Source organism: Cupressus sempervirens, chromosome 6 (genome assembly GCF_028749045.1).
Source record: "Cupressus sempervirens isolate cs-2001-9-10 chromosome 6, ASM2874904v1, whole genome shotgun sequence".
Taxonomy (NCBI): domain Eukaryota; kingdom Viridiplantae; phylum Streptophyta; class Pinopsida; order Cupressales; family Cupressaceae; genus Cupressus; species Cupressus sempervirens.
The window spans coordinates 494885787-495174144 of NC_143123.1; the positions used below are offsets into that span (position 1 = coordinate 494885787).

General features: G+C 35.5%; 1 protein-coding gene and 1 pseudogene across 2 annotated transcripts; both read left to right on the top strand.

Annotated features, from left to right (window-relative positions):
• Positions 1–22581: 22581 nt before the first annotated feature.
• LOC149553194 (ATP phosphoribosyltransferase 2, chloroplastic-like) lies at positions 22582–174039 on the top strand. Of its 2 annotated transcripts, XM_089788683.1 has the most exons (11): positions 22582–22928; positions 46063–46122; positions 108978–109091; positions 168362–168427; positions 168538–168645; positions 168825–168908; positions 172101–172202; positions 172439–172552; positions 172836–172916; positions 173024–173143; positions 173301–174039. In XM_089788683.1, exons 1-11 carry the CDS (start codon positions 22641–22643, stop codon positions 173394–173396), a joined length of 1233 nt encoding a protein of 410 aa, XP_089644809.1. In that variant the 5' UTR covers positions 22582–22640; the 3' UTR covers positions 173397–174039. The 2 variants fall into 2 exon arrangements, with proteins under 2 accessions (XP_089644809.1, XP_089644810.1); XM_089788684.1 differs by lacking the exon at positions 108978–109091.
• Positions 122844–124668, top strand: LOC149553195 (arginine-specific demethylase JMJ20 pseudogene; annotated as a pseudogene).
• Positions 174040–288358: the final 114319 nt, after the last annotated feature.

Genomic DNA, 288358 nt, shown 5'->3' on the forward strand with positions numbered 1-288358 from the left:
ATATTTCTCCAAGAAAAAATTGACTCCTTTGTTCTTAAATTGAGTTCTATTAAAAAAAATGATTTCCATGGGCATTCCAAATTGAGTAATGATGTTTTGAAGAATGAATTCACAAATAACTTATACAGTAGTTGAATTGAGATGAACAATTTCAACCCACTTAGTAAAGTCGTCAGCAGTTGTAAGGATATATGTGTGTTCTTGAGAAGAAGGGGGATCAATCTTACCAATGATATCTAGAACCCAAACACTAAAGGGTTAGGGAGGAACTTGTGAATGCAATGTATAAGTGGGAGCATAAATCAAGTTCTTATGATGTTGACACTATTAACACTTTTTGACAAGTCAAATGAATCTTGTTCCATAGTTTTCCAATAGTATCCCATGCAAAGGAGTTTGTTAACTAAAGAATTTCCAATAAAATTTCCTCCAGAGGATATAGCATGAAATTCTTGTAAAGTAATGGGGATTTCATTTTTACCAAGGCACATAAGAAAAACGACATCATAGGAATGTTGATAAATAACATCCACAAGAATGATGTGACATGTTGTAAGATTTCAAATTATGTTTCTATAATTCCTAGTTTTTGACTTGTGAATTGAACCATCCTTTAAATAATGATAGAGATTTGAATATAATTTGTCAAGATGCATGGTGAGGTAAATAGAATCTACTGAGGTATCCTCAAAGACAGTGAGACTAGACAAGGTTTGAATAGTAAATTTAAAATTCACCACACTATCATATAAGGAAAAAAGAGATTCCACATTAGACATAGCATCTATGTGCCTATTATTGTCTCGAGGTAATGTCTAAATGAAGGAAGAATAAAAATTTATGAGAAAACTCATACAAAGGTTGTGATACTTGTACAATTTATCATTATTCACTTGGTATGTACCATTGATTTCTTACATAATCTATTGAGAATCACCAAAGATTTTAATATACTTAATTGTGTAGAGATAAAGCTATCTTCAATCCTGCAATTAGGGATTCATACTCAGTTGTGTTATTAATGCAAGAAAAAATGAGTTTATAGGATAGAGGAATATGTTTCTTAGATGGGAGTATTAATACAATACTCATGCTAGACCTAGTCTAACATCTAGGTCCATCAAAATATAATTCCCAAGTATCATCTATCTTGATGGGTAAGACAAACTCATTAGGGAATTCAATCGGTTCTGAAATAGAAAGGGTTGAAGGAGCCTCAACTAGATGATCGGTTTAGGCTTTCACTTTAATAGATTTTTGAGAAATAATCTTCAAATTGAATCTTTTTTGGAGCATGGCCCATTTAGAAAGATTTCTTGATAAATCAATTTTTGAAAAGATATGTTTCAAAGGATCAAATTTCACATAAATGTTAACTTTTGCACTAAGGACAAAATGTTTGAGTTTTTGATAGGTAAAAACTAAATCAAGATATTATTTCTCAATCATGGTGTAACATGTCTAATAATCAATAAATGTGTGACCTATGTAATCATATGACATTCCTTACCATTTTTATCATGTTGAACCAAGATGACACTTAACACTTTTGAAGAAGCAGAGGTGTAAAGGAAGAATGACTTATTTGGTTGAGTCAATTTCAAAATAAGAGGATTACCAAGATAATCCTTGAATTATTCAAATGAAAGATTACAATATTCATTTGAAGAGGTGATATTATTCTTAAGTAAGGAATTGAAGGATAATACAATCCACTAGATGAGAGAAAAATCTACAAATAACTTGTATCTTCCTTTGTAAGCTACGAGGTTGCAAAAAGTTTTGAGGAGATATATTAATGATAGCATCAATCTTTTGAGTATCAACCTCAATGCCTCTGCTAGAGACAATGAATCAAAAGATATTTCCACTATCAACCCAAAGGCATACTTTATTGGGTTCAAATTCATCTTATATTTTGTATTATTTTAAAAAATTATCTTAGCATAGGAATATGTTCTTTTTGTTGTATAGATTTAGCTAGAATGTCATCCACATAATCTTTAAGAACCTTATGAATGAAATCATGAAAGATCAATTTCATAGCCTATTGATAAATAGATCCTACATTTCTTAACCCACAAGGCATAAAAACCCAACAAAAGGTTCCCTAGGGGGTAGTAAATGTGGTCTTGTGTTGATCATAAGGAGGAATAAAAATCTGATTATATCTTGAAAAATTTGTGAATGAAAGATAATAATACATGACCCTCTATACAATCCATGATCATATCAATATTAGGGAAAGGGAAATCATCCTTTAAGTAAGCCTTATTAAAACCATTAAAGATTGTACACACCCTTATCATATTTTCATCCTTTGAAACAACCACAATAGTAGAAATCCAAGGGGAATAATCTACGAGACATATAAAATTGACATCCAAGAGTTTCTCTATGTCAACCTTAACAAGAAGAGCAATGTTAGAATTCATTTTATGAATCTTTTTCTTAATAGGTTTAAAATTAGGTCCAAGTATTATGTTATGAGTGATGATCTCAAGATCAATGCTAGACATGTTTAAATATACCCAAGCAAAAAATGCAAGAATTTGAGAAGAAGATCAATGATTTTCTTGCATTCATATTCATCTAGACATTTTCCAATGTTGATAACCTTTTTGGGGTTATTAGAATCAACCTGCATATCCATTTTATCTGTGATTAAGATATTTCTTTTCTTACTATCTTCTATAGGTGGGAGAGGATCAAGATATTTTTTAGATTCACTCTCTTCCCCAAAATATCCATTGTTTAAGTAGTGTGGTTTTCTATTATAGCATCATCAAAGGACCACTACAAATGTGGTTAACATTTGGAAATAAGAAAGGTTGTTTAGAAGTATTAAATCAAACCACAATTATGTTCACTACCATCATTTGTTTGGGGAACATGTATTCCTTGTTCAAATTTTTGAAAATCTCGACCATTAGAATCATTGATAAGTAGGATATAATTTCCACAGCAAGTCAAATTGTGATATTGCTATCACTAAATCATGTTTAGTGACAAGATGATAACCATGACCATATTGAGCAACCAAATCAAAAAGAGTTAAAGGATATCCCTAGGTCACTATGTCACAACAATCATGATTAATAGTTTCAATAGTTTCATTAGTTGAAGCAACATTAAAGTTATTACTCAACCATCCCAAAAGAGGAGTGGAAATAATATTTTCAATTTTAGGTTCTTCTCGTGGTTTCATGAAAGACATATTAGAAACATGTTATTCTCCAATAAAGGTAGGAGTAAAATCTAAGGTACCCCAATCATCCTTAGATAGAGTGGAATGAGAAGGTTCTTCACTTTATTGAGTTCCAGTTTCAATTTTAGTCTTTTGCTTCTCCTCACTAAGTTTTGAGGCCTTAGCAAATTCGGTGTTTAAAAAATTGTTAAGCTTATCATTCGCATGGAGAGCCCATACATCACATTATTGAAAATAAAATTTAACTTTACAATGAAGCGTGGAGGGAATAACATGCATCTTATGTAACCAAAATCTTCCCAAAAGGAGTTTGTAATTGAGAGTTCTAGACATCAGATGAATCTATAATAATTGAACCTAGTTTTATAGGTAGAGTTATGATTCCCAAAATCTTCTTAGTAATGTTATCAAGTTTAATAATGGACATGTGAACCTTAATAGCTTTCAATATGTCTAAACTATAAAAATTAACTTGATTAATTATCAATAAAAGTCTTATTAATGAGATTTCCATTAATGAGAACAACAACCATAAGAGCATCATATTGGTTTTGCGCTTCCTTAGAAGACAAATATTCTTGAGCAAAAACAATTTGAGGAGTGAATACGAGATGCATACACTCCAAAAAGGAAATGATGTTTTCTTGATTAGGTGGTGGGATAAGAATAGTAGGCAAAGCCTTTTGGAAAGCTTCGTGATAAGTGGAAGAAGTTTGGATAAGTCCCAACAAGGAGATCTTAGCGGGAGTAGCATGTAACTGCTCAACAAGAACAGACTGCTTTCCTAAGGAGCTAGCCTAACAAGGTGCTTAGGGAAGCACTTGTTGAGAAGGGAGTAAAGAAGTAGAAAAAATCAAAATAATAAGTTGGGGATTATTGTGTGGTCTATAGGTATGTGCAACCAAAGTCTAATCAATATTCCCTTTAAGAACTCTAAGAGACTCATTGTTTTAAGGACAACCCTTAAGAGTAATGAGAGGTTGTTGAGGAGGACATCCTTTGAGAGTTATAAGAGTCTTAGCAAATAGAAATTTTTTAATGAGTTCAATATTACAAATAATCTCTAGCAAAGTTATTTAATGATAAGAACCTACCATAAAGGTTGGATGGAGAGTTGTAGAGGAAGATGATGGAGGAATGGATTTAGTTAAGATCTCATTCATTACATCTAGCACTCCACTACTAAACATATCATAAGGTTTACTAACAAATGAATCATCAAAGTACTCATAAAAGAAGTCATCCATCTTGAAAGTAAAGCAAACTACTCACACTGAAATAAAATGCATTTACTGTGTGTTTTCTTTTTAAGAAAAAATAAAATGCAAACCTAACAAAAAAAATATTTTTATGTTTATGAAATCGTACGACACAAACATAAATGTAATGTGTCTAAAATAAAGATCTAACTACAGCAAGGAGGGTTCATGTCAGGTTCATCGAAATGTTTAGGGGAGAAATGACATCAATAAGTCTAACAATGCAAACTGGATATGATAAGTTTAACACTTTCTCCCTAAGTCATTCAATATAAGAGAAAGAGGGGCTTCCAAGCATAACTCTCAATATGGCTTCAGTCATATTAGAAAAACCCCAATATGATAAAGGGATGCCAATACCAAACCCAAGTTGTATCAAGGAAGTACACTACACAACCTCTTTCATGCAATGCAATTTGATTAAAGATATCCAATGTAAAAGGAAAAATTGAAATAAGCGAAGAGTGTAAGATAGGTCTAGGCACTATATGTATGCAATTAACCAAATTAAGATATGAAAGAAGTCTACTCTAAAAGGTGAAACAAATGATAAAGTACTTACCTCAAAATGTGTCATGGAATATGTCTTTTTGCTCCAACAATTGTGGCTATGAGACTATGAATGAACTTCCAGTTACAAATCTGTGATCATAACATAAAACCTATAAAATGATGTTTTTCGTAGGCCTTTCAGAAGATGTTGATTTGTGGTAATGTGTCTGGATGCTTTATGACATATTCATTGTGGTCTCGAAATAAAATAGAAAAGTCAACCTAACTTTTTCAAAGAGGTTTTGGGGAGTAATTTCTAGATATGTGGTCACCAAATCAATAATTTGCAAGTTTGTTACAAAATTTGTGTGTTTGGGTGGCTATAGAGGGGTTTTCTTTAGTCAACCCCCTATTTTTTGTGATTTTCACCTCCGTGAATATTCATTAGAAGAAATGTTGATGAATCCTATATTATAGATCTAGAATCTAAAAAATATAGTAAATAATAAGAATCTGCTATGAGTGAAACCATAACATGTAAATATGCTTGTAAATATAAATATGTGCAAAATATGAAGAAACAAATATTAGATCTGAACATAGCATAGAAAGCATACCAAACCCTCAAGGATAAAGTATCGTACCCATCTTCATGGTCCCTTTACATCTCCATGAAGGGGTGAACCCACAATAATGGGTTCCACTTTTGTGACACGAAGAAAATCCAAAAAAATTGCAAAATGCGCTAATCACATTTATCAATTGTTCGCCCGAATATGTTAAACATGTTTGCAGTGAACATACATTACAATAATATTCGCAACGAACATATTTTACATATATTAGGCATGTTTGCTATGAACATACCTCATTAATATGTTCATTGGGAATGTATTTTATGGTGACTTCGCTTTCATTTAAACACCATTTTGTCTATTTTACTATTCTTTTTTACTACGTTGATTTTGACTTAAATGTTGGAGCGAACGTGCTTGATTGGTTAGCGTGCGCCATCATTCTCCTCCAAATTCTCATCGTTGCACTATTTCAAGTATGTCTATATGTTATTATTTGAATTTTTTTATGTTTTCAAAGCATATTTTAATGTTAATTTAATTTTTTTTGTTTATTTATGTTACTTAATTCTATTAATTTAACATTTATTATTATTTTTAATATGTTTTTGATAAGATAAATAAGTTTTACAAGGACCCTGAAACCCAAAAGTAGCTCCAGTAACATGGCTGAAAATAAGCAATAGAAGCCCAACCAGATAAAAACAAGTCTAACGACTAATAAAAAGCACAAGGCCTAGCCAAAAATAGAGGCCAACAGAAAGGCCAGAAAAACAAACTGTCTTTTAACAAAACTTAGCAAAAGCCAGAACCAAAAGCCAAAAAAGATACAGCAAAAAACAAAAAGATAGAACAAGAGGACTACTCTTCATTTTTCCTCTCGAGCTCCTCCATGGCTTAGGCTACCTCATAAATCTTCTGGTTCTCCTCGACCATCTACCCTTGGGTGTTCTATGTTTCCTGGTCCAAACTGGTGTAGGTGGTTTCAGTGGCCATATCTTCATCAAACCTGGCTCTATCTCTATCCTTACCATCCTCACCAACTAGCAGGCCTCTATCTTTAAGCACACCAATTAAGGAGAGAATGTTGGCATTGACTGAATTGAGGAGAGATATCATCTGATTAGCCAAGTTATGATTGTAGTTTTCCAAATACTTTATTCTCCTCTCAGCCAAACTGACTCTTTCCTCCTATTCCTCCAAGTTCTCATTATTTATATTCTTCTTGTTGCCCTCCAGCTGACCAACCTTCTCTCCAACCTCTTCCAGCTCATGGTATAGCCACTTGATTGATATGAAATTATCAATCATGTTGTTATGAGTGTTGTTCAAAAGATTCATTCTCGTCTTCCTAGCATTATCAGTGATAGCAGAAATAGCTGGGTCAATGAGCTCTTCAAGCCAGGGCTGTTCTTGGTTAGCTACTAGAATCTGAAGATTCATAGCTTCTCTAAAAATTCCCATCTTCATAGTCCTAACATTGAAATTCCTCCAAGCTTTTCTCCTATCTTTGACAAGCACTTCCCCCTCTTTACCACCGATATCAGCCTTTTCCTTCTCCTCAAGATGGGATTAGGGATGGATAGGGGAGAGAGGGAGAATCATAACATTCGACCCCTGATTTGAAACCCTCTCATCATCTGTACCATGCCTCTTTTGTTTCTTCCCTACATGTTCTTCCATATTCTCCTCTTCCTTCTCCTTACCCTCATCATCTGAAGCCATGTCCTCCTCATCTCATTATAGTCCATCTCATCTTTACTAGAGATTTTTTGGCCATGCTCCCTTGGACTCTTTCTTCTTGGGGTTATTGAAGAGGGCAACTTCTTATCTTGAACCTTAATTTTCTTTCCAGATGAATTGTTCCCCTCCCCCTCTGAGCTTATGCTCTAAATGTCATCAGAATTAGAAGAGTAGTTGGAGCTACCCTTGTCAGCTTCCACTTTTAGCGAGGGATTGTTGCTAATCGTCTAAGCTTTGAAGTGCTCATGGATTAACAATAACAATCCCTCATGCAGAGTAGGGTTGACAGTAGGTTTCTTCTTAAAAATAGACATTTCCTTACTCATGGAGGTAAATAAATAGTAAGGGAAAGAGATTTTGCTATCATGATGAAAATGATTTAGAAGAATGAAATGATGGGTTCTTACTCGATCAAACCTAGGATCCAGAGTAATATATTCAATGACAGCATGCAAAACATACCTCCAGAGCTTCTTGATGGATTCCATGATATAAAATGCCTCACTTTTAACTAGTTCATTCATTTCTTCAATGCTCTTCACAAAATCCTTCACTGCATTGGTTGAGAGTTTTTTATCCCTGAAAAACTTGAAACCCTCCATCGGAATCTCAGTAGTTGTAGCGACAACCTCCTCTGTGATCATAAATGAAACACCATTCACCTTAACCTTGTCATCCTTCCATGAATTCACCATGTTGTTGGTGACCTCAGGATCAAACCCATGAAGTTTTGTAATGTAATTTGCAACTCCACCCTTTTCCAAAATTTTCCAAACTTTTCCCCTGTTTCTCCATTTCTCTGCTTCCCCCACCAGCTCCTTTCTGTAGCATTCTCCCACCATCTCTTCACTTTTAGCTCCTTCAATTCTCATATACTTTAAGCTCTACAACTCCTTCACAGATGAAATTTTGGCTTTGTTCCTTTGAAGAGTGCCAAAATATTTTACCTAATAGAAACACAAGTAGTAAATGAAAATTTTGACCCCACAAAACGTGTCGAAAAGACAATGATAACCTCAGCTTCTTGCAATTTCCAAAAAACCCTTTATGACTCATACTCATTCCCCAAATTTCATTAATAGTCATAATTGCAATTAGATCTCCACCATACACCCCTAGATTTTTTTCGGGTCAATAAGGGTCTTGGCTTCTAACAAAATATTCTTTCCCGATTGCCATGTAATGAACTTGTTAGATCTCACACCTTTGTTGGCAAACCAATCCGCAATAGGATTGCTTCCCTAAACATGTGTGACGTGGACACTATCGAATTTAGCAAGTGTGTCACGTGTCTCTTCAATTAAATTGGCAATCAACCAAGATGAAAGAGTTTTGCCATTTAGATAATTAATGATATTATTAGAGTCCCCTTCTAACCAAAGTTTAGTTATTCCTACTTCAAAAGCCAGTTTCACCAGTTGGCATGTTGCTCTGGCTTCAGCAAAATGATTGTCGGGCATACACCAGCTAATCTCTAAATCCTGGGTAAGGAACTCCCAAACCTCCCTAGAGTAAACACAATGAATGAACACATGGTTTCCCAACTCCAGCTAGTTTTTACATAAAATACATCTATTTGGCATAACATGTCCTCTTTTTATCAGATTATCTTGAGTGAGAATTTTATTTTGAAGGGCCAACCAATAAAAGATATTGATCTTAGGAATAAGACCAGGGAGCCAAGCATTCGCCCAAGAGGGTTTCTCCCTTAAACACTAAAGAGAGTTATAGCTTGAAGCAACAGAATAACTACCATTGGGATTATCCCCCCAAATCACTTCATCTCTCTTGTTACTTAGAACCATAGAGTTTAACAATATCATAATCAATTTTAGATCCTCGGATATGAGGGAAAGATCTCTCCATCCCTTGCCAATCCTATAATTGCTAACTTTCAAACCAAATTATTGAGTACATTCATTCACCCAAACTTCATAAACAAGATTGTTAATAAGGGGACCTTAAAATAACCAACTATCAGACCAAAAGTGGATATCCTGTCCATTGCCCAGCTTCCATGAAACTTTGGCCCTTGCCAGATCCCTGGCCTTCAAAATATCATTCCAAATGATCGACCCTTTAGGGATGTCCTCATTATTAAGAATAAAATGAAGAGAAGGCCTTCTGATGTATTTATTAACCAAGATGTCTCTCCATTCTCCAGTGCTGTTAAAAATATGCCATAATTTCTTAGCCAGAAGAGCCTTATTGAGATGGGTTAACTTCCTAATGCCAAGACCTCCATACCTCTTTGGGAGACAAACATTCTCCCAAGCAACAAGAGGATACCTTTTTCTCCCTTCAAGACTAGTCCATAAAAAGTCTCCCTGAATTTTTTCCATTTTCTCAGCAAATCTCACTGGAATCCCAAAAAGGCTCAAAGCATACATAGGCAGGTTCTGTAGAGTAGATTTGACCAGTTGACATTTACCTGTCTGGCTAAGCGAAGTACCTTTCCAACCAACTGGCTTTTTACTAAATCTATCCAATATCCCATTCCAAAAGGAATCAGGGGGAGAAGAGCACAAAGGGAGCCCAAGGTAAGTAGAGGGAAGCTTTCCCACTCCATAGCCAAGGATCCTAGCAATTTTTATCTGTCTGACTTCTGGGGTATTAACAAAGAATATCAAGCTCTTATCCCAATTAATCAGTTTCCCTGACCCTCTAGTGTAAATATTAAGGATCTCCTTCATAGCCTTAGCCTCCTTAATAGAAGCCTCCCCCCCCCATTATTGTATCATCCACAAATTGCTTGTGGGAGAAAGGATCACACTTAGAGGAAGGCTTGATCCCCTTGAGTCTTCTTTCTTTTTACGCTCAATAAGCCTACCAATACATTCAGCCAAGATGATGAAAAGAATAGGTGAGAGGGGATCTCCCTGTCTAAGACCTCTAGAAGGTTCAATAAAGTCTGAAGGAGCTCCATTAACCAAAACAACAAGAAAAAGAGGTTAAAACAAGCTAAGAGATAATCTTACAAACTTTTTGATCAAATCCAAAGGCCTGAAGGGCCAAACCAAGAAAAGACTAGTCAACCTGATCATAGGCTTTAGAGAGATCCAGTTTTAGCAGCATACCTTCACGTTTACCAGCTTCCATAGAATGAATAACTTCATGTACCATAGTTATCAAATCTAATATCTGTCTTCTAGGGACAAAGCCAGTTTGTTGTTGAGAAATAATTAGAGGAAGAATTTTTAACATCCTAGAAGTTAGCACCTTCAAGATAATCTTATAAAAAGAGTTGCATAAACTGATAGATTTGAACTTATCCAAAGAATTAGCCCCAAGAGATTGAGGAATGAGGACCAAGAAAGTGGAATTTATCTCCTTTAGAATACTTCTTGCTCCAAAGAACTCCTGAACAACCTTCACCACATCTTCCATAACCACCTGCCAGTACATTTGAAAAAAGAAGGTAGGAAACCCATTCGAGCCTGGAGATTTATCAGTAGACAAAGAAAAAAGAGCTTCTCTAACTTCTAGAGCATTAGGTGTAGCTCGAAGCATTTTATTGTGGTGGGGTTGGATAATCTGAGGAATGTACAAAACAATATCATCCTGGTCCACCCTTGATAACAAGGGGTCTCAAGACAGAAGAGAAGAGAAGAAAGACACTGCCTCAGTAGAGATATCATTTTCTTTTGACAAAAAAACCTACCCCTTCTTGATTCCAAAAATTCTATTAGTAGCTCTATGCTTAAGAGTGGTAAGGTGAAAAAACTTCATATTTTGATCTCCATCCTTGAGCCAATTTATTCTTGATCTTTGTCTCCAAAACTTTTCCTCCTTACTAATGATATTATGCAAGTATGAGAGAATAGTCTACTCAACCTCCCAATTTAACTCATTCTAGCCCTCCTACTAAATATTATCTTGAATTGAAGTTAATTTTACAGACAGATCCTCCTTATCATGAAAGATATGACCAAAATCCATTTTTTTCCATACTTTAATCATCCTCTTCACATTACTTAGCTTTCTGGTAACTCTGAACATAGCAGTACCTTCGACGTCAATCCCCCACCAGGATTTCACTTTCTCTAATAGATCTAGGTGAGAAATCCACATTTTTCAAACCTAAAAGGAAAATTCCTTATTGGTTCAATAAGAACAAGAGTGATCAGAGCCAACTCTAGGAAGCAGAGATAACTTACAAGAGAAAGTCTGCAACCAATTAGGAGAAATTAGTGCTCTATCCAATCTGACTTGAATACACTCTTGTCCAATTCTTTTGTTGGACCAAGTAAAGACACCTCCCATAAGATCTAAATCTAAAAAAGCCAAGCCATTTATAAAAGTGGAGACATCCTATTTACTATCCCAATCCGGCGCCAGACCAACCATCATCTCCTCATCCACTAGCGGAGTATTGAAATCTCCCATTATAATACCTTTCCTTAAGTTTCTAGTCTGCACTAGCTCTCCTACTTTAGACCAATAATTCTTTCTTTCTCTTTTGTTGTTAGAAGCATATAAATTCAACAAAAACTAGCTTTCATTAGAATGCATATGATAGACTCTACAGAAGAGAATGTTACCATCATTATATTCTGGTTCAAATAAAAAATGCTTATTATTATACAAAGTCAGCAGCCCTCTAGATGCACCCTCTGAGTCCGAAGCTACAACACTCATGATGTTACTAAATTTACTATTCCCCAAACTCTCCTTCTTCATCTTTATTTCTTGGATCAATAATAAATCTGGTCTCTAATCTTTGATCATGTTCCTTATAATTTCCTATTTGTGGTCACCATTTTGTCCCCTTATATTCCATGAAATAATCTTCATTTAAAAATAGTAGAACACTCCAAAAGAGTTCTTTGACGCCCATCTGCCTAACATCTTCTGGTCTCCTCCTCTTTGGCTTGCTTTTCAGACCTTCTACCTCTTCTTGATGTTGTTCCCATATCTAGTTTGTTACTGCTTCTACTCTCAACCGGTGAAGCTAAATAAGGCTCGCTAATGTTTCTCTTCTTAGGCTTTGGAGATGAAGAGGCTTCTTTCTCCAATTCAAAATCTAGTGACCTAGAAATAGTTAGAACTTTCCTTGGGGTACTAGGAATAACCTCCCACTCAACATGATTACCCTTCTCTATCTAAAGAGCTGTTGAGTCAAGAGCTACCCCAGCCTTTGAAGAAATTCTTGACCCTAAATACTGCAGGCTCCCTCTCTCAGGTGCCTCCAAAACCCTTTCGTTTCCTGCTAGTGAGGAAACAAGATTGTCCTCTGGGCCTTGAAAAATAATAAGATCTTTCTCTCCTCTAACCAACACTTCTTCATTGGATACAAAGGATACCTCCCTCCCAAAATCTACAGGGATTACCTCTATTTCTTCCATCTGCTTAGTCGCCCGAATGGCATCAATCCCTACTGCTTCCACTAGCTTACTCTGTTGTAAGACATCAATCCCTACAAAAACACGAGAATCCACATTCTCTTGACTATCAATGGGCTTAACAGGATCTATTAAGCCCACTCTTTCTAGAATATCCTTAATCTTTGTAGGATTTTCCTCAACTATAGATTTAGGATCTTAATCCAAGACCTTAGGTCCAGGCAAAACAACATTATCTTTATGAGAAATTGTGAAATTTTTTTGCTTAGGATCTCCTTTCTTCTCATCAATCTTTAGAGCAACAACCATCTAACTATTCTTTTGAGACCCCTCCTTCTAACCTACAAGGGTGATCTTCTTTTTCTATATCTTTTTGTCCCTTTGACAAGAAGAAGGAAACTTCTTCTTTTTCATTTTAACTTTCATACATTGAAAAGCTTTGTGCCCAGTCTTCAAACAATGACAACATGCAAAAGGGACACTTTTGTAATCTAGCTTTTGAGTATGAGTTCCCAGTTTAGAGTGGAAACACACCACTTCTGGCATGTCATCCCCCTCCCTTACTCCTATACAAATTCTCACATAGGTTAGTCTACTCTTAGAAGTAGTAATCAAATCTATGGATAAAAGTTCCCCAAAAGATTTAGCCACTCCCATAAAAACATCCTCATTCCAAAATTCCAGCGGTAGTTTCAGGAGTCTAACCCAAACCGACGCTTGCTGAAAGAAGGATTCATTTAGATCCAGTTTAGAAGACCATTTTTGAAGCACCAGAGTAGCTTGGCCTATGCTCCAGGGTCCTTCACACAGAATATTAGGCAAATCCTCATTGCAAGTGAAATCAAAAGAAAGAAATCCTTTTGCCATTGCTGTAACATTAACCTAGCCTTTAAGCTGCCATTTCTTCATAGTGAAGGATCTCATGACATCAATATTAGGTCTTTGGCCAATAAACTTCCCAACTAGTGTTGAAGCCATCAAAGCAATATTGTGATCAACTAATTGGTCTGGGATTGCAATCACACACGACCCCTTTTCCAAACCAGATAAAATCTTGATCGAAGGGAAAAATTACTCACCAAAGGGTTTGACACCAAAAAGCAAAGACCATTGCACCAGAAGATTCCCTGGCCTGTCCACCTTGGGATGCAACGCTGGCTTGTCCTAGACTCTGCCAACATCACGTGGGTCCCCATCCCCATTCTCCATCTCTCCACCCTCTACTTGACTCTCCTCCTTCGAACATGGTTTTCGATTACCTCCTCCCTGAAGATTCTCGCCCAACCCTGGTTTCAAATTTTGAAAGGGCTCCCCCCGTCCTCTCCCCTGATCGCTCCCACTCTTGCTCACCATTTTGCCAGATTACAGAATGTGGATTACAATGTTAGCTGGATTTTTTTATTTTTTTTAATTAATTAATTTATTTACAGAATGTGGATTACAATGTTAGCTGGATTATTGTGGATTACAATGTTAGCTAGATTATTATTTTTAATATGTTAGTTATATATTAGGAAAATATTAATATAGCATTAGAAAACAAATTTAGAAAAAAATTAGTGTTAAATTAGATAAATATTAGAAAAATAATAGTTTAGAATATTAGAAAAACATTAGAAAATATTTTAAAAAACATTAATCTAGAATATCAAAACATTAGAAAAAACATTACATAAAAAATATTAGAAAAAACATTACATTCAAATATTAGTTTTTATTAGAAAAACATTACATTTAAATATTAGAAAAACATGTTAGAAAATATATTTAAAAAAATATTAGTTTGGAAAATATTAGAAAACTATGAGAAAATATTAGGAAAAAAAATTAGAAAAAATTAGAAAAATATTAGGAAAAACATTAGAAAATATTTTTAAAAATGTTAGTCTTGAAAATTAGAAAAAATTAGAAAAACATTATAAAATATTAAAAAATAATAGTGTAGAAAGTTATTAATTCCTGGTTATTAATTCTTGTGTCAAGAAAAATTCTTAGAATTGGAAATTTGGCTATATTTTGGAAAAAGTTTGGGAAATGATTGATATATTTGAAACAGTGTCCTCTCGTACCCTTAGGGAGAGAAACTGAGTTGCAGATAAGTTATCTAACATTGGCTGCGAATTGAAGGACACCGAGGTAATTTTAGATTTTATTCTTCCTAATTTTCCTTATTCCAGAAAGAGCAAATTTTTTAAGTGCTAGATTACTCCATCTATCACTTTTGTTGAGTTAGAAGTCCAGGAGATCCTTGGGCTTATCATTCGTCGAGTGTGCTAGCTGAATTACCTATTGCAGAGTCTATTGATTTTGGTTGGGCTTAGTCGGGTGGATTGGATATGACCTCATGCAGTGTTGACCGAACATGGTCAAGTTTATTTATTTCCATGGTTCTCAGTCCAAAAGTGGATTGAACATCTATCGAGTTACTTGGCTCACACAGATTTGATCGAGTGTGCTTGGGTACATTGCTGACAGAGTGTGGTTGGGTTCATCTATCGGGTTATGACTCATATAGACTTGGCCGAGTGTGGTCGGCTTCTTCATCTACTGAGTTACTTAACTCATGCAGACTTGATCGAGTGTGGTTGGGTACATTGCTGACCGAGTGTGGTTGGGTCTAATGCTTATCGAGTTACTCAGTTTATAGTTCAACATAGATCTTTCTGCACTGGTGATCGAGTTCACTCGAGTTTCACTGACCACCATGAATTATGCGGTGTTGCCCGAGTGTGAAGGGGGACAGTGCTTGCCAAGTTAGTCGGTCAATGAAGGATGTATTGCTCGGGTTTTCGTATTTCACAGGTATGAAATATTAATTGGAAGTTCGTGTCAATGTTTAAGAAGGGTGGTACATATCTATCGTATTTAATTTGGCACAAGTTAATTCAATATTTAATAGTAGATTTTGAGTATTTCGAGTTGCAAGTTGAGAGCTTAGGTACATTAACTATATTTTTGGAGAGCATCGTACTGGATTTATCATGATGTTGGTATTGTTGTGTTGGTTCTGTAACCTTTTTTATGCCATTTTGAGGCTATGGCTGTTGGACTTAAATTTTTTCTTCTTCATAACTTGGTTCTTCGTGTCAATCTGCATTAGCCACAAATGTATTTTTTAGCGAAGGATATTAGATTTGTGGTAATGTTCAACGATGTATCAGTTTACTTCTGTAATTTGGGTAAAGACTGAAGGGTTTCTTGCTGTGTTCTTCCCTTTAGGAGCCCTTGAACTAGCTTTATATATATATATATATATATATATATATATATATATATATATATATATATATATATATATATATATATATATATATATATATATATATATATATATATATATATATATATATAGGTGGTTTGCCACCTTTCGCCAAAAAAAAAAAAACAATAGTATAGAATATTAGAAAATAAAATTTAGAAAAATATTAGTTTTATTAGAAAAACATTAGTTTAATTAGAAACATTTTTTATAGAAAAATATTAGTTTTATTATAAAAACATTAGAAAAAAACAAATTTGGCAAAATATTAATTTTGTTAGAAAAACATTAGAAAATATATTTAAAAATATTAGTTTGAAAAATATTAGAAAATATTAGAAAAACATAATAAAAATATTTAAAAATAACAATGTAGAATTATTAGGAAAACATTACTAAGTGAAATATTAAAAAAACATTATTTTCTTGTACAATATTAGAAAAATAAATTAGGACTATAACATTAGGAAATATTAGTATTTAACATTAAAGAAAATAAATTAGTATATATAACATTAGAAAATATTAGAAAAAAAAACATTTTATATTAGAAAAACATTATAAAATATTTGAAAAAAATTTACAAAATATTATAAAAAACATTAAACTTGAATTATTAGAAAAATATTAGAAAAAACAAAAAAATAAAATAAATTAGTGTAGAAAATTAAAAAATATTAGAATGAGCTAGATCTCCATAACCTTAAAACTAACTATAACCCTAAAAAATAACACTGACCATAACCCTAACCCTAACTCAAACTCTAACCCTGAATTGAAAACTCTTTAACCCTAATCTTTAACCCTAGAGTTTCGTAACTTAAATGAGCTAATGTAACCCTAGGTTGAACGTAACCCTAATCTAATCTGAACCAAATTTAACCGAAACCCTTAGATCTCTAACTTAAACCCTAATCTAAATCAAATCCTTAGATCTAATTTCTTAACTGAAAAGTCAAACCCTAATATTTACTCAAACCTTAATTTCTTTTTAAATCAAATGCTAACCAAACCCTAATCTTTAACTCAAACCCTAAATTAACAATCTAAATTGAAAGTTCCCTTTTAATCAAACCCTAACTCAAACCAAGTTTAAGTTTAATGTACAAATATAACCCCAACCAAACCCTAATCTAGAAATCATTTGAACCCTTTAGATCAAACCCTAATCTTAATCTAACTAGATAACCCTATAACCTAACCCTAACCATAACTGAAATCCTAATCTTTAAACCCTAACTCAAATTGAAACCCTGATCTAACTCAAGTTACCCTAACTCAAACCCTAGAATGAAATCCTAATAAAATTCAAATCTAACACAAACCCTATTAATCTAACCACACAAGTTCCTTGTAAATCAAACCCTTAGATACATCTCTATTTATCAAACCCTACAATCCCATGAGGTAATCTTTAACTTTAAGAAAACCCTTTAATCTAAACCATTTGAATAGTAATCAAACCCTTTATCTAAGTAATTACCATTGAGTATACTTGCTAAATCCTTTATAATGTTAACAAGTGAAGATTAGACCTCTACTAGATAGGTTGGAGCCAATGAAATTTCATAGTGTACAGTAGCACGCGAGGTACCAACATATAAATCCAACAACCATTGGAGGTGAACAACTTCTTTCAAGTTAACTTTATATTCAATAATTTTTGAATTTTATGATAATTATTTATATTTTAGTATGATTTGTGTCTAGTATGCATCAACTATATTTTTTTATAGACCCTCCAAGTGGGCTATATTAAAGGAAAATGCCACTAAATTCTTCCTATTGTGAAAGTGGCCTTTCCAATTGTTGTAGAACTCAAATAAGTATAATTGAAAACCATCAATGAACTAGAAAATAATGGGGTGAATGTTAGTTTAATTTAAATGTTAATCAATCAAATATATTAATTATTGATAAATTTTAAATCTCGCTAAATTATATATTTTATGATCATTTTGAAGGGATGATTTCCATTAGATGCAAGGAGAGAACTTTCGTAAATATTTTATAGATGTGGTTGCACAAGCTGATGGGCTTGAAAGAATCAACCAACTCAGCCCTAAACGTATTGGGTACATGTGATAAAAATGAAATTTGCATTAAAATATTTCAATAAGTTTATTAATGAAAAAGTTCCTTAGTAACATCAAATTAAAATTTGGATATTTTTAACGAATATAACAAGCATACTTTGCAAAAGGTCTTGGATAGTTGATAAATTATATGCCATGAATTAAATGGATAATGTCTAACTTTTCAACTTTGATATATATATATATATATATATATATATATATATATATATATATATATATATAGCTCCTCTTAATGATTTTCCATTTGATTTTTTCTTTTCATACAATGGTTGTAAGAGAAGGTGACAAGCTATCTCTTTTACAACCCTAAGATTAACTAAAATTTCACGTTCAAGTGTACAAAAAAAATTAATTTAAAAAGTAAGATATAAATGAACAAAAAAATCTTCAAATAGATTCATGTTTCATGACATTCCAAAAATATATTTGTCATTAACCATGGTAATCTAATGGATTCCAAAATATTTTTCCTACTCCCTCCAAACAATAGAATAGCTTTAGAAGACAAATAATGTAAGAAGGAAGAAGGACAATATCTATCCTTAACACCTTTCAAGTCACTGTGAGATCTTTCATAATATTGACTCCCCTAAATTTTTTCTCTATCAAGACAAATGTAGAAGTAGATAATGCTCAAAACTATTCACACTCGAAGGTCTTTGCAAGGATTTTGATGTCTCAGAGAAGTTTATTATTTATATGAAAGCTATTATTTCTCATCATTTCACTTGGAGATATGAAAGAGAGCTCAAGGAGTAATATATATGTTTCCAAGTGATCACTCTTTTTATACCAATAAATTATCATCACTTGTATAATCTTAAATATTGATGTGAAACTCTTACACATACACCTTGCAATTCTTTCAATACTCTTGATGTGTTGTACAACTTTGATATCCTTTGATATCAAGTATTTTTGATCTTCAAGGACTTTCATTTTCCGTAGACTCTATAATTGTTTTGGTTAGAAGTAGCTAATAAGATCCTATTTTCTATGTTTTTATATAGAACAAGTTTCACAATAGTATTTCTTTGTTTTGTTCTTAGCCTGGGATTCTTCAAAAGACATTGACCATCCTTCCTTAAATTTCACTTTCATTCCCCCTATATGTTGATGATGGTTGTAAGGAAAATTAGGATCTTACCTAGGCTAAGGCCTATAATTCTTCTAGCATTTTTCCAATATTGACCCACTCTTCCTACAAATTTAATCTTTGGCTATTATTTGTACTTTTAACATAATCTAACTTATTTTTAAAATGACACAATATTTATTGCAATGTGATTTCAATTTCTTTAAATTTTATTTAAAAATTACATAAGATACATCTAAAATTGTAACAATACTTCCCTATCTAAATGTGTTCCTTAGTGAAAATTATTGTTGTCTTCCAGGGATTAACACATTTTAGGTGCAATGACAACATATTTTAGCTAATCTTTAAATATTAAATTTAACTAGAAATGAAATAAAAGAGAATTTTTTTTAAAAATTCAATAAGAATGATAAAAACTCTCTTATTAATTTAAATATTAATAGGATTACAATAGATTTAAAAAAAAAAAAAAACTTATCTATATATACATATATTTAAATTATGTTGGGAGCTATAATGAGAGAAATAATTTGTTTGAGATTTTCATGAGCAATGTTTCCCTCAAAAAATCCTAGTTCATAATTCGTTCCCTGGCTTCCACTAGAAACTCGAGTGGTTGGTATGTTTGTAAGACATGTATATGTGATGCAAGTGTCAACTTATTCAAATAACTTATATTCAAGGAGGTATTATAGACAACAACAAACTATAATTGTATATATTTTTGATAACTTTACTTTATGTCAGTTCTACACTTTTTTAGTTGTGAGCCTTAAATTACATTTCTAAATCATTTTCAAACCCTAATTTATTATATCCTAACTTCAAACTCAAACTGTAATCTAAGTTCTCAAACTAGATCTAATGTTACAATCCTAATTGAAAACTCAAACAATCCTAACTAAAAACTCAAACCCTTATCTATCTAGAAATACCACCCTTTAATCTAACTCTAACTCTAACATGTAAGATTTTAGCTAATTGAAAACTCAAACCCTAATTTCTTTAACTCAAACTCTAATGTAATCCATAACTGAAAAATGAAATCCTAATCAAGACATGGCAAATGCAATTGAGTACCTTAAAATATAAATAAATAGCATTAAAATATGCAAAATATATGTTTGGTCAATTCATAATGGACAATGAAGTAGGCAGTCAATCAAAACTGAACATATGTATTGAAAATTCACGGAATAGATTTGTGATTGTAGGATTTATCACACATTTGTAGGAATGATAAAAAGTAATAAAATGATATAATCTATACACAATAGTTTAAAAAAAATCATAGATGGTGTGATAAGCATAAAGTTTGTAAGAAATTGTTAAAAAATAGATAAGACACAAACACATGTATAAATAGAACAAACTAAATCTTATTTTTTAATTTACACGCAATTACACTATGTACTAATATATAATCACATTTATACAATTTATAGTGATAAGTGGATAATTAAATAACAATTTAATTAAACACATACACAAATTATACTTCCGCAAATTTTCCCACCATTAAATTAATACTCAAGATCTTCCCACATTCATACAAAAGTTACACAATTTAGTCGAATTGAGTGCTAGGAAAGAAAAGATTAGGTCCTTTTATACTCTATTATACCAAACCAAATGTATTTATATGGGACTATCTCAACTTCTCTTATGAAAGACACATAACTCTACTATAAATGAGGCATACATACCCAAAATTTATACTTTACCCTAGTAAGATTTGAACTTGAATGAACGAATGAAGGATTTTAATGTCATCCATGATATCAAACAATCTAAGGGACCATGAGATCACAACCTTAATCTAACTCCAAATTATTTTCCAATTTTGACCTCATGTCGTGAATCCTAACAATCAAGCTATTAGTTTGGTTGATCTTATCCTCCTCGAATAAGTTTTGCATGTTGCTCAACCTCAAACTAATTTTATGATAGAGCTCAAATGTCATCATATACTATGTACTTTATGAAAAGTGCCATTTAGTCTTAATTGTACATGTCTCATAGAATTTGCAAATCCCAATTCCTCATTGGGCCTTTTTCGTCTACCTATCTTGCATATAAGGTGATGAGAACACATCCTAGTTTGAGCCACTAACACTCTATCTTTCCCTTTAATGGTTACCCCTAAGTAAGCCTTATCACCATGTTCCCAGGTTGGGTTGAACACTTTGATGCAATGAGCCATATTCTGACCCATGTCATTAGTCCACATGGTAGTGCAAAACTTTCTATGATGAACATTTTTATTTCTATGTTGGTATTAAAGCACTCTTGTAACTTGATGTTTTACTTTCTCAACCACTTTATGCTTTGTTTCATCAATGCTTTCTTTTAGCGAACCAAGTCCTCTTTCATCATAGTTTTGGGACATCGTTGGTTAGCCATGTTTCCAAGTTTCTTTAAACAAATTATTGGCCAAGTTATTGCTATTGCCTCCAACAAGAAACTTCCCGCTTCATCTAAGAGAATTTCATAAGGCAATGATGTCTTGACTTTAAAACTCCTTGTGATTAGGTGTTTATGAATCCTCTCTTCCTGTCTCCAACCATATTTTGTCACGTTGCCTCCCCAAACTTCATAACCATAAATGACAACTTGTGCGACCAATAAATGAAATGAAGTTTTTTTGGTTTTTCATTCCCAAAGCTTAATGTTCTTGCATCAATTCTAAAGTAGGTATGACATTTTCCACCCTCTTTGAATCCCTATCACTCTACAAGTCTCCCAACCGAGTCCATAATGAAAGTCAATCCCCAAGTATTAATATTCTATTACAATTTCTAATGGGCTGCTTTCAAAAAGGAAGGAAATATGCTTTTCCTTCCTCATCGAAGAAAAAATCATAACTTTTGTTTTGGTGATGTTCGCTTGCATCTTCACTTCATAAAAAAAGTGCTCTGGTCCTTAAATGACATCTTAACCCTTAAGCAATTTTTGAAATCATAATAAGATCACCCACTTATAGAAGAAGCTTCACCATGTGTTGTGCCAAATGAACCCCTTCACCATCTATCTTGTCTAACCAAAATTCTAATTTATCAATGTATAAGCCAAACAAAATAGGAAATAGAGATAATGCACATCCTTGTTTAACACCAATGTAACTACCAAAGCATTTATACATTCCCTCTTTAATTTTGATTTCTCATTCAACCTGTGTAGTGTCTCTCTTACACAAACAAACAAATTGTCTCTAAGAACCATATGAAATGTTCTAAATAAGTTTTTTTCCTTGATTTTCTCATATTTTCTCTATAAAATAGAGAAAAGCGATGCACTATAGAATGTATGAACCTAAAACCCCTTGACCTCTTATGACATCTCTTAAAAAAAATACTGAAATCGAAAAATAACACCCCATTTTGTTTCCCATAATTATCTATCCACTACGCGTTCACATGGTGGCAGCCAGTATGTTAAACAAGTTCAGTCAAACTATCCCACTTCCGAAAAGTGCATATAACGGGTGAAGCGGAAAACCAGAGAGCATTTGCCTTATAAGGCTCCGTTAAAATCTGGAGAATCCCCCAACATTTTGTAATAACAATGTCTCTCCACCACTCTTCTCTGCAATCTCGAGTAGTCTCGTCTACCTGCGTTATTTCGAATATACCGTCCCTAAGCTCAAGCAATAAATCCTACTCAACATCTTATAGGATGTTGAGAGGTCTAAGATTCGAGTCACTGAGATGTCAATCTACAGCTGTTTCAGGGGACGTTTCGATTCAGCCAGAGAATGGATTCGTGGACCGAAACGTGGTGCAACGCAGTGTGGTTCGCCTCGGCTTGCCAAGCAAGGGTCGCATGGCCACCGATACACTCGATTTGCTCAAGGTACTTATTCATTTGAGATGTTTTTTTAATATTACCTGTTTTTCACTACGCTGTGGATTTCAATGCGTAATTTATCCTCGGAGCGTCTTGTGTCTTCTTTACCAACTTTGCTTCTCTCTTCCGAACTTTTGTATCCACAGAGCCTGCATTTGCCACTGCCTTTGCCTCCTAAGATTTAGTCTTGAGCATTTCGTATCATCTCTTTGCTTCTCCTCCATTCAGAATACTGCCTTGGCTTTAGTGCGCTTTCCGTGGTATCTCTTGTCATGGAAGGGAAGCTGGACAGGTACAGTGCCTAATTCTAAGGGTTTTTGGCTTCAACTGTGGCATAGGGGCAGATAAACCTTGGGAGCATTTCTCACAATTTAGTAAACAAATACATCCTACTCTGGTATACGCTTGTTGATATGTTCATTCATTGCTGCCAGTCTTTGGCCAATCCATTTCATACTGTTCAATCTTTGACACCCTTCCTTCCACCATATCTTAATTGAAGATCGGGCACCTGTGCTGACTTGTGACGTTCTTTCTCGATAAGGAGACACGCAACCGGAGGCTGCAGCTGTTTGCATTTGGTTTACTTTTGTGGGCCTGCTTTGAGTGCCGCGTGGAGGGAGGGAAGGTCAGTTGGGCTGTGCATTCCCCTGTCCCCTAGTTGAAATATTTCTATCTTATGCTTTTAAAGCCTGTTTGAGGGCTGAGTTAGAAAAATCTACCGATGGTATCGAAGGACCTAGACAGCATTTCAGTGCAATTGCACGAAACTCACCTGGAGATGATGAGAACGGAAATCAAACTAGAAGTAATACAGAGAAGAATAGTTATGGGAATAATAAAATGTAATCGGCCCATAGCTTAACTAATCAGGGATGTTAAATTAGGGTATTTTTAACCGACATATTTTATGGTGGGAGCTTTCTCCCCAAAGATTCATCAGCTCTGGAATTGTCTGTAGCCGATGGGAATATTCTTATAGAATGATTTCATGCATGGATGGTGCAATTGTAACAATGGAGAACCAAATGGTGCAAGTGTGTAAATGATTGGAAAGAAATTATATGTGCCCATGTGTAGCCGTAATATTTTGTATTAATGATGTTGCTAGCAATATGCAAGTGTCGAAAATTAATGCTGTGAAAACGATTTATGATTCATGAAATAACTCAAAAACCATTCCAAACAAGCCTGATACAACCTGTTTGACAAAATACTTAATGCATTAAACATTGAGAAAATTGCCAAGTTTTGGCATAGAGAATTGGCTTGTCATCACATAACTATGAACAACATGTAGAATGCAAAACAAGGATTCAGACAATGAAATCTAATCCGATTCTACTTCTAACTGCACTCTAATTAACAAATTGAACTGAACAAAAGATGAAAGAAAACAATTATTCTGTCACCCGCAATGGATTTGTGCATGAGAGATGAGCCTATATGGTTGTAGTTCAGTGGATTTGTGCTTGAGAGATAATGCTATGTAGTTGCTGAAATTGATAGCACGACTTTGCATGAATGAATGAATGATTTTAATAATGTCCGTGAGGCTGAAGCAGCCTATGGAACCCACTAAAATATCATGCACCTCATAATAGGGTGCCAGAATGTTAAACAATTTGAAACTTCTTTAAATATGCTCTTTGACAGTGAATGTTGATGTTTATAGAAATGGCTTCCAAGAGTGTCTATTTTTTAGATTGGATAGATGATTGATGAATTGCTGAGATTGATCCAAGAGATTAATGTTTCAGGACGATTGATAGAATTGGAGGGAGGATGAGCCTTCAAGTGGCACCCAAGGATTGTTGTCCTTGAAGAGGGCAAGGATTAAAGTGATTTGGATGTACAAGACTGTCTTGAAAAGAGCTAAAGATGAGTATAAATAAAAGGTCCTCTTTTTAGAAGTCCATAAACTCATTTTTTGAGATATGAAGGGTGAGGATTTTCTTGGAGAATTAAATGGATAGGATTTGAGTATAAGATTTTTTGGGGAAATGGATAATTTTACCATGGCTTAAGTATGCTTAGGAATTGCAAGAGGGTTGGTTTTAGTCAACTATTGGCTTAAGAGGGAATTTGGAAGAACTAAATAAGTAGTATTTATTTAATATTGGAGGGTAGGGATATAAAAGGTGAATTTAAATTAAAAAAATGCTGAATTTATTCAATCAAGGTTGGTATACAGAGGAAAGGGTGATAAATGATCAATTAATTAAATAAATTAGAATTTATTTAGGTAATGATTGGACAAATATTGAGAAGATAAATTAAATGAATTGGCTTTATTTAAATAAGATTGAAAGGGGATAAAATTGATTGTGGTTAGTATGTGGACAATTTTATCTGTCTACAATAACGATTGGGGAACTAATTGTTTTCCTGGAGTCCAGCCTGCAGTTCTGTTATATCTAGCTATAACTGAACTATTTTAATAGTAGCTTCTGGTGCTGGTTGACCACAATGCTTGCCTAGCTGATAGAGAGGGCGAATCCAAAATTGCTACTATTTATACTGATTTGGTTCCCTATCAATCTCTAGATGCGAACACAACAAACTTAGCTAATTTAGCTCTTCCAATAAAATTTACAACTTCTGTTGTTCATTTTAGAGTTTATAAAGAGAGGCCACCTTTCAGCAACACACCCTTATGGTTGCACAATAGAAACCCTTCACCTCCCATACCCAGCTTGCCTTTGGAAGCACCATTGAAGTCAAACTTTGGGTCACCTTGCTTGGGAGGAAGCCATTCAATCAAATTTCTATATCTGCTTACTTGTGAGTATCCTTTAATGGGGGAGGTTAATATTATTATATTACTTTAATTGTCATGTTTTGTATATTATGTAAATTAGGTAGATGAGATCATTCCTATGATGTTCATCTGTTTCTTATTAGAAACTTTCTATTTTGTACCTGTTGTAAATTCTTTATAATGATCTCTTCGATCATTTGTTAATACATCAAATAATGTACTAATTACTTCTTAGTAATATGGTATCAAAGCTATAGGTAAAAAAAATAAAATTATTTTTAATCCTTTGTGAATGAAAATTTTCAAAACTTTTTTAGGTTTGTGTTTTGAAAAAAATACTTAGTTCCTTTGCAACTTGTAGGGCTCATTCTTTGTGTGGGATTTCCCTCAGCTACTTTTGCATAGATTTTTTTGCGTTTTTCGAGTAGTGATGAGATTTCTTCAAAGTTTTTAGTCTATTTTTTTGCTCCCAATGCCAATTTTTGTGATAGAGGGCCACACCACTCTAACAACTCACAACCAAGAATGCAACAATATAGAGACCAAAAAAAATGCTTCACAAATAATTTTATTATACTTGAAAAATCCTTACAACACCCACAAGATGATATGACTTCTTCAACATAAGAGAAATCCTAAATAAGAGTCTTCACACCAAGAGCTTCACCAATAACTTCTACTTGAAGAGCTACAACTTTAGAGTTTTCACACCTTGAAGTCTTCACGCCTTCTAGCTTCTACTTCTCAAACTTGATTAGAAATGCTCATATGCCTTGCTTAAATAGGCACTTACCACCCCATGCATGGCTTATCCACAACCTTCTAGAATTCCTCCTACACAATATCCACAACCTTCTAAAACTTCCATAACCTTCTAGAATTACAACTAAGCACCACCATGTGGCCCAATTAGAAAATTACATTTCCTTTATGGATCACAACAAATATTAAATGCAAGATTTAAGAAACTTTCCACAAGCTTCTAAGATGCCACCTACACACCTCGATTAATGTAATGACAACTTTTTTTTAAATTTTTCTATTTATGCCACCTATGCACCTCGAAAATAAAAATGCTCTTTTCCTTTCTTTTCTCCTTTTTATTTTTTTATTTATTTATTATTTCTCCTCTAATTTTCGTCACTTTCTCTCTCTTCCAGATTTTTTTTTTTTTAAATTTTTTTTTTTTTCCAATAATTTTCCCATGCAAGATGCTCCTGCATTAGACTCCCTCGGTAGATAGAAAAGTGTGTCCCACACTTTGACTCCACAAAAGAAAGATCTACCACCATCTTCATCTTCACCAAAGGTTTCCACCTCAACAGGGACAACAAAACCACCATGCAAATCTTCCACACCAACTTCTCAACCATCCAATCAACAAGCTCATGCACAAGAACAAACTGAACATAATGCTTCATTAACAAACTCCCATTCACATCAACAACTAGTGAATCCACACCAGCAGCAACAAACCCCGCATCAGCAACAACAAACTTCATATCAGCACCAACATGTAGATCTCCATCAATACATGCCAAACTCTCAAAACCAACAACCTCATTGCTCACAACAAGATGCCCTGCAATACATAACTCACCTCCAACAACCGGATCATCCACCTCCAAGTGCTCCATAATCTCCATGTCAGATTCAACCAATTGATCATGAAAACCAACCTCCATCCTAACATTAGCAAGGTTAGGAATATCCTCAGCAACAACCTCTATTTGCTCTACAGGTTCTGCATCAGACTCCATAGACTGATCAGCAAAACCAACCTCTTCCACCTCAACCTTGTGATGCCATCTTCTCTCACGAACCTCCTTAACTTGATTAGCCAATCTATCATCCAACCGAGAAATCATCTTAGAAAAATTCCTCTCCACTATATCATGGATTTTCGCAATCATCATAGGGTCCAATCCTCTTGGAGCCATCTCCCAAGATCTTCGTAAACTCTTTGCAACAAATCCTTCCCACGCTCCTTGTGACAACCAAATTGTTTGCAAGTCAGATCGCAACCTGCCACCTCGCACGAACAATCAGGAACCACATCACAAGTCTAGGACAACGGATTTGCAGTCCACCAGCTCTGATAAACTTTGCCCAACCAAGGTCCTGGTACAAACTGCCTCACACTTCGGCGATCTACTTGTACACTCAGGATCTCCCGCTCTGATACCACTGATAAAAGGCAACACCACCCTTACTCACTCACAATCAAGAAAGCAACAATATGGAGACCAAAAAAAATGCTTCACAAATAATTTTATTATATTTGAAAAATCCTTACAACACCCACAAGATGATATGACTTCTTCAACATAAGAGAAATCCTAAATAAGAGTCTTCACACCAAGAGCTTCACCAATAACTTCTACTTGAAGAGCTACACCTTTAGAGTTTTCACACCTTGAAGTCTTCACGCCTTCTAGCTTCTACTTCTCAAACTTGATTAGAAATGCTCATATGCCTTGCTTAAATAGGCACTTACCACCCCATGCATGGCTTATCCACAACCTTCTAGAATTCCTCCTACACAATATCCACAACTTTCTAAAACTTCCATAACCTTCTAGAATTACAACTAAGCACCACCATGTGGCCCAATTAGAAAATTACATTTCCTTTATGGATCACAACAAATATTAAATGCAAGATTTAAGAAACTTTCCACAAGCTTCTAAGATGCCACCTACACACCTCGATTAATGTAATGACAACTATTTTTTTTTATTTTTCTATTTATGCCACCTATGCACCTCGAAAATAAAAATCCTCTTTTCCTTTCTTTTCTCCTTTTTATTTATTTATTTATTTATTATTTCTCCTCTAATTTTCGTCACTTTCTCTCTCTTCTAGATTTTTTTAAAAAAAAAATTTTTTTTTTTAAATTTTTTTTTTTTTCCAATAATTTTCCCATGCAAGATGCTCCTGCATCATTTTGCCTAGTTTTTTTTTGCTCGACTGTCGACCTCTACTCACGGGCATCTATTTCCAGCATTTTTCTTCCTGTTCTTGTTAGTAGACGACATTTTTGGGTTGTTTTATAGGAGTTGCGTGGTCATTTTTTATTATAAATGACTTGTTCTTGATAATTTTTAATGTAGATGACCCTTTCTACAAGATTTTGGGCTTGTTTTTTCCCTAAAAACGATGGCCTAATTTTCAAATCCGATGTTCGTTTAGTCTTTTCATTTGTAGTCAAATCCATCTTGCCTCTTCTACTTGGGTTATGATCATTTTTCCCTCAAGCATTCTGGTTTATTCATGGCCACCCAGGGTTTTCTACATTTTCAACTAGGGTTTGACCCTCCATTTTAAGTCAAAAAATTATGCTGATTGCAAATGCCTTTTGGGTTTATAGAAAGCTTAGCAGGGTTGTCATTTGAATTTTGTGGGTGCCTTAGTTTTTGTGCTTTGCATTCGTTTCCAGCCAAAACTTTATTGTGATTTCAAATTCCTTCTGGGCCTTTTGAGATCTCTTCTAGGTCTTTGTCAGAATTTTTTGGGTCGGTGGGAATCATTTCTTGAAATCAATGCCACTTTATTATTTTTTGAAGTTTGTACATTTATATGCCTATGTTTTCTGCATTGGGATTCTTGTATCAGATTTTGTGCTATTGCCTCTTCTTTGTTTTTCATTTTTTCGTGCATCAGGAAATGTTCAAGATGGCATCATTGACCAACTTAATGTTGGAAGGAAATTAGAGATTCAACAACAAAATTATAACACTTGGAAGCAGGGCATGCTAAAGATCTTTGTTTTGGGCACAAAGACTCGTCCTACCATAGTCCAAGCAAACCAGGACAAGTTTGATGATCGAAATCAAGAAGTTGTTATGCTTCTCAAGCTCTCTGTCATAGGCGATTAGTTGCCTCAGGTTCCTTTTAGAAAGTCAACAAAAGACATGTGGTAGCATCTGAAGGAGTTGCATGAGACATCTAACAAGAGCCGAGTGTTCTTTTTGAAGAACGAGTTGTTCTCCATCATGATGGATGAATCCATGTCCTTATAGGGCGTCTCACGAAAATTAAGGACATCTGAGATCCGTTCAAAGCTATTGGTTGAAAAATGGAGGAAGAAGATATGGTAGTCATCACCTTGAAGAGTCTACCTAAATCTTATAACCACTTTATAGAGATTCTCAACATGACTTCCACTAATATTGATATGAAATTCCAGAGTTGTGCACCAAACGTTTGCAGCAGGAGCATTGGAAACAACAGTTTGATAGTAGTGCCACCTCATCCTCCTCAGAAAATTCCTTTGCAACTGAATCCTTTCACAAGGATAAAGGTAAACCTTAGAAATCTTAGTCATCTCAACAAGAGGGCCCCATTCAGTGTTAGGATGGTTCAAAGAAGAAGGTTTAGTGTAACTACTGTCACAAATATGGCCATTTTCATAGGGATTGTCGCAATTAATTGGCTTTTGAATAGTAGAATCAGGCAGGGTCTTAGCCTAAAGCCAATGTTATTGTACCACATTAAGCACAAATGTTTGCCTTTTATGCTGTCATGGCTAAAAGACTTGCTGACCATGTAAAATCTTTTGCTTGATATATAGATTTTGGCGCTTCTTTGCATTTCACTTACCGACGTGTTTGGTTTACATAATTTTCTCCCTTTTCCTAGATTCAGTTATATTTGAAGGAGGTGAAGAGTATACTATTGTCGATAAGGGTAACATTCAAATAGAATCTGGTGGGAGGAATCCCATTTTCCTCAAAGGATACTACATTCTTGGCATGGAACTAAACTTACTTTTAGTGAGTTAAATCGCGTCGCTACTCAACTTGATGTGGTATTCAATGCACCTAATGTTCAATTGTTGATCATGCAACACACACTATAGTAGTTGTTGGACTTGGCTTTGAGGATCATGGTCTATATTGACTTGTGGATACAGGCGATTCTCTTCAGCATGCCTTCATAGCAAAATCATCTATTATCAACGGTCTCTAGCACCAACGATATGGTCACCTGATCATTCACTATCTTGCTCAACTTGCTCTAGATGATTTAGTACATGGTTCAAACTCAAAATCAGCAAGTTTGTGAAGCTTGTCAGGCTAGAAAACAACATTGGATGTTGTTCAAGGATGTTGACTCATGACAAGTCTCTGATGTACTATAGTTGGCCCACAATGATGTATATGGTCCAATAAATACTCCTTCTGTTACTTGTAGTTTTGTAACTTCTTAATCATGCTGGTCTGACAGTACAAATCGTACGGATTAGAGTAATAATTCTATGCCTTTCTTTTGATAGGCTATATATATGATTGCCTTGTCTTAGTAAGGTATCGGTGTCTTCCTTGGGTTAATTAGATAAGTCTAAACTTATCTTTAATTAGTTAGGATAAACACTAACTAATGATATTTTTCCTTGAGTGCCGGTTATGGGAAAACTAATTAGGGCCAACCTAGATAGGGACATGTCTCTTAGAGAGACATGCCCTTTGGTTGCATATTTATATAGGGTAGGAATGTAGTTAAAGGACACACAATAGATCAAGTGTGCTCCTTTGAGCAATTTTTCCTAAACTCGAATACTTGCTGAGACAAAACATTTCAGAATAGCAATTGATATTGACATCTCTTCTCCAAGTTCAGATTTAAGGAAGATCATCTGCAACAAACAATATAGAAGTTATTATCAAAGTCTGATCACATAAAATTTGTAGAAACTTTACATGTTATCAGGGCTCTGGTAGTCAAACCTAGGCTCTGCAAATTAAACAATCAGACTTGATATATATCTAGCATCATTCTTCTATCTTCAATGGCATACACAATCAGACCCGAGGACAGGTTTGATGGGAAAGAACACTTTGATGCTTGGAAATTCAGAATCATGATGATTCTTGAAGAAAATGATGTGAAACAGTTTGTTGATTCAACATCCAAACAACCTACTATTGAAACTAATAAAACTATCTGGAGTAAAGGAAATAGGAAAGCCATGCAGATCATATTAGATGGAGTGAAAAATGAAATAGTACCTATGCTAACGAAACATCAAACAACATTTCATATGATGAATGCATTATTAAATGCATATGAGGTCAACAATGCAACTAGAGTCCTCGCACTAAAAAGGCAACTAAATCATATGCAGATAAAGAAGGGAGAATCGATGAATTCTTACTTCCTAAGGGTTGCCAGTTTAAGAGATGAACTTGCAAGTATAGGAACCATAATTAATGACAAGGAACTAACACTAATGGCTATAGATGGGTTACCAGATTCATGGGAAACATTCGCTCAAGGAGTAAGTGCTAGAGACAATCTTCTTGACTTCAATAGTCTTAAGGGAGATTGTCTTCAGGAAGAATCTAGAAAACTAAAGAAAGGGGGAAAAGTTGAAAACTGAAAAATGAAGAACTTCATGTTCTCAACACAAATTTCTATAAAGGTAAGAAGAAGTACTTCAAGAAGAAAAAAGGGTAATCAAAAGAATGACAAACCTAAGAAAGATCTATCCAAAATAAAATGCTTCAAATGCGAAAAATTTGGACACTATAGATCTAATTGCCCTAATAATTCTAAGCAGCAAGTAAACTGTACAAACATTACTAGGAAAGAAGATAACTATGATCCTGAGAATCGTGTATTGTATTCGACTCTATCAAATGAAGCCTCAAGGCATGGGTGATTGATAGTGGATCATCGACATATTATAGGATACAAAGAAGCACTAGACTCTATATCATAAAAAGTTAATGGTGAAGTCACCATAGGTGATAATTCAACACATTTCGTCAAAGGAATTGGAAATTGCACCTTGAAACTAAAGTCGGGTAGTTCTCTACATCTCAAAGGAGTACTCGATGTAGCAGGAATAAAAAAGAATCTAATCTCGATTACAACACTTGAAGATGATGAACATAATGTTGCATTCATGGACGGTAAAGTAATGACCTAGGCTAAGAACTCATTTAAGAAAGCAAAATTGATTGGTTAAAGAAAGGGGTACTTGTATGAATTAAATTCAGAACCTAGTTGACCCATTCGAGCCTTAATTCATGAAGTTGCTGATATAAACGAAATATGGCACAAAAGGTTAGGACATCTAAATTCAAAACCTTATCGACTATGGAGAAGATGGTTACTGGTTTACCTAAGTTAAATAAAGATCATTCAAGCATATGCAAAGGATGTGCTCTAGGTAAGAACACCAAAAGTCCATTTCATGATAGCACTAGAAAAATTAACAATGTTTTGGAATTAATCCACTCAGATTTATGTGGACCTATGTATGTTCCTTGTCTTGGAGGATTCTGGTACTATATACTTTTTATAGATGACTTCTCTTGGAAATTTTGGATTTACTTCTTAAAATGTAAATAATCAAAAGAAATTCTTAAGAGATTTAAAGAATTTAAAACCTTAACTGAAAACTTATCGGGACATAAAATTAAAACTCTTAGGACTGATAATGGAGGGGAATATACCTCAGATTTGTTTAAAGAGTTCTATAAAGAAACATGAATTAAGAGGGAGTATACAGTTCCTTATAACCCACAACAAAACGAGGTAGCAGAAAGGAAGAATAGGACAATTATAGAAGCTGCAAGAGCTATGATATTTAATCAAAATCTAGAATATTCTTTTTGGGCAGAATCCTCTTGTACTGTTGTCTATATTCAAAACAAAAGTCCTCATTCCTACCTTAGAGATAAAACTCCTGAAGAAGTCTTTACTAAGTTTAAACCTAGTATAAGTCATCTTAGGATTTTTGGGTGCCCAATATATATACATGTTCCAAAACAAAAGAGAACTCAGTTAGAACCCTCTGGGAGGAAACGTATTTTTGTAGGGTATAGTGAAACATCTAAAGCATATAGGATTTTCATACCTGGTCAAAAAAATATTGAACTTAGTAGGGATATAATTTTTAAAGAAGATTTAGCATTCAAAAGAGTCGTAAGTTCTGGAGATCCCTCTCCCTTACCTAGTTCTGAAGAAAATATTTAGTCTGAGTCTTAGAGGGAGAACATTGAAGAAATTGAAGATGAAATTCAAAATCTCAATCTTGAAGAAACTTTAAAATCTAGGAAAAGACCACTTTGGGCCACTAAGACAGTAGAGGAAGCACAAGACTTTGCTGCACCATCTGGAACCTTCAGAGAAAGTGAAAGACCCAAATTTTTTTCTAGTTATGCAACAAACAATTGTGATTTGTCTAAATCAGAACCAACCAATGTTTTAGATGCTGTTAAACATACGGCTTGGAAGGATGCCATGACAGAAGAATACCAATCCATTATGAAGAATGATGTTTGGGAAATTATTCCAAGGCTTAAAGGAAAATCTGTTGTTTCTTCCAAGTGGATATTTAAAATCAAGCATGCTGCTGATGGTAGCATTGAAAAATATAAAGCCAGATTCGTAGCCAGGGGATTCTCTCAAAAAGAGGGGATTGATTATGAAGAAACCTTTGGTCTTGTTGCTAGATACACCTTCGTAAGAGCAGTCCTAGCTATTGCAACATCGAAGGGATGGAAAGTACATTAGATGGATGTAAAAACAACATTTTTGAATGGAAAGATTACAGAAGAGATATATTTGGAGCAACCTGAAGGATTTGAAACTCATAACCCTAAAATTTTTGTTTGCAAGCTCAAGAAAGCTCTCTATGGGCTTAAACAGGCTCCAAGGGCATGGCATGAAAGAATTGATAAGTATCTTACTGACTTAGGATTTTCCAAGAATGAAGCTGATCCAAATCTATATTATAAAAGGGATAAAGATGATATGGTAATTTTGATACTGTATGTTGAACAGGTGATGATCATCTCATAGATCAATGCAAGAAAGATCTAGTTAGAGAATTTGAGATGAAAGATTTAGGACTCTTTTATTACTTCCTAGGACTGGAAGTATGGTAGAATTCTGATAGCATCATACTTAATCAAGGGAAGTATACATTAGACATCTTGAAGAGATTTGGAATGTGGAATTGCAGGCCTATGTCTTCTCCCAGGGAGACTAATTTACATAAACTTAAGGAAGTAGCAGCAGAATCACCTTCCATAGATTCTACTCTTTACAGACAGATGATTGGGTCCCTTATGTACTTGGTAAATACAAGATCTGATATTTGCTATGCTGTTAATGCATTAAGTCAGTTTATGTGTGAGCCAAAGGAGATTCACCTAGTTGCAGTCAAACACATCATGAGATACTTATAAGGCACTCTTAACCTTGGGCTCAAGTATGAGAAAGTTGAATTGGACCTACATGGATACACATACTCAGATTGGGTTGGAAGTGTTACTGACAGGAAAAGCATTGCAGGATGCTGTTTCAGTTTAGGCTCAGCAATGATATCATGGATATGCAGAAAGTAGTCTTCAGTAGCACAAAGTTCCATAGAAATTGATTACATTGCAGCAACAATGGCCTCTCGGGAAGCAATTTGGCTTAGAAAGTTACTTGTGGGATTATTGGGTCAAGCCATAAATCCTACGATTATTCATTGTGATAGTCAGAGTTCAATCAAGCTTTTTATGAATCCAGTTTTTCATGATAGGTCCAAGCATATCGAAATTCCTTACCATTATGTAAGAGATATGGTAGACAAGAATACTGTAAAATTAGAATGCATTTGCACTGTAGATCAGACAGTAGATATTCTAACCAAGTCTCTATCTCGAGTGAAGATAGATCAGTTCAGGAAAAGACGGTATGGTTAAATTGTAATACATTTGTATTCTTTAAATTATTATTAAAATAAATTTTATTGTCAGGCTATTGACTGTTATGGGCTCCACCATTTGTATTCATTATCTAAGAGGTGATGATCTTTGAGATAATGAACACTTGTATAAAAGACATTATGAGAGATGACGATCTCTTGGATAATGTGCTAAACAATAGAGATCTACTTTCAGATCTAGATGAGTTCAAGATCACATTGTGATGTAGACATTGTTATGTCTATGAGTCACAATTTGGATACAGGAAGAATTTTATTATTCTCCAGAGTTTATCCTGTGTTCTGGTAGATCTTAACTCAGGATCATGTTGCGATATAGGAATGCCAGTTCCAATGAGCCACAACTTGGATAAATGAAGAATTTAATTATTCTTCGGATTTGTCCTGTATATTGTATTCTTTGCAATACTGTTATCACTAGTATTAGTGATATGTCATATCATAGGTATACTAATATGACATAGTATCATGTGTTCATGACACCACATACTTTGAAAAATCCAAATAGATTTAGAGTATCAATCTATGCTTATTCATCTTAATTGATGATGCCAGATATGTTATCTCTTAGTATGATTATTAAGTTAAGAGGGAGTATTAATTCTGTAACTTCTCAATTGTGTTGGTCTAATAGTACAGATCGTACGGATTAGAGTAATAATTCTATGCCTTTCTTGTGATAGGCTATATATATGATTGCCTTGTCTTAGTAAGGTATCGATGTCTCCCTTGGGTTAATTAGATAAGTCTAAACTTGTCTTTAACTAGTTAGGATATACACTAACTAATGATGTTGTTCCTTGAGCGCTGATTCTGGGAAAACTAATTAGGGGACCTAGATAGGGACATGTCTCTTAGAGAGACATGCCCTTTGGTTGCATATTTATATAGGATAGGAATATAGTTAAAGGACACACAAATAGATCAAGTCTGCTCTTTTAAGCAATTCTGCCTAAACTCGAATACTTGCTGAGACAAAAACATTTCAAAATAGTGATTGATATTGACATCTCTTCTCCAAGTTCAGATTTAAGGAAGATCATCTCCAAGAAACAATATAGAAGTTATTATCAAAGTATGATCACATAAAATTTGTAGAAACTTTACATTACTAGGTGTAGGTATTTCTTGCTTTTTGTTGATGATTTTAGACGTAAAATGTAGGTGTACTTAGACAAAAATTAGATATGTTTATTGTAATTTAGAAATTTAAAGGCCTTAGTAGAAAGAGTCTTGGTTGGTCTATTATATCTCTTAGGTTTGATAATTGGAGGGGTTTTGTTCTACTTCTTTCTCCACTTTCTGTGATACATATGGCATAAAATGTTAGTTAACTACACCATCCATCCCTCAACAAAACAATGTTGTAGAACATTGCAACCGCACCATTACAAAATGGCTAGGTCTATGTTGGAACACTTAAATGTTCCTAAGAAATATTTTTAAAAAGAAGTGTTTATTGCAATCTATCTCCTTAATTGGTCTCTCAAACATTTTGTTAAGGGGAAGACTCTTGAGGAATCTTGGATTGGTCGCAAACCTAGGATCAACCACTTGAAGGTTTTTGGCTCTTTAACATATGTATGGATTCCATATGCCCAACACTCCAAGTTGGATTCTAAGGGTATGAAGCTTATATTTATAGGATACAATGACAGCCATATGGCTTATCAGCTGATTGATATCGACATTGATTGTCTTATCTTCAGTTGCGATGCTATCTTTGATGAAGAATGACAACCATTTCATCTTTACTTGTCTGAGCATAATTCTGAGGATCAACCTTTGAAGGCTTCTTATTTGGGTGTCTGTCTTCAATCCGGTTCATTTGATGGGAGGGATGATGTAGATTCTATATTTGATGATGCACTACTTGAGTTTCCTTTGGATGATGCTAATCTTCCACTTGTTCTTGATCCTCTTCCTCCAACTCCAGTGGTTACTACTACATTTGATGTTGGCACATCTATTCGCTACCCTAAATGGTGGGCTAAGACCATCAATGGTCTTTGTCTTGATGAGCTCATTGATGATAGATCTCCTAGAAATAAGGGCAAGCAACAAGATACATTTAACTTTGCTTCTATGACTAGCCTTATAGTATTTATGAGCCGTAGACATTTAAAGAGGCAAAAAGGATTCCAAAGTGGGAACAAGCTATGGATGTGGAATACCAGAGTTTTATGAAGAACTACACTTGGGTTCTCTTTGATTTCCCTCTAGGGAAGAAGCTCATTAGCTGTAAATGGGTGTATAAGGTCAAGTATCATGCAAATGGTACCTTAGATAAATGCAAGGCCAAATTAGTTGCTCGAGGGTTCACATAGCGGGAGGGCTTGATTATGAGGAGACTTTAACTCCTACAGCCAAGATGAGTACAATTTGTCTTCTTCTCACCATTGTAGCTCAGAGCAATCGACTCTTTTTGTTGATTCTCAACTGTTTCATGAATAATATATGTTCCAGCTTATCATAGTCTGTGATTTGAAGAATGTGTTCTTAAAGACTTCAGAAAATATCATTTGAATTCTAATCACCAATGCCATAATAAATAATGATTTCATAACATGGTTACTTGGCTTTTAATTGCCATGAACAAATCTAATTTAGAGAAGGTCTAACCTATGATATCAAGCAAGATATTTTGCATCAAGATATTAGCTGTAGCTTACTGCTATGTAATTCGGATTTGCTGTAACAAATGAATAAGAATATCATATTGTATTGTTTGGATTTTGGACCTCCACATAACTTGGAATAATCTGAAAAAAGGGGTCTTACTGGATGCTCAACAACCTGCCTCACTTTCAATTGTGAAGATCTTGAGCGCTAATCCCAGTATGAAAATAGCGCACGATTTCAGCAGAATAACAGTATAAAGAAATCAATGAAAGGAACAATGCAATGATTACTATTGATAACAACAAAGTTATTGGTGTGATGAAATATGTGGTCCATAATATGGATGAAGACGGATGATGAATACAGAAGTCGGATGTTATATCAAGGAAGTTGGGTGCTTGGAAAATACTAATAATGTCTCCCCACCTCTCTCTCGACTTCTTAAAAACAAAAGGTAATGTGTCTCCTTGGCTTCCAAGAAGCCGTAACATAAAAGGAATATATTGGCTCTTGGACGCCAAATAAATGTGCCAAGTGTTCAATTGGTTATAAGCAAGAAAAGAATAAAAGGATGGAAGAAGATTTGAAGGTTATAATTTGAAAAATATTATGGTTTGTATCTATCTACGTACACGTAGCTATTTGGTGAACTGGCATCATTTTATTATAAAGAAAATAATATTATGGTCACTTTAATTTATATCTATGTGTATGTACATAGGTATATATTGTTGTCGGTGAATGTATATTAAAATAATATGGTGAAAGATCATTCAAAATCCTTTGAGGTACGTATTATATTTTAATTAAATTATTTTATGTTTTAAATTGTTTATTTAATAGCTCATGCAACTCCATGGATTGTATCCTAATGTTTATGTCGCTAGGTCCTCAACCATGGTTATTCACGATTCATACCCATTTGCCCAATGATGGTGATGCTCTTGTGCCCAATTCTTTTTTGAAAATGCTTCCACCCCTTTGATGTGCTTCCTACAAGAAAATTCTCCATAGTTAAATCATATATCCATAACAAGTTATTTAATCATAAATAATCATAACGGCTAACCACCTTTTTAATTCCATGAATTCGTGATAAACAATCAACTAGCATGTTATCTTTGCATGATATTATAACGACTAACTATCTTACCATTTCGCAGGATTATAACAAATTTAACTGTCAACTGACTTCATGTGAACCTCAATGACTATATTTTAAATTAGGTCAAAAATTGGGATGTAACATACCATTCCCCTTGTGTTTCATCTTCCTTGATGAACTTGAAATTGTGACAACCATTATAAAGGAGCATTTAAAATTGGAATATATCGTACCATTCCCCTTTGTGTTTCATTGTCCTCAATGAACTCTACAATTTTAGACACTAAAAGAATATTCCAAATACAAGATGTATATATAGTATCATGATATTATTTCTTTTCAAAATTGGATCAAAATCTAAATCATGATTCAAACTCAAGGTCTATTTTTACTTCAATGTTTCCAAAAAGATATTTGCATGATATCATAAAATTAAACACATACTCACCTAAGTTCACTTTACCGTACTTGTGGTCAACTCAGCATCACTTGAGTTGATTATGTTGTAGGATATTCTATTTCATATTCTTGTCATACTCATGTAGACACTCAGAATATCTTTAGTTCAATCCTCATATTAATATCTCACAAGAGAATTTTTCAATGTTCAATAATGGAGAGTAAGATAAGTATTCAAAATTTGCAATTCCTCAACTAACATGTTCTAGATCATAACTTGATCACATAATTTTAATCACTCACACATATCGTCTGGCATATGGTACTTGTTTAATGAATAAATCATCTTTCATAGATCACCTGAAAAAGGTTAGTGGATCCATGTTTTCCCATTTATGTAACTTCGGTCTTCATGCTCATCTTATCACAATAACATTTCATCAGAATAATCATCCCATGATAGAAATATACTTCATCTCTAAACAATATAAACAACTCAGTATGTCTTGGTATTTCCATAAGCATCAGGAACAAATTTACATAGGGTTCTTATCGAGTAACTCATCATTCACCTGTAAATATTTGGAAGTTTATCTTTTCCATTTGTGTGACCTAGGCTTTCATGCCCATCTTGTTTGTGTAATTATTTCAAGGAAAAACTCAAGTCAAACAAAAGTTTACATCTATAGATAAGCATTGATAGTTTCAATTCTGCAAGTGTGTTTACTCCATACTGGAGCACAAAATGACCTTGTCATTTAATCAACATCAGAAAGGATTGTTATTCAAAATCATGGTTCACAATTTTGTTTTTCCTTTAGTTCAAGTTCAAAATAGATAACAAAATATTACTACCATTTCATATGAACAGGAATATAATTGCATAAAGTAAATGCTGGGAACGTTCAACTGAAAAGAAATATCCAGCCATCATTAAGGTTTTGATAACATCTCATCAAGGTTATAGCAGCTGGTTTGTATTGTGCAAGCCTCAGCATTTGGACCCAATTTAATCTTCTCATTCTCTACTAAGAATGGGCCTCCCTCCTGGGATAAGGCACATGTACCATTTTGGACCTGCCATCCGACATCCTGGTGTTAGAGTGTCCACTCAGTAATAGTGAAAGTTGAGGATACACTTCCACCAACTCATCATTCTGTTAGTTGGCACCATCGACCTCTTAGTGATCCATTTTAGGCAAGCATGCCTTTAATCTACCTTGGCCAAGGATTTAAATGGGCAAATGAACAACCTGATCACCATTGCTCGACTTGCCAATCATGTCATGTTCTTAGTTCTGTTTCATCTTTATGATATTGCAGTTTATCCATCTGTCCATTTCATATGCACCACACCATCATCTCAGCCCTTTCCGGCTTTTCTGGATGATTTTCCGGTGTGTTTTTCAAGTTTGATTGTAATATCCAATTATGTAAAATAAATCTTCTTCAACATCACATTCTCAGTTTCTCAAAAACAGTGTTGGGCCCAAGGTTTTAGCGTTGAACCCAACGCTCTGATACCATATGTAATAACCACTTTTCCCGAGTCTTAATTAAAAATTAACATATCAAAGAAATACAATTATTACTTCATTTTCATAGGAAGACAGTTATATCAGTTATGTTCATGTGAATGAGATTAACAGTTACAAATACTTAAACGGAAAACTCATAACTAACATTTGAAAACACTATCAATGAATTTACTATGGAAATTAAAATCTACATACCATGGAATTCAAACCGAAAATCAATGTAGGGATGCTTCTGCAATCACCCAGATTAGTCCACAAATATCACTTAGGATCAATATCAAATGACGATTACCATCAAATACCACTATATCATTTAGGGCATCACATACTACTATATCAAGTAGGGCATCAATTACCATTGGATCATTTAGGGCTTTAGGTACCACTGTATCATTTAGGGCATCAATTACCATTGGATCATTTAGGGCATCGGATACCATTGTATCATTTAGGCTTCAAATACCACTGTATCATTTAGGGCATCAGATATTGTTGTATCATTTGGGGCGTCAATACCACAGTATCATTCCTTTCCTTCCAATTGTTTAACTATGGCAATAACATAAGTTCAGAAGATATGCTCATAATCATTATTCTTATAAATGAAAGACAAATAACAATCCATCAAATAAATCTATCTCTCGCAAATAAATATATTTCACGTTCAGTTAGAAGATCAACCAATCTAACTGGTTGTCAATTATATTGACGATAAGAGTTGCTTTCATTTAAAGAAATAACTATAACAATAATACAACTCAATTAATCTTTCTTTCTACTTGAATATACATCATAAAAGTAAAAATACCTGTTTTTTGACAAACGTTTGAATGCATAGCTTATCTTTATCTGATGCACGTCCGACATCTTGTGGAGAGGGGAAACATTGTTAGGGGCTTAACCACCCAACCTTAGACCATAACTTATCCCCACACAATCTTTAACGAGAAAGGCCCTCCCTACTTGGAATAAAAATGGAACACCTTGTCAGTCATTGAGCATCCTGGTATCTAATCACACCACTTGACTTGACAGCAGGAGAATACAATAAATATGATCATGCTTGAGCTATTAAATGTTTCATTTAAAAAAAAAAATGATAAACATTGTTATGTCACATTTGATTCTGTTTTATGTTATTGCAGATTCCTTTCTCTCACCTCTTCACCCTTTTCCTTGGCTATAAAGCTGGGTGAGTCCTAGGTGTTTGAATCTCAGAGCAACTAGCTCTTTTTGTTGATTCTCAACTGTTTCATGAATAATATATGTTCCAGCTTATCACAATCTGTGATTTGAAGAATGTGTTTTTAAAGACTTGCAGAAAATATCATTTGAATTCTAATCACCAATGTCATAATAAATCATGATTTCATAACGTGGTTACTCAACTTTTAATTGCCATAAACAAATCTGATTTAGAGAAGGTCTAACCTATGATATCAAGCAAGATATTTTGCATCAAGATATAAGTTGTAGCTTACTGCTATGTAATTCGGATTTGCTGTAACAAATGAATAAGAATATCATATTGTATTGTTTGGATTTTGGACCTCCACATAACCTGGAATAATCTGAAAAGAAAAGGGGTCTTGCTGGACGCTCAACAACCTGCCTCACTTTGGATTGTGAAGATCTTGAACGCTAATCCTAGTATGAAAATAGCTCACGATTTTGGTAGAATAAAAGTATAAAGAAATTATGGAAAGGAACAATGCAATGATTACAATTGATAACATGAGAGTTATCAGTGCTATGAAATATGTGGTTTGTAATATGGAAGAAGATGGGTGATGAATACAAAAGTCGAATATTATATCAAGGAAGTCGGGTGCTTGGAAAATAATAATAATGTCTCCTCACCTCTCTCTCGACTTCTTAAAAACAAAAGGTAACGTGTCTCCTTGGCTTCTAAGAAGCTGTAACATAGAAGGAATATCTTGGCTCTTGGACGCCAAATAAATGTGCCAAGTGTTCAATCGGTTATAAGCAAGAAAAGAATAAAAGGATGAAAGAAGATTTGGAGGATAATTTGAAAAATAATATGGTTTGTGTCTATCTACATACACGTAGATATATTGGTGAGGTGGCATCATTTTATTATAACGAAAATAATATTATGGTGTCACTTTAATTTATATCTATGTGTATGTACAGAGGTATATATTGTTGTCGGTGAACATATATCAAAATAATATGGTGAAAGATCATTCAAAATTCTTTGAGGTACATATTATATTTTAATTAAATTATTTTATATTTTAAATTGTTTATTTAATAGCTCATGCGGTTCCATCGATTGTATTTTGATGTTCAGGTTGTTAGGTCCTCAACCATGGTGATTTATGATTCATACCCATTTGCCCAGTGATGGTGATGCTCCTATGCCCAATTCTTTTCTGACAATGCTTCCATCCCTTCAACATGCTTCCTACAAGGAAATTTTTCGCAGTTAAATCATATTATTATAACAAGTTATTTAATCATAAATAATCATAATGGCTAACCACCTTTTCAATTCCATGAATTCGTGATAAACAATTAACTAACATGTTATCTTCGCATGAAATTATAATTACTAACCATTTTACCATTTCGTAGGATTATAACAAATTTAACTGTCAATTGACTCCATGTGAACCTCAACGGCTATATTTTAAATTAGGTCAAAAATTGGGATGTAACAGTACCTTAGATAAATGAAAGGCCAAATTAGTTGCTCAAGGGTTCACATAGTGGGAGGGCTTGACTATGTGGAGACTTTAACTCCTACAGCCAAGATGAGTACAATTTGTTTTCTTCTCACCATTGTAGCTTAGTTTGGACGGGAAGTCCATCAGATGGATATTAAGAGTGCCTTCCTCAACGGTGAGTTGCATGCAGAAGTCTACATGACACAACCATCTGGTTTCAAGGTTGTTGGCAAAGACAACCAACTATGTCATCTCCACAAAGCACTCTATGGACTCAAACAAACCCCTCAAGGTAGTACATCAAGATTGATTAGTACATGGTTGCTCATGGTTTTTAGTGTGGTCCTTCTGACAATAATTTGTATATCAAATACTCTGGTGTTCTCTTTCTTGTTGTCTATGTGAATGAGTTGATTATTATTGGCAGTTCAACACATTTGACTGCAAAAATCAAACAAGACCCTTGCAAGGATTTTGGTATGACAGATCTTAGGCTTCTTCATTATTGTTTAGGTGTTGAGGTTTGGTACAGTGGTGGTAGTATTTTTATTTCTCAGTCTAAGTATGCCAGCAACTTTCTTGAAAGGTTTCAAATGCAGAATTGTAAACCTGCTTCCACGCCTATGGAGAAAGGACTGAAGTGGTCAACCAAGTCTGATTCTCCTGCTGTTGATGAAACCACTTACAGACAACTAGTGGGTTGGCTCATCTCTCTCATTTCCACTAGACCTGATCTCAGTTTTGCGGTGAGCTACATTTTACGGTTCATGACATTCAGCCCATAAGGCTGATCATTGGGTAGCAGTGAAGCGTGTGCTACGTTATGTAAAGGGAACCTTTGATTATGGATTTCGTCACACCAGGAGTCATGATTCCAAACTCAGTGGGCTCACAAATTCAGATTGGATAGGTTCTGTTGATGACAAGACGTCAACCTCTGGATATGTCTTCAGTTTCGGATCTGGTGCAGTCACTTGGACTAGTAAAAAGTAGCATGGAATCTCACCCTCCTTCGTAGAAGCAGATTATCAAGGAGCTGTTAAGGCAGCTTGTGACATACTTTGACTTTATTGGATGCTTGCAGATACACATTTATCTCAAGTAGGTCTGACTCCCTTGCTCTCTAATAATGAGGGAGTTCTCAAACTTCCAAGAATCCAGGCTTCTATGAAAGACCCAAACATGTGGATGTTCATTGTCATTACATTTGACTGTTGGGTGAAAACGAGGTAGTTCAGTTGCAGTATGTTTCACCAATGGATCGGATTGCAAACATTCTCACCAAGCCTCTTGGTCAAAATAAGTTTGCTAAATTCAGGCGGGGCTTCGTATTGTTGACAAATCAACCATTAGGTGAGTGTATTAGAATATTATTATATTACTTTAATGGTCATCTTTTGTATATTATGTAATTTAGGTAGATTAGATCATTTCTACAATCTTCTTCAGTTTCTTGTTAGAAACTTTCTATTTTGTACATATTATAAATTCTTTATGGTGATCTTTTTGATCATCTGTTAATACATCAAATAATTTACCTATTAGCTTCTCAGTAAATAGTTAATGTGGTTCATTAATATGATTGGTCGATTGCATTGTCGATAAAAATGTGTGACACAACTCCCTTGAAATGTTGAACAAAAAATTCCAAGATAATTTATTATGAAGGTAAGGTTGATGTTTGTTTATGTAATTTATTAGTATAATCAATTGTCTGCAATTGATATAGAGATTAAAATGTGAGAGGTAGCATACTGGAAATTCTATGTAGGCTATATATAAGAATTTTGACGAGCTTTTTTCTTTCCAACAAAAATCTTCATTCAATTCATTGACCGGCCATACAAAACATAGCCTTCTATATCTGCTAAAGACAAATCCGCCAGGCATAAAATATCAGATCTTATATACAACCAAAGAATGGAACAGTATTGCTGAAATAAACAAATGCTAATTCCTATGTTGTCCATAGTTTTAAATTTTAATAACACATCTTATCTGAATGTAAAAATTTGATTACTTCCTAGCTGGGGCAGATTACTGTTCAATTTTTCGGGAGAAGGGACAGTACTAAACATACGTGTGAGGAATCTTTGCAAGTCTTTCCAAAAGACTTGTAATCCAATTGATTGCTTTAGAGATATAGGGGTTTTTAGACTTTAGAAACACATCAGATGTGATTTGATGTTGTTATGTAATGGACATTTACTTTGCTAATATTATTTGTGTAAGGTACATAAATCTTTTATGTAAAATGTTTGAAGATTGACATGAGAAGTTGGTTTATCTTGGCAGGATTGTCAATTGGCTGTGCGGCAGGTTAATCCTCGACAGTATGTAGCAGATATTCCTGGAGTGAGTATTTGGCTTTAAGTTGAGTATCTCTCTAGGATGTTTTTGACAAATGTTTTATGAATTTTTTTTAGAAAATCTTATTTTTGGAAATACTCATGGGGTAGTTACCAATGTACTTGCAAATTTCTTAGGAAGAACTTGGGTAAAGCTCCCTGGTCTTAGCTGAATTACATTGCTTGAAGCTTTGAACATTTGAACCTTATCTGAATTAAGTGTGGCGAGAGCAATTTGTTGAACTTCATCCATATTGTTACTTAGGGATTTTATTGCTTTATACGAGTCAGTGGCAACTAGGAGTTATCTGTCATGCTTACAAAAATCCTCAAAATTTGGATACAATAATAGGAGGCACAAATGCCTTTTGCACTAATATTGATTTTTTCAGAGTCATGTCTTAAATGTGTTTCACTTACATAAAATGCTTCAATTTGTGGATATTGCTCTATCTGGCTTTGCTTATATGAGTAGAGTGCAATGGATACCAAAATGTGGTTGTTCTGTTTGTTTCAATTTTATATTTCCAATTTTAAGCCCACTTTGTAACTATTCTCCCAAGCCTAGACGATGGTCATTTCATACTTCTACAATTTGATCCATGCTTCTGCAATTTGACTCTTTCATATGTATGAATTCATACTTTATAATTTGATTCTTATATAGTTATATGGTTTGACTTAACCCTATACTGAGATGCAAGCATTTAATCTCCAACTGCTTCCACTTGACTCAATGATTTCTCTAAAATATCTTAGTTATTTGTGCAATGAACTTTAGTAGTTAGTTCATTTGCCTCGGTGATGTGTATATTCAATGGTTTTTTGAAATTTCTGTAGTCATTTGTGAGTGCTAAGAACAATGTAAGCAATGCATTTCCATGAAAAGGGAATAGTGAATATAAAATGATGGCATTTGATTCATCTGATTTATCATGGTTCTTTTTCACGTTTCTTAGGATAAACACACAATCATTTTTGCTTTCTCAAAAGCTGCAGCACAAGGTTTGAGTTTGTGTTTGTGATCCAATGATAAAATTCAAAGAAATTTACCAATTGATAAAAGATGGAAAAATATAATAATTACAAATGGCAGAAATTCACATTTTAACTGTTTTTTTTAACAATACAATACAAAATATTACAAAAAGATCTAATGCTTTTTAAACAGATTCCTATCTTGGATTTTTTTTTTTTGCTCGGTAACATGCAGCAGTATTGTGAATAAGTATCTATTAATATCAAAGCTCAAAAGTACTACATAGATCCTGCTAAGGATCTGAGCAGAGATCAAGGATCCTAGCCCTGTACTCCAAAAAACCAACATCCCTGATTATCTAGCTAATCCTTTTCCCTATTACAAATAAGAGATAAAATGCCCCAGTATCTGTAGAAATTCAGGTGAAATTCCCAAAGGACAAAATTCTTAACAAAAAACCCAAATACAGGCACTGCAATGGCATTCTTGACATTTATGCCCCAGCCTGTCAATATTATATAACGAGTGACTATTGATGGACATTATAGACACTGAAATTTCACAATTTGGAGTTTAAACTTGAAATCAGCAACAAAGGAGAGTTCAAGGGGTGGTAGGGGCCTTCCCTTTCTCCTTGGAGAGTGACATGTCCCACTAACTAGCACCTTCGTGACTCGGGCTAGGTTGATCTTCTGCTCCTGCATCTGGCATCCCAGATCTTTCTTGATTTCTATGCTGAACCTGCTCTCCTTTTCATCCTGGAGTCCCTCCACCCTTGAGTACTCCTTAATCCAGTCCTTGCCTTCATTTAAGCTTCAAAGCTAGTAGTTTTTGCAGGAAGATCACATTCTTACAACTCCATGGTTTCTTGAGTTCAAAGGCATCATCATTCCACACTGAGAGAATCAGCAATTTGGGAACTTCATGATCCCCATGTCGAACCACAAAATAATCTCTTGGAAAAGGAATTTTGAGATTTTCATCAGTGCTGGCCACTACCAAATCAAACTCTCCTGGGAAGAAATCTTTGAAATTTTTTCTGCACAGTTGCTTAGCACTCACCTTTGATTCCCAGCCACGAGGACAATTTCCAGGAAAGCAGCAGTAATGTTCATATTCACATGGTGTTTGTGGTCGGCACAAGTGAATTCCCTACCCAAAATTCTTTTGACTGTGTGAGCAATCAAGAGTGAGAATAATTCATCATTGCTTTCAGACATTTCTCCTTTATCTCTCCTAAGAAAGACGTGTGTCTTGTCTAAGATCAATCAGATGGGAGAATCCATTAATGCAGTGCTGGTATACTCTCATTTGCACCAAAAGGAGGTGCAATGGTTATGCCGATAGAGAGATATAAGAGAAGAGATCCAGTAGCTGCCAGGGTCCAATGACCGCTACATCTACTGTTATAAATCCCCCCCAATTACCGCTCATAAAAAGCCCCAAAAAATGATAGCACATGTACCAATAGTCGATCAAATATATACTAACAGTTGATCAGTTTTTAGCTAAGTTGCTGGTTCGGATTTTGGTATGGATTCGTGTTCAAGATTCATGTTCAAAATTCGTCCTAATTTCTTTGAGGTTGAGTTCGGATTCGTTTTGGGTTCATCCGTACAAAAAAAAAAGTTTTTAAAAAATATGTGTGTGTGTGTGTATATATATGCAACAACAAATAAGTCCATACATCACTATGCTAATAGTAAAGCAACATAGCAAAATACACCACCATATCTATGGTTCAATTCAACAGGATATTTATTGCAGCATTTAGCCATACATACAACATGATACACTTGCTTGGTCACGTGCATGGAACATATTTCCATATCAAGGGGACAGGTGAGAGTAAAAAGAATTGTCAAAAGATAAGTGCAGTTATCTGAATTTTAATTTTATATTGGTTAGAGGATTTCTAAGCAGGCTAGATTAAAAGTTGACATTCAAATTTTAAACACTGGATTCAAAGATATCATATCTTTTTTAAGGACATTCCTCTATAATCGTCAATTTGGATGTCACCTATTATCAATTTGGATTTCCTCTATAAGCAAGTTTTCATTTTCATTCACAGATGCATAAATACCATAAAACCATTTTTTTGGTTTTTTCAGTGGTCACTTTAGGGTTGGGAAGAACAAATAAACCAAGTTAGGCAAAAAAAAAACACTAAAAAATAGTCCAAAAAAATGTTTTGAGATCAAATTCAGCCCAGGTTTGGCCACTGGGCAGCAACTTCTTCAAAATTTGCTGTAAATTCTGCCCGGGTTCTTCTCACAGAGTTTGCAGCAAATTTGTAGCACTGCAAAAGAATTTGGACAGAATTTGATGAGGACCAGACTTTGTACAGAATCGAACCAGACTCTGAGGGTTGTTGGAGAAAATCTGGGAACTTAGGTTTTTAGCTTTCTTGGTTGCTGATTGGTCCATTTGTGCAAAAAGTACTATTTTTTTAGTGAGTGGCTATTGGGGGGTGAACATAATGGGTTCCGGGTGAACGTTTTGAAATGACACTTTAGACCACCTCTCACTCTATATGAGTTTTACAGAGAGCTTTGTAAATGCGGAAAAGTCTAAAGGTTAGCTTTAAGTTAGCCTAGGCGGCTAGTGGCTCTCTTTCCCTAATTGGCATTCTATCAAACCATAGAAAAATAATAAAACAAGTAGAATGAAAGTTTTCATTTTTTATTTTCATAATGTAAAATGATGCATGAATTGTGCTCTTATATTTTCACCTTTTGGTCTCACTATTACCATCTACATTAATGTAACACTACTCAATTTTAATTTTTGATTAGTTTAAGAATAAGATAATCTATTAAACCTTATGCGTAATATTGATGATTCTTTCTATAATAGTAAATCATTTATGTGTTATTTTCTTAATGATAAATTTGAATTTTATAAATATTGAACTACACACAATAGTAATCGTGGCATGATTTTTTTCTTTCTAAAATTATAATTTATATATTTTATATTCAAAGTTTAAAAATATTAATTTTCCCTTTGTTATAATTACAAGAAAATAATGATTTCTTAAATCTATATGCATCTTATAAATAAATAAACATAATTACTGTGGTAAATCTATTTTACTATTTTCTAACACAATTTTCTCAAACTTTTAAAAATTTTGAGACTAAAGTCAACAAGTTGTAGGCAACTTGTGGTATGTTTTATGAATTTAATTCTGTTAAATCATTGAATATAATTTTCTTATACAAACATCTATAATTTTCAACTATTATTAGCAATATTTCATTTTGTCTGAATTTAATATTATATGATATTTTAACATTCTTTTTCTATTTGAATAGAGTTTTTTTTTTAAAGAATTATTAAAAACCTCGTGAAAGTTCTGTAATTACCAACGATGGGAGTGTTGCATGATATATTGTGACAATCTATTTCTTTTTCCTCATTAAAAAAATATAATGAACTTCGTCTCCTCCAAATAGACTTCTTGGTCATGGGCATCTCCATCTGGCTCAACACCTCCCAGGGGTCATAATTTAACATCTCAATCCCTTCGGGACACCATTACTGTTTATGCTTGTGATCAACAACGAAAACATTCATTGGTACACCTGCAGTAAGCCCAAATGTTTGTTTTTTCAATGTTACTTTGCAGTTGTCAACAACAATGGAATGGACCAGGCCAGGAAGTTAGTGATAAAGCATTTCTTACATTTCTCTCAACTGTCTTGTGCTGGATGTCCAAACCCCATTCTATTTTGGCACAGACAGGAAGGACACTTGCAAAGAGTGAGGAGTTTGGCTGCGCGCATTCTGTCAAATACTCTTCTCCTTAATGATAATGCCACCCTACAAATAAGAATGAGAATGCTGCGATTTTCTTTGACTACCCGTGACTCGTATAAGAGTTTCCATCTGTGTTTATATTCAAGCAAATGTGGTTGGAAGGTGTAAAGCTAATTTCCACAATCATTTAGCTTGCAAAACGTTGTTTTGGATTATCTGAGCATTTCTTTCAGAATCAAATCCAATGTTGAAATGGTGATGAATTGCATGGCATTTGGGATTGCTTTGAATTTTAGTTATTTTAAGACGAAATGCATTTGTTTGGTCAAGTTTTCTTGCTTGAATTTTCTTTCCACGTAGGATTCAAACACCCTCAAAGAGATTTAACACGTGAACGTGTATGAATTTTATTTACAGAAATTACTATTATATGCATAAATAGTCTACGGAAACATTTGCCCTAATTGTTCACTATCCGAGAAATACGGGCAAAAAAGTTAAAATATGCGCTTCCCAAAGTGCCTGGCAGCACCAGCTAGACTCTTCGATAACGTCTGGTAAAATGCCAGCTGGGGTCAGTGGCGAAAATAAAGCCGCTAGTTTCATGTATTACTACCCACATCACCACCGTTGAACATTTTGTCTGTTGTGTTATTTTATTTTAATCATTGTTAATGTGAGGAATGACAAAATCTTTAAATGACACCGAATGTGATTGGCCATGGGCAGCCAATTTTTTGGTGTCGAAAACTAAAAGATCAATACGAGACATTTCCATCTACCGGCCAACGCCTGATATTTTCCGACAAATAAGTAGTCAGCCGTATTCCTTTTTCAGGTAAGACATCTTAGAAACAGATCAAACTTTTCTACATACTAGCCTATCAGCTAACAAACACAAAGCTTGAGCAAAAGTAGACTCTAGGGCTAAGGCGACGCTTATGCAATCTTTATTAGTCTATTTATAGAAATAAATCTTAGTTTTCTTACTTTTTTGAGGGTGGAGTTCATAAATGCCACATAATTGTGGCGCATGTTGGAGTACTTGTCCAATCTCGAATAATATTTGAATACTAAATAAGTAATCCTTTTATTGCGTTCTCCATCTGTCCTTTAGGCACATGTGAGACCCAATTGGTATTCTAAGAGGTCACTGACAACAATAATGAAAAGGATGTCTTAAGTTGTGCCGAAGATGAGGAAAAAATGATTACCGAGTGATGTCTTAAATGCTTTGTATGTTGCCAAATACTTAATGAGAGCTTGTCATCATTACGTCAAACATCAAATTGTTCCTTTTAACTAAAAAGATAGGTCCATGTAGAAGTGGCACCTATCAGTATGGTCTACCAATTGAGACAGTTCTAATCCATGTCAAACTTCATTGGATTGCTAACTTGATTCCAATATTGTTTTTTTTTCTTTTGTTGATGTATCACCAAATTCATTTTTGAAATTAACCTGAGCCAACTAACCCAAATTCAATCCCATCCATGACCCAATTCGTCCATTCATCCTCATCTTTATTGTTTTCTATGAAAATATGACATATCCTGTAAACCTCAAAGCATTTTAGCAATTCCAATACTCTATCGAGCCTTGTCTTCAATTTCCAATTTGTCATAGAGCCTGATCTTATTGCATTGATTACTAGTGCTGAATTGCCTTCTATCTTCACATTATCGATCTCAAAATCTCTGCACAAGAGGAGTCCTTGAGTTATGGCATTAAATTTCACAATATTATTAGTGTCTTCACCCAAAGGAACAATAGGTCTTCTCACTATTTCCCTATGCCACATTCTAATAATGCAGCTAGCTCCTAATGGGCTAGAGTTACCCTAGGCATGCCATCAGAATTTAATTTGAGCCAGCCCATGTTAGGTAGATGCAAATTTGCCAATCTACACTCAGAGGACAGATCTTTGTAAATATGAGGAGGGATTCAGATCCTATGCCATCTGAATCTCATTTGTCCATCCCAATCTATAAACTTGCCTGCCTGACTTGTGAGTGTGCTCACTTTGTTATTCATCACCTCCACAATAGCAGCCTCCACCTTATTCTTAAAGACATCAATTGATTGTAATATCCCTTGTTTGGGTTTATGCTTTAATCGTTTCAAATTCTCAATTTGGGGTTTAGAGTAGATTATACTACAATTGATTTGGAATGTTTTACACTTAAAATTTATATTCACTTCACAAGTATACGAACTCTTGAATAATATGATAAGTAATTATTTCATATTCAAAATGGAGTACTTTTAGTATTATGAGTTTCTCATAATAATCTGTCAACTTAATTGTAAAATACCTGTATTTCCCCCTGTTACTTTATTCTCACTTAATATTCCTTAGGTATTCCCATTATTAAGGGAACATGTTCGTTATTTTTAATACTAAATCGACCCCCCTGTACTTTTCTTATCCTTTGGGTTTCTTTTATGTATTAAACACTCCCGATTCTTTTACTAGTAATTTACCCACCTTCCTTTGTTCTTATTCCCTTTTTGATACTTTAATGGTGACTTTATCATTCTTTATTCGAGGCTTCTTTAGCTTTATGTCTCTAATGCGTTTGTTGCCCGTTTTCTGATCCTTTTTATTGTGATCCCCCTTCTTACCTTCTTGTCCCATCAGAGACTTGTTTAAATACATCGCCAAAGGTCGCTTTCCTAAGGTGGTCATAATACATGGATTTAGAGCACTGAAACCCTTTAATAGGTGGGCCCCCAATTCAAGGGTGGCATTTATTAAATATCATAATATGAGTTTAAGAAGGTTATCAGTAAGGATTATTATTAACGTATATACATAGAATAGTGATAGAGTATTATTAATATTTAAATAGATAGTGATCTTTATTAATCATTGAATATTATTATTATCTTATTTTTTTTGACAATATTTATTGTGATTGCTTAATATCTAATTTTCAAGATTACAATAATTATTCGTCTATGATCATTGTTACTCTAATTTCAATGAGGTACATGTATTTACTTTGAATGGGTATTTAACATTACATCGGTCTGGGGGACAAGTTTCTAGAATGAGGGGACAGAGGGGCCTCAATTTGGGGACGGTAGGGGGACGATGGGTGGGTTGGGGGGGGGGGGGGTGTACGGTAGGTTACTGTACATATGATACTTAAAATGCTAATCATGAAAAGATGTATAACAATATAAGACATAAATATGAAGTATAAGTTCATTAAGACCACTATTGCTAGTTTAGTATTACATTACATTGAACTTTGAACAATGAACAATAATAGAGATCTAACTTCTATCAAATAAATTAAATAATCAAAGATTGAAGATTCAAATTCAAAAGTCATAGATATCTATCATCAATTGAGCAGAAGTATGAGTATCACTATCTCATCAATCATTCAATGTCATCATAAACTTAATTACATCAAGTAGCATCAAGCATGATATGATCACAATGTTCAATGTTCAATGGTTCAAACTTCACATATCCAAGTCTCAATATAAAAATCAAGTACAAACTACAAAATCAAAAGACAAAATGTCAAGTACTCAAGGCCTAAGGGCTGCCAAAATGCAGTAGAGGCTGCCTAGAGGCCTCTAGTCATCCATGTCAAGCTGAGGCTCAGGCTTAGTAAACTCATCATCCAAACTCTCAACCTCTTCAAGGGTAAGAGCCGTAAGAGGAACACCAACCACCCTTGGATTAGAAGTATCCGCATCCTTATCCATTTGTGGTGGCTCCTTTGGCTCTACATCCCATCGCGTTGCAGGGCTTTCCTTGTACACACATGTCTTGCGATCTTTGATATGCAAGGCACAATGTACAACCACCAGCTTCTCTGCTTTCTTAGAGGTAAGTCTGTTCCTCTTAAGAGAGTGGATGAAGCTATAAGTAGATCATTTCCTCTCAGAAGTTGAAGAACTAGATACCTAAGATAGCAATCAAATGACTAGTATGAGAATAGGGCCCTCTTGTGCCATTGTTTTTATGTTGGCCTTTGGTCTAGCTGGATAGCCCCTAAGAGTAGTAAAGTTGGTCTACTCAGTGCAAATCTTCCCTATTGTCTCAATACCATACATCTTATCAATGCACTCAAAGAATCCTTCCTTCACCTGAAATTCAAATTGTAAAATCAGTAAATTTAAAAATTAAATATTAACAAGTTTAAGTGTACTAACTTGTAACTTTTAAGTTCTAAACTTATAAGACATAAAGATAATTGCATTGATTGGGATTACAATTACATGATAATTGATAATAGACTACCTTATCATCATTCAGTGGTGTAACTCTCCTAGGCCTAGAAATGTACAATTTCAGATTCAATGCATAAGCTACCTTGTCTAAGGGAGTGTTGAGGCTGTCCCGTCTAGACTAAATAATGGGCCAAATGTGCTTAGTGTAAAATGCTAAATTGGGGTCCCTTTCTCGCGCAACTGCCCTCATTTGGCCAATCATAGTATCAATACACTCGTACACCTCTCCAAGAGTAGCTGCATCCCCATCCCCATATGTAATGACCTGGAAAACATGGGTGATGATAAAGACAATGTATTTTGCATCACTCCAAAATACATTGCTTTTCACTATCTCCTTCACCCTCATCCCCTGCTCTATCCTAGACCTATCCCACCTATTCCACTCATTAGTCATAACCATGAGTTGCAATGGCTCCTACCACTCAATCATTCTCTCCAAAAGAATGAAGTAGGATGCGTATTAGGTCTCAACTGGTTTTAGGAACTCCTCAGTGAAGCTCCTGAAAATGGCATGTGATGTGTGGAGATTGCAGATAAACATCTGCACATCTCTAGCACCCTTCACCATTCCCTTAATCTAGACAATCTTCCCTATGTCCTTTAGTGCATTGTTCATGGAATGCGCACAACATGGAGTCCACCAAATATGTCTGTAAGCTGTCTCAACAAGTCTCCTTGCAGCTTTACACACATGTGCTGCATTTTTCACTACTTGGACCACATTTTGTGACTTAACCTCCTCAATAGCATCTCGAAGGATCTTAAATTGAAAATCAACATCATTTTGATGCCCTGAATAGTCAATAGCCTTGAGAAAAAATGGCCCCTCTATGAAAGTAATGATGGAATTGAGGAGTGGACGGTTCCTAATGTTTGTCCACCCATCCATGATGATGCTGCAAACATACTCCTCCCAAAGTGGCCTCAAGTTCTCCTTCTCGATACCAATCTTAGCATACTCTTTATCCAAGACTACATTCTGCAATTTGTGCTCACCTGGTGGCATAAATGACTGTCCTCCTCCTCCTACCACCCGCTACATCATCTCCTTATAATAAGGAGACAACGTCACATGAAGAGGAATGCCAACCGGAAAAAAGAAATCTACCAATGGCGTCCTCTATTTCCTCTCTCATGCGGGCATTAAATAAATCAGCTATGGGGTTACTTTCAAATGACACCTTTCTTTTCCCCTTGCTGGATTGTGCTTCAGGCATAGCACTAGATGTAGAAGGACCCGAGGCTGCCCCTTCAAATGATGTAGCTCTCTGTTGTGGTCTAGGAGTAGAAAAACATGGCTGCCCCTGCTCATAAGCTTGTTGAAGACTTTGAACCTGTTGCCTACTAGTCAAGGTGGTAGGTCCCTCAACTCCCAAGTTATCTGGAACACCACAAAGCTTGGTGAACTCAGTTTTGTAATGCAAATTTTTGCTTACATCAAGAACTTGCATGCACCCACACCTTTTCCTGTCTAAAAGAGGAAGTTTCCATTCACTCTAGTGATGCTTCCAAACCATTCTATCCCACAAACGTTGCATTTCCACTTCCTTGTACCACCACCTGAAGCTGTTCGTACAATTATCCTTGTTGCAAACTATGAGAGAGGAGATTTAGGGTCATAACTACCCCTAGCCCACTTTGCCAAAAGAGTGGAGGGGCAATCTGTAGCTGGTGGACCGTGTTATCGGTAAAACTATACTATAGCCGACAGGATTAGTTAGTGTTCGAAAGGTTGCGTGATGATGGTTGAGTCACCCCTTTGGGAGATATATGTACATTGTCCGAATTGAACTAGGAAGCATCATTGTACTTGTGATTATATACTTAGCTTATGTGAATAAAGTGCTATCTCATTCTGTGTTATATCTTAGTCTTTGAAAGCAATAACTATCCATTTACCTTATACAGTAAATAGACCAGGTGTCCAATTATTTGCTGATTGTGAATCGATTTCCTCATTCTCTTCATAATGCTCAACCTCATGGTTATAATCTTCTTGGCTGCTATGAGAATGATCCTCTAAATCCATCTCACCATCACTCTGATTTGACCCACTTGAGTCATGACCTTAGGAGTTCATTTTCACCCTATATTTCACAAAATGAAAAAAATATAAAATAAATACACGCTTTCAGCCTATGCCCTTCTTCAAAATCACAAATTTTAAATAAAAATTAAAGCAACAAAAATTTGGAAATGAAACAAGAAACATCTACTAAATCTAGAAATGAAATTCAACCAAGAACTAAAAGCTGCAAACTAGAAATAAAAACAATGATCTTGATTTAAAAATTCAGAAAATAAGATTAAAAAACCATAAAAAATCCTACCTTTTGCTTAAAAAATCTCTTGAATAAGCTGAAAAATCTTTCTTCTCCTCCTCTTCTTCTTGCTCCTTGTTACTCTTCTTTGCTTTCCACACACTCTATTCACTCAAATAATCACCCTTTTATGAGCTCTTCACTCTTCTTCTTGTTGCTGTTGGAAAAAATGAAAAACCATGAAATTAATAGAAATGAGAAAACATAGAGATTTAATGAGATTTCAACCACTAAATGGGCCCCACATGCCTTAGGGTTAGCGAACAATAAAAAACAATATATTAAAACCTTTTAATTGATTTTTTTTGGCACTTTTTTGGGGTCCCAAAATGGGGGATGATTGAACGTCCCGAGCTAGGTTGAGGGACGTGTTCCCATCCACCTGTCCCCAGTGGGGATGCAGGGACGTCCCCCTGCTAGCGACACAATGGTGGCGCCGCTGGGGATGTGGGAATGCTGTCCCCCGGTCTCGGGTGCAGCAGGCAAAAATGTTAGGGATGCGTTCCCATGTTACTATGGTATTTAATAATTATCTCATATATCTATATGAGATAATATATTATTTAATAATATTATAATCATATTTATCATATTGTATTATTATATGAATATTTAGTATTTTTGATCATGTATAATCGTTGGGTATCATTTAGGGGGGGTCATGATAGTCTGACCTTCTTGAGATTGCTTGTCCTCAAGCAATGATAGTTTATAAATCAATGCATGAAGAATCAATATATAATGGAAATACAATGTGAGAAAATTTAAGGCATTTCTAAGGTATACATATTGATGCATGAAAACTAAGAGAAGACACAAAGTAGACACATGAATGCATGAAGACACAAAACAAATACAAAGCAAACACATTGATGCATGAAGACACAAAGAAGACACAAAGAGAACACAACATATGTTCATGCCATTTGTAGAATTATCCTTTTGATCATGAATTTTGCAACCAGAAAGTGAACATACATACATACATACATACATAAGCTTTCAAAGAAAAATTGAGGTTAGTCCAAGCCAATCCCATACTAAGGCCAAGAGTGGAACTTCAGCCGCCTTGGCCCCGATGGCAGGTGTTAGGCATCTACACGATGTGGTCTACTTAGTGGGTTGCTTGTTTCTCTTTATGTCTCATATCCTCTGTTATAGTTGTTCTTACAAAAAGGTTCCCTTAGTGTCTTTCCCTTAGCTATTACTACAAGAGAGTATCCTAACAATTCTCCCTTTTGTTGAGTCTGTAGGAAAGCTTCTTGCATTATGGTATGCTTAAGTTGTCTTTTTCTTAACTAGTACTACAATAGGGTGCCCCAGTGGTTGTCTCTTTATCACAAAGTAGTAGGGTGCTTTCTTAGCAGTTCTCCCCTAAGTATTTTTTGTCATAGGGTGCCCTCACAATTTTCCCATAATTTTAGACTCCATAAGAAAGGTACTTGCAATAGGATTCCCTAGCAGTTCTCCCTTGATTGCATAGTAGTAGGGTGCCTTCACAATATTTCTCCCTTAACTACCTCTACAATAGGGTAACCTAGTGATTCTCCCTTAATTGGATCTCTTTTAATTCAATTTATTTATTTCTTAAATACAATATGATCAAATTTAGGTTCCATAAATAAGTTACTAGTACATTACCAATGGTTTTGATTTACTATTGCAAATCAGGACGAACTTCCTCGATAATCCATTAGCTGCTTTCTTTGTTTGTTGATTCGATGTTGTTGAGATTCCCTTGATCTGACCTCTTTTTCTTCGATGATGTTCCTTTTGTTTCTGTATTGATTATTTCTTCTATTGTATGAACTTGACTTCTTTTTATGCACTTATGTCCTACTTCCCATGGTTCTTTATATCCAAAATGTAACTTCCTCTTTCTCAACTTTTCTTGTTGTTTTTGGGCTTTCTCATCCTGACACATGTGTCCACTTTCAAAGTTCTCATTACAATGAAAACATTTTCTTTTTGGAAATTCCTTTGTATGTCGCATCTCTACCATGAAATTGTTTTGTGTGGCTGCTTAAGGGTTTGTTGTTTGCTGATAAGGTTTCTAAATTTAGAGTTGTTTCATAATCATTTTCAAGAGATTTTGGTTTTAAAGCATTTACCAACCCTCATAGTGGTTCCTTCAACCCGCTCATTCGTGAATAGAGAAGTAAGTCGATCTTCATCTATTCTTGTTACTAGCATTGAAATTCTTTGGAATTCATTAATATAACTTTCGACTATTCCTTGTTGCCTAATATGTGCTAGTCCTTTAAAGTCTTCTTGCAGATTCTTCCTATCAAATCTTTTGACAAGTCTTTGTGTAAATTCCTTATAGGTGGTAACATTTTGGCGGCCTCGGGTGCGAGTTTCATCGTACCACCATTCATGCACTATGTCCTTTTGCCGTAAGATAGCAAATTGGAATGCATCTTCCTCCGTCATGGGGCTAAAGATGACGTAAGTGTTTAGAGTTTGCAACCAATCATAAGCTGTGATTTCCCCTGATCCATCAAAGTTCAGGATGTCAACTTTGCTTACTTTGTGCTTAAGGTCCTTATTTGAATGCATTATCGCTCCAATTTTGTGCTCCGTGTTTTAGCCTTTACAAAATTCGCTAAGTGTTACAAGTTCTATGATTTCAAGTTTTAGGCTAGCATATGGTCTAGCATTCTCTACTGCACTATTTGTAGGTTGTTCAATTTCATCTTCTTCTCTTAATGCCTCTTTCCTGGATAAAAAGGTAGGGTCGGGTATCCCACATGATGGATCGCCATTATAATTATATAAGGCTTTCGATTGAATTTCCCATGTTTTCTAATGTTTTGAGTAGTAATTGGTTTGTCTGATTTGCTTGTTCCATAAATGATCTCAATTTGTTTGCTAATTGAGCATTCATTTTGCCTTCTTTCCCTTTCTTTTGATTTGACATTCATGTCCCTCGCAGGATGACAAGATTATGTTTTAATACCACTTGTAATACCCCTTGTTTGGGTTTATTCATTAATCATTTCAAATTCTCAGTTTGGGGTTTGGAGTAGATTATACTACAAGCGATTTGGAATATGTTTCACTTGAAATTTATATTACTTTTGATGCAAGAGCATCCTAGGGTAGTTGGCAATCCTGTATGTCGGAGTGGTTTTGACTTTGGAGTTGGAGAACTTGGTGATGCTTGGGGTTCTCGGCTGATATGTTGCTTGGTGATGCTTGTGGGAGCTCGGAGGACGTGCTTGCTTTGTATGCTTGGTGTATACTTGGCGTGCTCGGTGGTTGCTGTTGACACTCTGTGGTTTAGTTCACCTACTGGGTGTCTTGGGTGATTTGATCGGCCGACCTATGCATTTAATTCATGTTGCACGTGATTCTGACATGGATCGATCGTGGGATGTGTGAGGACCTATTTGGGGTCTTGGTTATTTATCCTATGTACATTTAATGATTGTTGTAAGCCGACTAAGGCATATTATGTTTCTTTGGGGTCTTGAAGATTCTAAATTGCAACAGGTTGACTTGTTGCCGTGCAAGTATAAAAGAGGGCTTTGGGTAGTGTTTTAGGGGAGTCCAGAGTGGATTCAGTGAGAGAGTGGTGCTGTCAGGAAAATGGGTAGTTAGACAGTTGGTCTACCCAAGGGAGTTACACAGGTGCAATGGTTTGTCCTGCACCCCCTCGAACATTATATTTATGCATTATTCCTTTTGATTGGGACATGGTTGTATGGAAGATACTTGTGTATGGTAATCAAGCAATGAATATAATACTATTATGTTCTCTTTACATTTTGTGTTAATTACTTCCTGTATGCAACTAATCTTTGTTACCCCACAAGGGTGAAAATTTGGTGCTGTTGCCTACTCTGAATTTGGGAAGAGGGATGCAAACAATGACATACAAAGAATAGAATAAATGGGAATACCTATTCTGGAGATTGTGAGGACTAACAACGGAGTGACCAAGTTGTATGAAAGGGAGCATGAACTGACGACAAATTTCCACATTTTGTTCCGAGCAAGTATCAAAACTTTCGTACGGAGAGAAGTCGTACGTGAACAGGTTCTGGAGGACATTGTTTGGGATGTGCTGAACGCAAGTCCCGCCGCAAACTAATTGTTGCATCAATTCCCTCGACTATTTGCACAAATGTTCCTATCGTAGGTGAGGCAAAGGTAGGAAGCAGTGAGAGAACAAAGCAGGCAACAATCTCTCAGGAACTTTCTAGAATGTAACTGTTGTGAATTAGAGATCGCGATGAAACCTGACGGAGGTCTAACACACGTGCCCTCGGCCATGGGAATCTAATTGTAGTGTAAGTGAAAAGAGCATTGAAACTCTGTAATGGTCGCATAGGCGATCCATGATGATGTACAAAGACTATATATATATAAAAGTGATGTTATTTATGATGTGTTTTTAAGAATTGATGCCAAATCAATTGAACAAGAATAGACATAGAAGTGAACAAAATAATGATGATGTACACACTACTCATCAAGCTTTGATCCTTGAAGAACAAGTCGAGTGAAGGCAAAGGCTTAGGCAGCTCGTTGACGGGTACCACAATGGGGTCACAGAGGGCGATCACAGTGCCACAAGAGGTGCACTGAATGGAGAGCACGGTTCGCCTAACCTTCCGTAACCGAGAAGTACGAAGGATTTACTAAAAGAGACACAACAAAGATTGAATTTGATTGAGGAAACGAGAGAAGAATTTATAAATTTGTGTGCACCACGGGTAGAGAATCCAGACAGAAGGGAAGAAGAAACCAACGCAACTCAAGGTGCCGAAAGAGCACGAGCACGGGGTGACCTCTTTGTCCCTGACACATCGTATGAACGAGTACAATTTAATAATTGAACAAACCTCTTTTTCGAACCTATCACACTGCAGTGTAACGTGGGTGCATAGTGTAATGCATCGACGCATTCAACAACACCATCGGTAGTACAACGGGTGGCATAACTAGCAGTCATGGTTGGGAACAAACAAAAATTGCCCAAACTTACGAGCCAAACAAAAGATTTGGTATGACACTGCCGTACATGTAAAACAATTTGGACCGCTAATGACATCATTGATTTGGGCGAGTGGATCAACAGTTTTATGCCACATTAAGGGAAGGAGCTGTTGACTGGTATTCTGATGTGGATAAAATGGGTTTGTTAATATGGGTGGCAGTGAAGAAAGAGTTCCAAACAGAATTCAAACTACTAAGAGATGACAACAAGATCCTTGACGAGATATACAATACAAAACAGGGGAAGAATGAGTCTGTCAGAGCCTACAAGCGGCAACTAAAGGAATTAATCGGGAAAATGGAATCTGGCCCAACCAAGGAACTCAAGAAGCGGTGGTTTGTTGAAGGACTAAAAGCTTCCCTCCGAAAGAAGATGAGGATCGTACCACCGACATTGTACGATAATGCATATAACCATGCAATGGACTTGGATAGTGAATGTAAGACTTCCAAGAAAATTAAGTCCTCGGAGGAGGAATCAAGTAAGAAAGTACATGCCTTACAAAAAGACCTCCAGAGGATGATGAAGGAACTTAAGGCAACAAAAGGAGGACCAAGCAAGACCGAGGAGGATGAGGTGTGTTGTACAACCTGTAAGGAAGTCAGACACATGAAAGGGTCCTGTCTAAAGAAATCCTTTTGCGACATTTGCCAGATTGCAAGACATTCCACCAAAGAATGCCCCTATAATCTGAGGGTCAGAAACCAACAAGTGTTGTTCTCATAGGAGCAACCTTCCACATCTGGAACTAGCGGTCAACAAAATACTAATAATACTGCATCATCCAGCAGCTAGAGAAACAACTGACAGGGAGGTAGAGGATATAACAATAACAACAACAATCGCCCTCAGATCTAGTATGATGCAAAGGGAAGGCCAATGATACAATGCAGAAATTGCAATCGGTCGGAACACTTTGCTCGAGATTGCCAGGAGGAGAAAAATCCACAGAAACTATGTAAGTGGTGTGGACCAGGGGACTACGGGGAGGCCAACTGCCCAAAGCTTGGTTGCAACCTTATTGATGTGGAAACAAGAGATATAGAGGAAGACATTCTAGCAATTACACTAGCCCAAGCAAAGAAGGTTGTGTATTCTGACCTTGTACGGAGAAACAAAGGGTGCTCGAGGCAAAGACTGAGATTGAAAAAGAAGTACAAGCCCGGAAGGACCTAAAGGATCCCTCTGGTTCCTCTACTCGAGCCACAACAAAACAAAATATCCTAAGGCAAAGGATGCAATTGGAGATACCGGTGAAAGTCTAGTACTTATTGGAAACGATGCCACATTTAAAGGCAACCTTGTTCAACAACCTAACCATCCCGACAAGTACATTGGGATAGACGTAGGTTCTTAGTGGTTCTAAAACAGACCCAATGATACTTACTGTCAACAACGGAAGGAACCCGATAGTAGTGGAGATGGGCATCTTGGGCACTGTACTGATGAACACAGTTGTTGATGATGGGTCAGGGGTAAATGTCCTACCTGAAGAGACTTGGAAGAGTCTGGGAAAGCCGATGCTCTGGCTGCCAACCTTCAATTTATTGGGGGCTGATCAACATGGCATCAAACCCTGCAGAATGTTAATTGGTAGCAAGTAACAATCGGGACACAACCTTTCACATTGGACTTCGTTGTAATCCTTCTCAAGCGAAAGGGATATCACACCATCCTCAGGAGAGGGTGGTTGGTGATGACCAAGGCAAATCATAACTGGAAGAAAAATATCTTGTCATTTGAGAGTGGGGGAAGAAAGTTTGTGATGGATCTCAATACGCAATTGTTTGGAGAGGAAATGACATCTTCCTCAAATTTAGAATTTGATGGAGCAGATGAAGGGAAAAAGAGTGTGGAGCCCAATAACGAAGAGGTATTAGAGTTGGAGGATGATGCAGATTCTATGGATGGCCTATTCCATTGGCAAATGAATGATTACGAACTATTCCCTCCGTCGTGTAATGTGCTTGAGATTGAGGAAGACCGGAACGAGTTCCCTCCAGAATTTAAAGAATACAAGGAAGGCGAGGGACGAGTTGGGGAGAGTCTTGCCCATCAGTTTTACAAAGATGAACCGATACGATATAAAGAGGCGAAGTTGAAGGAGATAAATCTCGGAGAGAAGGAGAACCCGAAAATCATCCTAATGGGGGATGACTGGGATTTGGTATTAAAGATGGTGGTGGTCAAAATTTTTATAGAGTACAATAATGTCTTTGCTTGGACTTTTAAGGATTTGAAGGGTGTACCTCTGGACTTATGTGTACATCGAATTCCTTTGGTTCCCGGTGCCCAACCTGTGCCAAAAAAGCCGTACAAGATGAACATTGCAAGGGTAGAAGCTGAAATTAAACGGATGTTGGAGTCGGGTACTAATTTTCGGGTAGAGACGAGTGAGTGGGTTTCACCCATTGTGATATCCTTAAAGAAGGAAGCACACTAGATCTGCATTTGTGTGGATTTTTGATGTCTTAATGTAGTAACTACTAAGGACCCGTTCCCCATTCCATTTACGGACAACATCTTGGAGGAAGTTGTTGGCCATGAGATTTATTTGTTTATGATTGGTTTTTAATACTAGATATCCATTGCGAAGGAAGACAAATTGAAAACGACCTTTGTAGTGGAGGATGGTGTATATGCATACAATAGGATGCCCTTTGGCCTTTGTAATTTGCTAGTGACCTTTCAACGCATCATTCTACACATCTTTGACAAGATGTCCACAGGAAAATTTAGAGCGTTCTTGAGCGACTAGTTCGTATTTAGTGTGGAGGACAAGCATATTGCCGCCTTAGGAGAGTGCATGGAATGATGCCGCCAAGCTGGTTTGGCACTTAACCCAAAGAAGTGTCGGTTTATGGTGCCACAAGGGAAGTCCAGGTACATAGTATGTAAGTTAGGACTAAAAACAAATCCCAAAAAAGTGCGGGTGATAGTAGAGATGGAGGCTCCTACGGATGTAACTGGCATGAAATCTTTCCTTGACCACATTGGATACTATTGCTAGTTCATCAAGAACTTTGCGCAAATTTTATTTCCGTTGGACAGGCTCACGAGAAAGGGGAACCATACATTTGGGGAAAGGACCAAGGGGAGGCCTTCAAGGAACTAAAATTAGGATTGCTAAGAATTCCATGTGGACGAGTCAAATTACGATCAAGGCTACCTTGGCCCAGGAAGGAGTACATGGACTGAATCACCCAATATATTTCACAAGTAGGTTGCTGATGAATGCTGAGAAGAATTACAACACCATAGAAAGGGAGGACCTTGGAATGGTTTATTTTGTCCAAAAATTCAGGCACTACTTATTGGTGACACCATTCAGTTTTTATGTGGATCACTAGGCCCTCATGTACCTGGTCAATAAACCTATTATTCAGGGAAGGGTGAGCCGATGGCTTCTCTTACTTCAAGAGTTCACATTCAAGATCATCATACGACTAGGATGTAGTCATGTGATCATCGACCAACTATCTCGTATTAAGTTTGGCGAACCACCTGTTGGAGTAAATGACGAATTCCTAGACGCTTATCTATTTCATATTGCCATTCTCCCTAAGTGGTATATCAGTATAGAAGAGTGTCTATCTATAGCTCAGTTTCCCCGAGAGATGCCTCTAGGGGAATGAAGGAAGTTGGTTCTTAGGAGCAGGACTTTCTAATTGATAAACAAACTATTATATAAAATGGGTCCAGACCAAGTGCTGGGGTGATGCGTGATGGAGGAAGAAGTACCAAAAGTGCTTTGAGAAGCCCATGGAGGACTAATAGGGGGACATATGGGTCCTAATACGACAACGAGGAAGGTACTACTAGCAGTCTTATGGTGGCCAACTTTGTGCAATGATGTGAGAGAATGGTCGTCAGATGTGATACTTGCCTACGAGCAGGAAAACCCCTCAAGCGGGACTTTATGCCACTCAACTCTTCCCATGCCTAGGAGCTATTTGAAAGATGGGGGCTGGATTTTGTCAAACCCTTGAAGGTTAGTCATGCCCGACGATGTAGGTATACCATAGTGGCCACTAAGTACTTGACAAAATGGGTTGAAGCACACACACTACTAGATAGCTAAGCACTAAGCACCGCAAAATCCATTTATGAACAAATAATACCAAGTTATAGCATCCTCATTCAGTTGACGAGTGACAGAGGTGTTCATTTTGTTAATCATGTCATTGAACTCCTATTCATAGAATTCAAAATCTTCCATACGCTATTGAGTCCATTTTATCCTTGGGCTTACCTCGACTTACCCCTACAAAAGTTGGACCCAACATTCAGTCCTCGAGAAGGGAAGATGTCTTAGCTAAGACACCGACAATTGCAACACCACAACATGTGGGGATTCCACAGTCTGAGGATGCGCTAGGTGATGAGGTGGATCGGATTTGGAAATAGCGGTGACAGGAGGAATGGAGGTAGATGTTGAGTAGGCAGAAGAGGATAAAATAGAATACAGTTTAGATATTGAGAGAATGATGGCATACATTAATGCCATTGAGGTTGCATTGGAGAAGGGTCGGGTAATTGGTCAGAATACACTCACAAGAACAAGGGAATTATAGATTGTCGTAGCCTACATCCAGAGGAGAAGCTCATAACGCTTCCAATCTTGTTTTGAGGCACGAGGGTGGCCGATATTGAGATGTCGCAAATACTAATGGATTGGGCCATAGAACCAGAGTTGGGACCAGGCAGCAGTAGGATGGAGAGGCTTCCCTGCGAGATAGTAGAGGCGTATAAAGGCGCCTACTATGCTCAGTGACGTGTGGAAGCCAATAGAACGACAACTGAGAGGTCCAGAGAGGTAGAGGCAACGTCTTGAGAGCAGTTAGCCACTCAATTGCCTAAACAGTAGGTGGATTGGGTAGCAGAGTGAGCAACGCTCTTACAAGATAAGGAAAGGGCCCAAAAAGAGTTAGAGGAGGCCAGAACCAAAGTGACGGTGAGTAAGGCGACCTATGCACAAAAGGAATCATAGGCTATGGAGGCAACACTTTTGCTGAAGGAAGCTGTGGAGATTAATTCAAGGACACAAAAGGAATTTCTCATTCACATCGACCAAGTCTATGAGCTGCGAAGGATACTGGACACTTCAGGGATGCATCCTCCTCCCTCTTAGTGTATGTTTTTTTGGCGTACTTAGTAGTTGTCTCCAATTTTGTTAGTTGTCAAGAGACGACCTTTTCTTTTGAGGGGGATGATGTTGTTAGGAAAATGGGTAGTTAGATGGTTTACCCGAGAGAGGTACTTGGGTGCAATGGTATGCCTCGGACCCCCTCAGACACTATGTATGCATTATTCCTTTTGATTGGGACATGGTCATATGAAATACATTTGTATATGGTAACCAAGCAATGAATATAATATTATTGTGTTCTCTTTACATTCTGTGTTAATTATTTTACTTCCTGTATGCAACTAATCTCTGTTAGCCCATGAGGGTAAACAAGTGGTAGAGATTCAGGAAGGAATCTGGAGTTAAGAATTTTTGAGCAGAGCTAGTAGCTGAGTGTGGGCTTAGGAAACAAGAAGATTGCTTGGTGGTTTGCAAGCACAAGTTTAGGTCTTGCTTGGAGTTTCTACCAAATTGATGTGCTGACACATATCTGGTCTAGCTAGGGTTGGGAGTATTTGGATTTTGCGAGACCTTACATAACTGTTACTGTAATTGCTTTGTATTTGGCTGTACTTGGGAAGGCCTTGTAGTCTGACACATTGCATGTAATTAGTTGATTTATGAAAAAAGAGTTGAGTTTGGTATCAAATCTTGTGTTTTTATTGTGTTTCTGCTCTGTGGTTGTTAGTTGGGGGCTTGGACATCCCCCTTGGTGATTCTCTGGGCCTTGCACTATCAACTTCACAATTATACAAGCTCTTGAATAATATGAGAAATAATTATTTCATATTCAAAATGGAGTATATTTAGTATAATGAGTTTCACCCTAAGTTGCCGGTTTGAATTCTGTTACAGATGCGGGTTCGAGATGTTGGAATACTTTATAATAACTAAGAGGAGGGGGTGGGTGAATCAGTTATCCAAGGTCTAGATGTATAAATAAAACTTTCACAGCTTAGTGAACCCATAAATATTTATCATCATGCATGTATCCATTAGATTATGCAATCACTTAAAACTTGTAGGTTACTACCAAATCAACTTGCATAAATGTAAACATGAAACATAACAGATTCATCAATACACTTGACACAATGATTTACGTGGAAACCCAATTTGAGAAAAACCACCAGTAATATGCTACTCTTTCACTCTTCTGAAGTGATGCCCTGTGAAAGGCCAACCCTGTTAAAGGTTACAATACACACTGTTAAATGTGACCTTGTTAAAGGATTTCAATCACCCTATTAGAAGTGAGCCTTGTTAGAGGACTTTAGACCATTCACTTGGAATGTCACCCAGTTAAATGATTTACAAATGACTGTTAGGTCAACCTTAATCCAAAGGATTTACCTTAGACTGATACAATTATTAGAGAGTAACAGTAAGGCTTGATCTGATAACAACTTACAACTCCATTTGCAGATTACAGATCACTGTTCTAGTTCTTCATTCTGCTTGGCCTTCACACATTTCAGCTTTGATAGCTTGTTCACCCTTCAAGCATTCATACGTAGCCTTCTAGCTTAACATGCCATTGCAGCCTCTTATCTTGGGTCACTTGATGAAGCAAAACCCTTGACTCCCCGTCTTCCTTAGATTCTCACATATGATAGCCCTTGCTTCTGATCAACCATTCTTATAAATAGGAAATTAAGATCTTTTGCCGCTCATTCTCCATCGTCCAATTTAGGGTTAGGACGGATTAGGTAGGATACAATGAATCTACCCCATATTTCATATCTCTACTAGAGACTTCTCCTTCAGTCCTCTTTGAATTCGCTTAAAAATGGTTTACCTTTAATTTTGTGCCACTAGCTCATCAGTCTTATCTTCCACTTGATTCACACAATCCAAGAAAACAAACTTGTTGGCTCAGATCCATCGAATTCACGATCTTTCAAATAATGCAGTCACTCGGCATTAACTTGCTTCTGATGCTCGACACATACTGCGTTGCTCGGCATCCTCTGTAAAATTACTCGGCACGAAGTAAAGTTTACTGGTGCTCGACATCAACTAAACTTCATTCGGCATCCATTGTTTTGCTCGATATACACTAGAATAGACTTTTTCTCAGCTCAAATTGATTTTCTACTCGGCTTGCACTGACTTTACTCGACACCTACTATCCACTTGGTCAAGCTTGGCAGACAAACTTTGTTTAACTTGTTCTTTTAAACTTTCTTAGTCTGACCAGCCTTTGTAACCTTAAGTAGATTATCAATACGTCATGTTATCACTGTCTTAACTGATTCTTGTACTCCTTTACATAATCATATCTAAACCTTTTCTCTCAGTGCTATTGTTACATCTTTTGATCAAATCCTCTTCATCAATCAAATAAGTGATAATACTTAAATCATATGAGCAATTGTCTTACCAGCAAATATCAAGTTTGACATTAGTGACAAAACAATAATTGAACCATATTGATCATACTTGTATCAATTTGTTCTCAACAATCTCCCTCTTTAACAATCTTCTTCAATCTGTTCTCAACAATCTCCCTCTTTGGCATTGATGGCAAACCAAACTGACTAGTTTAAAACAATAAGAAAATACCAAATAGAAAATAAGTCTTTGTATTGAAATCTCTCTCTCTATCAGCAACTTCCATCTTCTGAATAGGTTACAAAACTGTCCCTTATAACTCCCTCTGAATTTCTTTTTGTATCTCCCTCTTAGTAGGTAGATGTTAGGATTTCTCTTTCTTTGTTCTCTTGATCAGTAACTATCTTCGTCTTTCGTGTATACTACTTGATCAACAACTATCTCCCTCTTTGACGACAATGCCAAAGACTTGTCATCTTAATCATGCAGATATGAACTTCTTCAGTTTCTCCCTCTGTCACCTTGTGACTGATTTGTAGTTCCAGCTTTTTGATTACTTTAGGCAGCTCCTAAAGTAAGATCCTCTGCATCAATGTGTAACATATGAAATCAACTTATTTGATGCAGGGAACTCCTTTTGTTACTTAGATAGCCTTTGATAGGGGTATCACCCCTAGTTTACCCCTTAGATACTCATGAGCATCCTTAGGTAATGCTTTTGTGAAGATATCAACAATTTGCTCTTTTGAGTTAACATATTCAATCTTCACCTCTTTAGCTTGAATTAATTCTCTCAAATAATGATACTTGATTGCAATGTGCTTAGTCTTTGTGTGCGTCACAGGATTCTTTGATATATTGATAGCACTTGTATTAATACAATAAAGTGTTATTGGTTCTGTGATCTCTTCCTTCATACCTTTGAGTAACTATTTGGTCCATATAATGTTTGTACAATTTACAACAACAACAACATATTCAGCTTCAGCAGGAGATTGTGAGGTGCAGTTTTGTTTCTTGCTAGTCCATGTAACCAGCCTCTTGCCTAAGAAAAATGCTCCTCCACTGGTGCTTTTTCTGTCATCAATGTTTTCAGCTCAATCATCATCAGTATAGACTCTTAATTCAAATTTCTCATTTTTCTTATAGTATATACCAAACTCCTCTATTCCTTTCAGATATCTCATTATTCTCTTTACAACCATCAAATGATTCGCTCTGGGATTAGCAGAGAATCTTGCAACTATCCCTACATTTATGCAATGTCAGGTCTACTATGCACTACATATTGTGATTTGCCAATCATAGACCTGTATAATGTTGGATTCACCTCAACTAAATCATCATTCTTTAACAGCTTATGTCCTATCACCATAGTTGTACTTATTGGTTTGGAATCCTTTAATCCAAAAGCTTTCAGTATTTCCTTGACATATTTTCACTGAGTGATGTATATACCATATTTCATCTGATATACTTGCAAACTTACAAAGAACTTGATCTCTCCAACCATAGACATCTCAAATTCTTGTCTCATTTCAATTGTAAAAGCCTTACATAAAGCATCTTGACCTCCATATATGATTTCAGATAACAAAATACCTTTGCCTTTTTTTGTCTTTGTGTATAGATTGCTGTTATCATCAGTTCTTTCAAATCCAATCTTCACAAGGTAGTTATGAAGTCTCTTATACCATGCTCTTGGTGCTTGTTTCAAACCATATAGAGCTCTGTATAGTTTATATGCCATGTTCTTATTGTTAACATCAACAAAACCTTTTGGCTATTCTAATAAACTTCTTCTTCTAATATGCCATTCAGAATTGCAGATTTAACATCCATTTGATAAACTTTGAAACCTTTGTATACAGAATAAACAAGTAAAGTTCTTACTCCTTCCAATCTTGCAACAGGAACAAATGTCTCTCCATAGTCAATTCCTTCTTCTTATGCATATTCTTTGGAAACTAATCTTGCCTTGTTCCTTGTGACTTCACCATTTTCATCTAGCTTGTTTTTGAATACCTATTTGGTGCCAATCACATTTTTGTCTTTTGGTCTAGGAACTAGAGTCCATGTTTTGTTTTTCGTAATTTGTTCAATCTCTTCTTCCATGGCTTTACTCTAGTCCACATCTTTAAGGCATCTCTCACTGATTTAGGTTCTTTCATAATCAACAAACATGTATCATTTCTCAATCTGCTTCTTGTCATTGGTCTAACATCTTTATCTCCAATAATCTGTGTAGCAAAATGATGTATCTTGACATATTTGGACAATCTAGGTTCAGCTCTAGTTTCTTCATTTTGTCTTTCAGCTTCAGAGTCACTATGTACATCTTTGTCAGGTAGCTCAGCATCTCTTTCATGTACATTATTCTTAGAATCAGAATGTGCTTCCATTTCATTTTGTAACTCAGCATCTAAATGGAGCTCGGTTCCTAAATACAACTCGAAATTCATAGTATGTGACTCGACGATCATTGAAACTTGCTGTTGGTTTGTAGCTTGATTTGCAACATCTTCTTCAACAGACATTTTTTCATAAGAGTATACAAATGATTTGTATTCTTCTAGTTCTTTCATAGGTTCAACCTCATATACTTCTGTATATTCATCAAAATTCACATTTGCACTTTTCACAACTTTGTTAGTGTTAGTATTTAAACACTTATAATCGTGACTTCTTGTGGAATATCTTAGGAATATACCTTTTTCACTTTTTGCAACTAGTTTACCATTCCTGAAGTCTTTAAGAATGTAACATTTGCTTCCAAATACCTTAAAGTATTTTACATTGGGTGTGTATCCATACCATAGTTCAAGAGGTGTTGAATGAGTACCTTTCTTGACTTGTACACTGTTTAAGGTATAGACAACTGTACTTACAACTTCTCTCCAGTATTTCAAAGCAACATTTTTCTCCATCATGAGTGTTCTAGAACAGTCCATTTTAGATCTGTTCCTCCTTTGAACTGTTCCATTTTGTGGAGGGGTTCTAGGGGTAGATGTTTGTCTTTTGATTCGTCTGTCATTACAGAACATCTCAAACTCATTTGATGTAAATTCTCCTCCTCTATCAGATCTCACTTTAGACTTCCACCTGTTTCCTTCTCAACTCTTGCTAAGTACCACTTAAACATTTGGAAAGCATCAAATTTCTGTTTCAGAAACATAACTGTCATCATTCTACAATAGTCATCAATAAACAACATAATGTACTTATCTCCTTTGTAGCTTTGCACTTCAATTGGTCCACGCAAGTCACTATGAACAATCTCTAGTATACCTTTAGAGGTATAAGTTTTAGTTTTAAAACTTCACTTTGTCATTTTGCCTAATTGACATTGTTTGCACATTATATTATCAGGTTTCTTCAACTTAGGCAAACCTCTAACTTTTTTCATGTTACTGATACTGACCAGGTTATCAAAATTGACATGACATAACCTTTTGTGCCACAACCACACATCATCAGATTTTACAATTAGACAAGTAGCATCCTCTATATCAAGACAAAATAGATTACTCTTTGTTTAATCACCCTTTCTAATCAGTTTTCCATTTGTGTCATATATCTTAGCGACCTTGTTTTCAAACTCAACCTTGCATCCTAAATTATTCAGTTGTGACACACTCAAGAGATTATAGTTAAGTCCTTCAAGATAGTAAGCATTGTCACATAAAATCTTATCTATGAGTTTGATAGAGCCTTTTCCTTTTATCAAACATGGTGCATCATTACCAAATCTTACACTGTTTCCATCATAACAATTCAGGATAATTAATTTACTTTTGTCTCCAGTCATGTGATGTGAACACCCAGTGTCAATGATCCATCTGTCATTCTTATTCACACAAGTCACAAGTGCAGTTGCTTCATCTTCATCAGATTCGTCCTTCATTGCAACATACTCCACTTCATCATCATGTTCATCAGATTCATCTTTTGTTTTCTCTTCAGTAATGTAGCATGATTTTTTGCCTTTGTCTTTCTAGTCCTTGCTGTCATCATCTCTTTTACTTTTGTATTTGTCACCACCTTTTTAGTTCTTCTTTTTTGGAGGTCTAGCAGCAATATGACCAACCTCATTGCAATTGAAACAAATGATAGGTAATTTACCTTTGAACTTGCCTTTACCTTTGTGGAATCTTCTTGCCAGTAGTGCTTCAAGTTGTTCTATATCCTCCTCATCTTTATCATTGTCACTGTACACATACTTTAGCTTTTTCTTCTTTTTCTTCTCATCAGGTTCCTTCAATAACACGTTAGCTTTGAAACTAGATTCAACATTCTCAGGTTTGTAATTTTCAAAGTTAGATAGCTCAAAAGCAGTGAGTCTACCTACCAAACCTTCAAATGATAGATTATTCCTTGGTATACATCTTAGTTCTTGAATTGCTGAAACTCTAATAGCATATATAGGCAACAGTGTCCTTAAAACTTTACTTAGTACAATATTATCATTTATTTTACTAGCAACTCCTCTTATTGCATTGACAACTTCCTTTATCCTTGCGACATATTGAGCAATATTTTCACCTTTTTCCATTCTCATATCATCAAACTTACTTCTGAGACTTTCAGCGTTGACTCTCAGAACATTTGTGTCTACTCCATAGATGGTGGTTAAGGCATCCCACATTTTCTTTGCACTATCAAGACCTTTCATATCATCAAATTCAGCATAGCTTAGGGCAAAGACAATCTTCAACATTGCCTAGTTGTGTTCTTTCTTCTTTTTCATAGCCTTAGTAGTTGGGGCTCTAGCAAGATCAACATGCTCAATAGTAATGGTGGATTGTGAATAATCTCCAAGTTCTCCGAGGTGTAGCTTCATCAAACTTTGCCATGCAGGAAAGTTATCTCTATTAAGTTTGGGTACTTTTTTTGACATCTTGATCTTTATGCTTCTAGTACCTTCAAACTAGTCCTCTTGAGTAGATGGCTCTGATACCAATTGTTGAAATACTTTACAATTATTTGGGGGGGGGGGTGTGAATTAGTTAACCAAGGTCTAGATGTATAAATAAAACTTTTTTACAGCTTAGTGAATCCATAAACATTTATCATCATGTATGCATCCATTAGATTATGCAATCACTTAAAACTTGTAGGTTACTGTCCAATCAACTTACAAAAATGTAAAATGAGACATAACAGATTCATCAACACACTTGACACAATGATTTACATGGAAACCCAATTTGGGAAAAACCACTAGTAACGTGTTACTCTTTTTCACTCTTCTGAAGTGATGCCTTGTGAAAGGCCAATCCTGTTAAAGGTTACAATACACACTGTTAAATGTGACCCTGTTAAAAGATTTCAATCACCTTGTTAGAGGTGAGCCTTGTTAGAGGACTTTAGACTATTCATTTGGAATGTCACCCGGTTAAAGGATTTACAAATGACTGTTAGGTCAACCTTAATCCAAAAGATTTACCCTAGATTGATACAATTATTAAAGAGTAACATTAAGGCTTGATCTGATAACAACTTACAACTCCATTTGTAGATTACAAATCATTATTGTAGTTCTCCATTCTGCTTGGCCTTCACACATTTTAGCTCTAATAGCTTGTTCACCCTTCAAGTATTCATACTCTTAAGCCTTCTAGCTTAACATGCTATTGCAGACTCTTCTCTTAGGTCACTTGATGAAGCAAAACCCTTGACTCTATGTCTTCCTTAGATTCTCACACATGATAACCCTTGCTTCTGACCAACCATTTCTATAAATAGGAAATTAAGATATTTTGCCGCTCATTCTCCATTGTCCAATTCAGGGTTAGGATGGATTAGGTAGGGTACAACGAATTTACCCCATAGTTCATATATCTTCTAGAGATTTCTCTTTCAATCCTCTTTGAATTCGCCTAAAAATAGTTTACCTTGAATTTGTGCCACCAGCTCATCAGTTTTATCTTCCACCTGATTCACACAATCCAAGAAAACAAACTTGTCAGCTCAGATCCATTGAATTCACGATCTTTCAAATAATGCAACCACTCGACATTAACTGGCTTTTGGTGCTCGACACATACTGCGTTGCTCGATATCCTCTGTAAAATCACTCGGCACGAACTAAAGTTTACTGGTGCTCGACATCAACTAAACTTCACTTGGCATCCATTGTTTTGCTCGGCATACACTAGAATAGACTTTTACTTGGCTCAAACTGATTTTCTACTTGGCTTCCAGTGACTTTACTTGGCACCTACTATCCACTCGGTTAAGCTTGACAAACAAACTTTGTTTAACTTGTTCTTCTAAACTTTATTAGTGTAACCAACCTTTGTAACTTAAGTAGATTATCAATACATCATGTTATCACTGTCTTAACTGATTCTTGTACTCCTTTACATAATCATAAGTCAACTTTTCCTCTAGGTGCTATTGTTACATTTTTTGATCAAATCCTCATCATCAATCAAATAAATAATAGAACTTAAATCATATAAGCAGTTCTCTTACCAACAAATATCAAATTTGACATCAGTGACAAAACAATGATTGAAACATATTGATCATACTTGTATCAATCTGTTCTCAACAATCTCCCTCTTTAACAATCTTCTTCAATCTGTTCTCAACACGAGATTCGGATTTGAAATTCGTCTAAATTTTTTTGTGCTTGGGTTCGGATTTGTTTTGAGTTCATCTGTACACAAACATATGATTTTCTTAAATATGTATATGTGTGTATATATATGCAACAAAAAAAAAATCCATACTCGAAGAACATAGCAAAATACACCACCAAATCTATGTTTTAGTTCAGTAGGACATTAATTGCATCATTTAGCACTACATACAACTTGATACACTTGCTTGGTCACATGCATGGAACATATTTCCATATCATGGGGACAGTTTGAGAATGAAAGGAATTGTTAAAAGATAAGTGCAGTTATCTGAATTTTTATTTTGTATTGGTTAGAGCATTTCCAAGTAGGCTATATCAAAAGGTGATACAAATTGGAAGTCCCGGATTCAAACATATCACATCTTTTTAAAGACATTCCTCTACAATCATCGATTTAGATGTCACCTGTTGTCAATTTGGATTTCCTTTATAAGCAAGTTTTCATTTTCAAACACAAATGCATAAATGACATATAAACATCTTTTTTGGTCTTTTTAGTGTTCACAATATGGTTGAGAGGTCAAAAAAACACTTCAAAAAGTCTGAAAAATGTACCGAGACCAAATTCAGCCCAGGTCTAGACAATAAATTCTTCAAAATTTGCTGCAAATTCTGCCTGGGTTCCTCTGACAGAATTTGCAGCAAATTTGCAGCTCTGCAAGAGAATTTGGAGAGAATTTGACAAGGACCAGACTTTGTACAGAATTGAACCAGACTTTGAGGGTTGCTGGAGAGAATTTGGTAACTTAGGTTTCCCCTAATAATGTGACAACTTAATTTTAAAATACTTGTGTTGCCCCCACTTACTTTATTCTCACTAAATACTCCTTAGATATTCGCCGTATTAAGGTATTGGGTTCCTCATTTTTAATACTAAATTGACCCTCTTGTACTTTTCTTATCATTTTGGTTGCTTTTTTGTATTAAACCAACCTCAATTCTTTAACTTCTAATTTACACCGCTTTCCTTCATTCTTATTCCCTTTTTGATACTTTACTGGTGACTTATATCATTCTTTATTCGAGGCTTCTTCATCTTTGTCTCCAGTGGGTTTGCCACCTGTTTTTTGATCCTTTTTATTGTGATCCCCCTTCTTTCCTTCTTGTCCCATTTGGGACTTGTTTAAATACATCCCCAAAGGTCACTTTCCTAAGTTGATTAGAATGCATGGATTTAGAATGCTGATACCCTTTAATAGATGGGCCCTCGATTCAAGGGCAGCATTAAATAAATATTATAATATGAGTATAGGAAGGTTATTAGTAAGTATTATTATTAAGATATATACATAGAATAGTGATAGAGTATTATTATCATTTTAATAGATAATGATATTTATTAATTATTAAATATTATTAGTATCTTATATTTTTTTTGACAATATTTATTGTGATTGCTAAATGTCTAATTGTCAAGATTACAATAATTATTTGTCTATTATCATTTTTACTCACTTTTATATCAATTAGGTATATGTATTTACTCTTAAGGGGTATTTAATAATTATCTCATATATTTATATGAGATGATATATTATTTAATTATATTAATTAGACTGCCTATATTAGAAGGAGGGGTAGATAGTCCACATGGTACTTTGGAGACTAACCACATGTCTGATTGGCCAATTCTTTAACAAACTCATAACATCATTTGGAAGAGCTATTATCCATCCCAATTTCACACAAAACCATCTCCAACACCATTGACAGAAGGAGCATCCAAGCGGGTGATCTATGGTCTCATCATCCTTTTTACATAGCTCACACCGTGATGTGCCTTCAAACCTCATTTTCTAAACCTTTTTTGTTATTAGTATTTTCCTTGAATATCAGCCCAAGCAAAGACCTCTGCTTTGGGCAGACATTGTTTACCCCAGCACAATGGTGTGGGGATATCTGTTTCGCCATGTCATCTTATCTTGCAGCAATTCTATACCCATCCAGTTATAAAGGCCATTCTCGGAGCTTGGCCATATCAGTTTGTCCTCTCCTCTTTTGAAAACAATCTTCGTTTGCTTGATCACCTCTGTCAATAAGGCCCGTTCATCCCATGGAAATGGGAGGGCGGACATGTCTTTGCATTTCCACCCCAATGATGGATTACCTTGATAGAAGACAACATAATCCTCAACTTTACCCTTGGTGTTGTTTGAGGAAAACTTTGGTTTACTCTATTGTTATTGTCATGTCCCCTATTTTCGCCACTTAGAATTTAAAAATAATAATAAAGAAAAACATAAGGAGTCTAATAATAAATTATATTATAATTTATTAAATTTAGTGTTAATAAGAGAACATGATAGGAATAAATGATATAATAATATAATATATAATAATATGATATATTATAATATTATAATATTATATTATTAATAAAAGATATAAATAAATAAAACATTATAATAATAATAATAATAATTATAATAGAATCCTAATTGATATTATAATAAAATATAGATAATTACAATTTTATTAATAATAATAATTTTTCATGATAGATTTCAAATATTTGTATGAAATATATATCTGAAATGTATAACAATAATATAATTAAATTGTTTTAATGAACTAATAAAAATAATATAATAATATATTTTTACCAATTATACGTCACTCATACAATATATTATTATAATGTGTAAATAATAAATATCAAATTAATGAGAAGTTACTAATGATATAAAATAGATATTAGCAAATATCAGACAACGCCCTACGATGTGGAAGGCTCAAACACAGGAAACAAAACCATCGATAAGCTAAATTATTCATAATTACATAAGCTGGGCAAAGGCATATCTTCCCGAATTGATAATTGACAGAGGTTTGATCACTCCTATACATGATAAGCACACCAATATCTTCCATACCTATATGTTTTTCTGTACCGATATGTTGTTCTGTAGGAAGAGACGATGATAATCTCTCATTCCTTACCGTTAGCATTGATAAAGACAAAATAACGTCAAGATGGAAAACTGAAGAAGTTGAAGTGAGCATTGACGGTGAAGTCATTGTTGGGAGATGAATGACTCATATTAGAAACCATACCTGGTAATATTGTAAGATAATAATGTTCTTCCACGATGAAAGTTCGGTAGATATATTCATAAACCTGTGATCTGTTTAGTCATAAGGACTTATGATAATTTGATACTATATAAAGCATCATTGTTATTTCTGCCACCGTTAAAGAATGCTCTAACAAATTAATGATATAGTTATAAAAACTAATGAAAAGTCACAGACACATAAAAGACACAACGTTATTAAGATATTAATAGATGGTTCTTCGAACGAAGAGAAGGGGGGAGATTAAGGAAGGAGATCACCATCCAGGAATCTTTGATCAGAAACCCTGAGATTAATACTAGACGTGCTAAGGAACTTCATAAGATACGATAGAAGATTGGAATCTCTGTGCAGTAATATTGAAGGTTTATCATTGGAGTTGGTCCTACTAGACATTCCCTTACTAAACATATATATCAACCAACACTCTTGCTACGAGGGAATACTACAAATTATAAGGAACAATTAGATTATGATCTAATAGGGCATAGTTGATTGTTTAAGTATATAAGACAGGGGAGACAACACTGCTGATTACCATTTAATTTAAGTCTAGTTCTGGAAACAACACCAAACCATCCTTTACAATTTTCTATATTAAGTCATACATAGGAATTCCATTAGGAATCATATTGGAGGTAGCATCATTTATTATTCCAAATAACATCAGAAGGTGATATCACCTATATTCTCCATTACATAGAAGAATTGGTATAATGAACTAAAGCGATTTTCCCAATATTTCAAAGAAGTCCTATTGGGGACATTACAGTTATCTTCTTGTTAAGGCTCACATAACCTCCTAGGAGTATAGAGCTGATTCTCCATCATGCTCATCCCAAGATACATGGTCAACAATGAACGATATGCAATTTATAATAAAATTGCAAACCCTAGAACATGTAAAAATCTTGCAGAATTATAGACTAGCTTGCTTGAAAAACCTAAACCTTGATTTCATGTTAAGAAATATTCTATAATTCGTAGTCATGATCAATAGCCAGAGTCTCTGTGTTTGTAATATTATTGGGTCAAAATTTCTTTCCATTTCGAGTCTTTCATTTGTTATATAGTTTGTGTTTTAGTTTACAATTTCATAGCCTCAATCACAATCTGTCCCAAAAATGTCATATCCCAAGTATTTATCTTCATATATTGAATTTCTTTGTGCAACTTATCAAGAAGACTTAATCCTTTCAGAAAGAAAATTCTCATGTCTCTTCAAACTTGAAGAAGCATGTCCTTAAGTGTCTAAAAGTAGCTTATCGATGTAAGAATTATATATTGAAGAGAGCTCTGCAAAGTCTCTCCAATGAACCAATAATCAGTAGAATGTTAGAAGCCCTAATTGGCGGGACATACACGTGTCAGGAAGAGATTTTGAAGTCTCTTTGATGCAGCTGCAATAAGTAAAAGATTGTCCATTGAGGAGATCATGGGTATTGGGGAGAGATTTTGAGGGCCTCTTTAATGCATGAGCAATATTGATATGTATTTTAGAGACCACATAGGAGGAAATGAGGCATTGGGGCAACTGATTTTGTATCTCTCCGATCAAATGGTGGTTAATAGTGAATTGGAATATGGATTTAAAAGGTATTGATGTGACTTGGTTGCATTAGGGAGAGTTTCTCAAAGTGTCTCCAACCAAGGTTAAGTGATGGCAGGTTGAGCATCTAAGGGAAGTCTTGTAGTCATTAGAAAGAGTGTCGGTGATGAATACTATGGTAATAGGGAGAGGTTATATTGGGGTGATATGTACATATCGGAGAAAGTCCTACAAAGTCTCTTTGATAAGATGGTGAACGACAGTAAAGAAAAAATGTATTCTCATTGAAGAGACTTAAGCATATAGGGGAGAATCTTTGGAGGTTTCTTTGATCTGATAGCACGAGTGAGAAATTGTTCATTGGGTTGACAATAAAGTATTAGAGAGGTCCTCTTTGTCTCTTTGATAAAAATTTGGGGACAAGTAAAACTGAAATGTGAGTGCAAAAAAATTACCAGAGTGACCAGATTATATTAGGAGGACTATCTTTATGTCTCTTCGATCAATCATAGGCGAATTTGGAAAAAGAGGTCAATCCCCTTGGGTCCGACTTAGGTGTAATTGGGGAAAATTTTTGTAAGTCATGCTGATGATGTGCAATAAAGGGACATGTTGGTGAATATAGTTCAGCGATGAGAATATGCTTAATTAGAGGGATTTTTCCTAGGTTTGTTTGATGCATTGAAAGTCGTTGATAATGAAATGGGGCAAGTTTACAAGTCAGACATTGATGCATTATGGAGAATTTTGGGAAGTCTCTACAAGTTTTTTATAAATGTGGTAGTTTGTGATGAAATATATATTGGTGAGAAGTTGCAATTAGACAGAGTTTCTTGGTCTCCTTGATCCATCCATGTTGAATATAGTTGGAGGGACTTCCAACCTTCAAAATAAGAATTTTTTAGTCTCTTCAATACATTGAAATGCGAAGGAATAAGAAAAGTAGTGACTAATGTGTTAATTGGAGGGACAAAATGATTTTAAATAGACAATTTCCAACTCTCATCAATGTGCTGATGAAAGATAATACAATGTAAAGCCAAATTGATAGCTCATTGACATGATAATGCTACATTAGGAAGACTGTTTTTTATGTAAACATATTTTTAGTTGTGGACAAGGAAAAATTTAGTAACCTCAAGACCGGTTAAAGTCTCGAGGGACAAACTACCCCTTGTGCCACCTCACTTTATGAACACTCTGGTGAGCTAGGGGACTGAGATGACTAATTCGAAAAGAGATTCAAAACAAACTAGAGGAGAGAGCACACAAAATCCAAAATAACTACTAATTTCTAACATTGAATGATACTTGAACTGAATAAACAAAAATAGCACACTATAGAGATAAAATGCTTAACTCTGCAAGCTCACAGCCTGAGACACATGCAGGTCAAGGATGACAATGCAGGCATGAGACATCCTATGGATAGAATACAAAGAATGACAAAAAAATATGGAAACCTAACTAAAATAATAGAAAGTAAATGAATGCGAAAAACAAGAAATAACATATGATTAAACTATAAAACTAATGAGAAAATGAACAGGAGGAAGGAATGGTATTGTGATGAGTGCAAGTTGATGAAACCAATAACCACTTTGTTTTCCCCTATGAACCCACAGCCTAAAAAATGAAGAAAAATGTTGTGTGGTTGTTTGGAGACCTGCCTTAGTCAAATCCCTAATTTGATGTTTCCACCTCCTCAACAACCTAGTAGACAAGATAAATGGTGATAGATAACTGTAAATACAAAATAGATTAGAATAATATTGCAAGAAATAGATAAGGATATGTGATATGGTGAACACAATATGAAAAGAGATTGTGTAGATGATTGTCCTTCACCACTACATTTTGCAAATATAGATAGAGTGAAGGCAAAGATGGTCGAGAGATTGTGAACAAGTTGTACCAATACAATGAAGAACTCAAGAACTTAATGAGAAAGTTGTAAAGATGAAGTGTGAAGTGAGTGAAGTGGTCATTAAGTGTGTAGAATTGTGAAGAAGGCCAACTGAAGCTTGAAAATGGCAAAGGTTGAATTTGTGCATTGGTGGGCAGTGAAATGAGGTGTTATAGTGCTAAGGCATCAGCTGTAGCACTTCAACAACTCAATGCATGTCTGCAGATTTGCGAGACAAGTGTTCTTTTTGTGCGCACATGAGTCCTGGGTCGTTTAGGTCGTGCGACCAAGATTCTTGGTGGGTGTTGTGAAGGCTAATCAAAGGGTGATGTAGGGGTTGACATGGAATTTCATATTTTGAGCTAAGGTATGGATATGGCATAATGGAAAATTACTTTAGGGTGCAAATTTATGACATTGTATTTTTCCCCTACTAGTGAGCATATCATGATAGAGAATGCAAGCTAATGTAGAGAAAACTTGCCGGACTTACCTGTGGGGTTCTTGTCCACATAGGGTTGCCCCAAATTAGAAAACTCTATATTTGTTGTTGAGCTGCACCCAACATCTAAGCTATTGATGAGCATGGTAGATGATGATGACAACCTATATATAGAGATCATTAATGGTACACCGATATTGATAGCAAGTCATGTTATGCTAGATAGCCACATGATAGGGCAATTTTGATAGTGCATTGATGCAAGTGGCAAAAGCTAGATAGTTGCATGATAGGGCGAATTTAAACATGCATTGACATGAGTAGCAAAATCTAGATAGTCGTGTGATAGGGTGACCTAGATCACATTGTTATGCATAACAAAAGCTAGACAGGGCGAGATTTAATAAGATCGTTGATTGGACCCACAAAGGCAGATACAAAGATCAAAAATTTAAAAATTTCTCGAGAAAAACCTGTAATGTAGAGACAACATGATAACAAGTAATCAAACAATTAAAAATAACAAATATAACCCCCCCTAGGATTGACTATGTTGCTCAAAGGGGAGGATGAAACATTCTAAGGGGAGAAGGAGACATTGTGGCATGTCAATGTACAAGATGTTTACATGGAATGTCATTGGGTGACATATGATTTCCACAACATCTACAGAAAGATAGAGGGATCCAATGAATTAGTGTTGAAACCTAGAAGAGGGATATCAATATGTGATATAAATTCTCTCAGGAGTATTTCATCACGACCAACATAACTTGGATTTGAATACAAAAAAAAATAAAAGTTTAGGTCAACATGGAAGGGAAGCTTGAATGCCCCCAACACTTTGCATCGTCCCAAATAATAAAAAATCAAGTACAACAGATAGAGGAAAAAGACAACAAATAGAAGGAGGTGTATGACATATAACCCTTCCTTTCAAGTACCGATGGTGTACAAGGGTTTTCTAGAGGAGAGTAACATGAAAATACAAGCACTAGGGAACACGTGCAAACATGTTATAATCTAAAGATGTAAAAGCGGGTGCTGCCTTCAAGTCGTCCACCAACAAGTCATTGTCCTTTGAATCTTGATCATATAGGGAAGGAGGTTGAAATTGCAGTGGTACGGCTACTATGGAAGCTCTTGGTGCCTCAACAACAATTAAAGCCAAGGATGAGGTTGCTTCAAGGTCATCATTTAGGAGTTCAATTGAGGCGAGTGAGAGGAAAGATTGCTATCAATGCTAATTTTTTTAAAAAGAGTCAAACATGCAAGCCTTGTAGCTTGCAGGCGACCCATGCTACGATGCACATGAAGAAGGCACTTTGCTAACCTTTGCGAAAGGGTTGGAGACAAACTCAAGATAAGCTGAAACTTGCTCCACTGCGATAACTGAAACGGAAAGAGAATCTGATGGATTGGACTTGCGATGACAAAACTTGGGCACAGGGGCCTACTCAAATTTCCTCTTAAAGGATAGAGGTGAAACCGTTTGATCTATTGTAGTAGTCTTGAGCTCCCTAAGAAAGCTAGGATGACTTTTGGGAGATGGAGTTGGCACAGGTATGGCAAACATAATTGCATTGGACACCACTTGTGTGCGTGACATGTTTATAGGCACGAAAAGGGGCGAGATATCCAAAATGGAAGTGATAAGATGCGACTTCTATGACCGAGACAGGAAGATTTTGAGCCGCTTGGCATCAGGCCCAATGGTGACTCCTAGAGCAAGGGGAAGCAAGACATAAGAGGTAGTTGACCAAAAAGCTAGAGTAGCCTAGATTGGAGCAGAGGCAAGTCTAGGAGCAGAAGTAGAAGTAGCATACATAGGTTTCAAAGATGCACTATCTGCCCTTGTTGTGACCTCATGTGCCAAAGACCTTTCCTACCGTCAATGCTTACCCTCATGCTATAATTTCCTCATTTTTTAAGTGACAATTAATTAAATTAATTTTTATTAAGTTGACGGGAATAAATTAAATATGCAAATGATAACTTAATATAAATTAATTTAATTAAAGGCAAATAAAATGATATTATCAAAAGTTTGTTTATTTTCAGATCGAAAGACAAAGAAACGAAATGTCAAGAGATAGGCAGTTGGAAGGTCAAGAGTTTTCTTGGAGAAGGCTATTAAAGATCAAAGGGAGAATTCTTAGAGCATGTTTGTAGGTCAGTAATAAGACATTAGTAGGTCGGTAATAAATTATTAGTATATCTATTGTTAAAAGTTGTTAGGGAGTTGGGTAGCTAGTTGTAGCAAAGGGATATGTTTGTTGGTTTGCTTAACCAACAAGAATAGTATACAGGGACTGATGGTAGTAATGTGAAGGCAGATTTTGTATGGACTGTTTTGGAATCAATAAAAGAAATCATTTCCTTCGCATTACATGGTATTGTGGTAATATCTTTGTATATTATAGTTGGTTTATATTGTTGGTATAGTAGCTAGATGTACTAGTTAGAACGTTAGCCTAATACTAATCTACAATTCTGTTGTTGTTGCCTTTTTTTGAACCTCGAGGTCTTGTGATCATAATTCCATGGCAATGAAGGCAATGGAGTGATGGGTTGCCCATTCCTACAAGAAGTACTTGCCATAGATAGTGACGTGGAGGAGAAGTAACAAGGGAGAATCAAGTAACTCAAGTTTTGGTGTAGGCATGAGAAGTTTCAGTGGATCAATATGTGCAAAAGGAAGGCCAAGAGAGAATAGTTCCTAATAACATGGTATACGACAAACTTTCAGTCCTATCAGCAGTGTATGATCTCCTTGGATGGATACCTTGATTATTGGGAAGGAACAAAGTACAATTAGAGGAACAATGAGTCGATGTACAACATGGACAACAAAGGCAACAATTGTTGCAACAACTTGTCTAAAGGAACAAACGAGAAACACAGGAGAGAGACACTTCATGACGTAGAACACCCAACCAACGAAACAATTAATGCCCTTAATCCCAAATAAAGAGCCGAGGCGATTAGTAGAAGAGGAAACTGAGGGAGAAGTTGCATTATGGTGGGCCTTACGTATAAGAGAGCAATGGGAAAGGCGTCACTGTCTAAAATGACTTGCTAGTCAACCAAAGGAAGTAACCCACCTTGAATCAGAGGTATAGAACTTGATTAAAACTACCACAAGGAGAAGAGAAAACTTGGCAATCTTTGAAGAACTAGAAACGAGGGTTGAGTGGATAGACCCCAAAACACTAGCACAAAGAAAGTACCATTCAAGCCACAAAGGAAGCTCCAATTGGACAAAAGAAGAGGCACAAGGGAAAGGAGGAGAAATACCCTTGCCTGTGGTAAACACACAAGGAAGTAGTCGACAGGCTAGAATGGCTAGAATAACAGAGAAACAAAAACTTCCTAGATTCACAGGCGATGGGTTAGATGACCTAGCACGTCATTGTAAGACATGTATAACTAAATGGCAAGCAAATGGAGAGAATGACCAAGATGACTGGTTGAAAGCATTTTTAGCCTCTCTAAGGGGGATTGCTATTGATTAGTATACATAGAGGCTAGCAAAAAAGCATCATGGAAGGATCCCATAATGCCCTTTGAAGAAGAATTTAGACTATTGCGTGATGACGATGAAATAGTCACACAAATGTATAATACCAAACAAGGAAAGAATGAATTAGTATGAGCCTACAATCAAAGAATAAATGAACTAATAGGAAAATTGGAGAATAAACGAGCTGATGGATTGAAAAACAATGGTTTGTTGAAGGGCTAACTCCATCCCTATGACGAAAGATGAAGGTGGTACCACCATCCTCCTACATAGATGCCTGCACACGTGCCATGGACATTGAAAGCGAAAATAAGACTTCAAAGGGAAGAAAGCATGGGAACAACAATAATAGTTCAGAAGGAGAGAGTGGAGAAGAATCCAAGACAATACAAGTGTTAAGATGGGATATGATGCAAATGATGAAGGAGATGGTCACTAGGAAAGAAGGCACAAAAGAAGGAAACAAATTGTGGTGTACTGGCTACTAGATGGAGGGCCACACAGAACCTAATTGTCCAAAGAATGCATTCCGTCATATATGCCAAGTACTAGGACATCCCATTAAGTAACGTCCCTATACTTGAAGGCAAGAAGCACCTTGGTATTCTTCACCCAAAGTGAACAAGCCACAACCCTGTCCACACCACCAAGAAATACAAACATGGAGGCATTGCTAGGAGCGTATTGCAACAATCGATAGGGGAGTAATAATAACAACTATACCAATACACCTAGGAGCCACATCCAATATGATGCCCAAGGATGCCCCATGATTCAATGCTAAAGATGTAACAAATGGGGCATTTTGCATGCGACTGCTAAAGGATACACCTAAGAGAGGAGAAAAGGAGGAAACAAGGGGAGAAAAAGACATGAATACTCTATTCAAAGTAGGAGTGGGGAAGAAACGTATCGTTGTAGAAATGGAAATTATGAGCTTCAAATTAACAAATACTTTTGTGGATGGAGGGTATGGTGTGAACATCGTTGCTGAAGAGACTTGGAAAGCCTTGGCAAAGCGACCCTTTGGCTACATACATTTAAGCTAGTGGGAGTAAATCAACATGGAATCAAGCCCATTGGAATGTTGATGGGATAGAAAGTGGTGATTGGTATGCAACAATTCTTCTTGGATTTTGTAGTCATTGCTTTAGAAAAGAAAGCGTACAGTGCACTTATAGGGAGAGGTTAGCTTATGAGGGCCAAAGCTAATCATAATTGGAAAAGGAATACTGTCTCTTTTGAAGAAGGACGAAAGTATGTAATTGATCTTTGAAGCGAGACTGTGAGTCAGGAGTTAGCCTCGGATTCAAAAGGTAAAGAATGAAACAAAAGTGAAGGAGTAGATTGGTATGTTGATGGGATAGAAAGTGGTGATTGGTATGCAACAATTCTTCTTGGATTTTGTAGTCATTGCTTTAGAAAAGAAAGTGTACAATGCACTTTTAGGGAGAGGTTAGCTTATGAGGGCCAAAGCTAATCATAATTGGAAAAAGAATACTGTCTCTTTTGAAGAATGACGAAAGTATTTAATTGATCTCCAAAGCCAGACTGTGAGCCAGGAGTTAGCCTCAAATTCAAAAGCTGAAGAATGAAACAAAAGTGAAGGAGTATAATTGATGAGGAAGGCATATTAATTTTGGGGAATTGCTCAAAAGACAAAACTAGCCCACTCAACGGGCTATTCCACTGGCAAATGGAAGATAATGAGGTCTTCCAACCATAGTGCAATATCCATGAAACAAGAATTGAAGAAGCTTAGCCTGGACATTATGAGGAGTACAAAGAAGGTACATTGAAAATAGATGATAATCTAGCCCACCAGTTTGAGAGGGACAAAGCAAAGGAATATAAAGATAATAAGATAAGATAATGATATTAATGTCCAACAAAAGACCACCAAAAGGTCTATGGGACTGGAGGATTACAAAAAGAAAGGTGACAATAGTAGGAGCACCAAAAGGTGTCCAAGAAAAGTGTACAATAAAACAAAGAAGAAGAGAAAAACAAGGAGAGGCCAAGAAAAGGACCAGGAGTCCTTTCTTGGCAAAAAGAAATCAGTCACAGAAGGATACGACTGCGGATGGATAGAAGTTCTGATCTGTCTCTATGAGCTCGTAGAGGAGTGCTGCTAGTGCAAGAAGCTAGTACGGGTTCTAACAGACCTAGAATGACCCGAAGAAGTGGTAGAGCTAGACGACCTTTTCACACCACGTAAAGGAGATAAGGGTGAAAAAGGCAGTAATGAGCTGAGTAGATGTATGACGGTGAGGAAGTAGTGACTGTAAAGTACTATCATGGAGCAGGGTGGCCTCCTGAAGATAGAGTGCAAGATATCGCTAATTACAATAATTGAAGAAATCTGAAAGAGAAAAACAATCCCGGAACAGGCAGAAGAATCTCCCTCTGATCTCATAATAGATAGGGCAATGGAAAATAAAGTGAGTCTATGTCTCTACCTCAGCTAAAGTACATGACTTACAGATCCACTCTTCACTATCAATATGATGGTTGGTCTGAGCCTGAAGACGATGAGAACCAACTCTGAAAGATCCCAGGGAGATATGCAGGTCGTGAGACTACCGTCGAGATAAATAACTAGGACGAACAATAATCCCATCACAGATCTCCAAAAAGTGCTCTGCATAGAAGGTCATAGAACGTTATCTAAAAGGAATGAACCTAGGAGAAGATGACTCCAAAGTAATCCTGGTAGGAGATGATTGGGACCTACTGTTAAAATTAACAACCTATAATTTTGATTTTGGAATACAAGGATCTATGTTCTTGGACTCGTTAAGACTTGAAAGGAGTACAACTAGAGTTATGTGTTCACTGACTTCTCTTTATACTAGGAGCAAAGCTAGGAAGAAAAATACCATATTGGATGAATAGAAACTACACAACAAAGGTGTAGGAGGAGATTGCCAAAATGCTTGATGCCAAAATAATCATTAAGGTACAAACTAGTGAATGGGTCTCACCTATTGTGATATTGTTGAAGAAAGAAGGTAACCAGATCCAGATTTGCATAAATTTTAGATGCTTGAATGCTTGTAACTGTAAAAGAGCCATTTTCAATTCCGTTTACAGATAACATCCTGGAAGAAGTTGTGGGCCATGAAATGTACTCTTTTATGGACGGATTCTCAGGATATAATTAGATCAACATCGCAAAAGAAGACAAGTTAAAACCAATATTTGTGGTGGAAGATGGAGTGTACGTGTACAATCCGATGCTATTTGGTCTTTGTAACGCCCACCCACCTTCCAAAGGATTATACTTCACATCTTCAATTAGATGTCAATGGGGAACTTTAAAGCTTTTTTGGATGGTTGGTCAATCTATAGTGAGAAAGAGCATCACCTCAAGGCCCTTGGAGAGCGTATGGAGCAATGTTAGCGAGCCAGGCTAGCACTAAAGCCAAAAAAATGTCGCTTCATGGTACCACAAGGCAGACTGCTGGGACATATAGTGTACAAGGAAGGATTAAAAATGGATCTAGATAAAATCAACATAATCATCCATATGGAGAGGCCTAAAAATGTAACAGGTATCAAATCATTTTGGGGGCATGTGGGATACTAGAGAAGATTCATAAAAGGATTTGTGGAGGCATTTTTACCGTTGGAAAGGCTATCCAGGGAAGGAGAACCATTCACTTGGCAGAAGGAGCAAGAAGAGGCATTCTAGAAACTGAAGTCAAGATTGGTAGGAGAGCCTATCTTGGTATATCCGGACTAGAACAAAGAATTCCATGTCCACGTAGATGCCTCCAACTATGCGATAGGGGCCACGTCAGCACAAGTTGAGATGGAAGATTTGGATCATCCGATGTACTTCGCAAGCCGACTATTATCAAAAGCAGAGCATGACTACAATACTATAGAAAGGGAGGCACTAGGTATCTATATTGTAATATAAGTTGTAAACATGTTAGATGTTCTAATAGGCTTCAATTGTATCATTTCAGCCATAGATGGAAAACTCTCACTTGGCAAAACTTGCCAAGGCCAAAAAAATTCGGTAAAAATTTGGCTAGTTTTAAAAATAACATAGGGAAAAACTTGGGAATAAAAAAAACAACTTAAATTTAATTAAAAAATACATTTTCTTGCAAAATTCAATGAGAAGATGCATCTAATGAGTTAATTAATGAGAACACAAAAAAAAGAAGCAAAGTTTAGATATATAAAAATGCAAAGTGGGTACAAAATCGCATTGTCATGTGGATTGTTGATGGTGAGAAGCAAAATAGTAAATAGTTTCTATAAGAGTAGATGTAAATACATCATTAAAGTTAGTTTCTATAAAACTAGAAGTAAAAACATCATAGTAGATAGTTTCTATAAAACTAGAAGTAAATACATTATAGCAAAATAGTCCGAGAGTGAGTTTGAACAATTTTGACCTGCTAGAAAGTAATGCTTGTCTTGGGTGTGAGCAAGTGGTTGAGCTAAGTCTTTCAGTACTCAGGAATATAAAATTGAAATCAAGTGATTTTAGAGAAAATGAGCCAGAATTAGTAGAAAATACTTGTTCCTGCTTCAATTTGACCTCAAATAGCCAGGATAAATTGTGGGAAATAACTCTGCTGAAGGCATTCTGAATCTTGAATTTTTTTGAAAATCCCCAAAATCTAGAATCTGCATTTAACTTTATGAAGCTGAAGCCTATCTCAAATATCTTGATAGTATTTATATAAAAATGACTTAAAGTATATATATTTGTATAAATCCTCCTGCCTCTGAGCTGAAAAACTGATTAAATCCTCCTGCAAATAAGAAATGAGCTTCGAAAATGACATTTTTTGGGCTTTGGACCCTGAGACCATGCTCCACAATGCTGCAAAATTGGCAGGGCCTCTGAACCTGCAAGTTTTTCTCTGAAAACTCGGTGATTAAACTGCGAGTTTTCCATCTATGATTTCAGCCACAATGATGTCCCTAACCATCAAAGGGATGGCCAGCAGTTCCCACCAATGCATAGGAAAATTAGAAAATAATGCACAGGTTTGATCAAAATATTAAATGCGTCTATTTTTGGTGGGCCCTCATATTCTAGTATCAGCTTTAAATGCCCCAAAGATTGTAAATAGCCTTCATATCGTTTTGACCATTTTATCATTGCTCTCGTAACAAGAAGTTGTGAAAAGTATATGGTGAACCAAAATGTGCCTTTCCTATCTTACCAAGAATGAAATAAGATATATATCTGTCGCAAGATTGTGTGCAATAGCTGAAACTTGAAAAATAATGGACATTAAACCTCATTCATGAAGGGATCAGCAATAACTTTTCTTATTTCGGATCTCCTCTTATTTAGCAATTGCCTCAAGGCTCATTGGCATAAATTAGTTGCAAAAGTCTAAATGCATATTCGATACGACAATATTGTTATTGTTGCAAGCGTACAAGTGTACAAGTCCATTTTGAAGATAAAAACTATATCACTGAAGAACAATACTGCAGATTGCTAATTGCACGAGTTGGAAGATCATGCTTGAGATAGCAATTTGGTTGTGCTACTAGTGGTCTTGCTAGCCATTCACTGAATACATTTAATGACTAATTTAGAAACAGCAATCTAATAACTAAAAGCAGTTATAGTTATAGCTCATTTGCCATCATCAAGAGAAGGCTGATATCCTTTAAAATACAGATCAACTTGTATAAGCATTATAATTCATATCAGATATAGTAGTGATGCATATCTTACCTACAATTGTTCTTTGAAGAATATTATTTTCATATATCTTATAATTGCATCATTTTAACAATTCATAAGTCATTGTTCATATCAATATTTGAGGACTTAGAGAAGAAATAAGTCTCTGGTTAATTTTACATAGTAATTGTCTGTATTTCCTGACTTAGCCAATTGGGGAACATTACAGAAGGGAAAAAAACTTATTTATTTGTATCATATAAGGATTGCTCTGTAATAGAGCATACTGCCTTTGGCATCCATTTTGTGTGAGCATATACAGTTAGAGTCGCAAACAGCATAATCAGATCATATTGTCATTGTCATATTAGACACATCTTGTAAGCATTATTCAAAGCATACATCAAATGATATGTCAGAGACAGCCTGTACAATTTGCATATTAAATACCGCAAGCAATACAAGGTACTGAGATTTCCCCCTAGTCATTGCTTAAATTCTTGTATATCAGAAACAATAAATATATCATTGTAGTCTTGATTGTTATGCAATCAATATTTAATTGTATATAAACTGAACTATATTGCGTATGCATTTGGAATTAGGAATCAAATTGCAGAATCATTACGAAATTGTCTTTTATACATAAGAATTATGTAGTGTCTCATATTATAGAAAAAGGGGACATTACATAAACACTTGTGGTTATGGGAAATGGGGAGCAAGAGAGGCAGGTTGGCAGTTACATTTTGGTTCTTGTGCTTTTACAACATTGTCGCATTTTGGAAGTATGTTGGCTACCAAAGATTTTTCTTCCTGTTGTCTAAGCGCTATACATGGATCTTTTTGTTGTTTGCAAATAATTATGTTCAATGGACAAGCATTAACAGGAAGGTCATGGTAGTCTTCCTAGTGAATATTTGTCAATGGTATAGAAGGAAGATGAGTAGGCAGTCTAGCAGCCACATATGGTTTGTTGCTGAAATTTTGCACACTCTAGTGGTTGATTTCTTAATGCAGGTGATCATTGTTTACCGTACAGGGTAAAAGGATACTTATCGCATGTAGTATAGTAAGATATAACACAAAACAGATACTTTATTCATATACGCAATATGCACTCCAATGCTAACAATATGATTATGCTCATTACAATGATGTTCCAAAGTCTCTTCTGGATGGTTTACATATACTTTCCCAAAGGGGTGACTCAACTATCAAGCGCCCTTTCAGATACAATTCTACTCGTTGGCTACAATATAGAATTTATCGACAACATCATCCCCGCAAAAAAGGAAAGTCGTCTCCGGAGGACAAAATAAAGACAACAGAACTCAAATTACATTAATACAATTAATTACATCCATGTATAGATACTAAGCAGAGGGATGCGTCCTTGGTGTAGTGGTCGTCCGTGCCCTCAGTTCATTCAACTTTGCCTGTAACTTGTACACTTGCTCCTTCTGAACTTTCAATTCCGCCTCAACCTCCATTTGGAGCTCCAAAGCTGACTTTATCATCCCAACAATCTCTCCCAGTTCTCTCTCTTTCTCATCTGCCACTCGCTCCTTTTTCGCTGCTAATTGTTCATTTTCTGTTGCCACCTTCTGGCTGACTTTGTCTATCAAACAAAGTTGCCCTCTTGGATCCCCAGGCTGCCCTCTTTGCGGCTAGCCTGGTAGCGGACTCCTCCCGAGCCCTCTCAGCTGCTACTTGATCTGCCTGGCTCCTCTGAAGGGTGTATTATGCTTCCCTGTGTATCTCGACTATCTCCTAAGTCAAAACCTCGACTCAGATCTCCATACTTGGATCTCTGGTGGTGGCCCAATCCTAGCTCATCTTTGCAATCTTGTTGATGTCAGTTTTGTACCACTACATAACATATAGCAATTGAACACTTGATATGGGATATCAAACACTCAATTCCTCTCTTGAAAAGTTAATACTCATGAAGACATGAGAAAGACTCCAATGTTCCTTACATCTGTGGATACTAACTCAATTATCGATGTGATTTGCTGGTAATCACGTAGGTGGCCTTACATTGTTCATTCAAGGATAATTTGGGTTTTGGAATGATGGTGATGATAATGGGTTTGTAGAATATACGAATGCCAGATAATGTAGATGGTGGTGATGATAGGGGTGTGTTTACCAATGATGCTTCTAACTTCTTTCCTCAAAACTCCAAATACTAGGCTTCTCACTGCTCTACTCCTACTCCTATGAATGGAAAGATTAGCAAATGGACAGGGATCGAATTTAATGAAAGTTTACTAGCAGCTCTACCTCCATAGATGCAATGATTCAAGGGAAAGTGACTAGATTACCACACAAGGCTTCTTAGCCAGCCACTAGGATGCTAGTGGCCTAGTTTATAGATCCCTATCAAACATCCACTAATATCACCGTGCAATTATCCATCTACTTTCTTACTCACTTAGCAACTTTCTCAAAATAAAATCTACTTTAACAACTTAAAAAGAAATCTAACTTTAACTGTTGGAAGTAGAAACCATGCAATAACACCAAATGTTCTTAATCACCATGCAAGTCACAACAATGATAAAGAGAAGCGATTTTGGTATTATCTTAGCAACAATTTCCTCCGACCCTTCACAAATGAGAGCAAATGGCCTTATATAGAGACCTAGAATTACAACCAACGGTAGAGATAAAGAGGCAAAACCAACAATCCAGATTGGATCCTAGAAACCCTAATTAGGGTTGCCACCCCATCGGCCAATGAGAAGACACCACCTCATCAATGGACCAATGAAAAAAAGAAAAAGTGACAACCAATGAGAAGGCACCAAAATGGTAGCCAATCAAAATTAGACACCTATCCTACCCAAGGAGAATTTGCCACTTGGGCTTACATCAAATGATCTTCTAATATAGTTCTACCCCTTTCTTTCATCTTTTTAGCCAAAGCGATGAACTTGGCTAGCTTGTCGTTGACTTCCTTCATGGGAGGGCAAGGTGCATGTTTCATCTTGAGCTCAGCTGAATTCATCATGTTGCTTGCTACTTGCAGTATTTTCTCATGATCCTTCTCATATTCTTTCGCGTATCCGATAAAGGCATTGAGAGAGGCAAGGGTGCCCAAATGTTTCTTCTTGATGGCAATCTTCCCCAACTCATTGAATCTTGATCCAAATTCTGTCTCACTGACGTTCTCCTTTTGTCCACTTGAATTATCCCTTTGGTCTCTAGCCTCAAATATTTTCAAATCACTTCCTCCAAATTTGCTCTTCCTTGAAATTCACTCTTCCTTGAGATTCGCTTTTCAATTTTCACCGCCTCTAAATCAAATAAAAGAGGTAGGACCCCATATAGAATTGCTTTTAATTTTGCACTGCCCTAAGTTGCAACTCTAAATTCTCGCTAATAATTCTAGCCCAATCAAATCTTCTTTTTCCATTTTCAATTTCATCAATAAAGAAGTACATCCAATTTTCAAATTGCATACCTTAAGCTAGGCCCATGATTTCACTGAGAAGCATGATGAGATCACCGTACTCTGATTTGAAATCTAACACGGTGAGCCTTGATGATCTGGTAACTCCCTTCTTGCCTTCGTGTAACCAATTTTGCTTTAGGTGAATGAAGAAAGCCTCCTAATTATCCTGAAATGACTTGGCCGCTTGATCCATCATTACCACTGTCATGCCTTTGTACTGGGGAATATTAAATTCTTCTTCAATTGTCGGCCAAAACTCTCTTCCCTTCATCAAAAATGATGAATTTGCTAACCAAATCAAACCGGGATGCACACTCCATGACCAATTCTGGACAAGGCAAGGTAGGAGGGAAGGCTGCCGCGTGTACAATTCTGCTTTTCTAGACTTTCTTTGCCATGGGGGATTGCCCTTCCTTCAATCTGTCCTTCAACTGTATCATGTTTACTGTGCCGATATTGGTATCACTTATTCGCCTCACTTTCAACAAGAAGGTGGTTTTAGGCATCATGTCTTCCTTGTCTTTTTTGGTGTTCGTTTCCTTTGGGTTCTTGCTTGCACTAACATCTACCATCCTAAACACTTATTTCTACCCCTTCATTCTAAGTGATAGGGACTACCCTTATTGATCTCCAACCTTCTTTCTATCGATGGAATCTAGCTTATTCTGCCTTACCATGTCCTATCTCTACACTTGTCAATCTCCAACCTTTAACCTAGGGATGGGACTACCACTTATTTTTGCCTTTTCATTACCTTAGGATGGACTACACTTATATTTCCCAACTTTAACCTAGGGTGGTCTAGTTTATTTTTGCCTCGCCAAGTGTCCTATCATGAAATCTACACTTATCTCTCCAAACTTCAACCTATTAATGGGAGGAAGTGGTGGATGATGAATGCAAGAAGAATATAAGGGAAACGAGCCAAGCAAGGACAAGAAATGGAATCCGCTTTTAAACCAATCTTCACCTCTAAAATGAATAGAATTTTACCTTAAATTTGCCTTTACCAATAACCAAGCGCTCTTCAAGTTCGAATAAGATTTCAAAATTTCAACCTTCCTTGCAAATAATGATGGTCTAGCAAAAATCAGAATTTTGTCTCCTTGAAATTGCCAACATATTTGCCAAAAATCAAACCTTGGATCACATAGCCTCTTCACCAACAAAATTGCTCAAATCTGGAAATTGAAATCGTAGTCTTTGGAAAGAAAATCAAACCTCAACAAAAATCGCCTAAGCAAGAAAATTTCATATCTGCCCCAAAAAATCGCCTAAGGGCAAAAATTTGCCCAAGATGGAAGAAGAAAATGCCGCCAAGCAAGGAAAAATCTGTCTAAGAAAATCACCCAAATTTGCAAATTGCTTCTCCAAGAAAAATCACTCAACACGAGGAGGAGAAAGATGGAATGAGGAAATGAGAGAGGGGGGAGCCCCTCATATACCAAAATTTCCTTGTCCCTTCAAGCTGGTTGACTTGCCTTGGAGGATAGCAAAATTAAATTAGTTCCTTTATTAGTGGCTCGAATTTAAATGCAACATTAAAATTACTTAGCCCATAGTGAAATTAGCCATTTAATTGCCGGTTGTGGTAAAAAATTGCAAAATAAAACAAGGAAAGCCTAGGACATGCCAAAATTTTCATTTAACAATGTTTTGGCAATTAAAATATCATTAAAATCAAATTTAATAAGCTAAAATCAATTTTTCAATTTTAATTTACCAATTTCTTCTAACATTTAAAAAAATCTTCTAGGCAATATTTCAACCAATTTAATGAGAATTTGCAATTTAATCCACTTTCAATTTTGCAATGCAATATTAATTTTTTAACCAAAATAAATTAGTTTTCTAGCATTCAAAATTGATTTTCCAATTTTAATTTCGTTGTCAAAAAATTTCGCTTTTCACCAAAAAATTCAAGATTTTTTGAAATGACAAAATCTAACAAATTCATTTTGAAAATGTTCAAGTTTATATAATTATTTTAAATTTTCAGAATCCGTCTAAGTCGAAAAATTTGCAATTTTATCTTGCCAAGTATTCTTTTTAGCCATTGAAAAAAATGTTGTTTTTGAAATTTGTTTGGCCTAAGGATAAAATTACATGCTTCGAAAAATCAAGTTAACACCGGGTGAAAAAAAGAAATCACATCAAATCCCTCTTGGCCTGAAGGCACCCAAAGTGTAAAATTTTCAAATCGAAAACTTTTGGACAACTTTGAAAAACTTGCTAAGGCAATCGAGAGAAAAGGGCGATGGTGTGGAAAACTCACAACAAGTCTCCACACTCGGCCATCGTCGTTCCTTAAAACAAATTGTAAAGGCAGCCAAACATCCTAATATCATGAAGGATACCACTCTCTCAAACTCCTTTAGTACTGAGTCCAAAGCCTGTATCTCTGCAGAGGCCACTACCTGGCGAGCCTGAGTCGCTAGAGCTGCTATATCAGTGAAGAATGCCTCTTTCATCACTGTTTTTGGCGCTACTGGATACTGCTGCTGCACACCCATAGCCCTCTCTACTGCTTTCACCATCCACTCAACAACGCTGTGCGGTAGTCCATCATTTTGTGTCGGTTGATGCTCCTCCACCTGTTCTTGTAAAGGGTCTTCCTCCGGAACTACTCGCGTAGGTGTATGCAAGTATGTCACTTGAGGCACTGGGGTACAGTGGAATTGCGTACTCAGATATGTGCTTAACTTCTGGTTTCTGCTCTCTCTGTCTGGCTCAAGTGATGCTAATAATGTTGTATCCACTGTAATCACTGCATCTAAAGCTACTACATCCAATTGCACACCAGACACCCTCAAACTCTTGCCTGTCAATATTTCCATTACTCCTACCCCAGTATCCATCTTTGCATCAGGTACAAGTACCTCAGCCCCAGCCTTTGGTAAAACCTCATGAGAAGGCTCCATCGTTACCTCCGGAACGACTATCTCCGTTGGTGGCAGATGTGCCTCTGCTAATGCCTCGGGAATAACTCGTATCTCTGTGGCGGGTTGAATCGCAATTGAAGTTGACGTCATCACTATTGGCTGCCTGAACTGACCAAACTGTAGAATGCCATGTATACCAACAGGAGCCAAGTGTGTCATCGCTGAAAGTGTAGGCCGTGGGAATCTCAACGGTGTAGCTGTAATTACTTTTACTTCCTTGTATTCTTCCTCCTCCCCGTCAGTCCCACTTTCCTTAGAAGAAGTCTCCTCCTGACCACTGTTCGTATTTCCACCATCTTGTCTTGGTCGTTTCTATTCGACCGTGGTCTTGGTGCCAAGTGTATCAAGATGTCTCCATTGGATGATTAGGGGTTCGCTTGGCGCAAGTGGTCCCGATTTGGCCTCCAGTGCATCGTTGGGGATCATTCGCGTTGTTGCCTCCAAGAATAGGCCGATTGCATAATGCGGCATGTAGAATGTCTTGTGCTGTAATGTCATAAATTCATACATCTGTTCTGCCAACAATGCAGCCCAGTCGTACATTCTACCATGCAGAATCCCATTCATCATCGCCACTTGTGGAAATGAAATGTCTGAGGCGTGGCTAGAGCCTGTGAGACGACTCTTCACAACGTCCATTAGACGACGCCAGTGACATTCTTGCATGTTGGATTTCTTGAATCCTCTGCCCCTTGATGTGTCCATGAGAGCTTCTTGCTCCATTTGCGTCAGGTCCCCACGTACGAGCTATGTCAATTGCGTCTTTACCTCCCAACTCAACTTTTTTGGTTTGCTATCTATTTTCCTTCCTCCTTGTGCATGGCCAGGTATCCCGAATACTTGGGTGAAGTCCACGGTCTGGATGATATTACCAAATTACAACCAAAGTAGGCAAACATACTGGTTCGAGAGAACCTATCGTACGTTTCCATCATGAGGCGTAAAAACATTTCATAATCTCTGATACAAAACATAGGCATTTGTATCACCCACTCAACTTGTGCCTTCTGAATGCTGGCCTTTATTGGATGGTTATCAGGTGTCCCCTGCCACCACTTTCGACATTCTGCTCCATTCTATCCTTCAAATGCAACATTCTGCGTTGTGGGAATATCTGTTGCAGCCGCCTATGTTGGTTGCTTCACTTTCTTTTGCTTGGTCCTATACTTGTTCCTATACTTGTTCCTCTTGCTACACAGACTCTGGATGGCAAAGTTTTTACATTCCTGTTCATGGCTACAGTTGTCACTAAATCCTCTTCCAATTTCTTTTTCCAGGCTCTCTTGCCGGTTGAATGCATAACTATCATCTTTTTGTCATTTTGCTCGAAGAAAAAAAAATCCGTTAGGTCAGTTACCTCTCTTTGTACTATTTTATTTCGAAGTTCCTTCTCCTGCCTTTGGCATCTGTACGGATTCGTACACTTCTTTTATTCCAAATTTGTCTTTACTGCTGTACACTGCATTCTTCTGTCTACTATTGCCGTAGGGATCAAATATTGTTCTCCAAGGTTTGTTATGACTGCTCCTCAATTTGCTTCCACTGGAGTCTGTAACCCTTTATTGCAAGCTGTACGACTTTATTGCTCCCTCCTACAATCCCCTCAGATGCTGTCCGTATGGTCTATATGCTCATGATGTGCCATCCTGTATACTATTTTCCTTTTGCCTTAGTTGTATGGTTTTTTCTTATCTCTTATAACCCTTTGATTGGTCGTACGGTGTTATAGGTGAGGGCCATAAGGTGTTCTAGCAGGGGGTCGTACGATGTTCCTTCTCAGCCGTACGATGTTCTGTTCCTTTCTTCAGTTTGTCGTACGGTCTTCCTTCTTGCTTGAATTTTATTCCTCCTTGATCCGTACAACCAAGTTCTCTCCTTCCCACATGTTCGTACGATCAAAGTTCTTTAGGGTGTGTCCGTACGGTCTCCTTTGACATGTGTCATACAAATGCCATACGGTGTTCCTTGATTGCCCCTGTGACCGTCTCCTTTGCCGTATGACCTCTGCTAATAACTGGCTGTTTTCTTTTTATGATTTTCGTACAGTGTGTTTGTTTTACCCTTCACTATGGTGTGCTTCTTCTATTTGTACGACCGTACGGTGACTACTTATATGCAGAGCTCCTTTTGATCTTTACGGGCCGTACAATGGTTTTGTCCTTCGTACTGTTCTAGTCTGAATCTCTCCTCTTTGGTGCGTTAATACAAGGCTCATCTTTGTTACATGCTAATATAAGACTAATAGCTGTATGGTACTCATATTGTTTTGTTCTTTATATATTTATTATTTTTATTACATTCGGGCCGTATTAAGGAAATGTGCTTAACTGTATATATTACATTTACCTATCTTATAGATTTACATTCTTTATCTACTATTTTTACATTTTTTCCAATTTGTTCAAATGCGGAGGTGTGTTATTTCTTTCGTGGTAGATTTTCAACTTCGACTTGTTTACTGCATCAGGCACCTCCTTCCCGTCCAACATCCATAATTTTGCTCCATTATTGCCAACTTCGCGTATCTTGTATGGTTCCACCCACTTTACTTTGAACTTTCCTGGTTGGATCTCGTTCTGCCCAATATACTTTAAAACTAGCTGTCGTGGTTGAAATTTATTCAATTTTAAATGCTTGTCATGCCATACCTTACACCTGTTTTGTGTAACTTCTGTGGCCTACTGTGCCTGCAATCATCGCTCATCCAATGTATTTAGATTATACAACCCCTCTCTCAGACTTGTTCTTGATGGCAATCCTTAAACTTGGTACCATGAATTCCGTTGATACCACGACCTCCTGCCCATATATCAACTGAAATGGAGTGTGTCCCGTAGTTACTTTATATCAAGTGCGGTACATCGATAATGCAGATGGTAGCTTTTCTTCCCAATCTTCTTCCTCAACTGCACAAGATTTATAAATCACCCCGACCAAGATCTTATTCGTGGCTTCTGCTAAAAATTATCTTCATTGTGCACGGTTGGCGACCATAACCCTTCTAGAAGAATCTTCTGTGTAGTTGTGTCTGGCCCCATGTCTCCTCCTGCCGGTCCCTCATGCGCTTCCTTCAACACCTTTGGAATTTCCTCCTCCAGAACGCATCACCTTAGAATCTAATCGGGTCCCATGCTGTATAGTAACCCCTTGATCAACTGAAACGTTCGGCTCCTTAGCACCAGTTTCCTTCTCTCGTTCGGCGACATCTCGCTTGGAAACTATCTTGTCGATAGATACTCTCTGATATGTGCGTACCAAGATGAAAGTACTGCAACGTGAAATAGCTGTGCATTAGGAAAATCACCATTGATTCCCCCTGATGGCTCTCCTGATTTTATCCTCGACAAGTGATCCACACTTACATGACTTTCTTGACCGCACCATAATCTTGAATGTGAACTCCTGAAATAATAATAACCATCGACTTATCCTTGAATGATTGGCTTTTTTACAAGATATAGCAGTGCCTGATGATCTACATAGAATACAAATGGCGTCACCAACAAATAATGTTTGAATTTTTGTATTGTGTACACCATCCCTAGTGCCTCTCGATCCGTCATCTTGTAATTTTTCTTCGGCTTAGATAATAGTCTACTTGCAAAATATACTGGATGGTCCAATCCGTGATCACCTATTTGTGCCAATGTTGCTCCAATCGCATAGTTTGATGCATCAACATGAACATGAAATTCCTTATCCCAGTTTGGATAGGCTAGAATCGGTGCTATGGCCAATCTTGTTTTCAATCCATTGAAAGCTTCATTCTTCTCCGCTTCCCATTTATAAGGTTTGCCTTTGTAGGTTAGCTTGTCCAATGGGTAGGATATCTTTGCAAAGCTTTTGATAAACCTTTGGTAGTATCCAATGTGTTTGAGGAATGATTTTACTTTTGAGACATTTGTCGATGGTGGCATATCCAAAATTATGCGAAGTTTGTTAGGATCCGTTTTCAGCCCTGCTTGGCAGACGATGTGTCCTAATAGCTTTCCGTGTGGTACCATGAACCTGCACTTCTTTGGACTCACTGCCAGTCTTGCCTGTCTGCATCTCTCCATGCATTCTCTGAGTGCTGTTATATGTTTATCTTTTGCACTAAAGATTGACCAATCATCCAGAAATGGTTTAAAATTTCCAACAGACATTTTATCAAATATGTAAAGGATAATTCTCTGGAATGTTGCCAGAGCATTACACAGTCTGAACGGCATCCTGTTGTGCGCGTATACTCCATCTTCCACGATGAATGTTGTTTTCAATTTGTCTTCTTCGGTGATGGATATCTAATTGTATCTAGAGAACTCATCCATGAACAAGTAAATCGCATGCCCCACAACTTCTTCCAGAATGCTATCGGTGAATGTTATCGGAAATGGATCTCTGATTGTCACTACATTTAGGCATCGAAAGTCTGTGTGGTGTCTTTTTTCAGAGATATCACAATCGGTGATACCCACTCACTCGTTTGGACTCTGAAAAAAATCCTTAGTTCCAGCATCTGATCAATCTCATCAGTGACCCATATGGCATAATTTTTGTTCATCCGGTATGGTCACTTCTGTACGGGTACTGCACCTTCTATCAACAGTATCCGGTGAACAAATAACTCTGGTGGTACTCCTTTCAAATCTTTATATGTCCATGCAAAGATGTCCTTGTACTCTATGAATATTTTGAACGTTGCTAACTTCAAGATTGGATTCCAATCATTTCCGAGAAGAATATTTTTCGGATTGGTTTCATCTCCTAAGTGCATTGTTTTGATAGTATGCTCTTCATACTTTATAGGTTTGTCATCACTAAACGTATGTGCTGACGTTTCATCTACATGTGCTTCTCCCTCCTTTCCTTCGCTATACTCCTTCGGAAACTTGTTCCCTTCTTTTCCCTTTTCAACTCCCAACATGTTACAGCTCGGAAAGAGCTCGTAATCCTCCATCTGCCAATGGAGTAAGCCATTCATTGAGTCTAGGTCGTCATCATTCGACCCTCCTAATTGCAATACTCTTCTTCCCCTCATCGTCACCTTCGCCTTCACCTTTGGAATTTGACAATGCTGCCTCCTCACCTACTATCTGTGTATGCAAGTCAATTACAAATCTTCGGCCTCCATGTTCCAAGGATAGGGTATTTCGTTTCCAATCATGTTTCACTTTTGTTTGTACCAACCAACCCCGTCAATTATAGCATCGTACCTTTTTTTTTTTTAGCGAAATCACCATGAAATCTAACAGAAATGGTTGCGTTCCGATGGTTACCGACTGTGCCATCAGAGTTCCCAACGACTTGATTCTGTGCTGATCTGCAGTGAGTAATTGAAATGTAGGTAGCCACAACATAGGTTGTCCCAACTTTTTCCATATATCCTCCGGTAACACATTTACGCTTGATTCTTCGTCCACAATTGTGTCCATAAGTATGGTTCCTAGGATACCTATCTCTACCACTGTCAGATGTCTTCCTGTCGTGAGTGCCCGTAGCATTAGGTCTGCTGCAGTCGTTTCACTACCATCCTTTCTTGCTTCCTCCATTGCTTTCAGGAATGGTGTCATGTTCAGTATTGCTGTCCGCAACTGAGGCATTGTAAGGTCATTTAATTTTATTATAGGAACTTCTATTTGCATTACATGCCTTATCACGTTTTGTTCACCCAGGTTCCTTTTCGAGGTATCGACAATGTCTTTTGCTTGCAACTTTCTTGTTTCCATCTATTTTTCCAACTCCATTCATGCTTGTTGTAACCTCTTCTTTTCTTCCTCTGCTTTAGGGTACTTTGCTTTCTTTGCTTGCTCACCATCACATGTTTCTATGCTTAACAAATTCACCCCTTGCTTCGGGCATTTCGAATCTTTGTGGTCTCCCGGACCACACCATTTGCATAACAGCTACGACGTCTCCTTCGTGGTACAATCTCTAGCGAAGTGCCCCAGGTTGCACGTATGACATTGTATCATCGGTCGTCCACTCGAGTCGTACTGTATCCGACTCCGGCCTCCATTGTTATTATTGTTATTAATACCACCCTTTTCGTGCTGGTTATTGTTGCGATATCCTCTTGAGGTTGCATTGTTATTGTTTGTGCTCGTTCCTACTCTAGCAGATACTTCCTACGTCAGTAGCACCTGTTGATGTCCCTTTGTCATCATATTGAATGAGCATTCCTTTGTGGAATGTCCCGCAATCTGGCAGATATTGCAAAATTGTTTTTTCGGGCAAGAGCCCTTTGTGTGGCCCTCCTCACAATCCGTACACCACAATTCCCCCTTCAACGAGTCAACATTCTTTTTCAGATTTTCAAATTCCTTCATCATCCATAGCATATCCTTTTGCAATGCTTGAACTTTCTTACTTGATTCTTTGTCATTGCTACTACTTTCAGACGATGAATTGTCTGTGTCCGACGATTTGTGCTTGTTTTTTGGTCACTCTTCAGATCCATCGCCCGATTATACGCATCTACGTACGATGTTGGAGGTACAATCTTCATTTTCTTCTTTAGAGCCTGCTGTAACCCTTCAACAAACCATCGTTTCTTTAATCTGTCTGCCAGTGGGGTCTTCATCTTCCCCACCAACTCTTTCACTCTTCTTGCATATACACGGATTGTTTCATTCTTTCCTTGCTTTGTACTGTATATTTCTGCTACAATTTCGTTATCGTCCCTTAAGCAGTCGGAACTCTGCTATGAACTCCTTTCTAACATTTGTCCATGTAGTTAATTTCTGAGGATTGGCATCAACAAACCAATCAATTGCTACACTCTGTAAAGTCGTTGGAAATTGTTGGACCCAATCATGCTCATGCGTTACACTATTTTCCGTACATATTGTTTCACATGTCTTGCAGTGTTTGATCGGATCTGCCATCCTATCACCACTAAACTTCGGCAATTTCTCCTTTGGTCCTGCCATTGCTACTTTCTTCTGATTCTGTGGTACCTACTGTGTACTTGTGCTGTTCTGAGCACACGTATTGTTCTAAGCACCCGCGCTGTTTTAAGCACCCGCATTGTTCTAAGCACCTGCATTGTTTTGCATAACCGCGCTGCTTCGGACAAATGCCCTACTTCCAACACCTGCGTTACCTAGTGAGAAAATATCTTCCTCAAGCGAAGTTGTTCGGTTCTATGCTTGTATGTGTTCATCAGGTGTATCGGGAACGAAGAGTTCACTCCATGCTCGTGCTCCTTCGACACTTCGAGCCGTGCGAGTTACTTCCTTTCCATTCAGATTTTCTACCCTCGGCGTATACAAGTTAAGGAACTCCTCCCTTGTCTCTTCCACCAAATTCAATCGCTATCGAGTCTCTTCTAGCAATTCCTCGACACTCGTCAGTCTGCTAGGTGAATGCACTCCCTCCGTCTGTGCTCCTTCACCTCCTCGATGTCCATCGGTAATCTATTGAAGCTTCTGTCTGTACTCCGCCTGTTGTGCTAAAATTAAAACTTCCTATGTTGTGCGTATTTCATCCTTGTCTTTTATCTTATTCCTATCCTTGTTAAGTAGATTCAGCATTATCTTCATAACACTTTCTTCGTTCTAGGTTCGAATGGCAGCGACACCAAATGTTTACCATATAGGGTGAAAGGATACTTATCGCATGTAGTATAGTAAGACATAACACAAAACAGATACTTCATTCATATATGCAATATGCACTCCAATGCTTACAATATGATTATGCTCATTACAATGATGTTCCAAAGTCCCTTCTAGATGGTGTACATATACTTTTCCGAAGAGGTGACTCAACCGTCACGTGCCCTTTCAGATACAATTCTACACGTCGGTTACAATATAGAATTTACCGACAACAATCATAGTGCTATGTATGGATTTGTGTTACAGGGATCACCTTATTGAGTCTGAGCACATTGCTCTATTTTGGCACTGATTATGATGCACGAGTATTTAGTGGTGCAAGGGCAATCTTGCATCAACCAAGAAATATTTTATTTAATATTTATGCCATATTCAGAATAATGTTTTGAGAAATACATTTTATGCTTTTGGGGCCTAAATATTTAATTATTTGGCCAAGTCCTTGAGGTAGCATCTTACAAGGGAGTTGGACACAAGTTGATGCAGATTTCAAGGTATAGTAAGGAATCTTTGACCAATGCACCCACTTTGGAAGTTGGAAACAAATTGTGGACATTGTTAGTGGTGGTTGAAAGAGAAAATCTTGAAAGAATTCCAAACTTAGGTGCGTATTTTGTACGTTGTGATTTTTGCCTTGCATGCTTATGCATGTTGCCACATGTCACTTTTCACACTTTTTAAATCAGGGTACCTGAGCTTGCATGTCATTGCATCTGCTACTTTTGGGTCTTGGAGGACTTATAAAGCATAAGCAGTTGATTGGATAAGAAAGTGGTGGCCATGTAAAGCGATTTACTATGTTTAGGATTGTCCATGAAGTTGGGGTCTTAGAATGGTTTTCCGGAACCTTGTTTTTATCCATGATAATTTTTATCGTTGTTTTTTGAGCCTGTACATGTCTATATAATTGAGGGGTCGAGTTGGAGAGTTTAGTTTTTCAGTTTGCAGATTGAAGATTGGAGTAAGAGGAGCAGACCGAGGCTCAAGAGTTGAAGAATTATTCTCAGATTTCAAGGTTGAGAATTTCCTTGTAGTCTTCTCTTGCATGTGTTTCTGATTTTGAAATCAGATTTCAGATTGGTGTATGTGCCTACAATGTTGGAAGCATTGTAAAATTAGAGCAACTTGGCCGTAATTCATTTTCATGATTATCAATAGAACATCAAAGTTTTTTCTTGTGTTATTTCAGATTTAAATCATTTGAGTGGCTTGCAATGTGTCTGGTTTGAGAGGGAGAGTCTCTCATCATCAAATCAAGCGTTCTTCAAGGCTGTTTTTTAAGTATTTACTTTAAATACATACAGTTCCCTTCTAAGATAGGCAGGATGTGACTTGTATAAGTGGGTTTGTAGACATGCTGGCTGCCATTTCAGATATTGCCTATTTTTTCTTTGAGAGAGGTGAATAATTAGACATTTGAAAGTGAATGAACTGAAAAGATTATCATTAGCAGCTCTACATTCAGCAAATTTTCCTTGATTAACTCAATCCTAGGGGGTTAGGTTGTTCATGCATTTTATCCTAGGCAGGAGTTATATTATATTTGTTTGTTTTCCATAAGAAACTGAGTTTGATGAATTTGTTCCCTCCACGCCTCATTAATTTCTCCAATAACAATTTTGATAACGCTGATCCATGTCTACCAAAGTAAACTTTGGTTTTATTTTTCCCTGACATGTTTATGTATTATTTGATTATTATGCATGTGATTACCAATATGTAGAAGTGTTGTTGGAAGTTGGAACAATGCTCATCAATGCTTAGTCTAAGAAAGTTTGTAGAGCCTTGTTCTTGGACAATGTTATTTAAGCCACTGTTGTTCTTGATTTTAAAAAAAAATTGATTGAGTTGGTTACACTCGGTGGTTAAGCATAGTATTTTGAATGTTAGGAACATATATTTTGTTACTTTTGCACTTACCATTGTAATTCGTATTTTTAATTCAGAATTGGTTGCTGCATTGGAGCAACTGAAGACAAGAAAGTGTCTTGATTATTGAACCCAATGTAGTGGTTTCATACTATTTCTGTACTCTAGATTTATATATATTCTTCTTGGTATAATCATATTGTGCAGGAGGTTTCCAAGATCCTCATTATAGTTGACTGTTGATTTAATTTTTGAAATTCAATTTATCTAAATTGTGTTTCTTCTAGGGCTTCAGCATTATTTTTTGGTTTTCTAAATTTGACTTTTTCAAGTGTTTATAGGAACAAATATCAGTTATCTGATTCCCTCCAAAATGGTTTTTGCAGCTTCCAAACTTAGAAGTGTGGTTTCAACGACCTAAAGACATTGTTCGAAAGCTCCTCTCAGGGGATCTAGACCTTGGTATTGTTGGTTATGATACTGTCTGTGAATTTGGACAGGTATTTAAACCTCTAAAATAAAGTCTTTAACATTTCATTAACTACATAAAACAAAGTCTTTTAACATTTTCATTACATCTCTAAATAAAGTCTTAACATTTTCATAAACTCCAAACTGACGTCATTTAATTCTAATACACAGTGCTTTTCTTTAGGGAGATAGCTCAAATTTCTTTCTCTAATTCATTAGTTGATAAAAACCTTGTTGTGCTTGAGCAGATAAATAAAATTGGTGCTTTTAGTTCATCTACCTTATTATCATGGGTCTAGGATTCATGTGATTTTTGGCTAAAAAAGTGGTCAATTTAAACACTAATGATTACTCATCTATATCATTTTATGATTCATATCATCTCAAGAGTTCAAACCTTTTGTCAAACCCAACATACTTTATATGTTATACCTAAATTCAATTCTAATTCCCAAGAGGCATCTGAGCACATTGTGCATCTTTGTTCCTCGAATTGAATACAAGATAACCCTTGCCACACTGTCAATCAACTGTTTACTTATATATTCTTTTTTTGAGTGTTGTCCTGCATTTTGTCACCACAAAATTTAGTTAACAGTACAAAACTTTTTCATGCTAGTTTCGCGTATCTCTAAGCTTGAATTTGATATTCAATTGTTAATATTGATCAATCGATCCATTCAATTCGTATATCAAATCATTTTACTAAAGACTTTTGTCAAGTCTTTTTCGTTTTGCTTTCTGTCGAGCCTTTGCTTGATTTTTGAAGCCTTTATCGTCCTTTCTTTGCGTTTGAATTTGTGTTTGCTGGTTTTTAGTCCTTCGGTTTTGCTCATGTCATGCCTTTCGTTTTTCCCTTTGATTCGGTCTAACCTAGAGCTCAACTGGAGTTGTCGGTCAAGAGATATGCTCGTTTTAGTGCCTCAAAAGTGGACCTTTTTGGTGCAACAACTCGAATTAAAAATATGATGTTATATTTTTCATTTGACTTTCACTTTTTGATAAATATAACTTAAATTCACTTTTTCTTATGTTTGTAAGTTACTTTGACTTTAATTTTTCAACTTAAAATGACTATAGTGCACTTTATGTTATAATTTTAAGTTGAGTTACTTTTTAATTTTTCACTTAAAGTGACTATATAACTATATAGTCCCAGTTTTTTTTTCGTTAAACGGCTGAAGCCTAGATTAATTATTATTATTTGTTAAGCGAAGGTAGATTTGAATCCAAGACCTCTCACATGAGAGGCTCGCAAGTTACCGTTGCGTTGTAGGCTTTTGCCTCCTAGTTTAATTTTTGACTTTTAAATCAAATGCTTATTTAAATGGTACTTTTTAAATGATGTTTATATGTTATATTTTTTAATATGATAGAGAAATATTGTTTATGACTCATTTAGTAACATTTTTATAAATTTAAGTGGATTAAATGACTTTAAGTTATCAAAAGTGAACATTTTATATGCAATTACATGTAAAATCCATCAAAAGTGGACATTTTACATGTCACTGCATATAAAGGTCAACTTAGTGGACATTTGTGATGTCAGAACATCAGAAGGTTATCAAAAGTGGACCTTTTTGATGTTATTGCATCAAAAGTTAAGTTTTTATGTTTTTGCATCCAAAATGTGAGATGAAACTTAAAACGTGCATTCCCCTCTAAAAGGTCCAATTTTGATTGCTTGCACATTTTAAAATATGCTATTGACCCAAAAAGGTCCGATTTGCCTTGTTTGCACATTTTAAAATATGCTATTGACTCTAAAAGGTTTGATTTTAAACTAAGCATGTTTTCATATACGTGTATTGCCCTCCAAAAAGGCCAATTTTGGAAAAACACATGCATTTGCCCTCCAAGAACTCGATTTTGCATATTGTGAGAGATTTACTTGATGGTTTTGCATGAGATCTTCTCCAAAAGGGTCGTTTTTGTTTGGCAATGGATTTATCTTGGTAAAAGAACATTTTTTCAAACTCCTTCCAAGGGTACGTTTTTGGAAAAATCTTCAAATTAATCCATTTAGAGTGATTTAAAGCATGTTTTTGCAAGGAAAAGAGGCGTTTTGGCATCTTCAATCATTTGCAATACATCTTGGCTCACATTTTTGCACTTGGAAGCCAAAAACGCCCAGAAACTTGGGTTATTTATCCACTTTTTTGCATTTTGGAGTTGAGGTTTTGCATTTTGATCCATGTATGTGCATTTGGGGAAGTTGTTTTTGCATTCACAAGTCAAAAATGACTCAAAAAACATGCATTTTTTGGCCACGTTGTTGCAAAAACAGCCTAGATTTTTGCATAAAAAAGTCACGTCTTTGTTCAAAAAACTTAAAAAATGACTTTTCAGTCCATACATTTGGATCAAGAAAGGTCATTTTTGAGTTTTAATGCGTGCTATTGTCTTTGGAGACCATGTATTTGACATTTTCATGTCAAATTCGATGTTTCATTGCTCATTAATTTTGTTTAATGCAAGTACGAAAAAATTCAAAAAGTTGTTTGAAAATCCGGATTTGACAAAGAATTGGTCAAATATTTATAATTTGCTAGTTCGGCTCTTTAACATCCAAGTAAGTGGACATTTTCAAACTTGCTCATCAATTCATGCTTATCTTGCTATTTTCATGCATATTATGGCTTGTTATTGTACACTTGTCCATATATATGCCATGAAAAGTGCATTTTGTCTTTAAAAATGATGAAAACTCTTATTTTCACACTTCTACAATTTCCCCAGATTCCAAATTCGAATTTGCACTTGAAAACAATTTGCATATTGACATATTTAAGACCAAAGACATGTTTGTTTTGTGCTTGTTTTTGTGTTTTGCTTGTTTGCATTTCGGTTTTTTCTCTATTTTGGTAGAAATTGCAAGTTCTTTCCCAAAAACATGAGCACGTTTCATTTCCATCTTTCCATGTCGCAACACATTGCATTTCATCTGACAAATGTGATTACATGTTTTCCATCTCATTCACCATTCGTACATTCATGTAATCTTGTTTTCCACTTTCATTTTCACTCATCTCACTTTCCACATCCATTCGCACGACATAATTACACAAAAAGCCTTAAATGTAATTGCATCTCAAAGGTCTGATTTTTGACTAAAAGTCACTTTTTGAAAAGTAAAAAAGATGTCATTTTCATTTTCCATGTACTTTGACCTTTTCACCTAAGACGACTATAAAGTTCATTTTCCCTCAAACTTCATTCCATTTTCGCCTCTCCGTATGCATTCGTGCCTCCATGAGCAAATACACGTTTTTGCATCTTTCCATGCTTTTTATCTCCCGTTGCATGTTGCACTTACATGTAATCCATTTTTCGTGCAATGACATCTTGAAAACACTAAGTCACATTTTGGAAATCAGCAATTTCCATTTGCATGCATTCCCATGTGCCAAGCACTTTGACTGTAAAAAAAAGAAAGTTAAAGGGCATTGATGGAAAGTTGTTCCGAGTGTACATCCAAACACCATTGAGAAGGTTTTCAAAGTGTTAGAGATTCCAGAATTTGCTGATCTACAAAAGGAGAATTCATGACAACTTGAACGAGAAAAATCTTGATCACATCAAGTTTAGAATGTGCTGATCTACAAAGGAGAATTCACGACAACTTGAATGAGAAAAAGCTTGATCACATCAAGTTTTCAAATGACAACAAACAATTTAGCAAAGAGAGTCAAGTTATCAAAAGATGCAACACCGTGATTATAAAGGTGAATGCAGTGGCACAAAATACAGGAACTTCCAATCCTGTTATCATCCGGGATAGCATCGCCAAGTACAAGGCCTTTTAGAACAATCCCTAGGATTGTTTCCTTCTCTTCCGTCTTCTTTCATGTTTGTAATTGAAGAGAACGTATTACATGAAGATGTGTAATTACATGTAATGCGAGTTACATGTGTATGTAAAAGATGTAATGCGAGTTGCATGTGCAGTTGCATGTAACCCTATAATTTCTCTTTTAGTTAGACTAGGTCAAAGTTGGTTTAGCTGCTCCCACTTTTTCTTCCACCTTTTTCTCAACTCCTATGCCTATATAAAGGAGTGCCCCCTCATTGTAAAAATCATCTTTTGTTGTATGCAAGAAAGCTTTACCACATTTGTGCAACCATAACTTTGATTGTGCAGTACAAATTTGGGAGAAAAGTGAATAAAAGAAACAATTGGATTCAAAGCTTTGATTGAAAGCAATTGTGATAGAGCAAATTAGAAGCTTTGATTGTAATTTGTGCCTATTTTCTTGATTCATGTTAATTATTGTGTATTCAATAAAAGAGCATTGTGATTTAAGAAGCAATTGGAGCCGAAGCTTTGACTGGGAACTATTGTGGAAATATATAGCTAGAAGCATTGTTTGTAGCTTATACTTCTTTCTTAATTCACAAAATAGTTAAGTTATTTTTACTTTTAGGAGTCTTTGTGCGCTAATTGTGAAGCTTTTCTATATAGAAGTACGACCGGACTTAGAGCCAAACCGGTATATTTTCAGCTAGCATTTGAGTTAGTGAAGGTTTATCGGTATCATTGTTTCCAGCTCTCGATAGAAGTGTAGTGAGAGATTCACCTTGCCCATTACTTGCTCCACGCGAAAGTGGATTCTTTCTTGAAAGATGAGAAGAAAGGATATTGGTAACACCCATTTTATAAAATCTCTCAACTTCTTGCTTACCTTGAGTTGATCCAAGGAACGGTGAGAAGGGGGAGCCTTCTCTTTAAGGTAGGAGAGACTTTTTCTCACATGCTGTGGCTGGTCATCCTATTTTGTGATTGGATTTTTACCCAAAACTGTTGGTTGCAAAATATCCACCCAACATCGAGAAGACATTAAATAAAACCTATCATATTGCTGATGGAATACCTATTTTTTTATTCTTGTCGATTATCAAATCTAATGGATTTGTGTACTTCGGATAATCCTGTAGTTACTTCAAATGCCTTGAAGCAGGATATCTGGTTGCATGTTTTTGGTATTTTGCAAGATGCAATTGATGACTTTGTTGGCATATTTGTCCATTTTTGGTGTTAGATTCGTCAATTTTATATGTTTTAGTATGTAATTTGAGTTGCATAATCTATTTTGCTGGTAAACCATCTTTGCTTATGTACTATTAGTGTTGTCTAAATGTGATTATGGTAAGAGATCTAGCTTCATGAGGTTTCTGAAGGAAGAAATTTTTCTGAGGGACTCTGTTGCAATGTATGCATCACTTTCAAAAGTTACTATGTATTTCTTTATTTTGTCATTGCCTTTTATTTGACATGTCATGTATCAATAGTAGTACAAAAAGTGTGTGAAATCTAGTCTTATATCTATAGAAGGAATGTGTATGTGTATGCATGCGCAATTATATATTGTATGCAAGATACAGATGGTAGTCATAGTTGTCACAAAAAAATATTTCCAGCACACACACACATAAGAATAATATATATGTAACCATGGGAATTTTTTTGAAGAAAATGAGGCTTTAGGAGATTGAAGAAATAAATCAAAAAATTTAACTAGGAAACAAAAACTTGAGAAAGACGCTGAAACACTTGGAGATGAGATAAGATAGATTAATGTCCAACAAGAGGCCATGAGGGTCTAAGGGACTGGAATTGTACAGCAAGGCAACAATCAACAACGAGAACACTAAACGGTGTCCATGGAAAGAACAAGAGAGAAGCAAAAGAAGCAAAAACAAAGAAGGAAAGACTAAATACTTCTTAGAGACGAGAAGTATTTCAAAACCGAAGGATAAGGCCTAGGATGAGGCTGAGCCCCAAAACATCTGAGGGAGCTGCCGGAGGAAGGGTGATGCTGCCGAGAGGGTCCCTTATGAGGCCTCTGTGTCCAAAGGAAGGGCCAAGTGACCACTTTGTCCCCAGGCGAGGGACACAGATGTGAAGAAATGTTAGGATTAGAGAGACGAAAATAACAATTACATGCAAATATAACCAATATCGGAAAGGAATAAAGCACAAAAGAGAACACAAGACACAAAGATTTAACATGGTTCACCCAATCTCAAGGCTATGTCCACTAAACAATGAGTCCAATATTCTTATTATCCAGTGATTTCAACTTGATTACAATTTGCAATCCCTTGCAAGTTGCCAGAAGCTACTAAATTATTATGCATCATAAAATCCCTAACCCTAAGCCATTTTATACAAGACTTATGTTGCTTACAAAATTAGGGCTAGAATAAGTCGTTCAATAGGGAAAAATTAACTTCCGATGCCTTTTACAATAGTAAATTCATTTTTTGCTTTGGGGGTGTTGCCCCTCGATCCTGCCCTGTATTGCGATAGAGAGTGTGCCTGGGGCGCAGCCCTAGGACTCCACCTCGGGCGCTACCCCTAGACTTTGCAAGGGGTGTTGCCCCTTGACCCTTAGAATCGAGGTGCTTCCCCCAAACCCTTGTAGGGAAAAGTGGGAGGAAATTGCATCAAATGAAGTGGGGAAAAATTTACCTCTAAGTGATAAGCTGGTTAGAGGTTTGTCTTGTTGGAAATTGGAGCTGCAAGGTGTAATCACGAAGTTGCATGGCCTCCTAGAGGTAAAGTGCAAGGTACCATTGATCAATGTAACTGAAGAAAGAAGAAATGAACGTGCACTCTCTGAACAAGCAGTAGAACCTCCGCTTAATCGCATCGTATATGGAGCAATGGAAAACAAAATGACTCCAATTCTGCCTCCCCAAGGGGCCAAAGGCGGAAAATCTTGTCCTCTCTATCAACTTGGTGATCTGTCTATATATGTATCTGGTGGGAGCCCACTCTAAAAGATCCCAAAGAGATGCGGAGTGCATGAGTCCAGCAGCGAGTGAGGTACCAAAGGTGCACAATGATCCTGTCCTGTAAATCCATGTAGTGTTTGACATAAAAAGGCCATCTTTGGGTAGAGTCCCTTAGAGGCTATGCCATGTCATGACAATATATTGCCTATAGATGTTGAGCAAAATCAGAATTTTGCAAGACATAAAGTTCTTCGTAAAAGTGGACATGTTAGCAAAAATACAAGCACATGGTGTAAGCTAGAGTAGAGAGGAGTCTGCAAATCAAAGAGATTCTTCAACCAAGGATGCACAAACCATAGTTACAATACTCAGCCTGGCCTTGGACTTGACAAGCTAATTTTTGACCCGGACTTGGATTTGATGCCCAAATTTATCAAAGAATCGAGTAATTAGGAAATGAAATATAAAGATGTTTAAGGAAATAAAACTTGTTTCATACATTTTTAGTAGTAAATTTTTAAAAATGCAACAAGCTAATCAAATAGAAGCTGCTTGGATCACACACACGAGTATTAAAGTGAATATTAATTTTTAGTGGAAGGAAATAACATTTTTAGACATAGATAACATAAATAAGAAAAGATAAAATTATTATGTCCAACAAATGACCACAAAATGGATCAAAGGGATTGCCAAGATTACAACAAGGGATCAACCTACGAGAAGGACACCAAATGGTGCCCGAGGAAAATAAAGCAGAAGAAATAAGAAAGAATTACAGACTTTGACAAACAAGCAAGAAGAACGAGAACAACATGAGCGGGGTGGATCACAATGGGGCAACCACGCCACCCCTAGGAGCTCAAAGTCCCAGCAAAGAAACTGAGCACTGAGGGGTAAGACATGAAAGGAAGCCAAAGTGTAGAATAACACTTCCAAATCTCTCAAGAGAGATGATGCTGAAATTTCTCACAAATACTTTAGCTATTACAAACTAGATAAACACATATAGAAAATAGATTTAAATAGATAAACATAACACCAGATATATGTGGGAAAACCCTTTTGGAAAAAAAGCCACCACTCCAAACAAAGACAGACCCAATTGTATTATCAGCAACATAATAGTTACAATATAATGCTCTCCAAGAGTAATCAGCCGTGGTATCTAGAAGAATTCCAACAGCATAACAACCCTCTTCAGAATACTTCTCTTTGTCATAATTTATAAAGTTTTTGTGCAAAACGAAACAATTTATCAAGTGCTTACATACAATTCTTTTACAACTTATTTTAGAAACTTCCTTTGTGCACAACTCTTGCATAAAAAACAAATCCAAGAGAAAATGCAAAAAGGATAAACTTTATATTTTTTTTGCCCCAAGTCTATCCCATGGAAGGTTTGGTTACGTTTAACATTTTTCCAAAAATGCATAAATAAAAAAGCAATAAAACATGATAAGGTTGAGTCACGTTATCCCAACAATCTCCCACTTGACGAACACCTTATAAGAGTCATTGTATCACAGCATAGGCCCCAAGGCCCATAGAACCAACACACCATCTGAACTTCTCAGTGCCCACTAACTTTGTCAATGCATCTACAACATTCTCCAAAGTAGCAACCTTTTCCAATTTCACCTTTCCATATTCCACCATATCGCAAGCAAAATGATACCATACATCAATATGCTTTGGGAAGAGCACACAATTATATTGAAAGGGGGGGGGGGGGGTGAATCAGTATAATAATAACTTTTAAAACTTTTATCCACACAAGTACCTTCAAATACTGAAATAAACAAGTATGCATATGAACACAATAATACACTATTGACGTGGAAACCCAATGCGGGAGAAAACCACAGGAAATAAATGTTTTTTATATAAACTTGTTCTTTTACAATGTTTTGTAAGCTCCAACCCCTATATTTATGAGCATCAACTCACTGGAAACTCCGACTCCCACACTTCATAGGCACTGACCTATTGGAAGCACCAACCCCTGCTACAACCTTTGTGAGCACTAACCCACTGCACACAAACTGTTCTTTCCACCTTTTCAACGCTCCTTGCTAAATTGATGATGGACAATTAAATCACTTCTTTTTATACTTCTCTTTATGCCTTTGCTTCATTCTGCAAATATGTTCTTCTATGTCTACATATACATTTCATAAATATCTCTCTCATATCTGCCCCAATCTGCATAGTATTACTTACTACACGCAACAACTTATCTTATCTTATATATATATTTATATCAGATGAAAAAATCTGTTCACACACACACACACACACACACACACACACACACACACAGCTTTTTCTTCAATCATATGTCCTCTATTTATTTTAATTCACACAATGCTCTTCGTTCCAACTCACTCTTTCTTCGAACCTATCAACCTGTATATATATTTTTCTTTTAATACATTGTGCACCTTTCACACATAAAAATTCTGTTACAATTATTTCAGATTGAAATATCTGATATGTTTTTTTCTTTTTAAGCACTTCACTCTTAGTCTTCTTATATTGTTTTTCTTCCACTCTCACATGCTTTCTTTTCTTTCATTTCATTATCTGTTCATTTCCACCTCTCCCTTCACTTCGATATGTTTTTAAAAATGACACTTATTCTATTTATATCTTAAAACTAAGGACATGTGGCTTTTCAAATTCAAAATTCATTTCTCTTCAAAATAAATCTCACCTCCTTTGATTTTAACAAATCACAGTTTAGATGCAACTTACTTAATAGTTAATTGCACATCCCCTTTTTTAATGTTCTCTCAAATTGGCGCACTTCATAAATAAAATATTGTAATTATTAATCTTAGTTTGTGTTCTTAATATTATCGTTTCTTGTAATATTTCTGACTTTTCAAACATATCACTGCTTAATATCTTGACATTGTCAATGGGTTCGTTCATTTCGTATACACTCTGACAGTCTTCTTCCATAGTGGTTGATGTGGCAAGTGAGATCCGCTCTACTGTGCCACATATTATCTATAGCCTGTCAACATGAGACTCTAACTTGCTCATTGGGATAGTCAATTGATTAATGTTTATAATGAATTTTAAATTTTATATACTTTGACAATCTGCTTGCCATGTCCCCTCTTTGGTCTGACTAGCAGAGTTATGTGAGTTATCCTATCATGGGGGTCTCGTAGGCCAACAGTTGTGGATAGAGACTCATATAGGATATTCAGTGACCGGGCTTGACTTTATAGGCAGTTGGGAGCCAATTGGGTGCAGTTCCTTGATTTTAGGGGGTATCCCTACATTTTAGGAGGATGTGGCAGTTTCTAGATGTGAGGTTCCATGGGACCATTCCACGGTTTTGGTTTCAGTATGATAGGGTGTGTTCCCTTGTTTCTAGGAGCATCCCTAGATTATAGGGAAGGGACTGCCACTTGACCCATCTCGTCCAGTATCGGTCACAGACATGTGACAGGGTCAGTTTCACGTTTATTTGGTTGGTTTGGGCTTTCAGAGGCAAAATGGATAATATTTTAATATATTTAAATATTTCCTAGGTTAGCATTTAAATAATTTATAACAAGACTATTTATATAGCCATTTCAAAGTAATAAGGGGAATATGGCTTTGTTTGATCATATGTGCCCTTGTGTTATAGTTTGTTTGAAAGGTCTTGAATTATTATAAACTATTTTCACTATCTGGAGACTTTTTGGTGCTTTGAGTTATGATATTTTAATAAAGTAATGTTTTTGCTATAGCCTAGACGCTTTTATTTGGGAAAATGTTATTTTATTATAAAGTGCAAAGTGTAATCCTCATTTGTTGATTTTTTGGGATCGCTGCAAATTTACTAAGCACTGCCATGATCTTTGGTATGTGTTTTCCAAATGGCAGCGACCTTTTATTTATAATAAGCAAGGGCTAAGAAGAGACATGTCCCATGATGGGACATGTCTATTGGTTAATTTGACAATTAATATAATAATAAATATAATCACACACACACACATATCACTTATTACATTAATTTTTCTCATTTGATAAACTTATATTTAATTACATCTCATATATAATTATATATAGTCATAGGTTTATCCAACAGAAGCTACCAAACATCAACACTCCCTCTTAGCTAGGGAGGATAAATACATGACCATATATTACCTCAATGTAATATAAATATATTGGCAGTAATGGCCTCCAGAATGTCAACTCATTTGACAATCACCACGTACTCTTTGAGCAATAGCCTCCTGAATGTTGAGTTGCACGATATTACATTTGCACTTGGGAGGAGTTATAAGGAGATGAAGACTAATTGTGGAGTATCTTTTGACATTTGAAACTTGTTAGATTGGAAATTGCTCTAGTGGAGTGATTCAGAGGCTCGGGATGAAAACCCTAAGTTTGGAGTGTTGGGATGCAAACCTCATCAAGGATTTGGTGATTCAGTATTGGAGTTGGAAGGTACTATTCTCTGTGGTAAGGATCGACATTCCTCATAGCACCATTTATCAAAAGGAAATATCACATTCAGCTAGGTGGCCAGCCTATTCCAGCGTGGGTGTTTCTTCCAGAGGCAGCTCAGATTTGTATTGTGGGCGCCATTCTTTATTAGCAGCCACGTTTTGCAGTTTGGAGATCATATAGGGGTTTGTGACAACAAGCTCTTCATCTTTTGTGTTTGTAAAACCTTTCTACAGCTGGCGTCAGGTTCATTGTAGACAACATCAAATCATTTGATATATTTATTTCTTTGACTGTAAAGATCTGAATATTATGCCTGGTACGATTTGAATCATTTCCAGATTTTTAAGTGTTTTCAATATTTGAATGCTGCTCATCATTCTTAGTTCGAAGTTATTTGTTATTTGTCATTTAGTTGCATATATCTTCAAAAACAACTAAAAACTTGAAAACAAGAAAAAACCAAAAAGAAATCAGAAATTCTATAAAGTCTATTAAGAGGTACAAAATTGTGGTCAAAGTCTTGAATTTTGAAACAAGGATCAATTTCCAAGGACACCAAGATTGGGGATCTTTCACCGCCCAAGTGAAATTAAGTGTCATTTTCTCTTTTGAGTGTTTTTTGTATAGGTATTCACATACTCCAACTTGGCAGCGATGTTGGTGTTGATCCATATATGCCAAAGATTCTCATCTTTTATCAGTATTCAGATAGAGAGGCGACTTCCTTTATTATTTTATCTTCCTTCTGCCTATTGATGATCATTGTTTTTGAATCTAGTCATTCTTTTTTAATTGACAATGACTGAGTATTGTCGCTGCTTTATTTTATATGTGTTCGCATGATACAATTGCATGTCTGTAATGTTCCTTTTTTTGGAACGTTAGAAATAACGAAGTCTTATTTTACGCAACATTAAATTGACTATGAGACAGGCTCAAAATATTTAAGAGGTTGACTTAATGTTATAGAAGGGACAAAGGGGCAAGGAGGATCAACACGAAATGCCTAAGGGAAGTTGGAGAGCCACAAGGGAGTAAGATGAAAAACCAGAGAGGAGCCGAAGAGTCTTGGGTTGTGTATTAAAAGGGGGAACAGGTTCATTGTTGGATATGCTTGATTTATTATTCAGTTTAGTTTCCCCTCTTGCGAGAGTCTTAGAAAGCTTTAGCTTTCAGCTAGTTGGAGGACGTAGCCCCTCGTGCTAGCAGGTAGTGGACGCAAACCCATTGTCTCGGGAAACATCACTTCAGGTGTTTCATTCGTGCTTACAGGTTCTTATCCTATCATTCCAATCCGACTGTTAAATCTGTATTTAGTATTGTTTTCTGTGTACTGGTTATTGTATTGCTGTTGTATAATACAATAACGTTTTAGTTGCTGGTTGTTATATTGCTGTTGTATAAGGCAATAACGTTGTTTAAGGAATTAAGAGTTTGCTGGTTCATCTAATCAGTTTGTAAGTCATGGTTATATGTTTGACATCTTGAATGTTATTTTGGAAATAACGAATTGTTATCTTGTGGAGGAGTCTTTGGTTTTATTGTCGTCTCGTATTGCATGTTCTTATAATTACATTTGAATATTAAATTCATAAAGAGATTGGATATATGCTGGTTGGTCCTCCACTATTTTCGATTGTATTCGTAATACATCTGCAATATTCAGTTTTAAATATACTAAAAAAGGGAAAACAAGATAATATCCGGAAAGGGATATTATAGTGGTATCAGAGCTACATGTCCTGCCAGTCTGTGAGGTTTAATAACAGTGGTATTTATAACAGCCTGGTTAGATTTCTAGAAAAAGGGGTCACATTAAATTTCTTTTCAGAAGAGATAAAGCTTTATCTTTTGAATATATTATTAGAGGATAGTAGATGTTTTGAATGTTTTATCGCCAAGTATTCGAGTGTCCCTGGTGAACATACGTGGAAAAGGAAATCAATCATAGATAATATCCCACCTTGTCCTCGATGTTGTGCATGTATAACTCTTGAAGAGGTTTTGGAAGAAAATGGAGAACAATTGTACTTTAGGGGGGACAAGAAATGCAAAAAGTTCAGATGTGCATCTTGGGCAAATAAAAAACAATTGTTCAGAAACCAGTTTCAGAATTCCTTGACACGGGTTGCAAAACAGGAAAGTTAATATCACCTGCTTTGGCCGAAAATAAGCCACTTCAATTACCAGAAAATCACCTAAATAATGATGTCAATTTTTTTTTGAAACGACTGAACAACTCCAGCACAAAGACGAGGGGAAGTTCTAAGACCAGAACAAGGCTCACAAATCAACCTCCAAGCCTTTATGATACATTTATGTGCTATGAGAACACTATAAATGATGATGTGATACTGAAATACAATTCTATGCCAAGGCACGAAGGATGGGAGTGATTGTGGGGGACTTCCAGGTGGACTAACAATGTCTTTGCACAGCAGTAGCATAAGTATTATCATTTCGCTACACGGGTATTCCCTCTCCAAGCAGATGACAGTATCTATTGAGATCAGACTCTATTATTGATAGTGGGCTTCAAGCACTTGGGATAGGTCTAACTAAGTTGAATTCATTGGATGCTTCACAATATATCTGATAAGGGAATAGAGGCGATTGCTGAAGGGTGGCCACATTTGGTAACCTTACGTTTTAATGGTTGCAAGCTTATAACAGATTTTGTCGGGCAGGGATCATTTGCAGAGGGTATAGTAATCGAGTGGGGTATAATCGACAAAAAAGATTCTCCTTACCATTGACGGGTGAATAGAATTACACACGAAATATCGACAGGAGTAATGGTAACACCAATGTATAAATGAGGCGCCAATGAACAATTGCTTGAAGATTCATTTTTCTATATGGAGCAATTTCTTTAAGGTACATAGCTAGTTGTCATGGGTGTTACTAAAGTGGCACTTAATGGACTCTCCCTAAAAAAAGGTAACTTAGTAAAAAGTGCAAAGAGGAATCCTCAGAAACTGCAAAAATCATCATAGACATCACAAGGGCTAAATTGGGCCCAGAAACATCGTTCAACTCCCGAGAAAGGAATACGAATTTGTTGATCATTAGTGCCAGATCACCGCGGAAACGAGTTTTGTATCTTCTTAACGCCATCCGTGGGAAGGGTCATACGTTTCAGTATTCGTTAGAGGATTGGTAAATGGTATCGTGTATTTTAACATGTGTCAGCTAGGTTGCCTATAAATCGTGAGTTATAGTAATCACAGTTTTTACGTCAAGAAATAAGGAGAGAGATGTGGCATGAAACAACTTGTGTAATTTATTTGCGCTTATAGGAGCATCCATTGGGAATCCGCCACCGTTATAGAGAAATTATTGAGAAAGCAGAGGTCGATTTCTTGAGAGTTGCTAAGGGAGTCCCACCAAATCACAGTAGGGGTCATGGAGCATTGGTAACATACGGAAGCAACACCTTATGTCCCATGGCATGAAGAGAGGGTCTCGAGTGGCCAATTCTTAAAAATGTTATTTTGACGTGTTCTTCCTAGTTTGGGATTTCAACCATGAGGGACCACATCTTCAGTAGATACCCGTTTGGAGGAATAGTACAAATTGTTTGGTTGGTGATCGCGTGATTTGTTGCATCTCATTCATCCTGACATTTCCATCTTTACAGTTGCTTTGGACGTTGAATCTTCAAACATATTTTATTGAAACTAAGATCTTTAGGAAGTTGGAGTCTTTCCCGACTTTGTAAGGAACTCTCGAGCAAGGAGGTGGACGAGCCACATGACCTTGGTGTGGAAATCAAGTAGTAGTTTCAGGCCAAGTGCAAATTTCTTATAGGAACATGGACTCCATTACACGGAGATGTATTTAGGTCATATAGCTGGTTAGCAAATATTTGTGGAAAGAAAGTTTGGCATTTTCTCTCACCCTCTCAGTCTCATCTTTTATATGTTAGGTACATGAAGCACACTGTTTATAATATTTACGGGGATGTTTGTGCAAAAGCAGTTTCCTGGATTTTTGAGACATCTTGGCTAGAGTGTTTCCAAGAAAGAGATGAAATCATCTTTGTCCCAAGAGGTTGGTATCACCAAGTAGAGAATGTGCAGGATACCATCTCGATCAACCACAACTGGTTTAATGCTTGCAATATTTCATGGGTGTGGAACCTACTGGTAAACAACTATAATGAAACAAAAGAGTATATTGAAGACATAAGGAACATAGCTGATGACTTTGAAAGCCTCTGTCAGCGCAATTTGGCAGCAAATACAAGGATGAACTTTAATGACTACTTTGTGTTCATAACCCGATTTGCTCTTGCAAATGTAACCCAGCTCATTGATATCCTGGATTTCACAAGAAATGGCGTGGAACCTTTCGAAATGGAAAAGTGTAGCAAAGGACTTATGTCTATCTGAAAATGGATGGTGGTGTTGCTAAAGCAATCTAGTGACATGCGTCCACCAAATGTTGATAGCATTATTTGAACTAATCGAGAGTTTTGGGTTGGAATTGAATTTGGAATAAAATAAATAAATAAAGAATTTGGATAAAATCAGGAAAGGTACGATGAAGCCACATGAACAGATAGTGCAGATTTCCGAATCAGATATAAGAACTGAAATACTCAGCATTTATAAACATTATCAAAGACTCCCTAATCGAATTCAAAATGATCTATCATTCAATGATTATATGGATTTTTATCTCGAGCAGCAAAATATGGCTGATATGGCAAAAAGAAAGTATTTGGAGTTGGCCTAGGATCTCTTTGCAAACGAACAACACACAGGGGTGTATGAAGAAATTCCGATAGGCTAGAATTATCATTTGGATGATCTTGAAATAGAAGAGCAGACGACTACCAGTAATGAGCAGCCTTCTCGCGATCACATAGAAGATGTTGTACGAGGTACAGGTTTCTTCGTTGGTGACTTGGAGGTGAGCTTTGTCAAGCAGAATAGTGAAGTGAGTTGCACTCAAGGTAATAACAGTTTGGGACCTTGGCATCATGAACCATATACTCATAATACTCAGAACGTGAATTTTAAGGAACAACCTAGGATGACACTATAGGACAATGAACAATTTCAGCAAGGAGATAATGAAATTCATGCCTTACAGAATCAGTTGAAGGTTAGTAAAGACATGGTCGTGGCATCCTTGATGCAGTTTGATAGTACCCATGAGTTCGTTAAGGAGCTCTATGGGGAGGTCGCAAGGGAAGGGGAAGGTGACTAGCATGTGGCCGATTTATTGAAGGTCAAAACAACCCTCAAGACCATGAAATTAGATTACTTAGATCTGTTGTCTGACAGGGATTATATTGATAAGTAGGAGATGATTTCCACAGCTAGTCAAATTGTGATGTGAATATCAGGATTTAACTGTGTGATTTTGAGTCAAACTCGATGACCCATGTTTCATGAGTAGTGATTCAACATGAATCCATCTCTCATGAGAATAAATGGAACACTTAGCACTCATTGGATCTAGGTGATGCTCACAGGGGTGAAGCACCGGGACTTCCCGGGAGGTCACCCATCCCAGTACTACTCCAGCCTGAGTGTGCTTAACTAGGGAGTTTCCTCCACAGTTAAACCCAAAGCTTGCAACCCCATTTGCAAAACCTTCACCAAGTGTTGTGCCTTATGAACCATTCATTAGAAAGCCCCTTAAGCTCATCAATTGATAAGTAGGAGATGATTTCCACAGCTAGTCAAATTGTGATGTGAATATCAGGATTTAACTGTGTGATTTTGAGTCAAACTCGATGGGATTATATTCTTAAGGTTGCTGAGATTTATACAACACAGTCAAATAGGGAAAAGGATGAGATTGAGGATCTCAACAGGATGCTTAAGTATGTTAGGGAGGCACTGAGTGAAACTCAATTATCTCTATAGGGAGCAGAAAATCAAATGAAGCTCATGGAGCACTCTCGAGAACTTGAGAATAGAATGAGGTAGGAATTCTTTTAGGAAGTCATTAACGAACTTGAGAGCATTCAACAGGTGTATGACTTGGATAGCTTCCCCAAACGATTAAGTAGCAAAACTTCAGAACACTTTCAGTTTGTTGACAACCCTTTGTTTGATGTTGTTGCTGATTAGACGTCTGATAGTCCTCTGCTTGTGTTAAATGAGGGATTATCCCTTGTTTTCCATGAAGAGGAAGAGTTTGATTTCAAACTTTGGGATCTTGGCTCAGATTCTATTAGTGAATCCGGTTCTCAGCATGGGAATGATGAACCAACTTCTGTTGCTTATTATTGGATCAGCCCCAACGTATTTTCCGATTTCATCCTATTCAGGAGTTGGGTGAATTTTCTTCATTAGCCTCAGAACAGTTTTCAATGGAGTATTTATGTGAGTTTTGTGGGTAGATTCTCAACATTTTTCATATTCATAGCTCCTAGGCGCTGGGGAATTCTCCAAATTTATGCCGACAGTATGAATTTTGATGTCCATGGGATGGTGGTTTCAGCTTTTGAGCAGCTCATTTTTTACATCATTCAAGTTAGGTCTTCAAATTCTATTGGATTATACATGGACCCTAGATATATTTCTATATCATCATAACAACGAGGCAGCCTAACAGAGTTTGGGATCTAGGTGTTGGTAGGATATATCTATGGTTAGACGAGGATTTTATTGTGGTCCTATTCAGTTTGAGGTTGATTATGGTGATGACTAGTGTTGATCAGTTTACAGGCTCAACGTTTCTTCAAAGAGTAATATGGGACCCAGGAATTCGGTTGATAGGTGTTTTGCAAAGTGGTACTGTGCCTCACAGTTTGGTCAGTTTTTTTTCAGTTTGGATTACAAGGCTGCCTGCAGACTCGTATCGGATCCTGGTACTAATTGCTTGAGGACAAGCAATTTTAAGGAAGGGAGATTTGTAATGTTCCTTTTTTTGGAACATTAGAAATAACGAAGTCTTATTTTACGTAACATTAAATTGACTATGAGACACTCAAAATATTAAAAAGGTTGACTTAATGTTATATAAGGGACAAAGGGGCAAGGAGGAACAAGACGAAATGTCTTAGGGAAGTTGGAGAGCAAGAAGGGAGTAAGACGAAAAACCAGAGAGGAGCCGAAGAGTCTTGGTTTGTGTATTAAAAGGGGAAAGAGGTTCATTGTTGGATATGCTTGATTTATTATTCAGTTCAGTTTCCTCTCTTGCGAGAGTCTCAAAAAGCTTAAACTTTCAGCTAGTTGGAGGACGTAGTCTCTCTTGCTAGAAGGCAGTCATTGTCTCGGGAAACATCGTTTTAGGTGTTTTAGTTGCGCTTACAGGTTCTTATCCTATCATTCCAATCCGACTGTTAAATCTGTATTTAGGATTGGTTTTTGTGTATTGGTTATTGTATTGCTGTTGTAAAATACAATAATGTTTTAGTTGCCGGTTGTTATATTGCTGCTGTATAAGGCAATAACGTTGTTTAAGGAATTAAGAGTTTGCTGGTTCATCTCATTAGTTTGATATTTATGGTTATATGTTCGACATCTTGAATGTTATTTTGGAAATAACAAATTGTTATCTTGTGGAGGAGTCTTTAGTTTTATTGTTATCTTGTATTGCATGTTCTTATAATTACATTTGAATATTAAATTCATAAAGAGGCTAGATATATGCTGGTGGTCCTCATCTGTTTTCGATTGTATTCGTAATACATCTGCAATATTCAGTTTTAAATATACTAAAAAAGGGAAAACAAAATAATATCCAGAAAGGGATATTACAATGTCTCTGCCTTGACATAGTTACTAATATCATCGTGACTAGAGATCCCTGTTTATATTTTCTTTGAAGTCGCTGTGAATTGGAGACTTACTCTGACTGCTACCATCGCTGACTTGAACTTGCTTCTAGATTGATTTCCTTCTTATGTATTCAAACCAGTGTGCAATTTGCTTATCTTAGTTATCTTTGCTATTGATGTTTGTTTAGCTATGAGATATTGACATGCGTATCTTTCTCCATTCGAATTATTGCATATGATTATCTTGGAAACTCATGAACCAGGCTTAGATAATAATGTCCATGAGCCACTCTATATTTATGAGATGAGTTATTTTGCACATTCATTTTAGAGTCAATTGATAGGATTTGTCCTCAGCATGATGCATTACTGGTGTAGTTGATGATTGTCCACCTTAGCAAAAGGATCATCTGGTTATGTTAATACTTAATTGATCGTTGTATTTACATGGTCTTAATAAAGAAAGTTCTTCCATTTCTATTACTAAACTTATTCACAACATATACAAATTTGTGACTCTATTCTTGTCTTTTCCTCCAAGGTTCTTCCTTTCATAGGCATAGTATGCAATCTTCATGCATTCATTTGATGTACACTAGTAGCATCAGCTGTTTCAGAAACCAAACTAATCAGTATGATGATCCAAGGCCCAAACTTTTCTTATGTTGTTAAGTCCCTTCCTTATAGATTGATGTTGTTTATACTTGAATACTATCTATATCATGGTCACAACAATTCTCTCCAAGTCTTGACATCACGAATTGTCATTAGACGGTGACAATATGTCAACACACAACAACGATGAAGAATCTAGTAAGAAGGTACAAGGCCTTTAAAAAGACATACTGGGTATGATGTGGGAGTTCAAATCGATGAAGGCTAACACAAGCACAAGCGAGGATGGAGATCTCTGATGTATGGAGTGCAAGGAGGGCTACGCCAAGGGGGCATGCCCCGAAAAAAGAACTTCTGTGACATTTGCTAGATTATGGGTTATTCCACTAAGGAATGCCTATATAATATGAAGACATGGGGTCAACAAGTGTTGTTTACCCCGACAACCTCCACAACCACTGCAACAACAGACCCTTAAGAAAAGAACACCACAACATTGTTTGGTGGCTATCGAAATAACATATGTAGAGGATGAAACAACAACAATAATAACAACAATTACAATATGATGCCAAAGGGAGGCCAATGATCTAATGTTGGGCGTGTAGCAAGTGGAGGCATTTCACTTGCAATTGACAAAGGGAAGAAATAGCCCCAGTTCTTGTGTAGATGGTGTGGACTAGGAAACTATGAGGACGTAAGTTGTTTGAAGTTAGGCATCAACTTGTTGAATATTTAAAAGGTGGGTATAGAGGAGATGACACTGGCAGCCATTAGGTCTTAGGCAAAGAAAGCCACTTACCTCAATCGCCGCACAAAGAAGCAAAGAATTCAGGACGCGAAGGCCAACATAGAAAGAGTGATTGTAACATCCACTATTTACCAGGTGTTAACTAACAACTAACATATCAAAGAAATACAGTTATTACTTCATTTTCATAGGAAGACAGTTATGTCATTTATGTTCATGTGAATGAGATTAATGGTTAAAATCAGTTAAACAAACTGTCATAACTAAGAATTGAAAACACCATCAATGAATTTACTATGGAAATTCAATTCTATATACCATGGAATTCGAGACCAAAATTAATTTAGGAATGCTTTTGCAAACACCCAGGTTAGTCCACAAATACCACTATAACCATATCAAATGACAACTACCAATAATTACCACTATATCAATTAGGGCATTACTTACCTTCGTTTTAATTAAGGCATCAATTACCATCAGATCGTTTAAGGCATCAGATACCATTATATCATTTGGGGCATCAATATCACTGTATCATTTAGGGCTTTAGATACCATTGTATCATTTAGGGCTTCAGATACCACTATATTATTCCTTTCCTTCTGATTTTCTTAACTGTGACAATAACAAAAGATTAGAAAATTTGCTCATAATCATTATTCTTATAAATGAAAGACTAAAATAACAATCCATCAAATAAATCTATTTCTCGCAAATAAATATATTCCACAGTCAGTTAGAAGATCAATCGATCTAACCGGTTGCCAATTATATTGACGATAAGTGCTACTTTCATTTAAAGAAATAATGGTAATGATGATACAACTCAATTAATCTAACCTTCTACTTGAACATACATCTTAAAAGTAAAAATACTTATGTCCAACAAACGTTTGATTGCATAACTTATCTTTATCTAATAACTTGAACATCAGGATACAATCGATGGAACCGCATGAGCTATTAAATAAACAATTTAAAACATAAAATAGTTTAATATAATATGTACCTCCAAGGATTTTAAATGATCTCACCATATTATTCTAATATAAATCTATGTACGTACACAGATATAAAAATGAAGTGACACCATCGTATTATTTTCTTATAATAAAATGATGCCACCTCAACCATTTGCCCAGTGATGGTGATGCTCTTGTGCCTAATTCTTTTCTAACAATGCTTCCACCCCTTCGATGTGCTTCCTACAAGGAATTTCTCCACAGTTAAATCATATTACCAATCAAGTTATTTAATCATAAAAAATCATAATGGCTAATTGCCTTTTTCAATTCCATGAATTCGTGATAAATAATCAACTAGCATGTTATCTTCACATGAAATTATAACAAATAACGATCTTACCATTTTGTAGGATTATAACAATTTTAACTGTCAATTGACTTCATGTGAACCTCAATGGCTATATAAACATTTTAAATTGGGTGAAAAGTTGGGATGTAACAGAGATGCTGGCAAAGAGGAGGGAGACACATGAAATGACAAGCACCTCACTAAGGATAGAGGCCAAACAAAACAATTTACAATAGATGATGCAGATTGAGGTATCAATCAAACTAAAGGACTTGGAGACAATGCCTCAGCTATGCACAACCCTCCTAAACACTGTACTAGCTTTAAACTGTAAGACACAACATGTAGACAACAAAGAAGAGCCCATCGACCCTTACATAGAGCCAATGTTGCTATTTGTGAATAGTGGGAGACACCTGACTGTAGTATAAATGGTTATTCTTGGCACCATTCTAACGGACACCATCGTGGATGGAGGGTATGATGTTAATGTGCTTCTAGAGGAGAGATGGAAGAAGTTGGGGAAATACACACTATGGCCACCAACCCTCTAGCTTGTGGGTGCAAACCAACACAACATCAAGTTGATTGGGACGCTAATGGCACAAAGGTACTGATCGACACTCAATCATTTGTACTTGACTTTGTAGTAATTCCATTGAAGAGAAAGGGGTATGACACTATCCTCGGGGGAGGGTGGTTGGTGGCGGCCAAGGTAAACCATAATTGGAAACAAAATACTTTATCCATGGAGAAGGGCAGAAGAAAATGTACCATCGACCTGAAGGCACAAATGGTAAGCAAGAACTTAACATCCTCGTTGGAATTGGAAGCCAAAGGAGGAAGCATGAAAGGTAGAGATCAAGGGAAGTGAAAGATGGAACTCAATGAGGAAGGTATGTTCGAGTTGGAGGATTTCTCGAAGGATGAACTCGACTTAATGAATTGCCTTTGACATTGGCAAATGGAAGATTATGAACTGCAACATGCTTTAGGTGGATGAAGGGGCAGAGAAATACATATGCCCCTTAAAATTTGAAGAACACACTGAAGAGGAGGCTGCACATCTGTTTGACATGGCAAGATCAATTCGGTACGAGGAACCTTCACTGAAGGTCACCGACCTCGATGATGAAGCTAATTGGAAGAACATCCTCATGGGTGATGACTCGGAGCTGTTCTAAAAGTGTCTGTATTCAAATGACACTAGTCCGAATAACATCCTCGTGGGTGATGATTGGAACCAGTTGTGAAAGCGACAGTGTTTAAAATCTTCACTTAGTAAAAAGACGTTTTTTCTTGGACGTCCAAGGATTTAAAAGGAGTACCTTTGAAACTGTGTCTGCACCGATTCCATTAGTACCTGATGTTAAACTGGTACGAAAGAGACTGTACAACATGAATAAGAATTATGTCACATGGGTGAACGATGAGATCAAACGAATGTTGGAGGTTGGCATTATTTTTAAAATGCGGACAAGTGAGTGGGTCTCTACCATTTTCATATCATTCAAGGTGGCGAACCAAATTTGCATCTATGTAGACTCCTGATGCCTCAATGTAGTCATGGTAGAAGAGCCCTTCCCCATCCCCTTTATTGATAGCATCCTCGAAGAAGTGGTGGGGCATGGGATGGATTCTCAAGCTACAATCAAATATCTATAGTGGAAGATGGGGATTATGCTTATAATCGGATGCCTTTTGGTCTTTGTAATGCACCAACGTTCTAGAGAATCGTATTGGACATTTGTGATAAAATGTTTGTTGGGAATTTCAAATACTTTTTGTATGATTGATCCATCTTTTGTATATAAGACAAACATTTGGTGGCGCTCAGGGAATGCATCGAAAGGTGTAGGAGAGCGCCATTGACATTGAACCCGAAGAAATGTAGGTTCATGGCACCACAAGGGAAGCTACTGGGACATATCACATGCAAAGCGAGATTAAGAATAGACCTCGACAAGGTTACGGTGATTGTGGAGATGGAGCCTTGATATGTACTATGGAAAGGTCACAACTAATGATGGTAAGCTCCAAATGCAAAGAAGTAGTTTTAAGTCCTTTCTAATGGTTGAGACAATTAGGTAGTTCAAACATAGGTTCCACTAGATGACCTATCTCAAATAACTTACCTATTTCTCCAACCACACTCAAGCTTCACCAATCTCTCTATTGACCCTTCAGCTTCCTAAGGCAACCTCACAAGCATTTCTTAGGATCTTTCAACACGAACTTCCCAAGGGCATTGCATAGGGTTCAAACATCCCATTCCACTTTGTTCAACCAATTATTGGGTTACAAGCAACAAGGCAAAGACCAAAAAAGAGAAAATGCAAACAGGCCTAAAAGAGACCTAAAACAATTAGGCCTCCAAATTGATTATTGGGCCACAATTCAAAATTCTTCCAAAACACCTACAGTGTAATAAGCCCCAACCAGCTCTAACTTTGAAAACACTAATTGTCTTTTAGTCTTATGTAGCTAAACATTCCGTTAATCATTTTACTAGCAATCTTTAATAATACTGAAAATGAAACAGAACAACTCTACTGTGGATTGCAAAAGAAAATGTTTGTGTTTAATACCTTTGAATTTTTGGATACTAATGACAATTGCAAAATTGAGGCAAAGATTTGCAAGGAACAACAAGTATTTTATTTATTCACTTATACTTTGCACATTCAACATTATTGGAAATTGTAATTACAAATTAACAAGATTGACCCAAAAACCTGGTGGAAGTGCCTTAGTATATTCTCCAAATTGCACAGGCAATGTCTGGGCACAATGCTTATCTTTCTGAAGTCAATTGCAGCCTCTCAAATCCCAGTCACAGGTCTTCACATTAAATTGTAGGTCAAATCTGTAGATCACAGGCTTGCTAGCAATATATGCAGGACCAAAATATTAATCACAGGTCTGATAAATGAATTGCAGGGCCAATATCTGAAACGCTGGGCCTAATAGGATTGACGCAGGTTTCCGATAAACACAATGACTGCCACAGAATGGACGACAGCCACCTTGTTTATGCACAGGCGTTCTGCACGGTTCCAGAATTAAAAAGCAGCAGTTATAATATTAAATCCTTGGCAAATTCTTCAGTGATATTTGCTTCCCAGGATAAATCGCAGGAGTTCGAGTAGCAGACAATTCCCTTCAAATCAGGCAATAACTTCAGCATTAAAACTTCCCACTCAAAACACCTGTACATCAAATGCAAGCACTTAGAATTTTGCCCTTACATATGCAGAATGATTCCTTTCAGCTTGCAAGTGGCAATGCAAGTAAGTCTACAAAATAATATCTCCCAGCAACAGTAGATACAGTAGGAGACTCCAGAATCATAGAGTTGATAATTCTCAGAGTAATGAAGACCCAATTTGCACCAGCACCAAATTGATTCTTCAACAGAAACCAAAGTCTTCCTAGCCATAGTGTGAACAGTAAGGAATATATCTAGCAAATATCAAGTCCACTATACTTAAATAGTGGAATGAATAACACTTCTTACCTTTGCAACCCTTATACTTCAGCAAGGGCACAAAAATCTAGAAATTTAGGAATGTCACTAAGACAATAAAAGCAAATAATATTCAATCGGATGCCTTTTTCCATCAAATGGGCTCATATTTATAATCTTGAAATGGCACAAAGTTTTCCAAATGCAACTTCACTTAGAAAGCTTCCTCAACACAACATTAAAATATAATAAAGTGCCATATAATATAATTATTAATTACTTTTGGCTCCCAAAAATGACCTTTTCCACCATAACTTAATATTTTGACACACAAGGCCACTGTTTCTTGTGCCCATGATATAAACTTTTCAGCTCGGTTCCAACGACCCATGATGCTGAGGTGACCAACATACAACACCAACAAAAATAACAACCTCAACATATTTAGATGAGTAATAATAATAATAATTCACCTGTCTTGCAGAAACAACATACTTAGATGATTGAATCTGATAGGGTGACTTACTATAAATAGATGCTTCCTCTAAGATTCTTGGAGCCCAAACCAGAAGACCGAAATAAAAACCAAGAGCATCACTCAACTCTTTTAACTCAACTAAGCTTATCATAACTAAGAGTTTCACTTACTATAAATAGTAAGTCCCTCAAACGGAGCAAAAACACACCATAGGCTGTTGGAAAGCCAATAACCCCACAATTAAGACCCTCAAATCCCATTGTCAACTCACGAGGGTCCCGATGGTGAACTGACTAAGCCAACCGTAGGAGCCTGCTAAAAATGGGGACTTTACATCCAAAAAAAAAATGAATGTTCAAACACCCATTTCAGAGTACTATATGATTCCAAAGTTTCAGATCTACAACCTACTTCTAGGTCGCTAACCCACAAAACCTAAGGCTTAAGGGTTTTAGGTGTAAAAATTAGGGTGAATGTTGTTCTAGGGAACTTTGAGCAATACTCAATAAATCACAAAGTATTTGATATGGACACTTAAACTCTTCTTCCATGAAGCTACTATAGTGAGCCTATACCACCTTTATTCTTCTACAACATTTTAAGTATCAAACACTAGGTAGTCACATATACAAATACCTAGCCAAACCAATCAGCACCTGGTATGAACTTGGAGGAAAAGAAGTGTTTGAAAGCAGAAATGTAATAATACAGAGGACTACCTCTCTGTTCCCCATGAGATTCCATAGGTACAATGGGTTCAAGGAGAGAGATAGCCCATTGGGATCAAACCCTATTTAATAGTCGTATGATCACTGTGATAACTAAGTCTAAACAGGGGAAAAATAACTCACCAAACTACAAAAATAGTTGTCAAACTATATTAAAATGCAATGCAAAACATTCACAATCACATCTCAACAATGACAATCAAGAAAATAGGTAGTTGTGCAACGAATTCCCTCCAAAGTCTTATTCCAAGTCCTCATTAACCAATTCAAATACGCTACATCCCTTATAAATATGCTTGTGGAGTGTCCTTTCACCTTCCATGGAGGCTTCTGTATGAGGAACAAGAGGTGATTGTTTACCTTTACCAGTTTGCAAAAAATTGCAAAAGTTGCATTTTTGCAAGTTTTGCAATTTTGCAACATTTTATGCAATTTCTAACCTAACAAAGATTAGAACCTTCAATCATGATGCAATGTCACAATGACCTACATCCACCATCAATTACATTACATGCCCAAATTTTATGAAAAATTGACCTTTGAGTGGTGTCGACCTAGTTTGACCAAGTGGCTAAGATAGCCTTATTGTGACAAAAACATACCGTAAAGACTTCAAACCATCATGACTTGACTTCATTACATTTGTAAGATGTTATAACATCCTAAGATCAACTACCATACCAAAATTTGAAGGATATGATGAGGAACAACAATGGTGTTTCTATAGCAAGCCTCCCATGGATGTCTCAGGGGTGCAATCATTTCTTTGCCACATTGGCTATTATCGACGGCTTAAATTTTTTTCACTCAAGTCTTCTACCCCTTAGACAAATTTGCAATGAAGTGAGAACCCTACACTTGGGGGACCAAACAAGGCACATCTTTTTAAGAGTTGAAAACAAGACTTGTAGGAGCACCAATTCTACCATATCCGAATTGGGACAAGGAGTTCCATGTGCATGTGGATGCTTTTGATTTTTCTATTGGTGCAACTTCGGCTCAAGTGGGCGACCATGGCTTAGACAATCCTAGCTATTTCACTAGTAGATTGTTGTCAAGGGTGGAGAAGAACTATAGCATGATGGAGCAGGAGGCTCTCGAAATGGTCTATGCAGGTCAAAAGTTCAAGCACTACCTATTGGCAATCCCATTCATGTTCTACGTGGACCGCCAGACATTGATATATTTGATCAAAAATACTATAATGCAAGATAGAGTAAGTAGATGGTTTTTATTGTTGTAGGAGTTCACATTCACCATCATAGTGCGGTTAGGGAAGAGCCATGTAATTGTTAACCAACTTTCTAACATCAAGTTTGGTGAACCACCAGAGGGGGTGAACAATGATTTCCCCTGTGCGTGTTTGCTTCACATTGCCATATTGTCGATGTGTTACACAAGCATCAACAAGTACTTATCCACATCTGAGTTCTTGAGGGACATGTCATCCAATGAAAGAAGGAAGTTGGTCTTGAGGATCAAGACATTCATCTAATCAATGCATTGTTGTATAAGAAGGGACTGAATGAGGTGCTCTAGAGATTCGTCACAGAGGAAGAAATCTCAAGTGTCCTTTAGCAGGTGCATGAAGGTCCGACTTGCAAATACACGGGGCTTGACATTGCGACGAGGAAAGTGCTGCTTGCATTCTAGGGTGGCCCTCGATATACTACGATGCTAGGGAGTGGGTTGTAGGGTGTGACATATGTCAACGAGTCGAATAACCATTGAAGTGGGACGTCATGCCTTTGAACCCCTCACAGGCGCAGGAGTTATTTGGCAGGTAGGGACTTGACTTCATCGGGCCATTGAAGGCCAACAGAGAAAGAGGTGCAGATACATCGTGGTGGTAATGGAGTACTTGATGAAGTGGGTAGAGGCGCGGGTGTTGCTGGATAACTCGACATTCACCACAACCAGGCTTATTTATAAATAGATTATCATAAGGTACAACATCTCGATGGAACTAACAAGTCACCACGAGGGTCACTTTGTGAACCATGCCATTTCATTGCTCACTATAGAGTTCAAGATTTTCCATTCCCAGTAAAGTCCTTATTAGGCCTGAACAAATGGCCATGTTGAAGCCACAAATAAAATATTGGTACTAGTGATATACAAGTCGTGCAAGGTAGAGCAAGAAGATTAGGAGAAGCTGTCGTTAGCACTTTGGGCCTACTGCACAACGTACAAGGTGACTACTAGACAAACCATTCTAGTAAATGTACATAATTCATTTTCCATGTTAAATTCATGGTCCCGAGCTGTAGGATTGCTAATGAGAGAAAACTAGGAGATATGGAAAGATTTCAGGAGAGGTTGTATACCTTAAACAAACTAGATGGGCGTCGAATGATGGCACATTGGGCTACTAAGGCAGCGCAACAGAAGAATAATGCATGGCATGACAAACACTTGAGTCGGATTTTGTTTAGTCTTGGACAACTCGTGCTGAAGTACAATGGGATAAATGAAATCAAACCGAGGAAGTTTAAAGTCAGGTAGCTTGGGCTATACAAGGTTCGAGAAGTTGGCAAAAATGTTAATATTGTTGTGGACACTTGATGGATGGGAGATCCCAGATGTGGTTAATGGGTCTAAGTTGAAGCCCTACCATGAAAGATAACACCGAAAGGGCGGTTCGAGACAAGGGAAGGTGCTGCAAGGTAAAATAGATTAGGAAAAATTGAGAACTCTGGTCACCATATGGGTTGCCAAGTCATAGCACAGATGACCCACAAAGTAGCGACAAAAAAGCCATCATTGCATGGTGGGTCACATGGCATAGTAGCCCACCTCAACAAAAGAAAAGAACACTACCATCATGCAGTATACATTTGCACTGTACAACGCTTTCCATTAGAAGGACGTCGAGAGAGAGCAACACTTGACAAACAATAGGCTAGCAACAAACAAAATTAGATTGTATAGTGTATGACAAATTCAGGTTGTTCGAAACTCCACACGCAAGCTCCATACAGTATGACAGTAAGTTAGGGAGAGAAAATAATAAGACTGTACGGTTGAGCACACCATGCAACAATGTGATCGCGGAGGATTGCAGAGAAGGACAAGTGCCTGAAGTATTCTGTTCAAAGCTACAACAAAAAGAGCACGAGATTGTGGTTGGGTCATACGACAACTCAAATAAAGGCTAGTGGAGTAACAAATTAGTCACACCGCATGACATGAGAACGGAAGATGAAAAAAGAGCCTACAACATTTAGCGCTATAGATATAGAAGACAACCACATAAGGAGATCCATTGGCAGTATTCGCATGCACAAAGGATATGTTGCCGAAGTGAATGCACAAAAGCATTATACAAGAGGCTATATGTTGTGGAGGATTGTTTTGAAGATGAGACACGTTCTCGTAATGCACTATTCCAATGATAAACGAAGGACTATAAGGTATTTTCACCAACATGTAATTTTCTTGAAGCTACAACTCTAGGCGAGGAGAAATCAATGAAAGCATTGTTATGGACAATGCATCAGACAATATAGAGATAGAAATGGAAGGAAAGGGGATAAAGTAGTGAAGGTGGAAAGATGAGCTAACAAGTTGCATTTGGATGCTACAAAGATTTTGTTTTGTATGGTTAGGGGAAATCAGAGAGTCTATACACACCAAAGAAGAACCATAGGCAACTGAAGGAAACATATGGGATCAAGCTAATAGTCATCTTACCACACAAATGAAAAAATGTACAGTTGAGCCATACAAGGGAGTAGTTAGTTGTGATGGAGCCTCAAGTTTTTGCAAATTATAGCCTTCACTCAAGTATTTTTATCTGATCCTTCATCATATGACTATATTTGCATTATAACAAGAGTTTAATAATCTTTGCCATGAATTAATCTAGATATATATACTCTTATGCATCCTACTCATTTTCTTACAGAATAATATTTTTTAAAGTTTCATATGAATCATTGTTAGTATGAAAGAGTCATCATTATTAATCTTAACATTTTTAGGGGATCATCCTAGTTTTTTCATGTCTTGATTTCAAATTAATTGCATGGAATCTAGTAGATAATTGGAGAAGCCGTACGATATTTAACTGCATGAAGAGGATTCTAGATTGAATCGGAACAGATGACATTGATTATTTTCCCATCCAAAACAACTGCTCCATCCCAGTAGTCTTTGGTATTAGCGAAACAGGAGTTATCCAATCTAGAGTTTCCTTTGAGGCATACCGTCTTTGAAGAATACGTCCGTGGAACATAACTATTTCTGTTGATTGATGCCATAGGAACACAGAAGGGAAACTATGCAGTTGACAATGTTAGTCAGAGAATTTCAAGAAAAGGTTGGCTCGTATGATGAACGGTGTGAAAAGCCCGAACACATAGGATGTTGTATGGATTGCAAGAACTCCTGCTGTGGATGAATCACGCAAGCTAAACCTTCCTAAAAAACTTAAATACGCAGGAAAATGTCTCCACTATGGCTGGCCTGATCATTGAAACTCCTGTCTGCAATTATTCACTAATAAGACTCGGATCTTAAGTTTGTGATATTCAATTCAGAGCAATGAATTATTGCGGGGAAATACCAAAGCAACAGTGTATCCACAGAAAATAAAGGAATTGTTTTGAAATTCATTGTCAAGCCCGATATTACAAGGAAACGATGCTTTACTGTTTCATAACTCTTTTCGCGTATGGATGCTGGGCGTGTTCGATCTAGATATATGGAGGAAGTACCCTGTGTATTAGCAAGTGGTTCACCACGTACACCTTATGGTTCAGTTCAGGAATATTGAAGCATGTACCATCGTTCCCATTCGCAAGCAGTTTTCTAATCACAGTAGGGTCCAGGATTATGATGCACACCTATCTTTAATATCCTATGCATGTATAGTTATTTGGTTAGTTTTCTATTTTGCATAATTAATTACCTTCTCAAAATGGGGAAACCGCCATCCTCAGATAATTGTGTGTTAAGCAATCAGAGTTGTAATTAGTGGATTGGCGGTTGTAATCTGAAAAGGTGTGTTGTTTCAGATTCAATGTTGAGCACCTTTTGAAAATATATAAATATGAGACGTAAAAAGCAAGACAGATACCATTATCCTGATAAGAAAAAACATTTTTCACAAATTAAGAAAGCAATTTGCCTACAGTATCATTTATGAAAGGGATTTTTCCTCTATACAATAAAAAATCTGGATCGAATGAACAGGGATTGATTTGCATTGACAACTCTTCCTGGATTGTGATAATGTCTGGTATGACAAAATCTTAACGTTCTGTCTTATTTAAGTGGAGATTCAATTCGAAAGGCAGCTTAGTCTTCTACAGTTACTAGAGAAAAAGGTAGATTGTTCTTAAGAATATTTGATTTGAGAAATCATTTATTGTATTCAAAATCTGATCATCAGATATAAAGTAAACAATTGTGTGTTTTCATATATTTGTCTAGTTGATCTTCGTTCAAGGGAAGTTAAAATTCATCTAGTCTGACTTTGGATTACATTCATAGGTAATTTCTCAATCTGATATCTCTGAGCAATTGATGATATTGTGTTAAATGTGTAGAATTGTACTTAAATACCTGCTTATCAATTGTTTCTATTGCCCAAAATAGATAAGACACTGGTCTTGGAAAATATTTAGATGCAATCGTATTATCTGAATTCCTTAAGTTGATTGAGCTTTTGTCTTTTTTTTCCCTTTATAAAAATCTTTTCGTTTATCATTGCAGTTCAAAAACATTCTTATTTCAAATATCTTTACTCTTAAATAAATACATTCATAATTGTTACTGTTCTAGAATATCGAAGTGTTAACGAATTCGCAATTGAAGTTATTGGGTAAGTTTTTTGAAGTTAATATAATTTCAGCATATCTCACAAATTTACCCAAATGGTGCAAGTTAAAAGTTTTCCAGATCTCTTGCCATTCGAAGGACTTTTCTTGCATTTACAATCAGATTGTCTGCTATAAGAACTCTTGGACTTTAGTGATTGGTTCAGGATTAGTTGCACCCGCCTTGGCCTTGCAAAGCCAGAAGTGCAGAGGACTCGGATCAAATCAATTAGTCTTGTCAAAGTTGGCCTCCAACCCGTTGGAATCCCAGTATTAATTGACAAGGCTCATAGGATTCCAATCTGTGGTTTTGGGAACCAACAAGTTGTACGAGGGTGATAGCAAGTCATATAGTAGGATTCAAATTATTTTGTACTAGCATAGTAAGGAGACACTGTACACAACAGGGAAAAATAGTTTGTACATCTTTAAGAAAAGGAATGGAAGAAAACCATACGCAAGGGAGGATATTGGTACTGTATGCCGCACGAGAAACCCCATTATGCAATTGAGGAGGCCATACGAGAAAATTGAAACTATATGAATTTTATAATGTTCTAGATGACCTCTACAAGCTCCATAGAATGTACAGTTCCGCTATTTTGTGCACAGTATGACACTATCCATACAACATTCTAGTGCTTCTTTTTTTGGTGCAACATTTAGAGTCCTCCATAAGACACTTGCATTTTGTTGTACAATGAGCCCACACTCTACCATACAAAACCTGCATACGAGACATTGATTGGATATTTTATACAATACAGGACCTCAAGCAACTTTGTTTTTTGTATGACCCCTGCACATAGTCTTGTATGGCACTCTAGCTCTTCGTCATGGCAATATATTCTAGATTTTGTACATCTCCAAGCAATTGTTTGACCACTCTAGTTACTCTCTTCGTATGCAGTTATTTAGTGGTGAGAATTGCATCAATGAATTTAACTAGATGAGATAAATTCATAAATAGCACACTTTCACACTAAGCCATTCAATACAAGAGAAAGAGGGGCTTCGAAACATAACTCCCAATATAACTCAAGTTAGATTAGCAAAACCCAAATAGGATGAAGGGAAGCCAATACTAAATCCAAATTATACTAAGGTAGTATGCAAGCAAGTCCTCTTTCATGCAATGTTAATTAAATGTGCAACGTGAATATAAAATGAACAAATTGATTAAATGAGAAAGGTAAAGTAGATATAGAAGCAATATGTATGCAATCAACCCAATTATAATATGAAAATAGGTCTATGATAAGAGATGAAAAGAAGGGTAGAAATCTGACCTTAAAAATATGCAAGGGAAAGTGCTTTTTTGCTCTGAAAATCGTGGATCTGAAATTGTGATTGGGAATTTGTCCAGGATCTGCAATTAGGATAGAAAACCCCCAAAACCCCAAATTTTCAGGTACAAGTCAATTTGGGTGATGTCTATCGGCAAGTTTATGGGATGGCAGATATGTTCCTGGAGTACAGAAATCAGGTCAAACTAGATTTTTCCGAAAGCTTGCAACTGATACTTTTCGGATCCAAATTCATAATCCCGAAACCTTGATCCTACACACAAGAAAAATTGTTGGGGTGTGGGGCATGCCTTGGTCAAGGCCCTGTTTGGAAATTAACCTTGAAAGAGACAAGTATTTAAAAGCATATAAAGAAGTAAGACAAATGTAAATATTCACCTTACTTGACGAAACCCTTGTTAATGGGGATTTTGCAATGCTTGAATGTTGTTGATGTTGAATCTTCAATGAAGGATGTAGGAAATCTCTACATATGCAATGGAGCTCACTAACACCAACTTATGGAGCTATGGATGCAAATGTGCACAAATGAAAGAAAGAAGATGATGAATGCCACAATGTAAATCTCCTCCTTTGATGGCCAACAAAACGCTAGATCTTGAAGTGGAAATGCTCACATAGGATCCTTGAATCTTGAGAACACCTTGAATGCCTTATGAATGCTTGAAGATACTTTGGAATCTGCTAGCTTGAGTTTCCTTGAGTGTGCTTGAGAGTTTGTATCCGTGCGTGTGGATGTTCTTAGATATGAAAATGAGGTGGCTAGGCTTCCTTCAATACTAGTTTTCGAGATCGAAAACAAAGCAAGCCAATGGGGTCACCCGATTTTCTAATTTAAATCCCTGAGACAAAATTGCCCAGGGTACAGGTTGACCTGGTCGACTTATATTAGGGTTATCTCAAGAAGGGGTAACCTTTAGGTGTTCGAAGTTGTACTAATGAAACCTGAAAAGGAGGAACGAAGTGGGAGAAAAGCAGATTGAGCATAGATGCATCAATGGTCCATAAAATCACATAAGGATGGGAGCTAAAAGGTCTTAAATGATGGGTGCTTCCATTTTAGGATGGTAGAATTGCACAGATTGTTCTTGCAAGTGTACAATAGTGCTATTTTCATATGTCGTACACCATATGGTCCTCTTAATGCCAATCTACCATACAGGCAGCACAAACATTTGGCATTGTATGTGCATAGTTCTCTTTTCACATACGGGTGGCAGACTAAAGAAAGATTCAGATGTATGAATCACAACTTTGTACAACTTCTAGTATGATAATCTATTCTGAAGTGGAGAGTTGGACTTGATTAGAGTTTTTACTTTATATGTTTATTAAACACTGCTTTTGGCGTTTATGAGCATTGATTTTGACTTTAAAAAAATCAAGTAAATTGTGTTCGCAGTGGAGTTTTTAATTGTTTGAAAGGTGTTAATTTGGTCTTAGCGCTGCCCCTTGACTCCACCGGGGGTGCTGCCCCCAGACCCCTACAAGTGGAGTTCCCCCTTGACCCCCATTTGGTTTTGGGAGTAGACCATGTTAAGAATCTAACCTAGATAATCCACAGGTCTAATGGTGCAGATCGTACCTGGCTGTTCTCCTTATATATTCTCAATGAATGGCATTTGTAATAATTTATATATGCTCTATAGGTGCCGGCGATGTGGAGGTAAATATTTTAGTTTGTCCTTGACTAATCTTAGTTAGACCTAACTAACATTTGCATTATGGTCGCCGGCTTAGGGATAATTAATTATTAGTTATATGACAAGGGTTATGTCCCTTAAGGGACATACCCTCTAGGAGAATATATAGGCGGGTTATGAATGTAGTTTGGAGACACACAGAAAACATACAGTCTGATCTTCAAGCATTCGTATTCCCACGGGTTCATAGCAGCATTTTCATCACTCAAGTTTGTGAATACAATCAGGATCTGCAGTTGTCATATATATCCGCCTATATAGACCTGAACATATGAATTGTATCAAGGTTCATTCTAAGCCTAACCAGGTTCTGATCTTGAAGTCTGATTTAAGTCTCAGAATCTGCAGAACTGTACAGACCACAAGGTTGAGTTTGCATAATACAATTCATTATCTATCTTGCTATTAGCCTTCCCGAATAATATTGGTTATCCATCAATGTATTATCTTCCATTGTTTCTCTCTTTCAGATAGTTGTATTGTTTGGTTGATGGTTGCGTCTCTCTTTGCAGCTGTCAATTCCTTTAAATATGTTGTGTACCACCAAGGAAGGGAATATTTTTTGATCAGATGAATCATAATCCTTGGTCGATCATCTTTGATCTTCTCTTTAAAGAATTCTTAAGTGAATAGGGTCATATATTACTCCTATATTTGGTATGCACTGCTATCTGTATTATTATTTCATGTATGTCATAGAACCTGTGAGCTGAAGCTGATGAGTTCATTTGGATATTTCGGGATGAATTGGCCCAACAGTTGCATCTCATGGAAATTGATCATGCTAAAGTGAACCATGAACAGAACATTAACTGAAAAAGATTGCCAATTTTTATACAAAGACATGGAGATTGAGGAAACTAAGGCCAATTGCCTGAAGCTGTACAAAACGGTGAAAGCTGCACATGAATGATAACTCGTAGCCGCTTGTCATCTCAAACTTCTCATTGAAGATGTTACAGGTTGCACCAAAACATCTCTTGGGCATCCACTCCTTCGTCCTTAATTTATCCACATCCAAAGATGTCCTCTCACCCACCTCCTTAGTAAATGTTTAGTTCTTGCTCCACATTCTAATTTTTTTTGCCAGTCATTTTTGAAGATGACTTTCTTTTTGGGGAGGCTGATGTAATCTACAAATAATTACACTAGTTTTATTGTTATCAGCAATGTTAGTTCTCCATTGCAAGGTGGTTGACATTTTCTGATGTTTGGTAGTCCTGACTCCTCAATAACCATTTAACACCTTATATATATATTAAACATGGTCTGTTACTTGCCATGTCAGCATCCTCTTGTTTTTAGATATAAGTTATAACCTATTATTTGTTCTTTTTGCAACCCTTTTTTAATTGGACCAGGACAAACTTTTATTCATTGATAAGTGAGCTTTCACTTGAAAATATGAGGTCTTACTCTTTTCCACATTAGCTACAGTTGCAAAGAAAACCCATACCATCAAGAATTTGTTGAATTATTGTTGTATGTCATCATAGAGGCAATGCTACATCAATATTAGAAGAACTCTCTGCAATTTGAGCAATTACAGTAGAACTTCTAATAATTGAAAAAAGGGCACTATAACCCATTATTATGCATAAAAAGTTCAAAACTCATTGAGAACGTGCTATCATTTTTATAAGGAACTCGAAAAATATTATTAAAAACTTGAAGAAAATGAAAGATTTACTTACCTTCCATAGCTAGATCTTCTGTGTACCAACCCTAACCTTTTGGTGTAGGTCTTACTTTTCTGGGTCCTCACCTTTGGGAGAGAAAAAGCAACCTTAGAAACCCAACAATGGCAGCTTTGAGGGAAAAATGCACTTCTTACTGTTTTGTGCTAGACAAATAATTTGCAAACAGCAAATACCCTCACTTTAAAGTGAATGGATGAATTGGCAGGAGTCAAAGATTATATTTATTTTGTATTTTTTTGAAAAAACTCATCTTTTGATGTCCTAGACATGGGTATGCCTTGTGTATGCCCAGGTGATACCTTGGATGTTCTTGGACCTATATCATTGTTGATCATTTTTCACATACGTTCAAATGAAGTAAAATACATGCTTATTACTTTCAAAGTAATTTTCAGAAAATACATCAAAGAAAAGTATTTTTATTCATTTTGAAATAATGTTCAATATTTGCATGATGGAGTAAATCATGACAGAAATTAAATGCTGAAAGTAAATTTCTCCCACACATCTGACTGTGAGAGTAGTCTCTACGTGCTGACATATATCTATACCCTACTGAAATCAATAACTGAATAGAAGAGTAAAAGGAGAAAGGTTCATGGGCACCAGTCATTGCCTGTAATGACTGGTGATGTGGCATCCAACTGCGTCCATCCTCTCGCTGTTCCAGATCTTGCCCGTTCTGTGCTTCCAATTCCTGCATTCGCAAAGGAGAAATGGGATAGATCCAATGGATCTAAGCAATGCTGATGACTCATTCGAATCTCGCATTTACCATCCTACATGCTATTCATATCAGTAAGATACAGACATACACCAGCAAACAGAGACGTCAATCATGAAGTACAAAAGTATTAGAGGGACGATTTGTCAAAAGTTTTGAAATCTTTTGTTTCACTCATACAGTAAGAATGAAAGCCACGGTGATAAGATTCAGATACATCAAAAGATAAACATTTTCAGCCAATAGAAAGAGTGCATGCTACAAATTCAAAAGACAAATATTTCAGAATTTCAACAGATGTAGTGGCGACATCCAAAAGTCATAGTCTCCAAGTGTCTGAACAAGCAGAGAGTTATTCTGATATTGGAAGCATTGCACTATCAGAAGTGGAGGGCCGATGAGCAAAAAGGGCATGAGAGCAATATAAAAGTTCAGAGATTAAAGAACATCAGCATTGGAATGAATATCTAAGATTATCTTATGGAATTTACAAGATAGATTTATAAAGGCAAAAGAGGGACAAACGATAAGGAAGATAAAATTACCAGCAATATGTTATGGCAGCCAAAGTACAGACTTAAATAACTCCACCTCTCAGCAGAAGCATAAGAAAAGGTCAGAAAAGTGACATTCAAGATTCACTTACAGCATATCAATAGCAGAGATAAATTTCACATGCTCAAATTTGCAATCAAATGAAAAGACAAATATGGCACCTAAATGCATTTTTCAGCTAAAATCCAAAGGAAAAATCTGGTATACTTCCAACAGTAACCAATAAAAAATGATTAACATACAGCAGAAAGTCCTTGTAAGTAAGGTACAGATCTGAGAAGAAAAATGTTATCCAAAGTTAATCAAATAACAGCAGTTAAAACCAATGGCAAAGTAGATGCCATCGATTGAAAAGAAGGTGAGAAAATGTAATGGAATGTCACAGTAACATACAGCAGAAAATCTTCATAATACAACATAAATCTGAGATATATCACCAGTATGCTGCCAAGGAGAAATACGCAAGATGGCGTCTACATGATAACCTCCATCAAATCAACCATTAGATACAAATCTATTGCAAGTATTTTTATAAAATTTTCATATACAGCAACAAGAAGAAGATTAGACATCTGGAGTCACTTTCTTGCATACCCATAAAGTAGTGAAGGTTTATAAAGGAGAATAAAAGAGGTATTGTCACTTACAGCAGTGAACAATAAGAGAGCTGTGTTTTCTTGCTTTCAAACCAAGACAAGATGTCGTTTCCAGCATGCTGTTAGAGCTCCAAGTGTCTGAACAAACAGAGGAGTTTCATACTATTCCAGCTAATGAAGAGAGGAAAAACCCACAAAGAAAATTACTATCAGCATACATCAAATGCCATATGAAGAATACTAAATGATGGCTACAGTAGAGACTTTCATTTCAGATCTAGTCGTGTGCTTCCATGTTTGTTGAAAAACAAGAAAATGGCATCAAAGTAAAAGCAGACACCACTCTGCTCTCGTCAAAAAATCCATGCATTTTCACTACTACAGTCACGGCTAAGCCATAACAGAGACCAAATATCAGCTACCAGAAATGGCGCTCATAGCCAGTAAAGCTAACAGCGAAGAGAAAACCACAAAAGGAGCAGATTTCGACTTCGAATAATACCAAATCACTAGTCGGCGGCCTTAAAAAATGTTTGCTTTTTATGCCACGAGTCTGAAAAAATTTCCAGGCGTCTTTCTAACAGCAAGATACCCAAAAAATGGCTTCTCCAGCAACCAGAAAAATCGCAAATCTGAACTCTAAGGCGGCTAGGGTTAAAAGAAACCCTCAGGCTATCTCACGCAGAACGCAAGAATCTCCAAATGAGATTAAAAGCAAATATCTCGCCTTCCTTTGCATTATACATAAAACGCCCCTTTATCAAATTTGATAAAATTTTCGGGTCCGGTTACATGCTAAAGGAAGAGTTTTTGTTTTTGCATGTGTTATCATACTACTTAAAACATTATTATTCTTTAGTTGATTTATAATCAATTTAAAGGTAATAATAGTTTTAATACACTTAAGTCTTAATTTTCTTTTATTTTATTTTAATTGCACAAGTAAATATATAAAAAATTGTAATTATTATTTTATAATTGATATCCTATAAATCAATTATTAAAATAATGAACATTCGTGCAATTAAAAATAATTAAAAGTCAAGAGTCAAGACGAGTTTAAGGAGAAGTTGGTATTTTCAAATGCCAAATTTTAAGGGGCAGCTTTCAGAGTACATTATGGAGTGATTTATGGCAGTTTGGGGAGTTTTTTCTAGTTTTTCTCATGCATGGATGGTAGAACCTCAGTTTGGGGTATTTTGAGCGTGATTTTGGAATTTTTAGTTGTTTTTAATAATGAGTTAACTCATTATTTCGACCTAGCTTTTTTGCTTTGAGGCAGTTGTATTGTTTATATATACTCTTATTTATGGAGGAGGGGGTTCAGATTTTGAGGGAGGACGCTTATGTGATTTGATCCTTAAGTATAATTTTTTATGATTCTGATCCATTATGCAGATGTACTGTTTTGAGGACCTTTGGTGAAAATAGAGTTTTCATTGGAACCAGTTTTGGAGTTGACAGATTTAGTTGTGTGCGTTAAGGTGATTGATGTTATTCAAATTGTGTTTTAATTATAGGCCTTTCTGAATGATGTCTTATCTTGTACCCTCTTTATAAATAGCTGTTCATAAGTTTTGAGTTGTGTTTAAATAATTGATGTATTCGATTGGTGATCAAATTCCTTTCGTATATTTTCAAAGTTCATAGACCTTCTCTTAAATTATTGATGTGAATTAGCAGATTTTCAAATAAGGTTTCTTGTGAATGTCTTGTCAAATCTTTCATCGTGTCTCAAGTATAGCAGTAATCTGTGTTATCAATTTTGGTGTATCACCTTACTTCTTTAAGTTTTCTGTGTTTTAGGTCATCTTTTTACCCTTTTCCATCTGAAAGTTTTTCACATTTCCATTAGTATAAGTAAGGTATAAGATATATTATACAGGAATTGGCCTAGGATCCGGAGGTTCAGCCAAGTTATAAGTTACCCACAACTTTTGGCTGATCCCATGTTTCTCCAAAATCGCTGCAAGTTTTAGGACTTAAAGCAAATTTCAGGGTGCAGATTTTGAAGATAACAATCATATCAATACACATACTGGGGCCAAAAGACAAGTACCTGGTAACATAGCTGGGATATGGGCATGCCTGCTAGTGTCCCTAGCCCATCAAACCCCATGGTCATTCAAACATTATTCTTTGTTTTACTACATTTGTAATGGTCGATTTGTCCAAATAAGCCTACATAAGGAACCTTTCCTTATTTGGACTCTCTTTTACACATGCTTTATGCATTCCTTTGTCTTCTTATACTCTTTTTCTTTCGCATACTAAATGTTCACATGCATACTAGCCAAGTTCTAAATATTCTGTTGATGATTCAAAGCTAAAACTCTACTGCAAATCCTTATGTTCATCATAGTGTTTCCTTCACACCTATTCCTCTCTATCAACAAGCACCACACAGACTTCCTAATTTGAGAACCTTCTGGGGCATTCCTGATCACATCTGCACACTGGCACTTAGGAATCATAAATGCCTGAAACTATGCAATCTAATTGGCTGAAATATGTCAAATGAGGGCCTGAATGAGGTAGACTACTAATTTTAACAACCATTTTTCTTTACTTGAACGACTTCCATTGGTTGTTTCTTATTCCTGGCAGTACATCCTTTATTTCTGCAAGCACCATATATTACTATTTTTAGCAAGCAACTTTGGAACGTTTGGGAGCTTCACAAAGGACAGTACTGTCTGAGAGCCAGTATTGCATGCCCTAGTCATGGGCACATGTGGCAGAGTTTTTCTGTCTGATAGAATTTCTAGAACTTCCACAGACCTCCAAAACATGTCCAAGATGCTCCTTTAGTACCTTCTAGCCTTCTGCCACTACTGATCAGACCCAAACTTTGAAACAAAAATCATTTTCTAAACCCACTCCCTTTCCTCTCCAATTTCTTGTTCAATCTCAATTACTGTGTGTTGTTTTACCTAGCATATATGTGATTCCTTTTGCTTCACTTTTGTTTGAATTGAACCAAATTATAAGTAGCATAACACATTTCATAGATAAAAAAATTTATTCTGTAGACTAGAGGGTAGTTCTTTTTTGTATCTACACCAAAACCTTATTTTTCATCATTCTATATTTGAGTTGCTGATTTGTTTGCCGTACAAAGGTGTTAACAATTTAGTGGTTGAAAGACATCCTTCGAAGTTGGGTAGTGTTGATTGCTGCTGCTGGGCAAAATCTGCAATTTCATTGAAGCATGTAGATAGTGCCATTTCATTTTGTTTATTGTTGATTATTTAAAATATGAATAATCAGTTAACATACATGGTAGAATTGTATGGCGTTCAGTAATAGCCTAATAGGTAGGGGCCATGTGCTGTTTTTGTTTTGTTTTTATTCCTTTTACCAACAGAGTTATCTATCAGAATTAAGAGTCACCATTGGAGGATGTCTCTCAAATTGGAAATGCATCTCCCCTTCTGGTGATTTATCTTCAATGGTTTTGGTAGTGCTATTTTATGCAGTATGAATTAGAAATGCACACTTCTAATTGATTTTTTCTGTATAGAATTATTCCCAAGATTGTGGGGAGAAAATTTGCCATAGCTTTTGGAATGCTCAAACCTGCAATTAACTTCCACAGATTTTCTATTATTTTTTTAGATGACAATATCATTGTTGATTTCTTGACTTTTAAAATCCAGTTATGGATTACATCGAGTAGAGAAATGGATTGACCTTCTATTAAAATTCTAGGTATTTGTCAACTCAGTGCATGGATTATTCTACTTTTCTTTGGTGGAAATTGATTTGTGTCTTGCACTGTAGCTGCACCGAATGCAACTAGACTGGAATTAACATTTAAAACAAACAACTCAGAATTGTTGATTCCATGTTGTTTCCCATTGAGATTCGAATATAGTTTATATATTTTTAGTCTATCATGGGAAATGTCCAATGAGAGTTTGATTCTGAAACAAATTTTTTGTGAAATCAGGTATTGCTTATATGCTTTGGCCAAAATGCACATGTTGAAGGAGTGGCTCTTGCAGTATAGTATTTGAAATATAAGAACAAAAGAGTATCTTGATAATTTTTAACTGATTTAAGAAATTAAAAGTCACAACTTGAGCATTTGGTAATTAAAATGATATCTCCTAAGTTATTCTATTTCTATTTCAATGGTCACTTCTAAACATTGTAAATATCTTGTATAATGGATTCTTTTTAATATTTGTATGTACAACATTCCCTTACAGTGTCATATCATTCATATATATATATATATATATTTTACTCATGCACAAATTAAATATATGTATTAATCGGGCTTCCTTACTAATTCAAAATATTTTGAACAAGCAAAGTTTCGTTAAAGTCGAATGATTGCACGACTATCTGGCATGTATTATAATTCTGGTTGGTGACCATATCACGTAGGGACATGACCCTATGTGGCAATAGCCACATAGAGTCATGTGTTACGTAATATGGCTATTACCTCCCTTATATATATTGCTGCTGCGATTGAATTTAGATCAATATCACGGCAATCTGAAGTACATCTGCAGCAGCATAAATAACTGTACATTCTGAAATTAGTAATTTTGAAGTATTTAATACATACACAGATCTTTCAATAGTAAATACTATATATGCTCTGGTGCTTATATCAATCTTGAATAGATTGTTCACAGTTCCAAATATATATATTCATCAGTTCAGTGTTATTCTGCTTTGGATTTATTATATATATAGTTATCAGAAAGTGTGACACTACTCTATTAGAGATCTTCTGAACATTTCCATGGTATCTGAGCCTAACTGATAGAGCATTACAGTCAGTTTCATTCAGATTAAATCTATTAAATTATCCTCAATATGGTGAATCATGTAAGATTAGAAGACAGACTTGAAGGGGCCTCCAACTTTGCATCATGGAAAATACGAGAAATGATCATTCTTCAAGAAATGTAATTAGAAGGATACATAGAGGAAAATAAGTCCATGCCTGAAAACGATCCAGACAAAACAACATGGAAAAGACACAATAATGAAGCCATGAAAATCATCATAGACTGTCAAAAATCATATACTCCCATCAATATCAAGCTTCAAAACATCATATGAGATGTTCACCACTATTAAGAATACATTCGAAATTAATAATACCAGCAGACTGCTAACATTGAAGCCACAAGTACTAAAAATCAAAATGAACAATGGAGAGTCTATTACATCATATTTTTGAAGAAGTGAAATTAAAAGATCAACTTGCTATCATCGGAAATCAAGTAGATAATAAACAGCTATGTTTAATTTCTCTGAAAGGTTTACCTTTATCCATGGATTAAGCTCTTGACCTGAACTACCAAATTTTGAGCAACTAAAAAATGTATGAACTCAAGAAGAGACGAGACTAATCTCAAAAGGAATCAGTCCACATCAAGAGCGAGAAATTCAAGCTCTACAAACTAATGCAAACAATAAAGGAAAGAAGGGACAATTCAATTGAAAAAGAGGAAAGGGAATTCAACAAAACAACAAGGAGTTCAACAAAACATACAAGAAAAGAGATTGGTCCAAAGTACAATGCTTCAAATGTGACAAATTTGGTCACACTCATAAAGTCTGTCCGGATCGGGAGAAAATTCAAGCAGCCCTAGCAGAAGTTAAGGATGAAAATGATGAAAATTTAGCATTTTATTTAATCGTCTCAAGTGAACTCAGCTCCAACAAAAACACATGGATAATAGACTATGGAGCCTTTCGTCATATAATTGGTTTTAAAGACAAATTCAAAACCTTTGAAGGATACTCCTCTAAAGAAGTAACTAGTGGGGATAATTCTAGATATCCAACAAAAGGAATTGGATCATGCTCAATAGAACTAAAAACAAGAATCACTCTTTAACTAAAGAATGTATTGTTTGTATGTGGCATAAAAAGAAACTTGGTCTCAATCTTTGGCCTTGTAGATCAAGGGCATCGAATCACATTCCAAGAAGATAAAGTACAATCTTGGCCCAAGAACTCCAACATTAAGAATGCAAATACCATTGGGTTCAAAGATGGAAGCTTGTACAAACTCTGTAACCATGAAAATCTAGCTCTAAATCATGAAATCTCAAATATTAATGAAATTGGCATAGAAGACTTGGACATCTTCATTTTCATGCCTTACCATCCATAGAAAAAATAGTAATTGGGTTACCTAGTTTAAAACTTGATCATTTTGGAACTAGCAAAGGATGTGCATTGGGTAAAAATACAAAAAGGTCCTTTCCCAAAAGTGAACATAAATCCAAAGTTGTACTTGAACTTATTCATACTGACCAGTATGGTCCAATGTCAGTACCTTCCCTAAGCGAATATCTGTACTATGTAATTGTTATAGATGACTTCTCTAGGAAAACTTGGATTTACTTCCTTAAACTTAAGGAATCAAATGAAGTGTTATCCAAATTCAAAGAGTTTAAAGCCCTAGTTGAAAACCAAACTGGACAGAAAATCAAAACTCTAAGATTTGACAATGGGGTTGAATATATTTTGGAAAACTTTAAAGAATTATGTGTCTTCATTGGGATTAAGAGGGAGTTTTTTGTACCATATAATCCTCAATAGAATGGAGTTGCAAAAAGGAAAAATAGAGCTATTATAGATTTTGTCAACGCCATGATGCATGACCAAAATCTCCACATCTCATTCTGTGTTGAAGCTTCTAACACTGCAGTTTACATTCAAAAGAGATCTCCTCATTCAATATTAGAGAATATAACCCCTAAAGAAGTATTCACAGTAAACAAGCCAGACTTAAGTCATCTAAGAATCTTTGGATGTCCTGTATACATTTATATTCCCAAGGAAAAGAGAACTAAACTAGAACCATCAAGAAAGGCATACTTGTAGGATACAGTGAATCATCCAAAGGTTACAAGATTTACATCCTTGGACAAAGAACTATTGAAATCAGCAGAGATGTGACATTTGAAGAAGACATTGCTTTTAATCTCTCAAAGAACATTGATGAATCATACACAGAACCAACTACCGAATTAGATGAGAATCCCGCAGTAGAGAATCAAAGGGAGAGTGATTTTGAAAATCTTGCATCTTCAAGCCATAACACAAAAAATATTGAAAACCCTAACAATAAAAAGTGGCCACTTTGGGCAAGAAAAATGATAGAAGAAAACCAAGTAGAACTTGATGAAGTATTTAGAGAAAAGAAGAGAACAAGGAGCCATTCATGTTATGTTGCACAAATATCCTAACTCATCAAAACAAAACCTGCAAGTGTTGAAGAAGCATTATCATGTCAACCTTGGAAAGATGCGATGATTGAAGAATATCAATCCATACTAAAAATGATGTACGGGATGTTGTACCTAGGCCTAAAGATAAATCAGTTGTCTCCTCCAAATGGTTATTCAAAATCAAGCATGCACCAGATGGTAGTATTGAAAAATACAAAGCTAGATTTGTAGCTTGCGGATTTCCGCAAAAGGAACGAATAGATAATGAAGAAACCTTTGCTCTAGTTGCTCGTTACACTTCTGTCAGAAACATCATAGCCATTGCAGCATCCAAAAGGTGGAAGATACACCAAATGGATGTTAAAATTGTATTTCTAAATGGTGTAATCGAAGACATCGAACAACTAGAAGGATTTGTCACCCCATGACAAAAATCCCTATGTATGTAAACTGAAGAAAACACTGTATGGTCTTAAACAAGCCCCCAGGGCATGGTACGAAAGAATAGACAACTATCTTAGGATACTCAAAAAATCAAGCTGATCCTAATACATATTTCAAAATAGTTGATGGTGATATGATTATTCTTGTATTATATGTTGATGACTTCCTAATAACAGGTGAAGAACATCTTATAGCAAAATGCAATCAAGATCTGGCAGCAAAATTCGACATGAAAGATCTAGGACTTCACTACTTCCTAGGCCTAGAAGTATGGCAAAAGAAGAACTACATATTTCTTAATCAAAGAAAATTACACTATTGACATTTAACGACGTTTAGGATAATGGATTGGAAACCCTTAACTGCTCCTATGGAAGCAAATCTATACAAACTACAAAATGATGGATTTGAATCAGAACCCAATGATCCCACTTACTACAGGCAAATTATCAGATCTCTAATGTACTTAGTAAACACTTGTCCTGATATTTGTTATGTAGCCAACGCCTTAAGTCAATTCATGTGCAAACTGAAGAAGATCCATCTCATGGTAGCTAAGCACATCTTAAAATACTTACGTGGTACAATTGGACTAGGTTTCAAGTATGATCAAGTTGGACTAGGTTTCAAGTGTGATCAAGTTGAGATTAATCTTCATGGATATTCTGATTCTAAATGGGCTGTTAGCTCTACTGATCGTAAAAGTACTACAGGATGTTTCAATCTTGGTTCAACAATGATATCTTGGTTTAGCAGAAAATAATCATCAGTCGCTTTAACCATTGAGACGGAATACATAGCTTCTTCCATGGGAATTAGAGAAGCAGTATGGTTAAGAAAATTGCTAGTTGGATTATTCGAGAAACCCTTGAAGCCAACATTAACCACTACGACAATAAAAGCTGCATCAAGTTGTCTGTAAATCTAGTTTTCCACAACCGATCTAAGCATATTGAAATCACTTATCATTATGGTAGAGATATCGTAGATTGAGATGCACTCAAGCTAGAATAGATAAGCCAAATGAAAAGACAACTGATGTACTCACTAAACCTCTATCCAAGCCCAAATTGGAGTATTTCAAAGGTAAGCTTGGAATGGTTCAACTATGATTGTAACTACTGAAATCAAATCTCAATTTTGAAATATATATGTATATTCATATAAATTCTTGATTAAAATGATTACTATCTTATAAGTTGCATGTGATAAGTCATGAAAGGTGATGATCTTTCATTGACATATATAAACAGAAGGTAACCATTGTAAGGTGACAATCTTATAAATGGTAGACCTGTTATCATGACAAACTTCATTAAATTGTTGTTCTGGAGTGCCGAAAGTCATGATAATGAACGTATTATGATTAGACTTCATTAAGTTGTTGTCCCAAAGTGTCAGAGATCATAATACTTGTCATGATAGAGTTCATGATATTGTGATTTTTGTTATTTGATAGACTACTTTAAATTGCTGTCCTGGAGTGCCGGAAATCGGATAACCTATTCTCTTGATAGGTATCAATGAAGTTGATACTAGTACACATATCAAGAGAATACGAGAAATTTTGATTGACTCTCTTCTCCCTCGCTAAGAGGGAGTGTTAAACAATAGTAGCTTTAGTCGAATTGACTCACCCTTAGATCTTTTCTGTATATGCACTTTGCACAGATTGAAGATATATATATATATGCAACATTCCCTTACAGTGTCATATCATTCATATATATATATATATATATATATATATATATTACTCATGCACAAATTAAATATATGTATTGATCAGGCTTCCTTACTAATTCTAAATACTTTGAACAAGAAAAGTTTGGTTAAAGTCAAACGATCACATGACTATCGGGCATGTATTATAATTCTGATTAGTGACCATGTCACGTAGGGACATGACCCTACGTGGCAATAGCCATGTAGAGTCATGTCTCTATTTAACATAACTATTACCTCCCATGTATATATTGCTGCTATGATGGAAATTAGATCAATATCATGACAATCTGGAGTACATCTGCAACAGCATAAATAACTGTGTACTATCTGAAATTAGTAATTTTGAAGTATTTAATACATACACAGATCTGTCAATACAATATAAGATCTAGTGCTTATATCAATCTTGAATAGATTGTTCATAGTTCCAAATATATATATTCACCAGTTCAGTATTATTTTGCTTTGAATTTATTATATGTATAGTTATCAGAAAGTGTGAAACTACTCTATCAGAGATCTTGTGAACATTTGCAAAACCATCTTCCCACAGAACAGAAACATTCATAAAACAAGCTTAAGCTCACGGACGCCAATAGAGAGAATCATATCACAATCAATCTATCCCCTAGCATCTCTCTTCGTATGGGATCGCAGAGTTAGTTCAAAAGATTTGTGCGATTTTTTTCCTATTTTACTCATAAGGACTTCCCAGCCATCTTGCACCTTCGATGTCATTTGTTGCCATGCCTCGAGGGAATCCTCAATAGACGTTAATGAGCGTGGCAAACTATCCCTCCTTTGCTGTTCAAGATTATCATCCATTTTATCGATCTTCTCCTTTCCTGGAGATCCCAGAGGTCTCCTTTTTTCTCATCCCTTGGGAGTGCGAACTTCATTTTTTAAAGCCTCCATCTAATCAGTCTCCACACTATTTACATTATCTTGAGGAGGTTGAGAAGGCGACTTCGGAACCTCAGAGGCATACTGGATCTCATCACCATGCACAATTTGGGCAGAACTCTTTTGATTTTCATTCTTTTTTTCCACCGTATAAAGTAAGGTCGAGACCTTCCACCAAGAAGCTTCCTTGCCCGTGCTTTAGCACATTGAGCAGCCATATGCCCCTTTTGAAAACATTCTTCTACAATGGAATGTTACACCTTCAAAGGGTTAGACCCAACAACCCTTTGAACTTTTGATCTTAATCTCCTGAGGGGGTTCCCTTGAAATATCCATTTCAACCAAGATTCAGGCATAAGTTGAGTGCAAAATATTTGAAGATCCCTCACCCACCATTAAAAAAATTCCCAACGAGTTGTGAACAACCTCTAAACATGAATCAAACTAGAAGTGAAGGGGAAAATTTGGAAGTCTCACCCAAATTGGAACCCCTTTAAAAACTTCAGATGCAGGATTGAAACTTGGGTGCCAAGGCTTCAACATAAGAGAGAACTTATCCTCCCAGTTCCAAAAGAAATCATATAAAATCTTGTTTCTATCCTAATCCTTTTAAAAAACAACAGTAACGAAACCTATAGCTATAGGGTAGATTTGGACAGACCCTTCTAAGATTGGTTTCCAATGCACTGAAAAACAACTGTTTAGGTCCTTCAAACTCGGCCAAAGACCTCAGAAATGTCCTATTAGACCCATACTTGGAAAACCTGCAACATTATGAGTCACTTCAGCCTCACTTTTTTCCTTGAGCTCTACCGAGACAACTTTGATCAAGGGTCTATACATTGAATTTGAGATCTCATGACCCAAATTAAACTTGTCATAGGTCTTGTGCCCTTTAGTTTTTGAATCTTTCTCAAAATCATTGCCGCCCCTTTGAGCTTCCAAAAGAGCTCCACTATCCAAGCCATCCAAACACCTTGATCCATTTCACACCATCTCACCTTTGACCAATGATTTTGAACTATATCCAAAGTTTTCCCTTTTTGCATACTATTGATGCACCATTCCAACTGAATTCTTTTGCTTTGCTGGCATCGGTGCCCTTGTCTATACACTTTTCTAGTTCTTCTCTCGTCTCAAACTATTCAAAAAACAAAGATTCATCTTGTGATTACTTCCACGGGTTCCACCAATACAACCATCATCTCCAACCCCAACCAACATATCTATCTGTTGTGTCGAAATGACATCCTTGCCTTCCTGCCTATCTTGGCTTATCCACCATGTCATAGGCAACACCTTGACATTGTCCCTATCATTCAAGAATCACGCTACATAGGGTTTGCCTTTCTGAAAACCCTCAAAGTCACAAAGTTTTAGCTGGGCTGCAAAGCAATCCCCATCGCCCAGGTTAACAGCCAGAGTTTTGCATGGAGCGAGGGAAAAACGAACACAACATCCATCGCCCAAACCAAAAACTTTAGCCCAAGCGTCAAGAGATTTCAAACAAACCGGGAGCACCATTTCCATAACTTGGTGAAGTGTTTTTGCACTATCAAAAGGATAATTTGTTCTTTGATAATAAAACATTCAATTATTTTACAAACTAATATGGTATTAGAGCAATAGGTTATTTTTTCTGAAAATTTTCTACCAAGTAAAAGAAAACAGAAATTTTATTTCTAAATCCCATTTTTCACAAATTTTGTGGATTTTTCATGGCTCTAAACTAACACATTATTTGTGTTCTGTAGTGGTTTCATTTGTACCATGCGGCAGATCTACAACTAAGGGAATATCTGCCTACTTGCCACCTCTACAAACTCACTATCCATGTTTGTTTTGGGCATTTTTCTCAGATGTTTTTTTCCTGCTTCTCACATGTTCTTAGCTCCTTTCTTGCCACGTTCTTTTCTTGAACCTTTGCAAGAAAAAGAACATCCCCATGGTCACATTTTTTACTGCTCTAAGTTCCTTCTACCAACATTTCAATCTACAGTCACCTTCGAAACAAAAAAGGATGGTGTTTCGTGCATATATTTTGTAGTTTCGAAAATTTCTGTCATTGTCTGTTAAAAATGAGAAGTCTTCTTCATGTTGAAAGGACCAGATTTACTGAAGCTTCGTTTCTAAAACCATTTCAAACAATTTTCTGCCATTTTTGACCTTCTCTTTCACCCAACCTAGGGTTTCTTTTGAGACCTTCAATTTCTGATTACAAGTTTTTGGTGTGTTTTTTGAGACCTCAACTGGATTGCTTTTAGATTTCTATAGGTGTCTTGTTTTTCATGCCTCAAATTTTGTACCAGTCATAATTTTATTTCACTTATTGATTCTCAGTGGGTTTTTCAATATTTCAACGGGCCTGTCTTCAAAATTTACTAGGTGTCCTGAATTTTGTGCCAGCAAAATCACATTGAAATTCATGCCTCTATCATCAGCATATTCAAATTTGTTCATCTAGCCATCCAGTCTTTGTGTTTTTCGTGTCTCAAAACATGTGCAATGACATTTGTGACCAACATTATGCTGGAAGGCAGTCAAAAATTCAATGGCAAGAGCTACAATACCTAGAAGCAGCGCATGATGACAATTTTTGAGCATAGGTGTCTTGACAATATTGTGTTGGGCACGACTAGATGTCCAAAGAAAGCAGGCACAGTGCAAGCTAAATTTTACAAGTAGAATTGAGAAGTTGTCATGCTTATCAAACTTTTTGTAAGTGGTGATGAGCTCCCACAAGTTCCTTCCGGTAAAACAGCTGCAAAATTTCAGAGCCATTTGAAAGGTTTGCATGAAACTCGGACAAAAGTAACATGCTCTTCTCAATCGCGATGGATGATCAAGCTGTAATGTCCCCGATTGGGACCTTCAATAATTTATTATATTTTTTTCCCATTACAAACCAAATATAAATATTTTCTTTTGTGTATTTCTCCATAACTCCAGATATCTTTGTATTTCTGCCTTTCTAATCATCCTTTCTTGATGATAATATTATATATATATTCTCATACTAAGAGTCACGTCCTTTCAAAAATAATTATTAAATAAAATTATATTAATAAGTAATATAAGTTATATTTATTATTAATTTAATTCTATTAAAATATATTTACTTGATATATATCCTTAATAATAATATTTAATTCCTATATTTTAATAGAAATATAATATTATAGTATGATTATAACACATCATAGCTATATGATTATTTGTATTATTATTTTATTAGTTTATTATTCCTTTATATTTTAATTATATTTATTTTAACAGGGATATCACATTTTCTTCTTTGGTTCTCAATATATTTTGATCTCCAACATACAGAATTACCAGATTCTCCCACATTTGTTTATTAGTACCATAATTCTCGACATCATCAAACTTAGCATATTAGTCAATACTAAACCAATATCAACCATAAAACTGTTATGTTCTTTCGTTTGGTTCATCTAATAAAATGTCATAGGAGGGTTAGGAGGGATGTATTGGTTATCTAGATAATATAGTGCATTCTTTCCAATCCTAGATAGATGTAGCCTCATCTAGATTTTCCATAGATAATTATGGTACCTCTCCCTTATACATTTTTGGATTTTTAAATTAAGTCCCTTCAACCTCTTCCTTCAAGAATTTAGCATTAATACTAATTGTCAGATAAATGGGAGGAGGGTTGAATTAGTTATAACTAGTTATCCTATAGGCCTTAACAAACACTTTCCACCAACTTAAACTCTTAACTTTACGACCATTATCTCAATCTATCCAAACATAACATCATACATTAAACAAATATAAACTTCCCATCAATTATTTAATTTACTATTCTTTAATATGCCAAGTATCAGACTATGGATCTTTCTTATATCAAGTTGCATCAATTAATAGTTACCATTAGCTTGTTAATGGGCCTTTTAAAGTTCATTCTTCCCCTTCTCTTCAAATTCCAAATGGATAAAAATCAACTTCAATGGGGCTTCTAGAGGGAACTTGGGCCCTTTTTGGGATATGTGTTGTAGCAAGGAATTAAGCATGAGATATTGGAGTCTTTGGTGAAAACTGATCAAATGACTCCACTAACGATCTAGATGAATTTGAAGCAGATATTGAAGCTACCTTTCTTGGTGTGTAAGTCAGGGATCATAAGGTGCACCTCGAAGGATACTCACATATTGTGATCAATGAGATTACTAAAGGGAGTCTAGACATATGGCACCCCGATTATGTAGTATATTTTCTTATATATTATTTATAACCAAAAAGTATTTATTTGTTATTTAATTTATTTAACTCATTAATATTATAGTTATAATATAATATTTTACATTACAATTATGCTATAATCTTATATATTGTTTTATTTTTATATTGTCAAATATATTGCTATTATATAATAGATTATAGTGTTATTATTCTTAATTATTATCATTATATAATATGTTATTTGAATATTCATATATCCTTTTAATTTGGGCTCATGACACAAGCATCTAAACAAGAGCATCTCAATCAAACCAAGAATATTTGTGACTAGTTGGAAGCCATTGGACACAAAATGGAAGAAGACATGGTGGGAATCACCTTGAAAAGTTTCCCATCTTCCTTTGAACATGTTGAAACTCTCAATATTGATTCCACTCATTATAATATTTTGTTTTCTGATCTCAATATAATGCTTGTACAACAAGATTGCTGGAAACAAGAATTTGGCAGTGTTAATTTTGTAGCTTCGGTCAGATAAGTTTGATCAAGAGATAAATTGTTTTAATCAGTATATTGAAATCATTATGTTTACCAGTTAAATGTTATTATCACTGATTAATAATTATTAGATCATACACACACACACACATATATGCACACACACTCACACTCACATATATATTGTATAAGGACAATAACATTTAATACTTATTAATCAATGATAATCATTGATCAATACTATATCAAAGTGAATATTGATTTGATTGAATGGATGCATATAAACAGCGTGCAATAATAATCATTTAAGCCAATCAAATGTTGTTATCAATTTAATGACTTCATAACATACAATGATTGGTTATAAAAAGGATCGTATTCCTTGGTAAAATGCCTTGAAACGATATTTATTAATATTGAATTTGTTATGAATTGGTTTGCATTCTGATCACGGAGCATGCCTCCTATAGAGACATGTCCTTATGTGGACTTGGGCCACATAGAAACATGTCTTTACATGAAACATGCCTCTTTGGCGCACGTGCGTGCGGGCACACACACACGCATAATTAGATCTGCCGAGCACTTGAAAGTTGAAACAAACAGAATTATAACAGTGTTATTACAAGTTGCAGCAATATCTAATTTATATATTTGCATTTCATATGCAAAGAAAACACCCATATATATTTACAGGTTGACAGTCCAACTACTTGTACAAATCTAATCTGAAAGAAGAGTGTAATCAATCATATCACCAAGGAGATTCAAGAGAGAGTGCTGTCATCACATCAAGGTACATATGTATAAAATAAAAAATAGGCATTACAATCCGATCCTATTTCCTTGACAGGTAGTAGTACCAACTCATCTTCTAATAGTCAAGCCTTTTCCACTAAATCCACAAGCCACTATCCATTCTCTCAGTCTTCTGAGCAGAATCCTTCTGCTTAATCTCTAGAAGGCCCGAAGAAGAAAAATGCTCAGCACAACTACTGTCATAAGTTTGGTCATATTAAGTTGGAGTGCCGAAAACGCTTAGCTGCTCAAGCCAAGCAATCTAGTTCACAACCACAAATGCTACGAAGCCCATTGAGCCAAGTGAATCTTCCTTCTACGCCTTCATGGCTAAAAGACCTGCAGATCCTATAAAATTCTCTGCTTGATATATTGATTTAGGTGCCTCTCACCACTCCACTCATCGTTGGGCTTGGTTTACCAATTTCAAACCATTCTTAGATTTAGTTATCATCGAAGGAGAAGAGTACACCATTGCCAAAAGGGGCAATATCATGATTCAATCTATAGAGGAAGGAAATTGAATTTCCTTGATGTGTACTATGTTACTTGCATGGAACTCAATCTTCTCTTTGTCAATCAAATTCTAAGACATTCTCCTCGTCTTGATGAGAACTTTAGTTCATTGGGTGCAACATCATTGACCTAGAAACTCAATCCATTGTTGCAGTTGGTGTTGAAGATCATGGTCTTTTTTTAGTCTTGTTGACTCTAAGAATTCTCAAGAGCTTTCTATGGAAGGACATCGCTCCTCTCTTATACACTCTAGCATCCAAGATATGGGCACTTAAATGTACATTATCTTTCTCAGCTTGTTTCATAAGATCTTGTCATTGAACTATTGGAGATTTAGACCCAGAGTCTTGGAGTTTGTCGAACATTTTAGGCTGGGAAGCAACATCACACTCCTTTTTCAAATGGTGACAACTAGAGAGCTTCTAAGGTATTACAACTGGTCCATGTTGGTGCTTGTGGACCTATGGCTACTCCATTTGTTACTGGGTTCAGGTTTTTTTAACTCTGATTATCATTTCGGTTGTAAAATGTGGATGTATTTTCTTTGTAAAATATCAAAGGTGTTTGTTGTATATCAAAAACTCAAGTCATTTGTAGAAAAAGAGTTAGGTCAACATATTATTGCTCTTAGAATAGACAATACCATACACCCTTAGAAAAACGATGTTAATTATTGAAAGTGCATGATCATCGAAATGGCCTGGTCTATGCTTGAACATAAGTAGGTTCCAAAGAAATTTTGGGCTGAAACTTTCCACACTATCATCTATCTTCTCAATCACTCTCATACAGTGCTGTCAAGAAGCAAATTCTAGAAGAGGGTTGGTCAGGCCACATCACAAAGTTTTTGGCTCCAGAGCATTAATCTAGATCCCTATTGCTAAACACACCAAGTTGGATGCCAAGAGCCAAAAACATGCTAATTGGCTATAATGATAAGCACAACGCCTATCGCTTGATTGGCATTGAGACTAATCCTTTCATCTTTAGTCGTGATGTGGTTTGATGAGGAACAAGGGCCATTTCAGTCTTCCAATTATGAATTTAGATGGTTAGTTTCTTCAACTCAAGACTTAGGCATTTATCTCCCATTAGGTCCACCTGATAGGAGAGCTTCAGTTGAGAAGGCTCCAACTATTCCTATTCCTGCCTCTCCTCTAGTTCCTTCTCCAACAAGCTCACCTAGACATGCAACCACACCACCTGATTTTGCTTAGGATTCATCTGACCTTCTATTTGATGATGATACTCTCCTTGCACCTCTTGCTTCAAATGTTAGGACTTCTACTCTCGGGCCTATATAGTGGGCTAAGATGATTGGTGTTCTTCATATTATTGTGCTCATCAAGGGTAGAAATGCTCAAAACACGAGAAAACCTTCTGACTCCGTAAATTTTACTTTCGTGGCCAACATTTACAGTGTGTATGAACCTCAAACATACACAAAGGAAAAAGGAATACCTAAGTGGGAAGAAGCTATGTAGACTCAACATCAATGCTTGTTGAAAAATAACAATTGGGTTGTCAGATCTTCCTTCAGATTAGAAACCCATTGGTTAGAAATATATTTACAAAGTTAAATACAATGTTGATGCTACTTAGATAAATTCAAGGCTTGTCTTGTTGCCAAAGGCTTCTCTCATCGAGAAGGAATGGACCACGAAGACACCTTTGCTCCCACTACAAAGATGAGCACCATTAGATTAGTCCTTGCGAGAGTGGCTTGGTGTGATTGGAAAGTCCATCAAATAGATGTCGAGTGTGTTCCTCAATGGTTAGTTACAAGAAGAAGTGTACATGACACAACCTCCAAGATTCAAGGTTGTCAACAAAGAACATCAGGTACTCAAACTGGTGAAAGCACTCGATGGACTCAAACAGGCTTCTCGACCATGGTACATAAAAAATGATAAGTACCTCACTGATCAGGATTTCCAGAGGAGTCCCGACTCCAATTTGTATGTCAAGACTACTGGTGGTGATATTATCTTTCTAGTTATGTATTTTGATGATTTGATTATCATTGACAATTCAAAATCATTGATTCAAGGAATCAAACAGTCTTTGCTAGTCTTTTGACATGATCGACCTTGGACTTCTCCATCACTGCCTAGGTGTCAAGGTTTTGCAGAAGTTGCATGGTATCTTCATCTCTCAATCTAAGTATGCACTGGCTCTACTGCACAAATTTAGAATGCAGGCTTGTGAACTTGCATCTACAGCTATGGAGTTTGGTCTCAAGTTATTTACCAAATCTGGTTCTCTTGTTGAGAATGAGTCAACATTTGAACTAGTGGGCAATTTGATATATTTCACTGCCACTAGATCTGATCTCAGCTCTGTAGTAAGTTACATATCTCGCTTGATGATGGTTCCCACTTCAGCTCATTGGGTTGCAACGAAGCGCATCCTGCACTATGTCAAGGGCATTCTTGATTTTGTTATCCTCTATGGACGAACCAAAGATGCCCAACTTATCAGTTATACATACTCGGCTTGGCGAAGCTCAATTGATGAAAAATATTCTACTTTCAGAAAGATACTTGGACCAGTAAGAAGCAACAAGCCGTATCTCTTTCCTCGACAGAAGCTAAAGATAGGGGAATAGTCAAAGCAAATTGTGAGGCAGCTTGGCTTCGTAGGATGCTTTTTGGTATCCATAAGCCTTAAATAGGCCCTTCACCCCTCTTTTGTGACAACCAAGGGGTCCTTAAACTTACCAAAAATCCAGTCTTCCATGAACTCACCAAGCATATTGACATTCATTGTCATTTTATCCGTCAATTGGGTGAAGATGGAATCGTGGATTTGCAGTTTGTTCCTATAGCAGATGAGATTGCTGATATTCTCACCAAGTCCCTACTTCCAAAGAAGTTTGTCAAATTCAGGGGGCAGCTTGGTGTCGTTGATTAGTTGACCATTAAGGGAGGGCATTAAAATACTATCTCCTAAGTTATTCAATTTCTATTTTAATGGTCCCTTCTAGATATTATAAATGTCCTCTATAATAAATTTTTTATATTATTTGTATGTTTCTTTTTAGAAACATCTCGATTGTAAACTCTATAAGAACAATCCACTTTTTTTATAATAAAACATTCAATTATTTTACCAGATTAATAGTGGTTTACTTTTTATGTTTTAAAGAGGTGCAATACTCATCAATTAAACAAGTCTGTACAGAAAGTAGTGACTGTTATGTGTAGTTGATGAATTTCTCAAACCACATTGTAAGGTGTGCTATATAACTAACATCACATGAACAGGTATAGTGCATATACCGTTTTAAACGGTATTATCAAATTCGCTGCTCTTGCGTAAACTTAAATAGTCAACTTTTAGGATGTAAATCAATCTTGGTTAAAGTCAATACCAATTATTAGGTTCATGCCATTGATCTCAGATAATAGAACCTTGTGATTGCTGTTTTGCTGTGACAGAATTATTACATCTACTAGATATTTAGATGTGTACAATCTTCTTCACCCTTTATTTGCATCTACCATATGATTAACATGTATTTTAGTGAAAAGTTCATGGCTGAACACTCGTGTAAATTAGAAGTAAGTTAATATTTTACTTATAATGTATATACGTGAACCACACTGTATATGGATATCTATGCTAAAGATTATATGGCCCATGGATTGCTTTCCTTCATGTATGTATGTTGATGCATCAGAAGACAAGCTTTTGGCAATGATTATAATCTTTTTGTAGGATTAGATCAAACAAATTGGCCCAAATAAAGAGCCCTTCATGCATTCAGCCTACATTGAGCACATTTTACATAAGCATCCTATTTCAAAGCATTTGTTTCTGGATTAAACTTTCTGGGACTCACATGGTTTGGGAGTATTTGATTGCCTTATGACTGGTCCTTGGTAGAAGTTTGACAGTTTATGTCAGTTATGTTTTTTACACTTACAACTGCCACCTTTTGTAAAGAAACCTGATTGATCTTGTGTAGATAATTAAATTCAGAAGATGAAAACTTGAACTTGATTTAATTGACATCTTGCTTTACAATTGCCTTTATCCATTATATCCCATGTTACAAACAAGTTTAATATCTTTTGACAAATATTGACTGGAATTTGAATTGGATATCTAAATCCTTAGGGCTACATGTATCTAACAATAAAAGACTATGTTCATAGATAAATGCCTTGTTTGTTTCATACTCTTCAAATAATATTAAAAAACCTGGAGGTAGTCAATCGGTACAAAACTCATTTAACTTCTAATTCTTTTTGAGGGATGATAACTATTCTATGTAAACAGGGTGACGAAGACTTGATCCTAGTGCATGACGCTCTCAACTATGGGGAGTGTCACTTATCCATTGCAGTAAGTTGCATTCTAAGTGTCTGTTGCTTGTTTTGGCATTATTTATATTTAATTATTATCATGTCCTTGTTGCCTAATTTAGTCATATGATATTTGGTCACTTGTTGCAGATTCCAAAGTATGGAATTTTCGAGAATATCTCATCTATGAAGGAACTAGCAGGCATGCCTCAGTGGACTGTTGACAGGCCTTTACGCATTGCAACAGGATTTACTTATGTGTGCTATTTCATTGTTAAATTATTTTGTTCATAAAGTTTTGTACTTGTATTTCTAGTCTACCTCAACAATTCCATTATAGCATCTTGCTTAATTTTTAAACAAATGAGTAGAGCAATATTACATCCTGAGTTCTTGGAAGAGTATGGAAAAGGGTTCAGAGGTTTGTTCTTTTGCAGCTAGGTCCAAAATTTGTTAAGGAGAAGGGTTTAAAGTTTGTCAAATTTTCAACGGCTGATGGAGCACTGGAAGCTGCTCCTGCGGTAATAATTCTTATTTTCTCAACTTCGCTGGTGTTATGACTGTTTTAATTAATAAATAAACTTCTTATGTTTTTCCTCTTACACTACTGGAAAAGAATTTATTTTATTTACAGTGATGTAGATGTTAGAAGGATGAGTGCACAGAAATTTAAAGAACTTTGTGGCACATACTCCAAGCTTTACATTGGCGGTTGTAACTGACATTTTATAAGCTAGCTTAGGCATAACTATGTGGTGAATGTGGTGATATTACTTTCTTTCATAAGCAATACTGCCTATGTGTGCAAAGTATAATCTTTGACATTAATTTATGAATGAGTGCACAGAAATTTAAAGAACTTTGTTGCACATACTCCAAGCTTCACATTGGTGGTTGTACTTGTAACTGACATTTTATAAGCTAGCTTAGGCATAATTATGTGGTGAATCTGGTGATATTACTTCCTTTCATAAGCAATACTGCCTATGTGTGCAAAGTATAATCTTTGACATTAATTTATAACTAATACCCTCTTAATGACTAAGAAAAGACAACTCCATAATTTTCCCAAAATCCGGCAAAAAATGAACCAAGAGGTTTGCTTGGTGATTATATCAGCAGATTACTTAAGATGTACAGAAGAGATAAATATCTTCAACGTGCTTGGTGTGAGTATGATAAATTGGACTTTGTCACAAACTTCAGAACTCCCAAATTACCACAAAAAGTGGAGCTGTTACAGTGTGAGGAAGTGAGAGATTACACAGAACTTGATTTAGCTATATTGCTGCAGAAGCAGATGCTTTACATTTGACTTTGATGGATGATGATGCTACAATGTGCTAAAGTGTACTTTTCCATAAAACAATCCCTGATCCTAAAGAGAAAATGTAGCAAGTAGTTGGTCTTTCATTATTACTTGAACTGGCCCAAACAGACTCCATACATGTTGTAGATCTGAAATCATCCATCTTCTGATAAAGAATGCTAAAGTCAAGAGTACCTTTGACATATTTTAAAACATATTTTGTTTCCCCAATAAATGAGATGAAATTGTGCCAAAGATTGATTGAGATAAATACTAACAAAACAAAGATCTAGCTGTTTGGACCCAAGATAGATTAGACTGACACCACTTTGTTTCTGGAGTGACTGGTAATGAATTACCATAGGCGGACAAATTCAGTCTGACCTCCATAGGTGTAGTGCAAGAATTACAATTGATCATACAATTATTTCGAAATATTTATAGCAGGTTTGACTTGAGACATAAAATTGAAATTGTATGTTGTCAGAATTCTATACCTAAGAAATACTGTATGCCTTGGTCAAACTTGTCAAAAGTGGAACATTAATTATATTTCTCTTGTTGCAATGCAGTGACCCTGCTTTCTGTGATGGCAAAATTGTCAATGGACATTAAGAATTGCAATGTCATCGCTGTCACTTTTGACATGGAAATTTGGATTCGAAAGATTTGTTTTTTATGAATCCAAAATCTCAAGGATGCTGATCAATTATCATGTATCAAACCCATGGAGCCTTTTTAAGACCAGAGGGAGACTTAAGAAGCCAACAAATTAGATGGTCATTACCAAGTTCTTGAAATCTTCTTAACAGCAACATGCAAATCCTCTTGTTCAAGTCTTTTTACAAGAAGGTGCTCCTTTCATGTGCAACTTTTTTGTTATAGTATCAAAAGTTTCTTCGTAGTCTAGTCACTCCAATTCTAAATACTTTTTGCAGGAAGATGAATCTTGTACTTTAAGTATTGTTAGCTTTACGTTTGGTATTTTCTATTTATTGGCGTTCAACGGGATATTTATCTATTGTGGATTTTGCCTTCTGCTATGTATGATTCTTCATTAATGCATCATATAGCTTTCCACTTTGGCTGTCCATTAGTCTCTGAATATGTTTATGGTTCAAACTTCGGACACCTCGGAAAGGTTAGAAAGAGCAATATTTTATTATTTGTTTCATCCTCTCCCATATCTTAGAAGAGAATATTCACTTAGATCTCCACTATTGGGTTAGTTGAGATTCATGTGGTGTATGAACAACATTTGGAGCTGCAATTACCTTAAGATGGCATATTTGATAGAAAGATTGTGTGGAAGAATTGTGAACCATTGTGGATGGCTCATGGCTGCATTGTTGGGTAAGTATTCATCTCAGTATTAAAAAGAATCAGCCATGTTTAATAATTATTGAACTCTGACATGTGCTCAGGCTGTAGACAAATGATTTGACATCTCTGATGCTTGAAAGATCTCAATGGGTGTTTGTTTTCTGAAATGCATTAACTGTTAGAAGTAAGTATATGGCAATCTCTTGATATCTTCCTGAATGTTCAGTTACCTAACTTCTACTTCTAATTCTTGGTTGCATCTTGGTGAAAGCGTTCCGAGAGCTGAACTCTTGTTTAGATCTTATTATCAAATGCTTCCTAGTGTGTTCAATGATATTTCCTTTTCCACTGGTTGAAACTTGAACTTATCTTTTAATGGTTCCCACGGTTTGAGGAGGATCTTCAGGTCCTATTAAATGAATTTTTTTTAGTAGATTTTTTCTCTACTTATTCATTATTTAAGATTTATTCCCAAATATCCTCTATCGATGCTATTCACTTCAATCTGTGTGTACTTATTTTATGCTTGCCTTATTTCTGCTTTGACTCTTCCTTCTTTTGTTATCCAACTCATCGGATGTGCAATCTAAGTTTCAGATCCCAACCATTAATGATTAGGTGCTAAGTATCAAATCACTGAATTGGATTTTCAATACAAGTTGTTGCAAGTTCATTATGAATGAATATATAGGAATGTTTTCATGGAAATAGGCACCATTGCTTTGCCAATTCTTCTCTTTTTTATAATGATGTGAAATTTCACATATGTAGAAATTCTGACATTCTGTTTTTTGGTAACATGGATATTTCATTGTTTTCAAGCATAACTGGCTGTGACATATTTACATTTGGTCAATTATTGATGTGGTTATATTCTTCATACCTTTCTCTTATTGTATCTGGGATTCTGGTCATGTTTTCCAGAAAACAAAACCAACATGTAATACAAATCAGCCATTTTTGTTTTTGTGATTGTAAATGTTTTTCGTATCTAAGGCATTACTAGGATCTTCGCTCACCAAATAAGGTACTTTCAGAGTATTTCCTCTCTTCATTGATTGCATTCAATTGTCTGCTTCAGATGGGTATTGCGGATGCAATTTTAGACCTTGTGAGCAGTGGAACAACTTTGCGGGAGAACAATCTGAAGGAAATAAAGGGTGGAATTGTTGTAGAAAGTCAGGTATGCCTATTTATTTTTCTCCATGATGCAAGTCAGATTGCAATGGTATTCATTGTCAAATTCAATTTATTGCCCATAAAGTTATAAATAACTTGAAATGGAGCTTCATATTTTATTGAGATTTCTAGCAAGTTGTGCATTTGAAAATGACTCTTGATTCAACAATTGCCTTTGCAATCATCTATTGTTTAAAACTTTAAAGATTTACTTGCATTCTAACCAGGAAAACACTGCAGGCTGTATTTGTTGCAAGTAAGAAAGCTTTAATTCAGCGCGAAGATGTGCTAGAGACTACACATGAAATGCTTGAAAGGTTGGAAGCACATTTGAGAGCAGACAGTCAATTTACGGTAATGATATTATTGTACCCAAATCTATCACTCAATTGATTCTAAATATCACACTGAAAACAGAAAACCTATCAGCATTAATGAAATTTACCATGGAAACTCCAATGGATGTGATCTTTGAGTATCCTATGAAGTTTTCTTTTACTAGTGTTGGGTTTGTTGAAGGTTTAAGCATGATAGTGTAAAAGGATTTAAGAGAAATGATTGAAGATATTTGGTCAAAAAATCTAAACAATCAATGATAGGTGTTGGCAATTTCAATTGTAATCGTTGTGTATATTAGGTCGTTGCGAACATGAGAGGGAAGTCTGCTGAAGAAGTGGCAGAACGCATACTCAGAAAAACTGATTTTCCTGGATTACAGGTAAAATCTTAGTTTGAACAGCTGAATGTAGTGTAGAATTTCAATGTATCCTTTGATTAATAGCCTCTTTGAAATTAATTTAAATTAAAGGATATATGCTGATTCAGGGACCTACTATAAGTCCTGTCTTCTGCAAGAGAGATGGAAAAGTTCAGCCTGATTATTATGCAATAGTTGTATGTGTACCCAAAACACGACTTTATGAATGTGTTCGCCAGTTGAGAGAAGTAAGATTTTATTTAGTTATCTGATTTATTGCATAATTGAGAGACAAGTTTTCACAAATTGCATACTGGAATCTTTTCTTTTCACGTGCTTTTTCTGTGTGGAAGTAATAGATTATTGTTTCCAGCTAATCTGTATATTGTGCTCATTTTCTTATAGATAGGAGGAAGTGGGGTACTTGTTTCTCCATTAACATACATCTTTGATGAAGAACCACCAAGATGGCGTAAGCTACTGAATCAGTTAAACATTTAGCTTTTATCATGCATCAGCTGGTTTTCTTCAGCACCAGTTTAATAATGGGTATGGAGGAAAATACTCAGCCTTTGCCATTTGCTTTGAAATTTTGTAAGTTTCACCTGTTGTATAGATTTTGACAATGTAAGCTAACCTGAGACAAAAAATCTCAACAATCTATAAACCTACCTTCCTTTTCTGGGCACACATTATTTTGAGAGGTCCAAGTTCCAGTGTCTCCTATTTGATGGTAGAAAGTAGAGGTAACGGACTGAAGTTCTCCTCTTTAGAAATCTGTACTCGCTAGTAATTAGCTTTACACAGAGAGGGCTTTGTGTGTTGTTCCTAATATGTCTAGCATGCTTCCTCTTAATCAATCAAGATTTTCAGGAACATTTTGCCTGGTCTGCCGACAGTAGCTGAATTAAGAAGCTTCATTTCTGTCCTCATCATATTCATTTCCAGTCAGTTCCTATTTCTTGTTTCTATCACGACCAATGACACATTGTGCAATTAAAATTTGCAACAAAAGGAAATTGGGTACATTTGATGATTTGATTCCTGAAGAATGTAAAATATTAGATTTTAGATTTTTACTGTTTTGAGGGATTCATTATTATATTAAATTGTAATTTATATATTGACGTGTTTTGTTTCACAAGCCCTTTGCATTAGATGAATTTTGAGGTTGTTTGCAAATCATAAAATTAAAATACTTTGAATGACATTGTTAAATTAAATGGTCACAGTGTAAACATTTGTAAAAGTCTACCGATAAATGTGCTTAAATGAGCTTTCAACTTGTTTTTCTTTTGTATATGCAATATTTCATATGGTGGTAAAATTGCTCATGAGTTCTCTTTCCAGAATGTTTCTCTATTTACTTGTGGCTATTATAGTTCACCCAAATTAAAAGCAAACCATTCTTAGCATGCTTTTTTGGGGCATTCTATACCACTAAAATTTATGTATTTCATTAAGTTAATAGCTAACAAAGTTTTTGGTTTATATAATTTTTCAAGAATAATTGCTATTTCTTAGGCCTCTATTCATTTTCAGTTTCTCTTCATGACTTCCATGACCTTTATTTATTTTTGTTTCAAATCAAATTTGTATGCTAGGTTGATCCAATTAAATGCACACCGGCTAACCATGAATTGGGTGCTATCTTTTCTATTTAATGATTTGAGCTTTGGTTTGCCTGATAACTATGTTCCACTCAACTGTGCTAGTTAAAATCTAGGTATTTAAAAGGAAAGCCTAGTTCAGAGTTGGCAATCTATGCAATGAGGATTCAGATGCCCACTAGATTAAGGTGAAAACAACAATTTACTATTAGTGATGTTTCGAAACAGAGTTAAAATTAAGTACTCTAGCCTGGAATCTAGTATTGCTGCATTACAGATATTACATAATATAAAAGTTTAAAACTAGCAACTTTACAGGATATTTTTTAATAAGGGTGCCAAGAGTCACCGATTGTACATTCATGGGCAAGTCAGATTGGCCATCTTTCTTGCTCTATGAACGGGACTGCTATTGAAGACATTAAGCATGATTTCTGCAGTCTTGAAACTCATGATATGTTGCACCGTTTTGAACCATTCCCTAAAACGATCTCCATGGAGTTGGCATAGAAAATCTTCCCATTGTTTTTTATCTTCTTTCAATGGCAAAAATGCTTATCAGCTTACATTTACTTAGGATAACTAGCATCTGCATCCGCTTTAAAAATGTGTTTCATCAGAATAATGGCATCACTACTAAACAATTGAGGAAAAAAAATGTTAAAGGCAACAATTCTCTGTGACCAAAGATGACATTTCCATGGCCAACTTATCTCTATGGGACTTTTTCAGTCATGACTCCAAATAGTTCTCAAACCTATTGTTTTGGTTATCAAAAACAAATAGACAAATGATTTGTCTTCGAGGGACAACTGTCCAAAATTTCAAACACTCAAATTTCAAATATTTGATTTAAATCCAATGTCTGACTTGTCTAAAATGTGTAATAGAGAAAAAAAAAGTCAAGATATGTTTTTGATTAGGAAAACGGTTTTTGAAGGGACCCTGAAACTCTTTTTACAAAAGATGCTAAAGATATAACATTATGCCTAGAGATACATCGAGACAAAAATAGACAGATCCAACAAACTAACAAAGCCGGCTACAAAAGGACAATGATACTAACAAAAGGAAAGGAAATAAAAAGACAACACTGAGCCAAAAAAATACAAGAAGAGAAGGGAACTATCCCATATTCTTCATCATCTTGCTCACTTGCAGCTCCAGCTCGTCCATTTTGTTAGTAGTCTTTCAGTTGACTATTATCAGAAGGGGTCTCAATATTCATTTTCCTTGTGCTGGCCTTGGTCCTCCTCCCAGCCCCTTCCTTTCCTTACTGTTAGCAGTACCACCTTGATCCCCAACAACTATAATGTTGGCTTTCTCCCCCGACCTGCCATCCAACTTACTGATGAGAATTTTCATGTGTATATTGGAGGCCTTAAGAATATTGTGACTCTAGTCTGCAATATTTTGGAGGGTGTCTTCAATGCTATGCACTTTGTTGGTTCCCAAAATTGCAGATTGAAATCTTACGAGTCTTGCCAACTCGATGTTGGGATATCCAATCGGTTATGGCCAACTTGAAAGGATTGATCAATGAGATCCAAATCCCCTGCACTTTTGGCTCTGCAAGGCCAAGGTGGGTGCACCTGATCTTGAATGAAACACTTAGGTCCATGATACTTATAGCAGATTGATTAGAATGCGAATGTATTGAAAGTTTGCCAGAGAGAAAAGATTATAGAAAACTTCAAACTTACAGAATGTGAATTGAGAATAATAAATGAATATATGAATGTTTTCAAAGTAAAAACAAGTATGGATTAGTGCAACAAATGAATATATTAATTCCTCAAAAGAAAGATATGAAATCATTGCCAGTGTATGGATTGTGAACTATGAAAAATATAAAGACCAGTGTCGAAGGGTGATAGAGTCGGTATTATAAGTTTGAAATGTACAACTCTATAAAATTCTATGCACATCAATTATAAACAATATAGTAATCAAGATGCGACTAATCCAATATATGGACACAATTTTAAAATAGTTTAGAATGTATTTTAACTCCTGTGGCAGGGAGACAAACCAAACATAGATTCAAAAACAATTAAATATTTCTCAATATCTATGATCTTCAATTTTAAAATACTATAATTGATCATGTCCACTTATCTATCATATAAATTATTTATAAAATTAAATTAATAATTATAAATGACAAAACTCTATAATATTTTAACTCTAAAGCTTCATGCAAATAAAATAAAATAAAAATCTCTTATTGATCGTGTTGGAAATAAAATTGCATTGGAGACACTCCTTATAGATGATCCATCCAATGCAATTTGAATCCATAATTGCATGAGAATTTATTCAATAATCCACATTACATAGGCTTAGTTCAACAAATCATTTCTTTACCAATGAGAAAATAATATATCAAGTGTACAATGATAGTATGAATAAGGTAGTTTTTGGGAAATTGTATATATGAATATGAATTATATCTTTTCCTTTGCTTTCAATCTCCTATTTATAGAGAACAATGGGTCATATGGTTATTTCCAAATGACACATCACTTGAAAACAAATAACTATATACTTGTTTACATAGCGTGAGCTTTTAATTTATAATTTGGTATTATTCTAAGGGATTAAAGCCAACACTACATGACCATTTTGAACGACAATAAAATCACAGGGAATGATATAGGTGGCCTTTGAATCTCGTTAGTTTTTCCAAGGAACGATTATAACATGCTCACCATATTCCATACTCTAGGTCCGCAAGGAATCCCTCAACCCGTTTAGTATATTTGAGCTTCCATACTATGCTCCTAGTGCAAATGACAGAGTATTTATAAAATAAGAATCTTCAAATCCCATTTGGCATGTGTTGGACCCCTAGACCAGGATTCTAGGTGACTCTTGTGTCGACTGGTGCCTCATATTGGTGATGCTTCTTCTAATCACTCATCATATAGACCTGCGATAGAAACAAAATATTATTAGATACATTTTATCAAATAACATTTTGTGGTAGCAATGTTTCCAGCGGCTTTGAGAAAGTAGGCACCAAAATCCTTGTGATTGCTACATCTTTCAAGGGCACAAGAATTTTGTTCTGTATCTACCCGTTGATTGGAGTTTGGTATCACTACTGCCATATAGGGCTTCTCCTTGCACCATGGTTGTTGTTAATGTCACGATGACTCCTTTTGTTATTGCTCAGGCATGGTGGTTTCCAGATAACATGTGATATTCAATAATTATTATCTTATATATGTTCATGAAAAAATGCTTTTATGTGAAATATTGTTATCTACCCAAAATGTACTCTATGTTCAAAATAAGAAGCCTAGTGGCAGACTTCATATTTTAATTCTGAGTCCAGCTCCATCAATTCAAGCATCAAGCTCTCAAAATTATACTCAAGAATATTTAACTCATTTCCAAACTTTAATTGTCTAATGAAAGATCCCAAAAATGAACTGCATCATACAACATTCTTTACTTTGAAACCTAATGTCTCCTATTCTGTGTCTTTGAGATAATTGTCTGGGTGTTTTGAAGTCAGTCTAGTATTTTGACAACCAATTTCTGCACTACTTCTTAATCTAGGATAGAATTAACTTTAGAGTGCAAAACATCGATTGATAATTGCCCAAAACAAGAAAGTTGTTCTTCATACATGTTCAATTGGTCATAAATGTTTTTATTACCCGGATTTTGTAAAAGATAGCTCATCAATCCAATTGTGCCCAGAAACAATATTAGAATAGTCTAATTTGCCCAACATTAAGTTTGCTTACAACACCTTATTTGATTATTCACCATAATCTGACAATTTTGCATGAGAAATTAGGGAGAGCAGTCAAATGTAATGCCTTGTGCCCCACAACTTGTCCACAAATGACATCATCTCATACCTTTTACTATGTATAATCCAACCTTTTAAAGTACTTGCTTGGTCCATAATTACTTAGTGACATAATTTACCTCACCAATGGAGGCCTTAATTTTTCTGAAAATTAGAGCTCCATCACACTATATTTTCCAAATCTAGGACTTGGACCTCGAGCCTGTAGAAAGAAGCCATACCAATTAAGGATCCCATGGCAAGAGTGTCATGCCCAACTAGATTGGTCCTTTCATTTCTCCCTTCCACTGCCCTCGTCCTCTCTTTCAAATACATGACCTGATGAAAAAGCCATTTTATGGACTTGAAGTTGTCAAGCAACCTATTTTTGGCATTATTTAGAAGGTCCACATCCCCCTCTCTGCTATTGCCACTTAGAATAATTATTGCGAGACCAATGAGAGCTTGGAGATCACTTTTTCTAGCTCCACTTCACCAACTTTCAGAGCAATATTCTCCCTCGTGATCCCAAGCCTGAATAAGTCCATGCTCATATTTTTCTAGGTTACCTTTTTGGTTTTTTGAGGAATAGTGTCAGCAATCATCTTCTTGGGATTGGCAGCAAGTGTCTAGATGATATCATCTTCCTCCGAAGAGGAGGCATCCCCATATAGGTCTTTGATAAGATTAAGAGGTGAGTCCAAGCTCCTCCTGCCGTTTGTGTCACCCTTACCCAATTTTTACTTCTTTACAGCATACTGACTGGTCCCCACCTCTTGATTATCAGTATCCATGTCATCATCGACCTCCTCATACTCATTGGACGAGATGACAACCTTATTTTGTTTTTGTCTCATGATATGTTATATTCAAGCAACATTAAAATTCCACCCTAGAAAGATCCGTCATACATAAATCCTTCCATTATATGGTCCCCTCCTTCCCTTTGATGTAAGGTTAAACTTTCAAAGTTTGAATTCATTCCTAGTAGAAAGTTGTGATAAAATCTCTAAAAGGGAGGACAAGAAGTGAAACTAAAATTAGAATTAAAAATTAAAGAAATTCACTTTTAAAAATTTAAATAAATAAATAAAATGAGATTGTGACTTTGAAAAGTCAAACATTCTAAAATCATTATTTACAACTCAAAATAAAGTTGTGAGTTTTGAAAAGTGAATGAGGAAGGTTGTGAATAGTGAAAAGTGATTGTGGAGGTGATTTATGCATGGTAAAAGGTATACATGGAGGATGTAACTTATGCATTGTGAAATTGAAAATCACAACTCATAACTAGGTTATGAGTTTGAAAGGTAAATGCGGAAGGTTGTGAAAGGTGAAAAGTGAATGTGAGTTATAAAATTCTCCAATAAAAAGAAGATTGGTGGTGTTGATTAGACTTTTAGAAATTTTGGAAAATCCTTATAGGAAAATGGAGTCAAGGAAAAACAACACAAGTGTGTAATCTTTATAATTGTGATTGAAAGGAATGAAGAGAAGTGAATCATCATGGGTTAAAAGGCATTAGAAACTTTCGAGCAAATGCAATTAGCATAAGTAAAACCAATTTCCACCTTCTATAACAATAGACTGTGTTTGTGCTGAAATAGAAAATGCAGATTTAAGTTTTAAAATGGTAGACAACATTGAAATTGTTTAAAAGAATATGTTGAAGATGTGATATATTCGATGGCAATGATTAGACTATAGTTACTAAATATATTTGTTAAAAGAAGGCTTTACAAATTTTCAAGCAATGTGATTAACAAGTGTGAAGTTAGATTCTACAACCTTTGTTGGTATCCTCCACTCATGCTGATGTGAATTTTAGAGCATAATTTTATTACAAAAAATTTAGTTATAAGTGTTTTGGTAGAAAGGTATTTCGTAATGCCCCACTAGGAGATTTTCAAACAAGTATAAAATATGAACTACCATATTTTATTTTTGTTAATAATTACATTAAAACATGCATAAAACACTCAAACTACAATCCAAAGATTGCAATGAAAGACTCAACTAACCAACCAAAGATCCCAAACATTCATAACTTACCAACATGTACTTTCAATCCAGATGATTAATCACACAAGGTTCATTCCATTAACTAAAGTAACACTATAAGTGATGTTCATTTTGAAACCCATAATACAAATTTGACGTCGTTAAAGCATATAAGTTAATTTCATGTTAAAAAAGTATAACAAATTTAGATATCTTCTAACCACACCCACAAGTGAACAATATCCAATCTGTCTTGACTTGGGAAGGTGTGGAATCCAAATATCCAATTTTCACTTGAAGAACATGTGCAAAAATACTCACTGTTTGTGATGAGATAATTTAGGGTTAATCTTTGTATGAGCTAGAATCAGTTGTAGTACGGGAATTCTCAATGAGCCATACGAGTTATTGCTAGAGTCATACAAGAGGATACCTCCTCGTATGAGGGTATGCCTTCCCTTACAAGTAGATGCACTTGTTGTATGACAAAATGCATTGTCGTATGAGAGTTTAAAGGCAACATATAAAACATAACAATTTAAACTAAAATTAATCAATCTCCACATTGGTGAGTACCAAATACAAATATACTGAGGAGTGTACACTCAATAGCTTCAATATACATCCAAGCAATGTAACATTACATCATCAATTGAATCCACCAAATAGAATTCTATTTCATCGCAATGATAATATAACATCAAGGTAAAGCAAGAGTATACCTAACATTCTAATCCATTAGATAAATCTCTAATATATAGCAATGAGATACAACCTCAAGTAAGCATGAGCATCAAGTAAATAATAAGACACATCATTGTGTGACATGATATCCAATGCATCATGGAGAATCATAAATCACAAGAAACATACTCCAAATATATTGAAGAACCAAGTGAACATCAACCCTAGCCTCGAACTAGAAAAAAAATCATCCTTGTACTCCAGTCCCTAGTAGTGGTATATGTGACTACAACTTCCAACCATGCGGTAGTCTTAGACCCACATTCGTCGTGCTGATGGAGATAACGACTTAACCACATTCACATAAAACATAACACACAAGGCCTACACACAAACACCAATGAATGCATGACAATACTAGCTCAATGATCATGAAGACAATGCAGTACATCATGTCACTGGTCAGACACACTATGGGATAACTATATAGGGACTCTAGTGGAGTGTAATCACTTGACATTGACAAGCCCAAGCTATATGTGGTATGGTAACACACTCTCTCAAAAGGCATAGTACCTAGCGTGGTAGCACTCCCTAGTGAGGCCCAACAACTAGCCCTCACACCAACTTTCACGGAATATTGGAGAACAAATAGACATATCCTTGTACTATCTCCCTTTGGATGCTCGATAATTGTACAGGTCTTCACTTATCATTAAGTTTTTGTTATCCTATTTATTAATTTTGGTTATCACTTGTTTAAACTTTTCATGTTACCTTCTCGACCAATTTTAGGTCGACGTACAAGAAATAAACCATTCCACATGTCTACCCTACACACTCATGCCCATCACACGATGAGTGCTCGTAGGCAATGCAAGTTCCAGACCCAAACCCAAAATGAACAATCACTCAACTAACTTAAATTTGAGAATTCAGGTCTCGCAAGATCCCATCATACACACGTGTACGTGCTCATGTGTAGGCATAACCAACTTCATGATTATAATCAAATAATACCAATACAAGGGTTCGATATGAAAAATGCAACCAATGATAAACACACAAAATAACTCTCTCAACCAACCTAAACTTGGGAGTATAGATTCAACATGAATCCCAATGTTTGCAAAGTACAAAAAAGACATGAAAGGGAACATGGGATAGAGTCCATTTCCTTAATAAAAAAAACACTACCAAAATCCCAACAAAATATGGGTAGCACGCAAAATGAGGCAAGAGAAAAATGCCCAAAATTCAAACTTTTTAGATTTGAATAAAAGTGAAAACCCATTTTCAAAATGTGCTCAAATGACCAAGGGTCCAATAAAATTCCCAAACCAAATTCAAATTCGTAATCCTGCAAATCCGAGAAGAATCACAACTGCACAAACCCAATTTGAAAACACAACTTTAGATCGAGAAATTAAATACTCCAAAATGTTCTCTAATCATTCTGACTCCACAATCCTACTCATTGTAGAAGACACTACTAAATCAAAATCCTAGTCAAGCCAAACAAGGTGATAGGCAAAAATTTGGTGGCACACAAAATGAGGTGACACCAAAAAATACTTAAGATTGAAACATCTCAAAATTCAATGAAATAAAAAATCCATGTGACAAACATGCTCGAACTCACAGAATAAAATTCAACTTTTGGGCACACATGGAAAATCTGATAGCACAACTCTACCAAAACATTTATTTTAAAAAACATACAATAATCAAATGCCCATCCTTGTCCAATTGGGTGATGGAATTACATAAAAACATAGAGGAACATCAGGTTTCCACTCCCTAACATTTAGTAATTGAAAGAACGAGTTAAAACGAAGTAAAAATAATTAAACTAGAAAGCCCTACCTCCACGTTTGGTGAAAACCAAGACTGGGAAAAACTAATAAAAAACCTTGTCTTATTGGTTGAAATCTTCGACAAAGCATAGGAATCTTGATATGAATTCAACGAGACTAATCTCATGAAGATCAAAGGAGACAAATTCTAACAACGAGCAAACATCATGAATTTTCACAAGAGGGTTTTGGAGCAAATTCCTCCAAACATGAAATTACCAAGCAAGAAGTGAGTAATAAAACTCACTTTTGCCTAATATAAGCACTTTTATTAAAATGACTTATAAATTAGAATATTAAATCACTTAATAGACTAATTGACCCCTTTCCCAAATTAAATAAATCAATTTCATATATTTAGAATTTAACTACGATAAATTAGCCGACAATAAAAATAAATAAAATCAATTAAATAAAATCCCTCAATTAATTAAATTATTTTTTAAATTAATAATTTATGTGACAACAACAAAACCCTAAATGCATACACTCACAGGTCTAATCACGTAATGCATTACAAATCTGGACTTACCAAGTACCAGAGAGTTAATGATAACATTTAGACATGCGTTGCCCATACAAGGACGACATTGGCTCAACATGAATGACTAAAATTGTATCTCTAGATGCCACTATTCGAGATATAAGTGAGTGTCCAGTAAACAAGAAAACCCAAAGTCTAGATGCACTATATATATATATATATATATATATATATATATATATATATATATATATATATATATATATATATATATATATGAGGTGTACAAATAATCACATAGTACATAATCTAACTTTAATTCATTTAAATAATCATCATTCATCATTTAAGCATATACATTAACTAGAATTAAATAATACACTTTTGTAACATAGAGGCACATTAATCCATAATCTAAATGAACATATTCCATATGCAAGTGAAATCCATAATCCCAAATAATCATCTTGAAGCTACATTAGAAACCTCAAATATAAAATACACCAAATAATATATAAGGCACCATAATACATATATGGTCAAAATGCCACTAATCAACATGTTTATACACATGAGTCCACACTCCAACAGGAACCAGTTTAGGTGCAACAGTCCAAAGTAACACACTATGCAACCACTGTTCATATCTCAAGGGCACTCACAAAACATCATGTTACCAAGCCAATTCATGTAACCATTGGCACATACCTCATCAAATACATCATACTCTCATGAATCAGACATAAGGCAAAAGAAACCTATTGATACAACAACATAGCTCAAATCACCCCAAGGGTGTAGACCACCCATGGGTCCCAACATGATCACTCACAAAGATAGAGAATCAAGGTCTCATCCATCTGGATGACATACTTAAATCAAACTTAAATCAAATGGGAGATGCACTACATCATTCCCCCCAAAGACTAGGCTTACTTCTAGAAGCCCGCAGTCCAAAAAGGAAGCAAAACACTTCGAGTGTAGAATCCAAACCAAAAAAACCCAAGAATAGCTCATTGACTTCTCCATAGATCAAATCAAATCACTCTAATACTCACAAATCATATTGTGAATCACAACAGAAAGAGTAACACACTAAAACCAAGTGCTTTAGCAAGGAACTCAATGCACACTAGGAAACCACTAGTAAATTTTGACCCAATTTTCGACAAATTTTGGTCAAAATTTCGACCCATGTTGGTCGAAAGTGCAACCAAGTAGTATGTCGCAATTTTTCTAGACAAAATTTTGACCAAGCCTCAAGTTGGTCAAAATTTGGATGAACGCTTTGGTGGAAAAATATTATATTTCTTCTGAGCCTAATTTGTCATTATTGGTCAAAATTTTGACCAAATATTGGTGGAAAACATTCAAGAATTGGTCAAAATTTTGGCCAATTTTGGGCCATCCCATGATTAGGATGCCATGGTCATGACCAAAGGGCTGGTCAAAATTTCAACAAAAGCTTGGTGGAAAACTTTCAAGAGTTGGTCAAAATCGACCAATTCTAGTCCATCCAACGACTAGGATGCCATGGTCACGACCAAAGGGTTGGTCAAAATTTTAACCATATCTTGGTGGAAAACTTTCAAGAATTGGTCAAAATTTTGACAAATTCTGGTCCATCCAATGACCAGGATGCCATGGTCATGACCAAAGGGTTGGTCAAAATTTGGACCAAATCTTGGTGGAAAACTTTTAGGAATTGGTTAAAGTTTCAACCAATTCTAGCCCATCCCACGACTAGGATGCCATGGTCACGACCAAAGGGTTGGTCAACATTTTGACCAAATCTTTGTGGAAAACTTTCAAGAATTGGTCAAAATTTCAACTAATTGTGGTCTATCCCATGACTATGATGCCATGGTCATGACCAAAGGGTTGGTTGAAAATTTGACCAATTATTGGTGGAAAATCTTAAAGAGTTGGTCAAAATTTTGACGAAACTAATTTGTTTAAAAAAAATAATACAACGGGTTGCAGTGGATACTGATTACCATCAATATGCTATGTAGCCACTATAGAAATTTACTATGTGCCTAAATCCCCCAAAGAATGCCTACCTGTGGACTCTCTCTTAGATCATCTTCTTCGATTGCTCGATCGATGCAATTTTGGAAGAAGCTTGGTAGTGGTTGCCATTCTGTAGTGTGTCTGTTCAGCGATTTTGAAGTTGATTGAATGCTGAGCCCTCATCTAGCATTAAGTGACTGCTTGGCGCTCTAGCAATTTGTTATGAACCTATCATGGCTAATGGGAGATTGATAATGAAAGCTCCCAATGACCCTCCAATAGAATCAGTGCTGGTGTTCAAGAAAGACAAGTTTTCCAGATTTTGAATATTGGCATTAGCATCCTTTCTATTGGAGGGTTGTGAAGCATCTTGATTTCTATACGAGGGCTCCCCAAAGTCATCTCTATGCAACTTCATTGGCACAACTTGCAGATTGGTTCAGTAGCAGTTGTCGTTCCAACATGTCATTGTGGTTGCGTGGAAAGTGATTTGAAGGGCGAGCCGTCATCTAGCAATTGGGCTACTTATCACGAGTGATGAGGGAGCTTTTGTTATTGAAAGCTCCCTGCGGCCATTGAACAAAGCCATTGCTTGTGTGAGCAAAGGATGAATGCAGTCCTGGATTCCAAATGAAATCAATGACATTGGATCTTTAAGAGTGGAATGAAGCAACATCCCGTTTGCTATGCGCAGCTCCCTAAAGATGCTTTTCTTTCTCACTCCATTGGCACAAATTTGGGAGTGTGTTTCGACAACAGTTGTCATTCTAGTGTGTCATTGTGGTGATCTGGAAGTGATGCTAAGGGTAGAGCTTGTGTCTAGCACTTGGGATGTTTGTGTAAGCAAGGAGGGGAGCTTCTATTATGCAAGCCTGGTTAGGCGGAGTAGAGCTATTGGCACCATAAGCAACCACAGATGAATTGTTAAGAGCAGAGTTTGAATCCAAGAACCATTAGGGGTGTCAAGTTTGATATTCTCAGGGAGGCCCTTCAAAGAATCAACCACCATGAGGATGCACATGAAGATCTTCCATGATAACAAGGTTTTAGCATAAATGGAATCATTGTTGTGACAATTGCCAAAATTCAAACTCTCATTGGATCATTGCATCCATAGGTTAGGTGTCTTCATTGAGCTGACATATCTGCAAGACATGTGTCTTCATGGAACTATTGTGCTCATAGGTTGTAGGCTTTCACTTCATTGCAATAAGAACTCATCTTGTTGACAAAGGTGCATTATAATGGTAATAATTTATCATGCTAACATTTAAGAAGTTCATTAAAAGGATTTACAATAAAGCATTTTTTCCTGTTCATAGATGCTTCCTAATTATTTTTCTAAGGCACTGCAAATGGCCCTAAAAGAACCTTAACTCTTTCCTATGGAAAAGCATGGAAACAACTAATATGGAATCACATCAACAATACTTGGAACAAGACTAAATGAAACTTTCCTAAACCAGATATGCCCAACTAATATCAGGTGAATGCTACCAATGAAATCCAAAAAATATAGTAAAAAAAAAATTATAATATCAACATCTATCATTTTCCCATACTACCATAGTCCAAATCCTTTTTCACCCAGAAAAACTCATTCAAAAGAATGAGTCCCATCTGACATTAAAATACTCTCACACAATTATATATAACAAAACCTGATCATATTCTAAGAAGTTTATAAAGTACTATCTAGAACAATGCGGACTAAATGCCATTGTCTTTCTAGTAACCTAACAAAATCAAATTCAAAATAATAAGGACTACAAGGAATAAAGATTAAGTACCCATCAATCAAAATGTTGTAAATATAGGCATTTTTCTTGATTCCAATCACATTCATTTCCTTTGTGACTTCTAGAGGACTCTACATCCTTCCTGCCTTGCAGCATGCCTTAAGAAAGGTTCCATATGATATTTCATCAAGCTTTAAACCCTCACTCTTCATCTTTGTAAAATACTCAAAAGCTCTACCAATCTCACCAAAAGATGCATAACCTTGCATTACAGTGGTGTCTGTATGCTCATTTGGAGATACCTCGACCAATGACATGTTGTCAATAATCTTGAGAGCATTATCCATCTGCTTTGAAATATAATTTCAATGATCTATCAAAGGAAATTTAATTACTTGCCTATTTGAAACAAAAGAGGAAAATTATGGCAATCCTAAATATAACCTGAATCGTTTGTCTCTTGCATTACAGGAGAAGATATCAATACTCAATGATGTAAATATCCGGTAATTGTTTGCTACAACCTTGAATGAGGAGATAAATTAAACATTTGTACAGTAGTAATGCAACCACACCCCCTCATATGTTTAACTATTTTTAGAGCCATCTTCATATCTCCAGACTTTGTATACCCATAAATTATGGTGGTAAATATTCAAGCTGATGGGTTTTGCCTTTCCTTCTGCATTTGTTCAAGAATTCTAACAGTGCGGTCAAGATTACCTAGCTTACAAAATGCATTGATAATGATATTATAAGTCACAACATCAGGCTGAAAACCTACTCTCAGCATATCCTCAAAGATAGAAAATGCATTTACACAATCATCTAACTGTACATAACCATTAATTAGCATTGAAAATGTTTTCTTGTTGTGTCTTGTTATGTAGTACCATTAATCCACATTTGAATTCCACCATTCCCCTTTACACACCATAGATAAACCATTTTAATTAGCTCATACTTCAACATTCAATAAGAGACTTTGACAACAAACCAATTTTTCTTCATAATTCAACATTGATAAGGACTTTAGCAATCAACCAAATTTATTTCATAAGCCATATATTCATAGGAGACTTTGTTGAAAGATACAGTCTAACATGATTGGGACAGTTATATGATACGATATCTCTTATATCATTTATTATGTTGGAAAAACAAATGAATAACAAAAATATGACTTTTAACAAAGTGAAGCTTTTAGATAGAGAACATACAATGTAAAAGAGGTTTACATTTAAGAAAGGGGGGATGCATATGTAGAAATGAAAATTTCTTATTCTGTATTCATTAACTAAATGAAAATTCATTATCAAAATGAGAATATAATAAAAGGGGGTAGTACACATTTTAATCTCTATATAGACAATATGAAAAGAAGCACCTACCCAAAACAATGGGAAACTCAGTAGCTCGTTTAGGAAAAGGGTACGCCTTTCCAAGCTAAGGTTTAACAACCAAAGCTCCATGCATCGTGGCTCTCAAATACATAATATGTGCAAGACAAAACAACATCCCTTCTTGTTCTGTGATTGTAAAGTTGTATGTAAAATTTTTCCCTGGTGTAATGGGACATTGTGTTATGTACAAAGGTCCATCTACCTAGCATGATTTCAACTGCTTCACCCCATGCCTATAACAATCACAAATAATTAAATCTCAATAGAAGAGCTATCTAATGTTCATAAAAATAAAAATAATGAGGGCATGGGTAGTATAATTTGGAGCATAGTATTTTATAATTACCAATGAAGAGTCATATTATAGGGCCCATTGTTGTTCACATCAACGAAAAGATTATCAGCTTCATGAACATATATAGTGGGGCCAGGAAACTTTCCATTCACTGCTACAATTGTTTCTATGTTGCACAATTTGGTCACATTTTGTGTTCCAATCTATAAAACATTGTAAACAACACGATTACATTAAACTCATGCATATTACATTGTAAAATGCCATAAAATAATATTCAAATTATTTCATTGAGCCTTATTTGTCCAAGGAAACATCATCTTCACTGAAGTGAGTCATTAATCTATTATCCAAATGCCTCCCATTTTTCAAATATGAGGGTGAAAGTGGTGGAGTGGCCCTCATAGCTATGTCTTCTACTGTACATAACAATCTGCCAGTTGTGGTTGATGCAACACTGCACCAAATTCACCACTTTCACTTTCTTTTGTGATAGAATCAACACATATGCCTTCAATGTGCTAAGTTCTATTTACCTCCAATTCTGCAAGACTCCAAAGCATCTGAATGCATGTCTGCAATAGTAGGCTCCTATGGTTACATTGCACAAGGTAACTTTTTTTTTAGTGTTTCACTTGACACTTCCTTGCATATTCTTTTCAAACACATTGTCTATCTTTTACAATCTTTAATACTCGCAGGATTTATGAACTAGGATTTTAACTATTGGGTTAATGAAGTATTCATGTATAATACTGTTAATATATCAAGTCTCGGTCAATTATGTACAATGTACCTTTTTTAAGAGTCAATCTATAATTGTTGATTCATGCATGTTTTATCTAGAGTATGCATACATATTGAAAGTGGATGAGAAGAGCAATGTATATAACCTCAATGTGGTTCTCTTAGAGCTGGTTACAAGAAGAAGGTATGTTGGTGAATTTGGTGATGGAGTGGACATTGTTCAATGGGTGAGAAAGATGACATAATCTACAACTGAAGGAGTTCCCAAGATCTTAGATGCAAGGCTCTCTAGTGTTCCATTACATGAGGTGATTCATGTGTTTTACATGGCAATGCTTTGTGTTGAGGAGTACAGTGTGGAGAGACCAACAAAAAGAGAAGTTGTGCAAATTATCTTTGAGCCTTCAAAGATAAAGCCCACCAATGTCAATGCCAATGAAGTTGTGAAGGACACTTCACCAATTAAAGACATCAAGAAGTCTAAGGATTCTACAACATCTAGTGACTAAAGCTATAGTGACTGAAGCTACCAGATTGTCATTAGATGACATTGACAAGGAAAAGGAGTCATTGTCTTCTAGTAGTAGGATGGAGGTCAAGTGGGAACCACAAAGATAGGGAGCACATAGATACCTTGCTCTCCTTTATGCAAAAATGGGGATTTTGATTGCTCTTATTCCGTTTCCTTCTCTTTATCTATTGTTCCTGCTAGAAAAAGTAAGCTTGGTTGCCTTTTTCTCTGATGGAATAGTATAGAAGATTCCTTGGCATGATTGTACTCTATTTATTATCATCAAGGTTTTCAAATTTGAAGTCTACATGGTAATAAGGGATCTGTAAATGCTAGCTCAACAACAAAAGCTTCTAATGAGAAGAATAACAAGTTTTCCTTTCCATAGACTTTATTTAGGAAATATTTAAATATAAAGAGAAAAGGTAATGAATTGCATGCAAATGATATTCCAAAAGGATACACAACAAGAGGTAGGGAAGAAGCATTTGCTGATAAAGGTGGAGTTGTTCTTTAGAAGGACTCATATTCCTTTTAAAAAGATAGGACAAAATGTTGAAGAAGACTTTTGAGAAAATAAAGCATGGAAGAATAGAAACTAATGTCTCCCAAGAAATAGTTGTCCAATGCTTAAGGGTATTTTTACATCAACATGGAATATTGGAGGTAAAGGCGCTCCTATGAGTGATTTAAATTTAGAAGAATGGTTGAATAAATCACCACCTTTGGACATTTATATTTTATGGTTCTATGAAATTGTCCCTTTAAATGAAAGATGTCCTAAGAGTAGAGGATATTGGCCCTATACATAAGTGGTTTGGAATCATTTGTAAGACACTCAATAATTACCAAGTGCAAGCAATAACACAAGTTCTAGAAACCCTCTATCACCTATTAGTGTAAAGTCCACAAACATGCAACACCCAATTATAAGTTTGGATTCTGACTTTGAGGGTTTTGCATCAAGTAATACCACACAATTTTCAAATAGGAGATTATTTGAAGACTCAATCAAGCCTTGTATAATGTAGGATAATTCCTTCTACAAAAAAGAAACGAAAGAGAGGCATTTTTGTGTTTCTGATCGAGTCTTGACTGGATGAGCAATTGAAAGGACAAATTCTAATAATAGCATCAAATATGCATACTCAGATGATGAAAATAGAATATGAATAGGTGATTAACCTTGCACCATGGCTTATAGAAACCCATGATTTTGATTGATGGAAGCAGAGAATGACAGTTTTTGTATTATCTGCCAGGTGTTAGCACTGATTGAGGTAAGTCATCTGTAATGTCTTTTCCTCTCTTTCTGTCAACCATAACGGGCAGGCAGGACATGTCCATAGCTATTCAATTCAAATTTTTCATATTCCCCACTTTTTAGTAACTGCAATGAACCATCTTAACAAACATTTATACAATTTATGGGTGTTATTGGTTTACATAATATGTGTCATCCATTAGTGTTAATCCAATTGATTGAGTGATACTAAAAGAATACATTCTCCACAATAGTATTTGTATACAATAATTTAATAAATTACATGACTAAAAAGACAAAAGGTAAGTCATATTCCCATGGGTCTTATGTTTTACATATTATTTCTATGCACCCAAAAAAATTCACATTATTCTAAATGTACCAATATAATGTTTAATAATTATCCAAATTCCATGTATACTCATATTTGAACCATATATTGTTTAATAACTATCCAAATTCTAGATTAGTCCATGCATTAAAATTAGAAAATGAAGGCAATATTAGTTGAAGTTGAAGATCAGAGAATCTTATCTTCTAGGTTATGCCCAATGCTCAAATAATTGAATGAACAAGCCAAGTGAAACACAAATCATTAATTTTTGGAATGCATGGCCAGAATATTTGCGAACTTTGGCATTTTGCTATTTACTAAATTAGCATGGCATTCATACAAAGAAAAAAACATCTATGTCAAAGTCTTAACTTTAAATTGAGGGAAAACAAATAAAATTGCGATGATAAACATATAAATGAAATCGATGATGATGGAAACAATCGTACCTTGAGAGGTTGGACCCAATTCCATGGCAACAAAACCTATGTAGCTGTAGGCAGTAAAATTGATACATAGGGCTACCAACATCTTCACTCTCCTAAAATAGAAAGTGGGCATGATCACTTGGACAACAATTATAAATAATGTTGTCATTAGAGATAAGATGCTTGTTATTAGTACACCCTGATGAATGCCCTCATCTCTATTTTCAAGATTGCTTGGAAGAGATGTGATGACACTATAATTAGATGACATAATAATACCTAAAATTATCAACAATATTTTACTATCGCTATACAAAGCCTACTAATTGGCTTCTTCTTATGTGTCGAATATAGAACCAAGCTGAATATTTAGCCTCTCTATAATCCCCTATTTTCTCTCATTTTGATTATTAATGTGAAAAATTGGGATGCATACATCTTGCCTTGATCTTGCATTAATTACACAAGCCTCTTCAACACTCATTTGAATGTATGCTACTCTTACCAGCTACTTCTATTTGGGACTTTTTTGTCCAAATAATAACTGTTGGACTGACTATACTACGAGAAAATGAAAAAAAAAACATCCATGTAAAGTTAAGTCCATAGCATTCATATGCCTATATAAGAAAGTGGAGAATATGACCTATATAGGTGGGAAACGACGATCATGTAAAGTGTTACAACAAAAATTGTCATTTGAAACTCCTTAAGCTAAGGATAATAGAAAAGCTAGACAAGGATTAATGTATAATAAATTTAACCAACATAAGATTTGATGTGAAAAGTAATCAAAAACTTGAAAACCATCTGAATTCTGATCAATTATATATCAAGCTTGAAAATAACAATAAAATTTAATGGAATTAAGAGGTGAGGCAAGAAGTAGACAATATTAAAGAGTTTATAATTAAATAATTGATGCATATGAATGAATATATTAGACAAATGGAATATAGTCAAAAACTTGACCAATTTCTATATATTAAAAAATTGATATCCACATTCATTTCCTCTTTTATTACTCTTTTCCCACCCACCAATCAAGTCTTCACTCAGCTCCTAAAAATTATTCGGACTGAAAATTCAGTTTCATATGTATATTGCTAAAGACAAGAACTTGACCAATTTCTATATATTAGAAGATGCTTTCCATAGTTATTCCCTCCAATGCAAATAAAGCTTCCCTTCTTTACCTTTTTCCTACCTTTTAGTTCAATTTAGGAAAAAATTATATTGCCCCAAGTTCAAACAATTTCTAAATATTCGTAAATGACTACGAGTATCCTATGTTGCCAAATCAGATCTTTTACCTACTGAACCCAAGTATGAAATATTCCAAATTGGATTTGAATTTAGACCATCCACACATATTATGACCTTTTTCTACTCTTCCAAACATGTAAATGGTGAATAAACCCCTAAAATGCAATGTGATCTTCATTTTCATTCATTTTACAAATACATTGAATGGCAAATGCAACGAAGAATGGTTTTTTGGACTGGAATTTTAGTTGATTGATAATATAATGTCACCTCTCTTAGAAGGAGATTGAAGAGTTAGTAGTGATGGAGCCCTATTTTTTTGCAAAAAAAATGTCCTCCATTTAAGAGAGGATGTTGAAGATTTGATGAAGTATTGTGGCTTGACAAATATATTTACTATTTTCATTAGGATTTTCTGATTCATCCCACTTCAATAGCTTAATTCTTTACAAATATTCTACTAATACAGTTGCTTACCATCTCTCTATCTCTCTATATATATGAACATGCATTGAAAGCGAACCACATCAAACATAATAATGTTTATCTTAACAAATTTTTTGTTGCACCTTCTAAGATAAAAAGATTTATATCTGTCTATAAATTAATGTACCCATTTTCACTAATCTTATGTACAAACAATTTTCTCTCTACAAAATTTTATATCAAATATTAAATATATCTAAATCACTAAAAATAGTTCTCTTTGTCTTGAAGAAAGAAAACTAATATAGTTGTCTTTGAAATAAGGATCTACTAGAGAAAGATAACTAATATTATTTTAGCTTATGTATAGACTCTCATTCTCATCCCCCTCATTGCTAATATTTTCTCCTTGTCTATGAACTAAGGATCTACTAGGTTGCAGTATTTGAGAGTATAGATGGAACTCTAACTCCTCACATAACTTCCTCATGGTGGGTCTATCTTTAGGGCTTCTTTCAACACACCTCAGCCCAAGTTGACCCATAAACAACATCATATCTCTATTATATGTCTGTATCATAAGAAAAGGGTTCAAAATGCTCTCTAAATCACCTTGTACAAGGCTTGGCCTAGCCTACCAACACAAGCAAGAAAGAAAAATATAATTGAATTTCAATGCTAGTAGAAAAAAAAAGTGAGTGTTAGTCCATGAGAAGAGAATGATGTGTATGGCATGAACATATAACTCACCCAGTAAATGATGTTATAGCGAAGTTGCCTTTTGGTAAGATCAATGGCTGTTCTTGCAACAACCAACTACAAGAGAATGACACCAAAACTATAGACATCACTGAATGGTGTAAGATGGTAACTTGAATAGTAGTCAGGATCCATGTAACCAGGTGTCCCTCTAACAAGGCTGCTCACATGTGACTCACTGCCTAATGGACCTACCCTCACAAGCCCAAAATTAGATACTTTTACTTCCATTTCATTGTCCACCAAGATATTTCTAGGCTTAATGTCTCTATGGATGATGGTAGGCTTGCACTCTTCATGCAGGTGATTAATCCCCACACTTGACCAAATGCTAGCAAACATTCATTCTTTTCTAATGGTGAGATTGGAAACAATAGTTCCTATTAAAACTACACAAATTTAAGCTGATTTGTTTAACCAATTCACATGAAATTATAATAATTTCTCTAATAAAACCTAATTATTAGTATAATTTTACATATTCATCTAAACAAATCAAAATCTAAAACTTAAGAATAATTTAAATACTCCATTTGAGTTGCAAAAAACAACATCAAGGGTTCAAAATCCAAAATTAATCACCATGATGTAACTAAAGTCAAAGGATGATGACAAGTGCCAACTCACAAACTTCATGCATAAATTGAATATAAATTTTGTTATCTTGCATAACCTAAATAATAAAATAGAGTAAAGGATAAAGGATTATAAAATTTTTGTACTTTCCTAGCAGAGATCTAATCCAACACCAACCACTAGAGATCCAATGCAACACGAACAAGGACAAATAGGCCCTAAAGACTGTTGCCACAAAATCTTGCACCCTTGTCCAAAGTCTTACCTATGGACAACCTCATGAAACATGGAAACAACCTCCAAGTTGTGGGACTTGAACTATGAGGTTGAGTCTCTAGAGAAGGCTGATTTTCTCTACTATTAGGATGCACTTTAACTAATCTTGAAGAGAAAAGGGAGAAGGAATACATGAAGGTAACTATCTAATCTATTCTAATGAGGTGATGCACCAAAATAGGGTGTTTGGATCAGTCTCTACCCATACATGCACAATACTATTATTATGACAGTCCAAAGATATACATATTCAAACTTGCTTTAATCTGCAAACTACATAAAGATTAGACAACCGCATGAGTGACACGAGGAAAAATGCTTCACTTCTTATCATTCACGGTCCAAAGAGATATAGAAAATGAAGATTATAGATATTCATAGTATGTCGAAGAGAGGCAGGCAAGCTTGCATAGTAAATGACAATTGAAAGAGATAAGGAAGACAGTCATATAATTCAAAGGCAAAGAGGGAGTTTTTACAATAGCATGCCAAGGCAATACTAGGAAAAATAGAGAAGACCGGACCCTAAGAAAGAGTGCTAGCATAACTTGGATAACTTCCCTCATAAGATAAAAATAAACCACTACAATCAAATGTTTAGAGAATAATCACTGCAAAACTAAAAAGATCTGATTATTGCATAAATCCACACATGAGAGGATCACTTCTTCACCAAACAAATGTCTAAGAGGTTAGGAGCGACGATCATTTAATCTCTAACTGAATGAATGGATCAATTGACAATGGTGGAGTATCTCTTTGCATTTATCAAGCCTAGGGATCAATGAAAGTGGTTACAAGAGATTAAAAAGATCAGATTCATCATTCAAGGAACTACTTCCATTACCACCAACTTCCAAATCGATCATGACCTTTGGTCAACTGAGGCTTAACCATCAAATCCTACCATGTGGACCAAACATTTTTTACCATTATGCCACTCTATTAGTAGTTCAATCTTTATGCCTTGCATTTGACCATTCATGATCATAGCTTCGCCACTACCTTTCCTTAATAACTGTTACTACTTGTGAAACTATGACCCATTGATCATCACTGCCTCACAACCTGCTCTCAACATTCTTTACTAATTGATGAGACCTTGTGAAGGCAAAGTTTTATCTTATCCACATCATCGCCACTTTAAACCAAGATTTCCTCTCTAACCTTTGCAACCAAGTGAAACAAGGGGATCTTCTTGATCACAACTCAAACCTTAGCCGATTCTTGACTTGTGGCGATAATGTGCTAACTGTAGATCTGGATGATCTAATAGTGCAAGATATGTCTTCGAAGCACTGAAGATCTTCCTTTTCTACATTGCCGCAGCTTAAACTACAACATGTTAACATAACCATGTGATCAGGTGAAAACAAAGCATTCGGATCTTTGCCACCTTGACCCTGGTTGACCCTTAACAAATTACAACTATGCAAATCACATAGTCACGATTTAAAGCATTCCAATGCATAATATAAGATATAACCAATGCTTAATTCAAATTGTTAGGCAACCATTCGGTGATTTATCATTTAAATTTTATTCTTTGGTGGGAGGGAATTTGGCTAACATTTCTAGTCACTCAGAGGGAATGCAAGCCTGCTTAGCATACAACTAGTGATCATCAAAAGATCCATTAGACTACAGAGTCTCTGAAACCATGAAACTCATCAATTTTATTATTTCTACCACATTCTAAGCTATAACATGCCTTCTTCTTCAACTTACCAAAAAATAGAACCAAAACTCTCTACTACAAAATAAAACATGTGCCTGTGCACTTCTTGAAAATAGGAAAGGATAGGAAAGAAAAACTACTTTGACTATGTACATGAATACTTATCACATAAAAAAAGAGAGGCTTGAGATATATTCCATTGACTAGAATAGGAAATAATTTTCCATTAGGCCTGCTCAACTAAAAATCATTAGATTGTTTGCAAATGATGCTTACATAGGGACCACTCCATAAAGCATCAAATTTTGAATGTCTCCCTACCTTTGCTCTATTTGCATCCCATTTCAACATAAGATCACCTTCCCTAAAAATTTTGGCCTTAGCCTTCTTCTCAAAACAACTCTTTATTTGTTGTTGATGTATTTCTAAGGTCTATATTGCTTGACCTCTTTTCTCCTCTAGTTCCATCAAATCTACCATTCTTATAGACATAGCATCATCTTCAATTAATTCTAACTGATAAGCCAACTCAAGAGCAGGAAAATCTAGTAGGATAGGAAGGCTAGCTTCCCTCCCATGTACAAACACAAAAGGAGAATTTCCTACAGCTCTCTTGGGCATTATTCTATCATCCCAAAGGGCAGTCTTCAATTTCTAGTGCCAACACCTTTGGTTATCTTCAACAGTTCTCTTGATGATTCTAATGAAAATTTTATTGGATGACTCAGCTAAACCATTTCCTTAAGGATAATAACTGGAAGATGTGCTTAAATAAATGCCATGATCAATTTTCCATGCACAAATCTGAGCTCCTACAAATGATTTAGCATTATCTGATATTATGGTAGAAGGTGCACCAAATCTTGTGACAATTCCATCAAGGAATTCTACAACTGAAGCTTCTGTGGAGTCTTTTAAGGCTATTTCCTCTATCCACCTTGTAAAATAGTCCGTAGAAACTAGAATCCATTTGTGACTAGAGCTAGAAGATAGGTTAATAGGACCAATAAAATCTAATCTAAAGTGGGTAAAAGGTTGATCGAGCTGGATGGGGCTAAGTGGAAGGGGTGCATGTCTTTGTTTACTTGGGAAGAAGATGCACTTTTTGCACTTCCTTATATGCCAGTGGTAGTCATGGAACAAGGATGGCCAGTAGTAACTAACTCTCATGATCTTCATTGCAGTGGTTCTTGCTAAAAAGTGGCCATCATGAAGCTCTTTAACTATCATGTCTACTTGATCTGCATCAATACATCTTAGCAAGGATCCATTGCAGTCTCTCCTAAAAAAAACACCATCAATTATAGCATAAGGAATAGATTTTAGTTTGAACTATCTTCTCTTAGCTTTATCCAACCCTTGAGGATATCTATTCCTTGCTAAGAAGGTTTTCATATCATCTTTCCAACTCCTTGGACTGTCATTTCTTGCCTCTTGCTGTTCTGCCAACACCAAGACAACTTCTTCATCAGGCTCATGAGATGGAATCATTTTTTCACACAATCCTTTTCCTCTTATCATTTTGGTGATTTGAATATCCACATCATACTCCATTACCTTGGTGATCCAACCGACTCTTTTCTCACTAATGTCTTTTCTTAACAAGAAATCCTTTAATACTAGCATGAGGGACCAACAAATGGATTTTGTTATGAGATATTAGGTGTCTAAATTTCTTCAAGGATTTTATGACCACAAGGGCCTACTTTTCCACATAGCTATACTTATTTTCATATTCTTTGAGTCCTTCACTAATGAAAGCAATAGGTTGCTCTTCACTTTTATCATTTAGTTGAGTCAAAACAACAGAATGAAATCCTTATCAAAATTTGGATTAATGAGACTAGGAGCTAAAACTATGGCTCCTTTGATCTCTTCAAAACTTTATTTCCCTTCCTTGGTCCATGAAAAGGCCATATTCTTTTTCAACATAGCTGTAAGAGGTTTCACCATGGTAGCTAGGTTAGAAATAAATCTTCTCACGAAGTTTATTATACCAAGAAAACTTTGTAGACCTTTCTTATGACTAGGAAGAGAAAGGGAAACTATTGCCTTTGTCCTCTCTAGATCAATAGTTAGACCATCCTTAGATACAATATGTCCTAATAATTTCCCTTGGTTAGTGGTAAAGGCATGCCTGCTTGGATTCAAAGATACTCTATATTCTCTACATCTTAAAAACACTTGTCTGAGATGACCAAAATGCTCCGCTACATCCTTTGAATATACTATGATATCATCAAGGTAGACCAACACAAATCTCTCAATCATATTTTTGAAGGCCATCTCCATTACTTTTTGAAATGTGGCACCTGTATTCGTTAGTCCAAAAGGCAATAGTTTTATATCTATCAACTTCCTTGACTAACACTTGATTATAACCTGAGAATCCATCCAGGAAGGAGAATCTCTCTGAACCACTAACCTTGGAAAATATTTGCTCGATGGAAGGGAGAGGATGATGATCTTTGAGGGAGGTTTGGTTAAGATCCGTAAAATCTATGCACACTCTAATCTCTCCATTCTTTTTCCTAACTGGGACAAGGTTTGCCACTTAAGAGGAATGCTTGATAGGGAAAATGATATTGGCCTCAATTAATTTGGATAGCTCATTTCTCATTAGGGGCTCAATCTTGGGGTTTACTGGCCTCTAGTTTTGCCTAACAAGCTTGACATTATCCACCAGATTGTCATGTCCCCAATTTTTGGTGACAGTTCGATTTAATTAATTTAATTAATTTGGTTGTCCAAGCTGAAATATTCCCGACAGGTTATTGCTTTCTCCAGCACCAAAAATACTAAAACTTCAAAAGGTTTGACATTTCGTCAAATAATTACGTTACTAGTAAATGGTTCTGATTTGAAGAACTACTAAAATTACCCCAACTGAGGTACAACAATTTATCAAATGCCAACTTTATTTGCTAAATTAAACAACTTGCAAATGCTATAATTAATTAGATGCACCTGGCAAGAGAAGAATCGATACTGAAATACCGATTGAAACTTTGTTTTTTTTTCTGCTTCAACCCCAACCATCATCGTTCCCCAAGCCGATGAATCTAAACATACCGAACATATTCTATCTAGAGAACATAGGCCAGTGCCCACCAATTCGACCACTCTTCTGTCATAATTTAACCAATGTTGGTGCCGATGCTAGCTGGTTCTAAATCTGGTCAGCCTCTGTAAAAAGGTCGACCTGCAGTTTATACTCCGCCCAACCTCCAGCACTTCCACTGTTAACAATTGCTTCATTTTCCATATAGATAGCACCATCATTCATTGTCATTTCCAATACTCCCATCTCATCAACTGACCCAAAACAATTTTTGACAGCTCTCAAAGGCGATCATCTCCCGCCATGTATAAGACTACATCCACGATATGCCTAAAATGCGTGGCCCGGCTATATCTCCTGTCTTTGTCACATGACCAACTAAAATGTTGGAATCTGTATGCTCTTTGCAAACCATAACAGAGCTATGGATCCGACCTACGGTTATGTGTTTATTGCGGATGGTTTCGTATCCCAATTCTGGCGACGGAAATTGTAGACTAGATCTGTGTATGAGCATGCGCTAACCCTCATCGCCTAGTCACCTTCATCTTTCGTTACCCACGCTGATGGCCGGTTACATATTATGTTCTAGAATGCCGTAGATGAACATGATTTCTTCAAACTCGTTGCTGGCAGGTTTTGTGGTCATTCCTCCCTACACGTTGGCTTCCCAATAAATTACTCCTTAACCTGTAATTTGCATGGTCGAATCCTTTGTTGGATTTCCAGATTAGTTTTGATTAAATGCAGATTGCATCTTGCAAAGGTGCCCGAATTATTGGAAGCTGAGCCTGCTGGTTGCTAGAGAGGTTGAAACTAATACGAAAAACTCCTCTGCAATTAAACTAACCCTTGTGCGATTTCTGCTTCCGTTTGCTTCTTCAGGATGCCTTATGGAATAATGCATGTGTTGACGAGTGACATGCCAGGATGAGAGTGCGAGATCAATCCCGTGGAGAGGTGTGGCATGCGATCTGCGAATAATGTCGACTTGGAGTTTCTACCTGCAACCAACCCTTAAGTATTCGCCGCAAACTGCCAGCTAACCGCATAACCTTGTAATTGGCCCTGATCCCAATTTCACATGTCAAAGCTCAGAACCCGTCAACCCGAAACTGGCCTTAAGCCACAAATAGTCGCCCTGATGAAATGACTGCAGCGTCACCTCCAATCTGCAATAATTCAGATGATATTTCACACCCTCAAAATTGCGTACCAATTGAGAGTTATCGTTCTCAATGGCCAACTGTGACAATTGTAGAAACCCTAGGTTTCACAATGCACCTATGATTGAATCACAACCTGAAAATCAAAGAGAGATAATCAACTGCCTTATTCGAATGGAGCCCCGGGGTGCCTATTTATTCTTTTCCCTCCATCCTCTCCAGAGACTTCTAGAACATTTTTGATCTTATCCCTCAAGTGACTTTATTAAATATTTTCCAAGTCACTTTATTAAATACAAGGTTATATTTTAATATTTATTTATTTAATTAAAATAATTAATTAGTCATCCTTGGACAACCAAATTAATTAAATTAATTAAATCGAACTATCACCAAAAATTGGGGACATGACACAAATCTATAGTATGTTGAAATAAACTAGGGTCAAACTATTTTTAAATCATCATATGTCCAAGAAAATATATCATTCAATTCTTGACATAGATGAACAAATTTTTCCTGCTCGGCCTTAGAACATACCTTCCCTATGCTTAATGTCCTTCCATCAACAACTATGATTGACATGTGGTCTCCTTTATTTGCAGCCAGATTCATGCCTCTTTCCCTCACATGATCCTCAGGATTGAAGACACTCTGTAAGGTAATGAAACCCATAGGTAACTTATTGGAGCCGAGGTTGATGATTTGATGACCATATTGGTCATGCAATCTCGATTGATTTCTATCTAAGAACTCTACTTCATTTTGCAAAAACTCACAATTTGTGCATCAGACTTAAAAACTTGGCAATGGATATCATTATCAAGGACAACATGTCTAACCATCATTTTAATCTTCTGCTTCTTCTCATCTTTGACACTTCATGGGACATCATAAGATGCACTCATTGCCACAAGTCTATCAGTGTGTCTATTTCCTCTTTTAGGGATACTTTGAATATTAAATGCATTGAAACCCTCAAACAAATCCCACAGTCTATGTTTCTAAGACTTGAGTAATCTATTCTTAGTAGCATTTTGATTCCTCACTTGATTGATCACTAACTCACTATCCCCATACCAACATTACACTAGCCCCTGACCCATTTTTATTTCTTGATCCATCAAAATACATATTCCATATCACACTCGTATCTTCTTTGGTTTTCATCAAATTAGGGACAAGAACATCTTTTTCTAATATATAATAAGTACCCAGGCTAGTCCCTAAGGTTTCTAATATAAGATCAAATTGATAAGTATTAGCCCACTCATCCAAGAGGAAATTAGATGTGTTAGCTAAAGAAGTGGCAGGTTCATTTTCTATATCATTTTCATCTATCTCTAGGATGGTGCAATCCATATTGATGAGATTGGGAGTGTAGGGCTCAACATGATGGAGGGCTAATGGTTCTGCTCTAATTGAAGCTTTGGTTCCATATCTAGTTCTAAAAAATATATATGACCGATCAGAAGATTTATTTGAGTAGGGAAGTCTCTTGAAAGACAAATGACAAAGTGTGGCTTAACCTCAACAATCGATATATCTTGAACTAGAGTGGAACCTGGGCATGCATGTAGGTCGATTTCAACATGTCTAAGCATTACAATAGTCTTGATAGTACTAACATCTAACTACAACACATCTTTAACAAGGGGTTCATATTTCACCTCCAAAGTATTAGCAACACACTTGGGCATTACTGAACTATTAGCCCTTGAATCAATCATGTAGTTGTGGACTAGCTTATATCCTATAATTAGAGAAACATAAAATGGAGGAGGTCTAACATTTTTACTTGTTTTTACCTCCTTTGATGGTTGTACCAAGCTCACAACATCCTCCACACTAGATAGTTGATCTTTGAGTTCAATGCTTTCCAACTCCTGTTGTAGTAACCTCCTTTGTAATGGTATAGTAGTTATAGAATCCCATATAGAAATGCTTGCATTGGTCTTCCTCATCTACTCTACCACACTAAAAGGAGCATTAGATGTTCTAGTGGGAGCCTTGGAAGTAGAAGCTTGAAGTGGGACAATCTACAAATTATTCACATTATCTGTGCTTTCACCTTGCCTTTGTTGCTTAGGGGCATTGGCAGGCTGATTCACATTGTATTGCTAGGTAGCTATTTGTATGTGAGGCACTACATTTGATGTGGAAGTCTGATTAGGAGGTTGAGAAGCAACCTCTTTGACAAATCTTTTCTTGCTCCTAGTATTGTAGGCACAAGAATCCTAGTTTACATTACCATGTTCTTCCACCAGGTGGTTCATAAAAGAACACTCATCCTGCTAAAAAGTATCAATAGGATGAATAACATTGTGTTGTTGGGAAATCACTCACTCTAGTACAATTAAAGCCAAGTAAGATTCTTCCTTCTAACACATGTAGTATCCATAGGAGTAGTTACAAGAACGAAAAAAATCTTGATCTTGGACAAGATTGTTCTGAGGGACTAAAGCCCTATTTAGGTTGGTGTTCAAAGACTGGGGGTGGTCAATAGGTCTATTCTAATTTTAGGGGACATGACTTTGGTTTGGAGGTCTACCATGAATGGGACCTTGACTCTGGAGTTGACGGGGCTTATTATTTTGAGCTTGTTGCCTCTTCATGGTCACCAACTCATTTCCCATTTTTTGCACTAATGCACTATTGTCCTCCATCTTTTTTTCTTGGCCTTGCATCTTCCTTTCTAAATTCTACATCAATGTTTGTATCATGGCCTCAATCCTATCAAACTTATTATAGGATGTGGAGACTATTGGAACCACAACAAGACGTTCACTTACAGAGGATACATGAATAGGGGCCACAATAGGTTGATAGTTAGGCATGTCAAGGAAGAAAGGCATTGGGGGCCCTAGAGCTAATTTTCCTCCCTATATTAAAATATTCTCTACTCTTATGACATTCTCATACGCATTTGGTAGAGTATCACCTCCCATAGATTGCAAGGTGGTAGAAAAATCACTGTCGAAGGCTCTGAGATAATACAAGAATGCATTACTAGGAGAGGGCTTCACTATAGTAGGTATCCTATCCTAGGTCTTCTAGAACCTATAATTGAAGTTAGTCATACACTCATGGGGAGCCCTCTTGATAGTTTTCAGTTGTTCCAAAAGTGATAGGTGAAAATCACTTTTGTGCTCAAAATGTTTGCATAAGGTTGCCCCTAACCCATCCCAGTTAGTAATAGAGTTGTAAGGCAAACCTCTATACCATTGTAGTGCTTTTCCTTTCAAGGACGAGGCTAGAAGCCTAATTGCTACATCATCCTCAGTGATGCCATGAATATTACAGACATTAGTTACCTCTTGAATATGTTCAATAGGGGAGATAGAGGTTTCACTAGTAAAATTAGGCACACTTTTTTAGAGCAGATAATGGTATGTCATGCCTTTGGGCTAATAGTATGGGGCTCCCACCATTGAAAGTGGTGAAAGCATAAGCTCTAGCCATGTAAATAAGTGATCTATTAATATAAGTAGATGGTATCCTAGGCTGAGCCCTAACAATAGAAGGAATGGAGATAGATCTTGTAGGGGTATATGTCACTATTGTACTCCTAACTGGTGATAAGGATACCCTGGCCTTTCTTCTTGAACTTGAAAAATAAAGCTCTTGATATTGAAATTTACCTCTAGAGGATGCTCTTGTGTGTTTCTTGGGCATGAATCATGGCAACTTTGGTTTGGGAACCAGATTATTCTTGAAAGTAGCTTCAGAAGTACCTTTGAACAATGAGCCTTTGAAAGCTTAATACTGAAGGCAATACTATCCCCTCAACATGAACATGGAATCTTTCTTCGATACTAGTGAACTTTAAATGTTTTAATATGATGTCCCAGCGGGCGTGCCAAAAACTATTGTCACAAAAGCTTACACCCTTGTCCAAATTCTTACCTAAGGACAACCTCATGAAACATGGAAACAACCTCCAAGCTATGGGACTTGAAATATGAAGTTGAGTCTTTGGAGAAGGCTGAATTCCTCTACTATTAGGATGCATTTAAACTACTCTTGAAGAGAAAAGGAAGAAGGAATACATGAAGGTAACTACCTAATCTATTCTAATGAGGTGATACACTAAAATGGGGTATTTAGACTAGTCTCTACCCATACATGCATGGTACTATTGTTATGACAATCCAAAGATACATGAATTCAAACTTGCTTTAATCTATAAACTACATAAAGATCATAAAACCATATGAGTGACACAAGGAAAAATGCTTTACTTCTTATCATTCATGGGCCAAAGAGATACAAAAAATGTAGATTATAGATATTCATAGTACGTCGAAGAGAGGCAGGCAAGCTTGCACAATACAATGATTGTTGAAAGAGATAAGGTAGGCAGTCATATAATTCAAAGGCAAAGAGGGAGTTTTTAAAATAGCATGCCAAGGAAATACTAGGGAAAATAGAGAGGATTTGACCCTAAGAAAGAGTAAAATATTTTAAAAATAAACCACTACAATCAAATCTTTAGAGAATAGTCACTATAAAACTGAAAAGATCTGATTATGGCATAAATCCATACATGAGAGGATCACTTCTTCACAAAAAAAATATCTGAGAGGATAGGAGTGACAATCATTTAATCTCTAATCGAATGAATGGATCAACTGATGATGGTGGAGTATCTCTTTGCATTTATCAAGCTTAGGGATCAATGAAAGTGGTTAGAAGAGATCAAAAAGATCAGATTCATCATTCAAGGAACTACTTCTGTTGCCACCAACTTCCAAATCAATCATGACCTTTGGTCAACTGAGGCTTAACCATCAAGTCCTACTACATGGAAAAAATATTTCTTACCATTATGCCACTCTATCAATGGTTTGATCTTTATGCCTTGTGTTTGACCATTCGTGATCGTAGCCTCACCACCACCTTTCCTTAATAACCGCTATTACTTGTGAAACTGTGACCCACTGATCATCACTGCCTCACAACCTACTCTCAACATTCTTTACTAACTGCCACAACCTTGTAAAGGCTAAGTTTGACCACAGCCGAACCATTGTCACTTTAAACCAAGGTTTCCTCTCTAACCCTTGCAACCAAGTGAAACAAGGGGAACCACTTGATTGCAACTCAAAACTTAGCCAATTCTTGACTCATAGTGATCAAGCACTAGCCATAGATCTGGATGATATAACAGTGCAAGATATGTCTTTGAAGCACTAAAGATTTTCCTTTTTCACACCGTCGTAGCTTAAACTATAGCATGTTAAAATAACCATGTGATCAGGGGAAAATAAAGTAGTCACACCTTTGCCACCTTGCCCCTAGTTGAAGCTCAACAAACCACAACTATGTGAATCACATAGTCACAATTTAAAACATTCCAAGGCATAATATAAGATATAGTGAATGCTTAATTCAAAGCCCTAGGTGACCATTGGGCGATTTACCATTTAAATTTGATTCTTTGGTGAGAGGGAATTTTGGATAACAAAAACCAAAGAGGGATTCTATGGCAATAGAAAGAAATTGTAAGAAATGAGAGCAAAAATTAAATTAAGGGTTTTTAAAAATCATGTATAACCCAGAACAAAGCAAAGGATAAAGTATTGTTGAAAATTTGTACTTACCCACATTATAAAACCAAATTATAAGATATATAAATAGTGTGAAAATGATATAAGTATGAAAATCATATTGAATTGGGCAAGTCAACAAGTGAATGAATAGAGATGTGATACATGAATCTGCTAAACAAAAAGATTTGAATGAAAGCTATAATCCACATTTGATGCAAGTGGATAGATATACTTGAGAGCCCTATTGTTGTCTACAATGTGCACATAAGATGTAACAAACATATTTCTCAATATCTAAGTCTTTCATGACTTATCTTAGGTGTATTCATAAGAGGACATAGGCTATTATGAACCTTAGTCTTCTACACTCTAGCTGATATTTTGATATATGTTTTCAAATTTTGATTCCATGGATTTCATATATTGTAGACATTTGATAGTGACACTATGTTTAACTTTATATTATGTTATTCATTTTTTTTTCTTTCAAAAATTTTCTATTATACGTATGTGATCTATGCATAATTGCGTATGACTATTAAGTAACTTCTATTTATCTCAATTATTGTGTATTTGATGTTAATTCACTAAATGATGCATGCAAAAATCTTTGAATTTCAATTTTTCAATTCCTTGTCGAGGCTTGGTAGAGTCTGAGTCAGATTTTGACTTTCCAAGTTAGCAGTGAGTCTAAGTCCTATAACTATGGTTTAGACTACAAGCAAGAGAAAAAATTGCTTGAAAATGGAGGTCTATGCTTGATGATAAGATCTTCTCATGTGGATTTGGCATTGCAGAGTATTCCAAGGATAGAACACATTTTCTATGGTATGAGGATGTACTATTTGGAAGAAACATCTTTTCATAGGATTTAAGAATATTAATTGATAGTTAAATAATGAATCTTATATTTATAAGATGATTGTGCAAAAGTTTTCTTTCTTATAGAGTAATGTGAATCTTCTTATGTTTAACAAAAAAATACACACAAGCTTGCTTGCACATGTATTTTATAAAATTTGGGAATAGTGTGAGGTTACTTCTTTCTTCAAATTAGCTTGTTGGTATTTACTTGTTTTGTAATCTAGTTTATCTCATACTTCCTTGCATGATCAATGATTCCAAATAGACTACCCTTGCATGACTTACGTATGGAATCTCTTTCTTCATCACCTGATGTGACACTTGTATACATCAATTGAATGCATTACTTTATGATCCCATGTATTCTTTTCTTTACCATGTTTTCTTGAAATTGTGATGCATTAATATGTTCATGAAAGTGGATAATGTAAGTGGTTGAGCAGAATTAGATTTAGAGATTGTTTGGAATGTTGGTTGTATAGTAAGGATAGGATGACTCATGATCAAATCCATCACCTTGAACTCCATGATCAATTAAGTGCAAACTAAATCCATCTATGTATGTAGAAACTTGAATCAGAAAATAGAAGGCTATGCTAAAATAGTAGGGGTCCATTTGAGATCTCTAGTAGGTGACTATGTGTAACTAACTGGATAAAATGAGCTGAAGCAATATTTGGTACATGCATAGGTTTTCTATTGGGTGTGTCTGTGATGTCATGCTAACATTACTATTATCATTGTGCTTGTCCCCTATGTTCCATCTATTCCTTTATGTAAATTGCTTTATAAGAGTACAATCGAAGTTCCATTTATCTTCTTACTTTTTCTTGTTTATTCCACCATTATTTTCTTCATGGTAATGTAATAGTAAGACATTCTTTATCATCATTTAGGGAACCTCCATAAATGTGCAATGAATATGGTTGAAATCATTTTATTATATAATTTTTTAATGTATTAGTGTGGCCAACACTAGAACTTTCAGGAAACCATTAAATGGCTTCATTGGTTTAGAATATTGATTAACTATGTATTTAAGTCTCCAAAAATTTAGCTCAAACATAAATGATGAAATATGTGGTTGTAAAAATAATGTAATTGATATTACAATGGTGACATTCCCTTCTTGGGTCTTTGTTTGGATCATACTCTTCATCTTATATTTCTCTCTAAAGGCATAATTTGGACTCTTAACATTATTATTTCCATATTTTCCTATGATAACAATCCTATTTTCTAATCTAATTTGATATAGTTTAGGCCAAGATTCCATGAAATAAGACACTAAGTTTGACATAAATCTGTCCCCCAAACATGAAACACCTAAGCTTGGACCCTAAATATAAATGCCTAGGCCTAAATGGATAATGTCTAAGCCTAATCTATAAGAAGGCCCTAAATAAAATGTGGGCTCAAAAATCCAAGTTCAGATACAACAAGGCAACCTTCATAGCTAAACATGTGAAGAAAATGCGTATATCAAGCCTTCAAATCCAAATATTTTTTGTTCAAAGCTCTACTAATGAGATTGGATAAGGTAGTGTATGGGCTTAAATCTATACAATAGGCCTAAAATTGATGAATAAAACCCTAAATATGAGTATATGTGCCTAAATCCAGACCCTAAATGAGGCATGTGGGCTCAAATTTGTTAGATCCAACCTAAATGTGAATCATATAAGATCTATAATGTCAAACGTCTAGACCCAAAATCATACACTAGGCTCAGTATCATCAAATGTATGGATTTGATGGAACTAAAATCAATGCAGGATTAGGCCTAAATTCAAATTCAAACCTCTGAACTTGGGCCCCATGGAATTTGACCTAAAGCTCAACACACAGTTTGATGGCAAGACCCCAAATCTGGGAAAACATAGGCCAAAAATTCTACTTATAACCTTGAAATTAAAAAGACCTAAATACATAACATGTGGGCTTGCTTTTAATGAAGACCAAAATCTAGGAAAAAATTTTGATTTAGTATGTCCGCATAACGAGGCATGTAATGTTTGTGAGGCCTCGTCTCGACCCATCGTAGCATAGTGATACATTACTATTATTTTGATACTCACGACTCGATATGTCGAGACATTATTTGATGCTTAGAACATATTATATTATTTCATGCTGTGTGATGTTACTTCCAGATATTTGATGTTCTTCATTTAAGGTTTTATGTATATGTATGTTGATGAATTAAGTACAAGGTAGGGTTAACATTTTTGGTTTAAGAGATTTTAAATGGTTAAGAATTAAGTAGGATAAAAGAAACCCTGATTGATGTATGTTTCAATTTATGTGAATTTTTGATACGTATATACATATGTGCATGTGATTTTATGGGACTACTGATGTGTGCAATGAGTGTGCAGGATATTTAGCCGAGAAACTTGACAGAGGAACATAACTGATCCCTATGTGCTCATTGTGAAAACCTTGTTGTTCGTAATTCAAGTATTTTATTGTAACATGTATGTATATGTTTACTTCTGTGTTCAATAAATGTTAATGTTCGTAACTATGTTCTTTTAATGTCACTTAACACTCATGAATTGTTGTGATCTTCAGTGTGCTTATTAGGGTTAGCTGTGTAACCTTTGGACCTAAGTCAGATTAAGTTAGTGTCTTTTTGCTAATTTGGTTCTTAATCGAGTTTAGTCACCCTTAATCTAGATTAGTGTTTAATCTGCATTTTTAGATTGTTAGATGGTCCTAATTATTTCCTAGCTTTTGTTTGGTTCCAAACCTACTCCTAAGGCTTTAAAACATGAAATATTTATACCCAAGGGGTATCAGTATGGGTTGGGGGTCTTTTCCAACCCCTAAGCCCCTTTTATTGACTTTTGAGATCACTCAAAAAGTCTCTTTTTGCCTTTGCGCAAAAATTGACTATGGCTACCATGAGTTGCATCACCTCAACTCCACTTAGTTGTTAACCATAGTGTGGGTTGAGTTAGGAACTTCTAGATTTGTAGGTGGATGGGAGAAGTTATTGCTCTTTTTGGTGGTTGAGTTTGAGGCTTATTTAGAAGCCCTTCTTGGAGTAGTTTAGGTTGTTACCCAATCTCTACATTTAGAGAGGAGTCTTGGAAGATTGAAGCAAGGAAGGGAAAAGCTCTACTCAAATTTGTTCATTTTCCATTACCTCTTTGTGAAGGTAGGAGTTCTTTATCTCCCTTGTTCAGATTTTCATGCTTGTTTCATGCTTATGCTACTTTGTTGTTGTTTGAATGCTTGTATGTATGTTGGGTATGTTGGGAAGATTTGAAAACCATGTTTTTTTGAATGTTTTTCTTTCATGTTTATGTTTAAATTTTGAGGTTTTCTTCTATGGGTGTTTTGGTATTACTCACCCTTGCATAGGGCAGAAGTGACCAATTTTGGGAATGGTCTTTTTAGTTGGACTCCAACCAGTGTAGAGTCTCTTCTCAGGATGAGAAGAGGGAGAGAAGGTAGGGTGTTATGGGCCCCTATCGGTCAGCACAAACCTCATATGAGTATGGCATGTTAAAATGGAAGAACATAAGTTCTTGGTTTATAGCCCCGATTGGGCATCTATTTTAGTGTTGTGCCCGACTTCTCCTGTTGGAAGAATCCACCTTTCCCTAGTTTTGATTCATTGTGAATCCTATTATGAAAACCTTGTATGAATATGCATGTTTGATTTGTTTCTTGGTCATGCTTGTTGACACCTGATCAGATTCTGTTCTCTCCACGATTCTTAGAATTGTGTTGCAAAAATTGATATGGAACCCTTGACGAGGGCCATGAAGGAAATTCAATTAAATTGTTGTAATTTTTGGGATTGAAATCCTATGTAATTTTTATCTCAAAACCTTGTGGTAATGGCAACGACGTCAGGTTTTTTTCCTGGTTCTTTCCCGACTGAGCCTTTGAATCAGGCTTGCCAATAAAAATGGTGATTGAGTATAATTGCTTATCATGTGATTTAATCGTAATTTTTCAGTTAGATGGATTCACATTAAAAATAGGATGAAATGATGATGGTTTAATTAATCAAAATTTTCAAGTTTCCTTATATGTTAATGAATGAAAATTATGTTAAGGAAAGAAAAGAATGGATATGGTTGATATATTGCAATTCAAGTTTGTTTAGGAGATCAAATAAATATGGTGTTAATGTGACACAAACTATTGTATCAATGTTTTAAATCTATTCAAAAATATACACCTTAAAAAAAAAATACATTGCTTTGTAAATCTATACTTAGAAAAAAATTTGACAAAAAAAAAGGTTATTCCAAGAGAGTAAAAACTCTTTGGTTTTTGTATGAGGAGACAATTTAATTCCCCTCATAACAACAGAGAATCTTTGAAAGATTTCTTTTTATATTTTGATTGAAAAATATAAATATAAATTAATCAATTTATAAATAGATGTAACAATTCCAAAATAGACTATTAACATTTTAAAAAATATCCTAAATATCTATATTGTTACCTATAAAACTTTATTGTCTTTATTGCATAATCACCTCCCTTGGGCGTCAGTTTGGATTTGCTTTATAAATTTTTTTTAATTAACAATGTCAAACTATCATCATGAAAGATGATGTCACTATCTCCCATCCCATCTCTTCTCTCCAACTTGGGCGCTCACATGTTGGGAGAACAATAAAGTTGTTTTGTTTAAAAACAAAGTTGCAACACATTTTAATTGCTTTTCTCCCCACCCCAAATTTCTTGGTCACCACCTTCATACTTCCTTGGGTCGCTGCTTTATGGGAGGGTCTGCCAAGGTCTTAGAGCGTTGTCCCAAGTGCAACGCTTGGGAAGCGCTCCTGTCCTTGGGAAACGTTGCCCATGGAGTAGGGTGTAGGGGGTGTGGGGGGGGGGGGGGGAGGGGTTAGTTAGGTTAGTGTTAGGTTAGTTTATTTTAGTAGTTAGTTTAAATTAAGTTAGTTTAATTTTAGCATGTTAGTTTTAGTGTTAAGTTAGTTTAGTTAAGTTTTAAATGTAATTTAAATTGTTAGTATAATTTGTATAATTACAAATTAAGTTCAGATCATAGTGTTAGTAAGTTAGTTTAAAATTTATTAAGTTTAGTAGATGTTATGTTTTGTTAGTAACTTCTTTTCGTTATTTGTAAATGTAAATTTAGATAGTTTTATTATTAATATTAATTTTTTTTTTTGAATATTATATAGTTTTAAATTTAAAGGTTAGATTATGTTAGATGTAGTTAGTTTAGTTTTAAAATTAATTTAGTTGTTTAATTAATTTGGAAAGTTTTAATACATGCTTTGTTATTTGTTTTAAATTTTAATATATATTTAGTAGTAATTTTATACTTTTAAAGTTTTAGTAAACTTATTGTGAACTATTATCCTATTTTATCACGTGAGTATATGTTAGACAAATAGAAAATTTTAAATTGATTTCTTTATCATCTAGTCAAATGTAAGTGTAATTTATATTTTTAATATCTTCATAAATGTTTAACTCTTAATAGCATTATGGGTTTTAATTAAAATTGAAATTTGAGAAGAGCTAAATAAAGTATATATATATATATATATATATATATATATATATATATATATATATATATATATATATATATATATATATATATATATATATATATATATATATATATATATATATATATATATATATGGGTAGATGTGCTAATTCTTTTAATTAGTCCTTAATTAGATATTTCAATTAATTTTAAAATGAACTCATTTAAATTGTTATTTAAATAATTTTCACATATTGTTGTAAATTATTGTAATAACATAACAAATGTCAATATCATTTTAAGAACGTAAGCTCAAATCTTAACGATGTATTCCACCACAAGAGTTTATAAACTTAAGAACCTTTACTTAAACTGTGATCACAAACTTGTCGAACTTAGAGTATTCTAATTATTTTAAAAAAAAAAAGTTGCGTGTTTTTGCCTCGTAGTTTGGGCATGACAATGTTGAATTATAAATCAAACTTTAAATTCAAATAAGTAAGACTTTAATCAGTCCCTACAAAGTAGTATGCGGTCTTGCATCTATTCACCTGACCCAATTCAAGTTAAATTAGATTCCTTAGCCTCGAATCTGGTCACAAACTTAAGATATAGACCTTAAAACTCTAAACACAGGTCCTAAATATTAGAACAAGGAATCATGAGGCACTAAATTTGGCCTCTACCACAACAAATGGGCCAAATTAGGTGTGTGTATTTTTATTTAATAGAGGACCTTATAGTTTTAAATGTAAAGTTGCAAAGCATCAAAGCCAATTCCCCATAACCTCAAGTTTAACCACTAGAGGCTCACATTTAATGAGGGGATCCCTACATGGAGAAAACTGATCCAATATGGAGGTCTTCAAAATCCAAGATTTGAACTAGAAAAAAGGAAAAAAATTAATAAGGAGGCTACAAGTTCAATAGAAATGAAGTTTCCATTTAATAAATGATGGTAAATATAAAAATTAGTAGCCCTGTAAGGAAATAAATTGATCCAAGATGCCATGTCTATATAAACAAGGCCACTTTTACACTTCAAAATAATTTTTTTCAAGTTGATTGTAGGCACATCTAAAGTTTGAACCAGTAGCGAAGAGATTTTTTATTTTATTGACTATTTTATTAGATAGCTACATAAAGGATATGATGTAATTCAACCTACACAATTTTTCCCCAAGATTTCATGCTAAAGTTGATCAAATCTTAGAAATTTACCAGGAACTAGGTCTAATTTTAACCACTTATCAACAAATTAAACTCTGATTTCAATCCCTATCAAAATTTACCAACAAGAGGACTACGATTACAAGCATTTACTAGCAAATTAGGGTCTAATTTCATTCATCTTAGACATATATAAGGCCTGAGTTTAATTAAACTAGTCCCATTCTTCAAATTTTGTTCTTCTCACAAAAATGTTGGTATTATGGACAAAAATCTACAACCATTTTCAAAACAATATAGTTTTGCAACAACCTCTGTTTCTCAAAGCTCACTCAAACATTTTGCTAGCAACATAGTAAAATTGAATAGAGAGAAGTGGTATGAGGTTTGGGATTTGAAAATGATCAAACTTCTAAGTTTTTCATGTCATTAAAGTACTGCATTTACTAATTTCAAAGTTTGTTTTTAATGTTTTAAATTCTAATTTTAGAACTTTAGTAACTATTAACTTTAGAATTTAATTCAAGTCTGATAAAAATAAATAGAAATCATGGAAATAGGTGGTAAAAATTCAAAGCCATAGCCAAAAGAAAGAAAGACCCATCAGCAAGGGAGAAGGAAGGAAATGAGAAAACAAAGAAAGGGTTAAGGAGCCCAAAATGTTGAAAGTTCTAAAGCATAAAGGTTGGCACAACTGAAATCTGATAAACAAGATGTGACTCCTAAATCCACCTTCACCTCCAAATGGGAGAACATTGGCAATACCAATATTGTCCCATTTGACATGAATCCAATAAGGGACTAGTACAAGTAAGAGTAATCACAATCCCCTAAAGGATAATAAACTATCCTTCCTAAGATCTACTCAAGCTTAGGGTAGATGTGAAATGGTCCTTTGTTTGCCTCACCAACTTCACAACCTCAACTCACCCTATCTTCCAAGTGGTCTAGAACACCCAATAACAATCACCCTTACACCTCTCTTCACTTGCATCCTCTAGGATCGTGAGCTACCATATACCCTAACATATCATTCTCCAACCTTCTACAAGGTTTATTGGCCAACTGATAGGTCTAGCACTTCCCAATATCCTAAATTCAAAAGTTGCTTTAGGAGGCCTAAAAGGGGCTCATTCCTAGTAGCCCTATTTTGTCAACTTTACACTAAACTTCATAAACTTCCAAAAAAACACCAAAAATAATTACAAAATCTCTTAGCATGTATAAAACCATATCTAAATCTTGAATATTGGGTTAAGATCACAAGTTAACAACCCAATGCTACTGAGCCCTAGTGTCTAGGATTTTCCTTCTTAATAGCACTGTTTGGTCATTTTGGTTCCTTCACTCATAACACCATGTCATATCCCTATTTTAATATAGAATTTTAATAATAATTAGATAATATAATATTATTAAATAAATAATAAAGTTATATAAACCTAATACTAAAATATAAAATAAGGAAATAATAATTATTTATTCTATATTATTTATAAAATAATATTTAGTATGATATTTAAAATAATTAAAAAATAATAAAATCTCAAATGAATAAAGAAAGAAAGAAAATTAAATACAAGAGACAATATTGTAGAAAATATGTTAATTTTCTAAATAGAATATAATAATAAATAATAGTAAACACAAATGAGTAAGTAAATAAATAATATAAAATAGAATAATATAAAATAACTAAATCTAATGAAAAGTCAAGAGATTTTTAACAAATAGAGATGACTCCTTAAATTAAGATATTAAAGGGAGGAGAGTTTATTTTAGAGAGGACAAAGAAAAAGGAAGAGAAGAGGAGAGGAGTTCACAAGGAAAAATGGAAGAGGAAAGTAATATGAAGAAAATAAAGAAGTGACTTTCTGAAAAGGTATCAATGACATTAAAAGGATGTGAACCTTTGAAAGGGTCATAATTATGAACAATTGTGACTCTTCAAAAACATTTTAATTATAAAGTATTTGGATTTTTCCAAAGGATTTTAGTTATGAAGGGTTGTGACTTTTCAAAAGGATTATAACTATGAAGTGTTGTGACTTTTCAAAGGATTTGTATTATGAAAGTGTGTGACTCTTGGAAAAGAAGAATGTAAGAAAGGTATGTTGATGAATTATATTTGTTTAATTATGTTTATGAATCTATTTATGAACCATACTTGTGGATAATATTGTGTTAGCTAATGGGGTTAACACATGGATATTAATGAGACTCAAAGCATGGAGCATGTGAGATATTAAGATCTCCATTGTCCACCGTGGTTGAGAATCAATGTGAACTCAAAGCATGGACCATGTGAGATATTAATATCTCCATTGTCCACCATGGCCGAGAATCAATGTGAACTCAAAGTATGGAACATGTGAGATATTAATATCCACATTGTCTGCCATGGCCAAGATTTGATATTGAAGCATGGAACATGGAGATATTAAGATCTCTATTGTCTGCCATGACTGGTAATCGATGTGCCAAAATATTCTGATGTTGGTAAACATATGCATATGTCATTGGCCTTGGATAGAGGATGCCCGTCCAAGAAGAATCTTGAGGGGTGCACTCTTGGGATGATGGCAAGGTATTATGAGCTAAGAAGCCCGATCTGGAGACATCCTTAAGATTGGGGTTAACTTAGAGGATAGAAAAATATAGTTAGTTTTATTATTATTGTGATTCTAACATTTGTTTTGCAGATATTACTTGTCCCTAACTAACCCTATTAGTAGGGACATTACACACCATTTGGATTTTCCGTTACATTATCTATTGAAAACATTATAATTCACTTCCCACTAAATCTCAGTCTTCCAACACCTAAAATATGGTCTCCAAACTTGATTTCATAGTTGGTCAGTGTGTAACAACAACGAATACATACACCAAAAGTTGTTATTGGATCCAACATAATAAAAAACCACCAAAACTAGTATCATGGGAGTTTTCCAAACATAAAAACCTTTCTTTCCACCGAACACTAGGAGTTCTCACTATGAGAGTTGAGAGAGATATAATATTTAGCATTCAAACCCTATCATAGTCTAGGGTAAACAAAAAGCAATGAAAAAAGTGTAATTAATAGGTTCTTTATTAGGTTCAAATCAATCCATTCCTCCTTTCATTGAAAAAACAAAGATAAAAACTTTCCAAAATAACTTGAACACTTACTGTCACCCAACTGGTCAAATAAGGAAAAAAATTGCTGATTGCGCATAAATTTGCTATGAAAGATAAGTTTGTTTATTCATTCCCAAACCGTACATGGTATCTTTTTTTCTTACAAAGAGGAAGGTAAGACAATATATATTTCCCCTATATTGAATTTACAACTTCAACTATCTAAATCAAACCAAAATAAAACTAACTATTGAGCTCCACATTTTGCAAGAAAAGTTATAAAAAAAGTTGCGTGACAACTTTTTTTGCAATTTTTGTAATTTTACATTTTTTCCAAAAACAAAACATAAGAATTTCACCAAGGTCACCTAACTATATCAAAATATGCACCCCAACCAATAGTTGGTCATCTACGAATGTAGCTCACCCTTCTCACCTGGCCCTATTATTCTATTATTGCAGCCCAACACTTATGAATAAGGATTATACAACATAATATTGATATTTTTTTGGTCAACTCCCATGTTTGACCACTTGTTGACCACCCTTTGACTTTTCTTATAACCTTAGTAATCATACAATCTAGATGTCAAAAATACACAAAAAGAAAATCTAAACTAACTTGTGTCAACTTGGACACTTATTGACCTTCACACTCTTCTCCTCGGTGTTTGACTACCTTAATCAGGACCTAGGGCCCCTACACTAGGGACAAAATGTATAGAGTCCTCTATTGGATACAATTGATTAATTGTATATTGTCTTTGATGTTACAAAAATGTCATATCATTATCAGTCAGTATATGCTGAGCTCACTCGGGCAGTGAAGACAATTTTCTGTGTCTACCAAGCATTCCTATGGTTGCCTAGTTTAGAAGGCAATGTCTACCAAGTTCACTCGGGCATTAAAGGAAAGTATGCAGAAGATGAGTGTTAATCGAGCTCACTCAACTAATGAATAAAAGTTGGATAGAACCAGTGCTAATCGAGCTCACTCGGTTACCAAAGGATTTTTGTGAGTTTGCAGTGTTAATTGAGCTTCTATTGGTTAACATAGGAAATTGCTTCAGAGTTAGTTTCTACTGAGCTAGGTCGACTAACTAAGGATTTTCTTATTTTGGCATAATAAGCTTAATTGATTAATCTGTTGATTCCAACTGATTGAAGAGATGAATATTAATTATTCTAAGTTGTATTTGAGCCGACTTGACAATATGAAAGATATAAGGTCAAGTTGTGGTTTCAAAGTGTGCAAGTATGGAGATGTTATGAATGTGTTGAAGATGAAGAGAGGAAGAGAATTAGAAGGATAAGTAGAATATCCTTCCAGAGTAGAAAAGCTATATTTGATAAGGAAGGATCAAGTACAAGCCAAAACAAAGATATGTAATCAGTAATTCAATTGCATTCAAATCAGGTCATATCATTGTTACTCTCTAACCATTGTAGAAGTGATCTAAATCTCCTAACCAAGTTGGCTTAATAGCTATTTGCAAATCCTCTAACAAGGTGGCAGTTCTATTGAATTGTCTAAAGACCTCTAACAAGGCCACTCCTAAAAGGGTGATCAAATCCTTTGATAGAGTCACACCTAATAGTGTATTTTATAACATTTAACAGGGTTGGCTCCTAATAGGGCTCACTTCAGAAGAGTGAAAATAGTAACTAGTTGCAATTGGTGGTTTTTCCCAAATTGGGTTTCCATATTAAATCTTGGTGTCAAATGTGTTCATGCTATTTTCTTTTATGTGTTTGCAACTAAGTTAAAGTAATGGTACTCATAGATAACATCTAAAGTTTGTGCTTGGCCAAAGGAAGGGATCAAAACCCTACAACAATAGACTGCTTAACCCAAGATTGGACATCTCAAGTGGTTCTTACCCAAATCTTTTATACTCATTTAATTTATCAACTATGGATGTAAACTTGAAATGTTGTTTGAAAAATATATGCTTCAAACTTATCTCAACTTAAGAAATACTCCAAGAAATTCAAATGCTTAAGCGACAATAGAATTAAGCTAAAGTTGAGAATCAAATCTATTTTAACAAAGCATGAAAATACAACTGAGAATTACTTCAATTGTCTATGCTGCAAGAGCAATCCACTTATTCTGTTATTAATGGATGTAGGAACAACAGAGTCTACCTTGGTTTTATTTACTAAATGTAAATTCTTTGCTAACTAATTAGTTCACTTCTTGTATGGGCCCCCACAAAGAAGTGAAGTAGAATAACTCAAAGATGAAAACTTAAAATGTTCCTTTTATTCATAAAAATGATAAAATGTACATACTAATAAACAACAAGATTGTATTCAATACTCAGTAAAACTTCTTCTATTGAAAAGTGACTAAAAGCTTAACACTTTGGAACACAGACTTCCAGTTATTTAAAAACACGGACTAGGAACAAAATTCCTAGATTTTAGACTCATCAACTATCAAAGAAAATAATAGTATTGATTATTACAATCAATTCATCAATTATGGTGCCAAAAAGAATAGTAATCAAGGAGCTCACGACCCTTGAATTTCCTCCACTTGGTGTTGGTCTAATAATGCAAGCAACTACTTTGACTCCTGCTTGGTCGAGTTGAGCTTTCTTTTATATATGAAAAATATTAGTGCCTCCAAGACAACAACATACATCAAGACTTATCCAAAACATGTTATCTAAATTAGTTTACTCTATGTCACATTGCTACAGGAGAACTACCCAACCTAGCTAAGGAAGAAAAAGCATCATTCTCACATTGTTTTGTAATTAAATGACATATCTTTTCATAACATATTCATTTTGATCCTAAAAAATAATTATGGACACATTTGTCTAAAATCATCATAAACATCATGTTCTTGAAAATCAAAGTCTTTAGAAATTTTGCGAATTAAACTAAAAATGCAATGAAAAAATAGACCATATTCTGGTCTCATCATTCCCCCCAACTAAAACTTTGACTTGTCCTCAAGAAAACATAATTTTTTTCACCCTTTTATCCATCTTGCAATTTGAAGCAATTCTCTACCCTTTACCTCTTGTAGCAATTTTCCAATAAAAACCTTTATTCTCCTTGTACCTTTCCCATCTACGAAGCTCTTCTGTCATATAAACTATCTCTAAATATTTTTGATTAGCAAGCAATGGGGATAATAATAGTGCCGATTGAAAAGTTAAAGGGATCCAATCATTTTTCCTTTCTTCCCCCAACTTGATATACTGAAGTTCTCACCGACTACCCATAATAAAATTCAATGGATAATGAGGTTCTTTCTTCTACAGGTCTTCATTCAATCCTATCCATCACCATTGATTCTCCTACTTTGCTGTAGGGAGATCTATTTTTGCCAAAGCTTTATATTCTTGATAGGTTGCATCCCTTAAAGGAGGAATAATTTGGCTTCTAGGTTTTGAGTAAGAAATTTTTATCCATTCATAACACATAGTTTTGGCATCCTTGGCTTTAGGCCTAAGAAAAAGTGGAGTCTCATATTCTAATTCTCTAAACTGATGGGCTTGATGTTCTCTACTAATTTTATTTTGGATCCAAGACATTAATACCTTGAGTTGAATATCACCCACATAAGGTAGAAGGTTCCAATCTTTGTTGTTAGGGACTGCTAAATTATGTAAAAAGAGTTTATAGAGAATATTTTTAATGGATATAGGGGTAATATGGAAGGCTTGAAAGAATTCATGAGGAGTATTCAATGTTAAACTCTTACCCTGAATTACACAGGTCATCTGATAACTGACAAATTGTTCTTTCAAAAAGAGAGCATAAACAGGGGAAGGAGAGTGACAAGACATTAATTCAGGAATCATGGCTATGACCTTTGTAAGTTTACCACTTGATTTGTTAATCTCTTCATCTTTTCAGTCAAATCTTGAGTTTGATTGAAGATAGTTTTCTCTAAGCTCTGTGTGTGTGTGTGTTTTCCATTCTTCCCTCTCCTGAATTAACTGATTAGATAACTGTGAAATGATTCTTAACAATGAAATAGTGGAACCGGGATTAAAAGTAACATGTGTCTTAGGTGAAGGATCATTAGGAATAGTTTGCTAGGCTATGGATGCTAAAGCATCAAGTCCTTGTGAAATAATTTTTTAGCAATAGTGTTAACTACATCATAATTTATTCCAACATCCTCTTCATGAAATTTTTCTCTTTGAGGTGGAGGAGAATCTAAAACTCCAATAGATACATTGTCTTCAATGTCTGAATCTATGGAAATGATGGGTGGCTGGTTAGAGGATGGTCTTGTTGTTGTAAGTACACATTCTGCACTTTCACCTTCTTCAATGATATTCTTATTTTTATCAGAAAAAGAGGATTGCTCTTTTTCAATAGTGATATTTTCAGATAGAGGGGTTTGAAAAGATACATCCTCATTGGGTTTTATAGATGATTGGCCTCTTTGAGTTCTATGCCTAAGGGGTACTTTTGTTGCCTCTAAAGCTGTAGGAAGTTCTGAAGATGTATCCTGTACATTCCCTTTCTTCTTTTTCTTATGAACCCTAGGAGCTGTAGGAGAGTCAACATTTGGGGAAATTTTAACTTTCCTTTTTCCCTTATTAGATTTTAGACTCGACCCAGAGGTAGAAGCTACAAGATTACAAATTGAGGTTCTTTGTGACCTTTTGGGTCTGGTTGAGGAATATCCTGGAGCTGGGTTTACAAGATTTTCTTCAAGTTTTCTTTCCTCTTTGACTTGCTCCATAGGCTAGTAGGGTTTTTCACTTTGTTTTCAATGAAATCATCCCAGTGTATCTCCAATTGTTTCCTAAGAAATTTTTCTATGATGAGCTTAATAAAATAATGGTGTGAAACATCCTTTGGGATTCTTTTCTATACTATAGTGGCTCTTTTTAACAAAATGTGATACATAAAATGAGGAATATTCAAAGGGCAATCGTCATGTCTTAGACAACTCAAAAATTTGAAATGTGTGGCATGCAAATATGAATGTCTCCCCTCACAAGTAAAATATTTCACAACATAGATAGAATATTCATTAAATGGTTTTTGTAAAGATGTGCAAACTATACCTTGTTTCTGGTCTATCTGAAGTCGTGGGTCTGTATGCATTGTAAATTAGACTCTAGCCAACACTGCATCTAATGTATCTGAAAATTGTTCTCCTTCTAGTGACAATTGTATAATATTTGCTGCAATTTTAGGTGAAAAAGGAACCCTTACACCTCTTATTGTAGAAAAACCATCCCTCAACATTCACAAGAATTATAAGGCAAGCCCATCATTCCATGCAGACAATTTGAAAATTTTATTCGTCCACCCCTGGCTTGAAATATAGGTAGGCAAACTAGGTCTCCCAACAATGTTGTATGGTCAGCTGGTTCTCTTCTCAACAAGCCACCCCCAATTGTTCCTCTAAAGTGATTATAGGAGTAATTTCAAAAATAAAAGAACTTGTAACAAGATGAGAAAACAATTGAAAGTACTTTTTTGAGTAGCTGACATTTTTAGCATTAAAGATCACTTAATTCTACATTAAATAAGTACTTACCAATTTGCAAAAATGTGCAACACAAAGATAGAAGCCACATCACTTTATTCTCTTTATCACATGGTAACATATAAAGAATATAAAAATTTAAACTTGAGTATGCATACATACCTATTGAGTTGTGCTATCATTTGATACCATCATGCAAGTTGATGAAGGGTGAGGTGAGGTGGAAGGCAAAAAAAAGTGGAGTGAGGTAGAATTATTACGGAGTAAATACTTTCACAAAGAAAGTAGTTTATTTTGGTGGGTAAAATGCTTTTAGAGAGAGGATGACAGATGAGTGGGAAACTCATTTGTAGTTGCTATAGGAATTTGAGGATCAGAAGGTGACTAGAATTGCTGTAGGAACTCTTCACGACTAGATGGCTTATGGTAGAGTTTTAACCAGTGTCCATTAACAATTAATCTAAATTGAATAGGATCAATGGTAGAGAGTTGTACTACACCATTGTTGAACACATAAATGATTTCATACAGTCCTAGCCAATAGGTTTGGAATTTTCTTGGAGTTTGCTAATAATGAGAATCATATAGGAGAGCCTAGTCTCCAACAAAAAACTTTTTGTCATAGATGAACTTATCATGCCATTTCTTTCACTACTATTGGATTATCTCTATATTGTGTATGGTAGATTTACGGTATTTATCAAGGGCATTTAGTTGTAGTAACCTATCTTCTTGAGCTCTAGAAAGATCAACATCTAGCTCTAAAGCATTTTTTAGAGTCTTGTGTTCAAATTTGATAGGCATGAAAGAAGATTTACCAAAAAGTAATTCAAATGGGGTAAATCTAGTTGTGCTCTTCCATGTAGTCTTGTAAGCCCAAGTTGCTTTAGGAAGTCTGATAACCTAGTCCCTCTTGTGAATAGTAACTATTTTAGTGAGGATGGCTTCTATTTCTCTATTTTTGATTTATGCCTAACCATTAGATTGAGGATGGTATGGGGAAGATGTACCATGATGGATCATGTGCTTCTTCATGAGTTCTATAATTAGGTTTGATATGAATTGAGCTCCTTGATCCATGATAATTTCTCTAGGTACTCCAAATCTAGTGAATATGCATTCATATAGAAAATTTGCTACTTTGTGATCTCTTGCATGTGCCATAGCTTGTGCTTCAATCCATTTAGTTGCATAATTAGTACATACTAAGATGTATGATTTACCTTGAGAAGAGGGCTCTATTGTGTGACTACCACTTGTGGCTGTAGGGGCATTTCATTAGTTTTAGTGGGTCTTCCCATGTGTTGGCATTCATCACATTGTCTTGTATACTTTGTTGCATCTTTGTAAAGAGTAGGTCAGTAGTATCTAGTTGTTAAAATCTTATAGGTTGTTCTTTTTGCTACAAAATAACCCCCACATGGTTCATCATGTCATGCCCATAGGATTTCATAAGTTTAATCTTCCCTTATACACCAACGGTTTACTTGATTTAGTCTAGTGTAGAACATCAATCTAGCTATCCATGAGAAATTGAAACTCTTTTCCACCAGGAGATGCACTACTTGGGTGAAAAGTGTGGTGGTGTTCTTCCTATATCGAGGTAATTTTCTATATCTATGAACCATGGGTTATAACTTTCCATTGAAAATAAATGCAGATCAGGAAAGCTATCATCTATGGATGGAAGATCATTAGGTACTTGAAGTCATGATAGAAAATTTGCTACTACATTGGCTTAGCCTAGTTTATCTATTATCTTCACATTAAACTCCTGCATGAGGAGTAGAGAACATGCTAGTCTACCAAAAATAGTAGGTTTATTCATCAAGTATTTTATAGTAGAGTGGTCAATATAGAAAAAAAAATCTCATAGCTTATGATAATGCCAAAATTTATTAAGTACATACACACCAAAAAGCGATTCTTTTTTAGTGACAGTATAGTTCATCTCAACACCTTGCAAATTCTTACTAATATAGTAAATGGCATGCTCAACAATACCTTCTTTTTGTTCAAGAACTACCTCTAAAGTAGTGTCAGATGCATCGGTATGAATGTAGAAGGGTAGCTTCCAATCAGGTCCTCTAAGAATAAGTGTTGTTGTCAAAACATCCTTCAATTGCTGGAATGCTATTTCACAATCAATTGTCCACTAAAATTCAGCTTGCTTCTTAAGTAAGTTATAAAAAGGAGTAGCAAGCTTACTAAAATGTTTGATGAATCTCCTGTAGTATTCAACATATCTAAGAAAACTTTTAACATCTATTTTCTTGGTTGGTGTTGGCAAATTAGTAATGACAACAATCTTTGCAGGATCCACTTGAATTCCAAAATGGGAAAGGTAGTGCCCAAGAACAACTCCTTCTTCCATCATGAAATAACACTTCTCACTATTAAGAGAAAGGTTGTATTCTCAACACATTTTTAATACCTTTTCCAAGTTAGCATGAACTTGTTCAAATGTGTCACCATAAGTAGTGAAATCATCCATGTAGATTTCAACACAATCTGTAGCTATGTCAAAAAATATGCTAAGTACTGCTCATTGAAAAGTTGCAAGTGCATTGCATAATCCAAATGGTAAGATAGAGTAAGAAAATGTTCCCCATGGACAGGTGAACATTGTCTTATCTTGATCTTCTAGAGAGATTTGGATTTGGTTATAGCCACTGAAACCATCTAGAAATGAGAAATACCTTTTTCCTGCTAAGTTATCCAGTACTTGACCAATGAATGGCAAAGGGAAGTGATCCTTTTTAGTGGCTTTATTAAGCTCTCTATAGACTACGCATACTCTCCATTTCCCCCCCTTTTTTGGAACAAAAACTAGAGGTGACACCCACTGGCTATTAGGAATAGGATAAATAAATCTAGCATTAAGAAGGTTTTGTAACTCTTCTTTGACTATATATTTTAATGCTGGGTTTACCCTCCTTTGAGATTTCCTTATTGGATTACACTTTGAGTTGATGAATATCCTATGTGTACAAAGACTAGGATCTAAACCCTTCATGTTAGTATAGTCCCATGCAAAATCTTGTTGATTATTTTCCAACAGTTTAATGATACTTGTCGTATGAGATGCAATAAGTTCATTATTGATATTCAGTTCTTTTCCTATAGCAATCTCTACTTTCTTCACTTTATCCATCATTAGAATCTCTACTATTGATAGAGATTTAATTTCATGGGGTAATAATGTGTGAAGGTAAATAGGTACTACAGGAGATTGAGGTGCATCACATTTAGGCAATACAATTTGCAGGGAGCTGACAGGATTTTTAGAAATAGACTCCTCAACATTATATTGATTATTAAGGATTGCTGCCAATATATCATCTTCTTCCTGGGAAACAAAAAATGGATTTCTTTCTAGCATCATAAGCTATTGAAAATAATTAACTTTTGGAGGATCATCACCAAGGTTTGGCCAAGAAACTTGGTCAAGATCTAGCTGAGCTTGTGCAGGAGAGTACAAGGTTAACTTCTTAGTGTTGGTACCATCTGATATTGTCATTTTTCCTAACCGACATGTAATTCATGCATCTGCAGTGGCCAACCAAGGTCTTCCTAAGATTAATGGATATCCTCCGAGGGTGTCTCTTGGTGACAACACAACAAATTCTAAAGAAAAATCTAGGGAATCCAAGTTTACAATGATATCTTCTATCATGCCATCAAATTTGACAGTTGAATTGTCTGCTAACTAGACTATTGTACAAGTATCCCTTAATCCAATAATGTTAAGTCATAAAAAGAATTTTTTGGTCATGAAATTAATTTATTCTCCTAAATCAATTAAAACATTCTAAATTTGGATGCCATTTATAGGTATGGTAACAATAGGACTTCCTTGATCAGAATATTTAGTTGTCAGGGCTTTGCTCAACATTAAATTAGAAAGTTGTCCCAACACATGGATAGTAGGAGGATCCTTTTTCTATCTATCAGACTACTTGACACATGATTCCTTTAAAGTTTTATTGTAAAGGAGAACCTCCTTAAGTGCATCCAATAAGGGAATCTATATATTCATTTGCTCAATCTAGTCTAGGAGATCAATTGCTACATGGTTTGGTTTGGATGGAGCTATAGGAACTAACCTTTGTAGAAATGGAGGAGTAGGTGCTTGAACATATGGGGAAATTGGGACATCAACTGGTTGACTTGCTGGACCATTTTCAGTATTAGAGACCGCGGTTATAGTAGGTCCTTTAGGTGTAGGCAACTTAGTTCTAGACCTTAAATGAATATCATTGATTTGAAAAGAATCAGCCTACTTCTTATTCTTGGGATTTGGTGTAGGCTGAGCAAGAAGTTGTGGTTGCTTATATGGGCTAGCATTAGTTGCAAGAGGTGGAGGCATTAGGGATTGCTACTAAGGTGGAGACATCAAGGCTTGCTGCTGAGGTGATTGGCTAGGCCCCTACTAATGTGGTTGCTGCCAATTCCCTTTATATAGAGGTTGTTGGTTTAGGCCTCATTGAGGATACTAGTTATTTTGTTGAGGCCATTGAGTATTTTTCTAAGGATACTAAGGTGGTTGATGGTAGGTTTGATTATACTAAGGTTTATGGTTGGGTCAATTATTTTTCCAATTCTATTCGTGAGGGATAGAATTTGGGGGAATATTACGTTGCCACTGATTATTATTATAACCAAAATTATTTAGAGGGTCTTGAGGCATACCTTGTCTCTAAGCCCATGGTCACTTTTGAGCAACATAAATTACTTCTCCTATATCCTCATCAATTTATTTAAACTCAGTGGGTATTGGTTGTGCATTTTCTGCTACAATGTTCTTGCATGTGTAGTTCTTTCTTTCTCTACAATGAGAGCAAAATTTAGTTAGCATGGCATAAGCTTCATCCTTTTTCCTTTAGGCTTGCATGGTATCCAATTAAGTAGCAACATCATTAATGATATCTTGCTTGAAGTCAAACAATAGATTAGATAACTCCTTCTTTGACACTCCTGACCCACCATTGGTCTTATGTGGTAGGCTCCTCAGTCCTCTACCTTTCTTCATAGTAGCTCTTTAATAGTTTTGACATATCTTCTTGATGTCATTCCAAGTTTTTTCTGTAACATCTCCTCCAGTCATTAGGTGTAGGGCTTCTATGCTTTCTTCTTGCACGCCTCTAAGAAAAAGATGCTTTTTAGATTTTTCATTTAGGTTATGCTGTGTATTTCACTGCACATTAAACAAGAATCTTGAAACATAATATTTTGAAGTTTCACCCTCCTTTTGTGACATTTTAAAAATGTCATCCCCCTTCATATCTTGACCTCTGCAATATTCTTTATATTTTTGAAGAAACAAGTTACTCATTTTAGTCCATTTTGATATAGCATTTGCACCCAACCCCATGAACCATCGAAGAGTAGCATCCTTCAAAGTGGAGGGAAAAAATTTCAACTTATGGGCATCAGTTGTGTAGTTAGAGGATGTCAAACTCAGAGAGAAAGGTTTCAGGGTATTCTATAATAAAGCCATGAAATTTTGGAAGTGCAGCAGGAGGTATGTTCTTCAAATTTTGGTTCCCCTGCTATGGTGGGATAGGAAAGTGAAAGGTAGGCACAATCATTCTTGGAAGGAGAGGTGGTGCTTGATAGATAACAATGGCTAGTGGATTATCTTGATATTTAGGATCATCAAAAAGTTCATTCAAGTGGAGTGATTCTTCTAATTCAATGTCATTGTTAGCAAATGGATTTTCAATGGGTTCATCTTCATCGTTCTCTCCTTGGGGTTCATCTAACTCAGGTTGAGGATCATTGAATGGCTCTTCCTGATTATCAAAAGGAAGGAATCTCCCTAAGTGGTCTCTTCTTCAATGCATAACATGCTTCTTTACTACTAAAATCTATTCTTTAAGGAATAGAAATACAACTAGAAAGATTAGTTTGAATTAGCACCATCCCTAGCAATGGCACCAAAAATGCTTGGCCAAAGAAAGGGATCAAAACCCTATAGAAATGGACTACTTAACCAAAGATTTGACATCTCAAGTGGTTCTTACCCAACTCTTTTGGACTCATTTAGTTTATCAACCAGGAATGTAAACTTGAAATGGTGTTTGCAAAATATATGCTTCAAACTTATCTCAACTTAAGAACTACTCTAAGAAATTCAAATGCTTAAGCTGCAAGAGGTTTAAGCTAAAGATGAGAATCAAATCTATTTTAAAAAAGCATGAAAATATAGCTAAGAATTACTTCAACTACCTATGCTGTAGGAACAGTCCACTAATTCTATTATTAATGGTTGTAGGAACAACAGAGTCTACCTTGGTTCTATTTACTAAATGTAAATCCTATGCTAACTAATTAGTTCACTTCCTGCATGGGCCCCCACAGAGAAGTGAAGTAGAATAACTCAGAGATGAAAACTTAAAATGTTCCTTTTATTCATAAAAATGATAAAACATACATACTGATAAACAACAAGATTTTATTTAGTACTCAGCAAAACTTCTTCTATTAAAAAGTGACTAAAAGCTTAACACTCTAGAACACAAACTTCTAGTTATTTAAGAACATGCAATATGAATGAAATTCTTAGATTTTAGACTCATTAACTATCAAAGAAAATAATGGTATTAATTATTACAACCAGTTCATTAATTTTAGTGCCAAAAAAATAGTAATCGCGGAGCTCACAACCCATGAATTTCCTCCACTTGGTACTGGTCTAATAACACAAGCAACTGCTTTGACTCCTACTTGGTCAAGTTGACCTCACTTTTATATTTGCAAAATATAAGTGCCTCCAAGATAATAACATTCATCAAGACTTATCCAAAACATGTTATCTAAATTAGTTTACCCTATGTCACATTGCTGCAGGAGAACTACTCAACCTAGCTAAGGAAGGGAAAGCATCATTCTCACACTATTTTGTAACTAAATGAAATATCTTTTCATAGCACATTCATTTCTATCCTAAAAAGTAATTATGCACACATTTGTCTAAAATCATCATAAACATCATGTTCTTGAACATCAAAGTCTTTAGAGAGTTTTCAAATTAAATAGAAAATGCAATGACAAGACATACCATATTCTGGTCTCATCAGGGTGTATGTTAAGCATTTACCTAGCACACTTAGTAATTATCGAGTTACAACATTTTATGTTTTCCAAGCATTAGTAGTATTTATTTTTGATTGTATTATTATACCAACATCTAAGGGATCTAGGATTTAATTTAGTAGTAAATAGTTCACCCCTTCCCTCTTAGTTATTCTTATATTTTCAACAATTGGTATTAGATCTTTTTGGTGCTTGCAGAGAAGGTTTCAAAGACCTAAGCTAAAGATCAGGATGTCTTACAAAAGAGAGATTCCCAAGCTGAATAGAGATAATTTTGTAGCATGGAAAGGACTTACGAGGTTACACTTGGCTACCATTAGTGACTTAGGATGAAAATATCTTGATACTAAATACAAGACTCCCACAAGAACATTATCTGTTGAAGATATTTCTGAAAAGAAGAATCATAACATCATGATGATTGATATTGCATCTGCTCTTAGTTATGTTAAATTTGATGAAGTTAAAGACTGCAAGAGAACTCATGAGATGTGGATCAAACTAAATGACATATATGGAGGAGATGAGAATGTAAGAAGAGCTAAGGCTAAAAGTCTTACAGGTCATTTTGACCAGATGAAAATGGGAGAATATGAGAACATTGCAAAATATGTGGAAATGATCAAAGCTAGTGTAAGTGCAATCAAAGCATCTAGAGGAGCCATTGAAGAGAAAATAGTTGTAAGCAAGGTACTTAGAATTCTCTTCCTATTTATGCAATTAGAGTATATGCTATTCAAGAGATGAGATGTGATCCAAATAATAAAATATCTTTGGATGCCCTAGTTGGAAGATTGATAGCTTTTGAGTTAGATAACTTTGATAACTATGATCCTAGTTAAAAGGTTATTGAGTCTACTTTAAAGATAAACTCTCACTCAAAGGAAAGGATAAGAAATCAAAGTCCATTCAGTCAGGAAGTGAAGAAGAAGAAACATAAGAAAGTTTAGATAGTGAACTTGAAGTTGTTGAAGCCCTACTTCCAAGGAATTATTTTACCTTTGTGAAGAAGAACAACCATAAGAAAGTTTAGACAGCGATCTTGAAGTTGTTGAATCCCTACTTGTAAAGAAGTATTCCAAAGGAAGAGGAAAGTACAAAGGTAATGTTCCTCTGATCTACTTTTCTTGTGAAGAAATTGGTCACACTGCTACAAGGTGTCCAAATAAAGAAATCAAAGATGAAAAGAAAAGCGATAAGCACAAAGGCAAGAAGGATTCCAAGAACTACAAGAACTATAAGGAAAAAGGTAAAAAATCTTGTTTTATAGCTAAGGATTCTTATAATAGTGAAGATGAAATGGTGTACATTTCTATAAAAGATAAATTTGATGATGAAGGAGATAAGATGACACTTATCTCTCATGTTAACAAAAATGATATGTGGTTGTTCACATCATATGATTGGAGACAAGACAAATTTTGAGCACATGGAATATTATGATGGAGGTAGTGTGAGATTTGAAAATAATGAACCTTGTAACATAAAAGGAAAAGGATATATTTCATTGACCAAAGAACTTGTATGTGCCAATTTTTATTTGGTTAAAGGACTAAAACATAATCTACAAAGTGTGGCATAGTTGAATAACATTGGATTTAAGGTAGAATTTGTGAATTGAAAGGCCAAACTACTGGATGGAAAAGAAAATCTGGTTGGATCTAGCAAGCAAACAAAAAGTAATCTATTTTATCTTGATCTCAATGATTGTTCATGTCTTATTGCTCAAGTAGAAGAAAGTTGGTTATGGCACAAAAGGCTATGTCATGTAAACTTTGATAATCTGGTTAAGATAAGAAAAAATAGAAGAGTAAGAGGCATTCATAATTTGAAGAAGCCTAATATGGGCCTATGCAAGAATTGCAAAATTGGTAAGTTGAGAAAGACTAGTTTTAGAAGCAAAAACTATTAGTTAGAAGAGGTCTTAGAAATTATTCATACAGACCTATGTGAACTTATTATAATAGAGAGTTATAGTGGAGAAAATTTTTTCATTCTTTTTTTTGATGACTATTCTAGAATGATGATTGTAATGTATCTAAACGAAAAATCAGAAGCCTTTCAAAAATTCAAGTGGTATCTAGCAAGAGTAGAAAAAGAAACTAGAAAGAGGTTGAAATGTTTAAGATTAGATAGAGGTGGTGAATTCATATCCAATGAATTCAATAATTTTTACATTGAAAGAGGAATTAAAAGACAAGTATCAACCCCTAGTACAACATAACATAATGGTATAGCTGAAAGAAGAAACATATCTATCATGGATTGTGCAATAATTGTGATGATTGAAAAGAATGTTGCTCTCAAATACTAAAATGAAGCTATCAACACTGCGGTTCATACCTTGACTAAAGTATAGCTGAAAAAAGATTCAAGAAAAACTCCTTATCAACTATGGTATGGCAAAAAACCTAATGTAAGTTACTTGAAAGTATTTGGTAGAAAATGTTATATCTTGAAAGAGTCTAGTAAAGAAAAATTTGATGTAAAAGGTGTTGGGCCCATTTACCGTTGCACCAAAAGCCATGACTTTTAGTGAACATGGAACACCACATAATTAACCACCTGTGGGCAAGGGAGTGCATTGCATCACCCAAAAATCTCCCCCTTGACGCGCATACCAGGTGCTTACATGGGTCAAGAAGGCACCGGGGAGATTTGAACCCATGACTAGGCCAAAACCAGGCTCTGATACCAATTGTAAGGAAACTTGGCAACAAAGAATATAACCGTTTCCACATAACCCATAATAGATCTGAAATAAACATAGAATTAAAATCCACATGCAAGAGAATAGACAACATACCCACAAAATGTGACACAAGATATACCTTGGGAAACCATCATTGAGGGAAAAAACCCAGCCTCCAAAAGCATCCATCATCATGTATTATTCAGCAAAAATACCATTGCCATATAACCACGGAAGCCTTCATGGCCATAGCCACAACCGAGAAAACTATGTGAACAAGCATGAATCCACACATCCCATGCCATGCTTTCAACCTTCACAAATGCTCCCTTGGCTAACTTGTCAAGCCTTGTCCCGCTCGACTCTTGCCTTTTGTCTTCTTGTCACTCTTACTCTCTCTACAACAACTACCCTTGTGGCTGCTTATATAGTAGCAAGTCCCACAAAACCACTAAGTGGTATTACATAAACCATGTGCTAAAACCATGTGCTACCTAACCCACTCACCCCACATTTAATATTGGGCATTTAATTCTTTTCCCCAATATTAAATAATTACATGAAATATTATCACAATGTTACAATACAACTCATCAAGAATATTCCATGGGAATCTTTACATGTTGCATGTCCATCTAGGTACAACATTACATAATAAAAATAAAATAATAAAATAACAATATTATGCAATGTGTGCAACACCCATTATCTCAACAATCTCTCACTTGTTGTATACATTGCATAGGGTCAATCCGTAGCCACATAAATGAACAAGGGAACAATCCCTCCCAGCACATCCACCATCATGGATCAAAATACACCAAGTGCTCCATCCTGGTACCTGCAAAAAAATCAAAGTATCCAGCATCTCAAACATGAATGATCTCACCTCCTATTATGCCACTCCCACTAGACATACATAGAAGCCATCCAAAGAGAAAACCACCCAACCTATCACATAAAATCCTGTACCAACTAAAATTCCAAGCACAAAAAACCTGATCCAAAGGTAATCACATGTATTTGTAGTTGTCAAAAAATATCCATAGCTGAAATAGCATCCACAGCAAGTGCCAAACCCATCCAACTATCCATACCTCAAAGGTATAACAATTGAATCTTATATCACCGACATATCCAATCTGTAACCTGCAATCACAAGCCTCAAGAGCAATACCTACCACATATACATCAAGAAGCTCCCACTACAAAAGATAATGTCAAATCTATAACCAATCCACTCAGCACATCTCAAAGAAGTGAATCCATGTAGTATCAAGGACATCCACAATACATAAACTAATATCTTGCAAGAACAACTCTCATAACAAGTCTCCAATGCTCTCCCAAGTTCACCACAACCAATAGAGGAAAGAGATAAAGGAATAACCATGTCATCTCTCACATGACATACATGAACACAAACTAGTGATCACAATCTCTAACCAATCTCAAATCCAATGTAGGCAAAACTGAACATCCAGGAAGATAACCAAGACCAGAGAAACCATGCAAATCATAACCTGTATCATGTCCTTCTACACACACCTCTAGATGTAAACTGTGCAAGTATGATCTCCTCCATAAAACCCCAACAAGAAGCCTCAACAACAACCAAACCATACCATATAACTAATCATGGATGTAAGCCTCTCACAAGAAGATCAAATTCATAAAATCATTCCTAATCCAAGGAATATGCCCAATATAAAACCATCTCCCAAACTCAAGCAGCATAACAACATATGCACATGGAGATAACTAATGCTAAACCATCTCTCAAATGAACCCTCCAAAACTAACTCATGTACCATAGCTCAAGATCCATATCCATGAAAGACAAGCATAAATATAATGAAACTAAGAGAAACAATGGGCTATACCTTTCAAGTAGCAAATCGTCGAGTAGACCAAGAGTGGGGAATGAGAATGCTCATCAAGATACCCAAGTCTCCAACCAAGACTCATCTAAGAACAATCTCCTCTCAAGTCCATATCAGGTGATTGCCCCTCTGACTTCCTGCTGAAACCATCAACTGTCCCAACAAATACTTCTCTAATCCAAGAGAAATCAGTGTCACCATCGTCTCTAAGTATCCATGAGCACCTGTAACCAATCAATCCATGCCAAATCCAAATGCAACATAGCAATATCATGAAGTATCCAGCTTATGATCAGTGTACTCAATACCAAGAAACTAAACCAAGATCAATGTCAAAGTTCCAACCATGGCCTCAGGAACATAAACATGACAACATGATCTTACCATCTCAACTAAAGAGATAACATGCTCCATATGAACATACCATAACATGTCACAACTCTAAACGCATATCAAGAGTATACCATGACATAATAATGAAACCATCCTCAGACCAAGGATAACATGCCAAATAAAAGCATTAACCACACATTTGCCAAGAACCCTGTGAGTCCTCAAGATGCAACCATCTCCACACACCATGAAGAAAACTATCTCCACATACCAGGAAGAACCATCTCCACACAGCATGAAGATAACCAAGAACTCCATGAGTCCTCAAGATCTAACCATCTTCAAACACCATGAAGATAACAAGTGCACCATGCAAATGTCAAAGACACTTCTGTAGCAACAGGATCTAAGACAAACCTCCAACATCTGCAAACACTCAATAAATATATCAATGCCAACAACTCCCACTCAACTTTGGTACCAAGTCACCTATGGCATCATAAAATCCATCTCCTACTTAAAGATCCAAACCAAACCAGGAACTAATCCTGCACTGTCACCCCATCACTATCACAAGCTCTCACTAAACCGTGTATCCAAGCTATACATGACATCATGATGACAAAATAACCATCCTCTAACCATGAGAATCAACCAAGGCATCAAACTATCAAAGAACTCAAAGTGCACATCATGAGCTCCTCAAAAGAAACCAAATAGCCATGATCCTCAACCAAGAAGATATACCACCATAACTGAATCAGAAAATCCAAGCTAATGAACATCAAGGATGTACCTGTATAACCAATCATGTCATGCCAAAATCCATGACACCATGATCACATCCATGAACTAAGCATCTGGCTCTCAAAGTGTCCAACCTGTCAGCATAAAATAGTCAACCACAATCCTCCACCATGACTGTACCTGGTAACAACATCTCATCCCTTCTACATGAAGATAAAATCATGTGACTTAGGGCATAGAAAACCCAAATCCAAGCCACCAATCTGAATATGCATCAATAATGAAAGATCAATGGGAAAAGACAACCCATAACCAAGACATAAATGCAACCTGTAAGTATAGACCACTTACAACACTGCACAACTTGTAGACCCAACAAGTCATCATGCATATCCAAACCAAACACTGATAACTATATCATCATGAGACCAATCTGAAATATGAACTAAGTATATAATGAGATCAAATATTAAATCTCCAATGCCATAAACTCACAATGTTACCATATTCAAAATATACCTATAAACTGTTTAGATCAATATATCAACAAATAAATCATGCCAAACCTACATCAAATCTGAACCAATGTGCAGAGCTCTCCAAGAGCTTTCCGTTGACTACTCGAAGTCCAAAATCTGACTCCGTATGCCCAAGTTATGCCCTAATCTGTGCTCAAAATAAATAACATCTGACTTTAGGGCTCTTAAAACTTGACAAAATATCAAAACCATAGAACCAAACCTACACCATCTTGTAGTGCTCTGAATTAGCTTTCCAATGCTTGTAAGAACTCTGAAATTTGATAATCTAAGAGAAAGTTATGACCATTTTACTAAGACAGTCTTTTTACCATTTTCAGTACGATTTTTTATTTTTTAATTTTTTTCTGTGACGAAAATTCCCACGAGATTAAATTTGACGGCCATCATGAGCTGAAACCAAAAAACTCTTTCATTTCCTCTTAACATGGCCAAACTAGGGCATATTATATATCAAATTTTATGGAAATGTCGACCCGGATCCAATGGTGAGGTCTTTTTTTTACCCAGGAGGCCATTTCTGCATGCTACCCCCCAAAACCCTCATTTAAATGAAACATTTGAAAAAACTCTTTTGTCCAACAACTTCACATGCCCAAATATTTTAACATCCCATCATAACAGCAAACCAAAGCCCTTAGATCTACAATAATTATTCATATATCTTGCCTTTTCTTTTATCCTCTCATGCATTCCAATGGATTCAATCAAGGGTTACAATAATAAAACCATAGCTCTGATACCAATTGTTGGGCCCATTTACCATTGCACCAAAAGCCATGAATTTTAGTGAACATGGAACACCACATAATTAACCACCTGTGGGCAGGGGAGCGCGTCGCATCACCCAATAATCTCCCCCTCGACGTGCATACCAGGTGCTTACACGGGTTGGGAAGGCACCGGGGAGATTTGAACCCATGACCAGGCCAAAACCAGGCTCTGATACCACTTGCAAGGAAACTTGGCAACAAAGAATATAACCGTTTCCACATAACCCATAATAGATTTGAAATAAACACGGAATTAAAATCCACATGCAAGAGAATAAACAACATACCCACAAAATGTGACACAAGATATACCTTGGGAAACCCTCATTGAGGGAAAAAACCCAGCCTCCAAAAGAATCCATCATCATGTATTATTTAGCAAAAATACCATTGCCATACAACCACAAAAGCCTTCATGGCCATAGCCACAACCGAGCAAACTATGTGAACAAGCATGAATCCACACATCCCATGCCATGCTTTCAACCTTCACAAATGCTCCCTTGGCTAACCTGTCAAGCCTTGCCCCGCTCGACTCTTGCCTTTTGTCTTCTTGTCACTCTTACTCTCTCTACAACAACTACCCTTGTGGCTGCTTATATAGTAGAAAGTCCCACAAAACCACTAAGTTGTATTACATAAACCATGTGCTACCTAACCCACTGACCCCACATTTAATATTGGGCATTTAATTCTTTTCCCCAATATTAAATAATTACATGAAATATTATCACAATGTTACAATACAACTCATCAAGAATATTCCATGGGAATCTTTACATGTTGCACATCCATCTAGGTACAACATTACATAATAAAAATAAAATAATAAAATAACAATATTATGCAATGTGTGCAACACCCATTATCTCAACAAAAGGTGATGAAGGCATATTTCTAGGATACTCCTATAGAAATGAAGCATACAAATGTTTGAATTTGTCTACTTATAAAATAATAGAAACTACACATGTTAGAATTGATGAGTTTGCAAAAAAGAGTGAAGAAGAAAGAAACAAGGAGCCAGGGGATTATAGAAGATTTTCTTACTATGAACCTGATACCCTGCCAAATCTATCTAAAAGAAAGGAAGCTTCATCTTTCAAGTCCCCAAAATCTCCAATAGTTATCGAGTTGTAGATAGTGCAACTTGAGTCGTAGTCTAAAGGATTATCCAAAGAAGAAAACTGATAGCATTGGAAATATTTTGAATAGAAGAATAAGTAAAAGGACCAGAGGAAAAGACTACATGGAATACCTAGTTCAATGGAGACAAATCGATTGAAGAAAATTCATGGATTACACAAGTTGAGTCGGATCTTTATGATTTAGGTCATAATACCAATCATACCTAATGTTCATATCAATTCTTTATTATCCCCAGGTGTCTATTGTAAAAACATCTTAGGTATTTGAGAAATCTTGCATCAACCAAAAATATTTATTGTTTTCTATACTAGTCTTTTGTTCGTGAATTAGTCATTGTTGCTTTTATTTTTATGTTGTGCTCAATTGTCATCATGTCAAGGACCTATCCTAGATCCTTGTCCAAAGTGTGTGAATTCTAATATTCCTTATTTCTTGAGTTCTATGTCATTCTTTGTGGTTTATGTTTCCTATTGTTTCATCCAATAAAGTGTGTTGCTCTGATAGGCATAGTTTAGTTTGATTATGCGATGTCTTGCATAGTTAGGAGTCAACTCCTAACACATGTGTGGACCTACTCCTAACACGTGTGGAATTATCTTTAAGTGTGCATGATTTCATATTGTCCTTTGCATGGATTTTGGTTTTCTCTTCCAAGTGGGGACCGATATTGTAATTAAATTCTTGACTAGTGGACTTGTTTCTTAGCTAGCTATACAAGAATCTTGGTTAGATGAAGGAAGGAGGATTAAGGAGGACAAAATGAAAAGGATGTGAGTTGAAGCTCTAAAATTGTAAAATTCTTATTCTGTATAAGGCTAGAACTTGGAAAGCCTCAGAGCCAAGCATGTTGTGGTTTCTTTTTATGTGAAGTGAAATAATTACACCTACAAATATGTTTTAGTTGGCCTTGTGTTCTATGTGGTTTTGATTGAGTTACTCTAGCTTATGTGTGCATATTTGAGCAAAGAAGCATTTGAAGGTTTAAGTTGAGTTTATTTTGCATGTTTTCACATGGTTTCATGAGTTCTATTTTTTTACCTTGCATCAAATGTGGACATTAGTTTTTTATTAACCTAAGGTATCTAATGTAGGAGTATCTTGGGCCTTTGAGAAATCTTGCATCAACCAAAAAAAATTCTTGTTTTCTATACTAGTATGTTGTCCGTGAAGTAGTCATTGTTGCTTTTGGTTTCAAGTTGTGTGTAGTTAGTATAATGGACAGGACCTATAATAGATCCTTGTCCTTAGCATGCATGTTCTAATTTTTTATATTCTTTGAGTTCTATAGCATTCTTTGTACTCTTTTTTCCTTAGAATTTTTATCTAGCAAGGCATGTTGTTTCTATTTATGCAATTTTGTTTGATGATGTGGCATCTTGCATAGTTGGGACCTAACTTCTAACTCCCATATGGACCTATCTTTATGTGTTTTGGATCTTATTTTGTCCTTTGTTTGGTTTTTGGTTTACTCTCTCAAGACTAGACCTACAATGTAATTAAATGCTTGACTAGTTGACTTGTGGCTTAGTTGGCTATATAAGAAGCTTGGTTAGATGTAGGAAAACAAATAGTATGAGCTTAGAGAGAGTAGGAGATAAAATATGTGAGCTTGGAATTTGAATTTGAATTCTTATTTTATTTAAGGCCACAACCTAGAAGGCCTCACAATCAAGCATGTTGCTGACTTTATATGTAAAGTTAAATAATTACACCTATTATGTTGCTACATATAGCCTCTTGTTCCTTGTTATGTATTTGATTAATCTTTCACGTGTAACTCTAAGAAAGGGGGATTTTTAATAGGTTTAAGTTGAGTTTTTTCCACCTTATTTCATTCTACCTCTCTCATTTCCCTTATGTCAAATCCATCTCTAATTCCATATGTCAACATGGGTGTGCCAGAGTGTATGTCGATGTGTTTCTCGATCAATAACTCTAGACTTCTTTCTAGTTCTACTTCCTCTAATTGATTATGAAATATTTCTCCAAATAGATGTATGTCTTGGCCATCAATGAAAATAATTGACACTTCTCTTAGTCTTTCTCTTGAAGATGCAAGTGAGGTCAACATCCCTAACATTTGGCTGGAGGCACATGGTATCTTTGGACATATATTACCATCATGTGACTTGGTATGAAGTTAAATTTAAGATTTTTTTTGCTAATGGAAATCATTACAACTTGGTGAAAGGTGATGACTTCTCTACTCGAGTTATGTGACCCTTGTTCTCAATGATAGTTGAGCTCTCTATATCTTAAAGACTTTGTTTCTCCTATGCTTGGTGGTAAGTTTTTTCTTGAGTATCCCTTCATAAGGAAGGAGTACACTATTGATCCTCTTTTATATGAATGCTCCTAGTTGTGATTATGCACTTCATACACTTGTACCTCTTTTATCCCTAATTTGATGAAGAATCCCTCAAAAGAGTGCAAATTTGGCAGAGAATCTTCATCCTTAAATATTTGAGGGTGAGTAGTAAGATTATGGTTGAACTTAAGAGTTCTTCTAATTTCCATGTTAGTGTTCTTTGGTATTTCTAGCATGGTTCTTCCCTATGCATCCAATTTGATTGGAAGTGCATAAAATATTGACCTTGGATAGTGGTCACTTGGTAGGTATTAGTTTCGAGTGAGCACCTCCTATTGAGGTAGAGTAGCTTGTCTCTTGCCTCGTAGAGTAAAGTTCATGATTGGATGAGCTCACTAGTATATTTGCACTCAAATTTTGACCAAGATTATTGGCCAAGCCCTAAATGGGCTTCTTCAATACTTTTTATTTTATTTTTTTCCTAAGTTGGTCAAAATTTCATCCAAATTAGGGTTTCAAAATTTGGTCAAAATTTTGACAGAATCAGGCCCATAATTTGAAAAAAAAGATGTGTTATTTTGTTATTTGGGCATTGTGTGTTTTTTGTGGTAGTCTGTAGTAGTCCGGGAACCATTTTCAGGTTAGTGCAAGATAATCATGTATAAGAAAGGCTTGATCCATCCACGTTTCTTGTTCAAATTTCTTTTTAAATCTCTAACTTTGAAACTTCACATTTCCACATTTGAATTTGTTAAAACATTGTGGTTCAAGAGTAGTCATGTAAATTCTTTGGCATCGACCAATCTCTGGATGAAAGTTTCCATTGAGATACTCAATTAAACCAAGAATACATAGGGGACTAGAGTAGGGGGTTGGCTCTTCTCATATCAATGTACATCATGATCACATGCAATCCCTATGTATCACTAGATGCATCTCCAATACTTATCCAATGAAGGTTCAAAGCATACCAAACAAATTATATTTTTACTATCCCCACTCATTTCTTCTCTTTCTCATTTTCTTTTAAAAAAAATCCATTGAATCTAGATTTTCAAACCCTTTGGCTTGCTCAATGAAGATGTGTCACCCTAAAATGTTAAGTTGAGCTCTTATATATAAATTGAGCACCATCATGTCCCACAAGACACATGTAGTCCTTGTAAAACTTAGAATTTTGAACCTTTCCCACAACTAAAGCTTCTCCTTAGAACTACGATGAATACCCAAACTTTCCAAACCAAATGCTAAGGAAGTTGAATCTGACATGTTTTGGATATTTTTGAAATGTTCTTGCAGCTGGTTTTCAACAAGTCTATCTACTTTGCATTTAGCTTAATCTTCCCTTCCCAATGCCAACATCCTCTTCATCCAATATCTTTAACACTATTCCCTAAGCATCTTCCCTAGCATTGGTCCTAATCATGCACACACCCACTCCAAATAAACAATGTACCTTATAGATTTCAAAGTGCAAGGCTTCTCAAATATTTGAGTTATAGTGCTATGAGATTGATGTATGAATCTACTTGAATTGCAAATTTTCAATAGTTCATAAAACAACAATTTAGGACTACCATAAATGTTAAGTAAGAAAAACCTCCACTCAAAATAACATTCATGTATTTAAGTTATCAATTAAACAAATCCCCTTGAATATTGAACTTTAGATTAAAATAGATAACAAAGTACAAAATTCAGTTATCTTCTATCTAGTTTCTATGAAATAACATCTTACAACCATGAATTACTAAGAATGAAGTAGGCATGTATAAAATTTCATAGGAAAGTCCAATATTTTGCATATATACCATTTTAAGAAAATAGAGAACAAAGGTCAAAATTCCTATATATTATAGTTCTATAGAAATATAGTATATACTGATATGACCACTTAAATTTCAAAATAGAAAATCTTAACATATAAACAACATCAAAAGTAACAAGATAGTAGATAAAAAGTAACAAGATAGTAGATAAAAAATGAATAGCTAGATCTCTAAGAGTATAACTAAATGTAAAATTTAAATAAAACATAATAGCTCTAGCTAAACAAATAACCTGATAACAAACTTAAATTTGATCAAGCATAGGCATGTGATTAAAGTGCATACAACACACTTGTTATAAAGTCTAGATGCATAATTTTTTTAAAGCCTTCAGACAAAAAGAATAGGAAAATGCCCAGCTAAATGTCTAAACATTTCTCCCATTTTAAGGGAAATGGAGATTTCTTTAGGTTCTCCACGTCAATACTAGATTTAACACAACTGAATTTCTATATTTTATGCTCCCATTCAGAGTCAATTTTCCTCTTCTTATAGTTATTGTCTTCTTCAAAATCCTTTAACATTGGCACCCCTATATTGGACCCTCAACGTCCTCTTATCTTCTTTATATAGAGGGTAGCTATTTAAGGAGAGGATGAAGATGATAGTGAGGAAGGAGGAGCAAGAAATAGATGTGCATCCATCAATGAGCCTATCTTGTTAGACCACTTCTGCTGCAATAACCCACTTATTATTGACATCACAACTTGACATTAACTACCAATTAATCCTTGTAGAAATAAGTAATTGCAGCCTTGAATAACATGACTCCTATTGGATATCAATCCAATTTTCCTCTACCAAACATGTAGGATTCCACATGTGTTAGAGGGGAAAAGAGTTTCCTCTCTACTCCAACCGCCTCCATTATCACACAAGAATAGTTCAAGAATAGAAGCAAGAATTACTAAACACTTGCACCATTCTCTATATCATCCCTCTATTGACCCTCCCTCTCCTGTAACACTACATTAATGTCGCTAGAAGAATAATTCTATCAATCAATTAAAAATAGATTGTTTTTGAAAGGATTGAATCAATTATGACTAGTTGTTGCACTATAGATTTTAGCATTGATTGTTGAAGGGTCAACAAGATGGCTTTTTTGTTTGCAAGTAGGAATTATTTTAGGTATTTTCTAATTGATTTTCTTATTTTCAAGAAGAATTTTCTCTTGCATTGGAAAATTTTGCAGTAGGAGTGGGTCATCTTTTTAGCATTCACCTTCAAGGAGCTTACCCATTCTTGAAGTAACTATTACATAACCACCTCTTATAGAAATATCCCTTCCAAAATTACCAAACAACTCTATGGGTTTTAATTATTAAGTATGGGAGTTGAAAAGGTGATGATTTAATCATAACTTTAACAAGGTGGGAGTGACCACAATGGGAGGCAATGACAAAATAACTTTGGTAGCTACTCTTTACATAAATCACCAAGTCAAGGAACACTTTGGAAAAAAGATAATATTTTAAAAAGTTCCAAAGTCTCTAGATATTCAGAATATTCTTAAGAGCATGTCATTGGAAGAAGACAATAATAAAAGTTTATATCTATTATGTTTATGATATGGAGATATATGATTGCAAAGATTAAAAAGTATGACATTAAGGATAGTAATAGTTTACTATGACAAGAGAAATGAAAATTTGAAGTGGTGTGTATAGGGAAGGGAAGCAATGACAAATATTCATAAATCATCACTCCAAATACACCACACAAGAAGATGCTAGAAATCACTTCAATTGAGAGGAGATTCATTGCGAAGGATTTATAAAACATCAAATGTAGATTGAAAATGTCATAGTCCCAAACACCTTATTGTTATAGAAGAGCATATCGAATATTAAAAATAAGGGAAATAATAAGTAAATTTACAATACTAGTAGGTTCATCTGTAATTGGGAGGGAACATAATTTTGTTGATTAAATAAGAACAATCTAAATAGAGAGGAAATCTAATCTTTGGCTCTTCGAGAACAAAATTGAAAAACCCCACCATGTCATTCAATCTTATTATTACAAGACCTTTTACAACCTGATCCCCTACCATAATATCCACAATAATCTCTATAGAATTTTGTAGCCTAACAATTAACCTCCCATTTTGAATAGAATATTAAAAATAAGGAAAATAATAAGTAAATTTACAATAATAATAGGTTCATCTATAATTGGGAGGGAAAATAATTTTGTTGATTAAATAAGCACAATCTAAATAGAGAGGAAATCTAATCTTTGGCTCTTCGAGCACAAAATTGGAAAACCCCAACATGTCATTCAATCTTATTATTACAAGACCTTTTACAACTTGATCCCCTACCATAATATCCACAATAATCTCTATATAATTTTGTAGCCTAACATTTAACCTCCCATTTTGATGTCAACAAAGCCTACCTTACTAAGACTAGTTACTTGAAATTGCCACCTGTCACTAGGCTAATAAAATGACTATATAAATTATTGTAATTGGAAACCTAGATTGTGTAGTGTGTCTTGGAGATGTTATCACAACAAACAATATTATCATCAAGAATACAACAAAATACTTGGAGCAACCCATTTTTCCTACATCTAAAGATTTTAATGCAAAAAAATACTCCCAAAGAACAAGCCCCAGAGGTTTTTTCTTCTATCTGATGTTGCAATGGAAGTAAAATCTTCATGACCACCTCTTTCTTCAAATCATTCATGCCCCTTCTAAATCTTTGTCCCCTCTTCTTTGTCTTGCATGTATAGCTATAAACGATCCAGGAGTGGCAACAAAATCTAGCATTAATCTTGACACAACATAGATCCATATATTGGGTTCAGTACTAAAGTTGGAAACCTTACAAAAAAACACATACAAAAAACATCAGAGAAACCTTGTAGAAAATGATGGGAAAAAAGGTAGTAATTAAATTGTCAAAAATGAATACCATATACTATGATAATCTATGGTTTCTAGGTTGAAAGAAATTCACCCATCCTTTTCTGACTTTGTCTAAACTTCTATAATTCTTTCATCATGGAATTTGACTACTTCCTCACAATAGTCATGTTGTTTAACTAAAATTCCAAACTACAGCTTAAACTTACACAATAGGTTGGCAAGAAAACCCTCCTTAAAATAAACTAACATGAAATCACAAGTACGAAGGTGCAAAAATTGATACCATGCATGCCACCACTAAGCATAATCATTCTTTAGTGACTCCCAACATGTAATAATCATTAGAAGGATAAGATGTGAGTTTTCTTGAGCTTTTTCATAATTATAATAGCAAATGCAAATGTTTGAGCAATGATTAAAATCATCGATTACTGATCTATCTTTGTCTATCTTGTCTATCTTTATTGTTTTGTATGCTTGGGATATTTTATAAGAATAAGGATAGTGACTTTACATGTTGAAGAACTAAAATACATACTATAATTTAAAATTTATATCAAATTAAAAGAATTGTGTTCAAAGCTATATGAGAAAAATAAGTCTATTGTGGTTTGAATCATAAAAGATAAGAAAAAACCCTAAGCAACCTCACAAGAGGAGATGAATCTATGTATCCATGGTCAAGAATCATCTTGGGTCAATCAAATTTGATCCATATGCAAATATAATCAAGATTCTACCAAAGTCACTTGGGAGTGTTAGTCTTGTCAATAATCTAAAGAAACAATGATATGCTATTGTAATGCCAAAATGCTTCCTAGAATGTATAACTTGGGTAGAAGATTAAAGGTAGATGATATGGATGATTGTAACCTTGACGATCCTCTATAAGTTGTTATCTAATTACTAAAGTATGAAGACACTATGAAGAAACTTGTTGATATCCTTCATTCCATGTTATGAGTATCTTGTCTATATTGTGTTGGTTATTGGGACTTGTTGATTGGTTTCTTGCATGCTCAAACTAGTCTAGTTGAATTCTTGGCATTTTGACACCTTTCTTTCCCAGTAAATTATGTCTCTCTCTACTAACACATATAAAAAAGGTGCCCTCCATGGAAATTATTACATCTTGAGTGAGCTATTGGATCCTATCAATTTGGGTGATAAGGTAGAGTAGAAAATATTTATTGTTGGAAAGTAATGATCTACATAGGACTTGATGGTGACAAGAAACTAGTCCCAAGGATCAAGTATCCTACCAAAAGATCTATGAAATTTCTTATGTATGAATCTATCCATTGGAAGCTAGTTATACAAGTATCCTATGGAATCTAAATATTTGCAAGTGTATATCAATAAAGATTTTTTTTCTCTCTCCAAAATGTATGTATCCATGCAATGAACACCTATCCTATAATCTAGGATGTTGAAATTAATCCTCATAACATCTGTTGTAAGTAGAAATCCAATGCTTACCTTTGGTGTGACAACTTTTCTAGTAGTTGGATTTTAGTTTCTTGCTTTCTCTAAGACTAATTCTATCCATTGATGTGTAGGTGGGAAGACCTCTGCTCACACAATACCATTCTTACTTATCTTCTTGATTTCTTTGGATTTGAGGACTGTTGAAAATATAAGAGGAATAACTGAGAAGGGAGGGGTAAATTAGTTACTACTAAAATAAATCCTAGATCCCTTAGATGTTAGTACAATAATACAATCTAAAAATTGAATACTGTTGATGCTTGATAAACATAAAATGTTGTAACTCAGTAATTACTCAATGTGCTCAATGAATGCTTAACATAAAAACTTTAGATGTTATGTGTGAGTACCATTACTTTAACTTAGTTTCAAACACATAAAAACAAATAGCATGAAGCATTTGACACTGGGATTTAATGTGGAAACCCAATTTGGGAAAAATTGCCAATTGCAACTAGTTACTATTTTCACTCTTTTGAAGTGAGCCATATTAGGAGCCAACCCTATTAAAGGTTACAAAAAAAATTGTTAGGTGTGACCTGTTAAAGGATTTGATCAAACTATTAGGAGTGGCCTTGTTAGAGGTCTTTAGACAATTCAATAGAACTACCACCTTGTTAGAGGATTTGCAAATAGATGTTAAGCCAACTCTATTAGGAGATATAGATCACTGCTACAATGGTTAGAGAGTAAAAATGAGATAACCTGATTTGAATGCAACTAAATTGCTAATTACAGATACCTATTCTAGTGTGTACTTGATCCTTCCTCATCGAATATAGCTTTTTTTATCCACAAGGATATTTTTCTTATCCTTCAAATTCACTTCCTCTATTCGTCTTCAACATATTCATAACATCTTCATACTTGCACACTTTGAAACCACAACTTGACCTTATATCTTTCATATTGTCAATTTAGCTCAAATATAATGTAGAATAATTAATATTCATCTCTTCATTTCACTGGAATCAATAGATAAATTAATTAAGCTTATTATGCCAAAATAATAAAATCCTTCATTAGCTAACCCAACTTGGTAGAAAGTAACTCTGAAGTGATTTCCTGTATTAACCAACAAAAGCTCAGTTAACACTTCAAACTTGCAAAAATCCTTTTGTACTAAGTGATCTCGGTTACCACTAGTTCCATCCAACTTTCCTTCATTAACTGAGTGAGCTTGGTTAACACTCATCTTCTGCATACTTTCCTTTAATACCCAGGTGAACTTGGTAGACACTACCTTTTGAACTAGGTAACCACAGGAACGTCCGATAGACACACAAAACTATCTTCACTGCCCAAGTGAGCTTGACATATACTGACTGATAATGATATGAAATTTTTGTAACATCAAAGACAATACACAATTAATTAGTTGTATCCAAAAATCTCCCTCTTTGGCATTGATGGCAACACAACATGTCATAGCATAATGAAATTTTGGATTTAGTCTTGAGAACTCCTCTATCAATATGAACTCTTCCTTTCACTAGATTCTTTCTCTTATCTACAACAATTTCTACCAAGTTCATTCATAGAACTTTCTCCCTCTTACAAAAAACTTCTATTTCTTTGAATAGTAAACTTCTCCCTCTTTTAGTTCCTTACTTTATTCTGGTTCCAAAAACTTCTCAAAGATATGATAGTAAACTTCTCCCTCTTTGACAACACATGCCAAAGACAACAACATGTCAATATTAATGTACATTAAGTACTAATCCATTTGTAGTTTTCTCTTCTCAATCCTGCACTAACTGATTGATCTTCAACTTAGCTCTTGTTGATGGTTCACTAAACTTTATTTAGTGAACTTCAGATAGGGGAATGACCCCTAGCTTACCTCTTAGATACAGAAATGCATCCTTAGGTAATGGATTGGTGAATATGTCTACAATCTATTCTTTTGTATTAACATATTTCAATCTAACTTCTTTATCCTACATCAACTCTCTTAAGAAGTGATATTTTATAGCAATATACTTTGTTTTGGTATGCATCACTAGATTTTTTGATATATTGATTGCACTAGTGTTATCACAATATATGACTATAAGATACTTGATCTCTATCTTCATTCCTTCCAACAATTGTTTGAACCAAACAATGTTAGAACAATTAACTATTGCTACCACATATTTTTTCTTTGTTGTGGATTGAGATGTACAATTTGTCTTCTTGCTTGTCCAAGACACTAGTCTTTTACCAAGAAAGAATACTCCACCACTAGTGCATTTTTTGTCATCAATACTTCCTACCCAATCAGCATCAATAAATACCTTCAAATCCAAATTGCCTCCAAGTATATACCATAAGCCATAATCTTTAATACCTTTTAGATATCTCATGATTCTCTTGATTTCCGTCATGTGATTTTGTTTAGGATTTTCTGAGAATCTTGCCACTATTCCAACTGCTAGAGCAATATCAGGCCTTGTATGTACTACATACTACAATTTTCCAATTATTGATCTATATGTGATCTAATATACTTCTTTAGAACCATCATTCTTGGAGAGCTTATGTCTAGTAGACATAGGGGTTCCAACAGGTCTTGAATCTTCCATTCCAAACTTCTTCAATTGAATTTTCTTCAATTGGTTTGTCTCCACTGAACTAGGTATTCCATGTAGTCTTTTCATCTGGTGCTTTTACTTATTCTGCTATTCAAAATCCTTCCAATGCTATCAACCCAAAGAGTATATTGATTCAATCTACCATCATGCAAATATTGACTATCATACTACCAAGGTCTACCCAAAATAATATGGGAACGATGCTTAGGCATAATACTACACAAGACTTCATCATGATAATTCCAAATTTTGAATTCAACAAGACATTGTTCTCTTACAAGTAAGTTATGCCCCTTCTGGATCCAAGAAACATGGTAGGGTTTAGGATGTCTCAATCTCTATAACTACAACTTGTCAACCAATTCCTTAGATGCCAAATTATTAGAACTTTGACTATTAATGATTACCTTGCAGCATTTTCCAAGATCTTACATTTGGTCTTGAACAAACTTCTCCTCAAAATAGGTTATTCACTGACTTCTTCATTCCATAGGATCCTTCTCAACATTAGGTTCTCACCATTTTCATGTTCATTAGGTGTTTCACTGATTTATTTACAAGGAAAAGTGTTTCTTCTACTACGTCCAATCTTCTTTCTAGAGTTAGTAGATTCAAAATCTCTATGTTCTTCTCCACATTTGAAACAAGTTCCCTTAAACCAAGATCTTTCCTCTCTTTTCCAACAATATTATTCCTAGAGTAACTAGTATAGCTACCTCTAGTATAGTTACCTTTCTTTCCACTAGAATCTTCTTTCCATTCTATCTTTCTTTTATCTTGCATTGCATTGTTAGATTTTCTACTTTATCCATAGGTTCTACCTCTTCTTCTTTGAAATTTGTCACCTCCACTTCTTTGTCTTTGATCATGTTTCTTTGCCAATATTTATTAAGCTTTCAGAGCATATTGATATGCTTCTTCCAAACTTCCCATCTTAACATATATGATCTTATCTTGAATTGATGTCCCCAAACCATTTAGATATCCATCCACTTTCTCAACTTCATTATCCACGTGTCCAAATCTAATATCCAACATCTTAGTATATTTTCTCACACTCATGTCTTTTTCCCTCAAATTTTGCATCTCTCAATTTATTGACTTGGTAATCCACAGGAAGAAACTTCTTCTTCATCTTTCCAATAAATTTTCCAATGTCTTTATCTTTTCTTTTCCTCTCTTCTATCTTTTAGTTTGTAAATGATCCTAGCAAAGTGAAGCACGACCTTTCAACTTTGTGACTACTATCAAGTGACCTTCTTATTATTAGTTTTACCTTCATACTCAAAGTTTGTATCCATCTCATAGATCTAATCCAATACAATTTTTTTTTCAAGTCTTCCATCATAGAAAGAAACTTCAACATGAGGTCTAGCATTCACCCTAGACAAAAATCTCAAAAGCCTTTCTTCATCTTGTTCAAACTTAGGTTTAGAATTTGGATTAGGTGTCGCTTCTTCATCATCACTAACATCTTCAAGATATACATCCCTTCTTTGGACTATCCCAATAGCTTCAAATCTCACTGCAATCTACCTCAACATGTCCATTATATAATTTTCTCTACCACAAACTATCTTGATAATAGTTCTTGCAAGATTGTGATGCAATAGTATCCTGGGTTACCTTGCTACCCTTCTCATCTTTGTTCAATATGCTAGTTAATGTTGAGTTCTAGTGGTTGTTGAGTTTTTATACATGACGAGATGTTTAGTGTTGGCTGAGCATTCTGTTGTGTGCTAATTGGACTTGATGCTTGGTGATGCTCAGTTCCTTCTTTGATGGAGTTTTTCTATAATTGGTTCCTAATGTGAGCTGAATTATGTATTTAATTTGGATCATGAATTTAATGTAAGGTTGTTGTCTTGGGATGTGTGTAGAGTGTTTTTAAGGTCAACCTTCTATTATGTAAAGATCTAGAATCTTTTGTAAGACATTTTGGAAAGTATAAGTAGGGGTGTTTAGGTTAGGTTAGATAGAATGGGGAGATCACTTAGAGAGTCTGGATGGGAGAGAAAAGTTGAGGGAATTGGAAGTCTACATTAAGCACTTATGAAAGTTCTAAATTTGGAATTTTGTAAATCTTGTTAGCCATAATCCAGAAGGCCTTATATCTAGACATATATGTAGATCAATTGATGAATCAATAAAGTAATTGTTGTTTTCTTCTCTCCTAGGTGTTGTTCTTTGTGTGTTTCCTTCTATTGTGTTTATTTTGCAAGGTGGTTGAATAGTTAGGTGTGCTTCTAGCCCTAGCTATCATATTGTCTCCAAAGAGGGTATTCAAATAGATCTTGAATGGGCGAAAGCTATCCAATAGTTGTCACTTCCCATGAGTAAACTAGGAGTCAGATCTTTCTTTGGGCAGATAAACTTTATAAGGAGGTTCATACCAGACTTCTCCAAGATAACAAAGTCAATTGTGGATATGATGAAAGAGAATACAAATTTTAAGTGGAAAAAAGAAGGTAAGGCTTCTTTTGAACAAATCAAGACTGAGATTACAAATGCCCCTACCCTTTCTTATCCAAATTTTTCTAAGGATTTTCATTTGTATTGTTATGCATCTAAGAACACTTTATCTGCTATACTTGCTCAACCTGACAAAGATAATACCAAGGCCCCAATATAATTCATGAGTATCCCTCTTAAGAAACATGAATTGAAATACTCTTTGACTGAGAAGAATGCTTATACTTTAGTTAGAGCAGTGAACCAATTCAGGTTTTACATCCTGAACTCTCACTCCAAGGTGTTTGTTCCTGATTCAGCAGTGAAGACTATTCTGACACAATAGGAAATTGGTGTGAACAAAATGGCCTCCTAGATAGCTTAAGTACACGAATATGATCTCGATATCAAACCTACAAATCTTGTTAGGGGAAAAGGTTTGTGCAAGGAAATTGCAGAAGGATCTTCTAAAGGCAAAGAAGAGATAGAGGAAGAAATGCCTTTAGTTTTATTCATTAGCAATGTTGATGAATGGTTTTCAAATATTGCCTATTTTCTGACATATGGGGAATGTCCTACTCATTTATCACCTAAAGAGAAGAGGACCTTGAAATTGAAATCTGTAAAATATGTTATCTAGGGTAATGCTTTATATAAGAAAGGGATAGATGATACCTTTATGAGGTGTGTAGATTCTAAACAAAGAAAGGAGTTGCTTCAATTGTTCCATAATGAAGCATGTGGAGGTCATTACTCAGCATCAGTAACGACTTACAAAATTTTAAGGAATTGTTTTTATTGGCCCAAGATATTCAAGGATTCAGAAGAATGGGTTAAGAAGTGTGATTCTTGTCAGTATTTCGAAGGAAGAGTTCAATTAGCAGCATTGCCATTGAAGCCGGTAGTGATTGAAGAACCCTTTCAACAGTGGGGTTTAGATTTCATCAGTCCTATCCATCCTTCATCCACTGCCAAACACACTCAAATTTTGATGGTGATCGACTATTTTACAAAGTGGGTCGAAGCTATCCTAGTCAAACAAACAACTTCAGAAGTGGTGTGTAGTTTTATCAAGCAAAATATTTTGGTTAGGTTTGGAGTTCCTAAAAAAATCATTACTAACAATGCTACCAACTTATCCTCCCAGGAGATCTCCTCCTTTTGCTATCAATATGGAATCATTCTCTCTCACTCCTCAGATTATTTTTCCCAAGGGAATGGTTAGGTAGAATCAAGTAATAAAAATATTATGACCATTGTGCATAAATTGATAGATGTCAATCAGAGATCTTGGCATAAACATCTGTATGATGCACTTTGGGCAGATCGAACCACTAAGAAGAGAGAAACAAGATTATCTCCCTTTGAGATACTATATCGAACTAAACCAACACTTCCTCTTCCTCTAGAATTATCTACCTTGAAGTTACAAGATGCTATTGAGAATCATGAATTCAAAGATGCTATTGAAAAATGACTATTATATTTGACCAAGTTGGAAGAAGAGAGGGATCTAGTTGTGAATAGAATTCAAGAACATCAAGCCTGTGTTAAGAAGTTATTTGATAAGAAAGCTAAGTAGAGGATGTTTCAAGAAGGTGATCTTGTCTTGCTTTGGGATAAACATCAAGAACCAAAGGGCTTACATGGAAAATTTGACTCCTTATGGAGAGGCCCTTTCCAGATTAAAGAGGTATGCAGAAAGAACTCTTTTATTTTGTCATACTTAAGTGGTACTCAATTGCCCTTGCCTTATAATGGGCAACATTTGAAACATTATCATCAGTAAGGTGTCCAGTCTACCACCTTGTACATATCTTAGCTAGGAGTTTTTTTTTGTGCCCTCTTTTCTTTTTAGTTTGGTTGTGTTCCTATTTTTGTTGTGCTTAGTCCCTTTTTCCTGGATTTACCTCCTTTGGTGTGACTCTATAGCCCTTGTGATAAAGCACTATCATTTCTTAACTCTGGGTTCATTCAGCATCTTGTACAATCATTGTCCCCAGATAGAGCTAGTTGTTACCCAAACATTTTATAGATGGTTTAATTATATTAATTATTTAGTAAGAGAGAGATTAGTCCTTATGAAAAATCAAACTTTCTCTCTCCCTGTACTTTTCTCTCTCCACGTACTAAAACCTTTAGAGAGAAGTATGGGTTAAGGTTTTGGTTTGAGTTTTCACTCTCTCTTCGAACTTTTCTCTCTCCATGTACTAGAACCTTTTAGAGAGAAGTACATGGTTTGAGTTAGGGTTTGAGTTTTCACACTCAACTTTTCTCTCTCCATGTACTAGCCATACTCTCTCTCCCCGTACTCCAACTTTTAAACCTAATTCTAACTCGAACCTCCTAACCCAAACTTCAACTTGAAAATAACCACCGGCTCTAAATAAAGTTCACTGAAATAATTTGAAACATTGGTTCTATTCATAGAGAAGGTGCTTGTAGGTCAGTCATGGTGAATATGAAGGTGGCAGCTTGAATTTTTGTCTTTGAACCTAATAATACCTTGAGATGATTCACATTTATGCAATTATAACTCTACAACTTATTCATATCTGTATTTTCTTTCCACATTGAGAGGTGGACAAGGCATATGAATGAAGAGACAGGTAGCACGGTCTCATCATTAGAGGTTTACAATATTTGATGCTGTCAAGATGGGGTTGTAGTAGAGCCAAATCTCCATAAATCAATTCACACAGTCCAAATCCTTTTAGGTCTATTCCCAACCATGATTTTATGAATATCCTCTGTCATTACTACTTTGGAACTTTAGAATATGCAACATAGAGAGAAAGGAAGCCTGTTTTGTCATGAAAAGTGGGGCCAAATGAATCTACTGCTCATTTCTATCAATGCGTAAGAGCATTTCCAAAGAAATATTTGAGGATGACATGACAATGCGACTCACAATTATCAGTGCATAGTCATAAGGCTATGGTCTCATAAATGGTGCTACTTGAAATATTTTTATAGGGCATTTGATGAGAAAGGGACCATGAATCTCAAAATTAATCTAAAAGAAAATCTTGCACAAGAAGATAATGTATGCAGTTGGCGATTTGGCTATCTCAAATTCAATTAAATATGGAATTGTTTAACCCTGCATGGCCTGCGGCTTCATCAACACAGACCTGCAGCCTTACAGGAAAAGACCAGCATGCAAAACATTGAAGGTGATACCATATAGCGAGAAATAGTAGATAAAGAATAGTTGCATGGTGAATACAACTTGTTTTCCCTGCCACGTAGGCAAGCTCAAACCCGCAGCGTGATGGACAAAGACCAACACGTATACAATTGAGGGTAATATCATACAGTTGGCAAATTGAAAAAAGAGCAGTTGCATGGTATAAATAGTTTGTTCTCTCTGTCATGATGGCACAAGGAAATGTGAAATAATACAAATAGTGGCATTCGATGTCTTGGTTAAACTAGTTGTTTCTAAGCTACTAACACAGACTTTGGAGCAACACATAAATTGTTGAAGGCACGTGATCTATTTGACTAAGCCACCAGTATAAATCGTGGACCCATACATGAGCAGGACATTTGAAGACAATTTGAGAATCAAACAAAATAGGGAAGGAACATATGTGCTAAAACATGCCTATAATCTGTTTGACAAAATGAATAACCTGACTATGAATAGGAACACTCCTAAGCTACCGCATGTTGGAGAATAAATATGGAAATATTGAAGACCATAGCCAAGTATCATAATTTAAAGTGATCAACACTATCAAAATAAAGTGTTTTGACATGTCTTCATATAACCTGCATTGTCCAACAAAGAAGTAATATGTCAAGAAGAGAAAGCATGTGAATTGTTCGACAATTTAATCTCTCATTTTAGCTTTCATTAGAGGTCATAGGAGTAGTAATAGTGGAGTATCTGATGTGGCCTATGAACCATTTGATGAAATGTTGTACACCTCAAGAAAATTAGGAACTAATCTATGTTACGATAAAGCTCGGTTGTCAAGATATCAATCTTAGCCTTGTTCCAATTGATAGCTTGAAATAGAGGAAGCAAAACCATACATATTTTAGGAGAATTGTTTGATAAAATGCTTTCCTCTGTGGCATGTGAGAGTTGATCTCCAAAATGAAGAAAATATTTTAATGAAGTTACATAATTGCCTAAAGAAAACACAACACCAAGTTTAATACAAAGAAAAGTGACAATCGGCTCTGCATTATTGCCAGGATAGCCCTTGACAGGTGAGAATATGAGGTATAAATTTCAAGGTAAAGAACCTCCTATGATACTAAAATTTATGCTCCCCAAAATATCTGACACAAAGATGGGACATTTAGAAATTGCAGACTTCTAGAAGATGATGAGCAAAGAAGATAAATCTCCCCTAGCACGTTGAATGCTGGAAAGTGGTTGGCCCATGCAAGAGGAAATCCACTCATAGTTCAATGTGTGGAATTGGTTTTAGAATGTATCAAGGCATATGATCAAAATTCAAGGGACATCAAGACTGCAGGAGGTAATGTCGCAACAAGGTTGGACCCAATATCTATATCCATCACTTTCAGATTGCCAGTAAGAGAGGAGTTCACAAAAATTTCTAAAGAAGGTGCCTAGGGTTATTTCCACCAGAATAAGAAAACATGTCTCAATGTTATTGCTAAAAGTTGGCTTGATCAACCCAGGCAAGGACAATCACAGTTGCCAAGAATGTTATGCAGGAATATCTTTAATGAAGACATCTCTAATATGATAGTCCTTCTCAATAGAGTGATGGGAAATTAGATGGTTGAATATTTTTTAGGATTGGATGTTTTTGTATATTAATACCATCACCATTGGAAAACAATTCATAGATTGGGGAGAGATGATTAGTGATGCCCTCCATCACCAGTTGACAAGATTCAATTCAAATCAAGGATTTTACATGTCCTCATATCTAATGTATGATATTGCAAGTATGAAGTCATGGCCTGGTCTAAATCCTTATGGGGAGTATAGCTTAACCACTCAAATTTATAACTATTACCCCCAGTTGCAATTAAAATAGAGCAATGCACACTTTTGCAGAGTGAATGATGCTTTTTCTATGCTCACTGCCAGGGAGCTACAAGGAGACACAGGACTTCAAATTTCTCCTAAAGTGGCTAGTCTCATTAGTATTTATGGTAGCTTCTTCATACAATAGCCTCGATTCACTTACATTTGCATTGGAGGTTTCCAAGATTGTCCTCTCATGTTGCCTTGCTTCGTAGATGACAGGTTGGTACTTTCAGAAGTCTACAGGCAAATTGGTCAAGTAAACAAAAAGTGCAAGAACAAAAGATCAATCCCTTTCCCATTGGCATTGGACATTATAGTTGTTTATCTTCTTTAGACGCTCAAAATATTAAGAGATCCATGGTGAACATAACTCTACACTCTTTCTACAATTGCTTTCCATTTGATGGTAGCGGGTATGTTAAAAATAACTTGGCACTTGGACTTGGCTATCTTCATTTCTCCACATTGGAAGATTATTGGGTGAGATGTGAGAATGATTTCAAAGTTAGAAAAAGAGATTGGATGAGATTTACAATACAACAAATCATTGATTACAAAATGGGATGGGATGTGACAGGCATAACAGAGGATGGGTCAGACTTGATTGATCCTTACTTCTTTGAGTGGATACAATTACTAGAATTGCCATATACCAATTGGTCGCTACCAGAACTGAAAGACCTCAAGAAAAGGACTTTCTTTGTGATTCAAAAAATTGAGACTTGGTTAAAGAATAAATTCAAATAAGCCACTACTACTAAGGCAACAGGAAGAAGTAGTGTAAATAATAATAATATTTCTCAAGAAGAAACATCAATTCCAGCCATTCTGTCTTCTATTCCTACATCCACAGGCTCTTTACATAACACACAAGGGGGAGATGATGGTGAAGATCTAGATAAATGAGTTAACCTAGTTTTAGCATGTGAACTCAATGTGATCACCAGGAAGAAGATATCAAAACCCAAAGAGAAGACCTTAAAGCCAATTCAACAAATGATTGATGAAGCTCCTGAGATGAATGCTTTACCCTCATTTTTAGATGAGATGATTCAATCCATAGCATCTCTTGCACGCTCATTGTCTCCTGAAAGCACAGAAGAAATCCAAGAGGAGCCAGTTGTAGAAAATGTGCATAACTTGAACTTATCATCTATAGTCTTACAGGTTCCTTCAGTAATCAGCCCATCTACTAGTATTTCAACATCTTAGTTATAGCAAATTTTAGAGAGAAAGAAGAAAATGAGGATTCAATTGGAAGCACCCAATCTAGATGTTGTAGCTGACTTAATGCACAAAAGTATGAAGATAAAGAAGACTAAAATGGATTCTAGACTAGCAGTGAACCCTACTTCAGGTAATTTATCTATTGAAATTGCACAACCAGTCACAGAGAAGGACATAAATGAGGCAAATGAATCTAATTTTAGCATCACTAAAGTATCTAGGCCAGACTACCCATGAAGGGAAAGAACACAAATTTCAAGTATCAACTGCTTTCTTAATAGAATAATCAAGGAGAGATAAGCAAGTTAAGAATCAACTCAAGTGTCAAGTCTGAGCTCTTTCTTCATGCATCAGATTGATGGGTGGTGACTCCTTTCTAGATCCTAGTTCATCCATAGAAAGTACAGAAGATCCAAAGAAGATGTTTGATGAAGAAACCATTCAAAACATAGGAGAATGTCAAACTTATGGTGAAATGGCGAAAGCGTGGATAAAAAGCATGAAAGAATAGGCATCAAGCTTATTTCAAGATGTTCAAGGTACATTTATCAAAGTGGATCATATACAACAAAGCATTCAAAAAGAACTGACAACTCTCAAAGAACATCAAACATTCTGGAGAGAAATTGATGCCAATTTAGTAGAGATTAAAGGCATGGACAGCAATATAGTCAAGTCACTAAAGTTAATCAGCATTGGAGAAGAAGAGAAAATTTATATATGGCTAGAAAAAATCCGACAAAAGAATGATAGTATGAATGAACAATTTAGTGAAGGAGAACAATTCTTAAACTCATGCAAGTTACTAAAAAAGAAGGCCTTGGGGGAAATACCAATGATCATAGAAGGTATTCTTATTAGTGAACATACTCAAAATCCAGACATATCTTCCATCTTGAAATGCATAGAGACAAAAATCAAGACCGAACTTGGTAGTAAACAAAGTTTAGATGCTAGTGTTATGATGAGATTGAGCAGTCTCTCAGTAGCATTAAACTCCTGTACTCAAAACTTGTCAGGTTGTGTCACAGAATTGGATGAAATTAGAAAGAGACATGAGTTGTGTAAGCTGAAGATGTAGAGTTTAATCATTATTAAGAATAAAAATTTGGCTCAAGTCATCAAATCATTCAGAGCCTACAAGGAAAACTTGACTCAGTTGCTAGTAGCACCTACAGATCAAGGAACGACTTCAAAGAATTAAAAGTTAGAAGTATTTTTGTCTAAAGTTGTCTTAGAATTTTATTGATGTATTTTTTAAAAAGGTCTACTTTAGAATTAACTCTAGTTTTCATTTTTCTAATTGTAGTTAAGCTTCAAGGGTTAGAGTTGGTTATGAATCATCTTCAAGTAGTCCAAACTCTAACTTTTTGGGTAGTTATGAACCCAAAAAGTTGGTTATTCTAGATTGGCTATAAATTCCTAGAAATCAATGTAATAAGGGACTTTTTTTGGACTTGGATATAGGGAACACTTATGCTCTGATAACAAAGCAATTTTTGGAAAGTGTGTACAATTGTTGTTTTTGTGTAATCAGTTATTTCTTTCTTTCTTGGTGCAAGAAATAAAAGGAAGTACATTTGGCGTTCTCTCTCCAAGGAATTTGAATTGTTAAAGTGTTGATTCATCTATGATTACTTTCATGGTATGATGTGAGTATTTGTGGATGGTTGAATTACCATTGTGTTGGTGAAATTTCTCAAGTGTAGTCCTTGATAGCTCTCATTAATAGTTACATCATTTTTATGAAAATGTTGAAGGCATGTGGTAAATTTGATATCAATGGTTTTCCTTCCTATTCTCTAAGTTCTTTATCTTTATTGAAAAATCACATATTTTATCTTACGAGGGAGATGCCCCTCTAAACGTAGAGGAAGGCCAGATATCAAAGGCCTATCTAGCTATTGTGAACGGTTTGCCACACACTCTGTTGGGCATATCCTACTATGACAAATCTGTTTACCAACAAAGGGTCAGTGGATATATTATCCTCACCATAGTTTTTATCCTCATATTGAGGGTTTCCATGTACAAAATATCCGTTTCACTTGATGAGTTCTTTTGTGTGTCAGTTATTTTTATCTTGCTACATTTAGCTTATTTATGGGAGTAAAGTGGATTGTGTTAATGTTAGTAGGTGGAATTATAAGAATAAACTATTTTATAAATTGTACTAATTCACCCCCCCTCCCCCTCAATATCATTTGGTATCAACAATTGGTATGAGATCTCAAATCCTAATAATAATGAGTCCAATGAGTTAGGGGAAGATCCATTGGAATCATTAAAACAGAAACTTGAAGAAGCCCTAGACACCATTGAAGACTCAAAGGAGAAGATAAGAAAGTCCTTAGAAGAAGAGGAAGATGATGTAGAAACTCAAAAAAAGACAAGAAGTCATTGAACATCAACACAATGATGCTGAGGAGTCAGAAGAAGCCATCTTTGACCTAATGACAAATAAAAAAGTCAAAATAATAACCCAACTAAGAAAGGAAAAAGAAGAGATAACCAGCGAGGTTGATAAAGCTCAAGTAGAGTTAGATGTTGCCATCCTAACAAGAGATGAAGCCATGGCCCAAAATGTTCTCAATATCACTAAATATTTGAGAATCACAAATGAGAAAAATGAAAAGATGAGGAGATTCAATGAGAGCTCTTAAAAAATTGGTGAGCAACTAAAGGTCCAAAGAAGAAGTAAAGTACAACTAATCTTGGTTACCAAGGTGAAACAAGATTGAGGAAGGAGAGAAATTTGGGGAAAAGAACTTGAATAGTAGGGGATTAAGAAGTGCATCTCCAAAAGGTAAAGGTACTGCTAAACACACCTACAATTTTTGTGGTAAGAGAGGTGGTGCAGGAGCACAAGATAGGTAAGGGGTCAAAGTAGGGAATTGTAAATTTTGGTTTGTAATAATCTCATAGGGAAACAAAACTAGATAGGTTGAATCTAGAGAAGCTAGAAGTAAAATGTGTTAGGTTGGTGAGCTCTTTTGAGGACCTAAAGACCATCTAGGGCTTGTTTGCCTAGGATAGTCTTGATTGGTCAAACATAGTCAATGCTTGGTCAAAGTTTGAACCAAGGATAATTTTGACAATTTTTGGTCATATTTAGTCCATAAGCATGATTTAGGATCATTTCATGCACATTAGGAGCCAGAATGCACAAGAGTGCATAAGTTGCTCAAAAGTTGCACAATTGCAACTTTTCAACTTTTGCAATTTTAGCAATTCTCACCAAAACATGACAATTCTCACCAAAACATGACAAGAATGCCTACCAAGTAAGAAAGTTGGATGAGCACAAAAAAACTAACTTGGAAGAGTGTATATATGTTGAGATCAGCATATTTTTGGGGTTGGAATCACAAAGGCAAATTTTGGGAGCAATTTCTTGTGTTTTCTAGAGTGTTGATCCATACATTTCCAAGTAAATTTTTGGTTTGTGTGATGAAGTGATTGAATCCAATTCTTTTATTTATCTCACATGTTCATGTTGTTCATTTTATTTAGTATATTAGTTTATTTATTTTTGTTTGAATCTATTTTCTTCATTTTGCAAGTTCTAGGCAAGTAAGGGTTTGAAGTCATTCAATGGATTCCTAGCAATTCATGACCTCTACCAGGTGATGGGTTTGTGGATGCCTAGGGATGGGTGTAATATATCTATAGAAAGAAGATCCAACCTAACTTCCATGGTTGTGATGCCAAAATGGTGATTGGTGGCTGATCAATTGGATTGTTGAACCATTTAGAGAAGGAAAGGCATTGATAGAGAAACCTTGTAAGTTGAAGTATATGGTTTGTTCCTATTAGGAATATTTGAGCCTTGTTTGAGGTTTCTATGAGGAGTTTTCACCATCAGACTAAGTGGACAAAGAATTAACCCAATATTTAAACCTAAGAAGGAGGGTTTTGGCATTGGGCCACTTCCGTACAAAACCAATATGAAAAACTTCATAATTTGATAATAAATCCAAAAGGGTATCCAAATATAAAATTTATTTCATACCTTTCTCAGACCAAATTTGAGTAATCTTTCACTCTCGATGTTTGGAGGCCTAATTTTACTAGGTCTACTAGGCCTAAATGGATGATTTCTTGAAAAGCATAAGCAAATGGTGAAACCCAATTGGGGAAATGAAAAAAAAGTTCATAGAAGGATATTGGGAGGTTTTGGACACCTTAAAGAATAAAAATATCCTATAGTAGAGGTACGAGTGTGCAAGAAGGCTACTAAGATACCTTGGAAGACCTAGGAATAGGTTTGAGATAAGAGTTGAAGTACATATATTCTTGTCTCTAGGAGAGGAGGAATCTAGGTAGGAATCCTAGGAAGACTAACTTAACCCTAACAACTCCATTGTGGAGTGGATAAAAGAGCACCTAAAGCTTACTACATCATAGTGTTATGAGAGCCCAGAATTAGGAAAGTGTATGTTAGACACAAAAGAGTCAGTGTTTGTAGGAGTAACAAAGATGAAAATAATGCCTCCAAAGGCCTTGAACATGGATGCTATCAAGAAGATAGTCCAAGAAATTTTGGACACTCAAAACCAAGAAAAAAAGTTGTAGCAATCTAAAGGAAATGCAAAGGGTAAACTCACTCAACGGGGTGACCTAATTGATGAAGAAGAAGAATAAGAACAAGAAGGGGAAGAAGGTAATTCTACCACCCCTACAATAGCTCAAGTTGATTAGGAATACAATATATTCTTAGATGCCTTGAAGTCCCTAAATAGAGATCATTTTGATGGTTTACCTACTTACTATGAAAGTTTGAATAATGAATACCTATTGGATTGTATTGATGCATTGAATAGCCACTTTAATCTGAAGGAAGTGGATGAAGACAAGAGGGTGAATGTTTCCAAGGCAAGATTGAAGGGAGTGGCCCTAATATGGTGGAATTTGATGCAAGAAGAAAGAATCCAACAAGGAAAGAAGAAGATAAATTCTTGGAAAAGAATAGTGATTAGAATTAAAGTACAACTTCTTCGTAGTGATTATGAGCTATAGATGTACAAGAAGTTACAAAATTTCAAGAAAAATGACCTTGATGTGAGTGGATACACTAAAGAATTCCACAAGATTAGTTTGAGATCTAAGAAGCAAGAAAGTCAACTTGAGAAGTTTGCTAGATATTTGAATGGCTTAAGGACTAACATTCAAGATGAAATTACTATCATGGCCCCTAACTTAGTAAACAAATATTTTCAATTAGCTCTAAGAGAAGAGGAAAAGTTAAAGAGGAAAGGGGAGCGAAATGTAGAGAGAAAGAATCATAGGGGATTTAGAGGAAAAATGATACTTTGGTAGAGGACAGTTTAATAATGGCAACAAGGAGAATGTGACACTTGAGGGAAGTAAAGAGATCAGTATGAGAAGTAGTAGGGGTAACTATAGGGGTAGAAGCCCTTCAAGACGCAGATTTGGTGGATATGGAAGATGAGGAACTACTGTGTTCACTAGGAAATGTTATCATTATGTCCAAGTAGGATACACTATAGGAAAATGTCCTAAAAGGAACTCTTCACAAACCATGAAAAGGAGAACTACTTTTGTGCAAGAAAATGAGGCCAGTAGTGTTATCTCACCTATGAGAAAAGTTGGACCAATACAAGAAGGAGAAAGCCTCATGTTGAGGAGGACATTGCTAAAAGTTCCCCAAATACAAGAACCACTGTAGAGGAAGACCTTATTCAAAACTACATGCAAATATCATGAAAAGGTATGTAAATTCATAGTAGATTTTGGTTCTACTAAAAATATTATGTCACTTGAAATGGTAGAAAATCTTAGGTTGAGAAGATTACATTGTGCTACGTCCTATAAGGTATCTTATCTTAATAAGGGTTAACAAGTGTTAGTAGATGAGAAAGCCTATGTAGAACTTGAAATTGGAGACTATAAGGATAAGGCCCTTTTTGATATATTACTTATGAATGCTTTCCATCTCCTTCTAGGATGCCCATGGCAATATGATGTCAAATAAATACATGATGGGGAAAAGAATTCTAATGTCATTACCAAACTAGGCAAGAAGTTTTAGATGGATCCACTACCTGATGTGGTATATGAGAATGCCATAGGTTCTAGTACTATTCTACTGAGTGGGAAAGAATTACTTAAATTCCTTAATATTGAACCAATCTAAGAAGGGTTTTCCATAGTCCTAAAAACAAAGGAAGAACCTAAGAAAGAGAAATTCATTGAACTACCTAGAGAAGTGTAGAAGCTATTGGGCTAGTACCAAGACATAGTAGTCAGTGAAATCCTAGATAGTTTTCCACCTACGAGGGACATAAGTCATCAAATAGACCTCATACTAGGGTCTACCTTTCCTAAAAAAGAAACATACTAGATGAATATTACTCAAGATGTAGAGATAGGGAAGAAAGTGCAAGAATTGATGGACAAAGGGTTAATTAGGAAAAGAGAGCTCTTGTGTTGTGCCCATAATACTAGCTCCTAAAAAGGATGGAAAGTGGAGGATGTGAAATGATTCAAGAGCCATCAAAAAATTACTATAAGGTGTAGCTTTCCCATGCCAAGGTTAGAGGATTTGATGTATTACTTAGGTGGAGCATGTTATTTTTCAAAGATTGACTTGAAATCAAGTTATCATCAAATAAGGATCAGACCTGGAGATGAATGGAAGACAACCTTTTAGACCAATGAGGGTTTGTATGAATGGTTGGTGATGCCATTTGGATTGACCAATGCACCTAGAAACTTTATGAGGTTTATGAATGAGGTATTGATAGAGTTTATTGAAAAAATTGTAATTGTTTACCTTGATGAAATCCCAATCTTTAGCAGGTCCAAGGAGGAGCATTTGAAGCATTTGGACATGGTCTTGAACAAATTGCACCAAGAAAAGTTGATGATCAACTTGAAAAAATGTGAGTTCATGAAAACTGAATTGATTTATCTTGGTTTTGTCGTATCACATGGTTGTTTGAAGATGGACATGTCCAGGGTTGAGACAATTTTGAGTAGGTGTACTACACCTAAGTTAGTTGGAGATGTTACAAGCTTTCATGGCTTGACATCATTATATAGTAATTTCATTAGAAACTTCAATCATATCATGACACCTATTCTGAACACCATCAAAGGAGGAGTGAAATGCAAGTTTTCATGGACATCTAAGGAAGATGAAATATTTAAGTATTTGAAGAAGGTGTTGACATTACAATCAAGTTTGTTATTAGTGACACACACTTACTTAGGCAATCAACATCCACTACAAATATTATATAGTTAATAGAGTTAACCAAGCATTTTATCCTCTATTGAGTTCTATAGTTGCTACCGAGTTCATAGTTATATTGATGTGAATTGAGTGTTAACCAAGTCACTCAGTGTTGACAAAGCTATGCAGTATGAATCAAGTGATTCAATTTATATGTCAAGTTTCATTGTATTCACTGAGTCACTAGTGTAGACTGAGTATAGACTACTTGGAAGTGATCAGGATGGACCAAGCTTCTACATCTACCAAATGAATGACATTGTCAGACATTGATAGTGGATGTCAAGTATCAGAACCTTACTGAGCTAGTCTTCAGAACCTAAGTTCATGTAGTTGAGCCGACCTTGTATATTTTGTGTAAACTTGTATTGTAGCCAACTTTGTTGATTTTTAATTGGATTGGTATTTATGTAATGTGTTGTATCACATCCAATAAATGTTGGTCCCAGATTGGTTTTGACATTTGAGTGTCAACACACTTAACCAATTCTTTAGTTAATGCTGAGTATAATAGAGAAGTTGAGCTACAGTGTGTGCTAAGACAAAGAATTCAATAGGTGCCGAGTGAACTTCAGGTGCCAAGTGGTCTTTAGGTACTGAGAAAAGTTCAAGTGTTGAGTGATAAGTAATGCTGAGTCACTATAGATGCCAAGAAAAGTATATATGTTGAGTGAAATCAAATTACTATAGGAGCTGAGTGAGACAAAATTCCTATATGTGTCGAGCATCAGCAATTAGTAAGTGCTGAGTAACACAGAATCAACATATGAGCTTGTATCTTCACAGACTTAAATGTAAACCATTTTTTGAGCCAACATAGGATGAATCTCAAAGGATCTTGAAGATAATATTGAATCTTTTGCATTACCTATGTAATCAGCATGCAACCAATAAGAAAAATGGAGAAGGCATGCAACCAATAGGAAAAGTGCAAGAATTGAGCATGAAATGAAGATTTAATATTGATCGTAGATTCATAGCTAATCCTAAGTCTTCAAAATATTTAAAAGGAGGATGAAACCCCATTATGCATATGTGTGAGAGAAGTGTATGGGTGAATTATAGCAAAGTGAAGAAGGGTGAAAAGACTTAGAGTTGAGTAGAACAACATTGCAGAATCCAATTGATCAAGAGTAGAGTATAAGAGTTTCAAAGAGTGACATATCAGATCAAGCAAGGATTAGAGTAGAAAGAGCTGAACAAGGATCTGGAATCAACAATTAAGGATTGCAAGTCATCAGGTCAAGACATTCTACCAAACTTTCTAACCATTGTATTGTAAGAATGGAAATCCTATGTTGACAAGTTGGCTTAGTAGCTATATTGGTTTAGCAACCATATTGTAGATCCTTAATAGGATTGTAAATCCTTTAGCAGGGTAACATTCCAAGTGAATGTTTATAAATCCTTTGACTAGGTCACTTTTAACAAGGTGTAAAGTCTTTAATAGGACAGGCCTTTCATAGGGCAGACCATTGGAAGTGGTCAAACTTTGTAACCTTGAACAGTTACATATTACTGTAGTGATACTTTGTGGGTGTCATCCCCACCCTAGTTTTACCTTCTCATTTTGGAGGGTTTTTGGGTTACCAAATCTTGTGTTATCTATTTTCATGAATGTCTTTACTTTTATGTTTAGATAAAAGGTTTTAAAAAGGTTAAAGTTAGTTACTTCTGATTCACCCCCCCTCTCAAAAGTAAATTTTCCCACTTGTGAATTCCAACAATTGGTATCAGAGCCAAGTTCTCACAAGGAGGAGCCTTACAGCTTGGAGAAAAGACCTAGGAATGGAAGTCTACAAACTTGGGAAGATAATAAAGAATTAGACAATTGATATACAACTTTCTTTACATGCTTTGGAGGAAGCTAGAGAAGAACTGAAAAAATCCTTAAAGAGAAGAAGAGAGATTGCCATAGCTAAGAATGATACACAATACAAGGAGATTTACACCTCAAATATATTTACAAATGGAGATTCCAAAGAGTTTGATGTAGAAATAGTAGACCTAATGGAGAAGAATAGAGCTCAAGCAAAAGAAATTAGAACACTAAGCTTGAACAAGAATCACAAGCCATGATGCTTTGTGAAGTGACTGAATAGAAGAAAAGAGCCATTGAAGAAAAGGCTATGCTAGAAAAAGACAAGAGAAACCTTGCCAACATACTAGAAGAAAAGTCAATTGAGCTTGCAAGAATTTCAAACATACAACTAGACACCCTAAGCCAGATGATGAATGTACATCATGAACTGAATGTCAAGGACATTGAGATCTCTACATTAAAGATGCAAAATGAAAACTACAAAATGACATGAAAAGAGAAAAGGAGATTGCAGAGAGCTTCAATAAACCTAATGAGGCCATCAAGTACTTTGAGAAGCTACTAAAATCACCAAGAGCTAGCATTGATACTTCAAGACTAGGTTACATCAGCACTAAACAAGTAAAAGTCATCCAAGAATGCAGAAGAAAGGAGTAAAAAAGGTAAGAACACTAAACCTACTTGTCATTTTTGTGGTAAAAAAGGACATACCTCTAATGTATGTAGGAGAAAGAATACTCACAAGCATGGCAAACCTAAAAATGTGATTCATTTTCATAAGTGCAAAAAGCAAGGACATCGAGCACATAACTATAGGACTAGGACTATCAGAACACCAAGATTTGAAGGTCACTGCTACAATTGCAAGAAATATGGAAATAGAGCTTATGAGTGTAGATCAAAACCTATGTGGACACCAAATTAGCCAACAAGAGGAAATGACCATGGATATCACTAAAATTGGGACTACAAAACTAGGTATAGCTATTATTACTATCAGGAATATGGACACATTCTTGAAAATTTTATAAGAACACATTTCAAAGAGAACTACAATAGATGGTTGAGCCAAACCACATGTTTCAATTGCTTGAAAATTGTTCATATCAATAGGAATTAGCCAACAAGGTCAAAGGCACTGAAATCAATGAACAACAAAGGCAAAGAGAAGGTAGATGTTGAGCACATCAAAGGAGAAATGAATAAGACATGGAAGAAGAAAGATGGGTGTAGCACATCAAATGAAGGGATCACTTCACCTAATAGGTCAAGTGGCCACACTTCATTAAACTAAGCAAAGATGAGGCATGAGGGACTGATTTACAAAACTTTATCATACATCAGTTCCTAAACAAGTAAGTACTAAATAGAAGAGATTAGCATGATTAAAGATGCAAAGTCAAATTTTCAAGATTTCATAAGTGTTGCCAAGTTTCCCTTAGAAGCTGAGTAAAATTTTAGTACATGTTGAGTTAACTACCAAAATAGTAGAAGCCAAATGATTAGTTGGAATCGAGTTGGTAGAGGAAGCTGAGTAAAGAGGAAAATTTAGTTGAAGCCAAGTGGGTAATACTTCTATCAAAGCTAAGTGTTGAAAAGCTAATGGAAGCTGAGTAATGTAGAAATCCTTTAGAAGCCTAGTGGACAACTGTAACTACACTAAGCATTACATGTAATGAAAATAGGGTATATTATCACATTTTCAATAATTTTTCCTCATTGCGAACAAAGAGAAAAGATGAGAAAGAGTGTAGAGTGACCTCACAATAGAAAATCCAATGTTTAAGTAGATTTCAATAGAATTTTAGCATAATTTCATCAATTTTGAGGTATTTACGTTTGTGCTGAGTTATGCAGTTTAATATTTTCTTCATGTTAAAACCCTAGAATTGCACAAATAGCTTCTAGCTCTAGGAAAACTCAGGAGAAGGAACCTTTCAAAGTCCAACTAGTGTCCAATGAGGTAAAATAATCTGATTTCTACCCAATACTAGAGGTAGCATATAAAAATGATCTAGCTGGAGCCCTATCTATCATACACCCTAAGGTAGTTATGGTTCAAGATGCAAGGAGATGTTACAATTGCAAGATTGGAGCCGTAGGAGACATGGAAATGAGAGAAGCCTATAAAAAACTATGTGAAAATGGAGTGCTAAAGGAAGAATTTTAAATTGTTGAGAAGAACGATTTGATGTGAGCCCTAAAATTCCCCATAGTATTCAAGACTGAATGGATCAGGCTAGTGCTTAGTAGAATACATGATGGAAGCTTATGGTTGGATGATGGTCCAATGAAAATCACAAAGAGAGTTGTACATAAACTAATAGGGTACCCAACCCTAGATTGGCCAAATACCCTTAGGAGTGATTCTAAGGAGGCAATTGAGAAGAATACTGGTGCCAAGTAGAACAAGAGAGGGATGACAATTGATACCATTCAAGACCTTCTTGTTGACTTTGCTATTAGGGTTATTGCACACAAGCTCTACCAATCCAATAGACTTAATAGTGTGCCTTGCATTGTAGTATATGTTGGTTATAAATTGGTGAAAAAGGATACTACCTATGATCTTGCAGAACTGCAAGTGCAACAAATCAATGAGAATTTAGCAGCAATCAAGAGAACCAAGCGAGCCCAATGCAAATTTGGTGCTATTTTGATTTGTATATTCTTTATGTGTAGAATGAGTTTCCTTCTTTTGGAAAAGTTGCATGGAAAAAAAATAGGTCAATAATAGCTCAAGTCAATGAATACATAGAGTAGATGGGAGCTAATTTTGAGACCCTAATGACTAGCTATTTTGAAGATTCAAGAAGACAGTGAAGAAAAGGCTAAGAATACCAATTTCCTTAGTAGATAAACATTTAAATGATGTATGTTTTCTTGTAGATATTGATTATACATATATTCAAGCTTCCATACCAAGAAAGAGATGGTTAAGACCTCTTGGTTATGAAATAAATATAGATGAGGCATCAACAACAATAACTGCACTACTAGCAGAGGAAGTAGACAAAAGTGCACCAGATTTTGGAACCTATGATGTGGTGAGATCAAAAGTGGATATGGAGTTGAAGACTATCTCCACACTAAAAATGAAAGACAAACTTGTTAAGAATTTAAAGGCCAAATTTGGTGAAGGCATGGCAGAAGAAGAAGAAGGTGAAGAAGCCAAAGAAGATGAAGACGAACAAGGTAAGGAACCACTTTCTTTAACCCAAGGTATGGGGGAGGATGCTGAAGAAGAGGAAGGTGTTGAGTAAGAAGCACCCAAGGCTGAGCCAAAGAAGATAAAGACACCAAAATAACTAGCTACACAGCCCAAGGGGAAGAAGAAGGCAACAAAGCCAAGCCTAGCCAAGCCAACTAAAAGGGCAAATACTAGAGCTACAACTCAAGTGGCATAGGAACAAGAGAAGTAGAAGGCTAAAAAAAAAGGAGGGACTATAGAGTAGAAGAAAAGAAGAAATTATGTTTCACCTCCTAAATCAAATGAAGAAAGGACAAAGTCTGATGAAGATCAATTCAGATTGGTAAGACGTTCTACCAAGTCTAAATTGGAAAGTGTTCACAATAACATTAGAGATAATGTAGATCTAACTGGTCTAAAGACCATTGATTTTAATAAGTTTTCAAAGAAGAAAAAAACATAGTGGAAGATTCCATCTACACTATGATGGCTAAGTTCAAGACCACCCCACTTGAACTTGACAACTCAACGCCTAAGGAGCTAAGCTCATTAGTTGAAAATAAATGGCATTACTATCTCAAAATAGAGAAGGAAATAAGGGAGTATACATTGGCTCATGTAATTCTAGATGTTACCAAAGGTCAAATAAGCAAGGCTAACAATAAACATGGGAGAAAATTTGCACCCAAATACAGAGCCTTTAGAATTTTGCAAAGCCAAATTAAAGATGTTGTGCAGAAGTCCACACAAATGTGGAAACTAATTTATGGATTGACTATAGTCAAGGAAGGGTAAGAAGACCCCTTTGAAAGGAGAAATGATGAGGAAGAAGAGGAAAATGAGAAAGAGGAATAGGTAGAGAAAGAAAAAGAAGAGGAAACAATGGAGAAGACACAGGGTGAAGAGGCAACAACTGAAGACCAGTAGACAAAACAGAGTGTCCAAGACACCCAACTACCACCACCAAATCCTCCACATACAACACTAGTAGAAACTATAATTTTTAAGGATGTTCCTAACACCTCATGTTAGAACATCAACCCATTGACTATAGAGGATCTCAAAAAGATCCTTCACCAAACTACACTACAATCATAACTTTGTACTAATCTTGTTTTGGTGAGTGTGGATGAATTACAAAAGGCTATAGTAGAAATTACAAGGGAGAAGGTAAAAACAAAAGAAACACCTTCACAACCTACCATAGCTACAATAGATCAACCTAAAGAGCAAGAAACACAAGATAAAACTACTAAGGTTGATCATGTAGTCACAAAAACAACAACTGCTGAGGAGTCAAAAAAGGAACAAGCAGGACAAGTTTTTCCTACAACACAAAACCAAGGTGCACCTCATCAAATCATCATTATTGATCAAGGTAGTAGAGAATAATAGAACAAAGAGGATAGAACCCCTAAAGAAAAGGAGCAGGAGGAAATACAAACATTGGTGAACTTGCCTACATTAGGGGCTCCTACCAAAAAGCCAAGCACTGATGCAATACCATTGTAGATTTCAGCACTAGGTTTGTGCTCCACCAAGATTGCAAGGGTAATTCACTATGGAGACCCTACACTTGATGAAGAAATAGTTACACCTAGCTATGAATCCAGAAAAATGAATTTTGTACAAATAAATGAAGTGCAAGAGGCACTTGAGAGAAGGAAGAATCAAGAGATACTCATAAATGAGTATAGATAGAAGCAAGCACTTGTAGAAATCAAAGATATATTCCTTGATGCATTTAGCTTGCAGTACCTAATGAAACCTAGCCCATCATGGAGCAATTGTCCAACATAGTGGACCAGGTACAAAATGAAGACCTTGACACTAATGTTAAGTTATTAGAATGGTCTGAAAAGAAGTTTCAAATGAAAGTCAATGAGAAAATATCTAGTGAAATAGCACTTTCACAAGTTGAGTTTGCTAAGAAGGTTGAGAAAGTCAAAATAGTACTTGAGAATATCTTCTCATTGTACTCCAAATTGTGTGACTCATCATACTTCACACAAGAAACTAGCCAAAGGATTCTAAGCTTGGAACAAAATCTCAAAATTTCTAGCACATAAGTACCGAAAGATCCAACTCAAAGTGAGAAGCATTTTGCAACTAGGCTTCACACACAGAAAGAGCTACCTGTATTGACAATAGAAGAGGCCAATATAAATGCCAAATTGATAAAAGTTCAATCTTCCATTACCCCACATCTTGAAGTACTCCATAAAGAAATGGCCTATGTCAAAAATGTTCTAAAGAAAGATCCTAATCTTTCTACTTTAGAAGGCCTAGTACATCTTGTAGTAGAGACAACCATCCAACACAAATCACTGGAAATTGCTTTAGATAATTGGGATGCTTTTTTAAAGATGATTATGGAGGTAAATAAAACATTTTTGGCTAAATATTCTATTCATTCTTAGGATCCTTTGACATAAGTGTCAAAAAGGGGGAGATATTATGTGAAATAAGGGGGAGATATTCATTACATATGGGAGATATTTATTATTGCATGGAAGAGATGTAAATAAGAATGGGGAGATAATACATTCTTTGATGGAAGTAATAAGGAATATCCAAATAGGGAGATATTCTAATTCACATTCTAAGGAAATAACAAGGGAATAAAGCAAAAATTGCAATAAAAATGTGAAAAAGGGTGAGTAGGTACTGAGTACAAACAAATCAGAAATAGGGTACACAAAAATAGAAGCAAAAGAATGATAAGATAGACAAGGCAAAGAGTATCAGATACATCAACATGAGACAAACTCAACACAAGAGTTTTGTTTATAGAATTGGCATATCAGCTTAGGGGGGGTTACAAGATTTTGAGGTATATAAAATTTTGAATAAGTTTTTTGAAGTTTTGTACATATGCCAAACATAATGTGTAGTATACTCATATAGATTAGATGCATAATGTTTAGTTAAGTGTTTTTGCCACTCATGTCAAAGGGGGAGATTGTTGGTCTCAAATTGGTTTTGACATTTGAGTGTCAACACACTTGACCAATTCTTCAATTAATGCCAAGTATAATACAAAAGCTAAGCTAGAGTGTGTGCTAAGCTAGAGAATTCAATAGGTGCTGCATAACTTAATGTGCTAAGAAAAGTTCAAGTGCCGAGTGATAAGTAATGTTGAGTCAATATAAATGCCAAGTAAAGTATGGATGTTGAGTGAAATAGAATTACTATAGGAGCTAAGTGAGAAAAAATTCCTATATGTGTTGAGCATCAACAATTAGTAAGTGCCGAGTAACACAGAATCAACATATGAGTTTGTATCTTCACAAACTCAGATGTAAACCATTTTTTGAGCCAACATAGGATGAATCTCAAAGGATCTTGAAGATAAGATTAAATCTTTTGCATTACCTATGTAATCGACATGCAGCCAATAAGAGAAATGGAGAAGGCATGCAACCAATAGGAAAAGTGCAAGAATTGAGCGAGAAATGAAGATTTTATATTGATTTAGATTCATGCCTAATCCTAAGTTTTAAAAATCTTTAAAACGAGGATGAAACCCCATTATGCATATGCATGACAGAAGTGTATGGGTGAATTATAGCGAAGTGCAAAAGGGTGAAAAGACTTAGAGTTGAGCAGAACAACATCACAAAATCTAGTTGATCAAGAACAGGGCATCAAAGTTTTAAAAAGTGGCATATCAGATCAAGCAAGGATTTTTGGAATGTTCAAATGGGAAGAGTACTTTTGAGGGGGGGGGGGAGTTGAATCAAAAGTACCAACTTTTATCCTTTTATGTCCTTATTAACATATAACTGCATGCATGTAAACATATAAAAAAACATGAAATGAAAGCATGCATCAACACATAACACAAAGATTTGGTAACCTAGAAACCCTCCAAGAATAAGAAGGTAAAACTGGGGTGGAGATGAAACCCACAAAAATCACTGCAACAATCAATGTTCAACCACTTCTGATGGTCTGCCCTATGAAAGGCCTGCCCTATTAAATGCTTTACACTATGTCAATAGTGACTTGGTTAAAGGATCTAAAAACACTTACATGAAGTGTCACCCTACTAAAGGATTTACAATAGGTTTCTAAACCCACCTAATACCTAAGATTTTTAAGACCTTCTCCAAAGGTTCTCCTACCTAGCTATTAAGCTAACCTATCAACATAGGATTTCAACCTCTAACAAAATTGTGAGAAATTATTAGAACATTTGACTTGATTGAATGCAATCTCAAATTGCTAGATTTAGGTACTAGATATTCTCTTCTCATTCTAATCCTTTCTTGATCTGATCATTGTATGTGTTCCTTGTCTCTTGTACCATTCTGATAAACTTGATATGAAATTTTTGCTCTGCTCCACTAAGTCTTTCCTTCTTCTTACTAAAATTTGGCTATAATCTCCCCTTACACTATTCTCTTCCACACATGCAATGATGTATTCGACATCCTTATAAAGAATGTGAAGACTTAGGGTTAGGCATGGATCTACAATCCATATTAAATCTCAAATTCCCGCTCAAATCCTTGGATTTTCTTCATTGGTTGCATGCAGATTGCATAGGGAATGTAAATGATTCGTCCTTATCCTTTTTCTCCTTCAAAATTTCTCTAGGTCAGCTCCAAAAATGGTTTACATCTTAGTTTGTGAAAGCACAAACTCTTATTCTGATCCTAAGTTACTCAACACTCATTACATTACTGATGCTTGACATGAACTGATTCCTAATTTCTCCCCATGTATTACTTTCCTGGTTCACTCAGCACCTATTAAAAACTATATTTCTTAGTACATGTATGTTCTATATTGCTTGGCATCTAAACATTTTTGAATTACTCGACACATAAACATTTTTGAATTACTTGGCACATACTATGTTCAAACTTTCTCGACACCAACTATGACTTGACACCTATTGAAATTTTGGCTCTGCATACATTGTGTACTCAACATATATAGTGAAAATGGTTAAGTGTGTTGACACTCAATTTTCAAGACTATTCTTTTGACCAACAATCTTCCCCTTTGACATGAGTGTCAAAAACACCTAACTAAGTATTTATGAACTTATCCTTATTGAGAACATTCTTTATTTTCTTGGTATCCATGCAAAATTTCAAAAAATACTGTGAGAAAAATATACCTTATGACTCCCCCTGAGTTGATTATGCCTTGTCCATTCTTGAAACTAAAATTCTATGTCAATGTGCTTGATTCTCTCTGTCCTTTGTCCTATTTCTGCATTCTGAGCCTATGTGTTGTATTTGATCTTTAGAATTTTGCATTTTCCCCTTTCTCCTCCTTTTTGGCTATTTTCAAGCTTTCCATATTATTCTCAAAATGAAAGAATGTAATAAAAAATGGTTCAAAATTTGGTATTCTCTTCAAAATTTGGTATTCTCCCATAGTATCTGCATATATACATATGTTCCTTTATACATATATCTCCCCCTTACTTTATCTCCCCCTTTTTGACACTAATGTCAAAGGGTTCTATGGAGTAATACCATGCTTAGCCAAAAATGTGCTATTTACCTCCAGGAGTATCTTTAGAGCTGCATCCCAATTTGCTAGTGCAATGTCCAATGACTTATGCTAGATGGAAATCTTTGCTACTAGATGTACAAGTCCATTTGCTTTCTTGAGGATTGTTTCTGCATACATTTTCTCCTTATGGAGTACCTCCAAGTGAGGGGTTATAGAGGATTGCATTTACATCAACTTAGCTTTTATATTAGCCTCCCCTGCTATTAATACAACTAACTCTCTTTGTGTGTTAAGCATTTGAGCAGAATGCTTCTCACTCTGAGCTGGATTGGTGGGGAGTTTCATACTAGAAATATTTAAATTTCTCTCCAAACTCAGTATCTTCTGGCTAGTTTCTTGTGTGAAGTTGGAAAAATCACACAACTTGTTGTACAAGGAGAATATATTCCCAAGTACAATTGTTACTCTATCCAGTTTCTTAGCCAACTCAACTTGAGATAGTGCTATATCACTAGATATTTTCTCATTTACCTTTCCTTGGAACTTCCTTTCTGACCATTCCATTAATTTTGCATTTGTATCTTGGTCTTCATTAGTCACCTGATCAACTATGTCAGATAGTTTCTCTACTATTGGCCTTGACTCATCAGGTGTTTGCAAGCTAAAGGAATCCATGAAGATGTGCTTTATCTCATTCAGTACTTTCCTATATCTATATTCTTTTCTCAATACCTCTTGTCTCCTTCTTCTATCCAATGCACTCTAAATTTCATTAATCTTCTCTTTAGTGAGGGTGCTGGATTCATAGGAAGGGAATGTGATTTCCTCATCAAGCTCAGGAATTCCATACTAAAGTTTCCTGGCTAATTTTGTTGAGCTTGAGCTTGGTGTTCTAACTTGCAATGCTAGCATTTTAGTGCTTGACTTCTGAAGAGTTTGAGTGGGAGTACTTGTTTTTGGTAATTCAACCAAAGTTTGTATTGCAGATTCCTCCTCATCTCTTGTCTCTTCCTTCTCTTCTATTTTTTTCTCCTTTTGACTATCAATGGCTAGGGGTGTGCTTGTTGGTTGTTCTAATTTTTCTTTGTCTTCCCTTGCTACTACACTTGACACTTGAAGTGCATTTGTGACTACTTTTAGTGGAGATGGTGGAGGAATGAATATGAGCCCAGTAGTTTGAGTGGTCGAAGGTGGTTCTTGTGTTTGCACCTTGACTTCCTTTGATTTTACTAGTACCTTTTGCAACTCATCAACACCAGTATTGGGCTTGTACATAATCTAGTTGCTTGTGTTGATTGGTCAAGGATCTTTGCTAGATCCTCTATAGTTAATGGATTAATGTTTTGACTAGAAGTGTCAATAACATCCTTAATCTTGATAATTTTTACAGGTGTGATGTTGGAATGAGGAGGGCTAGGAGGTGGTAATTGTGTGTCTTGCACACTTTGCTCTTGCTACTCATCTATACCCTTTTTTTCCTCTTTCTCCTCTTCATTCTCCTCTTCATTCTCCTCTTCACTTTTCTTTTCCTCTTCATCTTTCTTGTCTTCCTTAGCCTTCTTCTCCTCTTCCTTCTTATTTTCCTCCTTTCCTATTTCTTTCATTTCCTTTTTCTTGGCACTTGCTTCTACCTTGTATTCCTCATGAAACACATCATCAATTTTCTTGTATGTTATTTTCCACAATCTTGTGGATTTGTTGACTACATCTTCAATTTTATTTTGAAAAATAAAAAATGCTCTATACTTAGGAGTAAATCTACTATCGTGCCTCTTGACTGCATTAGTTATTTGACCCTAAATCAAATCAGGAAATGATCTAGCTAAAGTAGACTCCCTTAGGCCCCATTTGGTTACGGGAATACCGGGCGCGGAATAGGGTTTTCAGCGCCAAAATTAGGTTATGGAAGAAAACGGTGGCATTTGGTTCATCAAACGCATAACCCAGTTTCGGGTTTCGTCTGCCAATTTCGCTCAAAAATTGGAAGAAATTTCTTCCAAGAAATAGGTAGAAGTTGAAATGAAAACCAGGTTTTGGGTTTTTATGAATGCGTTTGAATAAATCGTCGGGTCCGTCGAATCCGCCTTAGGTTTTTGGAAGAACAAATTGGGTTTTTTGGAAGACGACGGTTGTATTGTTTTCGTGCTCTGTTGTGCAAAGGTGAGGGTTTTTGGTTTGCTGTCTTTGTTGGGCTTGTGGGTTTTCTGTGGCCGTGGTTTGCGAGGGTTTCTGGTTTGTGGATTTTCTGTGGCTGTGGTTTCCTATGGCCGTGGCGTGTGGCCGTGGCATTTTCTGCGATTTCTCTTCTCCACTTTGAATAGCGGCGGCGGTAAACGGTTCTCCTCTCACACCCACCTTTGCATACTGGATTTTTTAAAGTTTTTTTGGTTCATTCAAACGTAACTATTTGTTTCAAATCTATTTTTAAAATACTCAATATATGTGGTAACTGTTTGTTTCAAATCTATTTTTAAAATAGTCAATATGTGCTCACTAATAAATTCGAGTATAGTGCTGTGAGAGATCAATACCAGTGAAATGAAAAATTAAACTTTGTAACAGTTTCTGGCTATTTGTTTTAAATCTGTTTAGCAAAATAGTCAATATGTGCTCACTAATAAATTCCACTATAGTGCTATGAGAGATCAATACCAGTGAAATGAACAACCAAACTTTGTAACAATTTCTTGCTAGTAATGAGTTCTAGTATGTTGTTGTGAGAGATGAATGAAATACCATTAAATAGAGCCAAGTCATAAACTTGTGCTCACTAATAAATTCCAGTATAGTGCTATGAGAGATCAATACCAGTGAAATGAATAACTAAACTTTCTAACTGTTTCTTGCCAGTAATGAGTTCTAGTATACTGCTGTGAGAGATGAATGCAATACCATTAAATAGAGTCAAGTCATAAACTATGTATGAATCAACTATGTATAGATCAATGTCAATCATGGCTTTTATCTATACATAATCAATATGTGCTCAATATGTGCTTAATAATGAATTCTAGTGTGTGCTCATGTGATTACCTGTATATATCATAGTGCCAATTAAGCAAAACATGGCAATCATGGCTTTTATCTATACATAGTTGACCTATACGTAGTTTATCATGGTTCAAATCTGTTTAGCAAAACAGTCCAATATATGCTGTAACAGTTTGTTTAGAATCTGTTTGACAAAATAGTCAATATATGCTCACTAATGACTTTCAGTATAGTGTTGTGAGAGATCAATACCAGTGAAATGAACAACTAAACTTTGTAACAGTTTCTTGCCAGTAATGAGTTCTAGTGTACTGCTGTGAGAGATGAATGCAATACCATTAAATAGAGCCAAATCATAAACTATGTATAGATCAATGGCAATCATGGATTTTATCTATACACAATCAATATGTGCTCAATATGCGCTCAATAATGAATTCCAGTATGTGATCATGTGATTACCTGTATATATTATAGTGCCAATCATAATAGCAAAACATGGCAATCATGCTTTTATCTATACATAGTTGACCTATACATAGTTTATCATGGTTCAAATTTGTTTAGCAAAATAGTCCAATGAGTTCCAATATAGTGATGTGAGAGATCAATGCAATACCATTAATCAAAGTGAATCATGCCAATGAAATGAACAACTAAACTATGGATATATCAAGTATGTATTGATCCATGCAAAATCATTCAACATACTTATGAGGTCATAAACTATGTATAGATAAAAGCCATGATTTCAAACTATGTATAGATCAATGCAGAAAGAAACTCTATTCCTATTGCCAACTATGCTACTTTTCATCTTCTAAAAGATGAGCCTCAGTTTCAGCGGACCCGACGATTTATTAAAACACATTCATAAAAGCCCAAATTCAAGTTATAGTTTGTACATGTGTATGTGTACATACATACATGTGTGTGTATGTACGTACACATATACATACTTGTGTGTGTACGTACATGCATGCATACATACATGTGTGTGTCTACGTACATGCATGCATACATGTGTGTGTGTGTGTGTACGTACATACATGCATACATACATACATACATTCATGTGTGTGTATGTACATACACACATACATACATGTGTGTGTACGTACGTACATGCATACATACATGTGTGTGTGTACGTACATACATGCATACATACATGTGTGTGCACATACATATATACATACATGTGTGTATACATATAGACAAATGGAATCAATATTATGCTTTCATTGGTATAGATAGATTACATGGAGTATAATGACACATTGTAATTTGTTCTTTATGGGCTTATGATCCTCGGTAGTTGGTACTCCTTGTTGTATTTGAATAAATAATTGACTTCTTAATGCAATGAGGCTAGAAAATAATCATGTTGTATCTCGATAGGTGATAGTTGATATTTCATAACTGATAGTGTTTAAATTGTCCGCATTTTAGGTCACTGATGGATCCTATGGAGAGTATAGAGGTCCAAGGAAGCATAGTTAGGAAGACCACATACACCCGCATTCTCACAATTCTTTTTGCTTTTGTTGGCATAGCCAAAGTACTGGTAGCCCGAGAAGGTAGTCAAATGGGTAAACGAATAAGAAAAGGAAATTTCTTTTGTAGAGACATTATTCATTCAAATGAGGTGGATTGTCATGATCAGATTCGGATGAGTAGGGCAACCTTCTTTTCTCTAGCTCGTATTTTGAGGCTGAAAGGAAGCTTGAGAGATACGATCCACTTGAAGTTAGAGGAACAACTAGTGATGTTCCTCCACACCCTTGGGCACAATCTAAGGAACCGCAAGATTGCCCATAACTTTGGGCACTCAAGAGAGACAGTCAATTGGTACTTCCACAAGGTTTTGATGGCTATCTTAGCCCTTCACAGAGATTACTTCATACCACCTAGTCCAGGCACTCCTCCTGAAATTAGTGGGAAGGATCATTTTGAACCATTCTTCATGGTAAATCACACATTATTATAAGTTTGTTGTCTAGAATTTTGTCCTTATCTTATTATTACTTGAGTATACATTTGATCAATGTATCATATCCCACAGGATTGCATTGGAGCCATCGACGGTACCCATATTCCAGTGCGAGTTGATGTCGACATACAGGGTAAATATCATGATAGAAAAGGGAACCTATCGCAAAATGTTATGGGTGTCTGCTCCTTTGATTGTAAGTTTCAGTATTGCCTTGCTGGTTGGGAAGGCTCTGCTGCAGATAGCCATGTTCTAGCCTCAGCTCTATCCGGATCAGATCCACTTGTAGTTCCCCCTGGTAAGCCAAATCACATTTTAATATACTCAAGGTTATGCTAAATGGTTCAAGTATTGACAATATACTTTCTTTATATAGGAAAATATTATCTCGTGGATGCTGGATATCCAAATGCACCTGGATTGCTCGCTCCTTATTGGTGTACACGCTACCACTTGAAAGAGTGGTCAAGAGAAAACCCATTAAAATCTGCACATGAGTTGTTCAACCATCGACACTCCTCTCTTAGAAATGCAGTAGAACGTACATTTGGTATTCTGAAGCAGTGTTTTCCAATCTTAAGACATGCAACGTCTTATGATATCATGACACAATCCTATATTGTTTTAGCATGTTGCATACTTCACAATTTCATTACGATAGAGGATGGCCTTCCATCGGAAGAAGCTATTGAAGAGGAAGATGATCGTGATGGGATAGAGGTGCCACTACTTGAGACATATGGGTTGTCTCAGGAGGATAGAAATGATTGGGCCCAATTTCAAGAAGATATAGCAAATAGGATGTGGGAAGATTATAGATCTCGAGAATAAATGATTTATTAGAAGGCAATGTGCTTTATATGATTAAATTGATGTATGCATATACAATGATGGTGTTTGATTTCGTTATTCTGATATCAGTCTTTGCTACATTCTAATTAAATAAAAAGAACATTAACTTTCAATTTCACACCTACATTATGTACAAAAATTGTTGACATATCTGCAATACACAATTCAACTTGAAATATAGATTACATTGATTTAAATGCAAGAAAGCACAATTATTATACATCTTTGCATTGAGAAAGTACAATAACATGCTTCATAATGGGGCTCATGACTATTTACTTGCCATTGATATCACCATTTTGTCTTACTGGTAGTTTTTTTGATGTTGATGTGTTATCATCAATTATTGCTTAAAATGTGTATCATCTTCAGTTAAATTCTTTCAAGTTTATTAAATGTTAGCCTCATTGCATTAGGATGTATTAAAAAATGATATTTAAAGTTTATCATCTTCAATTTTAAATGAAATATAGCAAGGAGTACCAAATGATGAAGATCATAAGCCCACTAGTAAGAAGAGAACAACGAATTCATTGAAAATCCTATTTTTTTGATGTTACTGCTTGCTGCATTCCATTTAAATTTAAAGAGCAATAACTTTCAATTTCAGTCGTATGATTACTTTAAATCGTAATACGTTTACCTATTCAATATGTTAGCCTTGTTCCATTATGACGTATTACAAATTGATAGTTAAAGATTTTCTATTTCAAATTTAAATGAAATACAGGAAGGAGTGCACAATGGCATATACCGAGCTCATGATGAGCATGGACGGATTTGATCATGTGAAACAGATGTGTTCTCCCATTACTTTGAGTGATATAGATGGATCCCTCGCTGTGAGCAACAAATCTTCTTCTTCAAAGAAGAAAATGTGGACAAAATCGATGGAACACAAGTTTTTAGACTTGCTCCTTGAACAAGTCCATCTCGGACGGAAAGGTGAAGGTGGGTTTAAAAAAGAGGCATGGACTGCGATAGAGGGGGCATTCAATGCAGCGATGAACTCGAATCTATCATGAGATCATTTTAAGAATAAGCTAAAAACATGGAAAGTAGGATATAAAGTAATGAAGGACTTGAAAAATACAAGTGGGTTAGCTTGGAATGAAGAAACTCAAACTGTGGATGCTGAGGATTCAGTGTGGGATGACCTTTTGAAGGTAGGATCATCTTTGTACTCTTTTCATTGAAGAAATTTTTCCTTCTTATTTTAATAATGAAAAACTTACAACCTAATCCATCTATTAATGCTTATATGTAGAGGAGAGAATTCAAAAATGCAAAAATGTATAAGAGGTCACCTTTCCAATATTTCAATGAGTTGGCTGTAATTGTCGGTAATGACATTGCTGAAGGGTTTGCATCTACAACACCCCTTGATGCTGAAGAAGGGCACCCTATGAATGATGCATTTAATGTGCTTGATGAGGATGATACCAATTGTGGTACACCTCTTGACAGCCAACCAAATATTGATGAAGAGTTATATCATTCCAATCAATTGAGTGCAAGTGCTAGAGGGACTCCTCCACCATCATCATCAAGGAGGGGAAAGAGGAAGAAGACATCTTTGGCTGCATCATTAGATGTGATATGCGAAACTATGAAGGATCTGAAAGATGGCCTCATTAAGCCTCAGATGAAGATGATAATATTTTGACTGCTGCATATACTGCTCTCAAAGCTGTCCCTGAACTGAGTCGAGCAATTTTCGTGAAAGCACATGATACCTTCGTGCTTCAACGTGAAAGAGCCAAAGGGTTCTTGATGATGGATGAGGTGGAGAGAGTGGAGTGGATTGCAATGGCATTTGGTACCATTTAGCTATTTCAGCTACTGACTGGATTGCAATGACTTATGCTGCATGATTACTCTATTCAATGGTTTTGCATTAATCTCTAATAGCACTAAACTAAAACTATATTAATCTCACATCACTATATTGGAAATCATTATTGAGCACATTTTGACTATTTAATTAGTGATCTCTCACAGCACTATACTGGAAGTCATTAGTGAGCATATATTTACTATTTTGTTAAACAGATTCTAAACAAATTGTTACAGCATGTATTGGACTGTTTTGCTAAACAGATTTGAACCATGATAAATTATGTATAGATAAAACCCATGATTGTCATTGATCTTCCATGTATCCATACATAGTTTATGTGTTGGCCGTGTTTAATGGTATTGCATTGATTTGTACATAGTTTATGACGTCATAAGTATGTTGAATGATTTTGCATGGATCTATACATACTTGATATATCCATAGTTTAGTTGTTCATTTCATTGGCATGATTCACTTTGATTAATGGTATTGCATTGATCTCTCACAACACTATACTGGAAGTCATTAGTGAGCATATATTTACTATTTTGTTAAACAAATTCTAAACAAACTGTTACAGCATGTATTGGACTATTTTGCTAAACAGATTTGAACCATGATAAATTATGTATATGTCAACTATGTCTAGATAAAAGCCATGATTGTCATTGATCTTCCATGTATCCATACATAGTTTATGAGTTGGCTGCGTTTAATGGTATTGCATTGATTTGTACATAGTTTATGATGTCATAAGTATGTTGAGTGATTTTGCATGGATCTATATATATTTGATATATCCATAGTTTAGTTGTTCATTTCATTGGCATGATTCACTTTGATTAATGGTATTGCATTGATCTCTCACAATACTATACTGGGAGTCATTAGTGAGCATATATTTACTATTTTGTTAAATAGATTCTAAACAAACTATTACAACATGTATTGGATTGTTTTGCTAAACAGATTTGAACCATGATAAACTATGTATATGTCAACTATGTATAGATAAAAGCCATGATTGCCATTGATCTTCCATGTATCCATACATAGTTTATGAGTTGACTGCATTTAATGGTATTGCATTGATCTGTACATAGTTTATGACATCATAAGTATGTTGAATGATTTTACATGGATCTATACATACTTGATATATCCATAGTTTAGTTGTTCATTTCATTGGCATGATTCACTTTGATTAATGGTATTGCATTGATCTCTCACAACACTATACTGGAGGTCATTAGTGAGCATATATTTACTATTTTGTTAAACAGATTCTAAACAAACTGTTACAACATATATTGGACTGTTTTGCTAAACAAATTTGAACCATGATAAACTATGTATAGGTCAACTATGTATAGATAAAAGCATAATTGCCATGTTTTGCTATTATGATTGGCATTATGATATATACAAGTAATCACATGAGCACATACTGGAATTCATTATTGAGTACATATTGACTATTTTGCTAAACAGATTTGACACAAACAGCCAGACATTGTTACAAAGTTTAATTGTTCATTTCACTGGTATTGATCTCTCGTAGCACCATACTAGAATTTATTAGTGAGCACATATTGACTATTTTGCTAAATAGATTTGAAACAAATAGTTACCACATCTATTGACTATGCTAAGCAAATAGCAGATAGAAATAGAACCATGATAAACTATGTATAGGTCAGCTATGTATAGATAAAAGCTAGTGATATACTTGTAAATTTCATTATTGAGCACATATTGAGCACATATTGATTATGTCTAGATAAAAGCCATGATTGCCATTGATCTATACATAGCTTATGAATTGGCTCTATTTATATGGTATTGCATTCATCTCTCACAGCACTATACTAGAACTCATTACTGGCAAGAAACTGTTACAAAGTTTAGTTGTCCATTCCAGTGGTATTGATCTGTCACAGCACTATATTGGAATTCATTAGTGAGCACATATTGACTATTTTGCTAAACAGATTTGAAACAAACAATATGTATGTACACACATGTATGTATGTATTATGTGCATATGTATGTACACACATGTATGTACGCATGTATACATACTTGATCTATGCATTGCATTGATCTCTCACAACACTATACTGGAACTCATTACTGAGCACATTTTTACTATTTTGCTAAGCATGTATGTATGTATATGCGTATGTATGTATGTACACACATGTATGTACGTATGCATGTATGTATGTGCATATGTATGTACACACATGTATGTACGTATGTATACAAACTTGATCTATGCATAGTTTAGTCATCCATTTTATTGACATTATTGGCATTGGTCAATACGTAGGATAGTTCATTTCATTGGCATTCACACGATTGGCATGTGAAGTCATTCCAGATGGTTAATTGGCTTTTTGTAATGGTATTGCATTGATCTGTCACAACACTATATTGGAAATCATTACTGAGCACTTTTTTTCTATTTTGCTAAGCATGTATGTATGTATGTGTGTATGTATGTGCGTATGTATGTATGTACGTGCATATGTATGTACACATGTATGTACATGTGTATGTATGTATGTATGTGCGTATATATGTATGTCTGTGCATATGTATGTTCACGCATGTATGTACGTATGTATACATACTTGATATATGCATAGTTTAGTCATTCATTTCATTGACATGATTGGCATTGGTCAGTACATAGTTTAGTTGTTCATTTCATTGGCATTCACACGATTGGCATGTGAAATAATTCTAGAGGGTTAGTTGGCTTTGTTTAATGGTATTGCATTGATCTCTCACAACACGTAGTTTATGATCTCGTAAATGTTTGGTATAGTTGTTCATTGCATTGTTAATTAGAGTTATATTTGAACCATACATACGTGGAATACACAAGGAGTGGCAAATGATGAATGCTCAATTGTAGAACTTGAAAGCATATAGAAATGTGATTTGCTAGATGATTGTATAGTTCATGATTCTGTCCTATGTTATATCTATAGTCCTAATTTTCTTGCATATGTTTTTATTTTTTTGTCTTTTTGTCCCTATTTGATTTCCTATGTATGTTCTCGTTGACAAGATTATCAAAAGTATTGAGGATTTTTGGTAGATGATTGTACAGTCATGATTATGTCCCATGTTATATGTATATTCCTAATTTGCTTGGATATTTTTTAAATTTCTTATTTTTTTTTTCCACAGTTTGGTTTCCTATGTACGTGCTTCTTGACAAGATTGTCAACGGTATTGATAAAGTGTCTTTCTCTTGTATTTTTTTATTGCTCTTGATTTGCTAATATTGCAAGACCACACATGCTGATAAAAAATGAGCTATCTGATGATTGTTTACTGTGTTTGTAAACGATCAATATTTCTGATGCCACTCCTTGGTGTATTCCATTAAAAAAAAATCAGGTTTTAATTTTTCAAGCATGTTTAGTTCATATATGCAGGATTGACCATCTAACAACACAAACAGTAATGGGAAGATTGAGCAGCATGAGAGGGTTGCCGTCGAATGTGGGGCATAAGGGCATACATCATGGATTTCTCAGTGTTTTCGTATGTAACGGTGTGTCGTCGAATGTGGGGCATAAAGGCATACATCATGGATTTCTCAATGTTTTTGTGTTTAACAGTGTGTTTTCACACCACCATCAAATCATGGATATTTTTCTATCAAGTTAGCAAGTTTTCATATTGTAGTAATTATGTGAAATTCATTATTAGAATTTCATGATGTTAAAATATGATTTATATGATTAATGATTTTCATGATCTTTTTTTTTAAATTGCATGTAAAATCTATGTTGCCAAAATTCCACATTTTTTAAGAGCAATTATTAACAAAGCATCATTTTTCTTGTTAAAGTTATCATCAAATGTTTAATGTATGTGAATGTAAAATGGTATATTTTTTCCTATATAATATTTCACGTAAAATTTAGTTGCATATTTTGTTGAATAATTAACTAACTTAATAAATTTATTAAAAGGGAGAGATACATAGAGGGGCAGAGAGTGCGGGATAAGAAGGGGGGACGGAGGGACAGAAGGAGAGAGAGAGAGAGAGAGAGAGAGAGAGAGGAGCTTGTGTGTTCCTGCATCTATAGAAAGGTGTCTGTTGATGTGTGTTTTATGACTCACCAAATAGTAGAACGAAATACTGAAATATCTTATCCTCTCTAGAATATATATCTGTCTATGACCTCATCAAGATCTTCAAATGTCTCCTCCCCAATTGAAAGTATTTTCCAAGTTGAAGATAGCTAGCAAAATCCTTTTGGTCTTTCCTCCCTCCTTAATATCCTTATGTGCATAAACTCCATTGAAAATGTTCAGTGTTAGAATCAAGTGAGTAGGCCCTTTCAAGCATGGATGGATAATACTCTCCCCTGGCTCTTTATCTGTTAGGAACTTAATGGTTTCATTCTCTTGTTCACTTCGTGAAATGGAATCCTCTTTTGCAAAATATGGATCCTTAACCTCCTTATCCTTATCCTATGCACCCTGATAGTTATCATTCTTTAGTGAACTCTCTTTGCAAGTTAACTCAACTAGGTACTTCACTTTTGTCATAGTTTTCACCCAACAGGTAAGGATGCTGCCTTCTACAATTTTTTCTAAAGGATCTATATCTAGATCATCAGAAAGCTCCTCTTTCAATATTATTCATGTCAAGTTTGATTCCAGATCACAAATTATACGATGATTTTGGACTCTGCGGGGACAATTTTTTCCATTAACAGGGTCTCTTCATTTTCTCTAGTCAGCAGATAAAATTCCTCATCCTGGGATGGCTCTTTATATGGCGATCTCAAATCCTGAAATCCATGTAATAATTCACTCTTTATGTCAGCAAGGGTTTCCTGCTTTTTATTGGATGTCCATTGCTCCACACTTCTAGCATATTCATCAATATCAAGGGCATTTAACAGATCAAGATAATTTTGACATGCTCAACAACCATTTCTTGTGTTTCCTCATC

Excerpts from the sequence above, each read along its gene's own strand:
- LOC149553194 (XM_089788683.1), top strand. The coding sequence starts at position 22,641 with ATGTCTCTCCACCACTCTTCTCTGCAATCTCGAGTAGTCTCGTCTACC. Across the intron at positions 109,092-168,361 it reads CTGTCTGTGAATTTGGACAG|GGTGACGAAGACTTGATCCT; the intron begins GTATTTAAACCT and ends CTATGTAAACAG. Across the intron at positions 172,553-172,835 it reads GAGCAGACAGTCAATTTACG|GTCGTTGCGAACATGAGAGG; the intron begins GTAATGATATTA and ends TGTGTATATTAG.